Source organism: Aotus nancymaae, unplaced genomic scaffold (assembly GCF_030222135.1).
Source record: "Aotus nancymaae isolate 86718 unplaced genomic scaffold, 86718_ANA_hifiasm-v0.15.2.pri h1tg000017l, whole genome shotgun sequence".
Lineage (NCBI taxonomy): Eukaryota > Metazoa > Chordata > Mammalia > Primates > Aotidae > Aotus > Aotus nancymaae.
The window spans coordinates 712,644-995,333 of NW_026988429.1; the positions used below are offsets into that span (position 1 = coordinate 712,644).

Sequence of the window (282,690 nt, forward strand, 5' to 3'; positions counted from 1 at the left end):
CTCTTGACCTCAGATGATCCACCCTCCTCAGCCTCCCAAAGTGCTGGGATTACAGGCGTGAGCCACCGCCCCCGGCCTTCTTAGTCTCTTATTCATTGTATACTTGCCTTACTCCATGCCCCATGAGGGCATAAATATTACTGGTCTTTTTAGCCTGGCCAACATAGGGAAACCCCATCTTTACTAAAAATATAAAAATTAGCCAGGCATAGTGGCACACGCCTGTGATCCCAGCTACTTGGCAGGCTGAGGCATGAGAATCACTTAAACCCAGGAGGCAGCAGAGGTTGTAGTGAGCCAAGATGGCACCATTGCACTACAGCCTGGGTGATACAGGGAGACTCCATCTCAAAGAAAAAAAGAAAGAAGGAAACAAAAATATTACCGGTCTTTTAAAAATTTTTTGACATTATTTCAGACATACAGAAAGGTTACTGTAAAAGTTCAAAAAATACTTGTATACTCTTCCCTAGATTCCCTAGTTGTTAATATTTTACATTTGCCCCTTGTTTTATGTATATACATTGTTATGGACCAAACTGCATCCTCTCCAAAATTCAGTGTTGACACTCTGACCTTGGAATGTGATTGTATTTGGAAATAAGCCTCTAAAACAATGATTAGGTTAAAACGGGGCTGTTAGGGTGGGCTCTAAATTAATCTGACTGGTTTCTTTATAAGAGGAGGTCAAGACATTCAGAGAGGCCGGGCGTGGTGACTCATGCCTATAATCCTAGCACTTTGGGAGGCAGAGATGGGTGAATTCCTTGAGGCCAAGGGTTCAAGACCAACCTGGGCAGCATGGTGAAGCTTGTTCTCTACTAAAACTACAAAAAAATTAGGCTGGTGTGGTGGTTAGTGACTACAGTACCAGCTACTGGGGAGGCTGAGGTGGGAGGATCACCTGAGTCCAGGAGGTTGAGGCTGCAGTGAGATGAGATGGTGCCATTGCACTTCAGCTTGGGCGATGAGAGAGAAGACCGTGTCTCAAAACAACAACAACAAAAAAGTAAAATAATAAAAGATGTTGGGTACCTGTCCCAACCCTGGACGTTGGTGACCTTAGTCCCGGTGGTGACGAGGGTTTGAGAAAAGGAAATAAAGACAGAGACACAAGAGCAGAAGTTACAGCATGGGTCCAGGGGACCAACGCAAGCATGGGAACCGCGTTGGTCCCGAGCTCTGGGCTCCAAACACTTTTATTATGTGCACAATCTCACTGATCTTATGGGTGTGGAAGGGGAGGGTGAAGGGGTAGGTAACATGGAGGGGGAGAGCACTTGAGATCCTTCTAAGACATGCTAAATGTACTCTGAGTTTATCACCAGTTGTTATTAGGGTGCAGCTGCATCAGAAATATAGCCGATGAGGAGCCACCCAGTCTGACCACTCCCAATGCATCAAGGGGCTTTTATCTCCCGAGCATTGAGGACATAGAGCAATTAAAATCACTCCATATTCTGAGAACCTAGGCAGAGCCTAGGGTGTTCCGTAATCTCCGCCCTGCAAGGCTTTTCTCCTCCTTGCCAGCTCTCATCTGCAAAGACCCTCCTGGATCTTGTGAGCAGAGGTCACCTCCCTTCTCAGAGACCTTTGCGTAAGCCCTCTTTACGAGACCCTCATGCAGACTCCATGTTGAGAAGGCATTCATGGGACCAGAGCAGTATCCCCTGCTCTGCAGCCACCCCGAGGTGTTCCCCGTTGTTACTGCGCTCTCGGATGCTCTTTACCTTTGGCCTCCTGTTGCTGTTTGATTTCTAATTAACTGCACCAGTAATAATATAGTTTAGTTCGGTATATAAACTTCAGTGTATTCTGAGCCAAGCAAGCGCATAATTATTTAGCTAGAATTCACATAGGTCTCCCCCTGGCCATCTTGACCCACAAAAAGACATTCAAAGAGAGACATCAGTGTTGCATGTGCACACAGCAAAGGCCACAACACAGCAAGCAGGCAGCCCTCTGCAAGCCAAGGACTGCAAGCATCAGGAGAAACTAATCCTGCCAACACCTTGACCTTTACTTCTAGCCTCCCGAACTGTGAGAAAATATATTTCTCTCTTCCTTTTTGTTTTCAGGCCAAGTCTCACTGTTGCCCAGGCTGGAGTGCAGTGGTGCTATCTCGGCTCACTGCAACCTCCACCTACTGGATTCAAGCAATTCTCCTGCCTCAGCCTCTGAAGTAGCTGGGACTACAGGCATGCACCACCACGCCCAACTAATTTTTGTATTTTTAGTAGAGATAGGGTTTCACCACGTTGGCCAGGCTGGTCTCAAAATCCTGACCTCAGGTGATCCGCCTGCCTCGGCCTCCCAAAGTGCTGGGATTATAGGTGTGAGCCACTGCACTCAGCCCATTTCTGTTGTTTAAACGACTCAGTCAGTGTTATTTTGTTGTGGCAGCCCTAGTCAACTCATACATACAAAGCATTGTTTTTTTCTGAACTGTTCAAAAGGAAGTTGCAGGCATGGTCCTTCAGTTCTAGAAGCAAGTGCAATATATTCTCTTACATTTTCGCAATGCAATTAGTTAAATCAGGAAATCAACAATTTCATGATACAATGCTATTAGCTAGTTGCAGACTTTATTCCTATTTTGCCAATTGTCTTGTAATGTCATCTGTAGCAAAGAGAGAAAAAAAGAAGAAAGAAAGAGAAAAAAAGAAAGACAAAAAGGTTTTGGTCCAGAATCTGATCCAGAATCAACAGCATTTAGCTGTCATGTCCAGGCTCCTTTAATTGAAAACAGTTTCTCATTCTTTGTCTTTCACGGCCTTCTAGCTGTCAAGAGTACAAGTGATTTATCTTGTAGAATATCTCTCACTTTGGACTTGTCTGATATTTCCTTGTGAATAGATTAAGATCTACAAGTGTATTCCAGTGCTTCAGGACTGTTTTTCTTTTCCCTGGACAGTTTTAACATTCTAATCTGTGATTTCTCTCCTCAATGTGAAATGAAGAATCTGTAACTATTTTAGGAGACTCATTGGTTTAGAAAACTCATTTTATTAAATATACAGACTTGTTAAGAGCTACAAAGTGATGTGTCTCCTCAGTGCATCCTATCAGAAGGCACATAATGTGTGTTCCATTACGGGGTGGTGCTAACTTTGATTACTTGGTTGAGGCAGCAACTGTCAGGTTTCTTCACTGTAAATTCACCATTTTGCTTTCTTTTTTGAGATGGAGTCTCACTCTGTTGCCCAGGCTGGAGTGCAATGGCATGATCTTGGCTCACTGCAACTTCCGTGTCCCAGGTTCAAGCGATTCTCGTGCCTCAGTCTCCCCAGTAGCTGGAACTACAGGCGGGCGCCACCACACCTGGTGAATTTTTTGTGTTTTTAGTAGAGACAGGGTTTCACCATGTTGGCCAGGTTGGTCTTGAGCTCCTGGCTTCAGGTGATCTGCCACGTCAGCCTCCCAAAGTGCTGGGATTACAGGTGTGAGCCACAGCGCCCGGCCCTCCTTTTTTGTTCTTAAGTCTCTTTGAGGGAGAGATACTTTGAGACTATGTAAAAGGTTTGCAAGAAAAAATACAGGAAGCCCACTTAAATCTGAAGTCCAGATAAACCACAAATACTTTTAAAGTATAAATATGATCTCCCAAAAGTGTTTATCTAAAATTCTAATTTGATTGGGCATCTTGTGTTTTTATTTGCCAGATCTGGCAACTCTCTATGTAAATATCTTGCTCCTCATCCAACTTTCACCCAGTTGTTTTGACATCCATTGCTGACTCTTGTAGAGAACCAGCCACTACACCCCACCCATGGGTACCCTGAGTTTGGTGGTGACAAAGGAATGAGAAAAAACAGATTAAGAATGAAAGTTGGACCAGGGGACCATCGCTTTGTACTGGAGGCAGTGAAGGCCCCGAGCTTAGGTTCCCTGCAGTATTTATGGGTTACAATCACTTTGAGCAGTCAGCAGATGGTGGGGTGAAGGTGAGGTAATAGTGGAGAGAGGGTGGCATGACCCTGGGGCAATCTTCGGTGAACAGAAACTGGCCTGTCATTCTAGATTGCTAGCAGTGGCGGCTTTGTGAGAAACTTTGAAAAGCAGAAGCATGTGGTTATCTAAAGATTGTATTCTAGGTGCAGCCGGAGAGAGTGAGTCTCACAAGAAGCCTACAAGTCTGGTTACTTTGTAATGCTACAAAAGGGGTTTTAAGCCCTTGAGCACGTTATGTACTGTAGCAGAGGCAAGGGCACTCTGCACCTGGAACATGGAGGCTTAGAGAAGTTTGCCTCCCCAGTGGCCTGACACAGTTTGCCGCGGTTTACTGTTCCCAATACTTGTAACCATTTTATGTAGGCATTTCCTCCAACAACTCTTAATCAGTTTTTACTGTGATTTTGCTAAATGGTGATTTTCTAACTCCATACTTCTATTCGTTGGTATTCTATCAGCTTGTCTTTTCATCCACCCTTTACAGTGCTTGGCACACATTAGGCGCTCAGATAATTGTTCAACGAATGAATGAATGAACTTTTCTCGTGCTGTCTGGGCTTCGGTGACACTAGCAGCGTCAGGCAGGTGGGCCTCGCTCCAGGCTCTTCTTGCTCCAATCAAAAGCAGGGCTCTTCGGGACTTCGCTTACGTTTCATAAAGAAAACCGGTTGGCTCTTTCGGCTCCAGAAGCCTCAACAGACAGCCAGTGGCGTGTGGCAGGGACCAATGGGTGGCGGAGGGAGGCAGAGCCTGCCACGAGGCCGCGGTATAATTGCTCGGCCCGCGCGCGCGCTTCCCTCCCGGCACGGTCACTGGCGTGGGCTATGCCTGCGCCTTCGCTCATGTCCGCGTTGGCTGTCCGACTGCTGCACTCTGCGCAGAGATGCTCCCTCCACCCTCGCTCCTTCCACCTCGCGGCAGTTCGGTAAGAGGGTCAGGGAACTCGGTCAGCGCGGAAAGCCCAGGGGAACGGAGGGCGAAGGGCATGCCGGGCCCCCGAGGGACACCGGGGGATGTCCTTCCCCGAACATCTCCGCCCCGGCGGTGGTGGCCGCTGAGGGGTGTGGTGGGGGCGACGTGGCACCGAGCACCTCCTCAGCCCTTGACCGGGGCGTTTGCTCGACGCGGAGGGCTGGTACCCGAAGCCCGCCTTTCAGCGGGAGCCGCTCCGGGGACTCGGGGCGTCGCCGGGGCTCGTGGCCAGTGGACGGGCGGGACGGGGGTGGCGTGCGGAGCAAAGGCGAAGGCGCCAGTTTATGCGGGGCCTTGCGATAGCTGCCGGCCGCCCCTGGCTGGGATGCCGAAAGTCGTCTTGCGGGGAGCAGGCGAGGGTTCCAAAAGAGCAGCCCTCAGCTGTCCCTTGCGGGGACCCTAGCGGCGGAGGGCGCTGCTGCAGCTGATGAAATCCCTGATCTGACTTGCTCGGGGTCCCCGCGCCGCCCTCCTCCTTCCACCGGTGGGAGTGGCCCGCGCTGCTGCCGTCCCTCCCGGAACTTGAATGGACTCTGGACACCCAGGCTTTGGCTGCAGCCCACCCGAGCCGGTCAGTGCCGGGCTGAGTACCTGGAGGTGTCAAACCCCTGGGAGGCTCCTAGGGCCTTAGTGAAAGGGGCCACGGAGAGTGACAAGTACCCACGTTTCAGCGGCACTGGCAGAATTTCAGTCTTATAAGATGAAGAGTTCTGGAGATGAATGGTGGTGATGGTTGGACAACATTATGAACGTATTTAATACTACTGAACTGCACTTAAAAATGGTTGGGCCGGGCGTGGTGACGCACGCTGAGGCTGAGGCATGAGAATTGCTTGAGCCTGGGAGTTCGAGACTGCAGCGATGGTGCCACTGCACTCCAGTCTGGGCAACAGAGCGAAATACTGTCTCAAAAAAAAAAAAAAAAAAAAGGTTGGTAAGTTTTATGTTATGTGAATTTTACCACAATAACAAAATTGGAAAAAATGTACCGGGGCGGAGAAAAGGAAAAGCTGTATTTGCATTTTTGGATTTCCTTGGGAAGGTGACTTGGTCGATCATTAGAGCGTTGGCATTGTTGGCATTGTTAGAGCCTGGCGCCTTATAACATTAGCCCCTTCTTTTTTTCATCTAACGTTCACTGTGTGCCAGACACTATGCCAAGCCGTGAATATTCAGAGATTAGATAAAAACTGTTCTTAGTGGAACTCACGTTCCTGACAAGGGGTGGAACACGTGTGTAATTTCCAGTCACTGCAGAAATGCTGTGAGAAACATTTCAAAGGGGCTTGCTTGTTGGAGCAGTGAGTTCTTGAAGGAAGACGTGGGAGGGGACTTTCAGGGCTGTCCTTGGTCTGATTCTGACCTGCCCCATCTTTCATTGCTGTATGTTCCCTCCCCGTCTCCCTCTTCCTGAGTGCTGGCCTCTTGTGACTGTGGATCAGACCTTTAGGCTTCCATGGTTGAAAAGAGATTTATAAAGATGCTCTCATTCATTACCTAAAGAACTGGACCAGTTTGCCTACACTCTCCAATAACAAATGCTCTTTTAACCTACCCTTCTGAAAGAACAAGTAAGCTTCATCCGCATCTCCGAAAGCAATCCATATTATCTGTACTGCTCATTTGGTATTTACAGTTCCCAAGTATTGCTTTCATACTGCCGGCTGCGTAAATGTGAAAGTTATATCTTTTTAAAAATACAAGTCTGCATTTTTTTGTTTTTCTTTATTGGTTGGTATGATGAGGTTTCAGGAACATAAACCTCATAGTTGGAGAAATAGTAGCCTTGGAGACAGTGAGGTTACAGAGTAAGTGAACTTTAGAGGCAGAAGTTTGCCTTTAAATCTTGTTTCTACTATTTTCAGTTTCATCTTCTGTATAGCAGTGTTATAGTAGCCCCAAGGTAGCAGAGTAATATATGTAAAAGTCTAAGCAAAATGCCTAGGGTTTAATAGGTGTTTGTTCCATTCTCCCTTGTGTTTTCCTTCACTCTTTACTTTTCCCATTAATTGATAACAGAACTTCCCCAAATCACTTGATGATGAATTGTAAAATGCCCTGATAGTAATTTCTCATGGAAAATTACAGTACTATAAGCTATTGAATTAAAAGGAAAGTGAAGATGCTACTCACTTGGATTTTAATTTTGAATTTTATTTTATTTTTTGAGACAGAGTCTCACTTGGTCGCCCAGGCTTGGAGTGCAATGGTGCAATCTTGGTTCATTGCAACCTCTGCCTCCCGGGTTCAAACTGTTCTGCCTCAGCCTCCCAAGTAGCTGGGACTACAGGCACACACCATCACACCCAGCTAATTTTTGTATTTTTAGTAGAGACGGGGTTTCACTATGTTGGCCAGGCTGGTCACGAACTCCTGACCTCAAGTGATCTACCAGCCTCAGCCTCCCAAAGTGCTGGGATTACAGGTGTGAGCCACAGTTTTGGATTTTATTTGAACAGTCCTCTTAACTTCTTCCTGTTCTGTTGATTACTTATTTTAATGGAAATTTTTCTCTCTCTTTTTTTTTTTTTGGCAAGGGAATCTCTTGGTCAGGTTGGAGTGCAGTGGTGCAAGCATGGCATACTGCAGCTTTGACCTCTTGGGTTCAAGTAACCCTCTCACCTTAGTTTCCTGAGTAACTGAGACCACAGGAGTGCACCACCATGCTTGGCTACTTTTTTTTTTTTTTTTTAACTTTTAGAAGACACAGGGTCTCGCCATGTTGCCCATACTAGTCTTGAACTTTACCTCCCAAAATGCTGGGATTACAGACCTGTGCCACCATGCCCAACCCTGGGAATTTTTTCTAAACATATCTGTGAACGCATTTAATTCTGGGATAAATGTTAGCTAATATAGTTACAATTTTGGATTCCCCATGGGACTTAGCTGAGTCTCCATCTCCCTGTTTATTTTGGGGTAGCAGTTAATCTGCCCCTTGGCAACAGAGATGAGGCTAAGTTAGTTAATGACTTACTCCCAAGGCTGTGTTTCACATTTTCCTGAGTAGTGGGAAGCAGAGGAGGGCTGACGGTTATACTATGAAAGATATTCATTGCATGTGGCTTTGTTTTTGGTTCTTGTTACTCTTTGACTTTCTTTTTTAAAAAAAAAAGAAAATTGGCATAACAGCCAGAACCTGCTTTTGGAAGCAAAGTCTGGGACTTGGAACTCTGGCTTTTCCCAGAACCCTGTGTTCTTTAGTATATGATTTTATCTGAATGTGCTAATACCATTTTCTCTAAGTTTACTGCTTTCAAAAGAAACTTTTAATGAGGTGCAAGTAAGTCATTCTCACTGAGTATACATACATATAGTATATATATCTCCTTAGGAGTATGTGTATCTATTATATTTTAAGGATACGTGTGTATATGTATGTATATATGTATATAAAACCAAGGGAAAAGAGTAAGAAATTAATTTTATTGAACATATATGCCTGGCACATTACATATGTAATTTCATTCAATATAAATGACTGTTATAAGCCCTTTTAAAGTAGTCTCTTACTCTGTAGTATTCCATGATTGGGAATGTATTTTTGGCCTAGGGTGGGCATTCCAGGTACTAATATAAATCAGGAATGTTGCCAGGTGTATTTGTATCAGCAAAACCCTTTTAAGGAAGTCCTCTTCGACTCTTAATTCTGAAATGAAATTGTGAATATTAATGTTTTCAATTTCTTCATATACCATGGGTATAAATTAAATGCTGTTATATGTTGTGCCATGCTAGTATCATTATATAAAATCTGGGTAAAAGTATTTGATGTGCTATAAGATTATAATAACTTTTTTTTTTTTTTGAGATAGAGTTTCGCTCTGTCACTCAGGCCGGAGTGCAGTGGCGTGATCTCAGCTAACTGCAACCTCTGCCTCCTGGGTTCAAGATATTTTCCTACCTCAGCTCCTGAGTAGCTGAGATTACAATTACAGGCTCCTGCCACCATGCCTGGCTAATTTTTGTGTTTTTAGTAGAGACGGCGTTTCACCATGTTGGCCAGGCTGGTCTCAAACACCTGACCTCAAGTGACCTGCCAGCCTTGGCCTCCCAAAGTGGTGGGAGTACAGGCGTGAGCAACCATGCCTGGCTAGATTATGATAATTTTTTTTTTTTTGAGATGGAGTCTCTCTGTCACCCAGGCTGGAGTGCAATGGCGCGGTTTCAGCTCACTGCAGCCTCCACCTCTTGGGTTCAAGTGATGCTCCTGCCTCAGTCTCCTGAGTAGTTGGGATTACAGGCACGTGCCACCATGCCCAGCTAATTGGTGTATTTTTAGTAGAGATAGGGTTTCACCATGTTGGCCAGGCTGGCCAACAAACTCTTGACCTTGTGATTCACCCACCTCAGCTTCCCAAAGTGCTGGGATTACAGGCGTGAGCCACCTTGCTCGGCTGATAATTTCTCAATACTTCACAAGATGCAGTACCGATTAAGATAAAGTTTACATATAAGATTATTGCATTATATCCAAGATGTTGAGATTTGGTTTAAAGTTGATATTTAATCATAATGCAATAAAAAGCACTTGAAGGCCTAAAGATTTCGAAAGCCTTAAAATCCCATTTAAATTAGCAGTTACCGGCCAGGCGCAGTGGTAGTTGCCTGTATTCCCAGCTACTCCAGAGGCAGAGGCTAGCGAATTGCTTGAACCTGGGAGGTGGAGGCTGCAGTGAGCTGAGATCAGGCCACTGCCTCTAGCCTGGGTGACAGAGCAAGAGTCCGTATAAAAAAATAAAATAAAATAAATTAGCAGTTATCTTGAGAATTAATTTTATCTGACCCTACAGGATATTCAGTACCTTGATGTTAGGTTTGAGAGTACAGGAGGAAATTGCTTCATTGTTCTTGAGATTAGAGCAGTCCTCATGACACCAAGGACAGAGATCTAAAGGGAAAGACTTGTTTTTATGGGATCATTTTACTTAAGGAAGATATGTTTATATTATTTTATTTTATTTCATTTTATTTTTTTGAGACGGAGTCTCACTCTGTCACTCAGGCTGGAGTGCAGTGGGGCGATATTAGCTCACTGCAACCTCTGCCTTCTGGGTTCAAGCAATTCTTCTGCCTCAGCCTCGAGTAGCTGGGAGTACAGGCGTGTGCCACCATGCCTGGCTAATTTTTGTATTTTTAGTACAGAAGTGGTTTCGCCATGTTGGCCAGGCTGGTCTCGAACTCCTGACCTCAAGCAATCCACCTGCTTTGGCCTCCCAAAGTGCTGGGATTACAGGCGTGAGCCACCACACCCAGCCTATATTGTTTATTTATTTAACTACAGAATATAATTTATCTATTTAAAAAGCACCACAAAAATAAAGTCAATTGACTGGGAAATAATTTGAAATACACACCTGGCTGCTAACAACTGGGCAAAACACAAACTACAAATGGCATATAAGCAGATAAAAACTATTTGGACTGGGCATGGTGGCTCACGCCTGTAATCCCAGCACTTTGGGAGGTGGAGGCGGGTAGATCAACTGAGGTCAGGAGTTTCAAGACCAGCCTGGTGAATATGATGAAACTCCATCTCTATTAAAAATACAAAAAACTAGCTGGGCTCAGAGTGGGTGTGGTGGTGGGTGCCTGTAATCCCAGGAGGCTGAGGCAGGAGAATCACTTGAACCTGGGAGGCGGAGGTTGTGGTGAGCCGAGATCCCGCCATTGCACTCCAGCCTGGGCAAGAAGAGCAAAACTTGTCTCAAAAAATAAAAACAAAAAACTATTTAATGTCATGGTGAGGGGTCAAACAACTGCAAATTAAACCTGCAGAAAACTTAGCAATGATCTGGGCGCTGGATGGTATAGCAGTTAGGAGCCAGACTGATGTGAGACTCAGCTTGACCAAGCACTAGCTGTCAGTCACTTAAACTCTCTGAGCTTCAAATTAATGATAATAATGATTTATATCAACTTTATCCCCCTACATATGTAGCTGGACATATTTATTTACTTACTTAGCAGAGACAGGCTTTCGCCATGTTGCCGAGGCTGGTTTCAAACTCCTGGGCTCAAGCCATCCTCCCGCCTCAGTGTCCGGAAGTGCTGAGATTACAGGCATAAGCCACTACACCTGGCAGAGTTTTACTTTTTATTTTTTCTTTCTTTTTTTTTTTTAAGATGGGGTTTCACCATGTTGGTCAGGCTAATCTTGAACTCCCGACCTCAGGTGATCTGCCCGCCTTGGCCTCCAAAGTGCTTGGATTACAGGCGTGAACCACCACACCCGGCCCGAGTTTTACTTTTTATAAAAATTCAAGTTATTTGGTTTTGTGACTCTGTTGCCTTCTGCAGAAATGAAGCCGTGGTCATTTCTGGAAGGAAACTGGCCCAGCAGATCAAGCAGGAAGTACGGCAGGAGGTGGAAGAGTGGGTGGCCTCAGGCAATAAACGGCCACACCTGAGCGTGATCCTGGTTGGCGAGAATCCTGCAAGTCACTCCTATGTCCTCAACAAAACCCGGGCAGCTGCAGATGTGGGTATGTGTCAGACGCCGACTGCTGTTGCTCAGTTGAGGTTTATATGAGGCAAAGTCCATTGTAATTTATGATTTCTTTTTTCTGATTAGGAAACTCAAGCAGAGGAGGCTAATGTGATTGAACTGTATCCCAAAACTTTGTCATAGGAAATCAGGCTATATCTTTTGGGGTTTTTAGACTAGGGCAGGAGATACTGGTTTGGTATTCTCTGTGGCTTCTGGAAAGAATATAAGCCAAGTTCTTTTCTTTTTCTTTCTTCTTTTTTTATTGCATTTTAGGTTTTGGGGTACATGTGAAGAACATGCAAGATTGTTGCATAGGTACACACGTGGCAGTGTGATTTGCTGCCTTCCTCCCCATCACCTATATCTGGCATTTCTCCCCATGCTCTCTCTCCTCAACTCCCCACCCCCCACCAAGTTCTTTTCTTAATCTTTACATTTGATAGGTGACCTTGAACACGTTTGACATTTGCTTTCCTTGAGCAACAATGGGTCTCTCCAGCAGAGGTGTTTGAGTGTTTGCAGTTTCAAGCCTTAGAGGCTTAGGGGGACTGATTGAGCAATACAGTTTTAGGAGACCTCAGTGATGAGGTCAGGAACGCAGTCATAGATTTGAAGGAAATGACTCTGAATTCTGGGAAATAGCTTTCAAGTTCTTCACCAATTGGTTCTAAAGACAAACATGCAGTTTAGAAGCAGTTCATGTCTGGATGATGGGGTTTGTGTTCTAGGCCTCATTGTACCACAGATGACTGTGTGTGGCTGTGGACAAGAGGTGGGTGGGCAGACTCAGATATGCCTCTGCCTGTCCATCTGTGGGCCTGTGGTCTGAGCAGCAGGTGGCCTTTACTTCTGAAGGGCTGTGAAACCACTGGCGTGGCTGGGTGGGGTTACTGGTCTGTGAGCCCATGGTATCCTCTACTCTTTATCTTTGAGGATTGAGGTTTCCTGCTCTTTTAATTGAAAGCCTTTAGAAACCTCTAGAAAATTGCAGGCCATGGCTTTTTTTTTTTTTTTGAGGTGGAGTCTCGCTCTTGTTGCCCAGGCTGGAGTGCAATGGCGCCATCTCAGCTCACTGCAACCTTCGCCTCCCAGGTTCAAGCAATTCTCTTGCCTCAGCCTCCCGAGTAGATTGGATTATAGGCATGAGCCACCACACCTGGCTAATTTTGTGTTTTTAGTAGAGACAAGGTTTCTCCATGTTGGTCAGGCTGGTCTTGAACTCCCAACCTCAGGTGATCCGCCCGCCTTGTCCTCCCACAAGTGCTGGGATTACAGGCATGAGCCACTGTACACAGGCAAGCCATGGCATTTTAAGACATTGGGAGGTGGTGTGGTGCAGAAAAAAGAACATGGATTTTGGAACCAGAAAGACTGGCTGTATTATTAGCTTGCTCCGAGCCTCAGTCTGTCTGTAAAATAAGGTTAATAAGATTGCATAGAATGAGGTATACAGGATGTGTTAAGCTAGTATTCTCTAGTGTGTATATTTGTGAAGTTACTTTTTTAGGTTCTTGAGCTACTTCAGCTTTTAGGGGTGAGTGTGATGATACAAAACGTGTATGGTAGCCAAGTATGGTAGGCAACATAGCAGTGCTCATTAAATGCCTCAAACATTTTTTTTAATCTCAAAATTTCTTATAATAGGAATCAACAGTGAGACAATTGTGAAACCGGCTTCAATTTCAGAGGAAGAATTGTTGAATTTAATCAATAAACTGAATAATGATGATAATGTAGATGGCCTCCTTGTTCAGCTGCCTCTTTCAGGTGAGTTTTGGACTCCACCATTTAAAATGATTTCTGCTGCTTCTGCTTCTGTTTTCTTTTTCTTTTTCTTTTTTTTTTTCTGAGACAGAGTCTCTCTCTGTTGCCTAGGCTGGAGTATAGTGGCATGATCTTGGATCTTTGCAACCTCCGCCTCCTGGGTTCAAGCGATTCTCCTGCCTCGGCCTCCTGAGTAGCTGGTATTACAGGCGTGGGCCACCACACCTGGCTAATTTTTTTGTATTTTTAGTAGAGACGGGGTTTCACCATGTTGGTCAGTCTGGTCTCGAACTCCTGACCTCTGGTGATCCACCTCTTGGCCTCCCAAAGTGCTGGGATTATAGGCGTGAACCACTGCACCCAGCCTTTCCCCTTCCTTCCCCTCCCCTTCTGTCCCAAGTCTTGCTTTATCACCCAGGCTGGAGTGCCATGGTACAATCATAGCTTATTACATGCTCAAAGCTCCTGGGTTCAAGGGATCCTCCTGCCTCAGCCTCCCAAATAGCTAGGACTAGGGTGTGTGCCACCACGCCCAGCTAACTTACATTTTTCCCAGAGATGGAAGTCTCCCTGTGTTGCCTGGGCTGGTCTTGAACTCCGGACTTCCCAAAGTGCTGGGATTACAGGCATGAACCACCATGCCCTACCTAAAATGATTTCTCAGGAGTAAAGAGGCCTTGTTATTTTATACACCTGGTTCTTCATGTGGATTTGGCTTAAAGGCAAAGTAAATTCAAAAGAGTGACTATTTTATTAGAAATGGGACAGAACTACTCAGAATACCAATCACCCCTTGATTTAGCATTGTGGTCTTGATACAAAGGACAGTGGAGGGAGGCAGCTGTGATAGATGATATTGGCTTTGCTCTTGGTGTTTGGCTTTGCTTATGTGAGTTCCTTCCATGCAGATGAAGTATATCTCAGAGGCAAGCTGTAGAAGAATGGATATTCTTGACAAAGCACATAAGCTGGAGTCAGGCAGTGCTGACTATGCAGTGGTGATTTAAGGCAGCTGTGCTGATTTCTTTTTCAGAGCATATTGATGAGAGAAAGATCTGCAATGCTGTTTCTCCAGACAAGGATGTTGACGGCTTTCATGTAATTAATGTAGGGCGAATGTGTTTGGACCAGTATTCCATGTTACCGGCTACCCCATGGGGTGTGTGGGAAATAATTAAGCGAACTGGTAGGTATATCCCAGAATTGTATGTCTGTGTTAATATTATAAAAGTAGTACCTGCAAATGGTAAAAACTCATACAGTTCCAAAGAGTGGAAACCCCACCCCATATCCTCTAGTCCTATTCCCCAGAGTTTACCTCTCTTAACAGTTTTTTTTTTTTTTTAATTGAGTGTCTCGCTCTGTCACCCAGGCTGGAGTGAAGTGGCTCACTGTAGACTTTGCCTCCCGGGCTCAAGCGATTCTCGTGCCTTGGACTCCTGAGTAGCTGGGATTACAGGCATGCCTCACCATGCCCGGCTAATTTTTGTATTTCTAGTAGAGACAGATTTCACCATGTTGGCCGGGCTGGTCTCGAACTGACCTCAAGCGATCTGCCCCCCTCAGCCTCCCAAAGTGTTGGGATTACAGGCGTGAGCCATCGTTGCCTGGCCTTAGCTGTTGCCTTTGACAGTTTTGCTCTTTAATCCAGAAGCCTCCGTGAAGGAAACTTTCTTTTTTTCAAATTTTTAATTTTCTTTCTTTATGCCCCACTCTACTGGTAGTGAAGGAAACTTTCTATTTTTCTTTTTAAGAGTCAGAGGTTTTGACATGCTGCCCAGGCTGGTCTCAAACTCCTGGCCTCAAGCAATCCTCCCTCCTGCTGGGATTACAGGTGTGAGCCACCGCCCAGCCCTCAGTGAAAGAAATTTAAGATTTAATAGTGGTGACAGTGCACATTCCTGTAACATTTTGTAGCCTACAGTGTGCTTTCTCCTATTTTCTTTTAGCCCTTATTTTGTGTAGCAAGTTATAGCTCCAATTGACTGATGTGGCAATAAACGCAGTGACTTCACTATCAAAATTGGGTTCATGTTCTAGGCTTTCTGACTTTGTTTTCCTTTGGTGTTCATTCTAAGATGGATTGGCACTACTTTTAATGTAAATATATATATTTTTTGTAGGCATTCCAACCCTAGGAAAGAATGTGGTTGTGGCTGGAAGGTCAAAAAATGTTGGAATGCCCATTGCAATGTTACTGCACACAGATGGGGCACATGAACGTCCTGGAGGTAAGGAAATTGCTTTCAGGGAGCACTGTCCTCTTCTTCCCATGTAGGAACTTTCAGAAGTCATCCTGTGCATGTTTGGAAGTATTAACTCTGTTATACTTTGTATCTGTTGTAATTTTGTTAACAGACAATTCAGGGAGTAACCTTTGTAGAGAAGCTGTACCCAGTGTCATCTGAGTTTCTTTATTATTCATTTATCATGTAACTAGCTTCAGAAATAAAATTAAGTTTTGATAGAAGCATGATTATAGGAAATTAGAAAATTTCAGCTATAGCTTTGATAGCTGGAACTAAGGAGCAGTTCTTACTCAAAGATTGTATCCAGTTCTGTGTCATTTAGTGGAAAAGATCTTAAGCCATTGCAAAGAATTCGACTGATATAACTGTAATGTGTCCTGTCAAGTTCTGTTAATTGGGTCTGAGGAAAAGCCTTGTCAGTCAGTTGCCACATAATTATTGTAATAATGACCTTACATGTTTATATCAGAAATAATGGCAAGACTATATTTTCAATTATCTTTCAACATACTTAAAAAAATCCAACCTTGAGTAATTTTAGTGATATTTTGCTTAGAAACAGTAAAATTCTTGAAAGGCTTTAAAGTAGGATGAATAAATTTAATTATATGACTCAAAACAGTCGAGCTGGAACCAATGGGTTAAAGCTATACAAAATTAGGTATTAATTAAAAAAAAGTAAATGACAATTAGCTGTCCAGAAAATATGGCACAAGCCATTAAGTCTTTCTTTTTTTTTTGGAGACGGAGTTTCGCTTTGTTGCCTGGGCTGCTGGAGTGTAGTGGCGTGATCTTGGCTCACTGCAACCTCCACCTCCCAGGTAGCTGGGATTACAGATGTGTACCATGATGCCTGGCTAATTTTTGTATTTTTAGTAGATACAGGGTTTCACCATTTTGGCCAGGCTGGTCTCAAATTCCTGACCTCAGGTTTCCGCTCACCTTAACCTCTTAAAGTGCTGGGATTACAGGCGTGCCTGAGCCATTGCGCCTAGCTGTAAGTCCAGAGGCGTTGAGTTTCTACAGTGTTTGTAGTTTCTCAGAGATGTTGAGTTTCTAGAAAGACATGACTAGTTGAGACCTAATCCAATCCCAGCTTTGTGTCAGAAATCAAGACATCTAGTTTTTTTTTTTTTTCTAGGTGATGCCACTGTTACAATATCTCATCGATATACTCCCAAAGAGCAGTTGAAGAAACATACAATTCTTGCAGATATTGTAATATCTGCTGCAGGTAAGAACACAAGGGGGACGGAGGGAAGGACTTTGCCTCAGAAGAGGATGTTGTACCCCTCATCTTAGAATTTGCCTGCCTAGCTGCCATTCCATTCCTCATTCCCCTCATAATGATTCTTTGAGCTGCCTACAAAGATGAGGATAGAGTTGTGACTGGAATACTGGTTTCAGGCATTTCATTATAGACTGGATGGGTGAATGTTATTTCTAAAGCTTCAAAATATTTATATTTACTGTATAAAGTTTAAATGGTTCCTTTTGTTTTCTGTCGGAAGCCAAAAATAAATAATAAAAGTAAATGGTTCCTTAATATTTTTAACAGGTTTAAATAAAACATGTTAATTAGTTCTTTTAGGTCTCTTGAAATTGAAATTAGATAAGAATCTGACAAGTTGATCTTTCCTATCTCCATTTCCAGGCATTCCAAATCTGATCACAGCAGATATGATCAAGGAAGGAGCAGCAGTTATTGATGTGGGAATAAATAGAGTTCATGATCCCGTAACTGCAAAACCCAAGTTGGTTGGAGATGTGGATTTTGAAGGTAAATGGCATAATTTTATTTTAAAGACTAAACACTACCTTTCATGGACATTCAGGATAGATTATTTACTTTTTATGTAACTTGTATGCTCATGTTACCTTGGTAATATTGTTTAGTATGCTTTTTTTTTTTTTGAGACGGAGTTTCACTCTTGTTGCCCAGGCTGGAGTGTAGTGGCACAATCTCAAAGGCTCACTGCAACCTCTGCCTCCCTGGTTCAAGCAATTCTCCTGTCTCAGCCTCCCAAGTAGCTGAGATTACAGGCACCCGCCACCACACCCAGCTAATTTTTGTCTTTTTAATAGATACAGCGTTTCACCATATTGGTCAGGCTGGTCTTGAATTCCTGACCTCAGGTGATCTACCTGCCTCATCCTCCCAAAGTGCTGGGATTACAGGCGTGAACCACCTCACCCAGCCAGTATGCTTTTCTTTTATTTTTATTTTATTTTTTTGAGACAATCTCCTTTTGTCACCCAGACTGGAGTGCAGTGGCACCATCTTGGCTCACTGCAACCTCCGCCTTATAGCTTCAAGCGATTCTTGTGCCTCAAGCCTCCCCAGTAGCCAGGATTACAGGCGTGTGCCACCACGCCCAGCTAATTTTTTGTATTTTTAGTAGAGACAGGGTTTTACCATGTTGGCCAGGCTGGTCTGGAACTCCTGGCCTCAAGTGATCAGCCTGCCTAGGCCTCCCAAAGTGCTGAGATTACAGGTGTGAGCCACTGCGCCTGCCCTTAGTATGCTTTTCATAAGAATTAGAGAAACCTTTTAAAAATTGTAGCCATTCTAGAATTATTTTAGGTGTTTTATCACAATAATGTAGAGCAGTTATAAACTTTTCAGGGAATTGTTTTTATTTTTCTTAGACTTATTTCATAATTCAAACAATTTCTTGACTTTTAACAAGTTTGAAAATTTGATGAAATGATTTTTCTAAACCATGGAGTTTCCCAAAAAGTGTTAAAGATTTCTCATTTTCACACTGAGAGATCACAGACCTAGAAAGTTAAAATGGCCCAGGAAAAAGCCATATCCCTGAAGTAATTGGAACAGATTTCTCTTCTCAGTTCTTTTTTTTTCAGAGGCAGAGTCTCACTCTGTTGTCCAGGCAGTAGTGCAATGGCATGGCATGATCTCTGCTCACTGCAGCCTCCACCTTCCAGGTTCAAGTGATTCTCCTGCCTTAGCCACCTGAGTAGCTGGGATTATAGGCATGTGCCACCATGCCAGGCTAATTTTTTGTATTTTTAGTAGAGATGAGTTTGGCTATGTTGGCCAGGTTGGTCTCAAACTCCTGGCCTCAAGTGATACACCTGCCTCAGCCTCTCCTTTCAGTTCTTAAGATAGAATGTTTATCTGAGTTTTATGCTTTTTCTTTCTTTTTTTTCTTTTTCTTTTTTTTTTATTTTTGAGACAGGGTCTATCTCTGTTGCCCAGGCTGGAGTAGGGTAGCATGATCTCAGCTCACTGCAACCTCTGCCTCCTGGGCTCAAGCGGTTCTCCTGCCTCAGCCTCCTACTGAGTAGCTGGGACTATAGGCACATGCCACCTCACTTGGCTAATTTTTGTATTTTTTGTAGAGATGGGATTTTACCATGTTGCCCAGGCTGGTTTCAAACTCCTGGCCTCAAGCAATCTTCCCCACCCACCCTCTGCCTCAGACTCCCAAAGTGCTGGGATTACAGGCATGAATCACTGCACCCGGCCTATGCTGATAATCCTATTCCTAGCTTCTGTTTTTATTAAAGCAGTCAAACCCATGCCTAGCTACTTAAGGATTTTCACTTTTTTTTTTTAGGTTAATTTTTTTTGTTTTTTTTGAGACGGAGTTTCGCTCTTGTTACCCAGGCTGGAGTGCAATGGCGCGATCTCGGCTCACCGTAACCTCTGCCTCCTGGGTTCAGTCAATTCTCTTGCCTCAGCCTCCTGAGTAGCTGGGATTACAGGCACGTGCCACCATGCCCAGCTAATTTTTTGTATTAGTAGAGACGGGGTTTCACCATGTTGACCAGGATGGTCTCCATCTCTTGACCTCGTGATCCACCCACCTCGGCCTCCCAAAGTGCTGGGATTACAGGCTTGAGCCACCGCGCCCGGCCCGGTTAATTTTTTTTTTAACTTCTCAATTAAAATTACTATGCTCGATGCTTCAGACAAATTATACTTAAGATTAAGAAAATGCTGTAGGCAGGTACTGAGGTAATGCTTATTATTATTATACTAACAGCTCCCACACAGTTAACCTAGGAGGTATGTTTCTTTTTTTTTTTTTTTTTAACTGTCTCCAGTAATGGGTATAAGCAAGGTATGTTTCTTTAATAGGTTTCTTTATAGGTTACTTAGATGTATAAATATTCCTTGAACAATTCTGTATGTGCATGTTATTTTACTAGTGTTTCCACAAAACCTTGAATGATGTAGATATGATTTTTTTGAGTTTTATACTTATGTATGTTACTTTTTCCTTGCATGCTTCTTTCGTAATATATTAAAGTACACACATGTCCTTTGCCATCATTGAAGCAGCCTACCTGTCTTGTTTCTATGTAGGAGTCAGACAAAAAGCCAGTTATATCACTCCAGTTCCTGGAGGTGTTGGCCCCATGACAGTGGCAATGCTAATGAAGAATACCATTATTGCTGCAAAAAAGGTGCTGAGGCTTGAAGAGCGAGAAGTGCTGAAGCTTAAAGAGCTTGGAGTAGCCAGTAATTAACTATTGTGTCTTCTGTGTCATGAACAACACTCCAAGCCAGCTCAAGAAGCAAAGCAGGCCAATAGAAATGCAATATTTTAAATTTATTCTACTGAAATTGTTTAAAAGGATGCTTTGTATTTATTAAAAGCTTAAATGGGTGGATGTTTGTGCACGCACCTGTAGTACCTCGCCAGGGAGCATTCCAGTATTCTGCAGGGTCATGTGATCTAGCCAAGTGCAGCCATTAACCTAGTGATGAACATGGGAGACACTGTCATATGGAGAATGGACGCTTAACTTTGTCAAGCCCTCAGTTAAACATTTGCCTTTTCTAGGATTGCATTTCCCAAGTGCTATTCCAATAAGAGTTGATACTCATTTTAGGTACCAAACCTTTTGAGTTCAGCTGACCAAACCAAAGGAAAAGTGTTGCTAGAGGAAATTAGGGGAAAGGTGAAAAAGAAAAAAAATGGTAGTAATTGAGTAGAAATAAGTTAATTTATATATGTATTGATTGGTAACCAGATTTATCTAAATAGAACTGAATTGGCTAGGAAAAAAAACTACATGTTGTTTTTCAAAGCTGTCTTTTTGAGGCTTAGTCAGTCATTGGGAAAATGTTTAGGATTGTTCCTTGCTATTAGTCCTCATTTTATGTTTGTTACCTTTCAGTAAGTTCTCCCGATTTTAGTTTTCTAGGATTGAAAGGCTTCTTTTATACATTATTCATGTGTATTGTCATATTTGCTTTTTGCTATATACTTTAACTTCATTGTTAAATTTTTGAATTGTATAGTTCCTTTGGTATATTTTTAAATCTATTTTTGAAAAACAAACTTGGCTTGATAATCATTTGGGCAGCTTAGGTAAGTTTGCAACTTACTTTTCCACCAAAGAACTGTCAGCAGTTGCCTGCTTTTCTATGATCCACCCTGTTGACTTTTCCAGAAAATTTTTAAGAGTTTGAGTTAATATTGAATTTAATCAGATTTTTTGATTAAAGATTATTTTTCTCTTTTTTAATAAAATACATCTGTCTGGTGTGGTATGAATTTCTGAAATTCTGTCTTCCTATGACTCCTAGTTGCAACCTGAGTTTTTTTTCTCTAATGTAATCAATGTAGATATTGCTATATTCAGTAACACTTCTAGAGCCTTAAATAGATAATTTTTTTTCTTTTTTTATGTAGAGATGGGTTCTTACTATATTGTCTGGGCTGATATTAAACTCCTGGCCTTGAGCAATCAATTCCTCCTGCCTCAGCCTTCCAGAGGACAGGGATTACAGGCATGAGCCACCCACGCCCAGCCTAGTCCTCTAGTCTTTTTTTTTTTTGAGACTGAGTCTTGCTCTGTTGCCCAGACTGGAATGCAGTGGATCTCAGCTCACTGCAATCTCTGCCTCTCAGGTTCAAGCAATTCTTGTGCCTCGGCCTTCCAAGTAGCTGGGATTACAGGTGCATGCCACCATGCCCAGCTAATTTTTGTGTTTTTAGTAGAGATGGGGTTTCATTACATTTGCCAGGCTGGTCTCGAACTCCTGACCTCAAGTGATCCACCTGCCTTGGCCTCCCAAAGTGCTAGGATTATAGATGTGAACCATCACACCTGGCCAGTCCTTCAGTCTTATATCCTAACAGGTTGTGCCAAGCTAGGAGCTTAATCTGTGAAATACTTGAGGTGGGGATAGTTCCTTGACCATTTTGGCTTTTAGCTTTCATGCAAGCAGAAGTAGCTCCTGCTCTAGGCAGCCTGAAGCAGAAAGAAAGAAGAGTTGACCTACCTCCGTCCTTGTTCTTCTGCCAGCTGGTGTTACTCTTTTGACAGTTCTCTGGAATTGAAAGAAGTTTAGTTTGCTGGAGATGTTTTTGTAAGTGAAGTATAGCTCATGTCTATAAGCTATGCCTGCTTACTTACCTAGATTGTTAAATATGGAGCAACATGACCACACAGGATTGAATTTTATTGAATTACAGTTACAAGTGGGAAAAATCATTGACTTACTGCATGGAGAAGTATTATGTCAACCTGTTAAAAGCTATGGAAGTTAAAATGTTCATGTATATGCAAAATATAAATGACATGTAAGGTAAAATTACAGTGATCAATTTACAACAAAGAAATTAACAATAGTTTTCCAGCTTGTTTGATTAATCAAGCAGGTTTACTCTTGAATCCATAGCATTTCTACAATTTAATTTGGACAAAATCCTATTCCAAATCAGCCAGGTTTTAAAACTGAAATGTGAAGGGTGGATTGTTAGCTCCCCCAGGATTTGTGCAGATGACAATTTTTTAAAAAATTATTATTGTTTATAAGACATGGGCTCCAGCTGCCTCCCTGGCTGGAGTACAGTGGCATGATCATAGCTCACTCACTGTAGCCTTGAACTCCTGGACTTAAATGATCCTCCTGCCTCAGCCTCCCAAATGGCTGGACTACAGGCTTGTGCCAGCATGCCTGGCTAATTTTTAAACATTTGTTTAGAGATGGGTCTCACTATGTTGCCCAGGCTCATCTTGATCTGACCTCTACCACCTCAGGCTCCCAAGTAGTGGGATTACAGGTGTGAGCCACTGTGCCTGGCAAGAATTTATACTTAAGCATAGGAGATAGTTCTAGATTAGCTAAGAAATTTTGCTATCAGTAGGAATGGTAGAGGTTTAGAGCTTTACCTCTTGGCAGTATCCCTTGAAAGGGAGCTCTGAGATTAATTGAACACTTATTGAGAGCTTTCTATGGACCAGGCACTAATTAGACTGTGGGGATTACAGAGGCAATTACCTGTCCTGGTACTCAAGGTGTTAATGATCTAGTGTCATTTTTCTTTAAAAAAGCACCTGCATTTGTCATCTTCAGCATATACAACTCTAACCAAAGTGATTTACTGAAGGTTCAAATCAGTTGTTTGGGAGAAAGTAAGTTAGATGCACTGTGGCTGTTAGGCACATCGTAGGCATTAAATAAACATGGTTGGTGTTCTTTAATGTGGACTAAAGGTAAAATGACTGATCTCAAGTTTCATGAGGAATAGGTTTGCTTCACTGAAACTGGTTTTAATCTTCCCAAATAGTTTCCAATCATTCCTTTAAAGTACTAGGTTGATTAATATTGCAAAGTTATTAAGGTAAAATGTGCCATTACCTCTGTCTAACCTGTATTTGTGTGAATTAGAGTTTGACTTTGGGAATAAACATTGAAAATTTGCAGGAAGGACCTACCCAAATGTATAAAGAAATGTGATTCCAGGTATGAAAAACCAGTGATACTAATTTAAATGATCATTTTGTTGATTTAACATGTGGTTTCAAATTTCACTTTAACAAGAACTATTTTATTTTAGAAACATTTATCCACTCAAATGCATTGGTTCTGTCATTAACAGAGTTTTGGAACTGGCTTTTCAATCTGGGAAAGCCCTAGTCACACTTCTGGAGCAAGGCCCATAATGCAGATGGTTCAAACTTTGTTTTTTGGAGATGGAGTCTCACTCTGTCGCCCAGGCTGGAGTGCAGTAGCGTGATCTTGGCTCACTGCAATTTCTGCCTCCCAGGTTCAAGTGATTCTCCTGCGTCAGCCTCCTGAGTAGCTGGGACTACAGGAGCATGCTGCCGCTGCCAGCTAATTTTTTTTATTTTAGTAGAGACGGGGTTTTACCATATTGGTCAGGATGGTCTTGATCTCTTGACCTTGTGATCTGCCCACCTTGACTTCCCAAAGTGCTAGGATTACAGGCATGAGACACCGCGCCCAGCCAGTTCAAACTTTTCATACAACCCTTAGGAAATTGGATGTGACAGAAAAGATAGGATCTTTTCAGCATTTCTTAATATGCAAAATTGCCAAATATTCCAAAGATGGTCTAGTAACATTAGAGTATGTTAAGAGTTTGAGAACATCTATATTTAAATCTAACCTTCAAACAATTTTAAATTGATATTTGTTTTAAATTATGAATTGACTATTACCCCTTTATCTTAGTGTTAGAATTTCTATGCTGGACTGCATTTTAAAATAAAATATAATATTTAGCTTTAAGTATTTTCATTACTACAAAAGGAAGGGGAGAGCTTTGCATCTAAGCAGTACTTTGATCAACAGATCTCCAGTTTTCTATTAGGCAGGACTCCTTCTGTTTGATAAAGAAGGAAACAGGCACAGACAAGTTAAGACCCTCCCAATTAAGACTAAACCGGCCCTCCATCTCCAGTCTCATTGAAGCTGCTTCATCCTAGAGGGTGGTCTCGCTGTCAGTTTCTCTTCGGTATTTGTCCATGTCTGTGAAGTCATAGTCTGACTCCATCTCTATCTTCACCTGTGGCACCATGAACACTGGGTTCCGTGAGTAGTTGAAAGCAGGTGAAGCTGGACAGGAGATTTTGAAGTGCAAGGTGATGCTGAACGAGAAGTAGGAAAAAGGATTATGTAGTTCTTGGTGTTTTGAACCCATCCCCCAGAGCAGGGCTCTAATGCAAATAGTTCTGTCTTCACTTCTAAACTCAGCACATGCCAGACCAAGCAGTTTCCTATTGGCTTGGCCTTCAACCACAGTCATCCACCTGGTCTTGCCCTGTAAACCTATCTTCACATTGCTGCCAAGGTGAACTTTCTAAGACACAAATTTGGTGGTTCCTGATTGTTCAAAGAAGAATCCAAGCTCTTTAGCATGAGAAGACAGGAGTGTCTGTCTTCTCACAAACACAAACACAGCCTTTTGTGTTTGTAGTCTGGCCTGCTTAGTTTGCCCTATCCATCGCAGTATTCTTTGCTCTTTGGCGTGTGTGTGTGTGTGTGTGTGTGTTTTCAAATGATACTTCGGGCCTGTGTCCACTAGCTGAAATGCTTGCCTTTTCTCTACTCTGTCCCGCTTTATGTCTGGCAGATTCTGGTTTCTTTCATAGATTCTTGAGATGAGGCTAGTGCCTCCCTTAGACCGCTGTCCTCGTCTGCTCTGTTATTCTTGTACAGGGTGCTCTGTCTTGGTTTGCATGCCTTTCTTTCCACATCTCCAGGGGACTGCACCTGGTAGATCACTGATGCTTTGTCTTTGTTAAACCAGATCAAGTTGCAGTCTTTCACTGACATAGAATCTTGCTGTTTAGTGGTTTTTGCCTCCATCTGTTTTCATAAATTCAGTAAAACACCAATGAGGTTGGGAGATGCCATCTCCAGTTACCAAATTGACTTCATTTCTGACCTTGTCTTAGGGCCTTGTGTAATTTGGAAACCCCTAACCTGGTCCAAATTTTCTCTCTACTGCCTGAAATTGGGAGCAGTTAGTTAATTTCATGTAGATTATTTTATAAATGAAAATAAGATAGACTGCTTTTTCTCCTAACACCCATGTATACTACTGTATAAAGATCAACGGCATCACAGGTATAGGAGCCTGAGATGGGATGAGAAGGCAGACGGAAATGTAACTGGACAGGTAACACCTCTGGGCTAGAGTATCCTTGGTACTGCTGCTTAGGGAGGGTTGAACTAGGGAAAGTCTGTCATCTCACCCTGGCATTGGGATAGCAGCTTTGCCTTATAAATCAGAATATCCCCTGCCCCCTTTTTCCCCAAAAAACTCTTGGATGAGTGCCCTCTGTGTCTGGAGTGATCTGCTTCTAGACCCGGAATAACCTATGCTCTAGTTACTGTTTGATTCCTGTCCATTCTGGGGCACTAGGTAGGAGTGGGACTGCCCCTGCCATCTTCCCAAGTGAAAATGAAGTAAAGGCTTTCTTGCTTCTGAATTCCTCTTCTGTGTTTGAGCCTACTGTGTGTCATCAGGGTATCTCACCTTTTTCATGGGTGGCTTCTCATGAAGAACAGCATCACATTGTTGGCATGGGGGCTCCTGGCAACTGGCCTTGAACTTATTCTAGACAGTCCCCATCTCCACCTGATCTCGCATGTTGGCTTTCCTCCATGACCTTTCTGACCTTTGCTAATTAACTCTACTGTTAATTCATTCTACAGAGTACCGGGGGTTTTGATCCTTTGCGTTCATTTATCCTGGCTTTCAGTGATACTACACTTAAGCCATGCCTAGTTTTTCTGTTTTCTTTTTGTTAACATGTACTTTCAATTTGTATTCTAACTAATCTTTTACAAGAATTTCCTTTGCTAAAGCTGAACACCTTTGTGTTGTAACCACGTTGTTATGTCAGTAAGAAGACACATTTGTTTTTTGGCTCTGAATGATGAGTCAGGACTGTCAGCCCTTGCCTCCCAGTTGGGGCCAGCAAGGACCTTCTGAGAGGACGGCTAGCCTGGGAAATCCTAGACCCTCCGTCTTCCTGGCCATTGCCTAGTCTCTCACCTAATACCCAAGGAGTCTACCTAACAGTGTTTACCTTCGATCAAGTTCTGTGTCACTGAAGGAAGAATCAGAGTGAGTAACTCCAACTGGAAGATCTTTTTCCTGGTAGGAAAATGAAAATGTCAGATGTGGAGCAGGTTTGAGCACCATATTTCTCCGGGCTTCCCCCACCATTTCCTGTTTTCCTTCTCTAACCCTATGGCCAACATTATGCAAGAGGAATATGAGGCCTCAGAGATATGTGGCTTCTGGTTTAGTTAGTCCTTCACCCAGAGGGCTCTCAGCGGGGGTTAGGGAGTATGAGGCATGGGAGGGCCAGGGAAGAGGGATAAATGTGAGCAGGGAGGAGTCTGAGAAACTCAAGATCTTGAGGTACCTATGATGGATAGTGCCAATGGGAAGCTCACCGTGGCTACCTGCCCCTAATCTGTCTTTGAGAGTGGCAAGCCCTCTATTAGAAGCACCAGGGTTGGGACTCAGGTAGGGATCTTTCAGAAGACTCATGACAGGCTATGTTGCCTGGATGATAGGACTGGCTACCTATAGGGAGCTGAGGCTGGGAGGGCTTAAAGGCAGTAATAGAAACTCCCAGAATTTCTGTAAGCAATGCTTAATCCCTCCCAGGCAGCCTCCCTCTCAGTGGACAGAAAGTGCTGAGGATTGACCCAGAGGCGCAGCAGAACCACCATGGGGACCTCCAGTGTTGCCTGACTTATAGCCTAAGTACTATGCTACCTATTTCTCTAAAGGGGAAAGCTTGGTTCTGAACTCTCAACCATTTCAACAGCCACTGGAAAACATGGGAGGCCTAGTGGGCCATGTTTAGACTGATGTGGTCTTAACATAGAGGAGGGTCAGGCAGTGCCACAGGGATCTGGGGAAAGGAGGGAATGAGGGATTTTGCCTTAACTAAAGTGAGGATTAGTCATTCAAGTCTGCAGGCTTTGCTCTGGGGCTTCCATCTGGTTAGAGTACCAGTCCTGGCGGCCCAGTTCTCTGGTCTCTGCCTAGGACAGGGGTCTCGTTGCATAGGGGTCCCCAACCCCTAGGTCACGGAACAGTATCAGAACCAGGTTGCACAGCAGGAGGTGAGCATGGGCGAGCTAGCATTAACCCCTGTGCTCCACCTTCAGTGGGATCAGTGGCGGCAATAGATTCTCATAAAGGTGAGGACCCTATTGTGAACTGTGTATGAGTGGGATCTAGGTGGTGTACTCCTTAAGAGAATCTGAGGTAGAACAGTCTCATTCCAAGGCCATTCTCCACTTCCCTACTGGTCTGTGGAAAAGTTAATCTTCCACGAAACTCGTCCTTTATGCCAAAAAAGTTGGGGACCGCTGCTCTAGCATCCAAAATGATTAAATCTTCCTGAGTTACAGATGAAAGTTCCTCAGGGAAAGACATAGAGGATTAGTAGTAAGGAGGAAGGGAGAGATATCATGTGTTTTACTTACTGGCAATGCAGTGGATACCATTTTGGGGATCTGATTGGACACTTTCCATGGGAATCTTTATAACTGAGGGAGGAGGGAACTGGGGCTGGAGAAAAACAGTGGGAAAAGAGGATAAACACCACCAACACAACAACTTGGCTTTCTTTCTTTCTTTTTTTTTTGAGCCAGAGTCTCTATTGCCCAGGCTGGAGTGCAGTGGTGCGATCTCAGCTCACTGCAACGTCTACCTCCTGGGTTCAAGTGATTCTTCTGACTCAGCCTCCCGAGTAGCTGGGATTACAGGCGCCCACCACCGTGTCTGGCTAATTTTTTTTATTTTTAGTAGAGACGGGTTTTCACCATGCTGGCCAGGCTGGCCTTGGACTCCTGACCTTGTGATCCACCTGCCTTAGCCTCCCAAAGTGCTGAGATTACAGATGTGCACCACCATGCCCAGCCAACAACTTGGCTTTCTTGCCAAGATGGAAAATGCATCCATAGGCAGTGCAAACCACCATTCTCTTCACCTCTAGACTAAACAGCGGGTGCTGCAAACACTCTGGGGTCCACTGACAGGGAATGGGCACAGTTAGCCTGCTGTCCCACACATGCCATTGGATAGAGCGGAGCTCTTCCAGGAATGTTATCATCAAAACAGTTTTATCTGTCACAGCAGCCAGTCACTTGGGAATGAACTTCACACAATAACTCTGTTGCTATAAAGACAAGTAAAATGAATTTGTATAAATTGAATCCTGTTTTTCCATTGATATATAATTCAGAGATTCTTTTTCCCAACTCTGTAATAGTTCTTGGCATGTGGTAGCCACTCAAATATTTATTGAAAGAATTAATGAAAGAAGTATTTGCCTTTAAAAGGCACTTAGTCTCTGTTTCTTTGTTTTCAGAACCCACCTTTACAAATCATCTACAAAACACATACATTATGGGACTCTTCCTGGAAGAGCACAGTAATTAAGGACCAGGGGCTTTCTGACTGATAAGAAGATGGTTTAATCACCACCAGCCCAATCAGAAGGGATTTGCCTTGAACAGGTTTCAGCTGCATGAGGCAACGTCATGAGAACAGGACAGGCTGGATGCAGGGACATGAGTTTGGGTCAAATTGAGAGATTGGAAGCCAGGCACAGCATAAGGAGATGGCACAGGCAGCTTAGCATATCAGAAATCAGCAAAGTCAGGAATTATTTTCTTAATTCCCTCTTAGAAATTTAGCTCTGTGTCCATTTTGGGTAAGCCACTTCCTTTTGTAGGGACAGTTTCATCATATGTAATGAACACATGAATATTAAGAATCTTTCTGCCTCATGTTTTGTGATTCACTATAATTTCTGGACTGGTCCCTTGTCTGTTGACTCCCTGAGTGTTTTGGGGATGAAATGGGAAGTGATTGATTTGCAGTAGCTTACGCAAGTCTATAAACTTAATTTACCACATAAACCAAAGACAAAAACCACATATTATCTCAATAGATGCAGAGAAGGCCTTTGACAAAATTCAACAGCCCTTTATACTAAAAACTCTCAATAAACTAGGTATTGATGGAATGTATTTCAAAATAAAAGCTATTTATGACAAACCCACAGCCAATATCATACTGAATGAGCAAAAACTGGAAGCATTCCCTTTGAAATCCAGCACTAGACAAGGATGCCCTCTGTCACCACTCCTATTCAATACATATTGGAAGTTCTAGCCAGAGCAATCAGGCAAGAAAAAGAAATAAAGGGTATTCAAATAGGAAAGGAGGAAGTCAAATTGTCTCTATTTGCAGATGACATGATTGTATATCTAGAAGACTCCACCGTCTCAGCCCAAAATCTCCTGAAACTGATAAGCAACTTCAGCAAAGTCTCAGGATACAAAATCAATGTGCAAAAATCACAAGCATTCCTATACACCAATAACAGACTTAAAGAGAGTCAAATCAAGAATGAACTGCCATTCCCAATTGCTATAGAGAGAATAAAATACCTAGGAATACAACTAACAAAGGATGTAAAGGACCTCTTCAAGGAGAACTACAAACCACTGCTCAACGAAATAAGAGTGGACACAAACAGATGGAGAAACATTCCATGTTCATGGTTAGGAAGAATCAATATCATGAAAATGGCCATACTGCCCAAAGTAATTTATAGATTCAATGCTATCCCCATCAAGCCACCAATGACCTTCTTCACAGAACTGGAAAAAGCCACCTTAAACTTCATATGGAACCAAAATAGAGCCTGCATAGCCAAGTCAATTCTAAGCAAAAAGAACAAAGCTGGAGGCATCATGCTACCTGACTTCAAACTATACTACAAGGCTACAGTAATCAAAACAGCATGGTACTGGTATCAAAACAGAGATGTAGACCAATGGAACAGAACAAAGGCCTCATAGGCAATGCCACACATCTACAAACATCTGATCTTTGACAAACCTGACAAAAACAAGCAATGGGGAAAGGATTCCCTGTTTAATAAATGGTCTAGGGAAAACTGGCTAGCAATGTGCAGAAAGCAGAAACTGGACCCCTTCCTGATACCTTACACTAAAATTAACTCCAGATGGATTAAAGACTTAACATAAGACCCAACACCATAAAAACCTTAGAAGAAAACCTAGGCAAAACCATTCAGGACATAGACATAGGCAAGGACTTCATGACTAAAACACCAAAAGCATTGGCAACAAAAGCCAAAATAGACAAATGGGATCTAATGAGACCTAAGACCTTCTGCACAGCAAAAGAAACAATCCTTAGAGTGAACCTGCAACCAACAGAATGGGAAAAAATTTTTGCAATCTACCCATCTGACAAAGGACTTATATCCAAAATCTACAAAGAACTAAAACAGATTTACAAGAAAAAAACAAACAAACCCAAAGTGGGCAAAGGATATGAACAGACACTTCTCTAAAGAATACATATATGAGGTTCATCATCACTGGTCATTAGAGAAATGCAAATCAAAACTACATTGAGATACTATCTCACGCCAGTTAGAATGGCGATCATTAAAAAATCAGGAGACAACAGATGCTGGAGAGGATGTGGAGAAATAGGAACACTTTTACACTGTTGGTGGGAGTGTAAATTAGTTCAACCATTGTGAAAGACAGTGCAGCGATTCCTCAGGGACCCAGAAATAGAAATTCCATTTGACCCAGCAATCCCATTACTGGGTATATATCCAAAGGATTATAAATCGTTCTATTATAAGGACACATGCACACGTATGTTCATTGCAGCACTGTTTACAATAGTAAAGACTTGGAACCAACCCAAATGCCCATTGATGATAGACTGGACAGGGAAAATGTGGCACATATACACCATGGAATACTATGCAGCCATAAAAAAAGATGAGTTCATGTCCTTTGTAGGGACACGGATGAACCTGGAAACCATCATTCTCAGCAAACTGACACAAGAACAGAAAATTAAACACTGCATGTTCTCACTCATAGGCAGGTGTTGAACAATGAGAACACATGGACACAGGGAGGGGAGCATCACACACTGAGGTCTGTGGCAGGGACTAGGGGAGGGACAGTGGGGGGTAGGGAGTTGGGGAGGAATAACATGGGGAGAAATGCCAGATACAGGTGATGGGAATGGAGGCAGCAAACCCCATTGCCATGTATGTACCTATGCAACAATCCTGCACGTTCTTTACATGTACCCCAGAACCTAAAATGCAATAAATTATATATATACATATATATATAAAAGAAATGGGAAGGGAGCATGGGAGACGAGGGGGCAGATGGGGCAACCATATTATCCTAGGCATCTGGGAAATGTAGCCACTCTCTATTCAGTGAGGATACCTGCCTCTTTCCCCATCTTTGTCCCTAGTACCCTAGGGAATGGCAAAGCAAAGCTTGTTCCCAGCCCCTCTTGCCTGTCTGGAGTCCAGTCTACTTATAAGTCCCCATTAGATGCCTCTCCCCAGGCCTGCTCTACTCTTTGGAGGTCAGTCTTCATAACCTCCTTCCATGCTGGAGCTGCCTCCCGGCCCTTCCCGCAGGAACCCGCTTGTCGTGATCATGGCCGTAAAGCCCATAGTGAGGGGAAGAGTGAGCATGGCTGGTCACCTTTTCCCTGGACAAGGAGTCTCATTCACTCTGACCCACCCCAAGGATATTCACATAAACAGAAGAGCCCTCAGCACCCCGGACTAAAACAAGCAAATGCCCAGCCCATCCTGGACTGGGCCTAGGCATGCTGGAGGCCACCCAAGAAGCCACCCTCTCCCTAGCCCTGGCAAAAGTGGAGGGAAGGTCGTGCGATTTCTCCTCTGTGCCCCAGTCTCACTTCTTCCCCACCTCCTCATCACAGTTCTCGTGGGCTCCTTTCTTTCTCTTCCTCTTCTTGTCTGTCTCCTTTTTTTCCTTCTCTGGGAGGATGTTGTCAATCCAGGCCAGGTCATGCTGGGAAAAGATGAAATCCAGAAGCCTTCGAACAATGATGAGGCCCAGGATCTGTGGCAAGAGATTCGAGAGAGACTAAAGTTTTGTGAGAGTTTGGAGAAACCTGTGGCCTCAATGTCCAAACTCAGGCATAGATTCTTTTCTCCCTCAGTAGGCTGAGTTCAGGGACTTTTTGGGGTGTCTTTGGAGACATCTCGAAGCTCCCATAAGCCATTATTCACCTTCCCTCCACTGTGGTTCCTCTCGTCTGGCCTCTCCTCAGGTGAGTGACTGTGCCTACTAGTGACCAAGAGGGACAGAGCCTGTGACAGCTGAAGTGGGGAGCCTCAGAGGAGGCCATGGGCTGGAAAACTACAGTTACTCTTTTTTTTTTTTTTTTGACAGAGTCTCACTCCGTCACCAGGCGCCAGGCTGGAGTACAGTGGCATGACCTCAGCTCACTGCAACCTCCGCCTCCTGGGTTCAAGCAATTCTCCTGCCTCAGCCTCCCTAGTAGCTGGGACTACAGGCGCGCGTCACCATACCCAGCTAATTTTTTTTGTATTTTTAGTAGAGACGGCATTTCACCATGTTGGCCAGGATGGTCTCGATCTCTTGACCTCGTGATCCGCCTGCCTCGGCCTCCCAAAGTGCTGGGATTACAGGCGTGAGCCACTGCACCTGGCCCTACAGTTACTCTTTAAATTAGTGGTTCTCAGCTGGGCACAGTGGCTCACACCTGTAATCCCAGCACTTTGGGAGTCCAAGGTAGGCAAATCCCTGAAGTCAGGAGTTCGAGACCAGCCTGGCCAACATGGTGAAACGCTGTCTCTACTAAAAATACAAAAATTAGCCAGGTGTGGTGGCGCATGCCTGTAGTCCCAGCTACTCAGGAGACTGAGGCAGAAGAAGTGCTAGAACCTGGGGGGTGGAGGTTGCAATGAGCCGAGATCATGCTACTACACTCCAGCCTGTGCGACAGAGCAAGACTCTTCCTCAAAAAATAATAATAAATAAATAATAAATTACTGGTTCTCAAACTTGAGCATGTACCAGGACCTAGAGGGATTGTTAATACACAAATTGCTGGATCCTCCTAGTTTCTGATTTAGCAGGTCAGGTAAGGTCCGAGAATTTATGTCTCTAACCAGTTTCTCAGTGATGTTGATGCTGCTGGTTCAGAGGTCACACTTTGAGACCCACTGTCCTTCTGCCTCCAATTCTGAGAGCTGCTGCCATCTTTGTTAACAGAAGTTGGATAAAGTATACTGTAATAACTGGATTTTTAAAGGGAAAGCTTAGAAAGTTGGTTCTGTTCAGGATGAAGAAATTAAAGGAGAAGCAGTGCTCTTTGGGGAGGATTCAAATTTGACCTTTGAATAAGCTCAGTGGCCCAGGATGGCTGTGATGTGTATGGTCCTTTCCCCACCAAGAACATTCATCTGGATTTGACACTGGTTCCTCCCTGACACTACCTGGGAGCAAGTACAGCCTGGGGGGGTCAGACAGACCTGGGTTTTAAGACTCCTGGCTCTGAAAACAACTTGGTGGTTGCTAGTGGGAAGGGTGGCAAGAGAGGCTGTCTGCACAGGGGCAGCAAGAGGGAACTTTTGGAGCTGTTCTGTATTGTGACTGGTGGTGAAACTACCACTCTGTTCATTTGCCAAAACTCATAGAACCACACACTGAATTTTACTGTACGCAAATTCAACAACAAAAAATCAATAGGTGGGGGATGTGGGTCTTGCTTTGCCCTGCCTGGTTGTGTCCAGATTCATTCGCTCATGCTCTCTCAGCCTCACTTTCTCATCTGTAAAGCGGGGTTACTAGTGCTTCGGGGGCTGGTATGGACTCAGTGGAACAGCACTCAGTGAAGGCTAATCAAGACTGCTACTGCCTTTCCCTTCGCCAGCTCTGAGGCCCATGAGGGCACTAGGGGGAGGATCTATCTCCCTTTCCCTGCAGTGGGGGTTTTCAACCCTGGCTGCACGTTTATGCTCACCTGTAGACCATAAAAATACCCAAGTCTGGATGTCCCAGAGATTCTGATTTGATTGGTCTGGGTTGATTTTCATGGGCAGCCAGGGTCGAGACTGTTGACTAGACCCTCCTAGGAGTGCGTACTCAAGTTCCCCTCAGTGTACTTACTTTGGCCCCTACCCCAGAGTCCTCAGGCTTTCCCCAGACATTTGCTGACACACTCCAGGTGCCTGGCAAGGGCCTGGGCCAGTGCCCTCAGTGAGTTATCTAGAGGGCAAGTGCAATGTGTTTTTGGCTTTGTGTTCTTTTCAATTCTTATTTTGGAATAATTTCAAACTTATATAATATTTGCAAGAATAGCGAAAGAACTGTAAGCTTTCCCGAGCTCAAGCTTTATATATATTGTCATTGGGTTTTGACGTTCTTGATCTCTGACCCTAGTTCTTTCCAACCCCCCTACTTCACTATTTAGCTTTTCAAATTTAGCTATCTTAAGTGATGGAAAGATCTATATTTAGCACTCATCGACTTCTGAGACTGGTAGGAATTTTGGCAGTGGGAACTCCTGGTTGAACTGATTTGCTTTCTCTGTCCCTCCCTGGAGCCAGGAGGTTGGGTGACTCCTGCGTTCTCGCTGAATGGCCCTGACATTCCTTCCTCCGCCTCCTCTCTGCCTCACCCTACACCATCTGGCCTGGACTCACAATTCGAATCGGGTCATTCTGTGCCAGCCTCTGCGACCCGAGGGAGCCAGGCCACAGCTGATGGGAAGGCAGAAGGTGGTGGGAGGGGAGGTTGAGCTGCACCTCTTGCCCAGGCCAACCTGCTGGGCAGGAGGGGGAAGCCCACACCCACTTTACCATGACCGGGAAGATGATAGCAGCCACCGTGGACTTGAGGATCCAGAGCACGGCCAGGCAGAGGATCTGCACCAGGGTGAAGAGGTGGATCCGGCGCAGCGGCACATGTCGCAGGAAAGCGTGGTCCGGCTGGTGCTTGGCCGGCATCAGGAAGAGCTTGCAGCGTTCCCAGAACTGGGGGGACAGTGTGGGCTCAGCCAGGTAGCTGGGCTCTGAGGGCCTGCTGGGCCCCAGTACTAGGGGAAGGGGTTCCTGGGTGGGGTCTCAGAGGGGAAACCCCCTGCTCAGGCCTTAAGGATGCACGGGAGGGGAGCTGGAGGTGTCTAGACAGATACAAAACAAAAATGTTTTCTTCTGTGTAGTTGCCTTAGGGAAGAGAGAGAGGTACAGTGAAATGCTCACTGGAGTCAGCTCCTTCTGGATTTTGAATTCTGACCCTCCCATCCCCAACTGTAAAATGGGGATCAGATAACCTAATTACATAGATTAAATTATATAAGGCTGATGAAGTGCCTAGCATAGTTATTTTGCCTGGTAGTATCAGTAAGTGACAGTATCATTACTATTGTTCTTTCATTGAATTAGGACAATTGGGGACAATGGGGACAACTGAATTGGGGGGTCTTGGTGACATGGAACCAGACATGGAATGCTGACTCCAGGTATGCAGACTGGGGAGGGAAAGCCTTACCTGGATGCCATTCAGGGAGGCCACGCCCATGTAGAGGAAGACTCCATACAGCACCGGCAGGGGGATGCACTAAAATGAGAGCAGAACTTTGGATTGGCTTCTGCCTGGGGCGGGCCCTTGGCCACCCTGTTCTGGATGACAGTGTCTCCTGACTACAGAGGCAGCTGGGGAGCTGGATGTTTGAGGGAACCGAGAGTGAGCAGAGCTGGGGTGTGGACTGAGGTGGAGATGAGGGTCACTGGGACTGTACTGCCCCTTCTCTGGCGGGGGTGCCTGGCCCAGCATGCAGCTGCTCTCCTGGCCTGGCCCCTTATTGTGCCATTGTGCCATATAGAAGCCATGTAGTCTGGCTGAAGAAACACCTTCTGGAAAGTGAGAAGGCACCACAGACTGCCCCTTTATCATTCCTAATATAGCTTTTTCCTACCTCTAGCCTCAGCTGAGGGCCCCCTGAAGCTGCTCAGCCTGCAGGGGTGTGGGGACCTTTAATGAGCTGACCTACATCAGCAGGGAATACCAAGGACACTTAACAGAAATCACACATCAGGCCAGGCATGGTGGCTCACACCTGTAGCCCTAGCACTTTGGGAGGCCAGGCGGCTGGATGACCCGAGGTCAGGAGTTCGAGACCAGTCTGGCCAACATGGTGAAACCCCATCTCCATTAAAAATACAAAAAAAAAAAAAAATTATCTGGGCATGGTGGCACATGCCTATAATCCCAGCAACTTGGGAGGCTGAGGCAGGAGAATCACTTGAACCCAGGAGATGAAGGTTGTAGTAAGCTGAGATCATGCCACTGCACTCCAGCCTGGGTAACAGAGACTCCGTCTCAAAAAAAAAAGGAAATCATGCATCATACACAATCACATAAAAAGGAAGCAAAACAGAAGTGTGTAAACTAATCAGCACTCATCACCAACTAACCACAAATAGTTTGGTAGGTACCCTTCCCTCCAAACTTGCACACAGGCAGTTTGTTTGCTTTTTCAAACATGGGATCATGGAATTCATCCCATTCTACAAGAGTGATTCCAAATCTTTCACAGCCTTTCAAAGCATTCTTCCACTGTCTATCTCTGCTGTTTCTGCCTGTCGCCTCTTCTTCACCTGCAGCTGTGGCTCCCCACGGTGAGCAGAGGATGCTCCTCCTTGCAGTCATGTTAGAGCACTCTGGAGTACACAGAACACTATGCCAACACTAAAAGGGCTTTAGAGGAAGTTTTGGCCCCTAAAGAATGCTGTTGTTAGATTTGAGTTTTTTTTTTTTTTTGGAAACAGAATCTCACTATGTTGGCCATTCTGGTCTCAAACTATTGGCCTCAAGTGATCCTCTCACCTCAGCCTCCCAAAGTGTTAGGATTACAGATGTGAGCCACCATGCCTGGCAGATTTGGTTTTGTTTTGTTTTGTTTTGTTTTTGAGACAGAATCTCACTTTGTCTTGCCCAGGCTGGAGTACAGTGGTGGGTCTCAACTCACTGCAGCCTCTACCCCTACCTCCTGGGTTTAACCAGTTCTCCTGTCTCAGCCTCCTGAGTAGCTGGGATACAGGCATGTGCCATCACACATGGCTATTTTTGTATTTTTAGTAGAGATAGGGTTTCACCATGTTGGCCAGGCTGGTCTTGAACTCCTGACCTTAGGTGATCCACCCACCTCAGCCTCCCAGAGTGTTGGGATTACAGCCTTGAACCACCATGCCCGGCCCGATTCAAGCTTTTTAATGCAAATACTTGTATGTTAAACAGTGTCAAAATAGACATACACAATGGAACCCTCTCTACAAAAGTAAATAGTCCCTGGCCATTTAAAATATATCTTTAAATAAACAGAATGCTTGCCCTCCTGTGTGTAATTTGTTTCCCCCACAAGGGAAATATTCCTTAAAAAATACTAGCCTCCTACCTACTGCTCAGGTATGCCCAGCATCAATTCTCAAGCCAGAAATATTTTCCATTGTAAATACATCAGCTAGCATCATGATTCTTTAGCCTTTGTTTCTAAAAGGTCACCTCTGAATGAATTTTTTTTTATTTTGAGATGAAGTCTCACTCTGTTGCCCAAGCTGGAGTGCAGTGGCATGATCACAGTTCACTGAAGCCTCGACCTCCTGGGCTCAGGTGATCTTCATGCCCCAGCCTCCATAGTGGCTGGGACCACAGGCATGCACCATCATGCCTGGCTAATTTTTGTATTTTTTGTAGAGATGGGGTGTCTCGCTATGTTGCCCAGACTGGTCTTGAACTCCTGGCCGCAAGTGATCCTCCTACCTTGGGCTCCCAAAGTCCTGGGATTACAGACATGAGCCACCATGCCTGGTTATGAGCTGTTTTGAGATATTCAAAGAGGGAAAATAGTATTGGCAAAAGGTTGAGGCAATTACAGGTAAACTTAATTCAAGAAAGGAAAGTCTTGTGTGGGCACTGATCAAGGGAAAGGGAGACTGATGGACGACTGGCTGGAGTGGAGAGCAGGGAAACCTGCTGGGAACACCTTGCTTTCTGGAGTCTCTCCAGAAAGAGACTCTTGTGGGGGATGCCTGCCTCCATTGTACCCCTATTTGATTTAGTCTCTTAGCTGTTGTGGTGGGACATGAGCAAGAGGAGCTTCAAGCTGGGTAGGGAAAAGTCACCCAAGTCCCAAGACTTCCTGAGCTCAGGTGATCCTCCTGCCTCAGCCTCCTGAGTAGATGGACTACAGGCATGTACCACCATGCTTGGCTTCCCACTGCAAGTTTTAAACTTCATGAGCCCCAAACCACAGCAATGTGGACACACACCCCATTCAGGAAGTTCCTGATCTAAGCAGAGCTAGAACTTGGCAGAACGTTCGAAGGGAAGAGTATCCTCCAGAAAGGTTAGAGTGGCCCTGAGAGGGGTAGGAGAGAGGATTGGTGATGATAAAAAACTGCAATATCGGCCAGGCACGGTGGCTCATGCCTGTAATCACAGCACTTAGGGAGGCTGAAGCGGGCAGATCACCTGAGGTTGGGAGTTCAAGACCAGCCTGACCAACTCAGAGAAACCCTGTCTCTACTAAAAATACAAAATTAGCCGGGTGTGGTGGTGCATGCCTGAAATCCCAGCTGCTCGAGAGGCTGAGAATCACTTGAATTCAGGAGACAGAGGCTGTGGTCAGCTGACATCATGCCATTACACTCTAGCCTGGGCAATGAGAGCGAAACTCTGTCTCAAAAAAACAAAACAAAACAAAACAACAACAACAACAACAAAAAAAAAAACAACTGCAGTACCACAGAAAACAATGGTGACAGTGTGGAAACATTACTTTGGCCTAGTAAGACTGTGCCTTTTTGTTTCTTTTTTTTTTTTTTGATACAGAATTTCACTCTTGTTGCCGAGGCTGGAGTGCAATCTTGGCTCACCAAAACCTCCGCCTCCTGGGTTCAAGCGATTCTCCTGCCTTAGCCTCCTGAGTAGCTGGAATTACAGGCATGCGCCACCATGCCTGCCTAATTTTTGTATTTTTAGTACAGATGGGGTTTCATCATGTTAGTCAGGCTGGTCTTGAATTCCTGACCTCAGGTGATCCGCCTGCTTCAGCCTCCCAAACTGCTGGGATTACAGGTGTGAGATACCGCGCCCGGCGAAGACTGTGCCTTTCTTAGGGGGCCAATAGACCAGTGATCCCTAGTTATGTGGAGACCCTCTCCCTGTCTGAGGCATTCACTCTGCTTTCTTAGACGACGAGGCCCTGGGTGAGAGTGCAGGGCCTTACCTTCAGGATGGGAGCCAGGAAGACAGAGATTCCTGTTAGGATGAAGACGATGATGCCAGTCACTCTCTGTTCCCTGGCAGAGAAGAGCACATGGTCAGGGTGTACCAGGAAATGCCTGCCCCTCTGTGGGCGCCTGAAGCTTATGTCCAAGGCCATGGCCTCAAGGTCTTCTGCATGGAGCTCTGCCTGGTTCCCTGAGGCCCAGCTGAACCATATGTGGGAAAACAGGTGGCCCCTGACTGGGGAGAGGGTATCTTGCAGGGGCACTGAGGGCTGTTCAGTATAGTGGCTCATAGCTGGGGTACTTGAACAGAAGTGATGTGGGCTGGATCCCGGCTCTGCCACTAGCTAGTTATGTGGCATTGGGCAGGGCTCTGCCCATCTGGAGCCTCAGTATATGCAGTAATAGTGGTACCTATTGTTGAGGATACATCCGAGATAAATGCTATCACTCTGCCCTTTGATTGTAAGATCTTGCTTTTGTGGGGCACAATGATTGAGGATCTGGAGAAGGGGGTCTGGCTACCAGCAGAACAGGTGTCAGGGGTGGGAGGCAAGTGAGCCCTGCAGTTGGGCAGAGAAGCCTCATTCGGGCAGGCTGGGCGGTCCAGGTATCCCGAGATAGTGGGAGAAGTACTTAGGGCAGTCATGTAGGAGAATGCCAGGGTTTGGTGTGGTTTCACCTTGGAGGCCCTAAGGGGCTGAAGATGCACTTCTCTGCCTAACATGGCACATGAGAGAAGGGGCAAGTGAAGGAACAGGAGTGACAGGCAAGGCCACAGACCAGGGAGCAAGGGTGGTTCTGGGATAGCCTTCTGAGGAGACCAAGCAAGACCTGAGCCCAAGGAGGCCATCAGGGCAGTAGGGGCCTGCAGGGTCTTGAGGAAGAGAAAAAGGGCAGGACAGCACGAGGCCTCGTGTGGGACCTTGGATGGCCATTGCAGGTGACTGTCTGGTGCGCGTGTGTGTATATGTTTATGGCTGGGGTATGCGTACTGCCTGGAGTCTAGTAGGTAAAAAGCCCCACTCAGAGTTGGACTTCTGTCTCTCTCCTTCCCTCCCTCCAGGGATAGCACTCCTGTCCCTGTGGTTCTTGGGCCATCAGGGCATGGGCCCTTTTTGTCCAAATCCTTTCATGAGACAGGCAAAGCCAGCTTCCCCTCCCTGAGTGAACCCCTCCCTGTCGGGTATTCCCTAGGCTTTGACCCCTCCTACCTGACTCCCAGGAATTGGGGCTGCTCCCCAGGGGCGCTGGTCTCCGTCTCCATCTTTAGGCTGTCGATGTGGGCAATGGAGATGACCGTGGCAGCCACATACCAGGGGAGCCCCATAAAGGAGCATAAGGCCATGAGGATGCCCACCCAGAACAGGTCCAGATGGTAGCCAGCTGCCTTCTGCAGGGGTGGGGGAGGGGAGGGAGAAGTTTCTGGGGAGCTGGTTCCTCCTGGAAGCAGCCATTCTGTGGAACATTGTTCAAGGGCTCCCCCTGCCTTCCAGAGGATACTGATGAGGCCTGAGGTGCACCTTGCAAGGACTGCAGAGGTGAGTGGGTCCCACCACCACCCCATCTGAAAGGGTGAGCTGCCTAAGGGACATAGGTAATGGAAGAGAGGGATGCTCAAGCTTGGAGAGGCCCTGGGTTTGGATCTCTGGGGAGAAGAGCCCAGAAGGTGGCCACAGGGTCTCTGCAGTTCCTGAGTGAGGGACCCTAGCTGGGATAGGCCACACCTAGAGTAGTCCAGACTGAGATGTGGAAGTGGGTGGCCCAAGTCTTCTCAGGCTCACAGGCTGGGTGGGGAGTTGCAGAGACCAGGAAGGCTAAGGAAGTTCCTCTGCCTCAGTGTTCTAGGCTGTGCCCCCGTCAGGATCTGCTGATTTTCAGGTTCATGTTGGGAGATAAGAACTCAAGGCCACTTTGGGAAAGACAGGGAGCCTGTGCCCAGTGGTTCAGCCTAGTTTGGTCTTGGTCCTCAGAAAGTCACTCCAGCCCTGGTGGCCTTACCCACATCTGGAGGTCACATTTCCTCCTCAACACACCAAGTGGGAACTCCAGTCTTCTGTCCTCATATTTTCCTGGCCCAAAGCATTGAAAGAAGCATCATGTTCTTCCTTTGCTCCTTCTGACTTTCTGGGAAGAAAGAGGTTAACCCTCTGCTCCTAGTACCGGCCTTACCTTCAGCTTGTTCTCCTTCCGGTTGACAATGACGGCAGTGATCTGCTGGTCCATGAAGATCAGGATGGTCACCAGCAGGGCGGGCAGGATGCTTGCTGGGTATACCCACCACGGGTTCTTCCCAAAGGGGGCCACGAACCAGCCTCGGTCAGGCCGTGTGGGCTGAGTGGGAGCAAACAGAGAGGGTCCCTTTCCTCTCTCGCTTGTCCCAGGGCACTTGCCACCTGGCCTGCTGTCCCAACTCCTCGACTTTCCCTGACCTGGGGTACTTTTTAAGTGAAATCTTTTCCCTTAAACACATTAGGTACCTGCAACTTTAGACTAAATTCAGACATGGGAAGGAGCATGTATGCAGACAGTGTCTGTAAAACTAAGGAGGTAATTTTGCTGCAATAGCCCCAAGATTGGGCAGGAAACATGGAGGTGTGGATCAGAGGACGGCCAGGAGAAAGAAAGCACTCACTCAAAACAGCAGAAATGAGGCCCAACAGAAAATAAAGAAATGGGTGGGCTCAGGGCCAGCTGCTTCTGCCTCTCCTGAGTCACCCGTATGGGAGCATTCTAGAATTGTCTGTAGAACACCGAACACCAGTTCATTTCTGCATGTTAAGGATGAGGAACTATCTGTGCAGGAGCTGGGTTGAATTTTATCTTTTTTTTTAATTTAAGAAAAAAAAAAAGAGTTACTTTAATTTCCAGGCCAACATGAGTTAAATGAGATGTGTTTAAGCTCCTTAGGAGAACCCTGAAACAATAATATCTTGAAGGTCAAGACCTCAGAAGCTGAGTAGGGTGACTCATGCCTGTAATCCCAGCACTTTGGCAGGAGGATCACTAGAGCCCAGGAGTTAAAGACCAGCCTGGGCAACATAGGGAGACTCCATCTCTACAAAAAAATACAAAAATTAGCCAGGTGTTGTGGTATGCACCTATAGTCCCAGCTACTTGGGAGACTGAGGCAGGAGGATCACTTGAGTCCAGGAGGTTGAGGCTGCAGTGAGCTGTGACTGCACTACTGCACTGTAGCCTGGGCAACAGAGTGAGACTTTGCCTAAAAGAAAAAGAAAAAGAAAAAAAGACCTTAAAGACAGGGAGGGGAAGTTCTAGAATCCGGACATCTGGACTTCCTACTCTGGTGAGATGGTTGGTGCTCTTATGAGAGAGTAGGTCTGAGTTTAGCTACAAGCATATGTCACCGATTCTGGACTAGTGAGTAATTTCTAAGCAGTGGTTCTCAAACTTGAGCATACTCCAGGTCACCTGAAGGGCTTGTTAAAATGCAGATTGCTGGTTCAACCCCCTAGCTTTTCTGATTCCACAGGTGGGGCTGAGAAATTGCATTTCTAATGAGTTCCCCTTGACTGCGATGCTGTGATATTGGTCTGAAGATCACACTTTGAGAATCACTATTCTAAGGGATCAGTTTCAACAGATCCCATTTGGGCCAGCTTGTAGAGTGCCAGAGGTCAGGGAACTGAAGACCTTCAAATAAGAATCAAGAGGCTTCCACTGGGTTGGAGGGTGAATTACAGTGCCTTCCTCACCTCAAGGCTACAGATCAGGATTTCATGGTGAATACGTCACCCTTCCCCACCCTACCTCAAAGGATCGGCTCCTGGGAGCCAGTGTTCAGGAAAGGTGGTGCACAGACAGAGAACTAACATGGTCTCTTGGCTGAGAGAAGAGAGTTTGATCAGCACAGAGGGGAAAGAATCTGCAGCTGGTGGGCAGGCAGACTGGATGCCCAGGAGGGAGGCAAGGGGCAAACCTTGATGACACTGGGCACATGCAGCTTGGGGGTTTCCAGGCCGAAACAGGCATCGATTCCACAGAACATCAGGATGGAGAAAACAATGGAAAAGTCAGCCACCAGGGCCCGGACCTGCAGACAGGAGATGAGCAAGTGAAAGCAAGTGAGTGAAGCACCCACCCAGCTCCAGGTAGCCCCAGTCCTCAGGCAGCAAAGAGGTGAACTGTTACAGTCTAGGCTCTGAAGGTAGCAGAACTAGGCTCGAATCTGGACTCTGCTCTAGAGGTGTAATGACTCTTATCCAGCAGGTGTAATGAGGGCAAAGGCTGAACTCTGAAGCAAACCTTAGCTCCAACAAACCTGTGACGGGTTATTGTACCCCACCTGGGCTGGGAGGGAGGCTCCCCAATTCCACTGGGACCATTGGCTATTCTCAGACCGTTTGTCCACCAAGAGCCTCTTGTTCCTGTGTTTCTCAGGAGGCCCTTCTAGGCCAGGTTCTGAACCTGGAGGCTCTTCCTAGACCAAGTTCTAAACCTGACCTTCCTGCCCATTCTGAATCAACGTCCTCCAACCTCCCCTCCAAACCAACTCTATGTCTAGAAGTCTCATGGCAGAGGGTCTCCCAATGTCTACCCTGTGGCCCTTTTTATATCTTTTCAGAGAAGTCAATTTGAAGGGCAGGGGCAGCTGACGGTACATTGACTTCATTCCCTGCATTCCCTTCTTCTCTTTAAATATTTATTAATATAATATCTGTAATTGGTTAAAAACCCACAGAGTGGAAAAAGACTTAAGGGAAAAGCAAAGCCTCCCATCTCCCCTTTTCTCAATCCAGGCCCACCTTCCAGATCCACCCACTATGTCTGCTTGACTTTACTTGTTCTGGAGGTTCCCTCCATATCATTAACTAATATGCATATACTTTAATATTTCATTTACTAATTTAAGGGATTACCTATCGATAAGAATTTAGCTTTACTTATACTATGCCTCCTGTCCTTTCCTTATTTCTAATCTTTGATAGTTAATTTTAAGCTCCTATGGGTTTCCTTTGTACTTTCAAGTTATGTAATGAAACCTCTCTTTCCATTAGCTTTGGCTAATATCTCTCATTCTCCATCTTGCAAGGTGAGGACCACTGCTTTTATCCTCCTACCACCTCTCTCCTTCCCTTCTCTCTTCCTTCCTGTGATACCTCCACTTGGACTTTTCCACTGTCAAAGCTGAAAACACTCATATCTTGTTCTGTAAACACATGCCTTGTGTGTTTTATCTATAAGTCAATTCCAAAAGTTGAAAGTTAGTAAGAGCTTTATATTATTATGATCATATAAATATTAGTCACAGAAGAACCAAGTAGTGTGTGAGGTTTATACTTCCTTTTCTATAATATTCCTAGCATACAGGTCAAAACCATATGAATGGTTATTAAGTAAAACCACATGAATTTGCCATTTTTTGTATGTTGAAACAACCAAATGTGGGCAACTTCACATGGTCCGACCTAATCAGAGAGTGCCAGTTGCTCTGATGTATCTGTTTACACTTCTACCTACTGCTTTTCATCTCCAACATCTGGTATCCCAAGATCTTTATCTTCCAATCTGATGAGTATGAAATGGTGTGGCCTCATTCCTCTCTGCAACCCAAAATTCCAGGAGGCAACTGAGCAACTTTTAAGTAATGTGAGGGGGAAAAAAAGTTGGTGATGCAAGAACTTCATGCCACATGAATTACTTTTTATCATTCAGGCAACAGATAGATATTTTCAGATACAGTAACTGCTTGAGAATTTTTACATAAGAGGAGATTTAGGGATATGCTCTGGGCTGGAAGTGGGGAGGAAGGAAGAGAACTCATCTCGAGGACGCACTTGTGCTGTAAGCAAATCATTTTTTACTCAGTTTATATACTACGAAGCTCCCTAGGGCACCTTTTATTCAGTCTTTAGGAAATTTGAGAATAATTCAACTATTTATAGCAGATATTTTATCATTATGATTAGAAGCAGTAGCGGCTGCAATATTTAGTTAAGATGGCTTTAGGAGAGTGTAATCGAGTTTACAATGGGAAAGTGTTGCTAAGATTCTTCCGAGCACCCCTACCAGGGCATAGTCACTGCTTACATATGAAAGTGCTGTTTTGATTAATAAATGTTTTATTCCAGCCACAAATAGATAGAAAATAAAATTTAAAACAGCAGTTAGGGCCGGGTGCCATGGCTCACACCTGTAATCCCAGCACTTTGGGAGGCTGAGGTGGACAGATCACCTGAGGTAAAGAGTTCAAGATCAGCCTAGCCAACATGGTGAAACCCTGTCTCAACTGAAAATACAAAAATTAGCTGGGCGTGGTGGTAGGCGCCTGTAGTCCCAGCTATTTGGGAGGCTGAGGCAGAAGAATCACTTGAACTTGGGAGGTGGAGGTGGCAGTGAGCTGAGATCACACCACTGCACTCCAGCCTGGGTGACAGAGTGAGACTCTGTCTCAAAAAAATAATAATAATAAATAAAATAGCAGTTTGCTTTTATGATAGTATAAAAATATCAAGTTCCTAGGAATAAATCTAATAAAAAATGTTCCAGACCTCAAGATCAAAACATATAAAACATTATGGAGAGAAAGAAGACCAAAATAAATGAAGTATACCATACTCATAAATCAGAACACACAAAATTGGAAAGACGTAAATTCTTCCCAAATTGACATACAGAGTCAAGATAATCCCATCAAAATTCCAACAAGTTTTTATTTTGGTGAAATTTAAGACGACTCTAAAATTCATGTGGAAATGGAAAGGGCCAAGAAAGTATTATATAGAAAGGACAAAGAGAGAGAGAGTTTGGGAGACAAACATATAAAGACTTACAAGCTACAGAAATGAAGACTGTGATACTGATACATAAATAAACTGGTAAAACAGAATAAAGAACCCAGAAACAGACCCTGACATATAGGAATATTTTATATATAGCAAAGGAAGTATTGCAAAGCAATGGAGAAAGAATGGTCTTTTAAAAATACCGGAACAATTGACTATATAAAATCACAAAGAAACAGTATCTCACAGTCCACATCAAAATCAGTTCTGATGGATTGTAGATCTAACATGAAAGGAAAAACAATGAAGCTTTTAGAAGGTAACATACAAGAATATCTTCTGCCCAATATTTTCCTTGAGGAAAGTTTCATATATTCAATTACAATAAAACTAAGAATTTCTGTTAATCAAAAGATACTATCAAGGATGTAAAAAGGAAAAAACAGTCACAGAGTGGGAGAAGATTTCACAACACATATAGTCACAAAAACATTGCTACCCAAAATATGTAAAGAACTCTTGCAAATCAGAAAGGCAGACAACTCAATAGAAAATGTGCAAGAGCCAGGTGCAGTGGCTCATGCCTGTAATCCCAGCACTTTGGGAGGCCAAGGCGGGCAGATCGCTTGAGGTCAGGAGTTCGAGACCAGCCTGGCCAACATAGTGAAACCCTATCTCTACTAAAAATACAAAAATTAGCCGGGTATGGTGGTAGGTGCCTGTCATCCCAGCTACTCGGGAGGCTGAGGCAGGAGAATCTCTTGAACCTGGGAGACAGAGGTTGCAGTGAGCTGAGATCGCACCACTGCACTCCAGCCTGGGAGACAGTGAGACTCCATCTAAAGAAAAAAAAAAAAGAAAAGAAAAAAAAGAAAACGTGCAAGAGATTTCAATAGGTACTTCAAAAAGAAAGTCAGCTGGCCATATGGTCAATAAGTACAGGAATAGCTGTGTTTTCACTTTCATTAATCATCAGGAAAGTGAAAAATTAAAAAAACAAAAAAACAAAAAACCGAGATACTACTATACAAAAAGACTAAAGATAAAAGCCTGATGATACCAAGTGTTGTCAAGGGGACTGGCCAACAAGGAAACCCAGTTCTCTCTGACTTAACTTGAAAAACCCCAGTGAGCCAGTGCTCACGTGGAGTCCATCCTGTCAGTGGACTAGAACCCTCTCTGGGGAACTCAGCAGCGGTTTGACTGCAGGTCCCCTCCTAACAGCAGGATGAGCTTACCTTGGTAGGAAAATAGCGGCTGAATTTGAACTTCTTCAGGGTCAGGGTCATGGAGTATGTCCCAAAGAAAAGGATGAAGGACATGAGCGCCAGGTCTGGGATAAACTTGCAGGAGTTCCCAAGCAGGCGCCCGCCATAGCTCAGACACTCTTTTTTGCTCAGTAGGGACCAGTCCAGCGCTGTGAGGTTAAGGGGGTTGTACTTGGAGACCAAGCACAGGAGAGAATAGGTCAGCATCTTCCTGATGGGTCAGCTGTGTCCTTCCCCCTGCAGTTCCCAGGCAGCCGGCATACCTTCCCACCCTCTGAGGGACTCCAGCCCTCCCGTCCACGATGGTGACCTCAGCAACAGAGTGATGTTCCTGGGGACCAGTTGATTTAAGGAATGACAAGCTCCCTGGGAAGATTAGGAGCTCACATGTATTTCTTCATTGTGTTCTAAGATGCACTGCTGTGCTAGCAAAAAGTGCAGAGGGAGGATGCCTTCCCCCTCAGCAGGCCTGGCTCCCATCAACCAACCACAGGTCCTGTCGCACCTCCTTCCTGGAGTGTCTCATCTTTATTTTCTCCCCTCTATCCCCTCTGTCACACTCATTCACATATGAGGGCTCACATTCCTTTTTCAGTGCCCTCTTGAGTCATTTCAGCCACTCCCCACCTTGGTGTCCCAGATGCCTAAAATCCAGGGCATACACAACAGCGAATTTTTATATATAAATTATATATACATATATATACTCCTAAGATTGACCAGGTGTGGTGGCTCAACACCAGCAATCTCAGCATTTTGGGAGGCTGAGGTGGGGAGATCACTTGAGGTCAGGAGTTTGAGACCAGCCTGGCCAACATGGTGAAACCCTGTGTCTACAAAAATACAAAAATTAGCTGGGTGCGATGGCATGTGCCTGTAATCCCAGATACTTGGGAAGTTGAGGCAGGAGAATTGCTTGAACCTAGGAGGAGGAGTTGCAGTGAGCCAAGATCACACCACTGTACTCCAGCCTGGGTGACGGTGAGACTCTGTCTCAAAAAGAAAAAAAAAAGAACAGCTAGCCAACCTACAGAGTCGTAGGATTATAATTACAACTGCTGCTGCTTTTGCCCACTAAATTTGAGGATGGTTGTTATGCAGCAATAGATAGCTGATACAAGTAAGGAAGTCAGAAACTGTTCTTCATGGCACACAACTGTTCCATATAGGACTGTCTTGCATTCTGGGCCCTGTCTACTGAGTGTTAGCTGCATGCCTCAATCACCAAAGCAACTTAAAATGTTCCCTCCAGGGTAGCTTTCCTCTGCTGCCCTTCCTGGTCTGGCCCCACATCCCTTTCCCAGCTTGTCTCTTGTGGTTCCCTGTCCGAGCCCCACCCTCACCCCGTCTTAGCTGGCCTAGCCCACCCACTAGCCTCTGCACAGGTTTTGTGCTTTTCCTCTCTTGCCCTTCTGCCTATGCTATTCCTTCAGTCTGGAATGTGCTTCTCTCTGCTGAGCCAACTTTCCCTAACCTTGAAGACCAGATTGCATTCTACTTCCTCTTTGAGGGTTTCCTTGGCTTCTCCAGCAGCCTTCTTTCCTGTCTTCAAGATTGAAGTACACATTTGGCCTATATTTAATGTGTGGTGCATTCTGCTTATGTTGTCCTTTAACTTTTCAGGTTCTTCTCCACAAATATATTAAAAACAAATTTGAGGACAGGGACCATGTTGGTTTCTCAGATGTCTTTTTTAGCCTTCAGTGCACACGGCACCTTGCAAATAATAGGGATTCAGAAATAGGCACGACTGATTCTGTTCTTTCTCTCTGAAAATAGGTATTTGGCCAGCCTGGGCAACACATTGAGACTCTGTCTTTACAAAAAAATTAAAAATTAGCCGGGCATGGTGGCTGATGCCTGTAGTTCCAGCTACTAAGGAGGCTGAGGTAGGAAGATCACTTAAGCTCAGGAATTTGAGGCTGCAGTGATAATATAATCATTCCACTACATTCCAGCCTAGGCAAAAACCCCTGATCTTTGAAAAATATTAAGTTAAATTGCCAGCTGGGATGTGTGTAGGCAGAGTAGTCAACTGCCTAGGCAGGAATAACTTAAGAAGCAATCTTGGGGAGAGTAAAAGCTCACAAATGTCCCCCAAGTCCTACCAGGTGCTACCTTCATCTGGAATTGAACTTCCTATCGTTAAGCCACTATGTCTGGGATGCTGGCTCCTGAAGACTACTGTCATTATTGAAAAGGCAGACCATACCTTAGGCCCCAGAGACTAAGGTTGTGCAAAGGACACATTCAATTCATTGAGGAAGGAACACTAATAAATTCTCTGGGGCTGGAGAGTGGCACTGTTGGGAATTGGGGGTCCTAGGGAGAAAGAGAAGGAAGAAGGCAGAAAGATGAATGGGAGACTTTGCTTAAAGCTTTGTGCAGCCCTATTTACCATTCCTCACCTCTACCTCCCCTTCCTTTGTGTGTGTATCATATTATTATTATTTTTGAGACAGGGTCTCACTCTGTCACCCAGGCTGGAGTGCAGTGGCATGATCTTGGCTCACTGCAACCTCCGCCTCCTGGGGTGAAGAAATTCTTGTGCCTCAGCCTCTCAGGTAGCTGGGATTATAGGTGTGTGCCACTACACCCAGCTTGTATCATATTATTAATACACATGGGGCTGAGTACAGTGGTCCACTTCTGTAATCCCAGCACTTTGGGAGGCCGAGGAAGGTGGATCACTTGAGCCCAGGAGTTTGAGACCAATCAGGGCAACATGGTGAAACCCCATCTCGAAACCAGCCTGGCCAACATGGTGAAACCCTGTTTCTACCCTGGGAGGTGGAGGTTGCAGTGAGCCAAGACTGTGCCACTGCACTCCAGCCTGGGTGACAGAGCGTGACTCTGTCTCAAAAAAAAAAAAAAAAAAAAAAAAAAAACCCAAAAAGCCAAAAAAACCCCAAAACATGGAGTTAACAGAATGAGGCATGTTTTTAAGCGAGATGTTTACAGTGTATACCTTAAAAAAAAAAGTGTGCATTTACAAAGTTCTGCAGGTGACCCTGATGTATGGCTGGAGTTGACTTCTGCAAGTCTGGGTGGCCACAGTTGGTCTAATTTCCAAAATGTTTTCTCACTCCTCCTACAAACAAAAGTACTCAATGTCTAACATAAGAGGAAAGGACTTACCAGAGAAGCATTGGTGTCTGGTGCCAGTGGGGCTGAAGCATTGAACACGGTTGTATTCACTGTGGATGAGCACATGACACGGGGCAGGGTCAGCAGCTGTGGGGCCAGGAGCTGCATTCCCAACCCCTTCCCATCTCCCTCCAGTTCCTCAGAGCCAAGGCCTGGCTTCCATTGTGAGGGCAGCTCCCTCTCTACCTTCCTACTTTGCCCCAGTAAGGGAAGGCCTGGTGGGACAGAGCCTAGGCCACAACTCTGACAGACCAGCTGGGCCAGGACAGCACCTGCCTGACGACAATAGCTCGTTTTAAAAATTGAAACAGGGAATCTGGGGTCACAACAAAGTGCAAAGACAAGCTGGAGGATAACGTGCATTGTGAATCCCCACTGGTCACTGGGCTGTTAGACTTAAAAATGTTCAAAGAACTTATTCTATGCCATTCCCTATGCCAAGCCCTTACATATATTCATGTATTTAATTCCCAAATCTTCACCAAATATGCCCACTTTACAGATGAGGTTACTGAGGCCCAGAGAGGTTATGTAATTCACCCAAGGTCACACAGTTCATGCTTGGAGCCTTGATCCCATCCCAGGAAGGCTGGTCCAGAGCCTATAAACTTCCCAGCTCTACAGAGTGAACTTCTCTGACCTGTTCACCTCCACAGATACATCCCTTCTCTTCCAGCCCTCCTTTTATTTTATTTTTTTTGTGATGGAGTCTTGCTCTGTCGCCCAGGCTAGAGTACAGTGGCATGATCTTGGCTCACTGCAACCTCCACCTCCAGGTTCAAGCGATTCTCGTGCCTCAGCCTCCCGAGTAGCTGGGACTACAGGCACGCGCCACTGCGCCCGGTTAATTTTTTATATTTTTAGTAGAGACAGGGTTTCACCATGTTGGGAAGGCTGGTCTTGAATTCCTGACCTCAAGTAATCTGCCCACCTCAGCTTCCCAAAGCGCTGGGATTACAGGCATGAGCCACTATGCCCGGCCCATATGTGCTTTTTCTTAAAGGTCAGCTACTCCTGACAGAACTTGTTGCTTTGATATTATCTTTTCTAATCTGCCAAATGCAAGTTGAGGAAAGTTAAACCAAGGTCCATGCCCTGAAGCAGAATCGGGAACCCAAATGTGCTGCTCTCAGTGGGTGTCTCTGCATCCCTTGCTGGGTACTTCCCTACCCTGGCCTCAGTGTTCTTAATTGTATGTGAATCACATGAGTGTCTACAGGGAGAGTTTCAAGGAATCCCAGTCGCTCATCTCTCCTTTCCATGTGGACCTTTCTGCTCCCCGCTTCTGTGGTCTGTCCTGTCTCCCCTGCTCCTCATTCACAAGGCCAGGCTCCACAGGGATGTGGCCACCCACAGAAAGCCAGGCTTTGGAGGCCTGCTGCCCTCTCTCTTCCTCCTGAACTGCAAGGTTGGAGGCAGAGGCCAGGCCTGCCTCACCGTCCTCCTCCAGTGAAGGCAGACCAAGTAGTCCCTCAGCAGCAGGTCTGGGGAGAGAGGGAGCGGGCCCGCCAGCCAGCTTGCTGGCAATATGTCTGAAATGCAGTGTAAGCCTGACGTGGCTCCTGCTGGCTGTCCACAGTTGGTTTGAAACCCAGAAAGAAGAAGGGTATGTCTTGGGGCTTCTCCCAACCTCCAACAAGCTGTCCACAGGGCTGATACGATCACAGGGTCCAGCTATGTTGCTCACTCCCAGGCCAGCTGATGCTGAGTGGCTAAGGAATTTTGACTTGACCCAGGACAGAATATTCCTAGAAGCTCTACAAACCCAGAGGTTTGTTAGGATTGTTCTGAGGAAGGCTTCATTTATTAGAAACTGGGGTCATCTACTGCCTTTCCTCACATCAGTGACCAAAAGAACATGATGTACGATTAATGATGGAGACAGAGAAGCTGGGCAGGAAGGCTGGCTCAGGGCTTCTCGCTCAAATGCTAGAGAACTCCTGGCTGATGCTTGTGCCTGGGGAGTTCAGATGTTTTTTTCACTACCCAGTGTCTTCGGACCACCTTTGATGTCTTCTGCTTATGCTTATCAATTCTTTTATATTGAAAACTTTGTAGGGTTTATCTGAAAGTCAGTTGAGATGAAGATGAAAGAAATATAACATGGAAAATTTCAGAAAGGATCCAAGTATCAAACATTTTTAAATTCCAGTGTTTACAAAGTGGTACTCACTTGGGATTGAAAGCAGCCAAATCAGTGTGTGCAGCATTCATAAACAGAATACAAATAAATTACAACGGAAGCAAAAGCAAATACAAAGAGAGTACCCCAAACAAGCTCTTATGATGAAGAGTGACAAAGAGTGAGAGTATGCCACAGTAAGACTGGGCTTCACAGTAAAACTAGGAATATGGGCTCATTACTAAGTAGGTGGCCTGTAGACTGGGAAAGAAACCCTCCACAGTTCATCCCCCTCATCCCAGTCTCCTAAATGTACAGAATTTTCCTTTCCATATTATCTTAATCAAAACTAACTTATCCCAGTTCTGTGAAGAAACTGAAATTTAATCTTATTGGGGTTTAGTGGCCAAAAACGCCCCATTATTACTGATAGTTCAATAGAGCAACAGCTCTCAAACTTGAAAGTGCGTCAGAATCAACTGGAAGACTTAATATATGTCTAGTTGGATCCTACTCCAGAGTTTCTTTTTCCTCCCTTCTTCCCTTCCTTCCCTTCCTTCCCCTCTCTCTCTCTCTCTCTGAAATAGAGACAGGGTCTGGCTATGATGTCCAGGCTGGTGTCAAACTCCTGGGCTCAAGCAATCCTCCTGTCTCAGCCTCCTGATTAGCTGGGACTACAGTTGTGCACCACTACGCCCAGCCAGAGTTTCTGATCAGCAGGTCTGGGGCAGGAGGCTAATAATTTGCATTTCTAGAAAGTTCCCTGATGCTGCTGGTCCAGGGACCACATTTTGAGAACCATGACAACAGCATGACCCCAAAGAATGAGGTAATATCGGGTACCTGGACAAAGCCAGAGAGGAAGATATTTGGGAACAGGTGGCTTCATTATGTCACTCATAATGTACCTTATATACTCCTATGGCCCTTGTTCCTAGAGCACTCCTGGGTTTGATTTTTCTTATGAACAGATGATTCTCAGAATGGTCAAAGCAGCCAGGCCCAGTGGCTCACACCTGTAATCCCAGCACTTTGGGAGGCCGAGGTTGGTGGATCACCTGATGTTAGGGGTTTGAGGCCAACCTGGCCAACATGGTGAAACCCCGTCTCTACTATTAAAAAAAAAAAAAAAATTAGCCTGGCGTGGTGGCGCATGCCTGTAGTCCCAGCTACTCGGGAGGCTGAGGCAGGAGAACTGATTGAATCCGGGAGGCAAAGGTTGCAGTAAGCCGAGATCGTGCCATTGCACTCCAGACTGGGCAACACGAGCAAGACTCCATCTCAAAAAAAAAAAAAAAAGGTTAAAGCTCCTCATATAACCCTAGAATTTGGATCATTTCTAAAAGAGATCAAGGATGTATGCTTCTAGAAGCTATATTTGTGTAAAATTTATGTCAATGCAACACCGAATCTATAGTATAGAAGATAAAAGCACATGGGAGGGTCCTGATGGGGCTTCCCCACAGAGGCAGGATTTGTTCCAGGGTAGAATCTAAAGCGCCTGCCTGCAGGTAGGATCCCCTCTGGGGAAGCAATATGCCTTGGCTCAGGATGAAGGGTAGCTTCACCTGTTATTAGATTTTAGTGGATTAACTCAAAATAATGACTGGAAAAAAGAAAGAAAAAAGAAGACTGGACTTCTTTACAAAATCAGTGCAGTCACAGAGGGAAACGGGTATAATCAACACTAAGCTCCCAGAAGGCAGGACATCATTATCTTCCACAAGACCTAAAGTAGGATACACAATAATTGTGCAGCAAATATTTTTGATTGACTTATGATTGATTTTCTTTTTACCCACAGTAATGTACTAAGGGGCTGAACAATCCACTATCCACTTATTTCCTTCAACTCAATTGGTGTATAGATTCGGAAACCCCAAAGGAGTCCCAGGAGACCAGCAGGGCCTGCATTGAAAACACTCCTTTACAGCCAGGGAAATGGAGGCTTGGCGTGACCTTGGGTGGTCTCTGGACCTCAGTTTGCTCTCTGTGAGTCCAGCCTTGGTGCTTGGAGATGTGTGCATAGACCTCCTGCTCCTGCTCTGCAGCACCCTTGGCACTCTGGGCACATGCCACTGAAGGCTCTTAGGTGCATGATCATGCCTATGAAGGAGGCTCAGACTCTATGGGAAGCCTTAACTTATAGAGGACAGGTTTTTGGCCAGAAAGTGACTCCACAGGTGTGGCACTGGGTGTTATCAGGTTGACTCCAACTGTACAGGAATCCTTTTTACAATATCCTTGGCAGATGGACATCCAGATAGTGTCCAGGTAATCTACCAACCAAGGGGGCTGAGAACTCCCATGGTGGTAACTCCCACCATTGTAGGTTCTTTCTTAAATTCAGCCAGCATCTGGCTCCCTGGAGCTTCTGCTCCCTGTTCCTCATCCTGCTCTACATCCTGTGGTTTCAGAGGGTGAACACAGCCCCTTTGTGACATGACAGTTCTTCTCTCATAACTCTCATATCCCTAAGAGCCTGAATAAGCCCCGGTTATCCAACTGTTCTCAGATGGCATGGTTGGCAGAGCCTCCACTCTGGACATATTCCCATCTGTGTGGATGTCCATCCCTCAGGTGTGGTCTCACCTTACAAGGTATGTGACCACACGGGCAGCACTGTATTGGGGACAGCTCATCATATCATGACTTGATGGAGCTGGGAAGAACTTTGGTCATCATCAGGTCTACCCCTGGCCTGGAGTAGGAACCCCTGGGAAGCAGGAACTCCTCATAGGTGTGGCCTCTACATTACTCCACACCAAGACAAAACATGCCTTACACCTTCTTGGGGTATACCTGTACCCTCATGATGATAACCCTGTGACTCTTATTAAAGCTACTATCCCCTTGGTTCCTTTGAAAAACTGGGTTCAAAACCCTGTATTTGCTCCCTTGGAATAGTAAGCCTTTGGCTGAACAGCCCCTCCCCAGCAGTAGGAGTAGAGAGCTGTGGTAAGGGGTCAGGGGACCGGGGTTGGGGGCGGGTAGGTGAGGGCCCATGGCATGTCTGGGGTTACCGGTCACCTGTGTCAGGTGCGACGCACTCGCACTTGTAGGTGGTGATGAAGTTTGGCTTGAAGTCCACATTGATGGGATAGTACTTGAAGGCACCAATCATCTTCTTGATAGCATCATAGATGAAGATGAAACTGATGAGGGTGGAGAAGCCCTCCTCAGTGAAGCGGGTGATATATTTGATGATAAAGCTGGCATCTGTGGCCACTAGGATAAGGCACTGGACAGCTGAGTGTAGGCCAATCCAGAGGCGGAACTCCATGTAGTCCAGGCCATTGCCTCTGGAAGACAGAGGGAAGGTGAGGGGCCTCCAGGCCAGGGCTGCTGACTGTGCTTGGCTCCTCGGACCCACCCGAGTGGCTTATCTGTCCTCCTATGGCACAGATGCCCTTCCAGGGACTGTGAAAGACTGGGGACAGGGACAATTCTGGGGCACAATTGTCTATCTTTGAGATTGCATGGGGGTCCAGTGTTTATAAGTAAAAAATTTTTTTGAAGATCTTATGGGGGAGGCAGGAAGGTGCTAAGACATCTCAGTGCTCACACAGTTGGTAATAGACACCAGAGTGAGTGAAAAACAGGGAATTTTAGAAGAACAGGGCTGAGCAGCCCTTGGAAATGGTCTAGTCCCAACCCTCATGCTGTAGAGGAGGCAACTGAACCTGGAGTAGTGACGGGAGCTGCCTGGGTCTGGGTGTAGCCTTCTGACCTACAGCCCAAGACTTTTCATACGCTACACTGCCTATCAAGTCACCATTGCTCACAAACTGAGTTGTGTGAATTTTCTCCTCTTGTCATGGCTGGTCCCTATAGGCTGTGCCAATATGCACTAAGATGTCTTAAAGGCAGGTAGCTTGCAGGAGTCAGGAGGGGTCACTGGGTAGCCCTTTCCATGGTTAAAGATGGCTTTGGCACCTCTGCACCACCACCTCCCCTTTGGGCCTATTCCCCTGCCCTGGCTTTGGCATACTGCCGCAAGTGTGAGAGCAGGCACTGGGGACCAAGGGACACCTACTTGCTGAAGTCGAAGAGGAGTTTCTCAAAGATGAGGATGGGTCCCGTGCTGCTGAGAATGATGAGAGGCTGTCCCGAGAAGAGGCAGAACAAGGAGCCAGCCATGGCAGTGCCCAGGAAGCTCTCCATCACTCCCTGGGGGCACAAGGAATGTGTGGCTCAGCACAGGCAGGAGAAGGCTGCAGCCCAGTGATCTCTCCAAGGACCCAGGCCACAGTGTTCATCCTTCATTCTGGGCCCTTTCCTCCCTAAATCCTGTTCTCCATCTCCTACTCCCTCTACTACTTGCCACCATGGCCAGTGTTACTCTCTTTAATTCCATCTGGATAAAGGTCCCATGTGAATTCCTTTTGGCACCCAGGGCCTAGAAAACAGTGGATGTGCTTGTCTCTGTGTCCAATCTACTTCCAGAAGACAGCCCATTTATCCATCTGATTATTCATTCATCCAAACATCTGTCTGGGGCTTTTAAAGGTCAGATCATTCACTCATTCTTTCAAAATCCATTGAGTGTCTGTTATGTACCAGACATTGTGCAAGGTATTAGAAACCCATCACTGAACAAGATAACACCTTAATTCTAGTGGGATATACGGGTAATTAACCAGGCAATTTCCATACAGCAGGATTTCTCAATCTCACCACAACTGATATTTTGGACTAGATGATACTTTGCTGTGAAGGTCTGTCCTGTGTACTGTAACATGTTTAGTAGCATCCACAGCCTCTACACATTAGATGCCAGTAGCAACCCTCCTCCCAGTTTTAACAATGAAAACTATGGCTAGATATTGTTAAATGTCTCCTGGGGTGAAAACTGTCCCTGTTGAGAGCCACTGCCAAGAGGTGTGCTAAGCTGGGACACATTTGGGGTGCCACAGGAGCAAGCAGTAGGAGTAAAGGGGTGGTCAGGAAGGCCTCCCTAGAAGTGGACAAGTAGAAACTAAGATCCAAAAAATGAGCAGAGAATTGGCCAGGGGAAGAGGGTTAAGTGAAGCGACAAGAAATGGTGTCCCAGAAAAAGGGAATACCGTATAAGAGGTCTGGAGCTGAAAGATAGCATGTACTTGAAGAACCAAAAGATGATCAGGATTGATGGAAAACAGAATGCAGAATGGGTAGGTAGGGTAGGAATGCTGAGAAAGAGAACACCAGGAGATGAGGTATGAGAGCCAGATAGGGCCATGTGGTGAGGGCCACATGGGGAAGCTGGAATTTATAGGTCAAGGATAATGCTTAGTTCCTGGTATAGACAGTTGGGTGAATCATGGTGTCACCTGCTATGCTGGGAAAGGCCAGGCAGCAGCAGGTCAGGAAGGAAGATAATGGATGCAATGTCAACTGTGTGAATTGGGGTATCCTGAGGGGCAGCCATGTGGACATGCCTAGGAGGCACCAGACAAATGGGTCTTCTCCTTTGTGCACTGAGCTTTCCAATGGCTCTACTTTAAAGGCCTCCCCCAAAGAAGACCCTTGCCTAAGAGATTGGCGGGTGTCTCTGCTGAGCTGTTTTCCCCAGGGAGGCCTGAGTTGTTGTCATAGTAACAGCTTACCATCCTTCTAAAAATGTCTTAACTCCAAACTAAGAATTCAAGGTTGGTTTTTAAAAAGAGTGGGGAGAAGGCCACAATTAGCACTCCATTAATTGTCTGATTAAATTCACTCTAGTATCAGTGGGAAGAGTACCAAATAACACAGCAGATGATTCCCCTTAACAGTTTGACCTACTTAAAGCATCTTTAAATTTGGTCTTTAGTAATGAGATTTAGTTTCAGATCATTTAATACTGTCATATTATTATTATTTGAAGGCTAAAGGGTTACAAATAGTGATGGCCTCAACCTGGATGGTAGATGAAACCGTGGTTTTGGGAATTACAGGATGAAGCTCCCTGCTGCCACCAGGTGGTGGCAGATCTTACTTTTACACTCAGGTCCCCAGCTCACACACACCTGATAATTGTCGGTAGCATCCCCCAGAAGCCCACCAAAGGTGATCGCGTTGGTGATACAGCCGAGGTAGATGAATAGGATGGCAGAGATGGACTGAATGTGGAAGCCATCATAGAAGTCACTTGGAAACCAGGGCAACTTCCTCTTGATATCCAGACACAGGCCACCGAAGAACCTGCTCAAGACAGGCCGGGGGCTGCTTTTTCACCACTAACACCAGTGCAGGGGCAGGGCTATTTACAAGAACCTGCAGAGTCTGGGGCAAGGAAAGGAACTTGACTGGAGTGGATGGGGCAAAGATCTTTCCACCAGAACATTTAGGGCCAGGGATGAATTCCTGTAGGGCTGAGTGTGTGGTTGGCACCCCCCACATTGGGAAGGGTGGACACAGCATGTTTTGGAGAGGGAAAGTCTGATGGGAATAGGTCCCAAGGTAGACCTAACATTCCATGGAGAATGGAAGTCCTGCGGTCCACAGATGGTGGTCTTCCTCACATCCCTGACTATCTGCAGGGTGCCTGCTCTTGGTGAATACAGGTGTGTCTAACTTTCAGTGACAGAAGCATCCCAGATTATAACAGACTCATTAAAAACAGATTCTAAACCTTATAACTGGTTGGTATTTGTTTTTTTGATTTTTCTATCTGGAACAGTTGAGTGGGAGATTTTCGGTTTGAAGACATTGTTTACTGGGATTGCAATTCCCATATCCCCCAGTGCAGTCCTTAGCATGGAGTAGAGTTTCTCAATCTCAGTTCTATTTTGGACTGGATACTCCTTTGCTGTAAGGGCTGTCCCGTGCACTGCAGGATGTTTAGCAGCCACCTGCTAGATGCCAGTAGCATCTCACCTCTCCAGTTGTGACAAACAAAAATGTCTCTGGACATTGCCAAATCCCCTGGACTCTGGGGTAGGGGGACTAAGGAGGGCCAAAGTTGAGAACCACTGGTATAAAGTCAAGGGCATTTAAAACATGACTTCGTTCTCAAAGTCATGATTTACATGTAGATTTGCAAGGCCATATCCTTTCCTAAATCTAGATCAACCTGAGTGGTTCCAAGAGCTGGAAAAAAAACCCAGGCCAGGAGATATTTTCTTAAAAAAAGGAAAAAAGAAAAGTTTTTGAATAGGTTAAATTAGGTTTTTGAATAGGTTAAATTAGGTTTTAAAAAAAGGTACTTTTTGAATTGTGTCCCCCCAAAAGATATATATTAAGGCCCTAACATCTATGTAACATCTATACAGATGTAATCCAGTTAAGATGAAGGCATTAGGGTGGGCCCTAATCCAATATGACTGGTGTCCTTATACAAAGAGGAAAGTGCTCTGTGAAGACAGAGACACACAGGAGGCCATGTGGTAGAGAGGCAGAGCCGGGGGTGATACAGCTGCCATCCAGGAACACCAAGGACTGCTGGCCACCACCAGAAGCCAGGAGGCGGCCAGGAAGGATTCCACCCAGAGCCTCAGGGAGCATGGTGGTCCTGCCAACCCCTGCTGTGGAACTCCTGGCCTCCAGAACTGCGGGAGAGTAACCTTCTGTGGTTTTTTTTTTTTTTTTTTTTTTTTGAGGCGAAGTTTCGCTCGTTACCCAGGCTGGAGTGCAATGGCGCGATCACGGCTCACTGCAACCTCCGCCTCCTGGGTTCAGGCAATTCTCCTGCCTCAGCCTCCTGAGTAGCTGGGATTACAGGCACGCGCCACCATGCCCAGCTAATTTTTTGTATTAGTAGAGACGGGGTTTCACCATGTTGACCAGAACGGTCTCGATCTCTTGACCTCGTGATCCACCCGTCTCGGCCTCCCAAAGTGCTGGGATTACAGGCTTGAGCCACCGCGCCCGGCCACCTTCTGTGGTTTTAAGCCGCCTAGTTTGTGGTACTTTGTTACAGCAGACCCAGGAAACAGGCACCAAACGATGTCTAAGAGAAAAGTTTGGGTTCTTCTCCTGTATAGGGTCTCAAATTCCCCTCTCCTGAGGCAACCCTTTTTGGGGATCCATGATGGGGCTCAAGGGCTCTGGGAGGGAAAGAAGATAGGGGTAACTTGAGTGGGTGCTACAGGCCGTGGGTGGGAAAGGTCCCTAGAGGGCAGCTGAGAAGGAGAGAAGTCTAAAGGACAGCAGGGTCACTGTGAGGCCTGGGGTGGGCACCTTCCTGTCCAGATAAGCTCCTCCCCGATTTCATGCATGGCTGGCATCTCTGCATCATCTCCGCTGCTCGTTCCGCCGGCCCCACCACCACCGCTGGCCCCGCCGCCACCACCACCACCTCCGTTGCCTCCTCCAGCAGCTCCGCCACCTCCTCCCACAGAGCCATTCATCTGGCCCAGCTCTGCCAGGGAGAACACAGATTTCCTGGAAGAGAAGGGGGATGAGGGAGAGGGGGACCCTAGAGCACCCCTCATCTCTCCAACCAGAATTATGAAATATCTTAGGAGACAGACATAAACGCAGATAATGATCTAACACTATCCACATGCAGGTCACCTAGATTTTACAAATGTTCACATTTAGCCATATTTGCTTCTGATATAGCTTTTTATTTTTTTGAGATGGAGTCTCGCTCTGTTGCCTAGGCTGGAGTGCAGTGGCACCTTCTGGGCTCACTGCAACCTCTGCCTCCTGGGTTCAAGCAACTCTCCTGCCTCAGCCTCCTGAGTAGCTGGGATTACAAACGCATGCCACCACGCCTGGCTAATTTTTGTACTTTTAGTTGAGATGAGGTTTCACCATTTTGGTCAGGCTGGTCTTGAACTCTTGACCTCATGATCTGCCTGTCTCAGCCTCCCAAAGTGCTGGGATTACAGGCATGAGCCACTGCGCCTGGCCTTCTCGTTATTTTTAAACTTATTTTAAAAATTGTTTTGAGATAGGGTCAAATGCTCTTGCCCAGGCTGGTATAGAGTGGCATGATCATAGCTCCCTGCAGCCTCGACCTCCTGGGCTCAATCAATCCTGCCTTGGCCTCCAGAGTAGCAGGATCTACAGGTGTGTGCCACCATGCCCAGCTAATTTTTTTTTTTTTTTTGGCAGAAACAAGATCTCACTATGTTGCCCAGGCTGGTCTCAAACTCCTGGGCTCAAGTAATCCACTCACCTCGGCCTCCTAAAGTGTTGAGATTACAGGCGTGAGCCACCATGCCGGGCCTCAGATGTATTTTAAAAAATAAAACGATACTGACAGAGTTGAAGCCTCCTTTTTCTCTCTCTATCGCCCATTCTCATACATACCTCTTGTCAGCAGAGGGCACCTTCTTGGGAGGCTCAATTCGGATATTTGGGTCCCATTCTCCAGGAGGAAGGACGATGACCTCATCCAGAAATTCATCAATTCCTGCGATCAGATCTTCCCGATTGCGGGCTTTGTAGGCCACGTCGCTGAAGAGCTGGCGAGGAGAGAGAAGGGAGAAAAAAAAGGTCAGTTCTCTTTGTGACGCGCCCAGGAGCATACCACATCTAGTTTTTAAAGAAATCACTGAACCACATCTCCCACTGCCAACTCACTCTCAGTTTTTGTGAGGGGACCATAGCACACTGGTAAAATATGGCACAACGGGACACAGCAGGCACTGAGGGAAGACAGCCTGTCTTGGATCTTAAGGCCAGGTCTCCATATTCTTGTTTGCAGGACTTTGGTCGAGTTACTTAACCTTTCTGGTTTCAGTTTTTCACACAGCACACACATTAGAAAACCTTTGTAGAGCCCAATCTAAAGAGCTCAGATATTTCACTTCCAATTTTTACTCCCAGCCCTTCACCCTTGGAGGCTCAACCTTCATTGTTCACACTGTCTCCAGAGTGTGCTTTCTGACTTGCAGATTCCATGGGGCTATGCTCATGTTTAACCCTTTTCCCATTTATGAAAAGAAAAGTACAGCTCACTGCCAGTGATCATTTAATTTTACATGAACACACTCTTTGAGGCCAAAGCAAATCTGATTTTCAATGTGAAAATGAAATATAAAAACTATTCTTGGAGTTATTTCTAAACAGAACTAATATCAAAATCATTGGAATAATCAGAATCATCTATTTTGGAAACAGTGGATTCATCAAATGAATCTTAGGCCAACAACTGTTCAAGAATGGTGTTACCATCACTCGTAGGAATGCTAGTTTTCTAGGATTGTATATTTTCAGTCATTGAGAATTACTGTATTTTGTAAATGGAAATACCACAACTAAAAACAGAATGCTATAAGTAGAATGATGTCTTTTGTTTCTAAAATCAACATACTGGAGCAATGTGAAAATAATAATAAAAATGAGACATTTTGTGGGGAAAAGTTATCCCAGGTAAAGGCTGCAGCCACAAGTGCCGCCAGTGAGTATTTTTGGAACAAACGGGAAGAGTTAAAGTCCTCTAGGCTCCCCATCACTCTGGGGACACAGTGTGACTCAGCTCTGCTTACAGGTTTTGTGTAGTCTCTGGCTCACCTCTCCAGTGTCACTTCCTTCCCTTGAAGCTCTTACACTGAGCCTACATCAAACCACCTCCATCCAGCTTCTCTGAGCCTGACCCATTCATTTCCTTTGTCTAGAATGCTTGCCTCGTAGTCTGGTGCTGGGTCTACCTTCCTCCTGCTCCTCGTTAGCTTTAAAGCCCCTTCACCTGTGAAGCCCTCCTTGACCCCCTGGGCAGCTAGCACATGGTTAGTTTTATAATTATCAATTTGTCCCTCATGCTTGATTGGTTCTCCTAAAGGACAATGACTATTCCCCAATTCTCTTGATCTTTAGCATCCTACGTAGTGCCTGGTACACAGTAGGTGCTCCAATGTGCTGGCTGGATAAGTTAATGAATGAAGGTGCAGTGCTTGGTGCAGGAGGCATAAAATTCAGGAGTACAAGCTTTTGGTTACCACTTACATCATCTACCATGAGGGTTGCAATGGCACGGCCAATTTCATTGTAGGATTTTGCTCTCCCAGAAGGTCCCAGCAGTATAAACAGAAATCTGCAAAGAAGATGGAGGAGGAGACAGAGAAGATGAAGGAAGAGGAGCATGAAAGTGAGAAGAAAAAACAGAAGCAGGTGAAGAGAGTTTTTTGGCCCCAAACAATATCCATTCTTAACTTTTTTTTTTTTTTTTTTTTTTTTTTTTGTGATAGGGTCTCACTCCATCTTCCAGGCTGGAGTGCAGTGGCGCAATGTTGGCTTACTGCAAACTACATCTTGTGGGCTCAAGTGATCCTCCCACCTCAGCCTCCTGAGTAGCTGGGACTATGGGTGTGCACCACCATGCCCAGCTAAGTTTTCGTATTTTTAGTAGATACAGGGTTTCACCATGCTGTCCAGGCTGGCCTCCAATTCTTGGGCTTGAGCAATTCACCCGCCTTGGCCTCCCAAAATGCTGGGATTAGAGGTGTGAGCCACTGCGCCCAGCCCATTTTAACTTTTTTACTTCCCTCTGTGGAACCCCATGTTTGCTTTGGAGGAACATTTCCTCTTCCCCTCCCTTAGGCTCCCCCTTGAGCATCCTCACCTTTGTCTTGCTGCCAATGTCCACCTGACAACTTCTCTCCCAGTTGTTACCTCCTCTTTTATGATTTTTAATAAACTCTAAAACTCTTCCCTAGTTAGAAGATAACCCTTCCCAGCAACCTCCACATTTAGAGGTGTCTCCAAGAGCACTAACAATCAACAGCACTGCTTGCTGACTGCATGGACAGCTGGCTCCCTGAGAGTGGCATGGGGACAGGTTTCAATGGCTCTCACCTGGTGGGGACAGGCACCTCTGTCACACCTCCCAGCATGGCTGACTGGATGAGGCGCACGAACGCGATGAATGGCTGGTCTAGGAAGTCTACCTCACCCACGAGCACGTTGGAGGCTTCTGAGTCCTTGGGGATCTTCTTCATGAATTTGTTTTTCCGCTGGACAGGGAGGGAAAACAAGATAGACATGGAGACTCTCACCTGCTCTCACTCCCTCACTCCCCTTCAGACTGCTTTCAGCCCTAACTTGAAAAAAATTCTCCCAATGTTGCCAAGAGACTGAAAGAATAACCAAGTACTCTCCCAATTCTGCAGATAGGGAGATTGAATGTAGGTTACCCCAGGCACCATTAAGCTTTGTAGATGGGAAGGAACTGGCAATGACTTGGCCCTAAGATATTCCTTGATGGATGAAAACTATTCCACTGAGTTGTGGGTTGAGGGGTCAGAGAAGAGCCCCAGGCTTGCTGGACATCAGGCCTCACTGGATGACCTCTTCCAGGCTGAGCAGATGGGAGTGTCAGCGCTTCTACTCCAGTCACCCAGACCCCCCGCCTCTACCCTCACTTTTGGTGGCTGTGGGGAGGAGGAGGCCTGTTCTGATGGTCAAAGTAGACAGGCCTTGTTTTCCCTTTGCCACCAGCTTCCTGGCTCACAGGAATTCTTGGACCAGTCTCAAAGTCTGGGAGATTTCCATGCCCCCAAGTTACCCCCAGGGGACCTCCCAGGAAATTCGTAACTTCTGGGATTTTCCAGTAGAGACTATCAAGGTGGCCTCTCTCCAGTCCCTCTGGCTAGTGTCTCTTCAGGGGAGGTAGGTCATACAGGCAGAGCCAGTGGGGTCTGATGTGAGAGGTATTGGAGACAAGCCCTCCACTCAAATGTGTTCCCACTCTCTGTGTTTATAACTTCATTCTTCCTGAGTCCTTTTTTATGCTGAAAATACCCCAGGGATGATTACTTTCAAGCTCTTCTTAGTCCTTAACATCTTAGAATGATTCCTTTTTCAGATTGCTTTCCCTCTGGGCAGCAAGGGCATGGACAGACAAGAGACAGAGATAATTTTGTCGGAAGACAGAGGGGGAGCAGTTGCAGTGGTGGCAGGGCTGAGTGCAGTCCACAGTGGCTGAAACAACAGAAAAGAGCCTAGGGGTAGAGGACAGCTCTAAAGAAAACACCTGCAAACATCACAATTTTCCCACCAATCTCCCCTCTGCTGGAGTCTTTCCTATGGGCACAGACCTGTCTGTTTCTCACAGGCTCAGTGAAGACACAGGTTCCTTGTGTCTCTTCCCGTCCCTGTGGAGGGGTCAGCTGTGGGCATGGATATGGTCAACAGGTCCTGCCCTTTTACGCCCACAGCTGTTTCCTGATCTGACTTATGTGGGGGCATGATACACACTGGGCTGCGTGGCCTACCAGTATGAGCAAGGCCTGCACCCTTATAATCTTTTAAATTCAATCAGGAAAAAAAAAACCCACAACCACCCGGGCAACCATCAGCAGCCTCAAGGATCCTAATATAGTGACAAAAAGCAGGAATTGACAGGAACAACAGAGTCCCCGAGACTCAAAAAGTCCCTTTGTCTCAGGCATGGTCAGCTGATTAATAAGCAGTGTTCTTCAGGGTGGAGAGCTGGGTGTACGAGGGCAGCCACCGTCTCTGAGCATCAGGCAGGGAGGGGATCCAGGGCAGGGGAGGAGATGCATGCTAAGCAGGAGCACCCTGGAGAATGAGGCTTTGGAAGCAGCAATGCTTCAGGGTGTCCCAACAAACCCACTTGTTTTTGTTTTTGTTTTGTTTTGTTTTGTTTTGTTTTGAGACAAGAGTCTCGCTCTGTCGCCCCGGCTGGAGTGCAGTGGCACGATCTCGGCTCACTGCAACCTCCTCCTCCCAGGTTCAAGCCCTTCTCCAGCCTCAGTCTCCCAAGTAGCTGGGACTACAGGCATATGCCATCATGTCCAGCTAATTTTTGTATTTTTGGTTGAAACAGGGGGTCTCTGTGTTGGCCAGGCTGGTCTGGAACTCCTGGCCTCAAGTGATCCATCTGCCTCAGCCTCCCAAAGTGCTGGGATTACAGATGTGAGCCATAACATCTGGCCATCAAACCAACCCACTTGTAATCCAGGAGAGAAGAGAAACTGAACCAGGGACTTGGTCCTTCCTTACACATTGTGACCTGTTTGGTAAGGAGGCCAGGGTTGTGGCATCCCCAAAATAGGAGCATGCTAGTGTTCCGACCAACCCTGGCTTGCCTGCAGCCTGGACATGGGTTTGTATAACCAGAGCCCTGCTGACTCCACTTCCTGAACCCCTGGAGTCACTGCAGCACAATGATACTGTCTGAATCTACTCTCTGTTCACTGAGAATCTGCCAACTCAGGGCAGGCATGGAGTTTAGTATTGTATAAACCAATGATGAAGAAAGAGCCTGCAGAGCAAATGCCTCTGGGCTTGCTAAAGAACGCCCACTGGCATAGACCACTGATGCTGCTTCTCAGTATTTGCAGCATCAGGTATCAGCAAGGAGAACTAGACGCTGGCGTTAGGTGGTGGGTTCCAATCCCTAAATCGAGGAAGCACTGCCTGCTGAAAGTGACAGCTAGTGTTGTTATTACCATTCACACATTCATTAAAATAGGTTATAAAAAACTTTTACTGGGAAATGCTTTCTTTTTTAAAAAATTTATTTATTTATTTATTTATTTTTGAAACAGAGTTTCGCTCTTGTTACCCAGGCTGGAGTGCAATGGCGCGATCTCGACTCACCGCAACCTCCGCCTCCTGGGTTCAGGCAATTCTCCTGCCTCAGCCTCCTGAGTAGCTGGGATTACAGGCACGTGCCACCATGCCCAGCTAATTTTTTTGTATTTTTAGTAGAGACGGGGTTTCACCATGTTAACCAGAATGGTCTCGATCTCTTGACCTCGTGATCCACCCGCCTCAGCCTCTCAAAGTGCTGGGATTACAGGCGTGAGCCATCGCGCCGGGCCCCAGGAAATGCTTTCTTATTACAGTTCCACTGTCTGTGTGCATGACTAAAACCGGTTTTCCTCTCCAAATAATGCTCCAGAATACTAAGTTCTTCCTAAATTACTCCAAAATTAAGAGCTCTAGGAGTTAGACTACCTAGGTCACATCAGAGTTCTGCCTTTCAGCTCTATAGACTTGTGTGTGTTATTTAACTGATGTAAGCCTCAGTGTTCTCTCATGAGTAAAATGGGAATGAAAATAGTATCTTTGTGATTCATAGAAAATGCCTGGGACAGTGTAGCGCATGCAGTGTGGACTTTAAATGTTGGTTGATTTTGTTATTGTTTAGTTTATTTTTGCCCAGGACACTGACATGAGAGGCTGACTTTGTTTTTGCCTTCCACCAAACTTAGGGGTGCCTGAAAGGCTTGCAGGTCACCCAAGCTCCTGAAGGCTTCTGGCCAAGTTTCAGGTTTCCTTTGTCATTTTTCTTCCTACTCCTGGGAGACAGACAAGGGGACCATGGGACCTCCTGTCCTTGAGGTGTGCAGGAGCTGGAATTGAGGGGGCCTCCTCTGGCCTTCCCCAAGGGGCACAGTCACAGGATTCTGGGGCTGTGGGACTTAGAACTGGACCCAACCTGTTTGTAGGATTCTGATCTCATCAAGGAAGTTTCAGTCCAGCTCATGGGAGACTACAGGAAGATGCACTATTGGACAGTCTAAGCAATTAACTACCACTGTTCTCACAGGGAGACTCTTTTCCGTCTCTCTGCCAGCCCCAATCCCTATCCCATCTTTAAAGTTGCCTGTGGGTCACAGGGGAGATGAAATCATGTGTGCTGGTCTTTTCTCTTCAACAAATGCTGAGCTCAAGGACAGCTGGCACCTCATTTGATCATGTTCTCTGTCCCACAGCCCGAGGGCCTGACATAGAGCCAGCACCTGGGACTCAATCAGTCCCTGACTGCTGGGCTTGGCAGAGTCCCCCAGGTGGCCCACAGTCCCCACCGGGGACCTTCCTGGAATTCCCCTCCTTCATGGGAGTGGAATTCTGCCCATAGGGGATCCCTGCCCCGTGAAACCAAAGACTTCCTCCTACCCTGGCCCTCCATTGCAGCCAAGTGCAGGGATTTTACTACCTGGTCTGTATTTGGGGTGAGAGAAATGTCATTCATGCTTCTGCTCTGGGCATGACCTAGGAGAGAAGGAAAGGAAGATCCATCAGGGGAAGCCAGGCTCTCACAGGTCCCTTTGCTACAGCCCCTACTTATGCCTCTCCTATGTTCATAACCAAAGCAAGTTCCTTCCCCCTTAATCCTGCAGCTCCCTTAAGCTAGCATCCTCTCACTTTCCTTCCATTTAATGGTTTTCCTGAAAGAGGTGTCAGACTCTAGGTTCCACTGTTTCCTTCTCCCTCCTCAATCTACCGCACTCTAGTCTCTACTCTTCAACTCCACCTTCTTGGACATCACCAGGCTGTCTACTCTGGGTCTGGCTCTGTACCAGCCCTGGATAGGGGGAGGGACAACAGATGCATTATTAGATGAGGGGCCATGTATCACTAAGCTTGGAATTTGCTGGACAGGGGAGAAGTTTCACCTCTGTCCTCCATGACCAGTGAGAATCTTTAAAGATGGGCTGGTGATTAAGGCTGACAGAGGGAAGGAAGGTGGTCTCCCCATGAGAACAGTGATAGTCAATTATTTGGACTGCCCAATAGTTCCTTCCTCTGTTAAAGGGGAGAAAGTCAGCTCTCTTCTCCCACTAGCCCAATCTGGTAGATACCCTCAGACCTACTGTGTCTCAGCTATTGGCCTGTGCCACTCCTGGTGTCCGGAACGTGGGTCCTCTCAGCTCTCCTCCTCTCATTTCTGTCCCAGGATCCTCTCCTGCTTGGGCCTCCTGGGGCCTTGTCTTTGCTCTCATCCCCTCCAGGTGCCTCAGCCTCTCCGCTGGTCAATTACCCCCACTCCTATTATTTCCAACACCGATCTGGACTGAGGATGCCCAGGATGGATCTTTAGTCTGACCCCTCTTCTGAGTTGCAGACTCCTCGAAGCAGCCCCCTCTGGCACCTCAAACACAACTCTTTACCTTCCACCAAATCACTCCCCTCACAAACATATTCCACTCAATGCCCCTCCCTCCTATCCACCAGCCCTTCAGACAGAAATCTAGGAGTAGCCTTGGACCCTCCCTCTTCCTCATCTCCTACTTCCCACCAGCCCTTCAATTCTACCTCTGTCCCTTACTTTCCATTCTTGAATGTAGGCTCAGTCTCTGCCTTCCAATCTGGCCCCTTCTAGTTTATTCCTACTGGGACAGAAATCTGATTATGGCATGCTCCTGCTTCAAGCTTCCCATTACCTTCAGAATAAAATCCGGGTTTTTTGTTTTGTTTTGGGTTTTTTTTTTTTTTTTGAGACCAAGTTTTGCTCTTGTTGCCCAGGCTGGAGTGCAATGGCACGATCTGGGCTCACCACGACCTGTACCTCCCAGGTTCAAGCGAGTCTCCTGCCTCAGCCTCCCAAGTAGCTGGGATTATAGGCATGTACCAACACACCCAGCTAATTTTGTATTTTTAGTAGAGACGGGGTTTCTCCATGTTGGTCAGGCTGATCTCGAACTCTTGACCTCAGGTGATCTGCCCACCTTGGTCTCCCAAAGTGCTGGGATTACAGGAGTGAGCCACCGTGCCCCACTAGGATCTGAGTACTTTTGCTGGATATACAAGGCCCTCTTTGCTTTGACCTTCTCTTCCCCTTAACTCTTGCACTTCCTGTAAACTGAACTGATGTTCTTTACCTCCAGCTCCTTCTCTTCCCTCCCCCAACCTGCTATTTGTTTCCTTTGTTTAGAACCCCCTCTTCCTTCTCCTTGCTCCTGGAAAACTTCTGTTTATGCTCCAAGACTCAATCAGTGTCTCCTCTTCTCCGATCCTTCTCCTGTGCCCTGTGTTCTTCATGCTGGGCCACCTCAGGGCGGGTGACCACCTTGAATATGACCTGGTTCACACAAAGCTGTAACCATCCACTCATGCCTCTTGTCCCAGTGGTTCCCACCCCCAAGTGGTGTCGGTAGGGAGGCGACCTAATATACAATGACAACTGAGTGGAAGGTCTTCCCGAAGCCACTGTCTACCCACTGAACACTCACTGGGCATCCCTATGTGGAATAACCAGGCCAGGGGAGACTAAGTGGACTTGGGCCAGCAGGACAGAGAGAGAAGACTGCAGCAAACACCTGCTATGGCCAAGGCCAAGGCCATGGGCAGGGGCTGCACTGCCCCCCAAGTCACTCCTTGGGCATGGACGGGGCACAGCACTGGGTTGCACTTGTTAACATCTTGGCATTTTAGCAAAAGTACCAGAAGGAAAATAGTACTTCACTGCTTTTTCTTTTTCTCTTCATTTTCTAAGTTGGCTCCTTTCTTTCCTCCAGCTTGCCTGTCTGTGTATCCCTGACAAGCTGCGTAAAAAGCCTGTCTGTGACCTCTCACCTCAAACCACGCCCCCCACTCCCGACACCATCCATTCCCAGCAAAAAGGGGCCATGACTTTGCCCACATTTCTTCTCCATGTGGTGGTACAAGACTACCATCCAGTGATGGGAATGCTGCCTGACTGAACTGAAGGAAAGGACCTTGCTTTTTTTTTTTTTTTTTTAATTCCGTTTCCAGGAAAGCTTTTCACCAAAAAACAGGGTTAATGTCAGTTTGGTGAAGATGAAGATACAAACTGAGATAAAAATGCCTAGAACATGGGAGTGAGTGTTGATTACATCAGGATGTGACTGAGAGCCTCATTTTTCAGAGGAATGACTTGAATACTAAGGTAGTAAATAAGCCTTACTAAGGTAGTAAATACTAAGGTAGTAAATGAGGTTTAGAGTGAAAGTTAGGCTTCTCCTGATCCATGCCCTGAGAATTCTTGGCAGATCCTGGGCTTTGTCTCCCCCACCTATGGCAATGTGGCCATGTCACAGCTGCCACAGCCTAAACAAAGCTACCACAGAGCGGCGGAGCACACACTCACATAGACGTCCGTAAGTTGCACTCTGCTGCATCCGCAGGTCCTCCGTGGAGTGGTGTAGACTCGGGCCAGCACCAGGGCTCCGGCCAGGACTGCGATCTGAGAGGAGAATCAGAACGGACTTGGCTTCAACAGCCTTGCTGGTATAGCAAAGTCTCTCAGGTTAGTTCACGTTAACTAAATAAAATTGGGCTATGAGACATGTCTCTTCCCCTTCCAGGAAGAATTTTTTTTTTTTTTTTCATTTAAGCAAGTCAATAGTCTGAACAAGATTATAGACTGGGCGCAGTGGCTCATGCCTGTAATTCCAGTACTTTGGGAGGCTGAGGCGGGTGGATCACCTGAGGTCAGGAGTTCGAGATCAGCCTGGCCAACATGGTGAAACCCTGTTTCTACTAAAAATACAAAAATTAGCCAGGTGTGGTGGTGGGCACCTGTAGTCCCAGCTACTTGGGTGGCTGAGGCAGGAGAATTGCTTGAATGCAGAAGGCAGAAAATGCAGTGAGCCAAGATTGTGCCACTGCACTCCAGCCTGGGTGACAGAATGAGACTCTGTTTCAAAAAACAAAAACAAAAACAAAACAAGATTACAGAGAGAATATCTGTACTGTTGAAAGTGAGATAGATACACAATTGATTAAATGGGCACCAGCTGTAGTAGACTGCTTGGGTTCATCCCTGATTCTACCACTTACTGGCTGTGTGACCTTAGGCAAGCTACTTAAACTCTCTGTGTCTCAGGTGTCTCATCTGTAAAATGTTGACAAGAACCATACCTACACACCACAGTGTTTTTGTGAGGATGAAGTGAGTTAAAACAGGAAGAGCACTCAGAATAGTGCCCAGAATGTGGTAAGTGCTGAGTATGTATCTATTGTTATTATGGTATGTTAAACACTTCCCATTGTTTGTTGGGGGATTTTTTTGAGACAAGGTCTTGCTCTTTCACCCAGGCTGGAGTGCTATGGCATGATCTCAGCTCACTGCAACCTCTGTCTCCTGGGTTCAAGCGATCCTCCCTCCTCAGCTTCCTGATTAGCTGAGACTACAGGTGTGTGGCACCACGCCTGGCTAATTTTTTGTAGAGGCGGGGTTTATGCCATGGGGTTTTGTAGAGATGGGGTTAAACCATAGAGTTTATGTATTTCTTGTAGAGACTGGGTGTATGTCATGTTGCCCAGGCTGGTCGCAAACTCCTGAGCTCAAGCAATCTGCCCACCTTGGACTCTCAAAGTACTGGGATTACAGGTGTACGCCACCATGCCCAGGTCACTTCCCATTTTTAAGTAATTCATTTAAAGAGGTTCCTCAGTGTTTTTAATTTTGCAACTTTGTCTGGTTACTGTGTTTGTCTGACAGGCTCAGCAGGGCTAATGTCTCTGGGTATCTAGGCTCAAATAGGATAGTGGAGTGTTGGATATTGCAGATATGTGCATGGAACAATCCACCCTCTCTGAATGGTCCCAGGTCCTGTTAATCAGAGTGACATCAGCCACCTGGTCTACAAGCCCTGGCACTCTTGAGATAAGCCCAGCCCCTTCCATCACCCTGTTGTGTTCCATTTTCTGCTGAGGCTCTTGACCTATCTAGGGGGTTTGATGTGAAACTTTTCGGTCTTTTGCATAAGCAAGCCATCTCTACCAGCATTTCCCAATGCTGTGTGACATGGCAATCTCCTGGGGTATGTTCTAACCTCTCTCTCTTTTCCTAGGCCATACCCCAGACCAACTGACTCCAACTCTCCAGGATGGGGCCAAGGCATTAGGACACATCTCAAGCCCCAAAGTGATTTACAATGTGCAGCCCTGGCTAAGAACCAACTCTTTTCCTAGAAAGTGTTCTGCTCTGGTGGTAGGAACAACATGGGAGTATGGCTGGGATCCCTGCAGGCCTGCCAGAGAAGGAGACTGAGGGATTCCCCAAACATCAGAATTTCTCCAGAAACTCCCAGCCCCTAAAGTGGGCTCACCTGGATACCAGGGCCTCATACTTGGCCCTGCATGTCCCATGCCCACCAGCATACGCCCCAACTCACTTGTGGTGGAGACTGACTTCCCAATGTCGACTAAGGAGCGGTGGATGGGCTTCTTGGTTTGGTGACGGTGCCTCCTCAGGAGGACGTAACTGACCCTCTCCCGGAGCTCTGGCCGCAGGAGACCATCCTCAATCTGCTTCTCAATGACATCATCTGCATGGAAAACAAACACACTTCATCCCTGTGGACAGAACAGCCCCAGGGTGTGGGGGTCTTTCACCTGTTACGAGTGGGATTAAATGTGAGCTGGAGGTGTCAGCAGGTGTGTGGAAATACTTCTGGCTTTGCCACTAACTGTGGAAAACTGGGCACATCACCAACTCTTGGCCTCCTGTTCAAGGGTGCATGCATGTCTGTGTGTGTGTGTGTGTGTGTGTGCATGTGCATGTGTGTGTATGTATGTAAGACTCTGCTCTGTCAATGTTCTTATGAAAAGTGAAATAAACAGTCCATATGAAATTGCCCCAGGAAGCATAAAGGTATTGTGTTCAATGATTTTAGTCCTAAAATGAATTCTTTTTAGAAAAGCATTTTGGGTAAAATACTTCTGGAAAAACCCAATGTGCTGGAACAAAACTGACAAAAAATTTTAGGGGTGTTAAGGCAAGCTACCTCCTCCCTTTGACACACCACTAAATGACAGCTAATTTCCTAAAGATTAATAATGACCCATTTTACCCTGAAAAGAAATAGGTTGTCATGGCAAGAGGTGTCTCTGACCATGCCAAGAGGCCCTCTCCCCTTTTACTACATTTCTGGATAGCATTTTGGAGGATGGTCTCTTCCTCTCTGCTGGAGGTCTGTGTGGAACTGAAACTTGGGGCAGCTTTGATCCTGCCCTGGGAGCAACAGAGTCAAAGCTGGTCTCTGCAGAATCAGGTGTCAGAGATGGGCCAGTCGCACAGGCTCGAGGGCAGGCATGAGGTCAGGGGAGCTGCCCTGGTTTGCAAGGGACCACAAGAGAGATGCACACAGTGGCCCCTGCCTCACCTATGATCTGTGGTAAGGAGCCACTGTCCAAATCCAGCAGCACTGTCCCCGTCTGCAGGCAGGTACGGAGCTCGAAGAGGCTGTGCAGGGAGAGTGTGGACACGTGGGGCTTGCTCCAGCGTTCGCCGCCTTCCTCTACCTTTTCTTCAAACTTTATCCACCTGGAAGGGTAAGGATGGGGCTCAGTGTGACCAGGGTCCTCAGGAGGAGGCCCCACCTGGGTCTACCCAAGAGAGTGGTATCATGTGGGGTCATGCTATGTATGTGGTTACAGTGTTTGTCCTAGACTCATAGGCAGAGGATCTCTTGGGGATGACCTCATTTGTCTCCCACTTCTGATGCTGTCATGTTAAGGACAAAGTAGCACCCAGAGAACAACTATACAAGGGCACAAGGGATCTTCTGGGAGTGATGGAAATATTCTAAAATTGGATTATGGTGACGGTTGCATAATTCCATACATTTACTAAAAGTCATTTACCAGTACACTTACAATGAGAGAATTTTAAGTTATTATAGAACAATAAAGCTGTTTTTTTAAAAAAGCCTCAACTGGAACCTGATTACCCCAGGCTGTTCACACATGAGTGTTCAATGTGGTTTGCCAGGAGCAGAAAAAATGTTCCCTGATGAAAAGTATTTCTCTCCGAGTTTCCCTGCAAGGTCTGAAGTTTCCATGCTTTTCACTCTTTTCCCTCTGAAAATTCATGTAAAAATCCACAGGCCATCCGGGGAAGGAAACCAATGATGTGTAGGAATCTGTCCTTTCTAGAAGCCTTGGAATCATAGGCTGGAGTGGAGGTGTGCAAAAAGAAAGGCCTCAGAGAGTGCCAGGGGAGCAAGGAGTCCTGGCTGGAGACCTTAGTTCCCCTTTGTAAGATGTCAACTAACCACAAATGCATGAGTAGCTCCAATCTATTACAACTGAAATCCCAAGGGAGGACTTTTGGACCATGACTATCTAATTCTAAAGATCCTCTTAAAAAAGAAAATGTATCAGAATGGTTGAGGTAAGTTCAAAAACGAAGAGAAATGGGGATGGCTTAGCACATATAAAAACTTGCGGAGAAGCTTCAATAATTAAAGCAGTGTGATTACAGGCCAGATATAGACAAGGGATCAATGGCACAACAGTTCAGAAACACACCTGTATATCCATGGGAATTCAGGGTTTTTTTTTTTTGAGACAGAGTCTCACCCAAGTTGGAGTGCAGTGGCATGATTTCAGCTCGCTGCAACCTCAACCACCTGGGCTCAGGCAATCTACCTACCTCAGCCTCCCAAGTAGCTGGGACTACATGCACATGCCATCATGCCTGGCTAATTTTTGTATTTTTTGTAGAGATGGGGTTTCTTCATGTTGCCCAGGCTGGTCTTGAACTCTTGGGCTTAAGTCATCAGCCCACCTCAGCCTCCCAAAGTGCTAGGATTACAGGCATGAATCACCACGCCCAGTCACGGAATTTGGGTTTTGATGAAGGAGTTGTTTAAAGACAACCAACCTAAAAATAGAAAGTTAAATCTCTACTTTTCACCAAACACAATACTAAATTCTTCATGGATTAAAGTCTAAACATAAAAATAAATCTATAAGCAAAAATGCAAATGTACTAGAAGAGACTATAGGAGAGTATTCTTATATTCTTGGAGAATATTGTAGAGAAAGACTTCCTAAACAAGGTATAAAACCATAAAGAAAAAAATGGACAGATTTGATTACCCAAAACTAAAATAAATGAAAACTTCTGTATAGTAAAATAACATATAAATCAAGTTCAAAGAAAAGTAACATACTGAGAAAAATAACTACAACACAAGAAAGCATCAAAAGACTACTATTTATAATACAACAATGCTCCTTTGAATTCATAAGATTATCCAATTAACTCAAATTATCCAATAGAAGGTAAACAATTCTGAGAAGAAATGAAGATGGCCAATACACATGTGAAAATAAATATGCTCAACTTTACCAGTAATCACAAACTTTTAAATTACTACAAATGAAATAACGTTCTTCATTTCTTACACTGGCATCAGTTAAAAAGATCAACAACTTCCTGTGTCAGTGAAAACGTGGGATGTGGCCTCTCATCTACTGCAGGTGTAATGACACAGGCTTCCTGGTGTGGGCAGCCTCTTTCAACATTCAGTGTGTATACCTTTTGACCCATGGTTCCATTTCTAGGAAATGATCACAGGAACATAATTACACTGCCACACCCTGTAATATGTATACAAGAATGCTCGATGAAGCTTTGTCTGTTAGGCTGAAGAACTGGAAATGACCAGGTTTTCAGTAGAAGTATGATTACATCAATTCTGTATGTTCATGCTGTGGAGTATTCCCCAGAGATAAATAAAAAATTTGACGGTGAACTTACATACTGACAGGGCGGACACTACCATCCCATTTTATAAAAAAGAAAAACACACTTGTGTGTGTGCGCACGTGTCTGGAGAAAGCAAAAGTTTTGGAGGGACCCATGTCAAATGGTAAACAATGATTACTTTGAGCAGAGGAGTAGGATTGTTGTTGGGGCAGGATTTAAGACTTTCACTCTATTGAAACTAATTAGTGTAGCAAGAGTGCGGTCTGTTAGGTTGGGTGAGGTGGCTCATGACTGTGATTCCAGCACTTTGGGAGGTCCAGGTGGGTGGATTGCCTGAGTTCAGCAGTTCAAGACCAGCCTGGGCAACATGTTGAAACCCTGACCCTACCAAAAAATACAAAAAAATTAGCTGGGCATGGTGGCACACAGCTGTGGTCCCAGTTTCTTGGGAGGCTGAGGTGGGAGGATCACTTGAGCCTGGAAGGCAGAGGTTGCAGCAAGCCGAGATTGCACCACTGCACTCCAGCCTGGGTGACAGAGTAAGACTCTGACTAAGTTTTTTTTTTTAAAGAGTGCAGTCTATGCAGCAACACTATCAGGTTTTGAATACCAGCTCTGTCATTTACTAGCTGAGACTCTCAGGTAAGTTACTTAATCTCTCATCACCTTTGATTTCTTCAGTAATAATAATAGTGTACAGGAATTAGAGCAGTGACTAGCACATAAGATATACTCTGCTAATGTTAGCTATTAAGTTAAAAATAAAGTTTGAAATTTTAGGAACAATAAAAAAGAAGAAAGTAAAGTCGTTCAAAGGTCCTCCAAGCAGGAGAGGTTGATGTTTTGGTAACTGCCATTCTAGATCTCCCTGTGCATATGTGCACACATGTCCGTGCTTGCATTAACTTTACACTAATGGCACCACAAGGACCTTAAGGGCATAATATCTAATGGACATCTTTTCATGTCTATTAGTACTAACATCATTCTGAAGTCTTTCTAGTATTCCACTGTCTGAACATACCATAATTGATATGAACAGTTCTCAATTGGTGGACATTTAGATTATTTCTAATTATTCTTTATTATCAATTAAGGCTGATCTGAACATCCTTGGTCCCTGCTCAACAATTTTTTTAGGATAAACTCTCAGAAGTGGAATTGCTATGTCTGCACATTTTTACATTTATAACAAACATTACCAAACTGTTTTCCAGAAAGCTTGTGTCACTGACCACTGCTACCAATGAGATATTCCATTTCCCTAAAGTCTCCCAGACTCTGGTATTTTCATTCTTTTTCACCTTTGTTTATTTGGTGATTGAAAAATTATCTCACATTTGCATTTTTCTGATTGCTAGTGAGATTGAACATCTTCTCCTTTGTCAGATTACCTCTTCACGTAACTGTATATTTTGCATTATCGATGTTTAACATCTTCATTCCATACATTTATTTGAGACAAGTTAACCAGGCACCTGGTGGGACCCTGGGGGATCAGACAGACACAGGATGGGGAGGTTTAATTAGAGAAGGACTGGGAGGTAAAGAACTAAAACACGGGGGCCGGAGCCAGAGACCAGGCAGACAAGTCGTAGCTGACCTTTCCGTGGGGAAATCTGTTTGGGAAACATCATTTAAATTATGGCAGATCCAAGACTATGTGATGTCAAGAATTAGATGTTTCTAAAAGGTATATTAACATAAGAGTTTACAAGGAATAGACCAAAGGATAAGTCCAAATTTTTTGTTTGTTTGTTTTTGAGACAGAGTTTCACTCTCGTCGCCCAGGCTGGAGTGCAATGGTGTGATCTTTGCTCACTGCAACCTCCCTCAGACTCAGTTAATTGTGTGTGAGAGTGTGTGTGTGTGTGTATGTGTGTGTGTGTATTTTCAGTAGAGACGGGGTTTCACCATGTTGGTCAGGCTGGTCTCAAACTCCTGATCTCAGGTGATCCACCCACCTTGGCCTCTCAAAGTGCTGGGATTACAGACGTGAGCCACTGTGCCAGCCAGTCCAAATGTTTTAGTTGAGAGGATGCTCAACCTTTCTCCGTGAGGACTGACTTCCTATTCAGATTGCCTTTTTTTTTTTTTTTTGCTCAAAAATAATACACAAGATAAACTGAATTGTCATCCTGCTCCCAAAGACTCTTTTGCTACTCCATGGCCTTACCCCATCCACCTAAAGGTGTGATGTGGCCCATGCACAGGGCCACTTGGGTGAGTTCCTCTCTTCACTGTCTCACAAACATCCTAGGCCAGACATTCTCAGGCAGCTGTCTCCCCTGACATCCCATTCTTCAGTCTTCTGCCCATACAAATGTAACTCCACCTGAAGGAGTGATAAGAGCATGGTTCTCTTTGAAACATCCTCTACTAACTCCAGATAGCAGGTAGCAAAGACAAGCAGTCCTCTCCACCTCTCAGGACTTCAACTATTTGTACTGTGTTAGGCACACACCAAACATTAACCTCATACACATATAGACAAGGGCACTAACCCACATGAGAACAGCCTGCAGAAACACTAAATTACTTGTCTCTGGGTTTAAGCCAATGCCAGAACTACACTCAGAATCCAGAGAATTTAAGAAATTCCAGAATACAAGACCACTTAATTAGGGACACCTCTCTAGTCCCCTCTATATCTATTTTGGGAATCCAGATGTTGAACCATTAAGCCTGCCACCTGGAACTTAATTTTGTGTTTTTAATGGCTACAGCTAGAAATTTAGCTCACTTTCACCTTGAATGGAACAAGGAAACATGGAGGACCAAAGATCCATAGCAGTGGTTTTCAACCTTGGCTGTCCATTAGAATAACTTGGAGAGATTTATAAAAATACCAATGCCTGGATGGTTACTCCACCAGGAGGGTGGCCCTGCCATGGAAACTCCCAGGTTATTTGACTGCACCTGAACCTCTGCTCTGTAGGCACATAGGATGGTGTGACTAAGGGATAGTTCAACCTTTTTTTTTTAAGATGGAGTCTTGCTCTATCACCCAGGCTGGAGTGCAGTGGTGTGATCTTGGCTCAGCGCAACCTCCACCTCCCAGGTTCAAGTGGTTCTCCTGTCTCAGCCTCCTGAGTAGCTGGGATTACAGGCATGTGCCACCATGCCTGGCTAATGTTTGTATTTTTAGTAGAGACGAGGTTTCACCATATTGGCCAAGCTGGTCTCGAACTCCTGACCTCGTGATCCACCTGCCTCGGCCTCCCAAAGTGCTGGGATTACAGGTGTGAGCCACCGCGCCCAGCTGGGATAGTTCAACTTACATGGGGTTTCAATGCAGGCAAACATAGCTCACGTGGGTCTGATTCTCATTATACAAAGGGATATGGCCTCTTTCCCTTAGAATGGCTCCAAGAACACCAGCTGAAAGGGTCTCCTTTCTAGCACAGTCAGGCTATGCTTTATTTTCTCTGATTTTATAATTGAAGTCCATTTAGAGTATATACTACTACACCAGTGTGTCTCAAACTCTAATGTGCATGGGGATCTTGTCAAAATGCAGATCCTCATTCAGCAGGTCTGGAATGAAGTCAAAAATTCTACATTTCTAATAAGCTCCTAGGTGTGCTCATGCTGCTGGTCTGCAGATCACCTCTGACATCATGTAGAATGTCTTATTTTCCTCTCTGTTTTTCACTGCCCAATGAGAGTGCCCCTTCCTCCACAAAGCCTCTGCCAGTTATTCTGCTTATTTCTCCTGTAACACCCTAGGATGGTTCTCAAACTGAAGCATGCATTAGAATTACATGCTTTTAGGACCACACTTTAGGAACCACTGTTCTAGGACGGTGATTCTTAACCTCGATTGCATACAGAAATACCCTAGATACCTTTAAAATCTTCATGTCTCAATCATATCACAGACCAGTTAACATCAGAATAAAAACGGGTGGGATCCAGGCAACTCTGTGCTCCAGACTATTCTAGGTAAAGTTTCTAACTTCCCAGGCTCAGAGCCTAAAATAATTAATTAATCCAGGCTCAGTGCCTAAATTAATAATTAATTATAGTCAATCTTGTTTTATGATTGCTTTGGTATATAACAAATGCCAAATATACATTAAGCTTCTTGAGGACAGGTGCCATTGCTTCCTCTCTGCTGTCCCCTTATGGTCTCCTGCCCAGACCAACCTCATTAAATGCTTGCTCCCTCCTGCTTGAGGGTAGCAAGATCTCACTGATCACTTTGGGTGAGATCTCCCTATGAGGAAATAAGTGGGGGAAAAGAAGCTTGAAGCTCATTTTGTTTAAGTATATTTTAAAATACTCAGAAGTTGGGCATGGTGGCTCACACTTGTAATCCCAGCACTTTGGGATGCTGAGGTGGAAGGATTGATGGAGACCTGCCTGGGCAACAAAGCAAGACTCCATTATACAAAAAATAAAATAATTAACCAGGTGTGGTGGCATATGCCTGTAGTCCCAGCTACTCAGGAGGCTGAGGAAGGAGGATTAAGTCCGGGAGTTTGAGGCTGCAGTGAGCTGTGATTGTGCCACGGCATTGAAGCTTAAGCAACAGAGCAAGACCCTGTCTTTAAAAAGAAAGAAAGAGCCCTTATCTTTTACAGATAGAATGATGTGGTGTTTGGGATTTGTGTCAACATGATCTAACATGTGTGTCTGGGGTAGTAGGTGGGGGACAGATAAACAAGATTTGCTATGACTTAGCTGGTAACTGTTGAATCTGGGTGATGGGCAGGTGAGGGTTCATTCCACTATATACTACTTTTGTATAAATTTGAATTTTCCATAATCAAACATTTTCCAGAATGAATAAAGGAATGGCCTCTGTAAAAAGCCTCTGGTCAACAGGTTTAAAAACTTGTGGAAGCCTGATAAAAAGGTTCATGTGTAATCCCAAACGACTCATTGCAAAGTTAACTTTATACTATGGTTGGCTTCAAAAAGTGGGAATTAGAGTTGGAGAAGCAGGTCAAGTGGAAAGAAAATCTCCACGTTCTCCTTCATTATCCAGCAAAGCTTTAACTTTTAGGGATTTTGCCCAAGTCTGGGTGTAGACTCCCAATTCTGTGCATGCTGGGGTAGGCACCAGGTGCCCCCCTCCTGACTGGAATGGAGCTAAAAGGAACCTCGAAATGTCACATGTCACAGAAAGCAGCTCTCTGTCACACAAAGCAGCGCCAGAACTGAGGCCTTTTCTGTGTCTAGTAACTTGGTCAGAGATATGATTAGAGGACGTTGCTGTTCAATTAATAACAAGAGCAGGAGAAAGCATGATGGGGCTAGCTACCAGGTGCAGCCAAGGCTTCCAATGCTCAAACCACAGGATGGGAGAAGAGGAGGTTCTCCTTCAAGGAGGATCTAGAAAGGGCTGAAAACCAAAAGACCTGAATTCTAGTTCTCTCCTCAGGTGGAAACTTAAATTAACTCCCACTGATCTTGCTGGGGCAGGGTAAGTATCAGCAGTTTTCAATAGCTGCATTAGGATCATCTGGGAGCATTTTACAAATTCTAAAACCCAGGCTGAATCTCAGACTAATTACATCAGAATCTCAGGGGACTGAGAATCAGATGTCAATATTTTTGTGGTTTTTTTTTTGTTTTAAATTTATCAGAACTCTTGAGCCAAGATGTCAATATTTTCTAAAAAGAAGACACAGATCTTTGAGATGATAAAACAACAGGCTGCCCATTATTGTGTGGTTAGATAAGAATAAATCTGGAGGATATATATATAAACATTGTGATTGAAGAGAAGCTTCTTTCTATCTATACTTATTTTGAATATCATCATAATTAAATTGTGTCCTGGTTCATTTGTTTGCAAAATCCCCCTTAGGACATTCTAATTTTAAAGATGTTTTTAAAAGTGTAATCTTCCATTGTATGCAACCTTTAATGCTAAGGCTACCTTGCCTCTAAACATTTGTTTTAAGAATTATATTTGTGTGAATTTGTTTCTTACATGAAGTTAAGTTTACTCAGCTAAAATTTGTAAAGTATATATTCACATTGTGGTGATTCTATCTATGTGGCCTCACTGACTTTATTCTGTAACTCTCCCATGCTACCCTGTTACCCAAAAGCTTGACTTCTGTGTATTAGTTACAAAGCATCAAGACATGTTTGTGCTTTCTGCCTAAGGCCTGTCTGTAATACATTTTGTGACTAACAAATTTATTTCTTAAAAGTAAGAAATGTAAGTTTTTCTTCATTATCCAGCAAAGCTTTTTAACTTCATATGAGTCATATCAGGACATTAAATTTTCCAACAGAAACCGAAGACCAGTATTAATTCACTTACAGCCCATTATGAACTTTCCTAGAGGTGTCTGAGGAATCATCAGATGCTCCCGGGCTTCAGTCTTTGACAGAGTCACCAAGAAATGATCTGTGGGAGGAAGGTTTTTCAAAAGGGGAACACCTGAGGCTGGGCCTGGTGGCTCACACCTGTGAACACTTTGGGAAGCTGAGGCGGGCAGATCCCTTGAGGTCAGGAGTTTTGAGACCAGCCTGATCAACATGGTGAAACCCCTTCTCTACTAAAAATACAAAGATTAGCTGGGCGTGGTTGTGCATGCCTTTAATCTCAGCTACTCAGGTGGCTGAGGAAGGAGAATCACTTGAGCCCAGGAGGTGGAGGTTGCGGTGAGCCAAGGTTGTGCCACTGCACTATAGCCTGGGCAACAGAGCAAGAATTCATCTCAAAAAAATGGGGGGAACACCTAAGCAAATTTTGGCCCATTCTTACAATTTATTTGTTGAATTCATGCTACATAAAATCACATGCATGAAAATATGTATGTGAGATAGTACAAGATTTTTCTACAACTGATTAAGACTTTGCATCCGGTATATATGTTTATAAACCAAATTTGGCAGTGAATTTGAAAAATTATAAAGTATAAAAGACTGAGTGGGTAGGCATGGGTCAAAGGTCAGCCCACATATGGAGAAGTTCAGAAAGTACCAGAAGGGGCTGATGAGTACCAGAAAGGCCTCACAGGCCTCTTGGGGCACCCACCCCAGTCCAGGCTCAGAAATTTTATCTTTTTGTGTCCCAAAGATGATTAGGTTCAGTGACACTGTCTAATGCTAACCCAGATCATGAAGGCTGATGCATAAACCTGAAGGCCAATTTATTTAATTTACAATGAGATTTACAATAGTTATAGGGGTTAGTTACACTCATCCTCTAGCCTTTGCATTCTCTCCTTACAGGCACATATACTGGGTAAGCCAAATTATCACCAAAAAATTGCTGAATATAGAATCAGAATGAGTTAATCATTAGCTAAGTTATTCCAGGGATTTTAGACTCAGGATGAGAGGTCTGGAATCTTTCATATCTACAGATGAGATATGCCTGGGACTGGGACCAGATAGATGGGACCTTCTATCTTTGATTGTTCTGTAATGAACCCCACTTCCTCCCATGGTTGACTGACTCCCGCTGAATGAAAGTCTTTCCTTTTGCTGGCCTAGGAACCTCTGCTGAGGGCCTTTGGTGATGCAGTGCAGTTTGGGCATTACAGGAGAACCACTCCTTCCCAGACAGTGTTGAACTGCAGTGGCACAGCTAGTGGTGATGGGGGAGAGGTGTGGCATTCCAGGGAGCTGTGGTGAACAGAATGCGGGTAGCCTCTGCTCCCAAGCTCATGCATTTGGTAAAGGGTCCATCCTCCTGCACATCATGTCCTCACATTCAGAGTTGAAGGGGAGCCCACAACTAAGTGAATGCTATCAGACAAAGTTACTGGCAAATTCTGAACAGGCTCTTTCAGAGAGAGAGGCTTCTGAAGCCAAAATCTCTCTGAGGGCCACCTGACTGTGTATGCAGGAAGTCCCTGTAATTGTCCCATGGGACTGTCATCTACAGACTTGTCTGCCTCCCTCAGAGTCTGCTGGTACCTCCCTTCAGTGGCTCCCAGGAGAGGCCCTCTCCTCACCTAGGCCCTCTCTTCCATCTCTGCTATTCTGGGCCAAGCTCAAAGGCCACCTCTCCTATGACAATGCCTTCCCAAGGGGCCAGGTTGAGGAGACCTCTCCTTCCTCTGACTCCCCTCACACTTTTTTTTTTTTTTTTTTTTTTTATCATTTATCACAGAACACTTCCTAATCACTACAACAGCTAAAGCTTACTGAGTACTTTCTATGTGCCAGGCACTATGCTAAGCACTTAACATGTATTATCTCATTTAATCCTTAAATCTATCTCACGAGGTACGTCTGTGACTATTCTCATTGTACAGGTGATGAGACTGAGATCCTTGGGCAGGATAAGGAGCCTGCCCAAGGTCATGTAGCTTATAAGAGACAGAGTTTTAAGGGATGTCTTTAGACTATATAGCCTGTGTTCTCACCACTTTGTCTTTGTACATCCACCTGGGTTTTAGTTATCTGTGTGTATGAGCATATGCCTGCTTTATACAAGATTGGGGTTGAAATATCATGCCTCATGGGCTCCAAGCGCCCCACAGCCTGTTTTTGTTGGCCAGCTAGCTAAACATGGTTTTTATATATTTAAAGTGTTGTAAAGAAGGAGAAAGAAAAGGCAGAGGAGACAAAGGAGAGGAGAAAGAGAGAAAAAGGAAGAGGAGAAAGGAGTGGGGAAGAGGAGGGAAAATAAAAGGGCAGTGGAAGAGATCATTTGTGCACAAAAAGCCTAAAATATTTTCTGTCTGGCCCTTAACAGAACACGATTACTGATACCTGTACTAGATCATAAGCATTTTAAGAACAGATTCAGGCCAAGCATAGTGGCTCACACCTGTAATCCCAGCACTTTGGGAGGCCAAGGCAGGTGGATCACGAGGTCAGGAGTTCAAGACCAGCCTGGCCAAGATGGTGAAACCCTGTCTCTACTAAAAATACAAAAAAAATTAGCTGGGTGTGGTGGCGGGTGCCTGTAATCACAGCTACTCGGGAGGCTGAGGCAGAGAATTGCTTGAACCTGGGAGGCGGAGGTTGCAGTGAGCTAAGATTGCAACATTGCACTCCAGCCTGGGCAACAGAGGGAGACTCCGTCTCAAAAAAAAAAAAAAAAAATTCATAATTTACTCATTTTAATTCTCCCACAGGACCTAACACAACATCCTCTCAACTGTTTTTGGAATGAAAGAAGAGAGGTGTGAGTAAAACAACCTTTCCAAAGTTCTCCTAGACTCAGAGGCTAGAGCTTCCACCTTTCCACTGCTCTAGGGATTGATGCAGTGCTGCAGTGACATCAGCAGATCTCCATGGACAAAGATGGGAGTGGTCTCTCTCTCCTTCAAGAGGAGGATGAGTTTGTAAAATTGCACTACCTATACTCTCATAGGCAACTTGAAGAATTCTGAAAGTTCTGGTTGTTATTAGAGGCAGAACCATGGCCAAAGGATTGCTTACATTAAGCAAGTTCATTACTATCAATGAAAGACATATTTGGGGTGTCCGCTCTGCCTGTATTCCATGGGGATGTGCTCTCCAGGATGTAGCAAGGCCTCCCCATACCTCCTCAGACCTTTGATCTGGGTCCCAGTGATAGGACAATCAAAGTTGGACAGATCAGATCCTCCATGAAGAATTTGAAATTGGGATTGGGAGACAGTCACCTGCTGTGGGATGGTCCCTTGAGTAGGGTGGATGTAAACATGGAAGCTTAGGATTGGCCACAGGCAGGGAGAATCAGAAGAAGCTGGTTGCAGAAGAGTAAAGAGATGCCCTAAGAGAAGCAGAGACCAAAAGCAGAGAGAGAGAGGACAAGCCAGCTTCCCAGGCCCAGCCCTTGAGAGATCATGCCCCTGGGGACCATGAAGTCACTCCAGTGTCCCAGTGATGCTCCCTCCATTTGTATGAGTTAGCCTGAGTGGGCTTCTGTACCTTGTAGCCCCAAACCTCCTGATGATGACTGGCATTTATCTCCCCTTGGGCATTGCACACAGTTCCCGAGAGCTCACTTAAGATTAGGCTGTGGGAGCCAGAGGTTGACATGCTGGGTGGGGGCTCTTGACTCTAGCATAAAGTACTGTTGCTGGCTGGGGGCAGTGGCTCATGCCTGTAATCCTGGCACTTTAGGAGGCTGAGGCGGGTGGAGCACCTGTGGTCAGGAGTTTGAGACCAGCCTGACTAACATGGTGAGACCCTGTCTCTATTAAAAATGCAAAAATTAGCCGGCGTGGTGGCAGGCACCTGTAATCCTAGCTACTCAGGAGGCTGAGGCAGGAGAATCACTTGAACTCAGGAAATGGAGGTTGCAGTGAGCTGAGATCACACCACTGCACTCCAGCATGGGCAACTGAGTGAGACCCCCATCTCAAAACATAAAGTACTGTTGTCAAAGGATTTTTAGGCAGGACTCTTCCATTGGCACCTCTGGAGTCTGACAAAAAAATCCCTAAAAGCAAACAAAAAAAGTGTTGAAAATAGATAAATACAAATCTTTCATGAAGCTCGGTGATGGGGACCATTCTCTCTACTTTTTATGTTTAAAATTTTTCATAGAAAAAGTTTAAATATATATTTGGATATACAAAAAATATATATGAATAGGTAACTCAAGTAGGGGTTTTGACATGAAGGTGGTTTAATGGTGGAGTTATTCCCCTCCTGACAGCTGCAACTGAGCGGGCTATCCAGGGATGACTTGGATGGGGGAGGTGTTTGCTCCTGCAGACCACCTCCAAGGGTTCTGAGGAGCTGCCAGCCAGTTTTGCCCTATCTGGGAAGAGCTCCCTGAGTGCTCCAGCCCCTGCCATCTCTCCCCACTTAATTAGCCTTCCAATCACACTCACTGGCCAACTAATCTGATCGTTCTATCCTGGGTCACCGCGTGATGGCCTTTAATCACTGCCTGGCTGTCCCCATGGGTGTGAACTTGTGCTTCCCCAGTCCAATTGCAGGACTTTGACAGTCTCTCATGTAGCCCCATCCTGGGCTGTGCTAACTATAAGTTATCCTAAGTCCCTGAGGGATGAAAACCCCTAGCATAGTCCCCATTCTGTGTTTACACTGCCAGCCGTGAGAGCACTGGTTGGAACCCAGGTCCTCTGAGGCTTCAGGGAACCTTTTATCTGGGGCTTGATCCAGGTTCTAATTCATATAAAAATCCCTTTTTCCTACTTGGCCAACATAAGCCTCAAGTATCAGTGTTGGACAAGTGTTGAGAGAGAGAAGGACCAAGTTAGATACTGTACATAAAAGCAGCTTGATAAAGACAAAGAGTATCATTATTCAGAATGGTAGATCAGCAGAAGGTGGACGTCAAACAACCTTAACCTTCATCTGACCACAAATCTCCATGTGTGACTCCACTGCAATAAAACAGGAGAGCAATGGCTGCTAGCCTTGAGCTGCTTAGCTGACTCATGTATACCAGCCATCCGCAGCTCCTACAATTGCTTTTCCACTTCACCTGTCTCCTCAAACCAGAGACCAGCCTGGAATTCTCTCAACTCCCTGCTAGGAGCCTCTCCACCTGCGCCCAGGGCCACCTTGTTCCATCCAGCAGCCTCCCTGAGCTTCTTTTCCCTTTAAATCATTCTCTTTCCCTGACCCCTTTTTGTAAGCCTACAATATGTTCTGATTTTGCTGACTTTCAAAAACAAAAGGATCTCTCTTGGCCTATGTTCCCCTTAAGAGGCTTCTTTCACTCCTGTCATTCACAGACAAGCATCTTGGAAGAACTGCCAAGTAAACCCAGTTTTTTACTTTTGACTCTTCTCAACTTACTGCCTTCTAGCTTCTGCCCTACCCCTCCCCAGACTGTGATGCCCATCCTGCAGGAGCGGGTCCATCCTGCTGGTGCATTTCAGTTCTTGAAGTACTTGTCCCCTCCCTCCATCTTGACTATCTCTCTGCACTTTGTTTCCAGAATGAAGCCCTCCTTCCATTCCCCTCCTAATCTCCTGGTTGCCCCTTCTGAGTCTCCTCTGTGGGTTCCTCTTCCTCTGCCCATCCTGTAAATACTGAAGTTCCTGGGGACTCTGGGCTCTCTTCTCACTTCACAGACCTCAGGGGCAACCTTATCCTTTTCCGTGGGCTTGATTTCCATCTAGATTCTGATGCCTCACAAATTTATGCTTCTCTACTGAACTCCAGACATGGTGGCTGCATGATGGCCTCCGGACATCTCCACTTGGAGTTTCCTCAAATAGAACATGTCCAAAGTAGAACTCATTATCAACTACCCCCAACACAAAACAAAAAATATCCAATGTTACAAAACTTTACTACTACATTTGTGTTTCCTAAGCTGCTACCATGAGGCATCCACTAGCTCAGGCTGGAAATCTGGGAGTCTCCCTGACTATCTGCCCCCACATGCCATCTGTTATCAAGTCCTGTCAATTCTACCTTTTACATTTTGTCTCAAGTCCACCCTTCTCTTTATTGCCACTGCCAGCAACTCTCCCTTGGACCAGCCTCCTAACTGGCCATGTCTTGCCCCCTTTTATCCATTCTCCACACCAAACCCAGATGATCTCTCTCAAGCATATGCATGATTCTGTCCTTTTCCCACCTAGAACCCTTCAGTGGTCCTCTGAAGCTCTCAGCACCAAGTTCAAACACTACAACATGGTTGGCATAGAACCTGCATCATCAGCCCTGCCATTCCCAGCCTCTTGGTCTATAGTCCAGCCACAGGGAACTTGTGCCTGTTCCTCTATGTGTCTGTTTGCCCTGCTCCAGGGACTTCTTTCCATTTCCCTACCCTCTCCTGGCTAACTCTGACCCATGCTTCAGGTCTCAATGTAAACATCTCTTCCTCCTGGAAGCCTTCCTGGACCCCTCCTGTCTGGATTAGATGCCCCTATGCTCTGCTTTCACAGTGCCCCCATTACCAAATGCCCCCTTATTTGCCTCTGTGTCCAATTAGACTGAGAGCCCAAGAGAGTAGGGGCAGCATTTGCCATGTTCCATTTTTATATCTCTAGCAGGCTCAGGGCTTGCAGATAATAAATGTTAATTGAATGAATGAACAAACTTTGTTGATTTCTGCACTGGGAGCTCTCAGCTTCCTACTCTCCTTTAAATAAAGTAGGCAGCTCTGGCTCCACCAAAAGGTTGATTCCAGATGGGTGTGAGACAAAGGGCTAGGGATGCCTACTGCCCCACATTAAGATGGGAAATGATGCTAAGAGGACATTATACAGGCTTTTTTTTTTTTAAGACAGAGTTTCACTCTTGTTGCTCAGGCTGGAGTGCAATGGCGCTATCTCGGCTCACTCCAACCTCTGCCTCCCAGGTTCAAGCAATTCTCCTGCCTCAGTCTCCTGAGTAGCTGGGATTACAGGCACCTGCCACCATGCCCAGCTAATTTTTTTGTATTTTTAATACAGACAGGGTTTCACCATATTGTCCAGGCTGGTCTTGAACTCCTGACCTCCGATGATCCATCCACCTTGGCCTCCCAAAGTGCTGGGATTACAAGCATGAGCCACTGCACCTGGTCTATACAGGATCTTAATGAGGGCGATTTCAGGGTTGACACAGAAAGTTCAGCTTTCTCCATCCTGTATGGAGTGAGAAAGCATCCCTGCCTATGTGCATAGAACTATTCTGGGCTTTCAAAAATGTACTGATCTGGTTTGACCCAACAAACTGGCCCACTTCTCCTGCCCCGCTTCCTGCCCCTTCCTGGTCATTGCAAGAATGTTCTCAAAGCATGTGTCTCTTAAGAATCTTCTGGCAAATTTGTGTTTGTGGTCTGCTCTGAGACCTGAAGCAGCTTGAATTTGGAATTTGCTTTCACAGTTCTTGGGAGGCGCTAAGCTCCCCAAGGAGCTCTCCATACTTGGGTAGGTTCCAACCCAGGTCATTCTCCTTCCCACCTCTCCACTTGCAGTCAGGCAGAGGTGGGCATGAGAGAGGATGGAATTCTGGGTAAATAGTTTGCTCACAGTCAGATGGTCGCCCCCACCCAAACTGATCCAGCCCTCCCTTCAGGCAAGGTCATTATCAGCAAACAGCCAGCTGCATTTCCCTCATGGGAATGCCAGAGACAGAGTTAATAAAAATCTATCTTATTAACAGCCTGACCTACCAGCATTGATCACATTAGAAATGACGCTGCACACACAGTCCCCATTATGTGCATGGTGCAAGGCTCAACAGAGCTCAAAAAGCCATTTAAATCCCTCCAGGAGTGACTCCTCCAAGGGCCTGAAACATCCCCCAAACTAATAACTCCCGACAAAGTACCACCAGGGAAAATTCCTTGCGGATTTGAGATTTTCACTCTGTTAATCTCCTAACTCAATAAAGTAAACACTCCCTGCAGCAAATTAAATACTTTTATTAAAGGGTCCCCTCCTCGATTCTCTTTGACATGGGTATTGTGGGACCCGTAACACTCTCGGAGCTTGAGTGTCTGTGTGAGGGGCTGTCTCCTACTTCCCATCATTTTCTCCTGTTACTCTAAGGAGGCCCAGAACCTTTTATGATTTGCTGATTCTTAGATTCCTTGCAATGTCTGAGATCTCTGGCTTCCCTGAGTGGATCCATTAGCCTGTCAACTGAGGAAACTGGTTTCTGGGTTTTTTGTGGGAGTGACAGGCCTCAAACGGCTCTGACCCAAGCACCTCTAAACTTGCAGTTTGCCTGGAGAAGGACCCAGAAAAACTGTCCAGGCCATGGTGGGCTTCTTGGCCAATGGTCAGACCCCTCTTCTGACTTCACTAGGGGCTTGCTGGTCATCCCTTGGACAGTTATCTGGAAATCAGATGGGGTTAGCTATAGAGAGTAGAAGAGGGTAGAGCAGAAGTCAGGAAAGCTCCTCTCCTCCCACGTTTTCCTGTCCCTAAACTGGCCTTCAAGCTACTCCTCTCTGGGATCTGCCTAGAATTGGGTTCAGCCACTTTAACTTCTAGTCAATTGCTTTCTTTTCACTGCTGGTTGCAGCCATGTTATCCTGAGGTCCTGATGGCCTTTCTTCCAAGACCTCCTCAGATGCCATCTTCAGAAAGTCTGCTTTGCAGGGAAACCCACCACTTTGCAGACGGTAACTGCTAGACCCTACTGCCAAACACTACAACATGACTGGCATAGAACCTGCATCATCATCAGCCCTGCCATTCCCAGCTTCTCGGTCTATAGTCCAGCCACAGGGAACTTGTGCCGGTTCCTAATTTATATTTTAGGAGAAGCCTCCTTCTAGAAACATCCTCATCTACAGTTTCTCAGTTCCATCACAGGGTCTGTAGTGCAGAGGGCTTTGTGGATCCACATGCTAAGAGAATAGAGATAGAGACAATGTGTTTTGCCTTTGGTGACAGTCAGTTCTCTGGAGGCCATAAAGCTTCTCGGCAAGGGCTCCACAGGTGTGTGTGATAGGCCCTCGTGGAGGGTCTGGTCCTAGCAACCATGGGTAAGGGTTCTGGATGTGGGCCCTGTCCTGGGTGTGGAAAAGGCACCCTCTCCCTCCTGGGCCTCTGAGAAGGCCCTGCCCAGCTTTCCTCCTGTCTATTTGCCCACCCTGGGCAGGCAAGGCCCTCGTTCAGGGTAGGCAGTGGCTTCAGGCCCTGGTCCCTCAGAGGTGTTAAGACATAATAACCCAGGGTGGGTCCTGGTCATTTGAAATGTCCTCCTTCCCCATCAATCTTGGATAGGCATCCTGGGCTCTGCAGCTATCCCCATGTATCTCCGACCCTAACAGAATTGCTTCCAGACTTATGTCCTCCCCTAGAAGTCAAAATAGTCACTGGAAGTTAGAGACAGAAAGAGAAAAGGCTGAGAATACGAGGAAGGGAAGACAAAGTCCATTAGCCCACAAGTGGGGAGTGAGACAGGCCTGGACTGGAATCCAGATTCAGCCACCCACATGCTCTGACCCCTGGCAAACTACTTGCTCCTCTTCACCTCAGTTTCCTCTCTATAAAACAGGGATAATGAAAGTTCTGCCCACTCAGGGTCACTATGCAACTTGCAGGGGGCAAGTCTGTGGATCGATCAGCACAGTAAGCATTCAAAGAATGGGTTCATAGTAAAAGATCAATGATTTCCACACAGGGACCGAGTCCAGCTGTGGGGCTGGGAATTCAGTCCTCCCTGAGGCCTAGAGGGATTTATTTGCTAGTTCACCCAGTGGCCTTTCTTCCAGATACCCCTGCAGGGTACATAGAGTGGGGAAAACCTGGGGGTGTCCAAACCTGAGCCTTCTGGCTCTGCACAGCAACTATCCAGGCTAGTTAGGGGAGGTGAGTGAGGAAAGAGCCTAAGCCATGGTTGGGGCAGCTGTCAGGCTCAGGGTGTCATGGTGGCCCCCATGCAGAGACAGACCTGGGCAAAGTTGAGTCCATGCACTCTCAATTTGGGCATAATTGGTTCTTGGGGAAGTGAAAATATTTTAGATTTTACAATGGTTTGTGGTACTCTACAGCTACACCAGACCTGATAAATCTCATTATTTTTTGAGACAGAGTCTCACTCTGTTGCCTAGGTTGAAGTGCAACGGCACAACTATGGTTCATTGCAGCCTCAACTTTCCCTGGCTCAGGTGATCCTCCCACCTCAGCTTTTCAAGTGGCTAAGACTACAGGTATGCGCCACCACACCTAGCTAATTTTTTTAAAAAATTTTTTGTAGAGACGAAGTTCTCCTACGTTGCCCAGGCTGGTCTTGAACTCCTGGGCTCAAGTAATCTGCCTGCCTTGGCCTCTCAAAGTGTTGGGATTACAGGTATGAGCCACTGTGCCTGGCGCTTATTCTTTATTTCTAATGAAAGAAATTAAATTTTAATTTAATAAAATTGATTTAAATAAGATTAAATTTTTTTCTCCTGGGGGCAGAGTGGCATCATGTAAAGAAGGTGGAGAAACACTGGCACAGTCTATCTTCCTGTCCAAAGGTCCCTCCTGCTGCCTCTTACCACAGCCTTCCTTCCCCTTGGGCTCTTGGGAGCATTGGGCACTGCTGAACAATTCAATTCAGTCCCAAGGCCCCCCTGTCCCAGGCATTAGGGATATGAGCAGTGCCAACCACTCTTACCCTGCCTCTCCCTTAGCTCCTGTGAATTCTCTGTGCGGTTCCCCTCCAGCTTCTGCTCTCCCTATATATGGAGCACTCTCTGCTCCCCATGCTTTCCTCCATGGCTCCAATTCTGCAGCCCCAAACTCTGCCAGATCCCTTTTCTTTGGTGGCCCACTAGCCCTCACCATCTGGATTTTTCCCCCCGTTCAGACTCAATGTGTCTGGCACACCTTCTCCTTCCTCCAGAAAGCCCTCACTGTCTACCCCAGCCTGCTTGGTACTTCCCTTCTACAGCATTTAGCTTGAACCACTTCATATTAAAGAACATCCTGGGTAACAAAGTGAGACTTCATCACTACAAAATATAAAAATAATTAGTTGGATGCACTGGTATGTTAGGGGCAGCTGTCAGGCTCAGGGTGTCACGGTGGCCCCCATGCAGAGACAGACCTGGGCAAAGTTGCTCCCCTTCACCTCAGTTTCCTATCCAAGTAGCTTGCCTGAAGTCCAAGCTACTTGGGAGGTTGAAGTGGGAGGATTGCTTGAGCCCAGGAGTTCAAGTCTATGTGCAGTGAGCTATGATTACCCTACTGCACTGAAGCCTGGGCAACAGAATGAGACCCTGTTTCTGGCAAAACAGCAACAGTAACAACAACAAGAATGCAGTTGACCCCTGAACAACATGGGTTTTGAACTGCATGGGTCTACTTATACACAGATGTTTTTCAACAAATGGGGTAAAAAATACAGTATTTATGGGATGCAAAACCTGCATATATTGGCCAAGTTTTCATATAGACAGTTCCACAGGACCTACTGGGAGACTTGAATATGTATGGACTTTTGCCATTAGCAGGGGCTCCTGGAACCAATGCCCTGTGGATACAGAGGGACAATGGTATATGCCCTTGTATTACTCTCAGAGTTTCATGGGTGACTATTCTATCTTCCCACTTGAACTTTAATTTTTTTGAGGATAAAGACAAAGTCATAAGGTCTGTTTGCTCCTTAATTCTGGACACTAAGGAAGGCAGGTGGGAGGGTCTTTGTGGACCAGGAAGCTCTCAAGGTACAAGGTACAGCTTCCCACCAGGAGGGTCAGGCCAGCTCAGGCTGTGCAAGACTAAAGTGCCCACCTCCCTTGTGGGGCCCTGCCTCACCTGGCTGACTCCTTCCACTCCATCTGGTCTCCGTCATGCTGCAGAGTGTCCATCTCTGTGAAGAGGGTGGGGTTGGGAGCCTCATCTTCCTCCCCCAGGATGTCCTGGAGCTGCTCAGCAGCTGGGGACCCTGCAAAAGAAGGACAGCAGGGTCTGCTGAGTGTCCTGTGCAAGGCAGGAGGGCCACAAGGCCAACAGAAATGGAGTAGGAACCAAGCACAAGGGGAAAGTATTTTCTAATTCAGTAAAACTAAGTCCAGCTCCTGGGTGAAGCTGGACTCCTGTCACCATGAATCAGAGGTGGGTGAGATACTCTTTAAGAAAAAAGAGATGAAAAGATTTAGTCTGCATTCAGATCCAGGGTCTTGTAGCTGGCAGTGAAGAATGATGCAAAATGGTCAAAGCCAGGGCAGCAGCAAGAACCAGGAAGAGAACTGAAGAGAGAAGTGAGGAGCACTCTGACCCAACTTCAGCTTACCACCAGATGGGTTCTTCTTCCCATGGGGCCCCAAACCAGCCAACTCCCAACACTGGTCTTGAAGAGTCAGTCAACCATGCAAAAGGACAGCTTGCACCCTTGTACCATGTGGGCCCACTTTTTTCCTGGGAAACATGGCAGTCCATTTCCTGAGCCCCCAGCCTGCTTTCCAACTTCCCATTGGAAGTCACCTCCTGGGTGTCTTCCAGACACCTCAAAACTCAGCATCCCTCTCCCAAACACACTTCACCTGTGTTCTTTCTCTTTTTCTTTCTTTTCTTCCTTCCTTTTCTTCATTTATTCCTCTCTTTCTCTCTTGAGTGAATACCTACTATGTGCCAAGCATTATTCTAGGTACTGGAAAATAAAGCTATGAAAAAGACCTACGTGTCCTTGCTCTCTTGAGCATATGCTCTAGAGACAAAAGACAAATAATAAACAAGTCAACAAATCCATAAATTACCATTTTAATAAGTTGTCTATAATAAACAAAATGACCAGGGGAGCTATAGTAGATAGCATGGTCACAAAAGGACTCTCTGAGGAGGGGACACTGGAGCTGTGACTTGAATATGAGAACGAGCCACCTCTGCAGATCTGGAGGAAGAGTGCTCTGCATGTTCTAGACAACTTGTGGTGGAAATGTGCTGGTGAGTATGGTCCAGCACAGTGAGCAAGGGACAGAGAGATGGCATGACATCAAAGTGGTAACTAATGCTGTGACTGAAGGCATCCCTGCCCACCCCACTGCACAGGCTAGACACCCTGGAGTCATCCTTATCTCACCTCCCTTCCCCTCATCTTCACCATCATATTGAAATTTTTCAGGAATGCAGTCCTTCCTCACCAACCCCATTGCCCTGCCCTGAAGCAATCTCTCATTCACTATCTCCTAGGCCTCATCAGGTCTTCTCTTCCTCCAGCCTGTTTCCTCAGTTTATCATTCCTGTCTGTCCTCACTTATTGCTTCACGGATCTCCACTCCTTTCTTCAACACATCCTCCATTCTTTCCCCTTGACTTCCCAATCAAACCAGCCAGGAAATGCCCAGACAAGAATTCACTGGCCCAATCTCCTCTGCAGTTGCGTCTGAGGCCTCGGGGGTCTGGGGTGGGGACAGCAGCACGGAGTGGTGGTGTGGTGGAATCAAATGGACTTCCAATCCAGCTAGAAAAGGGTGTGACTCTTGAGGCTGCCACTTATTCATGAGTGAACTCAGTTGAGTGAGCAGGATTGCTGGGAGGAATACATCAGGTAAGAGAATGAAATGCCTGACACAGGGCTTGGAAGGTAACAGGTGCTTAACCCCTCGCACCAACACCCACACCCAGGCCCATGAGCTGCACTGTAAGGGTTTCCCCTCAGCAGGTCCCAAGTGTAGCAACCTTCCATGCATCCTTGTCAGCACCCTTCCTGTGTCCCTCGAGGCTGTCCCTAACCTTTGCTTCTCTCTTCAAGCTTCTTGATTCATCTCCTACCCCACTTCACCAAGAAAGTAAAGGCCTCCAGGCACAAAATTCATCAACATCCTTTCTTCCAACCCCTTGACTCTTTCAGATCCTTATTTCATCAACTAGTCTTTCTTCACCAGGATCTTCAACTTCCCTCTCTCCACCTTCTTTCTCTCAGCCTAGAAACAGCTCTTCCTACCCAAGACACCCTCCCTGACCCTGTATGCCTCCTTAGTTCTCCTGCTTGCCTTCTCCTTTCTTTTACCTACCCTTCCTAAAGTAGTGATCTATGCTCATGGTCTCCATTTCCTCATTGCCGAATGACTTCCTGGCCTGCTGCCACTGGCTTAGCCCCCACCACGCTAAGGATATTGACAAAGGCAGAGATTTCAAACTGGCAGTTTGGAGATGTGTTTATTTTATTTTTATTTTTATTTTTCCTTGAGACAGAGTATTGCTCTGTTGCCAGGCGCCAGGCTGGAGTGCAGTGGCACAACCTTGGCTCACTGCAATCTCCGCCTCCTGGGTTCAAGCAATTCTCCCACCTCAGCCTCCTGAATAGCTGGGACTACAGGCACATGCCACCACACCCAGCTAATTTTTGTATTTTTTAGTAAAGATGGGGTTTCACCATGTTGGCCAGGATGGTCTTGATCTCTTAACCTTGTGATCCGCCCACCTCGGCCTCCCAAAGTGCTGGGATTACAGTCGTGAGCCGCTGCGCCCAAAGATGTGTTTCAGACCTCGCAGAGTATGAAAGTTTTTGAAAGTATTGCTAAGATAAAGAATTGTAAGATTTCATATAAAAATCCAGATCTCTGACTTTTCTTGAAAATTCAGATGTTCTGATCACTGTGCCCATGTTCCTGCTTAGCAACAATCAACGAGGGTTGATGATGGTGCCTTCTTAGGTAAACATGCTTTTTAGTTTGTCACAGTCCCCTATACTTCTTACTACTGCCCCATTAATCTCATTTATTGCCATGCACCCAAGTTCATAATTCCTGCCCTCAGATCCCTCGTTATCTTATTGTCAAACTAATAAGCTAATAAAATCAATCAAATCAACAGTACTGAAAAGCTATAGTCTGGCTTATCTCTCTGGAACTTCAGAGGTGATGGTTGCCCCCTCTGAACTGAAATGTGACTTCTGGCTCTTATAACATGGCAGCTTATTGATATTTTCTCTCTCTTTGAAGATTCTCTCTCAATATCCTTCCCTAGTTCCTCTTGCCTTGCTAACACTAAAATCTTGATCTTCCCCAGAATTCCTGCTTCATCTTGTTCTCTCCTCTCTTTCCTCACTCTTTCTGGACTAGCTCATGTTCTTTGTGGTGTCATCCTTTAAATGAGGTCACCCTTGTGTCCAGGCAATACACCCATGGGTATTGAACATTCCAACCAACAATTGGACTGCTCCTTCTGGGAGCTCAGCAGCCTTCTCAAGTCACCTTCAACATATTCAAAACAGCTCCATATCCCTTCTTCCACCAACCCAGCCCTGCTCTCCTTTAATAGCACCTCTAGCTACCTACCCATCTAGACAATGCTGGACTCATTCCTGAAGCTCCTTCTTTCTCACCATCCATGCCCAACTGGACACTAACATCTTTCATTTGCTTCCTAAACATTTTTTAGCTCTCTCCTTTTTTTCCCATCCATCTTGGTTCTGGCTCTCATCATCTGCTTCTATCACTGCAATAGCCACCTACTGCTGCCATTGCCTTTGGTTGTCCCAATTAACTCCATTTCCTATGGAGCAGTAGAGTTTGCTTTTAAAACATTTCAAACATGTTCATGTGATGGGCTCTTTGAATAGCACCATAAAATATTGTCATGTGCTCTTTGAATAGCACCATAAAATATTGTACACATGAGTTAGAAATCATTTCACTAGCAGAACACATTATTAATTTATCTGTACAGAGCTCAGATTAAATGAATTCATTTATTTACATGAATTTTTAATTTCTAAATTTTTCTATTACTTTTTTTTTTTTTAGACAGAGTGTCACTCTTTTGTTTAGGCTGGAGTGCAGTGGCACGATCCTGGCTCTCTGCAACCTCCACCACCTGGGTTCAAGTGATCCTCCCACTTCGGCCTCTGGAGTAGCTCGGAATACTAGCTCATGCCTCCACGCCTGGCTAATTTTTGTATTTTCTGTAAAGTCGAGGTTTTACCATGTTGCCCAGGCTGGTCTCAAACTCCTAAGCTCAAGAAATCCACTGGCCTTAGCCTCCTAAAGTGCCAGGATTAAAGGTATGAAACACTGGGCCCAGCCTATTGCTTTTAACCTACATCCTTTCTATTGTCTTACCGATTGCTGGCACTTGCTAGCAGACACCAAGTATTTAAATAAATTTTATAGAAGAAAAACCAACAATTGAGAAAATAACCTTATTTTTTTCTTCAAATAGAGAAAACTGTGAATGCTTGATTCTGAGGGGCCATACCAATTCTCCCTGGGATCAGAAATCAGTAACTACTCTTTTAAAATGTAGTTTTGATGCATCTTGAAGGATAAAAAAGAAAATAAAATGTAGATTTGATTACGTTATTCACCAGTTGAAAAACTTTCAATGTCTCTTTATTGCCTAGGCCTAGAGGTGAGTGACATGGCTCAAACCATCCTTTGTAATCTAGCCCCAACCTGCCTTTCTAGGTTCTAGCATGTCCCTCACACAGCCACCCCAACCCCAGCCACAGCAGACCACACACAGTTATCTGAAGAGGAGGGCATGCCACTTCCTGGGCCCCTGTGCCTGCCATTCCATAAGTCTGGAATCCCCTTTCCCCTTCAAGGCCAGGCAAGAAGGCAAATAAATGGACGGGTCCTGGAGAGAGGAGACAGGCAAAGAGCAGGATATGAACCAGCTCTGCCTAGGGCATTACCTGCTCCCTGGAATAGCTGAGTGCTGGGGTCCCTGGCTGTCAGTGCTGCCTCTGGCCCCAGCCTGCTTCCGCTGCCGCCTCCCTGGCTGCTCCTTCCACAGGTCCTCTTCTTCACACAACAAACTCACTTTTGTTTCTAGTTAAGCACCAGGGGAGCGTAGGGAGAGAAGAAGGGGGGTTTGGGGGAGAAAAAGAGAGAGAGAAAAGGAATGTGTGGAGGTGGAGAGAGCAGCTATATGTAGAGAAAATATAGATGTAGTACATGTAAGTGTGAGAAATATTATGCAAAATTGTTTGAGAGAGAAAAACTACTGAGAGTTAATTAAAGGTTCCAGAGAGAGAGAGAGAGAGAGAAGTGAGAGAGTGAGAGAGAAATCTCAGGTGCACTGGAGAGAAAAAGGCTCAGTGGCTGCAGCAGAGGCTCAAGCAGGAAGCCGGGTCTCCACAGCAGCAGGGGTGGTGGCAGCTGAGGACCTGTGAGAGGAATGGCAAAACTGCCCCTTTACCCCCTTCCCCATGATTGCTTCCCATGTGCCTGGGGGCTCTAGGAGAGTCCAGGCTTCTCTCTGCAGGCCCCTTTACAAAGGCAGGGGTAGGTTTTGCCATGAAACTCCCTAAGGCCTCCTTACTAGCCTTGGCGGCAGGTGAGCTGACTAGAAAGAAACCTGGCAGGGCCCTCCCTCTCCACCACACAGCCCTGCATGCCCCTTATGAGTTGGGTGGAGGAACTTCATTTCATGAGCTTTCAAGCTGTAGGTTCTAGCAGGCCCCTTCCAAGACTGCAGGGCAGAGCCTCTCACTCTTCCCTGGGGCTGCCTGGCCCCACCCCCTGCTAAATTGTCTGTATGCTTCCACCATACAGAGACAGGGAGAAGGGCAGAGTGGGGTTGCTGGAGGGGAGTGTTTGCCATGGGGTCTCACATTGACCAAGCAGTGCTTTAATAATGCCATGTAGCTGGTTTCACTCCTCCCCAACTTTAAAACCAAACTCCTGATCCTCTTCCTGTTCCTCCACCTCTAAGGCAAAGTGCCAAGTGTTACCACTCGACAGGTGTTTTCTGAGAGCCCACAGACAGTGGGAGCTGGTCACTTTAGGGTGTGTGGTGTGTGGTGTGTGGTGAACTCCACTAGGGAATTATTTTGTTCTTCTGAGAAACTCCTAATCTCCTGGGTTTGGTTCAACAAGTGCTTACTGAGTACTTAGAATGTGCCAAGGTTGATTAGAGGTCACTGAGTGGCGGTTGCTCCAGGGAGTTACAAACCCTGAATTCACTAAGTCTTAAAGCTGGGAGGGAGCTTAGTGATAGTCAAGTCCAAACCCTTCATTTCACGGATGAGAAAACCAAGACCCAGGTTACCCCACAGAAGGCTCCCTAGGCCCCAACACAGGTTAGCAGAGCCTGGAGGAGAGCGGTCATCTGACATCCTCCCCCTACACTGCCACACTGTGGCTAGATCCACTGGTGACATTTTCAGACCAGAGGCTCGAAAATCAACTATGCCCATTTTATTTTATTTTATTTTATTAATTTTTTTGAGATGGAGTCCTGCTCCTATGCCCAGGCTGGAGTGCAGTGGCATGATCTTGGCTCACTGCAACCTCTACCTCCTGGGTTCAAGCAATTCCCTGCCTCAGCCTCCTGAGTAGCTGGGATTACAGGCACCCACCACCACCACGCTTGGCTAATTTTTGTATTTTTAGTAGAGATGGGGTTTCACCATCTTGGCCAGCCTGGTCTTGAACTCCTGACCTTGTGATCCACCCACCTCAGCCTCCCAAAGTACTAGGATTTCAGGCATGAGCCACCATGCCTGGCATATTTTTTTTATTTTTAGAGACAAGGTCTCGCTATATGTCATAAGGCTGGTTTCGAACTCCTGTGCTCAAACAATCCTCCCGCCTAAGCCTCCCATAGTGTTGGGATTACAGGTGTAAGCCACCACACTTGGCCACAAGTATGCCCATTTTAAAGCTGAGAAAACAGAAGCAGAGGACGCTAGGCCCTGCCTGAGGATCCCAGGTTCTGCAGCTTGCACTGCACTGTGGCTGAGGTTGATCCAGTTCCTTCTGAGTGGCCACAGCAGGCCACACCAAGTCAGGCCTTGTGGGTGGCCTCAACACCCCAAAAAAGATGGCCAAGGATGCCAAAAAAGATCCTCTTTATTCATGTGGTGCTTTAACAGCCCAGACCTTGGCACAACTCTGAACTCTGCCATTACTAGCAGTAGGACCCTGGCAAGGCATCAAACTCCTACTGAGCCTTAGTTTCCTCATCTATGAAGTGGGAATAATCATGCCCACCTCACTGGACTGTGGTGAGGATTCAATAAGATAATATATGTAATGTGACTGGCTGGAACAGCACTCATGTACACCAATCACTCAATAGGTAATATTGCTATTATTGCTGATGCCAGCAGGTGAGACGCCTCCTCCATTACTACAAGTCACCAGCCCGTTCCCTCTAAACATTCCAAGGGCAGAATCCTTCTCAGCTTCTAGACTCTATGCTCCTCCCATGCTACCCCTGCCCCTCCATCCCAGGCCCCTACACTGTCTCTGCCCCTCCCTCCTGCCCACAGAAGGTTTAGCTCACCACATGCTGGGCTACTGGGTCAGGGTTTTTCTAATGCCCTGCAGATCCCAGATGTGTGCAGCACATCAGAAGTTAATCCACATAATGAGAAATGCCACAGGTAATAGCCCCTCTGTTCTATAGCTAACAGCGAGAGTCACATAGCACCAGCCCAACTATAGGAATGGATTCTAACAGCAATTGCTGGGAGAAATATAACCTTTGCAGGGACCACTTAAGGAGGCACATTAAAGCCACACATAGAATCATGCTTTTACTGGGTGAGGACTGACTTAGCACAAAATGATCTAGTGGTCTGCAAACTAGCAAGCAGTGTGGACTTCAACTCTTAGTAAAGATCCAGGAGCCATTATGGCCATCTGGAAGTCAACATCAGGACATGATCCTGGGGTCCTCAGCTCTGGGCAAGTCCTTTCAGACATTCCCTCTCTCATTGATGGATGGCTGGATGATCAGCTTTGTGAAGCTTGTTCACCTCGCACTGCTGGCCCCCGACATGGGTCCACGCAGCATGCACACTCAATGCATATTTGCCGGGTGAATGGATTTGACTGCTTGACACTCAGGAGTGTATTCGCTGAGACTGGCCTCAGCAAGAGAGGAGCCAAGAAAAAGGAAATGAATCTGGGGATAAAGCAGAGTGGGCAGAGATAGGGGGATTCAGGCAACTCAAGGCCACTGAGTATTGGAGAGTGGGAGAGAGAACCTAAGGGAGCCAAAGCCATTCTTGCCAACTGTGTGAAGTGGGTCTTTGTGGGGATCGCTCCCATGTGAGGCCCCTCAGAATTGGGCCTCGCCATATGGTGAGCTTGAGCCTGGACACAGTTTCTCGTTGGAGGCAGTCGAGATCGGGGAAAGTTAAACTGAGATCAAAGGATATCTAAAAGCAACTTTGCTAGACGATAAGATGATACCTATGTGGTCTGAGAAGACATTGTGTTTATTTTCTGTTTCTGCTTTTTCTGACTTTGTCTACCCATTTGCTGGGTCCTGTGCTTGTTCTTGTGACTGCTGTTTGCACAGTTAACAGGCTTACTGCCTCTCTGGTGCCCTGCATAGATAGTTAACTTTTTAACTTTAGCCTTCACTGCTGTTTGCACAGCTAACAGGCTTACTGCCTCTCTGGTGCCTTGCATAGATAGTTAACTTTTTAACTTTAGCTTTCCCCAACCTGATAATGAGACCCATCTGGACGACTTGATTGTATCGGATTATGTACCTGATTTTACTATTGTGTTATCTGCTGCCTAAGCTTGTATCCCAGGACTTTCTGTTCCCTTTGATGTATGAGATATTGGTGTCTGTTCCTGCAAACGAATTAGGACAAAGATATACATACTAACTGTGTGCAAAAATAAATTTGTCACTTAAGCAAAAGCTTACTTGACCCTCCGGACCTCTCTATGCTTTCTCTCTTTTCTTCCAGTGCACTCCCCTATTCAGGTTGGAACCCTCTTGCTGGCCAAGAGTCCCCGGCAGACGGCAGACGTGCCGGCCGACCGGGAGCCCAGAGGTCTTGGAGGCCCTGAGTCCTAGTTTCATGGGCAATAATGTTCTTTTTTTAGAAGGCTGTATATAAACTCCAAGTGTGTCCTCCAGGAGAGGAAGAGGAGAGAATCTGCTGACTTGCTGTGTTCACAGAAATCCCTCCTGGGGTGGGTGGCTTTGGGATGTCTACCCAGCCCATGTGGAGACTCCCATAAGGATGACCTTGGGCAGCCGTGTTTGTGCAACATGTGACCTGTGCTCCTGGCCACAATGAGTTGGAACAAGAATGGTTCACTGGATACCTGACCCAAGCCTGTAAATTTTGAATTGGGTCTCTGAGTTAGTTGGGCCTTTCCTGATGGTTTCTGGGAGTCAGAGCTGGTAAATGGAGGAGGCAGAAAGGGCTGGGCGGCCAAGAGAGGAAGCATCCTAGAGGCCAAGCTGCGGGAAAGGGCTGTGCACACCCAGGGAGGGGACTGGGAGTGTGTTGCATCTACCCACTTGAGCTGGGCTCTTCGTTTTGCTTTGGGACTGTGAGAAACTCCTTTGGTCTTGTAATATAAACAATCTCTCCCCATGCTCTCTCTCCTTCCCCAAGCCAACTCAAATAGGTTTCTGGCATGTGATAAAATTACCTTCTTAATCATGAGTCCCCTTTGTATGAAATTCTAGAGTGTAGAGATTTTCTTCTGAGTACTTTCTTGAAAACCATAAGTGTAAAAGCAATGAAAGAATGTTGAGTCACTGTCATAAGAATACTTAGATTAAGTCTACTTGTGTGAAAAGTAAAATGAGGGAGTAAACAAAGGCAGGGCAGGCCCAAAGAAAGAGAGGTCAAGGAAATACGCTGTGGCCTTGGATAAGGGAGGAAGCTCAGCTGGGTAAGAGGGGCTGGCACAGTCTGGCACATACATGTCCGGTCCCCTGAAAGTGCTTGTGGATGCAGACAAGTCTGGAGAAGGTCTAAGTGTATTGGGGGCTGGGGGTGACTCAGTCAAGGCTAGCTGCGAAATTCAGATAAGAGATCCCTCAGTCTTTCCCCTCTAAGTTCCCCATGCCACTCTGCACCCCCGGGCCTGGGAAGGGCAACAACTTCAGTGTGAAATCAGAAAGGCCTCAAGCATTTATAAGACCCAACAGCAAAAAGAGAACAATGATACCTATCTCATTGGAGCTCCAGGGAGGAGAGTCAGATGTTTCTGGAGAGCCCAAAGGGCAAAAGGCAATTAATTATTACTCATGATTTAAGATTTAAAAATGTCACCAAGAGCCTTCAATTCACATGTTGTCCTTATTGTTCTGTTTTAGTAGATATAAATGCAGTATAATGGAGAAGTTGTCATTTTTCCTTCCAAGCCAAGAGGGAGATGGAGCCTAATTACATCAGTAGGAAGTTGAATCTTGATCCTGCTTCTTTCATCTGACAGAGGCCAGTAGGGAGGGAGAAAGGAGAGAAGAAAACTTCAAGCCCTCTTTCAGATTTTTTTCGTTTTTTTTTTTGAGACAGAGTCTTGCTCTGTTGCCCAGCTGGAGGGCTGTGGCACAATTTCAGCTCACTGCAACCTCCACCTCTGGGGTTCAAGCGATTCTCGTGACTCAGCCTCCTGAGTAGCTGGGATTACAGGTGTGTGCCACCACACCTGGCTACTTTTTGTATTTTTAATAGAAACTGGGTTTTGCCATGTTGGCCAGGCTGGTCTCAAACTCCTGGCCTCAAGTGATCCGCCCGCCTTGGCATCCCAAAGTGCTGGGATTACAGGAGTGAGCCACCATGCCTGGCCCTCTTTCAGTTCTTTTATACTGCAAAAGGGCTAGACTGAGAGATGGTCTCTGTGTTTATTTCAACACATTATGTGTCTAGTTGTGTGAAAATGGGCCCTGAGCTAAGGTGAGTGAGAACGAGGTAAATCATGGGATAGGTAAAGTGAGTGGAGTGAGTGCATGTGTGTTGGAGAGGGGGTGTTGAGGAGAAAGGGCTCAGAAACTGAGAAGCAAGGAGATGTGAGGAGACTCAGGAGGGCAGTGACAGGGGGATGGGAGTTGCCAAAAATATGGTAGGAAGCTGAAACTGCAGAGGAAGGTGCCCAAAGGGAAATCTTCAGTGGCCAGAGGATTTTTAAGAACAGACATATCTAATATCTCATTTTAATTTTATTTCTTAAATTTTCTTTTTTTTTTTTGTGAATAAGTCTCACAAGATCTGATGGTTTTTTTTTTTTTTTAATAAAGAAAAGGAGGAAGAAAAAAGAGAAAGAGAGAGAATGGGGAGGAGGAAAAAGGAAGAGAGAGAGAGAGAATGGGGAGGAGGAAAAAGGAAAAGAAAGAGGGAGAGAGAATGGGAGTATTGCTTTCTTGCCCAGGCTAGAATGCAATTTAGTAATGGGTATTAAAAACCTCTTTTATACTGATAATTATACTTAATGATGTAATCAGGAAGGAATAAGGGAAGAAGATAACAAACAAACAGCCAACCAATATTTCATTTAAACCTATGAAATGCTATGAGATTACTGAGGAGTGATTTACTTCCAATTATATAGTCACTTTTGGAATAGGTGTGAGGTGGTAATGTATGTTTTGTGTATTTGAAGTGGAGAGTTCTATAAATGTTTATTAAGTTTACTTGTTCCGGGTCTGAGTTCAAGTCCTGAATATCCTTGTTAATTTTCTATCTCGTTGATCTATAGAATCATTAGCTCTTCTTGTTACATTGATCCTTTTACCATTATGTAATATCCTTCTTTGCCTCTTTTGATCTTTATTGCTTTAAAGTCTACTTTATCAGAGGCGAGAATTGCATCTCCTGCTTTTTGTTTATTAGTTTATTTTTACTCTCTGTTTGGTTGGTAAATCTTCCTCCTTCTCTCTGAGTCTTTGTGTATTGTTGCATGTAAGATGGGTCTGGATGCAGCATACCGACGGGTTTTGGCTTTTTATCCAAGTAAAATATATATAAATTTAATACTGGCGTTTGATGCTAGCTGGCTGTTTTGCCCATTAGTTGATGTAAATTTTTCATTATGTTAATGTTCTTTTCTTTTTGATATATTTTTGGAAAGGCTGATATTGGTTGTTCCTTTATATGTATAGTGCTTCTTTCAGAAGCTCTTGTAAAGCAGGCCTGGTGGTGGTGAACTCTCTAAGTACTTGTTTGTTCGCAAAAGATTTAATTTTTCCTTCGATTATAAAGCTTAGTTTGGCTGGATAGGAAATTCTGGGTTGAAAGTTCTTTTCTTTAAGGATGTTAAATATTGGTCCCCACTCTTTTCTGGCTTGTAGGGTTTCTGCTGAGAGTTCTGCTGTAAGTCTGATAGATTTCCCTTTATGGGTAACCTGACCTTTCTCTCTGGCTGCCCTTAGTATTTTCTCCTTCATTTCAACCCTAATAAATCTGGCAATTATGTGCCTTGGGGTTGGTCTTCTTGAAGAATATCTCTGTGGTGTTCTCTGTATTCCCTGGAGTTGAATATTACCCTGCCTTGCCAGGTTGGGAAAGTTTTCCTGAATGATATCCTGAAGAGTATTTTCCAACTTGGATTCATTCTCTTCATCACATTCAGGTACACCTATCAAACGTAGATTAGGTCTTTTCACATAGTCCCATATTTCCTGGAGACTTTGCTCATTCCTTTTCATCCTTTTTTCTCCATTCTTGTCTTCTCGTTTCATTTCACTGAGCTGGTCCTCGACTTCTGATATCCTTTCTTCTGCTTGATCAATTCGACTGTTTAGACTTGTGCATGCTTCGCGAAGGTCTCGTGTTGTGTTTTTCAGCTCCATCAATTCACTTATATTCTTCTCTATCTTGTCCATTCTCGTTAACATTTCGTCAAACCTTTTTTCAAGGTTCTTAGTTTCTTTGCATTGGGTTAGAACAAGTTCTTTTAATTCACAGAAGTTTCTTATCACCCACGTTTTGAAACCTGCTTCTGTTATTGGAACACACGTATAATCTATTAAGCCTTGTTCCGTTACTGATGAGGAATTGCAATCCCCTGTAGAGGGAGAGGCATTCTGATTTTGAGTGTTCTCTACCTTTTTACGCTGGTTTCTTCCCTTCATTATATATTTATCCGTCTGTCGTCTTTGTAATTGCCGACTTTCTAACTAGGTCTCTGACGTCCAACTTGTTGATTCCCAGCGCCGAAATCTGAGCAATCCACTAAGCCGGCCAAAACAGCTGTGTTAAGATTGATGGTGCTTTTCTGCCCGGGAATCTCCGGACTCTGCACCTAGAACTGGCGTGCTAAGGCGCCAGCAAAACCGCCACGCCAGCCACAAGAGTCGCCCTGGCGACCCGTGGGGCTCCTCCACTGGGAATCTCCTGGTCCGTGAGCAGTAAATATTCGTCTGAAAGTGTGGCGTCCTCTCGTTCTTTGTGCTTTCACTGGGAGGTACGTGCCCGAGCTGCTAGTCATCGGCCATCTTGGATCTCTCTCCTCTCTATTTCTTAAATTTTCTAATATCGCATTTTAAAAATGGAATATCTTGGCTGGGTGCGGTGGCTCATGCCTGTAATTCCAGCACTTTGGAAGCCGAGGTGGGTGGATCATTTGAGGTCAGGAGTCCAAGACCAGCCTGGCCAACATGGTGAAACCCCACCTCTACTAAAAGTACAAAAATTAGCTGGGGGTGGTGATGGGAGCCTGTAGTCCCAGCTACTTGGGAGGCTGAGGCAGGAGAATCACTTGAACCCGGGAGTGGAGGTTGCAGTGAGCACAGATCACACTGTGCTATAGCTGGCCTGGAGCCAGAACCTGAGCAATGCCATTTTATATAACAAAGATGAATCTCCAAAAATGAGTTGTAATAACTGCCCCATTCTCCTTGCAATAACTGCTGACTTGGTTTCTGTAAATAAGACTGCTAGTCTGCTCTGGATAATGTCCACCAGGTGAAGTTGTTTACCTTTCTCATCAGTAACTGACAGAATTGCTGGCCTTTGCTGTTGTTTACCTTTCTCATCAGTAACTGATAGAATTGCCGGCCTTTGCTTATCGGAATGCGCAGCCCAAGCTAATCTCATCTTGGCCCCTGTGAACTAAGATCTGTAATTTCCACCGGTACCCAAACCATATGTAAACTAACGTTTATCTTGACTTTTGTCGGTACCCAATATGTAAACTAATGTTTGTCTTGACTTTTGTGAATCATTTATGTAGCAATTTAAGTGACAATAAGCCCCCGAGCCCTCGGAATGTCCGGAAGCCCCCACCCCCATCCCTGCCCAGGAGATGATTTACAGAATCCACCAGCCCTCGGAATGTCTGGAGCCCGTTGATCCCCCTCCCCATTCCTCAACCCCACTCCCAAGGTGGTCTTTCGGGTATAAAAAGCCTTGACACTCCCCCCTCGGGGCCGCGGGTTTGAGAGACGTGAGTCCTCCGCGGTCGCCGGCAATAAAGACCCTGCAATTTGGCATACTTTTGTCTTGGTGAATTATTTTAATCTCGCATCCCAATACTACAACACCACTGCACTCCAGCCTGGGCAACAGAGGGAGGGAGACTCCTTCTCAAAAAAAAAAAAAAAAATTGAGTATCTCTGCAAACTAAACCCCCACCATGGTTCTGAACCTTCAACAAAGCCTCCTGCTCACATATATGCCTTAAATGACCAATTTTGAGGAAACCACAGAAGGACAGAATTCCATGCCTGGGCTGTCCTGGAGGTGAAAGCAGAGAACAGATACTGAAGGTGAAGCACAGTGAGACCTAGTCCACCAGGCAGGGACCTGGAACCAGAGCAACGCTGAGACTAGAAGCCTCTGGAAATTCACAGACATTTAAGCAAAGGCGTGGGCTTCCTCTAGAATGTGGTGAGGAGGCTGGAGTCTATTTTAATTAACTGTTATGGAATAAGGTTATAAAAACTTTGCATTGGGATTTTCATTGGTTCACTTGCAAATTCAGGCTCTCAATCCATTTCCCCTTAAGGTCTTAAGGTCACTAACTCAAGATCCTCTCCTGATAGGGCTTTTTGCTTATGTTTTGTTTTTGTTTTTTAGGAGAACAACCCTCATGGCTAGGGAGGGAATGCAGTATATGCTGATAATTCGGGGAGATCTTGGTTTTAAGGTGTTAAAGGGCAAGAAGAGAGAGGGATAAATACAGGCTTCCTTGTGGGTAATTTTAATTTGTCTTCCTCCCCCAGCCCTGAGGTTGTAGGGGAGCATAAAAGGTCTAGAATGAGCATTATCCTTTCTCCTTTTCTTCCTCCTTTCCTCTTTTCTCATTTCTCCCTCTTCACCACTCTCTTCAAGATCCAAATTAAGTAGACAAAGGTGAGGAAGCCACGCCTATTTTAAAGTTGCAAACCCTAAAAGAGAAAGCCAATTGAAAGCCAGGCACAGTAGCTCACGCCTGTAATACTAGCACTTTGGGAGGCCACGGTGGGTGGATCACTTGAGGTCAGGAGTTTGAAACCAGCCTGGCCAACATGGTGAAACCCTGTCTCTACTAAAAATACCCCCAAAAAAAAAAAAAAATTAGCTGGGTGTGGTGGCGGGTGTCTATAATCCCAGCTACTTGGGAGGCTAAGGCAGGAGTATCACTTGAACCCAGAAACGGAGGTTGCAGTGAGCCAAGATCATGCCACTGCACTCCAGCCTGGGAGATGGAGCAAGACTTTGTCTCAAAAAAATAAAAAATAAGCCAATTGTCTTTGCTCCTATGTTTGAAATGTAGCCTGCCTCAGGAACTCCTTAGTGCAGGAGATGTTTTAGAGAGAAACTTATTTTCTATTCTAACCCTTGTTCCTTCCTTATCAGAAATACAGATAATATGAAACATGTCTTTGGTCCTAAGGCCTCGGAACCTTGTGAGGTTCTAGTGTCTTAATAGAAAGCCTTTCTCTCCTTTACTTCTCACCTTGGGGTAACTCTGATCTTTTGGTGACCCCAGGGTTGCTTAATATCTGGCAAGTAGATGAAGGCTTGAATATTTTTCACACTCCTCCCATCAGAAGGATCTCATAAGCTTCTCAGTACCAATGAGGGCAGCCAAACCAAACAAATGCCCACTTGTAGAGGAAAAAGATTTGACGCTGTGCTCTTAAATTGGGTTAATGTGTATAAAGTGAACCAACTAGATGTTAAGTGCCCACCATGCACCATGAACCATGCAAAGTATCTAATATCTATTTATCTCTCATTTAACAACTCATAGCAATTTGGCATGAACAACCATGCAGTTTGCCTAGGACTGACCTGGTTTTAGCACTGAAAATCCTGCCTCTCTCATTCTGGGACACATCTCAGTCCTGGGCAGATTGAGACAATTGGCCACCCTACAACAATCTTTCACTCGCCAGATGAGAATACTGAAATTCCAGGGTCTACACACTCCAGTTGGGCTTGGCTGACCTTGTTTCTCTTAAATCTTGGCTCCAGTTCTTATTAACAGCCTAGAAAAGTGGAAGTGCAATCATATTTCTAAAGCTGCTTCTAATCCTCTTTCTCCTAATGGCCTCTCAAGAGGTTCTCACAACCAGAAAACACATCCCCTGCCAACCACCCCAGGCTAGAAACCCTGGCTCCTACTGACTTTCACCACAGCTTGACGATTCTATTCATCATATGTGTTCTGCTTGAGTCAAAATTGATTGGCTGCTAAGTACTGACTTCCTAAATTATTAATATATTCACATTGGGGGAAGATGTGGTAAGGAACAAGAGAAAGAATAAATGAACCAACTGCTATGGCTATTATTTCTCCATCCCTTTCAACATAAGACAATTTGGCTACTTGAAAGGACATAATTATCAGCCTGGGTCCAACATGGTGACTGACCAATGACATCTTACAAAGGAAAGCAATGTAGTGAAAGGGCAAGCACAGTCTTTGGAGTCAACAGATCTGTTTTTATTTCCCACTTTCACCAATTATCATCTGCATTATGCTACATCTCTTTGAACCTTAGTTTCCCAATCTGAAGATGGGGATGATAATATCTCCCTTTTACTGCTGGTATGAGGATTAATTGAGAAGATGTAATTCCTGATTTCAAATTATATTACAAAGCTATAGTAATCTAAACAATATGGTACTGGCATAAAGACAGGCACATAGACCAAGGGAATATAATAGAAAGCACAGAAACAAATGCCACATACATGGTCAACTAATATCTGACAAGGGTGGTAAGAATACAAAAAGTGAAAAGATTAGTCTCTTCAATAAATGGTGTTGAGAAGACTAGATATCCACATGCAGAAGAATAAAACTGACTCCATCTTATACCACTGACAAAAAGTTAACTTGAAATGGATTAAAGACTTAAATGTAAGACCTCAAAACATAAAAGTGCTAAAGGAAAACAGGGGAAAACCTCCTTTACATTGGTTTTGGCAAGTAATTTTTTTTTTGATATGGCACCAAAAGTGTAGGTAACACAAGCAAAAATAAATGAGAGGAACAACATCATATGAAAAGGCTTCTGCATGGCAAAGGAAACAATCAACAAAATGAAAAGGCAACCCATAGAATGGGAGAAAAGATTTGCAAGCCATATATCTGACAAGGGGTTAATACTCAAAATATATAGGGAACGCATACAACTCAATAGCAAAAAAACAAACAAACAAACAAAAAAAAACCCTATAATAATCCTATTTTCAAATGGGCAAAGAAAGCCAGGTGCAGTGGCATGTGCCTGTTGTCCCAGTGCCGCAGGAGGCTGAGGCAAGAGGATAGCTTGAGTCCAAGAGTTCAACTCCAGCCTGGGTAACACAGTGAGACCCTTTAAAAAAGGGCCAAGGGGCCAGGTGCAGTGGCTCATGCCTGTAATCCCGGCACTTTGGGAGGCTGAGGTGGGCGATCATGAGGTCCTGAGTTCGAGACCAGCCAAAATGGTGAAACCCTGTCTCTACTAAAAATACAAAAATTAGCTGGCAGTGATGGCACATGCCTGTAATTCCAGCTACTCAGGAGGCTGAGGCAGAAGAATCGCTTGAACCTAGGAGGCAGAGATTGTAGTGAGCTAAGATCACGCCACTGTACTCCAGTTTGGACAACAGAGCAAGACTCCATCTCAGAAGAAAAAACAAAAGGGCCAAGGATTTGAATAGATGTTTTTCTAAAGAAGACATATAATATGGTTTGGCTCTGTCACCACCCAAATCTCATCTTGAATTGTAGCTCCCATAATCCCCATGTATCATGGGAGGGACCTGGTTGGAGGTAACTGAATCATGTTGAATCATGAGGGCAGGTTTTTCCTATGCTGTTCTCATGATAGTGAATAAATCTCATGAGATCTGATGGTTTTATAAAGAGCAGTTCCCTTGCACATGCTCCCTTGACTGCCTCCATGTAAAACATGTCTTTGCTCCTCCTTCACCTTCTGCTATGATTGTGAGCCTTCCCCAACCATGTGGAACTGTTGAGTCCATTAAGCCTCTTTTTCTTTATAAATTACCCAGTCTTGGATATGTCTTTGTTAGCAGTGTGAGAATGGACTGATATAACATACAAATGGCCAATGGGTACATGAAAAAATGCTCACCATCACTAATCATCAGGGAAATGCAAATTAAAACTAAAACCATAGTGAGATATCACCTCATGCCTGTTAGAATGGCTAAAAAAACCCCCAAAAGATAACAAGTGTTGGTGAGAACTTTGAGAAAAGGGAATACTTGTGCACTGTTGGTGGGAATGTAAATTGGCACAGCCATTATGGAAAATAATACAGAGGTTCCTCAAAACATAAAGAATAGAACTACTATATGATCCAACAATCTCATCTCTGGGTATATATTCAAAGGAAGCCAAATCAGTATCTTGAAAAGATATCTGCATGCCCATGTTCACTGCAGCATTATTAACAACAGCCAAAACAGAAACAACCTGCATGTCCACTGATGGATGAAGGGATAAAGAAAATGTGGCATATATAAATATATACAATGGAATATTATTCAGTCATAAAAAGAAGGAAATTCTGCCATTTGTGACAACATGGAGGAGAAATTCTGCCATTTGTGATAACATGGAGGGCATGATGCTAAGTGAATAAGCCAGAACTACTGCATGCTCTCACTTACATGTTGAATCTGGAAAAGCTGAACTCACAGAAACAGAGGGTAGAAAAGTGTTTATCAGAGGTTGGGTGTGGAAGATAGGGAGATGTTGGTCAAAGATGAAAATGTTCCAGGGATCTAATGTACAGCATGGTAACTATAGTTAATAATACTGTATTGCATACTTGAAATTTGCTTAGAGAGCTCTTAAGTGTTCTTACCATATACATGCACGAAGATAACTATGAGTGGTAATGGAGATGTTAACCAAGTTGACTGTGGTAATCATCTCACAATGTGTATGTATATCAAATCATGTTTTATACCTAAATATATATAATTTTGTCAGTTATACCTCAATAAAGCTAGAAAAGCGAAATACATAAATTTCCTTTTCTTTAATTCTCCCAGCTGTGTTTTCTATTTTTAACTTATCATTTAAGACTCAGGACAGGTATCACCTGCTCCAGGATGCCTGTGCTGCCCCCTCTGCCACCAGTCACCACCTGGGCCTGTGTGCTCCTGTTTCTCCTCCTATAGTTTCCTGCGCAGACCTCCATCAACGCATCTCACACTAATTTATGCTTCTCTGTTTGTGGGTCTGTCAACTCCTGGTGCAAGATGTTTTCTCCAAGGGGCTCTGACATGATCCAGAGGGCAACTCTGAAAAAAGGGGCTGCTTTCTATGTAGGGCATGGAGCCAGTACAAGAAGGGAAAGGAGGCCTGGGCTGGCCTCTTTCCTGCCCCTGACCTGCTATGGGACTGAAGACCAGCAGTTACCTGGGCCTCAACTGGAGTGAGAGCAGTGATTTCACAGGGTTCTGTATGTTAAATGTGGTTCAAGGAAGCATCAAATTTCTTTAAGATGTGTATCTTTTAACCGGGTACACTGGAACTTAATAGAAAAATACAGACATCCAAACCCCATTCCCATCTAACATGTCAGGCAGCTGGCTTGTATATTTCAAAACTGTCTTGGAGATTAGGAACCCTGCAGCATATATTAAAGGCAGCCTCATGGGTCTCTGTGAAAGGAATAAAAGTGAGCTACCTTTGTTTCAACTTTATGTTTATGATTATTAATGTTATATATTTAGTTAACAAAATGATATTGAACTATCATTCTCAGGGGGCTTTCACAGGTACCAGGCCCCTTCACATATATTGTCTTATTGATTTTTGCCATTATTCTGTAAAGCAGGAACGGAGGGGGGTCCCTGCTCAATCCTCCATCTGCATAATGTGCCTGACCCTCAGGCCCAGATACATCTAGCCACCCTGCCTGGCCCAGGCCCCTCATACTCTGCAGGATGCCCCTGCCCTCTAAAGTGGGAGTTCTTGCTTGGACTATGCAACCAGATCAGCTGGGCCCCTGCCTAGGTGTCTGGAAGGAAAAACATATGTGGTCAGCTGTACTACAGCAAAGAGAAGTGGGAGATTCAGACAATTGTCCAGATGAGGTAGGTAAAATGATTCTGGCACTCTTATTTTCCCTCTGCAAGGCATTGGGACCATCCCTGTGATGTGGCAAGAGCAAGGTTTATATGTGTATCATACATACAATGCCCATTTTGCTTACAAGAAAATGAAGGGTTGAGACTTCCACTACATGAAGAATGGCAGAAAACAACTCAATGCCCATGGGCTAAAGAAGAATCACTGTGGTTGATGACTTTGTTATCAGACTTTGTGCCTTCCTTAAACCAGAGTGTCTGGAACTGGGGTCTGGAATGTATTCTCATGAATAGAAAAGTTTTACTTGAATTTTTAAATTTTGCTTCTAGTTTGATGATTATTTTTAAAACATTTCTTTTATTAGACAGAATAGCAAAACTTGGGTTATAATTCACAATTGGAAGATATTTTTATGGAATAAAACCTTAATTAGTTAGATTATTTCTCAAACTGGAATATGTGGCTCCCTGGGGCCCTACAAATATACAAATGCATTTTTGTAGGTCCACAAGACTTTATTTTCCCTTTAAAAGGGGTCTTTACTCCAGCTTAAGAGACATGGCCTAAAATTCCCTGTTCTCAGGCTCTCCCTTTCTCCCTTTCCTACTCCACAGCCCTATCGGAAACAAGCTAGTAACACACACACACACACGTAGTATAGGAAGAGCAGGTGGTGAAGGAAATGCACCAATATATTTGGTACAAATATGCCAAAGGGGCGGACATGGTGGCTCATACCTGTAATCCCAAAACTTTGGGAGGCTGAGGCAGGTAGATCACTTGAGGTCAGGAGTTTGAGGCCAGCCTGGCCAACATGGTGAAACCCTGTCTCTACTAAAAATACAAAAATTAGCTGGGCAAGGTAGTGTGTGCCTGTAATTCCAGCTATTTAGGAGGCTGAGGCACAAGAATCAACTGAACCCGGGAGGCGGAGGTTGCAGTGAGCCGAGATAACACCACTGCACTCCAGCCTGGGCAAAAGAATGAGAAAACTATATATATGCCAAAGGATTCTATATTCTTTTTCCTTTGGTTTGCAGTTAAAGTCAGTGTCCCCTTAACTGAACAAGAAACCACCAAAGCAATGTCAAATCCACCAGCTGTAACTACTTCTGTGATGTTCCATGTTACCTCTTCTAAACTCTTTGAGCAGAGAGCACCAAATCTAAACTGCTTTCTTCTCTGGTTCAGCAGACTCCACTTTCCTCGGGCAACCTCAATCCTGAATGTGGGGGAGGTGGTGGGATAACAGGGAACATCTCAGAGACCATGTCAATATATGTGAGGCATCCAAAACCAACATGGGGAGCAAGAAGTCTTCCCAGCAGGCTTGCTTTCCTCTTAGTCTCTGATGTTCCCACTCCTGAGCAGGTCTGTGTGTGTGTGCATGCATGTACATGTATTTTGTGTGTGTGTGTGTGTGTGTGTGTGTGTGTGTTATATTTTAACTACAGCCCACCTCTTACACTGGACTCCTCCAAAGGATTTACTATTACTCCATATCCTACAAAGGTACAATTACTCTGGAAAAGCCACAGGCCCTGGCTGACCTAATGCCAATGAGGAGGCTTGTAGAGGGCTCTGCAGGGTTGGGGGTAACTCCTGTGGCCTGTAAGAGTAGGTGCATCAGGTCTCCTGCCAGGATACTAAGATGCAGTCATTGCCTCTGATACTCGTTGGAAGGCTTAGACGGTAAAATAAACCAACATTTCCATGCTCAAGACAGTGAGCTATATATTGTAGAAACCAAATTAATATTGTTTATTAGGCAGGTTTGGGATATGCTAAGAGTGAAATCATGTCCCCAGAAACATCAGTAAGGTCTAGAAAATAAAATGTCACATTTGTGCTCTAAGGATTCTAGTCCTTTTCACTCCTCTTAAGATTGACAATTTTCTTTTCACAGGAAGGAGCAAAAGACTGATTTTTAATTAGCCCAGAACTGTTTTCTGAAGGAGCAGAGGAAGGCCCAGGGGCTTTGTTGTACTGGGGGAAAGCTTCTTAGGTGTCTTGAAGCTACAGTGCAGGGTGACTAGACAATTCTGTACCAGACCTTTAAGCTCCAGTTAGGAGAGAGGGTGGAGGTAATATAACAAGAACTTCAGCTAACTGAGCACAGTACCTTGTGCCAAACAAGTATGTCCCTTATTGGTTTTTAGGGCGACGGCTGTATGGACCTTGGAATTTGGAAATGAGGGAAATAATTCTGAGAATTAAACCATGAAATCAACACAGAACGGATCAGAGTGGAGGTCTCAAAGTCCCCAGAGAAAGACTTCAGTCTGACTACAAGTGTCAATGAGAAGAAGGTTGGTCAATAATGGAAGCAGAGCAAAGAGGGCCTGAAAGGCTAGGTTGAGCCATGTGGAATATTACCCACATTGTCCAGAGAATCCCCTCTGCCCTCCCAGGTCCCATCTGGACACATTAACAGGATGGTTCCCCAGAATGTGCCCCTCAAGGAACTCACGAGTCCTGCTGATAAGATCCATGCTGCTGTCCCGGCTGCTTGCCCCACTCCCGGGGCCAGTCAGTTCCTGCTGTAGCTTGTCTGGCCGCAGTCCCCAGTGGACTTTTTGCAGGCCTAAAAGATGTCTCTTCTGGTCAGTTTTTCTTTGAGGGTAACTGGGTACTGGAAGCCCAATGTGGATAGGAGGGTATTCTGTGGGCATAGCACAAAAGACAGGGGAGGCAGAGTTACTGGAAATTGGCATTTTTCCATAATATCCGTCAGTTATAAACAGATTGGGCTGCAGAAGCAAATTGAAAGACGTGGAATGCCAGGATGGGGTCACTGCCCTAAGGCATAGGTTTGATAGAGTTCCATTAATGAACCAAATCAACAGTTGCTGGAGGGAATACCCTCAGTGCTATAATTAGAATTCTGTTAGAATGAGCAGAACTCCCATTCCCCTATTCTTGCTTGTCCGGAACAGTGATTACTGGATATGGCTTATGACATGTAGTCCAGGAGAAAGTCCCTTTGTGGGTCACAGATATAGTTCAAAATGCCAAGTGCTCTCTTTGGTTGTTAGGGAAAAGTCATGTGCATTTCTACTGAGAGCCATTTTTTTTACAACAATCAAGGACTAAGTAGTCTACTTATCAGAAAAGTGAGTTATTGAGGGTTTCTGAAAGCTGGCTTTATAAACTAAAATTTCCAAGAACTAAAGTTACCAAGAGCCCTAATTCATAATGCCACTAATAAGCCTGATTACTATTGAAACCCAGGGTAATGGGCAAAGCACCCCCCTAGGTCTGTGCACACAGAGGCAGCTAGAATTCCCTCAGTTCTCAGATAGGACATTGCTACCCGTTTAACATCAGTGTTGTCTTGAGTAGGTCAACAATTTTTCAAATAATTAATAGATTTTTAGAACAGTTTTAGATTTACAGAATTATTGAGCATACAGTACACAGAGTTCAATGTACCTACATCCACCCTACCCCCACCTCCACCCCTACAGTTTTCCCTATTATTAACATCTTGCATTAGTGTGGTGTATTTGTTATAATTAATGAGCCAATACTGATATATTATTATTAACTAGATAGTTTACATTAAAGTTTACTCTTCTATTGTATAGATACATCTATGGGTTTTGACAAATACATAAGGACATGCATCTACAATTATATATCATATAGAATAGTCTCACTACCCTAAATATCCTGTGTTTCACATCTTCATCCACCCTTCCTCCCTCCAACCCCTTTTTACTTACTATCTCTACAATTTTGCCTTTTCCAAAATATCATAGAGTTGGAATTGACAGAAAAGGAGCATCGCCATCTTGTTGGACAAGCACTGCCATCCTAAAGTTCACCTTGATCAAAAACTGCCAAAATCCAAAAGGCATCAGCCTAATGGCTAAAGTCAGCATGACTATAAACCACAAATAACATCTCTGACCAGAAACACTCCAAACCTCTCCCTGACCAGAGACACATCATCCCTGAGATAACCTTCCCTCTGGCCAGAGAGATGTGAGCCCCAGGATAACCGCCCCTCCGACCAGAGACATTCCAACCCCACAATAAACTTCTCCCCAATACAGAAACATTCCAAGCTTGTGATAAGTTCTCTCACCCTAAAATAAATAGTCTTAGTCTGTAAGAGAGAGCACTCCTGACCAAAATTGGCCAGAAGCCCCTCTCAGGTTTATTTTCTAAAATAAACCTGTCTTTGACTGTTGAGCCACTTTTCGTGTTTCTTTTCTCTTTCTTTAACTCTTACAGGAATCATATATTATGAAGCCTATTCATATTGGCTCTTTCAATTAGCAATATACCTTTAAGCTTCCTCCATGTTTTTCACAGCTTGATAGCTCATTTCTTTTTTTATCTCTGAACAATATTCCACTGATGAATGTACTGTAGTTTGTTCATCCATCCACTCTCCTATTGAAGGACAATAGGTGGCCTCCAGTTTTGGTGATAATGAATACAGCAGCTATAAACATTCATATGCAGACTTCTATGTGAACATAATTTTCAACTCAATTGGGTAAATACCTAGGAATATGATTGTTGGTTCACAGAACAAGACTATGTTTAGCTTTGTAAGAAACTGCCAGACAGTCTTCCAAAGTGGTTATATCATTTGCATTCCCACCAACAATGGAAGAGTACTTCCTATTGAGGTTTGCATCCTCATCAGCATTTGGTATTGTCATTTTTTTAAAATAGCCATTCTAATGGTGTTAATGGATCTCATTGTTTTAATTTTCAATTCCTGAATGACATATGACATTTAGAATCTTTTTATATGCTTATTTGCCATCTGTATATCTTCTTTGATGAGTTGTTTACTCAGATCTTTTGTTTTTTTGTTTTTTTTTTTGAGACAGAGTCTCACTCTGTCTCTAGGATGAAGTGCAGTGGTGGGATCTTTGCTCACTGCAACCTTCACCTCCTGGGTTCAAGCGATTCTGCTGCCTCAGCCTCCTGAGAAGCTGGGACTACAGGCATGTGCCACCACATCCAGCTAATTTTTTTTCATATTTTTAGTAGAGATGGGGTTTCACCATGTTGGCCAGGATGGTCTCGATCTCCTGACGTCATGATCCACCTGCCTTTGCCTCCCAAAGTGCTGGGATTACAGGTGTGAGCCACCTTGTCCGGCCCTTTTGTTCATTTTTAAATTGGGTCATTTGTTTCCTTATTGTTGAGTTTTAAGAGTTCCTTTTGTATTTTGAGATACGAGTCTTTTATCAGATAATACCTTTTGCAAATATTTTCTCCTAGTCTGTGGGTTTTCTTTTCATTCTCTTAAATGTCTTTCACAGAGCAGAAGTTTTAATTTTAATAGAGTCCAGCTTACCATTTTTTTCTTCCATCAGTTGTGCTTTTAGGGTTGTATCTCATCACCAGACCTAAGGTTACCTACATTTTCTTCTATGTTATCTTTTAGAAGTTTTATAGTTTTGCATTATACATTTAAGTTTAAGATCCACTTTGAGTTGATTTTTGTGAAAGGTGTAAGGACTATGTCTGATTTTTCTTTTTTTGAAACAGAGTCTTACTTTGTCACTCAGACTGGAGTGCAGTGGCATGATCATGGCTCCCTTCAGCTTTGACCTCCTGGGCTCAAGCAATCCTCCCACCTCAGCCTCCAGAGTAGCTGAGATCATAGGCATGCACACCCAGCTATTTTTTTTTTTTTTTTAATCTTTAGTAGTCTCAAAATTTCTATGTGGCCCAGGCTGGTCTTGAACTCCTGTGCTCAAAGAATACTCCTACTTTGGCCTCCCAAAGTGCTGGGATTACAGGCATGAGCCATTGCACCTGGCCTGGATTCATCTGTGCCTGGATTCATTTTTTTTAAAACATATGAATGTCCAGTCATTCCATTACCATTTGCTGAAAATATTATCCTTCCTCCATTAAATTGCCTTTGTGTCTTTCTTTGTCAAAGATCAGTTGATTATATTTGTGTGGGTCCATTTATGGGCTAGTTATTCTGTTCCACTGATCAATTTGTCTGTTCTTTTGCCAATATCACACTTGATATTAGCAGCTTTATAGTAAGTCTTGAAGTTGGGTAGTGTCAGTTCTTCAACTTGGTACTTCTTCGGTGTTATGTTGGCTATTCTGGGTCTTTTGCCTTTCCATATAAACTTTAGAATCAATATGTCAGCATCCCCAAAAAAATATAACTTGCTGAGATTTTTATTGGGATTATATTGCATCTATAGATCAAGCTGGGGAGAACTAACAACTTAACAAGGTTGAATTTTCCTATGCATGAACATGAAATATCTTTTCATTTACTTAGATCTTTGATTTCTTTCATTACCTTTATAGTTTTTTTCATATAGATCTTGTATAGATTTTGTTAGATTTATGCCTAAAATTTTTGGTGCTAATGTATCATGTCTTAAATTTCGAATTCCAATGGCTAGTATATAGAAAAGTAACTGTTTCTGTATCTTGAGACTTTATATCCCAAAACCTTGTTATAGTTACTTATTAGTTACGGGAGTTGTTTGGTAAATTCTTTGGGATTTTCTGCATATACGGTTATATCATCTGTGAAGAAAGATAGTTTTATTTCTTCCTTTCCAAACTATATACATTTATTTCATTTTCTTGTCTTACTGCAGTAGCTCAAATTTCCAATATGATATTGAAAAGGGCTGATGAAAGGGGATCTCTTTGCTTTGTTCCTGATCTCAGTAGGAAGATTTTAAGTTTCTCATCATTAAGTATGATGTTAGCTATAGGTTTTTTGTAGATTTTTTAAAAATCAAGTTGAGGAAATTCTCCTCTATTCCTAGTTTACTACAAGTTTTTATTATGAATAGGTGTTAGATTTTGTCAAATGATTTATCTGCATCTATTGATATTATTGTGTGATTTTTCTTCTTTGGCCTGTTGATGTGATGAATTACCTTAATTGACTTTTGAATACTGAACCAGCCTTAAATACCTGGGATAAATCCTTTTGGGTCATGGTGTATAATTCTTTTTATACATTGTTGAATTTTATCTGCTAGCATTTTGCTGATGATTTTTACAAATATATTCATGAGAGATATTGGCCTGTAGTTTTTCTTTCTTGTCATGTTTTTATCTGGTTTTGTATTGGGATAATGCTGACCTCATAGAATTAGAAAGTATTCCTTCTGCTTCTATTTTCTGGAAGAGATTGTAGAAAATCGGTATCATTTCTTCCTCAAATGTTTGGTAGAATTCACTAGTGAAACCATCAAGGCCTGTTGCTCTTTATTTATTTACTTTTTTGGAAAGTTGTTAATTATTATCTATTTCTTCTTTAATAGTAATAGGCCCAAATTATTTATTTCTCTTGTGTGAGTTTTGGTAGTTTGTGTCTTTCAAGAAATTAGTCCATTTCACCTACATTACCAAATTTGTAGGCATAGAGTTGTTCATAATATTCCTTTATTATCCTTTTAATGTCCATGGAATCAATAGTGATCACCTTTCATTTCTGATATTAGTAATGTATGTCTTCTCCCTTCTTTTCTTGGTTAGCCTGGATAGAGATTAATCAATTTTATTAATCTTTTTAAGAGATAGCTTCAGTTTCATTGATTTTCTCTATTGTTTCCTGTTTCTAATTTCATTGATTTCTGCTCTATTTGGTATTATCCGTTTTTGATTATTGCCTTAGGACTATTTTGCAATTCCTTCTCTTCTTTCCTAAAATGGGAGTTTAGGTTCTTGCTTTTAGATCTTTTTTCTTTTCTAATATATGCATTTAATGTTATTCATTTTCCTCTAAGCACTGCTTTTGCTGCATCCCACAAATTTTGATAAGTTGAATTTTCATTTTTAGTGTAAAATATTTTTTTAAATTCTCTTAAGACTTCTTATTTAACTCATATATTATTTAGAAGTGTATTGTTTAATCTCTAAATATGTTGAGATTTTCCAGTAGTCTTTCTGTTATTGATTTTTAGTTTAATTCCAGTGTGACGTTACAGCCTACTCTGTAAGAATTCTGTTCCTTTAAATTTGTTCAGATGTGTTTTATGTCCCAGAATGTGGTCTGTCTTGGTGGATACTCCACATGAGCTTGAGAAGAATGGGTATTCTGCTGTTGCTGGACAAAGTATTTTACAAATGTCAATTAAATCCAGGTGATTAATATGCTGTTCATCTCAACTTTATCTTTACTGATTTTCTGCCTGTTGGATCTGCCAATTATAGGTAGATGGGTGTTGAACACTACAACCATAATTGCTGATTTGTCTATTCTTCTTACAGTTTTGTCTTTTTTTTTCCCTCATGTATTTTGATGCTTGCTGTTAGGTGCATACATGTTAAGGACTGTTATATTTTCCTTAAGAACTGACCCTTTTGTCATGATGCAATGCTCTCCCTTATCCCTGTTAAAGAGATGTTCTTTGCTCTAAATTCTTCTTTGTCTGAAATTAACATAGCTATTCTTGCTTCCTTTTGATTAGTGTTATCATGGTATATCTTTTTCCCTCCCTTTACTTCTAATCCATCTGTGTCTATATGTATGAGTGTGTGTGTATATATGTGTGTATACATATATGTATATGTATACACACAAACATATATACATATAAAAATACATACATATATATATTTCTCTTCGAGACGGAGTCTTGCTCTGTCACCCAGGCTGGAGTACAGTGGCACCATCTTGTCTCACTGCAGCCTCCACCTGCTGGGTTCAAGTAATTTCCTGCCTCAGCCTCCCGAGTAGCTGGAATTACAGGTGTGTGCCACCATGCCTGGCTAATTTTTGTATTTTTAGTAGAGATGGGGTTTCACCAGGTTGGCCACGCTGGTTTCAAACTCCTGACCTCAAGCAGTCTGCCCACCCTAACCTCCCGAAGTACTAGGATTACAGGTGTGAGCCACCACGCCTGGCCTGTGTCTTTACATTTAATGTAGGTTTCTTGTCACATAGTTGGGTCCTGCTTTTTGATCCTCTCCAACATCCTCTGTCTTTTAATTGATATGTTTAGACCATTTATATTTAAAGTAATTATTGGCCAGGTGCAGTGGCTCACACCTGTAATCCCAGCACTTTGGGAGTCTGAGGTGGGTGGATCACTTGAGGTCAGAAGTTTGAGATCAGTCTGGCCAGCCTGGTGAAACCCCATCTCTACTAAAAATACAAAAAATTAGCTGGTTGTGGTGGCATGCACCTGAAGTCCCAGCTACTCGGGAGACTGAGGCACGAGAATTGCTTGAACCAGGAGGTAGAGGTTGCAGTGAGCTGATATCACACCACTGTACTCCAGCCTGAGTGACGGAGCAAGACTTTGTCTCTAAATTAATTAATTAATAAAGTGATTATTTATATAATTGGATTAATATCTACCATGTTTACAACTATTTTGTATTTGTTGCATTTGTCCTTTTTTAAAATCTTCCGTTTTTGGTCTTTTTTTTTTTCTTTTTTTTTTTTTTTAAGAAACAGGGTCTTGCTATGTTGCCCAGGCTGGCCTCAAACTCCTGGCCTCAAGCAATCCTCTTGCCTCTGTCTCCTGAGTAGCTGGGACTATAGGCACATGCCACTATGCCCAGCTCCTCCTCTGGTTTTAATTGAGCAGTTTATATAATTCTGTTTTCTCTCATCTCTGAGCATATCAATTATACCTCTTAAAAAATTCTAGTGGTTGCTCTAGACTTTGCAATATACAGTTAGAAGTAATCTAAGTCTACTTTCAAATAACACTGTACTGTTTCTCAGCTGAACTGTGGAGAAACACATCTAAGCCTTTTAGAGAGATGTTGAATGTACTCTAGTGAATAGACTCCGTATGAGTCTACTCTGGTTGGTACATTCCTAGGTAGTAGGGGTCAGTTTCCTTGGATGTCAGTGTTCAAATATGTCTAAATTCCCAGCTCACTCCACTGCATGCTCTTCTGGATCCCATTCTCTCTTGGATGTAACAGGGATGAAGAAAGTGACATTGAGATTCTTAAGAAGTGTGGCCTCGCTTCCTAGGGGATGGGTGTCAGAATAACTAATTTCCCTTCTTCCTCCTCTCACCTCCCCACATCATGGTGGAACTTCCCTTCCCTACACTGCATTGTTTAAGCAAGCTGGAATTTGAGATAAGCAGTAGACACCAGCATTCAGAGGTAAGTAGTTCCACTCTAAGGGTTTATCATATTTGATCTTCCAACAAGTTCCTATTCTCCACCCTTGAAGCCAGGAATGGAAATGAAAAGAAGCAGGTATAACAGAAAGGACCCTACCCAAGAGGCAGCTGCCCTATGTGCTCCCTGGCTTGTCTTTACTGGATCAGTGGCCATCCTGCCACTCTGGGACTCAATGAACTCATCTGTAATGCGGGAATGAAAATCTTTTATCTACCAAACTGGCTTTTAAAAAGATAGAATGGGATCATGTACGAGAATATGACTATGCAAATTGTAAGGGGCTATACACAGGAAGATTATCCTTATTAAAGAAATCAGAGGAGACGGCTGTCAAAAAAATATTTTGCTTTCTGCTCTGAATCTAAATTGTCCCATCTTTTCTTGACTTCTATCATAATCAAAAGAGTATGGTGATTTAGCTGGTGAACTGTGGAGAGTGGCTTGCCCTCCCCCAAGTCTACATTCTCCTTCATGGCTCTGCAGGAACTCTCCTCTTACTGTAAGCATCTTGCAGTTTGGCTCAGGACATGTGCCAAGCTCTCCTAGCAACTCTTTAGGGCATTCTTCTTGCTTGACAGCTCCAGAGTGGCTCTACACATTCCACAGCTTACCAAGCCTCTAGGTGGGCATCGAGGTTGGTATTTTCCTTCAAGTGGGGCTGGAGTAATGATGGCAGTAGCCACCCATCTGATTGTCTTTTTATAAGCCCCATGGCTTCTTCTCTGTAGTGTGTATGAGGCTTTAGGCCTCTAAAGTCTGCAATTCTGGAGCAACAGAAATACCTGCCATCCCAACATCATCTTGCACTGGTTTTAATCAAGCTGCCAGTTTGGGAATCAATTAATATAAAATGTTGATATTTGGCATTTATTATGGTTTGTAGATCTTGCAAAATCAGGTGAGTTAAATTTTGTGTTGAGGAAGCTATGCTCTAATCCACATAGGCAAAGTGGCAGTTTCCTGTCTCCAGCCTGACCATGCAGTCACCTGAGGATACCATGAAGGCTGGTCCTACCAGCTTTAAGGAGACACTGTGTATGAGTCAGGAAAAGGAATCTGCTCCCTAGACTCTCCAGCTGAAAGAGGTGGACACCCAGAGAATTCTCAGTCCCTTCTGAGATTTGCATCAAGTCCTCAAAGTGACCTCACCTTTCTGATCCGGAAATCTCCTCCTGTGTTTAGTGGGATCCAGCTTTCCTACCCCAGCCTTCTCCTCCTTCACCTTCATGACTATAAAGTAAAAGGAACACAGCCTCAAAATGTATACGTTAAAAAGGGTAGGATTTCAAGGAGAAATGGTCAAATCCACAATCATAATGGGAGACTTTAATACAGATAAAAAACTAAGACAAAAGGACATATAGCCAGGTGTGGTGGCTCATGCCTATAATCCCAGCACTTTGGGAAGCCGAGGCAGGCGGATCACCTGAGGTCAGGAGTTCGAGACCAGCCTGGCCAACATGGTGAAACTCCATCTCTACTAAAAATACAAAACTTAGCCAGGTGTGGTGGCATGCGCCTATAATTCCAGCTGCTAGGGAGGCTGAGGCAGGAGAATTTCTTGAACTCGGGAGGTGGAGGTTGCAATGAGTCGAGATTGCACCATTGCACTCCAGCCTGGGGAACAGAGCAGGGCTCTGTCTCGGGAAAAAAAAAAAAAAGGACATATAAACAAATTGAAGAATAATTTCCAACAAATAGAGAACACACTTCCTTTTCAAGTACAAATGACACATTTACAAAGAAAGAACATATACTAGGTCACAGAAAAGCCTCAGAAAACTAAATTCATTATGTTTCTATAGTGTATGTACATATAAGCCATTTCCATTGTGGTTTCCTGTTAAACCCATCATTCAAAATTATTTTATATAAACATGCTTATATATACAATAATTTCTAATCATGAGTTTAATAGGAAACCACAATGGAAATTATTAAATATTTAGAACTCAACATTTACAACTACAACATATTGAAACTTGTGGGATGCAGCATACTTAGAAGGAATAAGGAAAGAAGGAAGGAATGCAGGAAAAAGGGAAGAAAGAAAAAAGACAACCATTCAACTAAAGAAGCTAGAAAAAGAACAAGACAGAAAAAGAAACTAGAAGAATGTAAATATAAAAGATAAAAGCAGAAAAAAATGAAATAGAAAATCATCAAGTGGACCAGGTGCAGTGGCTCACTTCTGTAATACCAGCACTTTGGGAGGCCAAGATGGGTGGATTGCCTGAGTTCAGAAGTTGAGATCAGCCTGGGCAACATGGTGAAACCCCAGCTCTACTAAAAGACAAAAAATTAGCCAGGCGTGGTGGCACATGCCTGTAGTCCCAGCTACTTGGGAGGCTGAGGCATGAAAATTGCTTGAACCTGGGAGGCAGAGATTGCAGTGAGCCAAGATATTGCCATTGCACTCCAGCCTGGGTGACAGAGCGACAAAAGAAAAGAAAAGAAAGAAGGAAGGAAGGAAGGAAGGAAAGAAAGAAAGAAAAAAAGAAAGAAGGAAGGAAGGAAGGAAAAAGAAAGAAAGAAGAAAAGAAAGAAGAAAGGAAAGAAAGAAAGAAAGAATTTGAAATCATAAGATGGTTAACAAATTCAAAAGATAATTATTTTAAAAGATTATTAAGATAGGCAGTTGAGCCAGATGTGGTGGCTCACACCTGTAATTCCACTGGTTTGGGAGGCCAAGGCAGGAGGATTGCTTGAGGCCAGGAGTTCACAACCAGCCTGGGCCACATAGTAAGACTTCATCTCTACTATATATATGTAGTAGAAAAAATATATACATATATATGCATGCCAGGTGTGATGGTGTGCTATAGTCCTAGCTATTTGGGAGGCTGATGCAGGAGGACTGTATAAGCCCAGAAGTTTGAGGCTGCAGTCAGCTATGACTGTGTCACTGCACTACAGCCTAGGTGACAGAGTGAAACTCTGTCTCAATAAAAAAGAAAAAAAAAAGGCAATCTATGTAGGGCTAATCAGAAGAAAAGAGAATATTTATAAGTAAACAACACTAGGAATAAAAAAGGGACATAACTGAAAATGTAGTGGAGAATTAAAAAATTGTAATATAATTCCATTAAAAAATTCATGTCAATTAATTCTAAAACTTAAATAACAATAGTTGACATTACTATGTGCCAGACACTATTTTAAGTGCTTTACATGTATGATTTAATTGAATCTTCTCAACAACCCTATGAGATAAATAACATTATTATTCCCGTTTTACAAATGAGTAAACTCAGACACAGAGAGCTTAAATGACTACCCACATGGAAAAACAAATCCAGACAATCTGTTTCTGGAACCAGAGCTCTTAGCCACAAGGCTAATAAATGGATACTTCACTACAAAAATAATAGAAGTATCAAAATTGGCTTTAAAAGAATTAGAAAACCTAAATTAATCAATACGATTAAAATGATTGTGGGAAGGCACCACAATCAGTCATGTATTGATAATTATTGAAGCTTGGTTATGGTATAAAAGAATTGTAAACTAAAAATAAAATCCTAAGCCTCCCCACCAACTGAAAGGACTCCCTCTTGGCCAAGGGGGCCCCAGAAATACATTAAAAAATGAAATCCTGGCCAAGACCGGGTAGGAGTTCAGACACACCTTGTTATATCCTCTCCCTTTTGCAGTGTAGATACAACTGACCAGGATTTATGTTAAAATAGAGAATAAGACTGACAGAACAGACTCTTGATGGCAATAAAGTACCAAACTATAAACAAGACCTCAGGCCAGGCCAGGCAAGAGTTAAGTCCTGCACCCCCACACTTGAAGAATAAACTGTGTTCTAACTGCCACAGGTTTTTCTTTTCCTCTAGCAGCTAAACAAGCACTGGCTGCATTTGTGTCTTACAAATACCTTCTAACATATAATGTCTAACTGTAATACATTTAAATAGTATGGCTCCACCCCAAGGTGAACATGGATGTGTGAAATACAAATGTATGTTCAATACACATGCATCAGGACCACGTTCATGAATATTCATAGATCCTCCTGTAACCTATTGAATATGTATGTTTGGCCAACCTCAACTTAGATTCCTGCTTTACCCCTCCTCCTTTGAAGTGCCTGTCTTTGATCTAACCCAGAGGCTATGGTTCCCAGCCTGGAACATGGCCATCTTGCAGACTATAACCCTTACAAAAAATAAAGTTTTCTCTCCAAATGCATAGATTATGTGATTTTTAAGTTAATAGGGCCATCATAATTTATTTTACTTTTGTTGTGTTTGAAAATTTTTCTATAATGAAAAGAAAAATAAACACAAGGAATAGATGGTTTTAAAAAATGTTTTTTCTGAACCTTCGAGGATTAGACAGCCTCTATATATACAAAACATTTCTCAAAGATAGAAACATCAGAGGCAATAGGGACATCTGAAGACCATGATGCAGAGTGGGCTGAACACAGGGAAGTTGGTGGAAAATCTTCATAAGGAGTTCTGAGGCTAAATCCTCACATCTCTCATCCAGGCTCTAGTCTCCCATAAGACCCCTTCTACCTAGAATACGGAGGGGCCCTGTAGGAGACTAGAGCCTAGGACAGAAGATCCCTGGATAGCTGAGGGCAAAAAGGAGTAATTTCACGGGGGAAACAAAAAGGAGTTAAGTAAAGGCAGTTAGCCCCTCAGCCCTTTGCCTATTGGACTCCTAGAACACTAATGAAGCTTAGGCCTTCCAGGCAGGTCATTAGAGGACTTAGAGATTCCAACATTTTGGAGACCTCTGACAAAATGGCAAGGGCTGCATCCAATTGCCCACTGTAAGTCTATCATTCAACAAGTTCATCCTGGCCACATGACAGCTGTTTAGCAGCTCTACTTCAAAATAAGAACAGCCAGCCAAGAATCACCAGAATGACAGATACCAAAACAAACAGGAAAAGAAAAAGTCCAAGGAAACAGGAGCAATGTAGGCAGCCAAAGAAACCATTAAAAACTATGTAGTAGCAAATGCCACAAAAGCAAAAATAGACAAACAGAACTTAATTAAACTAAAAAGCTTCTACACAGTAAATGAAACAATGAACAAAGTAAACAGACAATCTACAAAATGAAAAAAAAATGTGCACACTGTGCATGTGACAAAGAGGAACTCAAACAACTCAAAAAGAAAAAACAAGTAACCCCATTCAAAAGTGGGCAGGACGTGAACAGATATCTGGCAGAAGAAGACATATAAATGGCCAATAAACATATAAAAAATGCTCAATATCACTAATCATCAGAGAATGCAAATTAAAACCACAATGAGATGACATCTTATACCAGTCAGAATGGCTATTATTAAAAAGTCTAGGCCTGGCATGTGGCTCATACCTATAATCCCAACACTTTGGGAGGCTGAGGTGAGCAGATAACCTGAGGTCAGGAGTTCAAGATCAGCCTGGCTAACATGGTGAAACCCCATCTCTATTAAAAATATAAAAATTAGCCAGGCGTGGTGGTGGGCGCCTGTAATCCCAGCTACTCAGGAGACTGAGGCATGAGAATCGCTTGAACCTGGGAGGTGGAGGATGCAGACCGAGATCATGCCACTGCACTCCAGTCTGGGTGACAGAGTGAGACTCTGTCTCAGAAAAAAAAAAAAAAAAAAAAAAAGTCTAAAAATAACAGGCCAGGCTGCAGAGAAAACATGCACTGTTGGTTGGAATGTAAATTAGTATAACCTTTATGGAAAAGAGTATGGAGGATTCTCAAACAACTAAAAATAAAACTACCATTTGATTCAGCAATCCCACTACTGGTATATGCACAAAGGAAAAGAAACCATTATATTAAAAAAGATACCAGCACTTGTATGTTTACTGCAGCACTATTCACAATAGCAAAGATATGGAATCAACCCAAGCATAATCAATGGAGGATTGGATAAAGAAAATGTAATATATATATATTTATTTTTATTTATTGTTAAATATAAATATATATATTTATTCTATTTATAATGGAATGCTACTTAGCCATAGAAAATGAAATCATATCTTTTGCAGAAACACGAATAAAACTGGAGGCCATTATCCTCAGTGAAATAACTCAGAAGCAGAAAGACAAATTCTGCATGTTCTCACTTATAAGTGAGAGCTAATGGGTACACATGGAATGTAGAGTGGAGTAACAGAGACTGGAGACTCCAAAAGGTAGGAGGGTAGGAGCGGGGTGAGGGTTGAAAAGTGATCTACTGGGTACACTGTTCACTATTTGGGTGATGAGTACACTAAACTCAGATTTCACCACAATGAAATATATGCATGTAAGAAACCTGCACTTGTACTTCCTAAATATATATATTTTAAAATTGTAAGTTCTTTTCAAAACTATGCAGCTGGTGCTTGCTTCAGTAGCACATATACTAAAATTGGAATAATACAGAGAAGATTAGCATGACCCTTATGCAAAGATGACAAGACAAAGACAAAAACATAGATAGTTAATATCTTCAAGGAGACTGTCATAGGTTTGTTTAATATAGTTGCTTCCTTGGCATCCACTTTTTGGCCTGACATAAGTTATTTGAAACCCAATTAGTTGTACTCCTTTGGCCTTGTCAAAACTTCCCCTCTCCACGTGATTATTTGCAATATAGTGCATTTTCTCTCTCTCTCTCTTTCCCCATTCACTGATTGAACATCCTACTGCCTCCTGAATTCCCACCAACCCCATCAGCAACCCCTAACCACTCTGAGATCTGTAAGTAATAAATTTCTTCAGTTTTATGTATTTTGGTTTCATTGTGTCTCACCTGACTGACACACCTAAACCTTACTCTCCTCCTGGTTAGAGCTCTCCTAGAAAGTGGCTATCTTGGTTTCTGGCTACTTTTCAGAAACAGTTCTCAAGACCAAATTAGAGGACTTCATAACAGAGACAAGAAAAGACATTGTATTCATGACAACAAGAAAAGCAGAATGCTATAAACCTATGAACCTATAAGCTTTTAAAGAATAAGAAAGAACTTTTGGAAATTAAAAATATCTTAGAAGAAAATTTTTGATAAAAGACTTGGAACAAAAATTTGAAGGACTATATGAGATAATAGAATACAAATAAAAAGAGATTAAACAAACAGTATGACAAAACAAGAAAACCAAGAGGATCAATCCAGGAAGCACCAATATGAAAGTAATAGCAGTTCCCAAAAGAGAGATTAAACAAAATAGTGGAGAGAAAATTATCAATGAAATAACATGAGAATATTTTCCAGAACTGAAGGATTTGAGTTTTCTGATTGCAAGAACTTGCTCATGGCTCAGAAAAATTAATTTTTAAAAAATCCACTCCAAATCACAACATCGTAAAGCGTTAGGACATCATGGATAAAGAGATCTTAAAAACTTTCAGAAAAAAATAAGTCACCTACCAAGAATCAGAAACAAGAATTGACATCAGATTTCTCAATCGCTACAGTGGAAGCTATAAGACAATGAAATCATGCTTCCAAAAGTGAGACAAAATTATTTCCCACCTAGAATTCCAGTCCCAATCAAGCTACAATCAAGTGGGAGTGTAGAATAGGGGCATTTTCAGACATAAACTATCCGAAAATTTACCTTTGATGCACCTTTTTTTCAGGAAGTGATTGAAGGAGGAACTTTAGCAAGATAAAGAACTTGCACTAAGAAAGAAATTAACTCTGGGAAATGGGATTCACCACAAACGATGGGAAAGGCAAATCACCAGAGAAGAACCCTGCAGCAGTCTAGAGAGTAACAGGCACATCTTAGAGCTCTGGACAGGATGTCTTCAGGAAAAAACCTGGATCTGAAAAATGATCTTGTTGTGTTTGACTGTTGCAAAAGGATATAAAAAGTTTGTCAAGGAAAGGAAAAAGTAATCATGGTATACTATACTCAACTGTGAGCAATATTTACACAGTCATAATAAATCGAGTGTTAATTTTCCTGAAAATAGCAATAGAAACAGGGTTGATATTCCACCGAACATGTATTGGTATGGCTGTTTATGGTTGGTGTCCATTGTTAGTGGTCAGGTATTCATTTTGGTTGGTCAGCGTCAGTGCCATGCTGGTTGTTAAATATTTTGAGTATCACCACTGGATGTAACTATTTGGGGAATATAAGACACCTGTCGAGGATGCTGCTAGCTACTTCTCTGATGTCCATCCCCCTTTCTGTTCTGACTTTCTGATTTCTGCTCCAGCCACAGTAACACTATGGCCAACTAAAAAGAATCACTTCCCTCAGATGCTCTTCAGCTCTCTCTGGCTAAAGAGCTACAGGAGAAAGAACCTGAGGAGGGAGTCCCTTCCTAGAAAAACCATCTTCAGAAATCCCCTTCACTTTTCCTTGTTCTTCCTTCCTGGATAGAGTTGCCAGGTTTAGCAAATATAAACACAGTTTTCCCAGTTAAATATGAATTTCAGATAACAAATAACTTTGAGTATATGTTCTGTACAATATTTGGCATATACTTCTACTAAAAATTATTTGTTGACAAAGGTGACCCAGATGTGGTTACTGAAAACCACACCTGGGTCATATGACAAAGGATTCTGGGAAAGCAATTTTTACTGGGCAAATAATATTGAGTCTGTCAGTAAGGGAAGAAGGCAGAATGGGCATAGGGTGGTCATCTGGCATTTCTGCTACACTGCCCAACATCCATTCCCTCTTGTTCTTGCCTGATCATAAAACTCCATTTTGTTCAGGTAGAGACACAGGGCCCTTGATTGCCAGTAGTCACCTTCCCTAGGCTCAAGCATGAACTGGGATCTATATAAACCATTCATGGTCTGGTTGCCCTTGGCCAGTCACTGATTCTAGAAGTAGTCATGTGACCCTATCTAGCCAATAAGATTTAGGTGGAAGTCCACTGGGTAAGACTTCCAGGAAAGCTTTTATTTTCCTCACTGAAAGTGACACGGTTGGGGCCAGGTGCAGTGGCTCATGCCTGTAATCCCAGCACTTTGGGAGGCTGAGGCAGGCGAATCATGAGGTCAGGAGTTCGAGACCAGCCTGGTCAACAAGGTGAAACCCCATCTCTACTAAAAATTAGCTGGGCATAGTGGTGGGTGCCTGTAATCCCAGTTACTCGGAGGCTGAGGTTTGAATCCGGGAGGCAGAGGTGGCAGTGAGCTGAGATCCTGCCACTGCACTCCACCATCCTGGACTACAGAGTGAGACTCTGGGAAAAGAGGAGAGGAGGGGAGGGGAGGGGAGGGGAGGGGAGGGGAGGGGAGGGGACACAGTTGGAATGCACAGTTTGTCCTTTACCATCCCACCTTGAGACTTTGAGATAAAGCAGCCATCTTGAAACAATCAGGTGACAGGTATGAAGATCAAAGTCACAAGCTAAGGACAAGGCAGGAGGATAAGACAAATCTGGGTTCCTGAGAATATCACTGAGCTCTGGACTGCTTATCCCTGGATTTATTGTTATTTGAAAAACAACTCTATATTTAAACTGCTAGCCAAGTTTTACATTACTTTTAGCTGAGAAAACTTCCTAACTGACACACAATGGATGACAATGGACAGTTCAAATGAATGAACTAGATTTTTATGTATTAACATGTATAAATCTCAAAAACATAATGAGTAAAAAAAAGGAAGTTGCAAAACAAAATATTATTTATATAAAACTTTAAAACAAACAAAACACCACCAATATAGATTATAGCTACAATTATAAGTAATAAAAACATAAAATTATGCAGAGGAATGATACACACCAACTTCAGGTTACTTCTGGGGAGGGATAAAGGTGATGATGGTTGATGATCTTTGGTATTTTGGATAGATGACAGATATAAATATAGATACGAAATAAATATGATAAAATGTTAATGTCTGTTAATTCTGGACGGTAATATATGAATATCTGTCACATTGTACACATTTGAGGTATTTTATTATCAAATTTTTTTAAGGTTTTTTTTTGAGATGGAGTCTCACTCTGGTTCCCAGACTGGAGGGCAATGGCATGATCCCGTCTCACTGCAAGCTCCACCTCTCAGGTTCAAGTGATTTTCCTGCCTCAGCCTCCAGAGTAGCTGGGACTACAGGCGCATGCTACCACACCCAGCTGATTTTTTTGTATTTTTAGAAGAGATGGAGTTTCACTGTGTTAGCCAGGATGGTCTTGATTTCCTGACCTCATAATCGGCCTGCCTCAGCCTCCCAAAGTGCTGGGATTACAGGCATGAGCCACCATGACTGGCCCCAACTGTGTGTTATTTTTAAAAATAACTAAGAAGTCTCCCCAACATTATGAGATAACAGTCTCAGGCAAAATGGGTCAACTGAGTACTCTGCACAAAAAATGACTGGGAAAGAAACTCTTCACACTTTGCTAGATCATTAGGAAATGTTAGAACAGTGACTATGAAGAAAAGAAAGATCCTGAAAACTTCTAGAGTGAAACAGTAAGAAACAGGTCACCTGTCAATGAATAGAAATCATACTAGCAGAAGACTCCTCCTCAGCAAGTTGAATAAGAGAAGATAATGGGCAGGATGCAGTGGCTCACGCCTGTAATCTCAGCACTTTGGGAGGCCGAGGTGGGTGGATCACTTGAGGTCAGGAGTTCGAGATCAGCCTGGCCAACATGATGAAACCCCGTCTCTATTAAAAACACAAAAATTAGCCAGATGTGGTGGTATGCGCCTGTAATCCCAGCTACTCGACAGACTGACACACAAGAATAGTTTGAACCTGGGAGATGGAGGTTGCAGTGAGCCAAGATTGCACCACTGCACTCCACGTGGGTGACAGAGTGAGACTCTGTCTCAAAAAAAAAAGAGAGAGAGAGAGAAGATAATGATAGAGCAAAGCCACCCAAATTCCAAGGGAGGATGATTTCCAACCTAACATTCTCTACCCAGCCAAACTACCAGTCCAGAGTAAGGGTAGAAGACATTTTCAGACATATAAAAAATCATTTTACTTCTCTTTCATAATTTCCTAGGAAGTTCTTTAAAAAAGTTATCCATTATTAATCAAGAAGGGAAAAACAATGAGATGCAGGAGAGAGTGTATGAAATCAGAATAATGAAGGTCAGTCCCCAGATGACAGCTGTGTCCTCAAAAATCAATCAGTCCTCAAAAGAGCTAGAAAATGAGGCTTTGGAAGAAGCCACCCAGGGAAAAAAAAAATGAAATGCAAAAGATTTGATACACCCTGGGAGATTTTGGAACAACTCAAGAAAGTAACAGACAGAAAATGCAAAGAAAAAAGATAACAATTAGAAACACCAGGAAAAAATTAAAACTCTGCAAGAAATAAAATGTGATCAAGGCATGTAATCATGAGTATAAACACTGATTTTCAAATGAACTAAAAACAGTGATGATATTCTACACTGGGAGGATAAAAAAGACATGTCTGTAGTTGTAAAATAGCTAAATATTCACTTGTAAGTGGCTAATGTATAATTTTGATAAATAGCAGGAATAATTACTACTATCATTATTATTAGAAGAGTATAGGTAGCCAACAGAAAAAGCTAAAATAGTTCCTAGTGGTTGTCTTTGGGAAGTGGAACTGTGGCGTAAGGGGGAAGCTGGGATGGAGTTCCATTGCTGATTATGGAAAGCTCTTACATGTGTTAATTGATTTTTAAATTATGGCTTTTTTATTCTAAACATTTTAAAGCAAATAATTTGATATAACATGTGTTTCTACTTTATGTGATAATTGTATCCTTGAAAATCAATAGTTAAATCTATTTGTTCAAAGTGAATCATGTTTAAAATACTTAGCAGAATGACAGAACAAAGAATCCTATACGGCAGTGGTTCTCAAACTTGAGCATGCATCAGAATAGAATACCTAGAAGGTTACTTTTTGTTTGTTTTCTTGGAGTCAGGATTTCACTTTGTCACCCAGGCTGGAGTTCAATGGTGTAATCATAGCTTACTGTAGCCTCCAACCTCTGAGCTCAAGCAATCCTTCCATCTCAGTCTCCAAAGTAGCTGGGATTACACATGTGAGCAGCTCCAGAAAGCTTGTTAAAATAGATTGCCGGGTCTCAACCCCAGAGTGCGTGATTCAATAGATCTGGGTTGGGGTCTAGAAATTTACATTTCTGCCAAGTTCTCAGTTGCAGCTGATGCTGCTTATTTAGAACCACATTTAAAACCTCTATTTTAAGAAAGTAACTCCCAATTTATATTTTTTTATTAAATTGGGTCAGTTGGTGATTTTTAAAAAGTTGTTATCTTCCCGGCCGGGCGAGGTGGCTCACGCCTGTAATCCCAGCACTTTGGGAGGCCAATGAGATCAGGAGTTTGAGACCGGCCTGGCCAATAGAGTGAAACCCCATCTCTACTAAAAATACAAAAATTAGCTGGCCATGGTGGCAGGCGTCTGTAGTCCCAGCTGCTTGGGAGGCTGAGTCAGGAGAATCGCTTGAACCCAGGAGGCAAAGGTTGTAGTGAGCCAAGATCACGCCACTGCACTCCAGTCTGGGCGGTATAGCAAGATTCCATCTCAAAAAAAAAGCTGATGTCTTCCTACTCCAGTATGGTGTGACGAGTACAGAGAAGCTGAGTAACAGATTTCTTTTCACATAGAGAACCACCTTCAAATGTCTTAGGGGGTGACTCCATGTCTCCCCAAGCCTCTACAGGAAAAGCCATCTGGCCCAGCCTGGCCAAACACACCCCAAAAAGCAATGAAACTCCATTCCAGCCACAGAGATTGGTTCAGGAATGATCCCATGTCCCTGGCTGGGCTAATCAGAATTCTTCCCAGGACATTTCTGCTTGATTCATCCAAAAACTCTGCTCACTCTGGCATTGTTAAGCTGATAAGCTTGGGAGTTACTATTTTGCCTGTCACATGGAGGGAAGCATTCAAGAAAAGTAGAGAAACAGAGTCCAGATAACACTGTGACTTCCTGAGTCAGTTAATTTTGAACTGCCCTTCTCAGTTGTGTTGAGCTGTTAAATTCACTTTATTTTTTCTCATGTTTGAGTTGGGTTTCTCATGTTTGCAACCACGAGTGCCTGACTAATGAAAATGAAATAGAGCTTTCCAACATGTTTTAAAAATGTGTTATTTCCTATTTGAAGTACTATGTATTCTTGGATTGGAAAACAAAGTAAAGTTTGTTGGAAAAATAAACCAGGCATGAAATGCCGGGTTGTCACTACATATGCAAACATAGATGAGAACTCTACGAACTACAGAAGTGTGGAGCTATAATGTAGCTATAATATTCAGGTAGCTATATCCCTTCCAGTCTGGACTAGCCTGAGACTATTCCTGCCTCATCTCCTCTGTGCTAGATCCCACCTTCTCACAACTTGAGAGAAGCTCCCTCCCAAGAATATGCAGAAGTAGGAGAAGAACCCAAACTCCCCGACATGATCTTCAAAGGAGTCCATCCATCTCAAGCTGAGTGTTGGCCCTGGGGAAATGTTTGGATTACCAACTGCTCTGATTGACAACTGTACTGCCTACCATAACAGTCCCAACCTAATTCATGAAACAGAATTTCTACCTCCAGCATTTCATATAATGTATATTAGTTGAATGTCAGGTATTTTGCTTTCATCATCTTATTTAATCCCCACTATAATTCAGAGAGGTATATAATTTTCACCCCCATTTTACAAAAGATGAGGAAATGAAGACTAAGAGTTAAGTGATTTGTCCTGGATCACAGAACCAGCCATGGTGGAGCCAGGATTGAAATTGGATTATTTTTGATTACCAAACCTAAGGAAAGAAGGAAAGAAAAGAAGAAAGGAGGAAGGGAGGAAGGAAGGAAGGGAGGAAGGGAGGAAGGGAGGAAGGGAGGAAGGGAGGGAGGAAGGGAGGAAGGGAGGGAGGAAGGAAGGAAGGAAGGAAGGGAAGGAGGGAGGGAAAGGAGGGAGGAAGGGAGGAAGGGATGAAGGGAGGAAGGGAGGGAAGGAAGAAAGGGGGAAGGGGAGGAAAAAGGGAGGGAAGGGAAGGGCGGGGAAGGGAAAGAGGAAGGGAAAGGAGAGGAAAAAGGAAAGAAGGAAAGGGAAGGGAAAGGAAAGGAGGAGGAAGGGAGGAGGAAGGAGGAGGAAGGGAGAAGGAAGGAGGGAGAGAGACAAAAGAGAAGTAAAGATGTGAGAAATAGAGAAGCCTGGTATGGGTTACTGACAGTCTTCCACTTCTGGGTTCCAGGCCTTTCTTTAGGCCTGGCTGAACTCTTGCCCACGAGACTTCCCTGGTATTATAAGAAATTCCTCCTTGATAAAAACAAATTTGATGTTTTAAAAAATAAAAATTTCTTTAAAAAAACCTCTTTCTCTTCAACTAGCTTCAGCTGATTTGAATTACTTGCATCCAAAGACCACTAACCAGTACAATCCACTACATTATCTTGCCAAAGGAATTGTGCTAGTAACACATCAGCCTCTGGCATGAAGCAAATGAAAGAACTTGTAACACCAGTTCCTCCCCTGCCCAACTAGCTCACCGTTATTCTCTAATCTATCTTTAGATTATGGATCACCTTGGTGTTGAGTATGGCTTTACAGTAAGGGAACATACCAACTTCTCTCTGTCCTGAGTTAAGTCACTTTTCATTTCATTGCCCCTACCACTAGTCTGGAATCACATCTGGGATCCCTGAGAATTCAAAACCCTACTGACAAAATCAACACCTGGGCCAGGCGTGGTGGCTCATCATACCTGTATTTCCAGAACTTTGGGAGGCTGAGGCAGGCAGATCACAAGGTCAGAAGTTTGAGAGACCAGCCTGGCCAACATGATGAAACCCCATCTCTACTAAAATTACAAAAATTAGCCAGGTGTGGTGATGCACACCTGTAATCCTAGCTACTGAGGAGGTTGAGGCAGAAGAATTGCTTGAACCCGGGAGGCAGAGGTTGCAGTGAGCCAAGATCATGCCACTCCACTCCAGCCTGGGCAACAGAGCAAGACTCTGTCTCTAAATAAATAAATAAACACCCTAAGCTGTAAGACCAAAAAGCAGAGTGCTACCCTAGCAAACAGATACACAAAGCTCCCTACCCAAGGAGGCTACATGTCCAAAGCAGCAAGGAGGTGGTGACACAGCTAGCCTTAAAGATGTATGGCATGTTTTAGCCATCAGAACCCTGGTGATGGAGTCATCCAGTGTTTAGGCGCCCACCCACTCCCTATCCACAAGGGCACATCAGCTCAATCCAACAAATCCTTATTGAGTATCCACTTTGTTCCAGATATTTGCACTAGATACTGGGAACAGAACAAAATAGTTTACTGAGAAAGAAGGGTAAAACATGGTAATGAATCCTTAAGATTAGACATCCATGTCTCTGGAAAAAAAAGTAACTAGTAAAAAGGTTGTGCCACATTCGCTAGTCAGTTTTTGGAGAGCTTTTCTTTCCACCTCATCTTTTAAGCCACTTGACCTTGATATCTAAGAACTCTAGACCAGCCAACATGGTGTCTGATGCACCCCTCTGATAGCCCAAAGTATTTCAGAAAAGGACTTCCCCAAGGGCTTATCTGGGATTATTTTGTGAACTGAATCGACAAGAATGACACGGGGTCATGCTGTGCTTTAGAAAGCTAAGCTAGAAGCCCGGGAAAGGCCATCCTCTCAACCCGTAGCTTGTCCATTGCCTTGGGGCCCTGCAGACTGAAACACCTATGCATGCCCCAGGAGAGAAAGGACAAAACAAATATCCCTAAGAAAACTAGCAGTAGTAAAACCAAGTACCATATCTAAAACCCAAAAACAAAAATGTGTAATGAAAGGAGACTAGCCATTATTCTGTTTCTATCCTGAGATGTTACATTAGCAGATGTAATTAATTTTCCCATGGTTTTCTGGGAAAGAGGTTAAGTCACAGGGTTTTTGCTACTTCATAAATATTTCAGCCAGTCTAACACATTTGATAAAGACAACAGAAATTTACGTGCCTAGAAGAGAAAGATTCAGTTCTATTAGATGAGAACAAGATAGAACTAACTCACCAGTGTCAGACAGAACAAGTCTCCTGTAACTTCTGTTAATTTGGACTGAGGTTTTGCACCCAAAAACCTCAAGGCACCAGGGTGACAAAAACAGTATAATTTTTAAAGGAAAATCAAATATTCTATACTCATCTGGAAGATTTGCCCAGCTTTCCTGGTATTCTCCTCTTCAGTGTGTGTGAAGCTCACTCTTAAAATACTCTGTGTTCATGCTATGAAGCACATTTCCCTTATCTGCATAGTTCTGTCTACTTTCTCTGAAGCGTCCAGCTGCAAACTTACCTTCGTGTTCTTAGCTCTGGGAACCAGGATCCAAATCCCAGGGAGGCCAGAACCACTTGCTCTGTTCCTGTTGGGTGGCAAGAAGGGCTCTCTGTGGTTTCCAGGCTGAACAGTATTTGGGGCATTGGAGATTGACTTCTGAGGCTCAGTGGCGGCCAGCCATGTGACCAAGGTGGGGGGAGGGACGCTCCTGCAGGGTCAGGGATGGATGCCTGGTTGACTGACAGATCAGGGTATAGCAGGGTCTGAATAGAGCTGGCCATGAACATAGGCAGACACCTTTGCTCTAACTTTCTTCTTGATTTTAACTTGGTGATCGTTTTATGGCAGTGGTATATTCCAGCCTTGATTCTGAAATGCTATTTTATTTCTCTGCATAATTTTTATCCCAGATTCTTTTTGAATTCTGTCTCAGAGAGATGATAGAACTGGAAGAGAACTTGGAGAATCCAGGCCTATCTCAAGGTTGCCCATTTTATACAATGAAAAATTGGGGCCCAGAGAGGGGCAGTGGCATTTCCAGGAATCTGCAGAGACCTGGACCTGTTGTTATGTACTAGGGTGACCCCAGTTGGCTCAAAATTACAGCTCACTTGAATGTCTCCAACTGTTAAATTGTTAGAGCTTTGAGGACTGCTGAGATGTCAGTAAAGGATCTTATACATCGAAAGTACCTAAATGTTCAGCTGTCAGATTAGGGCATGACTTAGAAATAGTGGCAGTCTGTACTTGTGGTCAATGAGTTTATATAAACATGTGTGCTTATTTTTAGGTATCTCTGACTCAATCTTTGTAAAATGCTCCAAGGTGATATTTTTGGAGGGATCAGGTTACACCAAAAGCTAGAGACATTTTTTTTTCATCTCAAAGACCTTGAAGACCTCTCTAGACTAAAGCCATGAAGGTAGTCTCCTAGTCCACACCTGCCACACCACCCAACAGGATGGTTGCTGGCTGTCTGTTGACAAAAGAAGAGGTGGTGGGAATGATGGAGAAAATGATAGAGGCAGAGATATGGCTGTAGAAGTAGCAATAAAATGGTGGCGGTGTAGATGAAGGTGTAGATGAGGTATAAATGGAGATATGGAGTATAGATGGAGGTGTGAGGTGCAGATAGAGGTGATGAGATGTAGATAAAGATGGTAAGTTGTAGATGGAGATGAGGATATGTAGACATAGATGGTGAGGTGTAGATGGAGGTGCTGAGGTATAGATGTGGCGTAAGATGTAGATAGAGAAGGTGAGGTGTAGTTGGAGGTAATGTGAGGTGTAGATGGAGGAGTGAGGTGTAGATAGAGATGATGAGATGTAGAGAGAGATAGTGAGGTATATATGATGGTATGAGGTGTAGATGGAGGTGCTGAGGCATAGATGGTGACGTAAGGTGTAAATGGAGATGATGAGGTATATATGGAAGTGATCAGATGTAGATGAGTGTGAGGTGTAGATGGACAGGTGAAATGTAGATGGACAGGTGAAATGTAGATGGAGGTGGTGAGGTGTAGATGGAAGTGATGAGATACAGATGGAAGTGGTAAGTTGTAGACAGAGCTGTGAGGTGGAGATGGAGATAGTGAGGAAGCATATGGTGGTGTGAAGTACTAATGAAGGTGTGAGGTATAGATGGAGATATGAGGTACACATGAAGGTGGTGAGGTATAAATGGTGGTGAGATGTAGATGGTTATGGTGAGGTCTAGATGGAGATGGTGATGTCTAGATGAAGGTTGTCAGTCTAGCTGCAGGTGTGTGGTGTAGGTGTAGGTGGTGAGGTATAGGTGAGGGTGGTGAGGTGTAGATGGTGATGGTGATGTCTATATGGAGCTGGTGAGGTCTAGATGGAGGTGTGTGATGTAGGTGTAGGTGGTGAGGTATAGGTGAGGGTGGTGAGGTGTAGATGGTGGTAGTGAGGTGTAGATGGTAATGGTGATGTCTATATGGAGATGGTGAGGTCTAGCTGAAGGTGTGTGGTGTAGGTGTAGGTGGTGAGGTATAGGTGACGGGGGTAAGGTGTAGATGGAGATGGTGAGGTCTAGATGAAGGTGTGTGGTGTGGGTGTAGGTGGTGAGGTACAGGTGAGGGTGGTGAGGTGTAGATGGTGACGGTGATGTCTATATGGAGATGGTGAGGTCTAACTGCAGGTGTGTGGTGTAGGTGTAGGTGGTGAGGTATAGGTGAGGGTGGTGAGGTGTAGATGGTGGTGGTGAGGTGTAGATGGAGGTGTGTGATGTAGGTGTAGGTGGTGAGGTATAGGTGAGGGTGGTGAGGTGTAGATGGTGGTAGTGAGGTGTAGATGGTAATGGTGATGTCTATATGGAGATGGTGAGGTCTAGCTGAAGGTGTGTGGTATAGGTGTAGGTGGTGAGGTATAGGTGAGGGGGGTAAGGTGTAGATGGTGATGGTGAGGTCTAGATGGAGATGGTGAGGTCTAGATGAAGGTGTGTGGTGTGGGTGTAGGTGGTGAGGTACAGGTGAGGGTGGTGAGGTATAGATGGTGATGGTGATGTCTATATGGAGATGGTGAGGTCTAACTGCAGATGGGTGGTGTAGGCGTAGGTGGTGAGATATACGTGAGGGTGGTGAGGTATAGATGGTGATGGTGATGTCTACATGGAGATGGTGAGGTGTAGGTAGTGAGATATAGGTGAGGGTGGTGAGGTGTAGATGGTGATGTCTAGATGAAGGTGGTGAGGTCTAGATGGAGGTGTGTGACATAGGTGTAGATGATAAGGTATAGGTGAGAGTGTTGAGATCTAGATGGTGGTGGTGATGTCTAGATGGAGATAATGAGGTCTAGATTGAGGTGTATGGTGTAGGTGGTGAGGTATAGGTGAGGGTGATGAGATGTAGATGGTAGTGGTGAGGTGTGGATGAGGGTGTGATGTGTAGATAGAGGTGTCAAGGTGTAGATGGAGGATGTGAAGGCAGTGATAGTGATGAAAGAAGGAGTTAGAAATCCTTGTGCATGATGGAATCGAAGATTATTGTTGCTATTACGCTGATAAACCTAGAAGAGCCTGCCCTCCTTTGATTATACATGTGAAATGGTAAAACTTCATGATTAGCAGTCTGGAGAATCTTATTCTTTTAGAGCCATGGTACCTTTGGGAAATCACTTCACCTCTCTGGGCCTTGGTGTTCTTGAAGCAGTTTGCTCTATTAAATGGTATCTGTTAGGGGGAAACCTACCTCTCTCCTGCCAAGCACTTTTACCTCATTTTATAAAATGGGAACTTCTGTCCTTGCTGAAGCCTTGAGAAAAAAACTCTCCACTTACTGCTCTACCTCCTAACTCACTATCTAGCAGAGGATGAGTGGTTCATGTGCTTGAAGAATTGGAGCATATAAAATGGGCATATGTCATGACTTAGGTTCTTCTGGGTTTCTTCCTTCTGGGAACAGCCTCCCCACAGAAGGCCTGTGCTTCCCTCCTCTCCTCTTCTTTTCATGGTAAACTTCCTAGGCAGGTTCTTGCCTTGTGGGATAGGGGATCTTCCAGTTCTGGGTGGATAAGTTTCATTCTGAGGGAAAGGATTAGGAAGCCCAATTGTACATTCAAAACTACATTTTCCAATCAGTTTTAGCTGTTGTAAATTTATTTTAAGTTCTAGCTGCTGGACTTCTGTATCTTATTTCTCATTTGATTCCAAGTACAGAGGGATTGTGAACAAGTATCATTCTCAAAGTCCTGCACTGAAGAATGAATAAAAGAGCCCACATAGACTGGGTAGGACTCAAGGATCTCCTAAGTTTCTTTCAAGCTCTACTGCCCTATGATTCTATGCATCTAAGTGGACTTATCGCTGAAGCAAAAATAAACACCATATTTATAGTGCTGGGTCAGATGTTGGGACCCTTAGTGGATAATTTCCCAAGCTCTGACTCCCTTCTTTCCTGCTTTTCAACTGCGATCTTCAAGCATCTTCCTCTTCTCCCCATATACCAGCTCCTCATGGCTTCATTTGCTTTCCCTTCTGGTCTGGACGTCATAATGAATCCTTTCCTCTCTTCTCTCATTGATATCCATAACCTCTTATTCCTGCCCTGCCAATCTCTTGGGCAAAATCAGACCATTTGTCAATTTCTTCCTCCTGCACTAAGTTCTGTTTCATCTCTGGAGAAAACCTGTCTTTATTAGGAGAGAACAAAGCCAATACACAGAATGGCAGAGGGGTGTCTGTGTGTGTGTGTGTGTGTGCACACATGTGCGGGCATGTATGTGCATAAAAGAGAGAGAAATCAGGAGGGAGAGAAAGACCTAGTCCTGTGATGCATATGGCCAACTTCCAAGTGGTTTAGCTTTGTGAGCCAAAAAATATTGAGAGAAGATATGGGTACCCCTTTTCTCTCTGCTCCTTGCCCTGTGGCCTCTTTCCATGTTACAGCCAAGGACATGCCAAGTCAGCCACTCAGCTGTGGCACTGGAGTAAATGCTTGGCATATACTGTCAACCCTTCCTCACCACCAGAGTGGTAACAGCTGAGGCTCATGCATTGCCCTTGGGGAAAGGGAAGGAACTGGCCCCAGTGGTCCTCAGCCAGAGGTGTCTTTCCCTGGGCACATCTGGCAATGTCTGGATTGATTTTGGTAACACTGGAAGGAAGGTTACTACTGGAGAGAGGGTACTTCTGACCTCTAGTGGGTAGTGGCCAGAAATGCTGCTAACATCTACACGGATGGCCCCCACAAAAAATAATTATCTGACCCCAACTATCAATGGTGTCATGGTCAAGAAATCCTGAATTTGGGTATTTGTCTCTGGTTCTAGGCTCTCACTCAGGCAAAAGGAGCACTGAACATAGGCCCACCTCACTCGCTAGGGATCTGCCAGGAAGGGGAGCTAAAGATTTTTAGTACAGTTGGCCCTCTATATCCAGAGGTTCCTAATCCAAGGAGTCGACCCAGAGCAGATCAAAAATATTTGAAAAATAAAAATAAATAACAATACAACAATAAAACATAATATAAATACCCCCAAAATACAGTATGAAAAACTATTTACATCGCATTTACATTGCATTAGGTATTATAAGTAATCTAGAGATGATTTCAGGTAAACAGAGGATGTGCGTAGGTCACATTTTATGTGAAGGACTTGCATCCTCAGATTATGGTATCTGCAGGTGGTCCTGGCACCAATCCCTTGCAGATGCTGAGGGACGACTGTAATTTACAACGTTTGACCTCTGTGCCTCCATGTTCTTTAGATACCTGGCGGACAGTGATGGCTGCTCACTGGGACAGATTCCCTTCCATCTCCTGGCTAAATGCCATCTGAACCCCACCTGGGTTTGACATCTGGAAGGATTTAGGTAGGTCTGACATAGGACCGTGGCATAGGGGCAAAATTCTGTGAAGAAAAAAGCAGCTTCCTACCCTGGAGAGGACTGCAGTGCTTAGGCCCTTGTTAGTGGGACTATGGCTTCACTTGGGGGCCTGGCAGGCTTATCTAGAACCTTTACCCACAAGAAGTTCCCCACAGGCTGGGCAATACTCACCCCAGTATGTGCAATTTTTGGCTTCCAGATTGTTTGTCCTAAGCTTTGGCAGGTGGTACAATACTGGCTGCCCTAGATTCTTGTCTCTTTAGCTGCTTTTGAACTGTGTCCAGGGTTGAGAAAGGAACATACTGTGATGGTGTCAGCACTCCGAAGAAAGGTAAAAAAAAGGTGTGAGATATGTTAAAGAAATGCTTAGACACTGTAAGCGGACAAGCCCAGGCGATGCTGTAGATGCCCAATTGCTGCTGTGGCTGTGGACTTAGCTCACTCTACACCAGCCACAATGCAAGTCTTCCTGTTCCTCTAACACCCCAGGTTCATTCCTACCTCAGGACCTTTGCACTTACTGCTTCCCCAATCTTCAGCCTGACTCGCTCCCTCATGTATTCAACTCTTTGTTCAAATGGCATCTACCCAAGAACACCTTCCCTGACCAGCCCATCTAAAATGCCCATCTCTGGTCCTTAACTCTGCTTTATTTGTCTAAATGGCATTTCTAACCAAAATCACATCATGTGTTTATTCATTTGTTCACTTTTTGTCTGTTCCTCTAATATGGCAGAAAGTTTGTCTTATTCACTAATGTATCTCTGATATCTAGAATAGAGCCTGTCTCATAAATGACTGGGTCCAAATCCTGACTCAATTAACTGTGGGAACTTGGGCAACTTTTTTTTTTCACTGCAATTTCCTCAACTGAAAAAAATGAGAATAATAATTATATCTATGTCAAGGGTTATCTGAGTTAGTGTGAAATCTTAGGTCAATGTCTGCCCCACAGGGAATAGTTCGTATTAACTAATAATATTATTATAATTATTACACCCTCAGAAAGAGGCTTATGTGTCTATCCCAAGGAGTGGGGCGGTCTTTGTTGCTTCTTCAGGAACCAAGTCCTGTTCTCTTCTCTCGGCTGCTCTTTGCTGCCCTCTGGAGGCCTGCAGTGGTGGCAGGGAGGGAGCTGATTCAGTGACGCCACAGATTACGCATCTCCCACGGAGAAGGATGAGGCATCGCAGGACAGTCCTGCTACTTAAGCGAGCCAGACCCCAAGGAGGCATCTTGGGTCTTGGCAGAGCTGCCACTGAAGCCACCATTTGGCAAACACAATTGGGAATCATTGAGGCCACAGAAGAAATGTGAGTACCTAGGAACTCATCCTTCAGACAGATCCCCAAATGGACCCAGAACCAGCATGCAGTCAAGGGCTGACCCCTTCCTTCCCCTCTCCCCAGGCTGTACTTCCTTAGCCAAGGGACAGTTCTCTGATCACCTCAGCCAATCTGAGCTACCCCTGGAAAGCTACTCCTCACCCTGTGCCCCTATGCCTCTCTGTCAGAGCATATCGCTGGCTAAGCCAAATGATCTTCATGTCAACTTAAAATCAGAGGGCTATGGAAAGCCATCCCTCTAGAGACATCTGGGAAATGATTAATTAACAAGAACCTGGAGACACCAGCATTGTCTGATCAAAAGATACAATGGAGGAAAAGATTTGATTTTCAATAATAACAAAAACCCTAAAACATCTAGAAATAAACTTGCCTAGAAATGCATGTTTTATATGAGGATATATGGCAAAACTTTGCTAAGAAACATATAATAAGACATCATATTTCTGGATGGGAAAACTGAATAGGGCAAATACGCTTAAATTCAGACATTTATATACATTTTAAATACAATTCCAAGGACATTTTGAATGAAAATGACCAAAAAGTTATGGCTAAAGTATTCGCTTAGAATTTGTTGAGTTTTTACTGTGTGCTAGGTTCTGGGCTGAGAGCTTAACATACTTTACCTCAATCCTCACAGCAACCTCAGAGGTCATTTTATTTATTTATTTATTTATTTATTTATTTATTTTGGAGACAGGGTCTCAGTCTGTCACCCAGGCTAGAGTTCAGTGGTATTATCACAGCTCACGACAGTCTTGACTTCCCAGGCTCAAGCGATTCTCCCGTCTCAGCCTCCCAAGTATCTGGGACTATACACAGGTGCCACCCGTCCAGGCTACTTTTTAATTTTTTGTAGAGATGAGCTCTCAATATGTTTCCCAGGCTGATCTCAAACTCCTGGGCTCAAGCAATCCTCCCACCTCAAACTCCCAAAGTGCTGAAATTACAGGTGTGAGGCACTAAGCCTGGCTGAGGTCATTATTAATATTTATGAAAGACAGGTTGGGGCAGTGGTTAAGAGCAGATCACATGACTTTGGGCAAGTTACCTACTACTGCTAGAAGTGGCTTCCTCATCTACAAAATGGGAATAATAGCAGCTATCCCATAGGTTTATGGTCAGCATTAAATGAGCTAACATGAATAACACATTGAGAACAGTGCTTGGCAAGTGGAAGCACTGATATGAACTACTATTATCCTCATTTACAGAAGAAGAAACTAAAGCTTAGAGAGGATAACATAATTTGCCCTAGTTCACACAGCTGATAACTGGCTGCCCTGGCCTGGGGGATGGGAGTAGGGAGTCTTGCCTACAAGATCTGAAACATTATAAAATCATAATAGTTAAAACTGAAAGCATATCTTTTAAAAGATATTTTTATATGCCTTGCAAGATAATGTTCTGAAATATTAGCCAATGCCTCCTCCAGCCTGATACTCCCTTTACGTCTCTCCCTTCCCTGCCTCAAATAGCCAGGCCACTCTATGCTCATTGCTGCAGGGAGGGTGTGTGAAAACCGAAAGAAGAGGGAAGGAGCCTCTTTCCTTAGGGGAATAGAAAAGACCTCTGGCCTAGACCTGAACTAAAGTAGGGGAGAAAATGGTAATGAGAAAGATCAAGGCTGTCCCCTACCCCTCATATCCAAGAAGAATTTCCCAGGGCAAGGACAAGGGCCAGATGGAAGTTGAGAAGCATTGACTTTCCTAGGTCCTGGAGATTGAGGTCCCAAATCTTCTGTTCTCAGTTCCACAGATGGTGAGGGATGCTGCTTGGCCTCCCCAAGCAGCACCCCTCACGATCTGTGGATCTAAGAACAGAAGAGGACCTGTGTCTTGCTTCTCAGAGGAAAACAGAATGGCTGCTGGGTGTATCTAGGCCAAGAGGACCCTAAGGCAAGCTCCCTGAGGCTGCATGAAGAGGTGGAGAGAGATTTTGACCTCCACAATAACCTCTAGGCACCAACGACCCAGGACCAGGATAGATGACATCAAGGGCAGGACCCTTTGCAGGTCCCTGAAAGTCTAGAACCCTGCACTCCACCCCACTCCAAACTCAAAATGGAAACTGCAAAGGAAACTCAGAACTGAATGGGATTAAAGGTCAACACTTTTTTGAAGAGGGGGGCTCAAGTATAGACGAAGGAGAATTTTCTTAAAAACTAATTTTTATCACATACTTGAGTTTAGGGGCTGAAACTGGTATTCTAAAGGATAGATTTTTAAGAAAATAGTGTTGCAGAAATGCACTGTTTAAAAAATTCATTTAGAAGAGAAGCTTGGGCAGTAAACAAAGGTAGCAACTTAAATCATTTGCTGGGCTCAGCACATGTTATTGATCTCTGCTCTGAAATTAAATGTAATTGTTCCTTAAGACTGAGCTTGAATTTGCATCCCAATCTGCCTTGGACAGTAGCCATCTCCTTATACTGTATTGGCTTCATAATTAATAGTGTTCCTTTCATTCTTAAAAGGGTCCTAGATTGAACAGTAAATTATATGGTTACTCTGCTTAAGATTTTTTTTTTTTTTTTTTTGAGATGGAGCCTCACTCTGTCACCCAGGCTGTAGTGCAGTGGCACGATCTCGGCTCACTGCAACCTCCCCGTCCTGGGTTCAGGTGATTCTCCCGCCTCAGCCTCCTGACTAGCTGGGATCACAGGTGTATGCTACCATGTCCAGCTAATTTTTGTACTTTTAGTGGAGATGGGGTTTCCCCATGTTGGTCAAGCTGCTCTCCAACTCCTGACCTCGTGATCCACCTGCCTTGGCCTCCCAAAGTGCTGGGATTACAGACATGAGCCATCACGCCCAGCCAAGACTTTTAAATGAGAGTAATCCCCTGGGTAGGCTGACTCTGAACGAGGTATCGTGAAACAGAAAGTAAGGCTTTCCAGACAGGTGTGGCTGGAGGCCAGTGGGGCCCAACATGGAGCCTCTGGAGAGCAGAGAACCTCAGCTGGATGGGAAAGGAAGGTAAGGTAAAGGGCAGGTGGGATGTCAAGAGAGGAGTCATGATGAGGTTGAAGGTCAGGTGCTGGGTGGTCAAGAGGACAGTGGCGAGATCAGAGTGGAATGTTTGAATTTCATATTTCAGAGATGGGAGCAGCTAAGGATAATGGTGCGGCCCAGGTTTTGACCATGGACACAGGAGGGAGAAATTGAGGCAAATGGAGGCCTGATTGTGTTTGGGGACAGGAATTGGGCACTGGGGAGACACACGGATGGGGGTTTGTCTCTACTCTTGTACTCCTTTAAAATTTTGAATCTTGTAATTCTATACTATTTTAAAAATCAGTAAGTAAAATTAAAATGTAAAGGAATCCAGACTACCTTGTCCATTGACTATTCTAGGTCAACAGTGGAAGCATTTTATCAATTTTTTAAAACCCCATTATAAAACAAATGGATTAAACATTTGAAAATATGCTCAACCTTATTCACTTAAAGGAAAAGAAAGCAAATCAGAGCCACAATGGAATACTATTTTTCACCTTTCAGATTGGCAGATATGAAGACATTTTTCAACAATGAGAGAGAAAGGCAACGGGACCTCATACATCTACTTGCCAGTGAGATACAGATGGGCACATCCTCGATGGGGCTAGTTTGGCAGTATTTACATAACTTTAAAATGGACATACCAGCACTTTGGGGAGCAGAAGTGCTGTAATCCCAGCACTTTGGGGAGCGGAAGCAGGCAGATCGCCTGAGGCCAGGAGTTCAAGACCAGCCTGGCCAACATGGTAAAACTCGTCTCTACCAAAAAAATACAAAAATTAGCCAGGCGTGGTGGCTGTAGTACTAGCTACTCGGGAAGCTGAGGCATGAGAATCGCTTGAACCTGGTAGGCAGAGGTTGTGGTAAGTTGAGATTGTGCCACTGCACTCCAGCCTGGGCAACACAGCAACATTCCATCTCAAAAATAAAAATAAATAAATAAATAAAATGGACATACCTTTTGGTAGCAGCAACTCTTTATCTGGAAAGTTATCTTACAGACACATTCCCATCTGTGGATAAAAACAGAGATGTGGTTTGAGACATTCACCTCCCTGTGCTTATGTCACAGTTATAGTGAGAATTAAATATGATATGTAGGAAGGATTTTAACAAGGGCCTGGCACATGGTAAGCATTCAGGACATGCTGGCTATTATTAGCACAGCATTGTTCGTGGTGGCAAAACATTGGAAACAACCTGAATGTCCATGAATAAAGGCCTGGTTTCAAAAAGAAAAGAAAAGGCCGGGCGCAGTGGCTCATGCCTGTAATCCCAGTACTTTGGGAGGCCAAGGTGGGCGGATCACCTGAGGTCAAACGTAAGAGACAAGCCTGGCTAACATGTTGAAACCCTGTCTCTACTAAAAATACGAAAGTTAGCTGGGCATGGTGGCAGGTGCCTAATCCCAGCTATTTGGGAGGCTGAGGCAGGAGAATTGCTTGAACCCAGGAGGCGGAGGTTTCAGTGAGCCAAGATTGCACCATTGCACTTCAGCCCAGGGGACAAGAGCAAGATTTCGTCTCATAAATAAATAAGAAAAGAAAAAAGAAAAACAAGTTTTGTCTCTACTTTGGAAAACCATGAAGCTTCTAAATAGAATGAGGATATTCTTTAAATGGTCCTATGGAATGATTTTTTTAGAAATATTGCTGGGGGGAGGGAGAGCATCAGGAAGAATAGCTAATGGATGCTGGGCTTAATACCTAGGTGATAGGTTGATCTGTACAGCAAACCACCATGGCACACATTTGCCCATGTAACAAACCTGCACATCTGGCATATGTACCCCTAAACTTAAAAGTTGAAGAAAAAAATAAATAAATTTTAAAACTTTTAAAAAAGAAATATTGTTAAGTAGGAAAAAGGGAAAGTGTAGAAGAATGCTTATGGCTGTCATCATGCCTGTGTAGAGGGTGCTTATGGGTACATGGTCTCTCCAGGGAAGAAGTCACAGGCACTGGTTACAGTGATGCTTCCTGGGAGCGGAACTTGGAGGTGGGGGCTCAGGGAACTGTGTGACTTCTTGTACCTTTTCTGTTGTCCATCATACAGAGGTATCCCCTATTCAAGAACAATTAAATAAATTCCACTTCCGGGTATATCCCAAGAAAATTGAAAGCCAGGACTCAAACAGATAGTTATATGCTAATGTGCATATCAGCATTCTTCATAATAGCTAAAAGGTGGAAACAACCTAAATATGCATTGACAGAAGGATAAATAAAATGTGGTACATACATGCAAGCGTGATTCAGCCTTAAAAAGGAATGAAATGCAGACACATGCTGCAACATGGGTGAACTTAAGGACATTATGCTAAGTGAAATAAGCCAGACACAAAAGGACAAATAACCGTATGAGTCCACTTATATGAGGTACCTAGAACTGTAATGGCTCCCAGGGCGTAGGGCCATGGAAAATGGGGAGTTAGTGTTTAATGGGTACAAAGTTTCAGTTGGGAATGATGAAAACGTTCTGGAAATGGATGGTGGTGATGGTTGTATTACAGAACAATGTGAATATAATTAATGCCACTGAATTTTGTACATCCAAAAATAGTTAAAATGGTCAATCTTATGCTTATTTTGCCATAAAAGGAAATCATTTTAATAATAAAAATATTCCTTTATCCCTTTGATTGGAGCTATGTTAAATATAGATTAATCACAAAGAGCTGTGTTGTATGAGCAACAACAAAGAACAGTGCTATCCAAAAAAGGGCTTTTGTTCTCCAAATTCTGGCATTTTCTATGCCAGGCAGACTTGCTCTGTTTTGCTGGCTGGCTTTTTGGAGATTCATGTTTCTGAGTAGAGAGGAAAGGCTGAACCAGGACCAGGGGAAGATGGTAGCTTCATCTAAGATGGAGGAGAAATGGGCAGGAAAGAGATGATGGGTGGGGGTGAGAGCAGAGAAATTCCCATGGGGCCATGAGGATGAGATTAATGGGGTAGGTGTAGGAAAGGGATTCTGACAGGGGTGGAAGCTGGTCTTTGAGGGGAATAACAGAGGAGTTATAGCAGGGACCTGTGAAAGAATCACCACACTCCACTGGTAAGCTGGAGATCACAAACGTATAGTTTTCCTATTCCCCTCACCTATTCTCTTCCAGGCAACAACCCTGAAGGGGTTGAGGACCACAGTTAGCTAAATAAGTGAGGAAGAGTGGAAACCAGGGACTTCTTCCCATCCAGACCACCATCCACCATGGGCTTCTGTTCTTTAGCAGCACAGAAGAGGCTCCACTCCACATCAGGATTGAAGTGGTATCATTAGGTAGGACTGGAAATTATAATTATTAAAAGGAGACTGAGACCAAAGGTGGCTGGAACAATCCTGTGACTTGCCTAAGTTTCATTGAGGGGCAGAGCAAGAGCTAGTCCCACAGAATAAATGTAGAAGAGGTTGGGTGCGGTGGCTCACACCTGTAATCTCAGCACTTTGGGAGGCCAAGGTGGGTAGATAACCTGAGGTCAGGAGTTCGAGACCAGCCTGGACAACATGGTGAAACCCCATCTCTACTAAAAATACAAAAATTAGCTGGGTGTGGTGGTATGTGCCTGTAACTCCGGCTACTCAGGAGGCTGAGGCAGGAGAATCACTTGAACCCGGGAGGTGGAGGTTGCAGTGAGCCAATATTGTGCTACTGCACTCCAGCCTGGGCATCAGAGCAAGACTCCAACTCAAAAAAAGAATAAATGTAAAAGAGCAGTAAGAGGCAAAAATCAAGTTGCTTTCTGATTTTATCCCATTAAGTCGTGTTCGTTCAATGCAACAATGTACAATATTAGCTTTAATTGTTAATTAACACACATCGGTTAAATAACATTGTATTTGACTCTGGATTTTAAGCTTTCTGAAGGCAAGGATCATGTGCTTTTTAACTCCACATTGTTCTCACAGCCTGGCAAAGTGCCTTAAATGTACACGGGGGCACTGAGATGGCTGCTGACTGAACTGCTAAGAGGGACTGCCCCACATCAGGCAGCCCATGCCATTACTGTGCTCACACCGGGCCCGACAGTGCAAGGAATCCTAAGTCCTGGGTGGCTTGAATTGACTCTTCCTAAAACAAGAGTCTGTAATCTAGGAAGTCTAATATAAAATGATGTTGCAAATTGCCCAGACTTAGGGTAAGAGGGGCAGAAATGAAGTAGGCATGGATGGGAATTCTGTTTCTCCATCAGGGCTGCTCTCACTCTGGAGTAAGGAGAGGAAGGGTAAGACACAAAACGGGGACTCAGCCGGACCCAGCTTATGTCCTGTGACACCAGAAGGGAGTATCGCAATGACCTATTAAACCTCAAACCAAGCTGAATCCATTTTTGAGCAAGAGACTCTTGCAGGGCTCCTGCCCTCAAAACTATATAAAATTGTCCAAATTATATACTTCTGAGATAATCAATTAGCAGAAGCATGGAGCCTACCTCTTAAGATAGGGAAGTAGATCTTAAGTAGCTCAAGAAACAAAGTTTTCTACAGATGATGGATGAGGGAAGGAAACCCAAGACCAGTTGATTCTGGTTTGGGAAATGGTAACATTGGAGAACACACTCTACTGTTTCTTGTGACATCCCTTGTGCTACAGTTATTTCCTCTGTTGACATGGCCACCATCCCTACTTCTAGTTCAGTGGAGGTAAAAGAGATGTATGAGTGTCCCCAATGCTAAGTGCTTAGTTACTGCCTCTCTGGGAGATAAACTTGACTGGAGGGGATGTGGGCAGGCATTCAGTCAAGCAACAAGACACTAGCTGAGTTCCGTCAATGGGGTGGGAAAAGATGACTCTCCTTAGACTTGTCCATCCAAAACAAAGGAAGTGGGGAGTGCATACCTGGGAGGTCTTCAGGGTACTCCTGGAAACATGCCTCAGCTCATGAGCTCACAGCTGAATTCCAAATCCTGGGATGCCTGCTTAGAGGGAGGGTAAAACACCATTTCTCAGGGACAGAAGCCCACAAAGCTAAGGGCACTGGGTTTCTAAGTCAGGATTTTGTCACAAGCTGTTTGGAAAGCCAGTTAATCTCCAGGAGTCCTGATACATGAGAACTATGCAGTCTTTCACTTCTAGGGAGAGAGATGGGGAATAGTTCTGGCTCCTCATGCATTTCTTCCCTCTCACTCTCTAAAGACCTCAGAAAACAAATCCTCGGTAACGATGCCTTCTTTGGGCCAGAAAGCTTAGTTGACATGTGGATTCTTATACAAGTCTCATGTTTTCTAGACTCCTAGGAGACTCAGAGGAGACACCATAAGTAACCCTTATTGAATTAGAAGAAGTGTGAAATACTATCAACCCCTGTGACTTCCATGGCTCAAAAGGGTAGTTTTTAAAAGCCATGTTCTCTGTGGCAGGTCTAACTAGATGTAGGGCAGGTCCAACCCTCCGTGCAGAGGTCTAACTAGATGTAGGTTTCAACCCCTGGCTTTAGAAGTCTGACATTGCACAGATGTGCACACACTACATGCTCCCCTTACAGAGGAAACGAGTAGGGGGAAAGAGCAGAACAAAATCGCAATACTACTACAGGACAACCTCATCATTCTATTACTTGTCTTTTGCTATGTTGGAACAGTTATAGATTAATTTCAACAATCAGGTTACTCCTTATCTTTGCTGTAAGTCTTGCACAGTTCTTTAGCGAAAAACAATAAAATTTTCACCTGACTCTCAGTGGGCTGGGGAATCCTGCCTGTACTTCTCAGTTGGTTCACTCACAATTCCCAAACAAGAACCTACAACCACGCTGTAACTTTATGTATGTAAAATCCATTCTACTCACCCCAGTGCAGTGGCCTGTGGCTCCTGGGCCCTGACTCCAATCCTTTTAGGGTGGACCTTGCAGTTGGAACCATCTACCTCTCATTTTTTCCTACCTCTGGCATTAACATAGCCCCTCCTCTATTGCCTCACCAACTATTTTCAAACCAAAAACTCTTTGTCTATTCATAGCTACTGTAAAAGTAGCATTCATTTTTCTGTTTTTTAATCTAATGTCTGCGTCTTCAGTGGTTCTCACTGGCTAATCTAATCAGTGTGTTCTAGGGAGGTTTATTCCTTGTCTGTTCAGCTTGTCTCAGCACAATAAAGCTGAGGCATTTGCCTGGGGAGAATAAGCTCTTTTAAATCAGACAATCCTCAGGAAAAATGTCAGGACTTTTGCCTCTTTTCTCCATGGGCCCAAAATTCAGAAGAACATTCTACATTTCACTGCCACATAGCTCTGCAAACCTCAAATCCTGACTCTTTGGAGAAAGGCAGGGGCAAGGAAAACAAAGAAGGCATTTGAACAAACCAAACCTGCAAGAAGAACTTCGCATACTTAGTGATTTTTCTAGGTTTATCCTGACTTTTGGCCTTTTTTTTTTTATGGAGTCTTGCTCTGTCACCAGGCTGGAGTGCAGTGGCGCCATCTCAGCTCACTGCAACCTCCGCCTCCCATGTTTAAGCAATTCTCCTGCCTCAGCCTCCCAAGCAGTTGGAACTATAGATGCATGCCACCACATCTGGCTAATTTTTTGTATTTTTAGTAGAGACAGGGTTTCATTGTGTTAGCAAGAATGGTCTCAATCTCCTGACCTCGTGATCTGCCCACCTTGGCATCCCAAAGTGCTAGGATTCTAGGCATGTGCCACTGTGCCCAGCCTGGCCTCTTTTTTTTTATGAATTCCTTTTTCACAAGTGAGAAAGATGGTGACAGAGACAGTGGAATATGGGAAGTTTGGAGGAAGATGGGAAGAAAGAAGAGAGCCAGTGAGTAGGAAGTAAGAAACTAGAGTGGAGGGAGTGAGGGACACAGTGCTGGGGGATGACGAAGAGGAACATGCCAGGAAGGTACAGTGTCTCTGGACACCCAGCATGGGGCTTGCTATATGCACACCTCATTGAACTCTCAACAGTCCAGCAGGGAGAACATTCTTGTCCCCAACCTTACGAAGCTAGAACTGAGGCTCAGAGACTCAAAGACAGGAAGAAAAGCTGGAGCTGGAAGTCCCATTAAAAAAGCAACTCTGCCTCTCTTTTTTCACAGTCCCTTCTGTGTCTTCTCTAAGAGTCTTCAGCCTCCATATTTCAGGGTTGACCTCTTTCAGATAGGAAATTTATCTTCTGGTTGAAAGTCCTCACTTTCTTCCTAGATCACGTGGAGTTTTCCCTTGGTGGAAAAGGCTCATCCCTGGATCTAGGGCCTGCCAGTGGCAGACATGTAAAAGAACATGTTTTGGAGGCCATGGTCAAGCCAACACATTAACCCAACATTATAGTTTCTGTTAATAATCCATGGAATCAATGGAAATCTGGGAAGACTAGGGAGATCAACACATGCTGGGTCACTAGAGACTTTCCTGGTTTTCACACTTCTGTAACCCAGGAAACCCCTTAGTCCAGGAAGATCAGCACATCCTTGGCCAGAAACAGTTTCGGGCCTTAGGGAATTTCCAGCTGGTTGGGGATTCAACAAATTCAGAAGAGTGGGAGGCTCCAAAAAGAAGCACAAAGGGAGGGAGGGGTTCCGTGAAAGAAAAATCACCCTTGTTTGGAGGATTACTTTGTTCCACAAATGCTCATGGGTTACCTACTGGCCCTTTGTGTTAAAGAAAAGCCTTGTGGAGAAAATGGCCTTGAAGATGCAGTGAAGGGGTAGGATAGGGGTAGGATTTAGAACAGCAGGACTACCAAGGAGTATCTGAGGCAGAGGGAAGAAGCCACAAAAAGTAAAGATGTAAAAGGTGGAAGAACATAGTGTAAATATCCTGAGAACTGGAGAGCAGTTTCCATGGGCACAGGGCAGGTTTGGGGAAATAAAGGTTAGGGCCTGCGAAGACAGGCTGGGCATTCTATGGAGAGGTATAAACAATAGCAAGTATGTCTGAAGTCAGAGGAAAGTGGAATGGGACTTGTTACAAGAATGGAATAATTGGCTTCATAGTGGATTGTAGCACAGGTGGAAAGGCCAGTTGAGAATTTACTGCCAAACATTAAAGTGAAACCCTTTGGTTTCTACCTACCCAGGTTTTGTTCAAATCATTTGGACATTTAATTTCAGAGACTTTAGGTTTGGGGTTTGTTTCTCACTTCACACAGGAATTTGAAGGTGAGCTTCATCTGGTTTGGTGAGGGCATAGGAAGGTTTGGGGCAGGGGCTGTCCCTCCAGGATGCACAAAAGGAACAGATGTGCAGGCTCAGGAATCCTCCTAATGGCGGAAAGAGGGAGGAGCTGCCCTGGCAGCACTGTGCTTTCTTCCTCATGTCTAGTGTCCACTGGGAGTTGGCTGGTGCACTGCCTGTCTCCTTGTCCAGCCCTAATGCCGCAATAGCTGTCAATCAAAGTATGTTCCTTGCTTATTTGAGAGCCTTTCTACTTTGCTAGAGAAAGCCATCTAAATGTTCTCTGTGAGCAAAGAGAAAGGCAGGGTGGCAGTGTGAGACCACAGTCTGAACTCCCCTGATTGCTACCACCTGCTACAATATCCTGCTGCCACTGCCCAGTTCTGCTGTCTCTGAGCCTCAGTTTCCCACAGGAACCACATGACTGAAGTGGGAATGGTGGATTTTCTTCCAGAAGGGAAAGTGCTAAGCATCAGGTCCAAAGAAGTGTACTGTAAATCCTTCCTCGTATTCCAGCACTGCTTTGGAATTTTTTTTTTTTTTTTTTTTTTTTGCTTTGGATAGTTTTCCCTTTTACATTACTTTTTTTTTTTCAATTTCTCTCATGAGGTTGCATACTTTACTTTTTTTTTTCATTTAAAAAATGTAATTCCAGTTGGACTTAGGGAGGAAAGAGAAGTAAATATAACAGTTCACTTTGCCATCTTGAACTAGTTTTTTACTTCTGCTAAGGTTGATTCAACTTGGTAGTTGTATTTTTTGTCAATTTCCTATTCATATCTATGGTTCTATTGATATGTTTCTTTTTCCTATTTATTTAGAGACAGAGTCTCTCTCTATAACCCAGGCTGGAGTATACTGGCACCATCTCAGCTCATTGTAATCTCTGCCTCGTGGATTCAAGTGATTCTCATGCCTCAGCCTCCCAAGTAGCTGGGATTATAGGCATGCATCACCATGTCAGGATAATTTTTGTATTTTTAGTAGAGACAGGGTTTTGGCATGTTAGCCAGGCTGGTCTTAAACTCCTGGTCTCAAGTGATCCACCTGCCTCAGCCTCCCAAAGTGCTGGAATTACAGGCATGAGCCATCACACCCAGCTTCTTTTTCCTAATTATTTGTAAAAGTTATTTATCATATGTTATAAATATTTTTTTCTTTTTTGTTTTTAGAGACAGGGTCTTGCTCTGTCACCAGGCTGGAATGCAGTGGCTCGATCACCGCTCACTATAACCTCAAACTCCTGGGCTCAAACAATCCTCCCGCCTCAGCTTCCCAATTATAAATATTTTTCTGTTTGTCATTTAATTTTGTTTATAGTCTTTTTTTCTTTTTCTTACAGAAAGGTTTAATAGGTGTGTCTGTGTGTGTGTATTTTAATAAAGTCAAATTTATCTATATTATCCTTTAAAGTTTCTAGTTTTGATGTCAATTTTAGAAAAGTTTTAGCCATCTCCAACTTTATACACAAAATAAATTTTCTTTATATAGAAAATTTATATGTTCTAGATTTTTTTCTAGTTCTTTTCCAGTTTTGCCTTGTATATTTATTCAATTCATCTGGAATTTAATTTGGTATGTGGTGTAAAATGAGGATTTAATTTTATTGTTTCTCCCAAGTGTTACATCACCATGTGTAAAATTATGTACCCTGTACCTAGCATCCTACACCCTCGTTCCCAAAGGGCCAGACTGAAATCCAGCCAAGGGGACCCATCTTGCTTGATCACATACTAATGTTTCTGTGTGCTTGAGTCTGCTCTCAGCCAATCATCCTGACAGTAGGCCCAGCGCCCAGTTTCTCTTTCCTACTACTCACTCATCCCTCAAACCACTGTGTTCTGATTTCTGCTCCTTACTGGTCACAAACATTTCTGTGGCAAAGCTCATCATCAGACTTCTAATTGCTAAGTGGACAATTAGACGGTGGACACTTTTCAGATCTTTGTTTGATAGACCTCTCTATTACATCCGATGTTGACGATTCCTTACTTTTTTTTTTTTCCTGTTTTGCTTGGTGTATTTTAGGACTTGTGGGCCATTCAGTATGTGCATATTTATCTTTGTTAAATAAGTCCACATTGTTTTCCAGAGTGGCTGTAGCACTTCACACCCCTACCAGCAGTGTGTGAGTGTCTAACTGGATTATTTAAGGATAAGAGTTGGGAGATCTGAAATGCTCTGGTTTTCTGCCACCAGGCATGTGCTCAATGTCCTCTTTGTGCTGTCACCCCACAGATCTCTCTCCTGTGAACTTGAATCCTGCTGCTGGCCTAAGCCAACCCCACCACTATCACTACCAACCCCCAACACAAACAAACCAAGAGAGAGCTTTAAATACTCACCTTCCCAAAACCTTGTTTTTGCATTTTGTTCCCTGTTCCAGTGGCTTCCCGATGCAGTCAAATACAGTCTGAACTCCTTGGATTGGCACTAACGGCCTTCTCCTGCCTGGCTTCCTCATTCCTTTCCAGCCTTATTTCTCTCCCTGCTACACCCTCCTCCCAAAAGAGGCAGACTGGAATCCAGCCAAGGAGACCCATCCTGCTGATGGGGCTGTAAACCGGTACAGCCACTCTGCAAAAACAATGTGGCAATATTTAATAAAGATGAAAATACTCATAAGGAATGACCAAGCAATTTAACTCCTTACAGAAACTTTTGCACATGTGTGCCAGGGCACATGAACAAGGAAGGATATTTATATAGCATGGTTTGGAGGTACCTAAACTTGGAAGCAACCCAAATATCCACTGGTAGTGGAATGGATACATTCTGGTCTCTTCACCCTTCTTCACTTTCTGCCCTTGCCACCTCACTTAACTTACACAGGCATGTTAATTTTTCAGGTAACATGTCTTCATTTAAAACAGGAGCCCAACTACCTACTTTCCAAAATAGAGAGCATTTTTTTCCACTGAAAAATGAATTTCCAATATCACTATGTTAGTATGTATAAAAACTGGCTGGGCATTGTGGTTCATGCCTGTAATCCCAGCACTTTGGAAGGCCAAGGATGGTGAATCATGAGGCCAGGAGTTCAAGACCAGTCTAGTCAACATAGCGAAACCCTGTCTCTACTAAAAATACAAAAAATTAGCCAGGTGTGGTGGTGTGTGCCTGTAATCCTGGCTACTTGGGAGGCTGAGGCAGGAGAATTACATGAACTGGGGAGGCTGAGGTTGCAGTTAGCCGAGATCACGCCATTGCATTCTAGCCTGGGTGACAGCACAAGGATCTGTCTCAAAACAAAACAAAAAAATGTATAAAAACTTTGTAAAATGATGTGATCATGTTTTATCATTTGTTAATCTAAGTGTTTCTTTCTAGGTTTTCAGTTCTACATTGTCAAATGCATACGGTCTATCCTTTGCTTTTTACAAAGGAGTACCAAGATGAGTTAAAAGTGATTTATCTCAGATTTTGTTTACTGAGGCTTTGGAAAACAAAGTTTAATTTTACAGCTTGGTAGGCATGTTTACTCCATGAGTTCATGAGGGTTCAGTTCCACCTATTGGTCCTTGCTCAATTGTTTGAGTAGGTCCTGATTACCTGCCAGATGGCCAGTCCTGGGCTGATCTTTTCTGCTAAAATCAGAAGGGTCTTTTCTGGCAAAGCAAGCCTGGCTTGCATTCTCTATGAAACACTGACTAGCCATGGCTGCAGCTAGAGGGCCCAACCAAGGATCTTTCTAAACCAAGTGCCTTTGGCTGTCAAATATATAGGTAACTAAAACTCCAATCTCTGAGGGAGGACAGTCTGCCCTATCTGAATTCCCTTGTCTTCTAGAAAGGGTCAAATAGTAGCCTAAGCATTGGGGGAGAACAAACTTTTCTCCTCATGTCTCTGCAGAGGGCAGGGAACACTAGACCATTAGTAATGATGTAGTTTTTAAAGTACATTAAATCAGCTAAGTTAACTGTTTAACCATAAGTTCACCATTCCTTTTTTCTTTGCATTCCATGTTAGGCAAAAACCCCAAATTTTCATTGATATGAAATAAAAACATAGAAATAACAAGCATGCCATCCCATCGTGAGACCAACCACTACCTCATCCAATATTTTCACCCCTCTCCACCCCAATTGTTTTGATCTCTTTCAATGGGTGACATCACAGAATTGAGATGTTAGGTCTCAACAAGCTGGTGACCTTTACAGCCAGCCTCTCTGCGGTGAGTAGGAATTAGCATTTCCTAGAATTCCCAGGTGATGCTGCTGCTGTTAGTCAGGAAATCACTGCTCTAAACTCAACTAACAATTTATAGAAAACGGAGAAGACAGAAGAACTTATTAACACCACGAGGATGCATTTCAAGAAAATCCAGATTTTGAGAAATAGTTCAACAAATAAATTATAAGGAAAAATCAAGCAAGAAAGAACCTAAAGTGCCTGTGAATGGCCACTGCACTCCAGCCTTAGCAACATAGTAAGGCCTTTCTCTAAAAGAAAGAAAGAGATGATGATGAGGAGGAGGAGGAGGAGATGTTTCTAAGCTCAGAACTGCAAGAGACTGGACTAGAGGCTTCAATTTACTCCCAGCATCATCTGGGAGGGCACAAAGGGGAGAGCCAAGATGGCGGTCCAAGGCACAGTACAAGCCTATCCTGCACTAGCCAGTGTCAATGTCTACTAGATTCTGCCCTAGGCCTACAACAACGGCTACAGGCTGGAATGTGGACCATTCTTCCAAAGGAAGACTGCCTATGTCAACTCAAGTATAAAATATCAGGAGAGCTCTTTGCTCAAGTACCAGTAGAACAATATGCTGACACTGCTGAGGAGATAGTGAAAGATTTCAGCTTCTACTTTGTAATGTGGTTCTAGGATGACACTGCGCAGGCATAGTGCTTTCATCGGCATTGGCTTCATAGATGAGGGTGATGCCTTTGACTTTGATATCTTCCTGAAAAATCACCTTAACTGGATAAGACAGGTATCTGAGATGCCCAAAGGATCTTTGGAAATGAACACTCATCCCAAGTTGGATTTGGGCTTTAAGGAAAGGAAGACCATCAAGTTGAGTAATGGTAACATTACAACCAAGAAATGATGTGTTTCAGCCATGTGCAGTGGCACACACTTGTAGTCCCAGCTACCCAGGAGGCTGAGGCAGGAGGACCACATGAGCCCAGGAGCTGGGGACTATAGTGTTATGACCATGCCTGTGAATGGCCACTGCACTCCAGCCTTGGCAACATAGCGAGGCCCTTCTCTAAAAGAGAGAAAGAGATAATGATGATGATGAGGAGATGTTTCTAAGCTCAGGACTGCAAGAGACTGTATTGGAGCCCTCAGTTTATTCCCAACCCCATCTGGAGGCAAGTTACTCTTCCCCTCCATCCTCCAAGGACGTTGCCTCACCAGCTGTTCCAACTCTAGCTGTGGAGAGAGTGCCACAGATATCCTTTTAGGCTGTGATTCTTCTGCTTCTGTCATGACACCAGCACCAGCTGCAGTCTCTGTGAGCAGTGACTTGGAGAGTCTTTAGTACTGTAACCATTCTGTCCCAAACCTGGCACCAGAGCCATCCAACTGACTCCAGATCTGAGTAGTACTGGCAGGACATCAAGGACAGACTTGAAGAACAAAAATGACCTTGAGAAAACAGGGCAGAAAATCACACCTCTGAGGAAGAAAATGAAGGAGTAGAAGGCAGATCTGGTAAAAGAAAGAGACTGTTTCCTAAAGAATTATGATGTCTGATGTATGGGTTTGGGGATTATCAGAATCCTTACACTGAGCCAGTGGATATTCTTGAAGATCTTGTTATAGAGTTCATCAATGAAATGATGAACTTTCAATGTCAATTGGAAGACCAGATCAAGTACAAGTTGAAGAAACTGTCTTCTTAATTTGAAAGGACCTAAGAAAGTTTGCTAGGGTTAAAAGACTTGGTTACTATGAATGAATAATTGAAATGAGCTAGAAAAGCATTTGACAAAGTCAACTGTGGATTTTGACACTTTTTATACTTTCTGAAGCTCCATTATTTTCTGGGACAACCATATATAGTAACTAAATATTTTCTACAGTAAGGTCCTGATATCTAACCATGTAAATGAAAGATGAAAAAACAAAGTTTTTGTATTTTCAATTTTAGAATGTTATTTGAGACTTTAACGCCTGCATTTATATTACCATACTTGAATTATTCAGTTTTAATGACAATGAATGAAGGACCTTGCAAATTGCACAGTTCCTTCTGACTTTTGACTACCTACATGATGAAACAACACAATATTTGTGTTGAGTCTTTGTGCCGCTGTAAGCTATACTACAGCTCTTTAATATGTGAAATCCAAATGGTACCTTTGACTCACCATAGCCTGAGACACAGCTGTGTCATTTATTCTTTAGTTTCTAGACATTAATCAAATTATTAAAGACAGTGAGCTGTTTTATGTTTCTCTTGAGTAGATATAGAAAAAGTATCTTTTAAGAATATTTGTACTAAAAGGTAATTTGTTTTAATATTCTTTTCTTCAGATAGCAAGTTGTGTTTTTTGGAGAAACTAAGTTTCATGTGAAGCCTTCAGTGTTGGAAAACTTTTTATTTATTTTTTGAGACAGAGTCTCATTCTGTCACACAAGCTGGAGTACAGTGGTGGGATCTCAGCTCACTGCAACCTCTGCTGCCTCAGCCTCTCAAGGAGCTGGGACTACACGCATGTACCACCACACATGGCTAATTTTTGTATTTTTTTGTAGAGATGGGGTTTTGCCATGCTGCCCAGGTTGGTCTTGTCTGAAACTCCTTGACTCAAGTGATCTGCCTGCCTTGGTCTCCCAAAGTGCTGGGATTAAAGGCGTGAGCCATTGTGCCCAGCCTTTGGAAGCCTTTTTAAATTTAAAAGCTTTGGGGCTTATCCATACTATTTGTCAAGTTTTTGGAGAGTTTACTTTCCTAGATCAGATTAAAGCTTCTAAAACTAAATACTTTTAGCAGTAGTTGGAATGGTGTTGCTTTAAAAGTTGGTGACAGAACAAGCATTTGGTATTAAGCAAGTATTGTTTTGTTAACGTATTTGTTAGTACTATTCGGTGTGAAAATGCATCCTTGTCTAAAACTGTATGTGGCTATGGACACCACTTTTGTAGTTCAGAATATACAGATTTTGTGTGCATTTAACTGTGTTACATGAAATCATCACTGCACTTAGCTTATAAGGATTGAATTTGCATTTAAAGGGATCAATGAATGTTACCGTTTGTGAAATGGAAAGTTTTTTGTGCCACTTATAAACGTTATCTATAAATCAGTATTTGGAAAAATTCTTTCTTAACCTATTGATACCAGGAATAAAGTCTGAAAAATTAAACGGAAATAAAATGATCTTGGGAGCAGGAATCTTTAAGAGGCTAGAAATCTCTTCCCTTCCTAGAACTACAATAACTAAACAACCTTTTTCTTAGCTTCCTCATTATATCCAAGCTGGTGTATGTCATTCCCCTTTGCAGTTACTTGCTGTGCAGCCAAGAGAGTGTCTGCCATCTCCTGTTCACTAACAAGCCAGGAACTAATGGGTCTTACCATACTCACGGCTGACTATGGGGAAATGACCCCTAACATTGTAAAAAAAAAAAAATTCCACCTTTTAAATTCCACAACTTATTTCAGTCATCTCATGGCTCTCATGTACCCTTTGTGAAGTTCTATTTAGCAATTTCAGAGGACCAAAACAAAACGCCCTTGCTACTTCCTACTCCACTAAGCCAATTCTCTGAAAATGGATAGACTTGCCTCCAGTGTTTATAGATTCAAAATTTTGATGGGTATGGAGAAAGACCTCTTACACATACCTTCTTCACCACATCCAGTGCTGAGTGCAGCTCCATTGCCCTCGTGTGTCTACATCTCTCCCTATGTTACGAAGGTCGTGTTGGTAGCACCTCCATTCTTTTGTCAAAAAGTGCAACATCTTCAGCCAGTGGGTGTGGCTTGGATGAAGGAAGTTCAAGGGGCTGTTCTAAGTTATATTCTAGAAGTGTTTATTTTCTCCATCCAGCTACTGCAACTGATGCAAGGCTTTACTTTGTATTTGCCCCATTATATAATCTAAAATTAAAGAGTTTAGAATTTTAACCTGATTTGTGGAGCAGAGATTGAAAGCACTTAATTCTCTTTCAGTACCCATGTTGCCTTGCTGCCTGGGTATCTGTCTAGTCCCCTTTCATAAAGTTTTTTTCAATCCATTAGGACCTCAGTAAAAATCTGCTACACTTTCATCATTTATAATGATGGAGAGTCATAGCTTCAGCCATTTGACAGGTTTCCCGAAGTGAAGGCTTTGGTATCTATCACCTAGAGTAGTGGTCCTCAACCTTTTTGGCACCAAGGACCAATTTCATGGAAGACAATTTTTCCATGGAATGGGGAGGAGGAGGAGGATGGTTTTGAGATGAAACTGCTCTACCTCAGATCACCAGGTATTAGATCCTCATAAGGAGCCCACAACCTAGACTCCTTGCATGTGCAGTTCACAATAGGATTCACACTTCTACGTGAATCTAATGCCGCCGCTGATCTGACAGGAGGCAGAGCTCAGGCAGTAATGCTCCCTTGCCTGCTGCTCACCTCCTGCTGTGCGGCCAGGTTCCTAACAGGCCATGGACCCGCTACCAGTCCACAGCCCAAGGGTTGGGGACCCCTGACCTAGAGTACCTCAAAGCAAGTTACTCTCTCACTACTTTCCCTCTGCCCTTTTTCTTATATATGGCTTTGAAGAGAGTTCCCTTTTCTAGGTCAATGGGCATTACCTATTTGGTTTGTTAAGGGCAATTTGAGGAAGAAATAAGATGATACAACTTCTCTCCTTAGCACCTGTCTGGATCCTTACACTCTGAATGAAGGAAATTCTTTTTTTTTTTTTTTTGAGATGGAGTCTCACTCTGTTGCCCAGGCTGGAGGGCAGTGGCACAATCCTATCTCACTGTTCAACTTGGCTCCTGAGTTCAAGCGCTTCTCCTGCCTCAGCCTCCTTAGTAGCTGGGATTACAGATGCATGCCACCATGCCTGTCTAATTTTTGTATTTAGTAGAGACAGGGTTTCACCATGTTAGTCAGGCTAGTCTCGAACTCTTGACCTCATGATCCACCTTCCTCGGCCTCCCAAAGTGCTGGGATTTCAGGCGTGAGCCACCGCGCCCAGCCAGGAAATTCTTATATTTAGTTTCAAAATATATTCTCTCTCCTTGACTTACATCTTTTCATCTTTTCCTAACTTTAAGTCCATTTTTTTTTCATTGCACTCCCATTCCAGACAGCTCCTGCTATCTAGAATTCTTCCACAGCCATGGCAGAAGTCTTTAAATAGAAAATACTAAAAGGAAAATCTCTCGAATCCCAGTGACTAAGTACTGGGAACCTATGTTCTCAATCTTCCTCATATTGTGTTCTTTGCATTATCAAGGTGATAATGTTATATATCTGAATTGCTGACACATTGAAAATGAAGTTTAAGAAGAATGTATACAAAGCAAACACTATATTAATACAATAATTAAAAAATAGGGGGAAAGCAGACTCAAAAGACATTTGTAGTGTATTGTCTTTGTCTTAAATCTCATCCAAATAAACATACTGTAAAACAAAATAAAACAACCAGGGTAACTTGAATGCTGGATAGTTGATGAATTAACTTTTCAGGTGTGATAATGGTATTGTAGTTTTCTTTTTTGAAGAGCTATATCTTTTAGGGATACTAAAATACTTTTGGATGAAATAAGGTGATAAGATGTCTGAGATTTGCTTCAAAATACTATGGGAATAAAAGGGAGAGGAAAGGGGATAAAGATGAAACGAGATCAGCCATGCAATGAACAAATATTGTACATGTTAAGTCATTACATTCTACTCTCATTTGTATGTTAAAATTTTCCATAATAAAAAGTAACAAAACACAGGGTGAGAGATCTATTTACTCTGGTACCCGTTATTTGAGCAAGAAGAGTCTAATCCCCACATCCAAACTCCCCAGCCTTTGGGAAAGGAATGAAGGCCAAACGTCCCAGGCTGCCCCTCTGAGGACCTCTGTCCCTGAGAATAGTGGTACCTGTTTCGGGTGGCACAGATAATAGAGATGGAGGGAGGCTAGGTATGGTCATGCTACCCATACACATAGAAGAGCTGACACGAAACCATCACAAAGAAGCAGGAGGGACCACTCACCCTCAGACTTTGTGTTCTCCAGGTGCCCTGGGCCTACTTGACAGGGGCCAAGGTCACCTGTGCTATGAAAGTTCCATAGTACCTGGGCTATACAGCATACCTGTTCCTAATGTACTTTTTGCCTTATGGCTGTATAGGGTGGACTTAGCTCTGGGGCCTCGTACATTCCCTAGAATTACTCAGCAGCAGCAGATTTGGGTCTTTGCATTGCCCCACCCCTGCTTCCCACTGAGGTAGAGCACTGAAAATGTGAACCAAGCGGGTGAATTCAAATTGTGGGAGTGGGGTGAGGGAGGTGCCACCAAGTTTAGACTCTCTCTCAGCCTTGGCCTGCTAAAAGGAGGTAACGGTGCCTGGACAGTAGAAAATACAACAGTAGCCACCCACAGAAACAAGCTGAAAACTGGGGCACTAAGGGCTACCTATTATTTGGGGCTCAAAAGATAGTTATGTGTGTTGCAAGTACATCTTGGAAATGTGACTGCTTCTATTTTGTTTCCTTTTCATTTGTTTAGTATCAACCTCTCCCAGGTATCATTTTTTAAGCACCTGTATCAAGCATGCTATCTCATTTAATTTTCTCTCTGAAGATTACCTAAGAATATCACCTGAGGAAGGTGCTATTGGCCTCATATTACAAATAGAGAAACTGAAGCTGAAAGGTTAAGCACCTTCTCTATGTTCAGACAGCTCAATAGTGAAAGAGATGGAATATAAGCCCTATTCTTTTTTTTTGCCCCACTCTACTGGTAAATAAGCCCTATTCTTACTTCACAAAGCTGCCTCCATGCCGGGGAGGGTGATGTTAACCCTGGGAAACTGCCCAGAACCCACCAGAAGAGAGAAGCTCCTAGGGAACAGAGATGATAATGTTCATACCCTGCCCCTACCGACTGCCAGCCAATCTGCTTGATTCTATCAAATTGGCAGTTATGGCTCTGGATGAATCAAAGGTGGTTGTTACTATGTTCCATCCTGGTACACAGAGCACCTCACCAGGCCTCTCCCCAACCATCACATCCCAGTTTCCAGAAACTATTCCCCTGGTTATCTGCCTGGCTACCCATTCTCCACAATCCCCATGAATGGATGCTACCCAGGACACACAGTGAGTGTGAGCTGCTGTCTCCCCTTTCTTATCACCATAACCCAGTTTCTGTTTCCTCTATCCCATGGAGACTGCTCTGGCCAGCTCACCAGGCATCTGTGCATACAATGGCCACTTCCCAGAACTCACTTGCCCTCTGAGCTGCTCAATCTCTCTCCTCCTGAGAAGTGGATGCCGCCTCAGGCTGCAGACTTTTTAACTCTCAGGGCTTCCCAGGGCTCTACCTTCCCCTTCCCTCTGTATACTCTGCTCCGGTAACTTGCTGCTTCAGATTCTCACAGCCTTACCTGACTAACAGGTCTCCAGCTGCTACTCTGTGCTGACCAACTCCCACAGGTCGGTGACCACATTCTGCTCCCCTTGCCACTACAGGACTTAGTTAGGCATGGGATCTGGCTTTCACAGTGGCCAAGTAGTATCATCCCAGCAAGAAAGTGGGAAGCTAACACTGGCTCCATAGCCAACTTTGGGCAGTAAAGTATGGGCAGGAAGCAGAGCAGGTGAATTTCCCCTCCATCCCTCCATCAATCCAAATATAATGCATGGTGTTTCTGTGTAGTCTATCCAGAGACATCCAACATGGTCAAGTGACCAGCTGTGTCTTTGTGAAGCAAGGGCCAACTCACTAACACTAACCTTTTATTTTCTTTTCCTCCCTTCCTCTCACTGCTCTGAGACTTCACCTTCCAATAAAGTGCTAGCACTAGCTTTGCCTCAGATTCAGTTTTCTTAGTAACTTGAATAGTAACCTCACCCAAACCATGCCTTCAACCACCACTGACACACTCCTAACTCACTCCCCAAACTTTATCTTCAATCTGGACATCTATGCTGAGCTCCAGACTCAGTAGGTTCCAACTGCCAACTGGACAGCTTTGCTTGTACATTCTCACAGGCACCTGAAACTCATGTCCAAAATAAAACTCATCTCCCTCCTCCCCAAATATGTGCCTTGTATTTGGCAGGATGCAGAGATGGAAGACACCCTAAAGGAACTCCTGCCTAAAGTGGGAGAGAAGTTAAACTAACTTCTCTTAAGTTAAACTAACACTTAAAATAGAAACAGATGCTTACTGGCATAAAGTAGCGTAGTAGGAGTACATACTGGAGAAGAGAAGCAAGCCTACTGTGTGCCAGCACAGTGCTTGATGCTTGCATGCACTATCTCATTTGGCCTTCATGACAACCCTGTAAGATATCATTATTTCCATTCTGCAGGTAAGAAAACAGATCAGAAATTAGAAATCTTGCCAAAGTCACAAAGCAACTAAATCTAAGCATACCTAAAAAAAAGGTCTGTATCTTGCGCTGCCTCCAGAGGAGGACACCTAACAGGCCACAGGGATTGGAGATTTCCTGAGATGGCAATGCCAGAACTATCTTAATAAATGGACAGGATGTCAGCTAAAGAATGGGGATGGGGTGGGGGCAGGGAAATAGAGTGTACGGAAGGAGGTAGATGGCATTCTGTGTGGTGGGAAGAGGCCTGAGAGAGCACAGGGTGGCAAGGAAACTGCAGGGGTTCACTAAAGCTGAACCACCAGGCACGTGGGAAGAGGCTGGAGAGGTGGACAGGACCCAAATCATGGATGGCCTCATGTGCCATTCTAGTAAATTTAAATTTTAAAATCTAGACACATAGAGGAACCATTTCAGGATGTTACATGAATTTTAAATTTGGTTGGAGAAATCAATTCAGGATTTAAATCAGGGAATGATATGTACCAGTTTGCATTTTGGAAATGTCCCTCATATCGATGTGTAGAACTCGTTGAAGAGAGGCAATGGAGGTAGGGTAACCAGTTTAAAAACTGCTGAAGTGCCCAGAGCAAGAAGTTATTTATACACAAAGTTTGTGGATGTAAAAAAGTGGACAAATTTGAGAGAGTAATGAGGACAAGCTGAACAGGGCTGGATAACTACCTTAGCTAAGGAGATCAAAGAAGTCAAGGATATCCAGGTTTGTGGCTTGCCAAATCTACGACACAAAAGAGATGATTTCAGTTTTGGACATACTGACTCTTAGACAGATACCTGTGGGTCACTCACAGGGAGACAGCCAACAAGTAATTGGGTGAATGAATTTGGCATTAAAGAGAGCAGTAGTTCAAGTAGTGAGAAACCACCACCAAGGGAAAAGGATGGAACAAAAAGCCCTATCCCTTCAAAGTGCCACCAGAAGTTGCTTGGTCTTAGTGTCTTAACAACACCAATTAGAAGGCGGGTCAGCAGCTTGGGTAGAATCCAATCCCAGGGAAAGGACAACGTGGTCTGTCTAGCAGACAGATTTGGAGATGTGAAGACTCTCTGGTTCAAGACACAATAACTCTTCTCAACCAGTTCTGTGAGAATTAATCCCTCATATGTAATGCAGAGCCCAATTTGGAGACGTGAGGTGAAGACATGTTGTGTCTCTGGTTCAAGACACAACAACCCTTCTCAACCAGTTCTGTGAGAATTAGTCCTTCATATGTAATGCATTATATCCTATGCATCTAGAATGATACTGGTTATGTACCATCCTTGAGAATATTGATGAAAGTCATCAAATCATTTTCTCTCAGAATCCCAGGTGAGAAGGGCCAAGGTACACAGCAGGCATTCAAACTCCATAACCCACTGACGTCCCAGACAGTATGCTCATTAAGAATATGGCCCCTAGGCTCCCACCTTGGAGCCCCCTCCTCCTGTCTGCCCTTCCCCTCATGACAGAAAGCACATGAGCAGAGGGTCTGGCCTAGTCAGGCCTGGCACTCTGCAGGGCCAAAGGTCTCTTTTTGCATCTAGATCAGAGCCTTCTGCGAGTTTAGACTGGAATTCTTTCCCTAAGTGGGGAAAAAAGAGAATATAAAGGACCTAGCCAACTAATCTAAACTGGGGCTAATACCTACAATGCTAGGGTGTTGTTTACCAGCCTAATGGGCCCCAACTCTGGAAGTGTTTTCAGCAGATCTGGGTCAAGAGCCAGGTATCTGTTACAGTTTAAAAGAAGCTCCCCAGGTGATACTACTTTGTAGAGGGGTATGGGAGTAACTTTTGTCTTCTATCCTTTACTAGTGTGCCACTTTAGTTTTCCCTTATTTAGTAAATATTCCCTCTGAGAGGCCCCAGGTCTTATGGGAAGACTCTGGCCAGTGCATCAGAAAGTTGGCTGGGGTGGTGATCATATCATTACTCCGGCTCCAAAAACTGCACTGAAGAGCAGTGGAAGCTACAGGAAGCAGAGGCAGGGTTGGCAGAGGCTACACTCTCCCAACCCTCCTAACTCCATAAATCAGCTTAGGTACCTAGCCCTAAGTCTAGCTCTTTCCTCCTTGCTCAGAGTAACTTACTGCAAATGAATTTTAGAGATAGCATTCTACTGGTCACTGTGAAGAGGAGCCCTCAAATTTGATACAGCCAAAGTGTCCTCAGCATTGCTCTTCCTCCACTCCTGTGCTGAATGGCCCAAGTCCCACTCTCAACACCACACAGGAAGCACCGAAGCAGAACTTGCTTTAATCAAGGGGTGAAGTCCCCAATCAAGGGGACCTCACTCAACCTTTGGTGGTGGGGTCTCAGCCTAGCCCCCCACATGCCCTGAGGCCCCTCAGGAAGGAGGGAGCAGTTGAACAGCAAATTATGGCAGAGGCCACGGGATGGGAGCGGGGGAACCTGGGTCAAGGTGAAGGGGTAGGATGCTGAAAGGGTGGGAGTGACGCTGAATGGGGCAGGAAGAGCTTAACCCACATGGTTCTACCTGGGGGCTGGCTGAGGTGGCTGTGCATCGGGCAGAGCGGCACCAGAGGGCTGAGGGTCGAAGGGGACAGCAGGGGAAGGAGTGCTTAGGAGATGAGGCGACTGTGGAGCTGGTGCAGCTGCTCCTGGGTCAGCACCAGCCGGTGTCGCTGTCCAAGACCAGCCGCACACGAGAAGGTCACTTTGCCCATGTAGACTGTATCATCCTGCTGTTCCTCCTTGGCCTGGTGGTTGATGAGGAGAAAAGGACTCCAGGTCAGGGACTCACTTGAGCTGTGGGCCACTAAAGGGGTCCCTGAGCACTGAGACCAAGGCAGCTCCTGGGAGACTGGGGCTTCTGAATTCCTGGGCTATGGTGACCACATTTTTCAAATCAGAATGGGGATACATAGTCTGACAAGGGAATTTTGAGCCCCTCTTGGTGTCAAAAGTCATGGAAAGTGTTTATGTGCTAAAATATTGGAATTTCAAAGCTTCATAAGCACTTCTGAGTTACCTGTAAGATTTGGCCAGATAACCCAAAGTATGCAGTTGTTAGACCTGAGACTCCAAAGGCCTCTTCCAATTCTGGAGGAGAGGAGGACCCACCTGAGCCCTCCACACTGTCCTGTCCTCCACCCCATGCTCCCCCTTACCCTGAGGAAGGCTGATGAAGGGAAGGTGGCAAAGTCAGTGGGTACTGTGGCTCCAGGGCGCTGAGATACTGTCTCCTTGAGGACCTCATCCTACAGAAGGGGAGAGGAAGACAAGGGTTCATTTGGGGACCCCCACAGGCTAGCATGAGACCACCGTTTCACAGAAACACTAATACCAAGGGGGCAGGGACTCAGTCCTCTATATCACCATACTTTTGCTCTCATCTCCGAGCCCATCCCCACCCCTACACCCCTCCTTACTTTACAAGTCCTCATATTGTAAGGCCCAACTCACATTCTACCACCTTTGGGAAGCCATGCCCAACCATTCTACGTTACAATGATCTCAGCTCTGATGGAAGCTAAAGCCTGAACCAGTCACTCTAAAGATGATCCTAGCTTATCCATTTTGTTATGAGACTCTGTCTTCTGTTTGTACCAAGACAGTGAGCTTCCATGGCAAGAACCCTGGCTTCCCTTCCACCTCCTCCCCAGTTGCTGTCTAGCATAGGGCTGGGCTCAGAGGAACTCCAGAAGTGTCTGGCTCCACCAATGAATGCTGTGAAGTGAGCTCTGCAGGGTAAAGTCTGAGCTGACCTTGAGCTTCTCGATGGTGTCACTCAGGGACTTAAGCTGAGCCACTTGCTCCATAAGCTGGGCCGACGGGCTCTTGGCAGCTGTGGGAAGAGAAAGCTGGTGAGGCCCACCAAGGCACTGGCAGGCAGCTGTACTGGATTAAGGGTTAGGGGTGCAGGAATCAGACTTTCTAACAGAGCAAGTACTTAAGAGGGAGTGGGTGAATCAAGCAAACTGAAGAGTAAAGCGAAAGAACACTGCTGGGAAGAGCTTCTGCAGTTGGGGGACCACCTGGGCAGGGGCTAAATCCCTGGGCCAAGTGGAGGGGTGTTTTAGTCAGCTTCGGGGTTGGCAGGTACATACCAGGGCTGGTGCGAGTGATGTCTACTACATGTGTGTGTGTGCTTAATTGATTCAACGTCTCCAGCAGCTGGCTGGTCTTACGATACAGCGCTCCAGCTGCTAACTCACTGCTAGGGCCCTCATGAGATAGCTTTGCAACATGCAGAGGGGGCAAGGATGCCAAGGATGCCTTCATCTGGGCTCCCTGTGGGTGAAAAAAGAAGGGTAGTGGTAAGAGGTGCTAGGAGGTCCTTGCCATCTATCATCAATGGGACAAATATGCTCCATATCCCATGCCAGACCTCCCTGTGGCTCCCTCACCTTGAGGATGGTGTTCTCATGCTGGAGTTGGGAAATGTGCAGCCTCATGGCAGAAATCTGCTGAAGCAGCAGTGGTGAGTCCTTCACCAGCCCTGGGCCTGGCACAGACCCTGGAGCCTGCCCAGGGATGCCTCCTATGGGGATTATAACAAATATCATCAGCCCCAATTGGAGAGAGTTGAAAATTGGGCTCCATTCCTGCTCTTCTCCTTTATTCATCCCCCCCTCACCCACCCCCAGTCCAGGCTTTCCCCTCACCCTGCTCCCTTAGCTCCAATTCCCACCAGCCCTAGTAACCCCCAGTCAGAGTGGGTCTCTACCTCGCTGTTGTTCTTCTGTTCTCAGGATAGCCCATGGGGGAGCAGGAAAAGAGGAGAGAGGAGTTAAGATGATTTGGGGGTTAGGGGGACATGCCAGAGGAATCCTAGACACAACCTGCAAGAAAACCCTTTTCCTGATCATCATACTTTCTCTAACAAGACCCTCTGCCACCTACTTTTGGGGACAAGCAGATATGTATGAAAGAAAGACACCAAACAGGACTGTGGCCAGGAGACAGAGTACAATGTGTGAGAAACAGTGGCAAAGAGACTGTGCACTGTACAAAGTACTTGGAACATGAGGGTGTTCCTGCCTCCCTGCCTCAGATGCCATCTTCCAGAAGGACACAGAGAATGCTCCAGAGACCCCAATATGTCTGTACCCTTTGTGCTCACCAGCAGCAAAGCTTAAGTTGGGGATGCAAACACACTCCCTTGCTCCTCAGGATTCTCCACCACTCTGAGGCAAAAGATCTTCTTTTTTGGTGGGAAGTTTCATAAATTCAGAACTAATGTTTGTTTAAAGAGTGCTAAGAACAATACAATGTAGTAATTCTGGAAATTCTCTCCAAAGAACACAGAGCTGTCTGTACCACAAGAGCCTAAAGTCAAGAAAGTACTTGGTCACCTCCCAAGACTTTGATGAAGACAAGACTCTATGTAGGTGAGGTCAGCTGACAAGACCCAGGAGCAGCTGGGAAAGTCTGGAGGCCCTAAGGGTTTAATTCCAGGGCAAGGAGCCTGTCTTCTGGAGGTGAGATGGGTAAGTGAGAAACTGGAGAGCAAACAAAACCACCAGAGGGCAGAGAACAAAGACAGCAGCAGCCACGTCCTGAGTCAGGAAACTGGGGAGGCTAGAACTGATAACCAGAAAAACTCTAGGTGAGGAGCCCTGACTATACTGAGTGACTAGGCAAAGGTCAGAACACAAGCGCCAAGTGAAACTGGGAGAATTCAGCAGTAGAAGATACGACCATATCATAGAATTAAGCCACATGAACTCAGTGAGAAGACAGTGTCCAAGCAGAGAAGCAATCAAGAGCAGGTATGGAGCAGGGCTGGATGCCCCAGGAGAGTCAGCCCAGCCTGCTGCTGGCTGACAACCCTCTGGGATATAGGGCTGGACAGAAAGGTCAGACTACAGAGCCAGAAAGGACATCTACTAGAGTCCAGCTGTCATCATTATTCTGAACCTCATTAACAATTTAGTAATGCCCTCCTTTGCCCAGAGGAACTCAGCACATATCTTCAGGGGAAGAGAAAACCTGGTGAAAACTGGCACAGAGTGAAACTGTGCAAGCATGTTCCTGGCTGAATATCCCAGGGGTAAAAGGGGACAGAGAGGTCAAACTGAGGCCAAGGACAGAAGAGAGGACAATCTCCTCTGTGCTAGTGTTGCCTATTCTACTGTACTCACCACCAGCAATGCCAGAGACCAGAGTAGCAATGCCTGAAGGAGGAGGGCCCCGGAGTCCCTCAATCGTGCGCTTGGACTGGCTGTTCAGCCGCTGCTTTAGTTCTGCCTTCTCTGCCTCCAGCTGGTCAATGTCAGCCTGGAGAGCATCCATTGTTTCCTCAAATTCTCTGTGAAAGAGAATCTGGGCTCTAGCAGTGTCCCTTCTCCAAAGCACCCCTTGACTATCCAGCCCTGAGAGGTCCTTGGAATAGCCCTACTAGTGAGGAGCCAGGGCAGAGCAGCACAGGCTTAGGCTGGGGTGATGCAATGGGGTCGGCACAGGGTAAAGAAAATGCGGAGTCTCACTATAAGAGAAACTGACACTGCGTAGGGGTATGGATTAGGAGACAGAGAGCTCCAGCAATGGGGAGGATTAGAGGAAGCAAGGCTCCAGGGAAAATGCCTGACTTCTCCTTCTTCCGCAGCAGTGCCTGGGTCTCTTCCAGCCGAGTCTGGACCTTCTCGATGCGCTCATCTGCATCCTTGGCAGCACTGTCCAGCTTCTTCTCCAGGAGGCTCAGCCGCACATTGGCCTCACTTAGCTCCTCTCCCTGGACAAGGACAGAGCTTCTATATCCCTGACATCCTCCCCACAGTCCCTGGATCCTGGGAGCTAGACCATGAGATAGGAGGCTCCCTGGACTAGAGCTCCTATTGATTGCAGGTCCCACTTCTCCCCTCAACTCCCAAGATGTCTTGGTCCCAATCCCCAACACTCATGCTTTCCTGGACCCTACCAACTTCCTGGCCCCCAGATCTTGAGGCTACACTACCCTCACCTTAATCTTGAGTGACTTCTTCAACTCCTTAATAACTGTCTCTCGATCTTCGAGCTTCAAACCCAGGCCTTCAGCATCTGTGATCTCTGCACGAAGAGCGGCAGCCCGCAACTCAACTGGTGGAGGCTAAGAAATGGTCGGCGAGGGGCGGGGGGCAGGGGTGAGAAGGTGAGGGTGGAGAGAGGAGATCATCAATGTGCTCCTTTCAGAGAGATCCAGTTATAAGGAAAACCCTGCCTTCTAGGCAGGATGGTGCTCTCCTGATGCCTTCCTCCTGTCTCCCCGTCCTCCCACAACTAGCAGTAGCTCTGCAAGTCTTACTCCTACAGGCCTCTGCGACTTCTCCAAGGAAATCTCCACCCACCTTGCTGGGGGGCCGCTCTGCATCATACTCCCCCTCCTGCATGGCTGTGGCCAGCTTGTTCATGGTACTGATGAGGATCTTGCATGACTGGCGCAGACACTCATAGGGGCTACTGGAGGGGGTCCCATAGATCTGCAGGAGCCAAGAACAGAAGTGAAAGCCCCACAGTGGTCACTGACTCTCCCCACACCTCTGCCCAGCCACCCAGGCCCCACCTGCTCGCTTGCTTTGAAAGCCAGTTCCTCCAGGGCAGCCACAGGTAGTCCCTCATTCTCTGCCAGCGGGGCAATGAGCTGGGCAGCAGCAGCTGCCACCTCCTGCAGCACAGCCACGACCCACGTCAAGTGCTTCCTGCAGTCTAGGAGTGTGTCAGATACCTGTGTGACAGGCAAGAGTCAGGAGTCAACCCTGGGTTCAGCAACACAGTTTCCAGCTACCCCAAAACCATTTTTGTCCCCTGATCAGATCCAGATCTTAAAGTGCTATGCCCCTCCTGTTTCTACTCAGTTTCCTTCCCTTCCCCAATCGTAGCCCTAAACCTGTGGTCCAAAGGCCAGTGCAGCTGGGATCCCAGGAGCGTCTGTCCCCGGCATTCGTCTTCGGATCTTCTTGCAGAACTGGCGGATGTCACTACATGAAGTTTCCAGATCCCGGAGCAGGAGGGCAATATCTGTAGCCTCCTGTCCACCCTACTCAGGAAAAAGAAAATGGATGGAGAACCAAGTTAGCATTAAGGCTGCGAGTAAGGAAGTGAGGACTAAGGAGGAAGAGGAGCTCACACAGATCTAGATGTGCTCTCACCTGCAAGAAGGCACGTAGCCGTCCTACTTCCACGCTCATGCAGTCCAAAGCACTCTGCGTAAACTGTGAGGAGAGAAGCATGTGATCATCAGCCCCCAGCAGGAGCCCTTTTGCCTTATAAGCTCTAAGAAGTCCCCACCGTCTGCTGACCCCCATACATAAAGAGGTCCTCTAGTTTCCCTGATACGGCTTTGGTAACTCTGCCCTAGTCTTATGTGACACTTCCTGGTCACCTGATCTCTTGACCTGATGCCCACCATTTCTGATCTCCACAGGGGCTCAATCACTGGCCCAGATACTTCACCTTAATGTGGTCAGCCAGCTGCATAGTACAGTCCTCAGGCTGTTCGGCAAGGTGGATGCTGTACAGATGCTGAGGAGAGATAACAAAAGAAACAGTTTTTAGGCCCTGGCAGGGTGGGGAGTTCTTCCCAAACTGTAGTTTGAGTCCTGGTCATCATGGGTCTCCAGAGGTATAAGAGAATCCAAAGCCCTCAAGCTGCATCATATGGAGAGTTCATCTAAGAACAAACCAGGCCTCAAGCACCAGCATGGGACATATAACCTCAAATATATTAGTAAGAGCCCCAATCAAGTAAAAGCTTCCCTACCTCCTACTCCAAGCCCAAGTTTTTGCCCCATACCTGATAGTACTTGATGGCCTTGGTGAGAGGCTCCACATTGACAGTCTCATCCAGTTGATCCTTGTGCAGCAGTTCAATGAGAAAATCCAAGGAGCGCTCATGGGCACTCATCTCAGGGTAGAGGCTGCCCACTTTCTTATACACATCCACATTGCACTGAGAGAGGGCACTAGAGACCAGAGAAGGGCGCTGTGAGGCTAGAGTCTGCCAGGCAATCTCAGTTCCAGCTAATCCTGGACCTTAACCCTTGGAGTGAGGGAGTCAGCAGTCACTTACTGCTCATAGCGGTGTAGTGTGGCCTGCAGCAGGCTCAGCGAGTACACCAGTCCAGCAGCAAAGCTGAGTTGCTCTCCAGCAGCTCCTCGCAGTCCAGGCCGCTCTGAACAGTTCTCACTTAGTTCAAACTTCTCCTGGGCCTGCTTCCGGATCAGCTCTGCCTGTGGGAAAAAGCACCAGGAACCTGGGCCTCAGAACGGAAGATGGAGATCACAGACTCAGGAATACAGCACTCAGAGCTTAACAACTATGTGGGGAGCATGAACACACATGGGAGAGAAAACAGAAATAGCTCTTACCTGGGTGGGGAATCTTGCATGGGGAAAGGGTAATGATGTGATTACTGGAGATTGTGAGGAATCAGGATGTGAAAATGAAAGGGTAGTGGGACTGGTGGAATCAAGCTCTTTTCTGACTTAAAGCTGCCACTCCTGCTATCCTTTCACCTAGAATGCTATCCTGCCAATCATCCCCACGGTTAACCCCTAGGTACCTCCTGGCCCTCAGACAATTTTATTTCCTCAGTCACATCCTGTTCACCTCTAAATAAAATCTCCAATTGTGCTCTCTCATAGAACTAATCCCTCCTTCAAAACACACCATTTGTAATATATACTCATCAGTGACTTCGTTGTGTTCCTCCACTACATCATAAACTCTTTGTGGGCAGATTCTGACTGCTGTCTTCACTTAGCATCTTCAATGCCTGGTTCATGGCAAGTTCACTAGATTTCTGTGGAACATGTGATTGATTGGCTGTACCTTGCAAATGAGACGAGGCATGAGCAACAGCACCAGAACGCAGTCATGGTCCCCACCTGGCCGGAGGAAGCTGTCAGGCATGAAGGCTGTCAGCAGGGACATGTGTCGGTTGGCCTGAGCCACCTCCATCTGTCTCAATTCCATCTCAATTGCCTGTGAGGTGAACAGGGAGGAGGACTCTCAGCCAGAGCTGAAAGAGTCCTAGAACTCCCATGCCTTGCTCCAGTAGATCCCTTGCTTCTAGGGCAAGCCCAGGCCAGGAATCTTCCAAACTACCACACAAAGCACCCCTTCACCCAAGAATCTGAAGCCCAGAACCCCATACCAGGTCAACCCAGGCTGGGATCTCTACTACCTCATCCCTCAGACCCACCCACTTTCCTGACCTTGGCATGGGCCTTAGTCTCAGCAAACTTGATTTTGAAGTCAAAGGTCTCTGGAGGTGGCTGTTGTTGCCTCTCCACAGACGCTTCCTGCTGGTTTGTCAGTTCCCGATTCATGTCCTAGGAGGAGAGACAGCGAAGCACAGCTGGGTCATGAGGAAGCCCTGGGGTGACGGTCGGCAGAGAGCAGGCAGTAGGCATGCACCTGTAGATGGGCGGTCAGCTGGCGGTACTTCTTAATGGTCTGCTGGTAGTCTGCAACTGTCTCCTGGGCTGCCTCCACACGCTTCTGGGCCTCACGTACCCGTGCACCAGCCATATCCAGCTGCTCCCGCAGCTCCAGTTCTGTCTCACGTGCATTCTCCTGAAGCTCATCATTCATTTCATTCATCGCTTCCTAGGACACCACATCGTAGTTGGAGCAAAAGAAAGGTAGGGTCAGCCAGGCGCAATGGCTCACGCCTGTAATGCCAGCACTTTAGAAGGCCGAGGCGAATGGATGCCGAGGCGAATGGATCACGAGGTCAAGAGATCAAGACCATCCTGACCAACATGGTGAAACCCCGTCTCTACTAAAAATACAAAAATTAGCTAGGCGTGGTGGTGTGCGCCTGTAGTCCCAGCTACTCGGAAGGCTGAGGCAGGAGAATCGCTTGAACCTGGGAGGTGGAGGTTGCAGTGAGCCAAGATCACACCACTGTAATCCAGCCTGGGTGACAGGGAGACACTCCATCTCAAAACAACAACAACAAAAAGAGGCAGGGTCAGGGTAGCAAGGCCAGAATGGGCCCCTTCACCTTACCCACTGCTCAAAGGCCAGGGGTCACATGTCAATCTTTTTCTCATCAGGTCCTTTCCAAATACCCTCCCCATTAGGGTCAGATGTCAGGTGTCTGTTCTTCTCTTACCAAGTCTCCCACAGTCTCCCTCAACTCTCGTACTTTCTCTTCCAGATTCAGGTTCCGATCTGTCAGCATCTCCACCATCTCCTCAGCACCCAGAGCAGCATCCACCTGTGTTATGGGGGGATGAGGAAAAGGGCTGCTAGAAGGTACCTAGAAAGAGGAGGCATCAACCGATAGGAGAGTCAGGTGGGGGATTCTGGGTGAGGGGCTGCGCTCCCCAGACCTGCTCCTTGAGCTCATCAATGGTGCTCTCTGCTTGGCTCAGCTCCTCCTGCAGACGCTCCCGCTGTTGCCTTACAACTTCCAGTTCTTGGTTCTTCTTTTCCATGAGCTTCTGGAGTTTCACATGCTCCTGCTTCTCTGAGGAAGAAAGATCCCTCATCCTGCAGGAAAGTGAAAACGACAGGAGGAGGAGAGCATGTGTCAGAGTCTCTGGTGATGGGTGCTCTAACACATCTGGAGACAGGAGAGTGAACATCAGAACCAAGCACTGAAGATCCTACCTCACCAGGGCGTCCTTCAGGCGGGCGTTCTGCTCCTCAAGCTGCTTGAGCTGGTAACTGGATGCAGCGCCATCTGAGCCTGGAGAAGACCATTAATACTTTCATAACACTTTCAGGTGTGGTCCTCACCCAGTCATTTGGTCCCCAGCAACTCTGGGCCCCTTACCCTTCTCTTCAATCTCAGCCTTGAGGATCTCTAAGTCAGTGGTGAGCTCGTCCACCCGCTCCTTCAGTGCCTCCACCTCCTGCTGCAGGGACTCAGCCCGCTCTTCAGCCATCTCCTTGTCCAGAGTGGCCATCTCAATGGCATCAGCAGTATCAGCCATCTCCTCCATATAGCGTTCCTTTGCCTCCAGTGCCTCCTTCGCTTCCTGAGGAAAAGGTAGAGGTGGGAGGGGATGCAAGCATAGAGATGCCCCATGCCTCCCTTTCTCACAGGGTCCTCCAGACTCCAGCTCCAATCTAGTTTCCAGCATGCTTCCTTGGGTCTCAGACCACCCCAGCCACCCACTGCATCCAGAGTCAAACCTTCCTCGCCTCCTTGAGGCGCCGCTGCAGGTCTGCCTGCTGCTCCTGCATTTTGCTCTTCCATTCCTGCACTTGCTCCAGCTGGATTTTGTGTTTCTCTAGCTCTTTAAGCTTTGCTTTGTCTTCTGCCCGTTTCAGTCTCAGGGTCTCTAGTTTCTCCTCCAAGTCCCGCACCTGGGCCCTTAGTCCCTCCTCCTCCTGCAAAAGAGAGGCCTCATGGTCTGTGCACAGCCCACCCCTCCTCTCCAACCCTGAGCTGGTGCAAAGAACACAAGTATGCAAACATCACCCCACCCCAGGGCAGCCAAAACTCAGTGGCATACAAACATCTGAGAGGAAACCATGGCATAGTGTATGCGGGCAAAGTATGGCATAAGGGCAAGAAAGGAAAGGGTGGCCCAGTCAGTAGCAAGATATCCACAGGCTATATCCTCAGCCTTTCTGATCCAAGTTCTAGGTCTTTGCCAACCCCAGGAAATTTTTAAGACCCAGCTGGTAGCAACAGGCCCCTGGGTGTCTTGATTCTCCTTTACCCAACCCCAGTCCTTACCTTGGAGGGAGAAGGAAGCGGGGGTGCTGCTCCAGGAGAGGTGAGGGCCGGCGTGGGGATGATGGGTGCTGCCAGTGGAGTCTGAGCAGGGGTGCTAGGCTCACTGCTGCTCAGTTCACCTGCTGACGCTGAGCCAGAGGGGCCCAGGGAGCTACTGGCCCCAGCCGCCCCAGTGCTGGCTGGGCGGGTAGGCTACTCAGAGAGGGTTGAGGCAGACCAGAAACAGAGCAGAGGATAGGGGTGGTAAGAGGAACAGAAACAGAATATGAGAATATGGCAAGGGAAGGAGACAGGGAAGGGAAACAGCAGAAAGAGAGTATCAAAGCACAATGAGAAAGGGACAGGGAAGATGATACAGAGAGGCAGAGAGAGACAGTGACAAAGGACAGGGGGAGAAGGGAGGCAGAGGAGAGAGGGAGGAAAAGATAGAGAAAGACATAAGATTATAAGGTTCCTCCCTTGGCACTGACCCCACATTCCTCCTAACTCTGGCACTATCCTTAAGAGTAGAATCCGTTATTTCCTAGAATCCCTGTCTATGACCCACTTGTGATCATTCTAGCAACTTCTTAATACTCAGTCCCATCCTTGCTCCAGGTCTATGCCCTCCTCCCCCAGATGGAAAAACTACAATGTAATTCCCAGAGAAGGCTGGGCCAAAAGTGGGGGTGCCAGGCTCTCTACCCCTGCTAAGCCCTCCCTGCTCTTTGGAAGTCAAGCTGAATCTCCCTTAGTCTATTTCAGGGGACCCTGCAGGTTAAAAGGGCCAAGGTGAAAACTGTACCTCTAGACTCCCACATGAAACAAGCTTTCTGTCATCTCCCCTGATCCAGTAACATTATTCATGCCTCTGTGGGGCAGGGGAGGAGGTGGGCAGAGGAGCTGCCCTGAAGCTCAAGCCCTGGAACAGACAGGTCTGCCAATGTGCTCTCTCAAAGTGTTGAGCCCTAAGCTCTCCCAGTGGGCTGACACTCAGAGACCATGTGCAATCCTCAGACATCCCCACCCAAAGCCTGTCACAGATGCACTTACCTCCTTATCCCCTGACATTTTACACTGCCAAGTTCTTCACCTGTCTTCCAAATCCCTCCCCTCAAAACTGGTCAAAATTCCCTTGTTCAAGAAAGCCTGCTTTGATTAACCACAACCTCATTCATTTCTCTTTTGTATTTAAGCTACTGGCTTAGACAACCTCCTGAAAGCCAAGTCATTTTCCCTAGGAGGGGCCTGCCAGCACCGCCAACCCCCCTTCCCTCTGAAGAGAACCCAGGGTGCACTGTGACCAGCTTTCACTTGCTCATACACATGCCCTCATACATGCACATGCCCGAAGTGTGTGTGTACACTCAACAGTGGCTCACACAGGGGCCTGTTTTCTCACCTTGGGCCGCCGAGTTGTGGTCTGGACAGGCAACAGGAGCCAGAGGAGAAGAAGTCAGGAAAGAAAGGAAAATGGCAGAAAGACAGACATCAAAAGGGACAGCAATGAGAGCAGAAGTAGTAACAGGAATGGGGCTACAGTTTGCCACCCCCCGCCATCCCATCCCCTTCTCCCTTCAGTAAACCATTCTGTTCCTACTTCAGGAACCCAGAATTCCTGTTCTCCTTGGTTCCTGCTCCCACCCTTGTCCAACCCTTGTAGCCTCACCCCTTCAGACACCCTGGAAATCCCAGATGTCCATCTCTAGGCTGAGCCATAGAACAAGGAAGCAGCTAATGAGAAGGTCTCAAGAGACCAGTCCTCCTGCGAAAGCTCTCTCCCACTCCAGTCCAGAGACAGAGGCCCCGCCCAGTCACCACTCCCAAGGACTTTCCCAGGTCAGTCTCTTCCTTCAAGTGCTAGACTCTATACAGAACTCCCTAGAAACCCCATGTGACAAGAGTAATCTAAGCCCAGAAATGGGAGATCAGGTCCCTAGGGCAGAACAACACTGCTGTTCTCCCTCCCCGCAACCCCCTTCCCCAGAACCAGATCCTGTAGCAGTCCCGATCACTAGGGAAGAGGGCTCAGGTGTCAGGACCATGAATATTCCATTAGCAGAAGCCAAGAGCTCAGCAAAGTAACCCCACCCAGCTATAGGAAAGGAGGTGGGGGTGGGCAGTAGCACAGAGAAACTACAGCCCTAAACCAAATCTCGAAACCCTTCAGGTTACTGCAAAGTGGTAAGCAGACAATTAACTTCAATTTCCAAATAGTGTTCTTGCTACCCAGTATCTCACTGCTCTAGCCAAGACAAGATTTGGCTTGGGCCCTATTTCCAGGATACACTGAGGCCAAGAAAACCAATTCCTACCCCTCCTCCCCTGGACTAAGCTTCATAGTTGTGGGCCAAAAACTATTCTACAGTCCCTATCCCTAGAATTTACCCTGGTAAAATGCCCTGATACAAACCCTGGGGATTGGGGGATGCAGGGAGGACAACCGAGAGGTATTCTAGCAAAGGTTGGGTGAGGCAGGCAGGCCTGTTGGAGGCACTGAGATACCTGGGCCTGCTTCCCTAGGTTCTACCACAGGAAACCCTCCCAGAGCCGGTTTGCAGTACAGGCTGCCTGAAGCCCAAACCTGTGAGACCACCAGGTATAAGGTCTGGAACATAGACTTAGTCAGAGCCAAAAGCAGCCAAGGCAGGAAGCAAATGCCCAGGGTGTGGGGCATAGTGGTGACACACACTTCTCCCTAACCCCACCTTCGTCCTCACCCGTCTCCCCTGTCCAGGTAGACAGATGAAGTCAATCAGCCCCCACCCCCACCCCAGCAGCCTGCTGCCACCATTGCCCTGGCAACCCAGCAGCAGGACCAGAGCAAGCAATAGTACCTTTCGGGCTGTCGGTGCCTGTCTCATCATTGCAGAAAACCAAAGAAAGCAAGGAGAGGAAAGAGGAGGGACAGAGGATAGACAAACACACGGAGGAAGGACAGACGAAGGGAGGGAGGGCAAAAGACCGAACAGAGGGAAAGGCGGCGGAGACAGGAGATTAGTGCATCAAATCCCAACAATGCAGCCTCAGCTTCCCGGTGCGGCAGCTTCCCAGCTTGCAAACCGCCGCCACTCTGACACAGAGGCCCCCGCAGATGTGCAGCGGGATCGCCAGGCTCCGGCAGGCACCGGAGCGGTGCCTGGCCCAGTTCACCAGCTTAGGCTGATGGCAGCCTCAGTGGCCGCAGCACCAGCTCCACCTGACGTCATGCACCCACCCTCCTCTGCTCCATCGGGGTGGAGCCACTGCTCCTCAGTCACCTAGCAACCATCTAGGGCTTTGCTGGCTCCTCCTCCTCATGATGGTCATGCGCAGAGATTGTCTTGCTTCTTTCTCCAAAGAACAGGTTCTGGCTCCTCTGTTCCCTCCCTTGCTCACCCCCAAGAGTGTGATCCAAAAAACTGGGCCAGGGGCTATCCCAGAAATGGCATTCTATGGGGCCAGAGCATCACTGGGAAGGGACACAGGGCCTCTCTGCTCCAGCAGTCTCTCTCCTACTCACTCTCCTCACCACACCCACCCACAGACCCATTAACTCCACTTCTGTCTCTTACACACCCTGGCAACACCTTTACCGTCTCTTATCTGGCACACACATCTAGAGTGTCCCTCTAGCAACAGGCCTCAGCTCTGAGGAGCACACAGAGTGACTAAGAAATCCTGGAGAACACGCATCTGGGTGGCAGCAGCTCTAATGACGATTGTGTTCCTCTCTAGCCATCCCCTGGTTGTAGACAAGTTAAAGCCTGTCTCTAAAGGGCTTCCAAAAAGAACTAAGCACTTTGCAGAGACATCTGAGTTTTCTGTCTTCCCCTTCAAAGCACATTCTTTCGCTTTGGAACTAGCTCCCAGATCCACATGGGTGAGAGCAGGGGCCCTAGGCTAAGTGATCTGCTTTGAAAAAACTACTGAATAGGACAACTGGGGTGCCTGGGGGTGGGGGTACTCAACTGTCTGATTGACACTTTCTAACATGAGCGCACAAGGGCAGCATGAGTGGCCTAGGCTGGGCTTTGCCACATTTCCCCAGGCAGCTACAAAAGCCCCTAAATTTGGGCATTGCTTGGGCCCCAGCCCAGGGTTAGACCAGGCTGTGGCCAGAACTCCATCAATATCAGACCATAGTTTCATGCTCTTCTCTATTCAAGGCCTGAGGTGAAATGGAAGTCCCAACCAGGATACAATAGTCAAAGGACAAAGACAAGTTTCTATGACTCTGAAATGAGCCTAGGATCCTTCACAGCAGTATTTTCCTTATATCCCCATTCCCACTAGGAGCCAGCACCCAAAGCAAGTACTGGCATGTGGTATCTACCATGGCAAGACTCCGAAGTAAGGACCCATCACCAATCAGGAGTTGAAAAGGAAATGTTTTCCTCTCCCCTCCCACAGCCCCAATCCAGCAGCTCTCCATGCAATGTCAGAAAAGCCTAAGATAGGCTGATGACAAGGAAATCACAGAATTGTACATACAGCACAATACATACAGGCCAGACAGGCACATGCAGGTCAAAGACAACTTGGGCACAGGCCCAAGGCAGGGTCTGGTATGAGGAAGTGGTCATGGCAGTGATCTAAGAGTTTAAAGTAGTCTGTGGTGGGGAGGGGAGGTGACACGATTGAGTCCCACTCCAACGATGGTTAATGAAAGGCTGCAAGGGGTAGGAGGTAGGCCTCAGGCATACCACCAGAAGGAGAAGAAGGCAGGGATAGACTGATGGGGCAGAGTTGCAGGGTGTGGGGATATTTATGGCAGTGCCCATCCAGAGGCAGGCACATGAAGGCTCTTAGGTTTTCCAACTCAGGACTGTTCTTTCTATGCTGTGTTCCCTGACCTCCCACCTCCTTGCAAAACCCCTCACTTGGTACTTTCCTCAACCCCATTTCCCCAGTCTATCCTTCCATAGTCTTCCAAGCTCGGCCTAAGTGAGAATGCACTATAACCCAGTAAATGATCTATTTCACGCTGCTGCTATTTACAGTCAAATGCTTATAGTTTTTGACCAGGAAATCTTTGACTTGGAGTCCTGGGGCAGAGAGAATCATCCCTAATGAGTGCTACCTGGGCCTGGATACTGAGCCTGATGTTCTTGCACCCTTCAAAGGAACTCTGAAAGCCAAGGCCACCATTTCCTCTGGCCATCCCAGCCCAAGGTCACAAACACATGCATGCAGCAGTCCAAGGACATGCAGGACAGCTGGGGAGGGGGCTCATGGCCCCCACCCACCCAGGCACAAAGAGTAAACACACCACCTTCTTAGGCTTCAGTCCCCGCTGCATGAGGAGTAGGAAAGGGCAGAGTTAGAGAACAGATGTCCCAGGCATAGGTGTTAAGACCAACTGAGGCATACACAGGTTAGGTGGGGGTAGGGGGAGTCAGGGTACGATGAGTAGTCCCTCAAAGATCAGCTTCCAGGATGTCCACACCTTGGCCCAGAGGAGCTGCAGAGTCTGCAGCCCCACCTCACACACACACTGCCCGGAGTGGCAGGGAAGAACTAGGATGCACCCTCTGCATATAGCTTAAAACAGGAGGCAGAGGGCCTAGCTCCTTGCCATTCACTTGTGAATAGGAGAGTTCCTTCTTCCTCTACTTTCTACCTTAACCTTACCCTCAGACCCTTTAGATGTTGGCATTTTTGGGTACCAAAAGGTAGAAGTTGACTACACTACTGGGGTCAGACCTGTGCTTCCTATCACCCTCAGCTCAATCTCATTTGACCCTGAACTTCTGGAGCCTTAACTGTAACTCTAATGCAGAATTCATCCCCAGAAAGCCTCCTTCTTAGGGAAGTTGGAGAGACTAGAAGGCAACTCAGACTCACCTACTACTTCTACCTGCCTAGCACTGGGTATCCCCCATCTTTCTCCTTCCCCTCCTTCTATTACTCCCCATTCTTACCCCCAAACCACTCACCAGTTTGCTAGTCTTTGCAGTTGTATCAGTTCCCTCTGTAGAAAGCAAACAGAAACAAAGTGTGTACTTGTATAGAGAGGTTGGGGCAGAGAGCATCACAGTCGGGTTGGGGAGATATAAGGGAATATGGTGGTGATGGGGAAAAAAAATCTTAGGATCCACTGTGGCTCCATGTTATGAGGAGAAGTTCTGGGGACTCCTCCTGGATATGAGGAGGCAACTGTAAGTGGGTGGTTGTTACCTCTTTTGAGGACTTTTGATGCAGAAGAATCAGGTGTCTCTGGGGAAGTAGTATCTGCTCCATCTTCAAATACCTGGATCTGAGGCCACAGAATAGATCCAATATAGCCAGATCAAGGATGGTTGTAATATGGGTCCCTCCCGAGGCCTCAAGCAAGCCAAGAGTCCAGGGCAGCTTCCCTAAGGATGGATCTCCAATCTTCCCTCCCCCACTACCTTCCACCCTCCCAACCAGAGGCTTATGCCCATGCTCAGGAAAAGGAAGTACGAACACAGCTGCACATGCAACAGATATGCACACACACAGAAGAAGGGCATGAGTACCTGGGATTGGCGCACAAAGATGCCATGCCCTTCATCACAAGTGAAGTACTTCCTGCCTTGGACAGTTCCATCATTTTTGCCCTTTGCTTCATCCAGAATCACGCCTACCCATTTGCCAGTGGCAAAAAGCGTGGCTCCAACGTAGGCCACAGTGCCTCGGTGGCCTTTTCCAATCACCTCTACACGGGAACCCACCCGCAGAGGCCGGGCGCTTGCCTCTGCACTCATCCTGCTGCCGCTGGGCGTCTGAAAGAAAGATACAGGCAAACATAGACAGTTAGAGGCCTCAGATCAAGGGTGGCATCCTCATATATAAGAAATGTCTCAGCCAGGACGCTGGACTGAAAAACAACCAGAGTCATTTTCCTAAACCCCACATGCAGGATTGGGTGGACCCCCAAATTTCCCTTTGAAAAAATGTCAGTGATGTTCTAAGACTTCTCCAAATCCTCTGGAATCTGCTAGAATTTTTAAGCATTTATATTTAAATTTTAGAACAAATCAGAATTCACTGATCAGTCTGCGAATGTCACCACATGGCTGCCTTCTCAGAAACACTGCCTTCTTAATTCTCCTCTCAGGAGGGGAATTAAGCTCAAGCAAATAACTCAGTTTAGACCAGGCTCCCCATAACCCAATGCCCTGACTCAAGAGCCTGAGTTGGAAAGACAGGCAATTCAGTGGGTGACCCTACAGAATCCTGTTTCCCTTTCCACTGTCACTTGTCTCCTCTGTGTTTCAAATGGTTTTCTTAGGCCTCGCCCTGTCAGAGGCACACACTTGTGCCTCCTTCCAGACCCTTAAGTCACCACCTCTCCTTCCTGATCTGACTCCTCCCACCCCCATCCACATACCCACCATGATACCCCAGATGCCTCACCACAGCTCATTCAACCATTCAACTTCTTTCCACCTGGCCTGAGTCTTGTTTGGTCAACTCTCTATCTGCAAGCTCTAGAGATTCTTTTCCATGCTATGTTGTTATTAAAAAGAAAACACAGGCCAAGTAAACTGGGTGGATCTACCCCTCACTCTGTCCCCAAGACTCTGCTCAGTGGTCCAAATGAATGGTTTATCACCCTACAGATGGGCAAAGGAAAAGAACAGACTAAGGCACTGTCCTTGGACAGCTCTCAGCCTCTGGCACACCCATGATGACTGAACACAATATGAAATTAGGTCCCAAATAGGCCCAAGGTTTAGAAGAAAATCACACTTAAGTCACTTTTATCAATAGCAACTCCATGAACCAGGGGCCTTGCAGCAAATAGATGAATGAGGCATAATTAAGTGATACCATCATCCTGAAGACTCTATGGAGGTCCCTTCTGATACTCCCATTTATAATAGCTTCAGAAGGGAGCCCTGGCAGAGCCAAGGAAGAGCCAGGACACCTCCCAGCCTGTCACTGCCTAATTCCCTTCCCCAAAGAGCTCATCCAGGAGGGTGAGGATATAGTTCCCAGAGGCTCCAGGACCCCAAATCACACCTGGGACAGCAGGATGGCTCTCATGGACCTGACAATAAAAGGAATTGCCAGTGACATAAAAGGCTGAACCCAAAGTCAAAGACTCCCCCACTTTCCAACCCCAATAAGCCTCTCAGAACCAGGGGGCCACAACAGTAGCTACAGATTCAATCTCAGAAGAGAAAGAAAGCAAGTAACATATAACAAAGCAGCTCTTAGGAAAGGCTTCATTGTAAGACCTCTCTGACCCACCATCCCCATTCTGAGTCCCCAGGATAGCCTGGCCCCCCTCAGGAATCCCTGGTAATGAGGGCCAATTACAGTCAGAGGCCAGGCCTTGCTAGTCCCCATTTAGGGCTCAACTCTGAAAAGGGAAGCCTGTCCAGCCGTACATCACCAGGGCTTTGAGGGCTCCTTAGAAAACACAGTCTGAGTGTCCCCAGCTGAGCTCCAGCCTATCTCCCCAGCCCCCACAGCAATGATGTCCACAGGCACCCAGGCCTTCCCCAGCAGCCCTTCCAGGGCCATCCCAGATTAGGGCCACTTACCCGGCTGTACATGTGCCTCTTGCTCTGTGCCATGTTGCTCACCCGGCCTCTACCCCCTCCCCCAGCTGGCCAAAGACAGAGAGAAAAGGTAGAAACCTAGGCAGGAGGGTCAGGGCGCTGGGCCCTCATGGAGGGACACAGGAGTCGTCAGGCACAGCCCTCCCCAGTCCATGGGCCTCACTCGGTGGCCTACACGGGTAGGGGTGGGGGCAGTGATGGGGGCTAAGGAGCAAGTCCCCTCTGCTGCCCAAGGATTCCTGAACCCAGAGACACAGAATCCTGCTTGCCAGCTGATGAGTCTCACTCTGCGCTAGTGCTGCTCTAGACTTGTCAGGAACCGTGCTAGCCTCTGGGTCCTAGTGCCCCCCTTCTTCACCTGGGCCAGAGACTAAGGGTTGGGCCCACGCCACAGACACTCAGCACTCACCTCTACAGTACACTGTCCTAGGGCTGGGAGCAGTCTTGACAGTTCCTCCTAGTCTGTACCCACTCGCCATTACTATTCCCCTCTCCCCCAGGATTTAAGGCCTCAGCAGGCCCATAAGCATCAAGTGACACTTCAAAGTGATCAGCTGCCTAGGGCCTCCACAGAGCAAATATAAGGATCTCTCATCCACCTTTCTGGTGCTCTTCTCTCTCCCTTCCCTCTCCAAACCCTGCACTCAGAGTCCAAATTCACATGATTATGGTTTGTATTTCAATCTCACACTGAGCCAGAGGAGACAGGCCCTGCCCAATAGGCAGCAAGGGAAGGGCGGTAATGAAGGCAACTTCACACACATAGCAAAGCAAGTCAAGTACCCCAGCCCCACCCCACCATCCCCCCCAAGAAGGCTGGCAAAGGTTACCATAGTCACTCTTTATCCTTTATGGTTGTTACAAGGGACCAGGTTGTAAACCCCAAGAGTATCAGACTCAACTCAATTACTAAAGGCAGTATAGTCAAAAGCAGAGAGCCCTTCTTTCCTCTTGTAGCACAAGGCCCAGTCCACCTTAGCCATCTGCCACTTGTACCCTTGGCCTTGCCTCCTAGCATCTCAGACCCAGTGAGATGATTTATTTTCTGTGTTTCTGTATTTCACAAAAATTCTTCAATAACCATGCATTACTTTTATAATTAAAATTGTTTAATTTAATGAGATTATGCATTCTAATGAGAGGTCTCCAAGTGACCAACCATATTGCTTTCATTCACTTACACATCTATCATGGGCTAGGAACCAACAGACCAGGGTCCCTGCCCCTACACAGCCAACAAGGTTGGCCTGGGGTCTGACCTATGGCTCCACTGGGTATGGTATGGATCTAGTTGCCTTGGGCCTAGTGACACCTGTCTTTTCTGCACTGGGCTTACCTCACTAGCAGAACAGTGACTTCACCCGACTCTACCCTCTTTCTAAGATAGGCCAGTAGCCCAACAGTAGAATGATAGCCAACATTCAGAGATATGGCCCAAAACACAATTCCATATCTTCAGTCCTGGCCAGACCCCCTAGGAAATCATCTTTCTCCTCCCTGCAGAATCTCCATGTTGTCCCTTCCCTTTCCTATTCACCATTACACAGATGGCCAGGGCCAGGCACATCCTTGCAGCCTGGACCTCACATGTTTGGTGCACTTTACAGTCTATAGGATACCTTAAAAGAATACATTTTACCATGGTTGAGTACTGGTTCTAGACTCAGGCTACTTTCCTGGCTTTACCACTTGGTAGCTACATAAACTTGGTCCAGTTACTTAACATCTCTATGTCTCAATTTCTGCATCTGTCAATAGGGAAGTAACAAAGAACATATCTCAGAGAGGTATTGTGAGGATTAGCTAAGATAATCCATATGAAGCATTCAGACACTGCCTGGTATTTAATAAGTTCTAAATAAAAGTTAGCTAAGAACAATGTCATCATATATAGACACTACAATAGCCCCATTGAGAGGCTGGTCAGGGATGATGCTGACAAGGCAACTGAGGCTTTGAGAACTGAGCAATTTCCCTGAAGTTACACAGATTGTGAGGTGTAGAGCCAAAACTGGAACCAACCTGACCCAGAGCCCTCTGTGCTTTCTACTATGCCTCACCATTACCACAAACATCTCTAGGCTTCTAAGGCCATGGTCTTCCTGTAGACCACACTGCCTTCAAAGATTTGAAAGAGCTCAGATCTAAAAATGGCCTTACAACTCACTAGCCACATAGGTATCAACAGTCCCCTAACTTCTTGGAATTTGTTTATTTTCCTATGAAATGGAAATAATATCTGCCATATCTACATCAGTATTATAAGGTTCAAATAAGCTAAAGCATATAAAAGTACCTTGTAGGTCTGGCACAGTGACTCATGCCTGTAATCCCAACACTTTGGGAGGCCAAGGCAGGTGGCTCACTTAAAGCCAGGAGTTCAAGACCAGCCTGGCCAACATGGTGAAACCCCATCTCTACTAAAAATACAAAAATTAGCTGGGTATGGTGGCACATGCCTGTAATCCCAGCTACTTGAGAGGCTTTAGGCATGGAATCACTTGAAGCTGGGATGTGAAGGTTGCAGTGAGCCAAGATCTCACCACTGCAGTCCCGCGAGGGTGACAGAGTAAGACTCGGAAAAAAACAAAAAAGTACCTTGTAGAAAATACAGAAATTACAGAAGTGCAAAGAATTACCTATCATGATACTAAATGGTATATACATCTACACAATAAATACTATAACAAATTATAGACAGGAGAGAGGTAAACTAGAAAGAAAGGGGGTACCTAAGCATGCTTTGAATTATGGGGATTTCAAAAAATAAGTGGAAAGGCCTACAAAGCCCTATAAGTTGTGAACACAGTATGAAGAGACAGAAATAACTTTGCTTGACTAGGGAATAGTAAAGAACACTAGCTTAGCTGAAGTGATGAATTCTAGATGAGTTATTCTATCAAACTACAAGCCTTTTGAAGCATAGTCCCTATCTTTTCCTCTTTATGATCCAACAGCCAGTAAGTAGCTCATGGTCAAATGCTTATTGAATAAATAAACAGAGGTAACTGTGGGAAGGCAAGGAGTTTAACATCTGGCAGACACAGATGGACTTGATCCAATAATAACAGGAAGGCAGTCTTGTTCCTGAGCAGGAGACTGCATAGTGAAAACTATTTTAGGAAGATCAAACTGATGACACCTGCAGGATGGAGTGCAGGCAGGAGCAACCCGGCAAAGACAGGAATGACAGCAAGGAGGCTGCTGCCATAATGAACAGAGGGTAAGGAAGGTCTGAACCAGGATCAGGAGAGTGAGAATAAAGAGGCCAATTCAGAGACAGCACTAAAAAAAGCCCTGAAAAGGCCCTGTAATAGATCAGACATGAGGAAACAGGCAGTGGGCCTGCATGGGCTCTGGAGGCAGACCTGAATACACCTTTGGTTCTCTTATTTCCTCACCTCTGAGGGAGATATTTAACTTTCTGAGCCCCAGTTACCTCAACTGCAAAAAGGAAGAAATGTTACCTCACAGGGAAACTTTGAAGATTAAATAAGATTTAAGTAAAGCATTTAGCACAATGTGTGCTCAAGAAATGGCAGAAAACATCTTCATTCATTCTTTTAAGGGAACATCAATGATGACTTGCATACAGTAGGAACTCAAATGTTGCAAGGATAAATGGATGGGTCAATGAATGCACAAATAAGTAAATGAATAAATAAACTCAGGAGTTTTCAAGCATGAGAAATGTAATAATTGAAACATTAACAGAATTTGAGAAATGGGAGGGGAAACAACATATTAGGAGAGAGAAAATGAGTCCTGTTCTTAGGGCCTTCTCTGGGGAAAACTTAATGGTATATATTAATACATGGACTTCACTATCTCCTTCAAACATGAACCTGTGATATAGCCAAACAGATTCCATTCTCTCCATTCTACAATTGATAGAACTGAGTCTCACAAGTCAAATGACTTACCCAAGTCTCACAGCCAACAAATGGCACCTACCTGAATATCTCTACAGGTAGGTGCTCCTCCCACAGCATTACTGGGCCCCAGCCCATATCCCATAGGACAATCCTGGGTTAATGTTACCTCAGCCAGGGAGGAGACAGACACCTCTTGGATTTCTAATCCATTTTCCTCTTCCTCTCCAATGATATTAAATACCACTAAAATACCTAGACAAATGGGAAGAGAGAAGGGAAAAATCTCTGTGTCTGATAAATAAGTTGCCAATAGTCTTGAGAAATTTCAGTAAATTATAGGAAAACAAGATTTTGGGGAATTAAAAAGGAGAAAGTGACGAAGAAAAGCCTCTTTTCCACCTCTACCATTTCTCCCATGTCTGAACCATTTCTACCTTGTTTTTACTGGCACCTCAGCATCCATTGATACCTTGATCTCCTCTTGTCTCACCTTATCAAATCTTGATCCTGGGCTAACCCAACTGTCTGCTTTCCCTGATTTCCCACACCTAGAGGAAATTGTCTGAAACTGACAGCAAGGCAAAACCATACATGTCTGAAAGCACTAGTAAAGAAGAGATAAGTGTGGACCTAAGTCCTTCAGGACTCAGAAAGGGAAAGTATCTGCTTACTGAGTGGTAAATGGAGGCTGGGGGACTGGAAGCTTGGAAAGCTGGATTCCAGATATCCACAGGACGTCAGAAGACAATGTGCACAGAGCTTTTTGTTCCCAGGTCCTACTCACTATCTGCCTTACAGATTTCATACAGATAGGGCCTATACCCTCAATGGACTTTCTTCACCTCTCCAGCTCCTCATCATCCTCAGATATGTCTACAAACCCACTCCCACTCTAGATGCAGCTCTACTCCATCTCAAAATGTCCCCCTCCCCAAGAAATATCCAGTGACTTTCAGACCCACCTCCAAAGGCCTAGACCTCTAAGAGTCAAGAAGAAACACTATGCTATATGCTTCACTTATCTTTAATAAAGGAACTTCTGCAGGAAGGCAAGAGGCACTCAGTCCTGTACCCAAGAACTACAATCCTCTCAGAGGTATCATAAGTCCTACTTAGCCTGTTTGAAGTTCCTGCTGATTTCTCCCCCTGAATCAACCAGCAAGTTCCTAGCACTAGGACCCTGTAGACAGGAACCCTGAGCCTGCGCTCTAAAGAGAGAGATGCACCATTTCACAACTTCAGCAAAAGCCAAAGCAGCCAACAAAGCCACAGCCCCATCGGCTATACTGGGCTCTGCCTTTTGGGCAGCTCGCCGGCCACTCCCCAAAAGCAGAGCATTCCATCCTTTCTCTTTTTAAACCCACGTCATCATCTGATCATAATGGAAATCAATCTCCTCAAACCACCATGCAAAGGCGTATCCATGGCAACCTCAAAAGGAAGGACACAGAGATGATGCTTCAGTGGCTGCAGCAGCAAAAGGTAAGTCTGTTTCTCCTCCATCCATGCCATCCCATCACTCTATCCTTTCACTCAAGTCAGGTATACAGCTCACCTACAAATTGTATCTGTCACACCAACTGAGAAAACACAAAAGGTGAGTTAATAATCATAATGTTATTATATAAAGCTTTAGATCTGCCTGGTCTCTCTGCCAAGAAAAAAATTCTCTTTTTCTAGGCGATAGAAACAGGGACAAGGTCTCTCTTCTTATTTACCATCTCAGGTGACACAATCTCAGCCCACAATACCTGACAAATCACTATCGGTCACTTGTCTCTCTAGTCAGGATGCTGGAAAATCACTCAAGAATGTCAGAGTTTCCCTATGTAGTTGTCAAAAGCTGACAGCAACAATGATCCCACTGCCCTGCCTCTCCATGCCACCATCATGCCCACAAACTGGCATGGTAAGATTCCCTCCTTAGCAACCCTAGACTCTAGGCTCTCAGGGTCCAGAAACTGGGAGTTGGGATTAAATTTCTGCCTTCTTTGATGCCTCAGGAGAAGGAATCCATTTCTGCAGAAGAGATTCATGAAATACAAGTACTACTAATCCTCCATGCCTCAATTTCCACTTCTGGAAGAAAGAGATAAAAACAATAACTTTCTAACAGGATTGCTGTAAAAATCACATAAGAATGCCTGAAAAGCACTTAGAATGTGCCTTGTATAAAGCACTCAATAAATGTCAGCCAATATTATTATGAGAAAGATGAAGGGGAGGCCTATAGTATAGGATTTCAGTTCAGTTCAGAGGGTACTCAACAATCTTGGAGCTTATTTCAATTCTACTGTCTCCTTCTTTCCTCTTAACAGTTGTTTCAAGCTTCCTTTACTACTTTCAAGTCCTTACTCCTGCCCAAGCCAACACCAGCATCCCCATCTCTCAGCAGATAACCTTGCTAAAAAAAAAAAAACTGGCCCTATTAGGTAAGAATTCCTTTGTAAATTTAGATATATCTGCATGCATCTGTCATTAGCTCTTTCTTCCTAAATTCCTTCCTTTCTTCCAACATTCCTCTTTAAAGAAAATGCTATCCCCTTCTTTTCAGGGCTCACCCCTTCTCCTCTCCTCTTGAGGACCTGATTTAGCATCGTCTTTTCTCTTGTGCCATCATTGCACCCTCTCTACTGGATCTTACATGGCATCAGAAAACCCATATACAAGACTCTGCCCTTCTAGGAAAAACTAGTCCCTGCTACCTCCTCCACAAGCCGTCACCATTCTGTATTCTTCCTTTCTCTGTTGAACTATTCAAAGTGAGTACACATCTCTATCTTCACTTCCTATCTACTTCTCAATCCATTGCCATCTGGCTCCATCCCTACCACTGCACTGAAACTGCTCACATTTAAAAAGAGCCCTGGTGACCACAATGTTCTACACAACCTCAAAATGCATTTCCGAAGCTCATCCCAACTTGACCTCCCTGTAGCAAATGAGATTTGTCAATCCTTTTCCTGGAATTTTCTCCTTTCCTAGCTTCCTGGACAACATTCTCTCTTACCCTTGCACATCAATCCTCATTTCCTCTGTCATTTATCAGCCTTCTGTAAGCATGCCTGGGAAAGCTTATCCATTCCCACAACTTCAACTATCACCCATACTTACTGCCCCTAGACAGAAACTCTTATGAACCTCAGACTCATATCTCACCCTGTCTGCTAACTGCCACAGAGCCCTAAAGTTCAGTATGACCCAAAACACACTTGGTATCTCCCCCACTCCCCCAAAAAAATTCCTCTTTGCTACTGGCAACACCATCCACTCAAAATAGAAAACTGAGTCATCCACAACCACTCCCTCTCTTTCTCAACAACCAATTCAGTCATTATATCTGGTTAACTGTGTTTCTCCAATCTCTCAGATTCATCCTGTCCTCTCTATCTCCACCGATCTAATTCTTAGTTCAGCTCTAAACCATGTCTATGATATTACAAGAGACCCCCAATGACCCTGAACTAGGTTCTTCCCCTTCAGTTTATTCCCACTTTAGCTTCCCCAAATATAATCATGTCATCTTCCTGCCTAAAAGCCTCCAGTGGCTTCTCTGCCCACAAAATGAAATCTTTTTCGCACTGCACTACAGGCCATTAAAAACCTGGCCTTGACCAGGCACAGTGGCTCACACCTGTAATCCCAGCACTTTGAGAAGCCAAGGCAGGCAGATCACTTAAGGACAGGAGTTTGAGACCAGCCTGGCCAACATGGTGAAACCCTGTCTCTACTAAAAACACAAAAATTTAGCTGGGCATGGTGGTATATACCTGTAGTCCCAGCTACTCAGGAGGCTGAGTAGTCCCAGCTGTAGTAGCTATAGTCCCAACTATTCAGGAGATTGCAGTGAGTCAAAATCGTACCACTGCACTCCAGCCTAGGTGACAAAGTGAGACTCTATCTCCAAAAAAAATTGGCCTCAAACTGGCACAGCAGCCTGCAGACCCACCTATACTCAGGAGGGTAAGGAGGGGGATCACTTGAGGCCAGGAGTTCAAGGCTGTAGTGCGTGATGATCTTGCCTGTGAATAGCCAATGTACTCCAGCCTGGGCAGCACAGTGATACACCATCTCTAAACAAACAAAATAAAACAATGTGGCTTCATTATGAATCCAGTCGCATCAACCACCAAAGTTCTCTTTTATTCCAGCCACTTGGATCTATCTGCCTTTCCCCTGATGCATCTGCAAATGTTACAAATGTCACCAGGACCATTCTTTCTCCTCATCCTTTAAGGCTCAGCCCAATTCTCACCTCTTTCCTAAAGACTCTCCTGACTTCTCCACGTAGAGCTAGCCATTCCCTCCTCTGCCCTCACACAGCATTTGGAACATATCTCCATTTAAATACCACATTTTATTTAAAATATTTCTTACTCTACTATGAATTCCTCCACGACAGAGGATTTTATCCATCTCAGTATCTAAGCACTCAAAATAGTGCTTTGCACAGAGAAGGCACTCAATGTTGAATAGATGCCTGTACCAACATCACACTTAGGATATAAATTGGCTCTGACAGCTTTTCTGGAGTGTATCTCCACTCCTGAAGACCACTGCTATTGGGGAAATTACCAGTCATGTGCACATGTGCATGCACACACACATCTCTCCCCTGCCTCCCCTCAGTAAACGTGGCTCTTTCCACTCCAGATAGGAGCCTAAGAAACTAAAGGTGCAGGAACAGCTCTAGGTTCTATGGAATTTGATAGTGATGTTAAATCTCAATCTTGTATACTTCCAGGGTAAAAGAACCACAGAGAAAGCTCTAGGTGAGGTGCTGATCTCCTGGGAAACAGCATTAAGGAGAATTTGGGGGCAGCAAGGGCCCATGCTCTGCTGTAGTGAAGCCCTTGGGGAGGCCAGACTAAATACTTAATCTGTTCCTTGACCACATTCAACTGATATCAGCCTGAATCTCAAAAGCAAAATGATATAAAGCCAAAGTCAGAGTCTCCAGGATGGCAAAGACCTCAATATAGATTTGAATCAGTGAATATTTTAGTTCTTACCTCTTCAGGGGACACTGAGGACCCAATTCCTATTTTCCTTCATATGGGACAGATAGCCCAAGTACCCCAGTATCACCTAGTAGCTATAGACAAGCCAAGCAACCTGGGAATCATCTACTATAATCCTTCTCAACCTATAACTCCAAGCAGCTACTAGCAATCATAGAGTTGGCAGAGTAAAACCTAGAGTGGTAGTTCTCAATGGTATTATGATTCACCCACTACTTTGACTCTTCCCTAACAATTTCTTCTCCTTTGTGCCATCGTGGTCAGTCAGGCCCCACTCATCAATTCGTCCTTAGTACTGCCTCCTGCATCTTTCCTTTCTCCTCCATTATCACAATCATTACTTCAGTCTGCCATGTAATAGCTTTGAAAATTAAGGCAAATCATTTACCCTCTTCGGCATATCATCCGTAAAACAGCATAACAGCTGCTCTGCCTACCTCGTAGGAATAAAAAATCAAATGAGATCATGCCTGTGAAAAGTTCTGTAATCTGTAAAGTGTTATATATAAATATAAGGCATTATTATCATCAACCTAAATCCTCTAATATTGTTATGTGAAGCCTATCCAGTTCCCTGCCTCCCTCCTTCCCCAGTTCCAACCACCTTTTAATCACAGTAAAACAAACACATCTGCTAAAATACTGCTTGGTCCCTACACCCATCTGCCTGATATCTTTCATTGATATCTCATTTCTTACTATAATCAAACAATCCTGGATTTGACAAATGCAGTCTCATCTCTGCACCACTGTCAGCTGCTTAGGATACTTTTCTAGTCTTGCAAGCCACACCCATCCTTCAAAGTCCAACCAAAGCCCCACTACACGCCACACAGAACAAAGACAAATTTAAGGGATTTCTTAAACATAATGGAAGTTAAAGACAATTCCGCTTAAATAGGCATATAGTAGCACAGCTGTCATCTAATACGTTGATAGAAAGATAGAAAGATCAACTTTTTAGAAAAGCAGATAATGCTTTTTTCCTGTTTGATTATTAAGAGATAACCTAGGACCAACAGCATGGAAGTTGCAGAGATGTATTTCAGCAACACGAAGAACTTCCTTCTTGAGCTATTCCAAGAATAAAATGAGATGCCTTATATGTAGATAATTTACCATTATTATAAATGTTCAAGCCAAACTGCAAAATTTGCCAAATTGGCAAGAATATTTTAGATAGAATTCAACTACTATAGGGGTAACTAGACTAGACTCACAGAATTTTAAATCTGAAAGAAATGTTAGAGATCTTATAGCCCAAACTGCTATCTTAGGATGAAGTGACTCTCTCAAGGCAGCACAGTCTGTTCTGGAAAACATGGTCTCTAACTTTTAATCCAGTGATCTACACTTTTGCTACTCAGATTGTGTTCCATGGGCCAGCAGCATTAGCATCACCTGGGAACTTGTTAGAAACGCAGAATCAGTCGGAATCTGTACTGTAACGAGATCCCATTACATGTGCACGGCATTAACATTCAAAAGGCACTGACCCACACTGCCTCTTCTAAACCCAAAATTTCCAATTCTGGGAACTCCAATTCCCAAACGGTTCCAAATGTTAACCAGAGGCATCACCCAAGAATAACAGTATATCCTAGTAAAATTTGGGAAATTCTACATACCATACCGCCAGTTGGAGATTCATGGTAAATATTACTAGCATATTAAAGGCTCTGCAATATTCTGTAGTAAAGTTTAACCACGAATTTTCCAAAAGCTTTTGAGAACAAAATGCCTTTTAAAAAATAATCATTACCTCTTTTAACATCTCTTAACTTAGGCTTTGGCAGTATATCGAGTAAAGGATGTCAATCTCTACCTCCTAGCTCTTCGACTCTCGGTACCTTAAGTATACTGAGAGGTCAACATGGGCTTGCTGCTCTCCTCACTGCAATAAATGAAGGTAAGTTTTCAAATCCCTGCCTCTAAAAACAGCAGAGATCTTTATCTGTGTGATTTAGCTATGGTTCTGTCTAAAAAGGGATGCACGAGATTACTTCAAGGATTATCTTGCCAGCTAAGGCGGACCCCAGGAGTAGTACCACACACAAACCAAGCCACATCCAGACTCCCATGCTTGAGTTCTTTACGAATTTTTTCCCCGTTTGACACGAATTTCTCAACCATGTGCCCACAGGAAACCTGTGGCTCAGTATGAATTCAGGGGCGCCTCAGACGCTCGCCGGAAAGGAGGGGAGACCCTTGCAGTTCTGGAGGAACTCTAAGGCGCAGTCACTCTAATCCCAAAAGAACACTGCTAGGCTGAAGAGCTGAGGTGGGTCAGACCGGCCTCGGGGCAAACGCTCAGGTGGATCCCCCAGACCCCGGCGGGCGCCCACCCCTGATGCGGCCCATTGCGGCCAGTCCCCCCGCACACTGGGCTGAGTGCCTTGCCCTAGACCAGCACCGAATCCCCAGCCCGCTGCCGCAACCTCACGAACACGTAAGGGGCCGGAGGAGCAGACGGTTGACAGGGTCGCCGCCTCCGTACCTGCACTGTCAGGGGCTCCGCGCCCAGCTCGGGCCGCACCGGCGACCGACGCCCAAGACCCTAAGGGGCCGGCCCCGCCCTCCCCGCCCTTGTGGGCTGCCCGACTCGCCGCCAGACCCTTCCAGGACCTCCCAGAACCCTTCGGCCTGGAGGCCCAGAGGCATTCTAGGTCCAGAGAACGCTCTTTTCCCGCTGTCCCGTCCTGACTGAAAACTGTGCGCGGAGCGCAGCAGGGAAGACATCGATCAGGCACAAAGCTGGACACCTGGGACAGGATGTGCGCACGCGCATTATGCCTGGGAAGCCGATTAGGACCATAAGAAGTCGGTGTGTTGTGGCGAGCGCCCCGTCTCGGCGGACGGGAGAAAACGCAGAGGGTCTGGAGTGTTAATGTTAAACATTTGCAAGTGTTAAACTGCTAATTAAAACAATAACAATAAACCATATACCGTTATCTCCTCCATTAGCCTGGGGGAGAAAATTAAATATTGCTGCAACTCAGTGTTACCTGTCATATGGGGATACAGGCATTCTCATGCACTTACGATGGAATTTGTAAAATACAAATTTACGTAATGGCATTTTGAAATTTTAGACGTAGGTTCAAATTCTTCCTTTTTTTCTTTTTCCTTTTTTAAAGACAAGGTCTCGCTCTGTTGCCTAGACTGGAGAGTCTGGTAGCACGCACAATCATGGCTTATTGCAGCCTCGATTTCTCGGGCTCAGACGATCCTCCTACCTCTCAGCCTCCCTAGTAGCTGAGTCTACAGGTGCACACCACCATGTCCTTTTAATTTTCGTATTTTTTTTTTTTTTTTCTGTAAAGACGGGGGTTTCACCATGCTGCCTAGCCTGGTCTCGAACCCCTGGGCTCAAGCTATCCACCTGCTTCGGCCTCCCAAAGTGCTGGAATTACAGACATGAGCCACCATACCCGCCTGGGTTCATATTCTAACTGTAATTTTCTGTGTGAAATCTAGTGTTAGTTACTTACCCTCTCTGTGCCTCTGTTTTCTTATTTGTTAAAGTGAGACTGTTAATGATGCTATCTATCTCATTAGGTTGTTAGAAGGATTAAGCTGGAAATATAACTTTTGTAATTTTATATTTATTTCAGTTAATCTCAGATTTAAAACAAACTGAAAAATTCATAAAGTTGATGGGGGGGCGGTAAGCAGTAGAAGGGATGAATTGAATATCCCCTTTATTACTCCCCTCTTTTCCCTATTTCATTTTCTAAATATTTATAATTATTATTTTGGCTGGGCACGGTGGCTCATGCCTGTAATCCCAGCACTTTGGGATACCGAGCAGGTGGATCATCTCAGGTCAGGAGTTCGAGAACAGCCTGGCTAACATGGTGAAACCACGTTTCTACTAAAAATACAAAAAATTAGTCGGGTGTGATGGTGCATGCATGTAATCCCAGCTACTTGGGAGACTGAGGCAGGAGAATTGCTTGAACCAAGGAGGCAGAGGTTGCAGTGAGCTGAGATCATGCCATTGCACTCCAGCTTGGGAAACAAGAGCAAAACGCTGTCTCAAATAAATAAATAAATAAATAAGAGATCTTCCTCATTTATTTTTTAGCTGCTTATATTCTATTGCATGGATACATATAATTTATTAACCAGCTTCTTGTGGTTAACATACTTTATCTCCAGCCTTTTACTATTACAAACAATGTTGCAATGAATCACTTTGAACATAATGACATTCCATATGTGAGCAGACATACCTTTAGAATACATCTTGTTCAAATAATAGATGCATCTATAATTTTAGTAGAAATGCCTTTTATCCCCTTCAGTTAAAGAAAAATGATATAAAAGTAAATTTTAAAACTTTAAAAGATATTGCATATACATATTTTTAATTGTGGTAAAGCATACATAACATGAAATTCACCATTTTAACCGTGTTTATGTGTACAGCTCAGTGGCACTCAGTACATTCACATTGTTGTGCAACCATCACCAATATCCATCTCCAGAACTTTTTCACCTTTCTGTCCCAAAAACCAAAAAGTAAACAAACCAAATCTTCTGTGCCCATTAAACACTAGCTCACGATTCTCCACTTTCCCCAGCCCCTGGTAATCACTATCCTACTTTCTGTCTCTATGAATTTGATTACTCTAGGTACTTCATACAAGTAGAACCATGCAATATGTATCCTTTTGTGTCTGGCTTATTTCCCTTAGCATAATGTCTTCAAGGTTCCTCCATGTTGTAGCGTGGCCAAAATATATTATATTGTATGGATATACTATATTTTCTTTTATCTATTCTTCCATCAATGGATATTTGGGTTGTTTCCACCAGTCAAAAGACAAAATTTCAACAAATTGGATTTAAAGATACAATTGGCTTTTATTAGTGATTCAAGAATTGGACAGCATCCCATCTAAAGATTCAGACAGGCATACCATTGGGCATGGCAGAACAGTCAAATTTTATAAAGTAGCATAAGTAGAAACAAGGAAACAGCCTAATTTTTATTTTTATGTATTTATTTATATTGAGATAGGGTCTCGCTCTGTCACCCAGGTTGGAGTACAGTGGTGCAAACACAGCTTACTGAAGTCTTAACCTCCTGGCCTCAATTAATCCTCCCACCTCAACCTCCCGAGTATCTAAGACTACAGGCACACAACACCAGGCTCAGCTAGTTTTGTATTTTTTGTAGAGACAAGGTTTTGCCATGTTTCTCAGGCTACTTTCAAACTCCTGGGCTCAAGTGATCTTCCCACCTCAGCCTCTCAAAGTACTGGGATTGCAGGCATGAGCCACCATACCCAGTCAGCATAATTTTTTAAAAATCAGATTGGTTAACACCAGGATACTTCAGGTTATTTTCCTTATAAGGGTGAAAGCAGAAAGGACTTCCTTATAATGCTGATTAAAACTGGCCTGTTTGGGGATTTGGCTATCATCTCTCTTCTGATTTCTCAGAAAATCAGATAAACAATTTAACTTTGGTTTGGTGACATGAAACTTTAGTTAAGTAACTCCAATTCTATTGGTCTGTTGGAGCCTAGTGCAAGAGCTCAGTCCAAATCAATGGAGTCCCATCAATTTTATTTAACACACGTTTTAGCCATCGCAAATATGTATGCACATATTTTTTAGAACCAACAGCATTTCTCACTTACTGCATACCCAAGATTCCTATCCAAATCAACTCACTCTTGATGCCAGTTTTTTATGTGCTGTTCTAGAATCAGGCTCTGAACACAAGCATTTTAAATGCAAACTGCAGCTTCCTATACACATGGTTCTGAACCTTACTTTTATCCCCACTGGACAATGATATGGTTTGGCTCTGTGTCCCCAAACAAATCTTGCCTTCAGTTGTAATCCTCATAATCCCCACGTGTCAAGGGTGGGACCAGGTGGAAGTAATTGGATCATGGAAGCAGTTTTCCCTATGCTGTACTTGTGATAGTGAGTTCTCACAAGATCTGATGGTATTATAAGCATCTGGCATTTTTCCTGCTTGCACTCACTAACTACATCCTGCTGCCCTGTGAAGAAGGTACCTGCTTCTCCTTTGCCTTTTGCCATGATTGTAAGTTTCCTGAGGCATCTCCCACAATGTGGAACTGTAGGTCCATCAAACCTCTCTCCTTTATAAATTACCCATTGTATTAGTCTGTTCACACACTGCTAATAAAGACATACTCATCGCTTGTCGGCCTTTTGGCTAAGATCAAGCATAGTAAAGACATACTCAAGACTGGGTAATTTATAAAGGAAAGAGGTTTAATTTACTCATAGTTCCACATGGTTGAGGAGGCTTCACGATAATGTGGAAGGCAAAGGAAGATCAAAGTCACATCTTACATGGCAGCAGGCAAGAAAGGGTGTGTAGAAGAACTCCCCTTTATAAAACCATCAGCTCTCATGAGACTTATTCACTAACACGAGAACAGCATGGGAAAGACCTGCCCCCATGGTTCAATTACCTCACACTGGGTCCCTCCCAAGACACATGGGAATTATGGGAGCTACAATTCAAGATGAGATTTGGGTGGGGACACAGCCAAACCATATCATTCCACCCTTTGCCCCTCCCACATCTCATGTCCTCACATTTTAAAACCAATCATGCCTTCTCAACAGTCTCCCAAAGTCTTAACTCATTTCAGCATTAACTCAAAAGTCCACAATCCAAAGTCTCATCTGAGACAAGGCAAGTTCCTTCTGCCTATGAGTGTGTAAAATCAAAAGCAAGTTAGTTACTTCCTAGATACAATGGAGGTACAGGCATTGGGTAAATACACCCATTCCAAATGGGATAAATTGGACAAAATGAAGGGGTTACAGGCCCCATGCAAGTACAAAATCCAGTGGGGCAGTCAAATCTTAAAGCTGCGAAATGATCTCCTTTGACTTCATGTCTCACATCCAGGTCATGCTGATGCAAGAGGTGCACACCCATGGCCTTAGATACTCTTCTCCTGTGGCTTTGCAGCATACAGCCCCCTTTTGGCTGTTTTCACAGGCTGGTGTTGAATTTCTTTGGCTTTTCCAGGAGCATAGTGCAAGCTGTGGGTGGATCTATGATTCTGGGGTCTGGAAGATAATGGCCCTCTTCTCACTAGCTCCACTAGGCAGTGCCCCAGTGGGTACTCTTTGTGGAAGCTCCAACCCCATATTTTCCTTCTGCACTGCCCTAGCAGAGGTTCTCCATGAGGGTCCCACTCCACAGCAAACTTCTGCCTGGATATTCAGGTATTTCCATACATCCTCTGGAATCTAGGTGGAGGTTCCCAAACCTTAATTCTTGACCTCTGTGCACCCGCAGGCTCAGGCTCAATACCATGTGGAAGCTGCCAAAGCCTGGGGCCTCCACCCTCTGAACAAATGGGCTAAGCTGTACCTTGGCCCCTTTTAGCTGGAGAGGATGGGACACAGGGCACCAAATCCCTAGGCTGCACACAGCAGGGGGCTCTGGGCCCAACCCATGAAACCATTTTTTCCTTCTAGGCTTCCTGGCCTGTGATGGAAGGGGCTGCCTTGAAGGTCTCTGACATGCCCTGGAGACATTTTCCCCATTGTCTTGGTGATTAACTTTTGGCTCCTCATTACTTATGCAAATTTCTCCAGCTGGCTTGAATTTCTCCTCTTCTCTTTTTTAAGTATAAGTTCCAACTCCAAACCATATCTTTGTGAATACATAAAACTGAATGCTTTAACAGCACCGAAGTCACTTCTTGAACACTTTACTGCTTAGAAACTTCTTCCACAAGATGCCCTAAATCATCTCTCTCAAGTTCAAAGTTCCACAAATCTCTAGGGCAGGGCACAATGCCACCAGTCCCTTTGCACAGCAAGAGTAACCTTTACTCCACTTCCCAACAAATTTCTCCTCTCTCCATCTGAGACCACCTCAGTCTGGACTTTATTGTCCATATCACTATCAGCATTTTAGTAAAAGACATTCAACAAGTCTCTAGGAAGTTTCAAACTTTCCTACATCTTCCTGTCTTCTGAGCCCTCCAAGTTTCTAGAAAGTTCCAAACTTTCCCACATTTTCCTGTCTTCTTCCGAGCCCTCCAAACTGTTCTAACCTCTGCCTGTTACCTAGTTCCAAAGTCACTTCTGTAAGGCCGGTCGCCTCGCTGGGAGCTCGGACACCCCCGCCCCCGGGAGCTCGGACACATCCACCCCCCTCACACAGCCTAGCCCTCCCTTAAAAGAAAACCCACAAAAATGCAAACGAAGTCTTGTAACTCTAGCCAATAGCAGTCGAGTCTTGCATGCAAACAAAGTCTTGTAACTCTACCCAACAGCAGTCTTGCCTTGCCCACACCCTGCTCTCCCACAACCAATTGAACACCTCCACTCCCTATAAAACCCCACGTCTGAGAGGAGTCCGCGTGACTTCTCTGGCCCCTCCTGTCGGACCGCAGAACCTTGCCCGGGAGCCGAATAAATTCACATGGGATCTTCTTGTGCTGGCCTCGGTTTCTTCATTTTAAACTCGGCAAGAACCCAACAAACCTTACAGATGGTGCCAAAACCCGGGAGGAGTTGTAAGACCCCTCCTGGGGGAAGCTGGCTCCTCCACTCAAAGCCGGACCGGGGAGCCACCATTCCACCACAAGGTAAGACTTCTGTTACCCACTACCCCACCTGCTGTCTGCCTTGTAGAGTCCCTGCTTGAAACCGCTGCAGTGTCAGGGATTCTCACCACGGGTCCAGGACCCCAGCCCCATCTCGAGGACCTGAGCGTAGAGGAGACATCCCTACACTCTTGTCTTCTCCCTGTGAGGGGTTTCTTAGTGTCAGGATTTTGAGGGAGACGTCCCCACTTTCCTGAACCCTCACCAGCGACTGAGGTGTGGGTACTCAGAAGCCCCATTAAACGCAAGCAGCCCTGCCTCATGGCAGAGCAAACCCCCCAGCTTATGCCACCAAAACCTTTATTCCGAACCAGCCTGTTGGCATAAAGACTCCCATTAATTAAGTAGCTGTACTTTCAGTTTCTTATATCTCTTTCTCTCTCTCTGTCTCTCCCGCACCTAAGATGGCGGCTGCTTCCTGCTCTTAACTCTCTCTCTCTCTCTCTTTCTAGATGACGGCCCTTTCCCACTTTATGGAGTAGCTGTACCATCAGTTTCTCTTCCTAATCCCGATGCGAGTGAGTGAGTGAGTGAGTTTATGTGTAGTCCTATGGCCTAACAGCTACGGGGCTTGTGTGGGCCTCAACCCGCAGTTCCACGGGGACGTCATAAGGCATAACGGTGATTCACCTCTGGACTGAAAAGTTCTAAGGTGACCAGGCCCAGGGGTTAAATGGGTACACCTTAGCCAAGATGCCCCTGAAACATCCCTTTGGGGACGTGGCTGGGACGGCATCAGACTGGTCTCCCATATGGGGGGCACCCACCCTTTGTCCGTCAGTCTTACATGTGGATCTGTCTTTATTGTAGATTCACCAGTTTTATTAGACTCCTGCTGGCTGATATACAGTGGCTTAGGCCTGCTTCCCCTAAAGTAAAAGATATACTACAGTGGGTAACAGACCACTGGTTGCAGGGAACCTTTGCTAAATTCTCGCCCCTAGAAATAACCCTGTTCTCCTTTGTTCTCCTACTCCTCTTCTGCCACTGAGGTCTCTCTTCCTCAAACTCTCCCATGTGGCACATAGCCCTAGCCTTGTCTCTTTTTGTTTTCTTCCTGATTATAATCATTGTAACCGTGCAGGCTTTCTGGTTTCTTTGTTCCCGCCTCACCCTCTGTTCCTCTTGCACCACTGCCCAGGTGTTCCTAGCCAAAGAAACCTCCTCTTCGCCCTTAGCCCCTCCACCCTCCTCCTCTTCCTTTTCTGACCCTGATGCGCCTGAGGAACTCTCCTTTCCACTGGCCCGACCCAATAATCCTCCGCCTTATGACAGACTTCAACCCCCCTCAGCTCCTCCACCTCCTAATCCCAACCTGGCCTCTCCTGTTAGTGCTCACACCCGCTTGCGCTGTGCTCCTAATGATGAAGCCTCCCCCTTTGCCCCCTCTGCGAGGTGGCCAGAGCAGAGGGCATTGTCCGAGTGCATGTTCCCTTCTCCCTCTCCAATCTATCAGCCATTGAAAAATGCCTAGGGTCTTTCTCCACCAATCCTACTGCTTACACCAAAGAATTCTGCTATCTTACCCAGGCATATGACCTAACCTGGCATGACACATATGTAATCCTATCCTCCACCCTCACCCCAGACGAGTGTGACCAGGTCTTTACAGCAGCCTGAGCACACGCTGATCAGGTACACCTAATTAACAACCAGATGCTGGTAGGCGCGGCAGCAGTCCCCGAGGCCGACCCTAATTGGGACTATCAGGATGGTCGAGATGGCCGCCACTGCTGAGACCAAATGCCACAGTGCCTCCTAGTGAGCATGCAAAGCGCAACCCAGAAGGTAGTTAATTACGACAGGTTGAGGGAAATAACTCAGGAACCTGATGAAAACCCAGCCACCTTCCTTGATCAATTGACTAATGCTATGATCCTCCATACACAGCTGGATCCAGCCTCCTTAGTGGGGGCTACAGTCCTAGCCACCCACTTCATTTCCCAGTCGGTGGCTGATATAAGGAGGAAACTTAAAAAAGTTGAGGAGGGCCCCCCGACTCCCATACAGGACCTGGTAAACATGGCATTTAAAGTTTTTAACGGCCGAGAGGATAAGGCTGAGGCCACCCGACAGGCCCACCTACAACAGAAGGTAGGCCTCCAAACCCAAGCTCTTGTAGCAGCCCTGAGACTGGCAGCCCACCAAACATCCGGTGGGGGAGGTCCATCGAAACCCTTCCAAAATGCTTCAAGGGCCCCACCCGGGCCCTGTTTCAGAAGTGGTCAAGAGGGACATTGGGCCTGGCAGTGCCCCTGTCCTCGTCCACCTCCCGGACCCTGCCCAAACTGCAAACAGACTGGACACTGGAAGGTTGATTGCCCATCCCGGACCACAGGCCCACTCCCCGCACCTCTATGTGAGGAGCAGGCCAGTCCACAGGAAGCAATCCCTTCACTTGAACTTATCTGCCTTCTGGACAATTGACGCAGCCCGGACTTGAGGACCCCCATCACCCTTGCCAAGCCCAGGGTAATGCTGCAGGTAGTGGGTAAGTCCATTTCCTTCTTAGTGGATATGGGAGCTAACTATTCTGTATTGCCTTCCTACTCAGGGCCTAGCATACCTTCCCAGGTCTCAGTCATAGGAATTAATAGAAAGCCTTCCTGCCCTAATCAAACACATCCTTTAACCTGTGTCCTCGAAGGACACCCCTTTTCTCACTCCTTTCTAATCATACCCTCCTGCCCAGCTCCCCTGTTAGGACGAGATATTCTCCAGACTGTGGGGGCCACTCTCCAACTTACTGGCCCCCCATACTCAAGCCCATCTCCCGCACACCTCCTACTGCCCCTCCTAACTGACACCATGCCCCAAAAGTCGTCCGGTGACTACCGCCTAGTTCAGGGCCTAGGCTTTATCAACAAGGCAGTGGTACCCTTTCACCCTGTAGTCCCCAACCCATATACTCTGCTATCCAACATTCCCTCCACTTCCTCCCTTTTTACAGTTCTTGACCTCAAAGATGCCTTCTTTACCATTCCTCTACACTCTGAGTCTTACTTTCTCTTTGAAAATCCTTCAGTCAGCCTTCATCCCACTTCTCTACTCAACTCTGCTACTTTGTTTCCTCTTCCATCCCACTGCCCCTCCCCAGCCCATTCCTGTCCTAAACTAATGGATACATTTGTTACACCTCAGGAGGGCCTGTCTAACCTTCCTCTCTCTAGCCCAGACCTTACCTTTTATGTAAATGGCAGTTCAATAGTGACAGCCAAGGGAAGACAAAAAGTGGCCTATGCAGTAGTCACAGATTCAGCCACCCTCAAAGCACGCTGCCTCCCCAATGGACCTACAGAATGATGCCACCTTAACTAACCAACTCAGGCCCTCGAGATGAAGGTGACTGTTAATAATCGTGGTGGTAATGAAAGTAGTAATGATGATGAAGGTATAATGAAGGTAATGATGAAGGTGATGATGAAAGTGATGGTAAAGGGTAAAGGTGATGATAATGGAGGTGATGGTGATGATGGTGAAAGTGGTGATCGTAATGAAAGTTATGGTGATGGTGATGATGGTAATGGTAGTGATGGTAAAGGTGATGATGCTGAAGGTGGTGATGATAAAGGTTGTAGTAATGACAGTGATAATAATAAGGGTGATAATGAAGGTGCAACAACCCCCAACCTTTCTCTTGGCTAATGCTAGTCAAAGCCATAAACTTCACTCATTGCTTTTTATGTGCCTCCCTTAACAAACCCCCCTTAGCCGCAGTTCCCCTCCGGACCAGGTTCAACCTGTCACGATCATCTACAGGACCTGACACCACCCTAAGGGGGATCCCGCTGTTCAAGGCACACTCCCAAGGTCTCTTTCTTTGCTACAGAATGGCTAACAGTTCCAGCTGCAACACGACTGTAAAAGTAAGATCCACCCACTATGCACCTCCGGGAGGATACTTTTGGTGTAATGGGACCCTAACCAAGGTTATAAATGCCTCCCTTCCCTCCTCCTGTGTGCCTGTTACTCTAGTCCCACAGTTGAAGGTATATGGGCAAGCCAACCTCCTATCCCTCGTTACGCCTCCCCCTGTTCACCAAAACAAATGAGCTGTCTTCCTTCCAATAGTAGTCGGCCTCTCTTTAGCATCCTCTCTAGTAGCTGCTGGAATAGGAAGCGGAGCGATGGGCTACAGTGTCACTTCAGCCACTCAACTGGAAGACAAGCTCCGTGTGGCCATTGAAGCGTCAGCCGCCTCCCTGGCCTCCCTCCAGCGACAAATCACGTCACTGGCCCAGGTAACTCTCCAAAACCAACGGACCCTTGACCTACTAATGGCGGAAAAAAGGGGTACCTGTCTGTTTCTCCAGGAAGAGTGCTGCTATTACATCAATGAATCAGGCCTAGTAGAGGAGAACATCAACACTCTTCACTGCCTCCAGGAAGACCTCCGTAAAAAGCAAAATACAGCAGTCTTGCCTCTAAGCTGGTGGCATTCTCCCATGCTTACCTGGCTAACCCCTATTATCACTCCTATCATTGTAATCTGTTTGCTATTATTAATGGCCCCTTTCCTTCTCGGGTTCCTACAAGCTTGTATGCGAGAAATTGGACGAGTGGCTGTTAACCAAATGCTGCTTCATCCCTACGTCCGATTCTCAGTCGAGGCACCAGCCAACTGACCTATCACCCTCACTCCGCCCCTATTCAGCAGGAAGTAGCCAGAAAGAGCAGTGCCCTCTATCATCAAAAGGTCGGAATGTAAGGCCGATTGCCTCACCGGGAGCTCGGACATCCCCCGCTCCGGGAGCTCGGACACATCCACCCCTCTCGCACAGCCTAGCCCTCCCTTAAAAAAAAAAAAAACCCACAAACGAAGTCTTGTAACTCTAGCCAATAGCAGCCAAGTCCTGTATGCAAATGAAGTCTTGTAACTCTAGCCAATAGCAGTCGAGTCTTGTATGCAAATGAAGTCTTGTAACTCTACCCAACAGCAGTCTTGCCTTGCCCACACCCTGCTCTCCCACAACCAATTGAACACCTCCACTCCCTATAAAACCCCACGTCTGAGAGGAGTCCGTGTGACTTCTCCAGCCCCTCCTGTCGAACCGCAGAACCTCACCCGGAAGCCGAATAAATTCACATGGGATCTTCTTGTGCTGGCCTCAGTTTCTTCATTTTAAACTCAGCAAGAACCCAACAAACCTTACAACTTCCATATTTTCACGTATCTTACAGCAGTGTCCCCCCACCTAGTACCAATTTACTGTATTAGTCTGTTCTCACACTGCTAATAAAGACATGCCTAAGACTGGGTAATTTATGAAGGAAAGAGGTTTAATTGCCTTACAGTTCCACATGGCTGGGGAGACCTCACAATCATGGCAGAAGGCGAAGGAAGAGCAAAGTCATATCTTACATAGCAGCAGGCAAGAGAGGATGTATAGGGGAATTCTCCTTTATAAAACCATCAGTTCTCGTGAGACTTATTCACTATCAAGAGAACAGCATAGAAAAGACCTGCCCCCATGATTCAATTACCTCCCACTGGGTCCCTCCCATGATACGTGGGAATTATGGGAGCTATAATTCCCATAGAGAATTATAGCTGGAAGATGAGATTTGGGTGGGGACACAGACAAACCATATCACCCAGTTTCAGGTATTTCTTCATAGCAGTGTGAGAACAGACTAATGCAGACAATATATCTTAGAAGTTGTCCATATTAGTACATACTGATCGGCCATGAAATAAAACAGTTGGCCCTTTGTATCTGTGAGTTCAAACATCCTTGGATTGAAAATATTAGAGGAATGAATGGTTGGTTGTGTCCATAGTGAACATGCACAGACTTTTGTCCTTGTCATTATTCCCTACATAATACAGTATAACAAGTATTTACATTGTATTAGGTATTACACATAATCTGAGGTTATTTAAAGGAACAGTTCCCAACCTCTTTGGCACCAGGGACATGTTTTGTAAAAGACAATTCTTCCACAGACTGGATTGGGCAAATGATTTCAGGATGATTCAAGTGCATTACATTTATTGAGTACTTTATTTCTATTATTATTACACTGTAATATATAGTTAAATAATTGCACAATGCAACATGATGTAGAATCAGTGGGAGCCCTGAGCTTGTTTTCCTGCAACAAGACAGTCTCATTTGGGGGTGATGGGAGACAGTGACAGATCATCAGGCATTATTAGAGTCTCATAAAGAATAAGCAAGTTAGATCCCTTGCATGCGCAGTTCACAATAGGCTATGTGCTCTTATAAGAAACTAATGCTGCTGATGATCTGACCAAAAAAACTGAAGTATACAATAGAATGTGTGTAGGTTATATATAAACACTACACCATTCCATGGATTTTGGCATCCAAGGAGTGTCCCGGAACCAATCCCCCATGGACACAGAAGAACTACTGTATGTATCTCCTTCTGGGTGACTTTAAAACATTTAACCTATGTGCTGAGTTTTTACTTGAGACCAGGAGTTCAAGACCAGCTGGGGTAACTCCAGCTGCAGGTTGGCAGAACAAAACATTCACCCTCCAGAAAGTGAACACACACACAATTATTTATATTGCCTGACTGGACTGGTAAGAAAGTAAGAAAATTCCTCAGAGACTAGAGATGATAGGAAAATATGAATCCCAAAACAGAGGTGATCACTGGAGCTAGTGTTTGCTAAGTGACAATCTCTGGTGGTCTGGAACCTGGGTTTAAAAGTCCATAGCAAGCGGATAAAGCCCGGCGCAGTGGCTCACACCTGTAATCTCAGCACTTGGGGAGGCTCAGGCAGGCAGATCACCTGAGGTCAGGAGTTCAAGACCAGCCTGACCAACATGGTGAAACCTTGTCTCTACTAAAAATACAAAAAATTAGCTGGGCATGGTACCTGTAATCCCAACTACGCAGGTGCCTGAGGCAGGAACTCACTTGAACCCAGGAGGCAGAGGTTGCAGTGAGCCGAGATCGAACCACTGCACTCTCAGCCTGGGTGCAACAGTGCAAGACTCTGTCTAAAAAAAAAAAAAAGAAAAAAGAAAAAAGAAAAACAGTTAGAAGGCCAGGCATGGTGGCTCACACCTGTAGTCCTAACACTTTGTGGGGTGAGGGGCCAAGGTGGGAGGATCACTTAAGCCTAGAGTTTGAGACCATCCTGGGCAACACAGCGAAACACCATCTCTAAACAAAAAAAAAAAAAAGAAAGAAAGAAAGAAAGAAAGTTTGGAGGTGGGTCAGGGTTAGAACAGAAAATGAAATTATGGATGGTTCGAATAGAGAAGGAATGGAGAACTATCCCCCACCACACACATAAGCCAGGAAAAAGAGTAACACCCTCCAGAGAGTGAAAAACAACAAAAAGGAGTGCTTCCCAGAGGAAAACAGCAAGGGTAAAAGCCTATCTTAGTGATGAGGAAAAGAAATCTTCTCTGATTATTCAAGTAATAAGCTTGTACTCATACAAGTTTAGGAAAACAGAACATATATATTTTAAAAGTCCCAAAACAAAACATTAATTTAAAGTGGTACCAAGTTGGTTAGTACTCCTGGGAACTTGGTCAAACGAAATGCAGTGAGGGAAGGCACTTTAATTCCTGCCTTAAATAATTTCTATAGCTATGGTTTCAAGAAGGATGAGCTTACAGTCACTAACACACAAGGAAACAAGCCACTATAAACTATTCAAGTCACTAAACACACAGGAAACAAGCCACCATAAACTGTTCAAGCCTGCAAAGATTGTAGATAATGGAATTTTCAGTTACAGTATATAAAATGAATAAGCTAAGTATGTTTTCAAAACATAGAAGAGGATTTAAAATATAAGAAAGGAACAAGAGACTATCAAAATTGATCAGGTAGATTGGAAAATAACCAATTATAAAATCTAGTAATAAAAAAATAATGGGCTGGGCACAGTGGCTCACACCTGTAATCCTAGCACTTTGGGTGGCTGAGGCAGGCGAATCACCTGAAGTCAGGAGTTTGAGACCAGCCTGGCCAACATGGTGAAACCCCATCTCTACTAAAAATACAAAAATTAGCCAGGCATGGTGGCAGGCACCTGTAATCCCAGCTACTCGTGAGGCTAAGGCAGGAAAATCACTTGAATCCAGGAGGCAGAGGTTGCAGTGAGCCGCAATTGCCCCATTACACTCCAGCCTGGGCAAAAAGAGCAAGATTCCATCTCAAAAAAAAAAAAAAAAAAATTAAGTTAAAAAGAATAATGATTGGCAATATGGTTACTAGATGGAATAAATAAAAGATTGTTCATGGCTGAAGAAAAAAATTAGTAAACTGGAAAATAGATGTTTTTTTCCAACCAGAAGTATTTATTGCAGAAATTTGGCCAAGGTTCCAATTAGTTACAATTGGAGGCCCAAATAGAGTTTTAAAAAATGAACTAAAGGCTGGGTGTGGTGGCTCACACCTATAATCCCAGCACTTAGGGAGGCCGAGGCGGGTGGATCACCTGAGGTCAAGAGTTCAAAACCAGCCTAGACAACATGGTGAAACCCCATCTCTACTAAAAAATACAAAAAATTAGCTGGATGTGGTGGTGCATGCCTGTAATCCCAGCTATTTGGGAGGCTGAGGCAGGAGAATTGCTTGAACCCAGGAGGCCGAGGTTGCAGTGAGCTGAGATTGTGCCATTGCACTCCAGCCTGGGCAACAAGAGTGCAACTCCATCTCAATAAATAAATAAATAAATAAAAGAACTAAGATGTAGCTTTAACATATATAGAGAAGAAAAATATGAAAGAGTAATTAAGAGACATAAAAGATAAAGTAAGAAGATCTAGGTTTTATCTAAATTGCTATTCTATAAAGAGAGAAGAAAAAGGTCTGGGCACAGTGGCTCACTCCTGTAATCCCAGCACTTTGTGAGACCAAGGCAGGAGGATTGCTTGAAGCCAGGAGTTTGAGGCTGCAGTGAGCTAGGATTGTGCCATTACACTCCAGCCTGGGCAACAGAGGAAGACCCTGTCTCAAAAAAAAGAGAGAGAGAGAAAGAGGGGTGCAAAAGAAGGAGGGAGGGAGGGAGAGAAGGAAGGAAGGAAAGAAGGAAGGGAAGGAAGGAGGGAAGGAAGGAAGGAAGGAAAGGTAATCAAGAAGAGATTGTATTTAAAAAGTAATACAGGTTAGATACATATCCTCAGATTTAGGAAATCTGAAGAAGTCCCACCAGAATAAATAAAAAGAAATTCACAGGTAATAAATTTGTGAGTTTAATACAATGAAACTAGAAAAGCAATGTCAAAGATAAAATCTTAAAAGGAGCAAAAGAGAAAAGGCAACCCCCCTGCAAAATAACTATTAGATTAACATCAATTTCTCAATAACCATGAAAGCCAGAAGACATAGAAATACTATATTCGGTCAATACAATGGCTCACCCCTGTAATCTCAGCACTTTGGGAGACCGAGGCAGGTGGATCACCTGAAGTCAGAAGTTTGAGATGAGCCTGGCCAAAATAGTGAAACCCTGTCTCTAAAAATACAAAAATTAGCTGGGCTTGGTGGTGGTGCTTGTAATCCCAGCTACTCGGGAGGCTGAGGCAGTAGTATCGCTTGAACCCAGGAAGCGGAGGTTGCAATGAGCCGAAATTGTGCCATTGCACTTCAACCTGGGGACAAGAGCAAGACTCCATCTTAAAATATATATATTCAACAGGATAAAAAGGACTGTCAACCTATAATTCCTTAGCCAGAGGCAAACTGATATCCCAAAATTAAGGTGAAATAAATACATTCTCAAACAAATAAAACTGAGGAAGTTTATTATTATTAGATCATATATTAGTTTTCTATTGCTATATAACAAATTACTATAAATTCAGTGGGTGAAACAACATAGGCCAGGCATGATGACTCTCATGCCTGTAATCCCAGCACTTTGGAGGCCAAGGCAAGAGGATCCTTTGAGGCCAGCAATTTGAGACCAGCCTGGGAAACATAACAAGAATTCCCATCTCTACAAAAGAAAAAAAAAATTTAATTCTAACTCTATTACCTCTGTAAATAATGAAAAAAATTTAGCTAGGCATGCTCCTATAGTCCCAGCTACTTGGGAAGCAGAGAGGAGAAGGATCGCTTGAGTCCAGGAGTTTGAAGTTGCCGTGAGCTATGATAGCACCACTGCATTCCAACTTGGGTAACAGAGAGGGACCCTGTCTCTAAGAAATGTAATAAATAAATTTATTTTTTAAAAACACATTTATTATCTCACAGTTTCTGTGGGTCGGGAGTCTGGGTACATGTTTGCTGGGTCCTCTACTCAGGAGGTCACCAGGCTGAAATCAAGATGTTATCCAGCACTTTCAAGCTCACTGGTTATTGGCAGAATTCAGTTTCTTGTGACTATAGAACTGAGGCCTGGCCCCTAGAGGCCACCTGCCATCCCTGCCATGTAGCCCTCTCCACAATATAGCAGTTTGCTTCTTTAAGGTAAATGAGAGAATCTCTTTGGCTTCTAGACAGGCTTGAACCCCGCTTTTTTTTTTTTTTTTAGAGACGAAATCTTGCTCTGTTACCCAGGCTGGAGTGCAGTGGCGTGATCTTGGCTCACTGCAACCACCACCTCCCGGGTTCAAGCGATTCTCCTGCCTCAGCCTCCTGAGTAGCTAGGACTACAGGCTCCCGCCACCACGCCCAGCTAATTTTTGTATTTTTATTAGAGATGGGGTTTCACCACGTTGGCCAGGATGGTCTCAATCTCCTGCCCTTGTGATCCACCCACCTTGGCCTCCCAAAGTCTTGGGATTACAGGCATGAGCCATCACGCCCGGCTGGTTTGAACCCTTTTAAAGGGCTCACTTCATTAAGTCAGGTCCACCCAAAGTAATCACCACTTTGATTAACTGATTAGAGACTTCAACTACATCAGTAAAATCCCTTATGTCAGGCAAATAGCATAATCACAGGAGAGAAATCCCATCAAATTCATGCGTTCTGCTCAGACTTAAGGGGAAGGGAGATTTTCTAGAGCATATACACAAAAGATGGGAATCTTGGAGGCCATCTTAGAATTCTGTCTACCACAGATCCTCACTAAAGTAACTTTTTTTTTGAGAGAGAAAGAGAGGGTCTCACTCTGTCACCTAGGCTGAAGTGCAATGGTGTGATCACAGCTCACTCACCACTCACTTGACCTACTGGGCTCAGACGGTTCTCCCACCCCAGCCTCCTAAATAGCTGGGACTACATGCACGTGCCACCACATCTGGATAATTTTTTTTATTTTTGTAGAGACAGGGTTTCACCATGTTGCCCAGGCTAGTCTCAAATTTCTGTGCTCAAGCAACCCGCCCACTTCGACCTCCCAAAGTGGTCGGATAACAGGCATGAGTCACCTAGCCTGGCCTAAAGTAACTTCTTTTTTATTTTTTTTTTTAAAGATGGGGTTTCACCATGATGGCCAAGCTGGTTTTGAACTCCTGACCTCAGGTGATCCCCCCACCTCAGCCTCCCAAAGTGCTAGGATTACAGGCGTGAGCCACCACGCCTCACCGTAACTTCTAAAGGTGTGCTTCAGGTAGAAGGAAAATAATCCAAGATGGAAGATCTGATATACAAGAAAGAATAGCAGGCAATATTAAATATTGATATTAAACATATGAGCAAATCTGTACAAGTATCACCTATTTAAAATAATATCTGATTTGTGAGATTAACAAAATAGCATAATTTAAATATTGGGTTACAAAAAATATTTAAATTCAAAGAGAATTATTCATGTTAAGGATCTCTAAAATCTATGAATTGTTTTAAAGAAGAATGAGGATATTAGTTAAAGACATTAAGTTAAATATGTAGATTAAAAATTCTAGGCCTGGCACAGTGGGTTACGCCTATAATCCTAGCTACTCGGGAGGCTGAGGAAGAAGAATCGCTTGAACCCAGGGGGCGGAGGTTGCAGTGAGCGAAGATCACGCTACTGCACTTCAGCCTGGGTGACAAGAGCGAAGTTCTGTCTCAAAAAGAAAAAAAAGTCTGGATTATATAAAGTATAAAAAATAGTTGTTGTCACATAGGAGTTTACAGTATTGTTTTTAAAATGTTAAAACTATTTTGAGCCTTACACTGAAATTAAGAATCACTCAGTGGGAAGTCAGCCTGCTGCATGAGCTGCTTCCAACACCTGCTCCTTCTCCCCCTAGGAAAAAAAACTTAATACAAAATAAAATTTTTAAATTACAAATTACAAACGAAAAACTGAGCAGGTGGTATTTGGCCAAAATTTGCTGAAAAGAAAATTATTCTTAAAGAAGACAATGGACTTTAAATTTGCAGACAGTGACACAGAGACTGAAAGGGCTCTCTGCTCAGTTGGAGAGACACAGAGCAACATCAGTGCAGTCACAGAGATGTGTACAAAAGGGTTAATGAAGCCCCATAAATAGGGGTGGCTAGGGGAAGTGAAGGTTGGGAAAAGATCCACAGCAGAGGTAATATCTGTGCTGCCTCTTGGCAGGTGAACTAAAGTTAGTCAGGCCAACATGATCAGAAGGATATTCCAGGTAGAAGAAACCATATGTGCAAAAACACAGCCGAGGGTGGAAAAAAAAACAGACCGTGGCCCAAGAGCTGTGGATTGTCTGGCTGGAGACTAGGCTGTGGGTTAAGGAAGGGCAAAAGGCAAGGCTCTCAATCAGCAGAGGGCCTTCTAAGTGTAGAGAAGGGGCTTAGAATTCATCCTACAAAGGAGAGGGTACCTTCAAAGGATTTTAAGCAAGAAAGCAAGAAAGTGTCTTATCACCATGATGAAAAGTGATTACTAGATGTGGCAGTGAGGAGAATAGATTAGAGGAGACAGGAAAGAAGTTTAAGAAACTGTCACTCCCGGGCGCGGTGGCTCACACCTGTAATCCCACCACTTTGGGAGGCCGAGGTGGGTGGATCACGAGGTCAAGAGATCGAGACCATCCTGGTCAACATGGTGAAACCCCGTCTCTACTAAAAATACAAAAAAATTAGCTGGGCACGGTGGCGCATGCCTGTAATCCCAGCTACTCAGGAGGCTGAGGCAGGAGAATTGCCTGAACCCAGGAGGCAGAGGTTGCAGTGAGCCAAGATTGCGCCATTGCACTCCAGCCTGGGTAAAAAGAGTGAAACTCCGTCTCAAAAAAAAAAAAAAAAGAAATTGTCACTAATCAAGATCCAGATATATCATGACATGTTACAATTTGTAGAAAGGGACAATACAATCATAATTGCAGGTGCATAGAGTTTTGCCTTTGTTCACTTTCCAGTTGGGACTAATTTAGTTGACCACAAAAGGATACGTGAGACCCTGGCAACAGTAGTTGCCTCTCAGGAGGGGAACGGGTGGCTGACGTACAAGAAGAGAAAAATACTTTAAAAAAAACCTCTATATCCTTTTGTACACTTTTAATTTTGTACTTTGGATATGTATTACCAGACAAAAAAAAATTGCTTTTCTTTTAAAGAGGCTATCACATTATAAGGGGATGAGTAATTTTTTTGAAAACAAACAAAAATAATAAACGGGCTATTATACAATCTAGGAGAAAACATCAGGGAGAATGTGCCTGCCACCCACTCTCTGAACCTTCCCCTGGAGGAGCCCAAACTTTCTCAAGCAGAAAGTGTCTCTTCAGAGGACTTAGGCCCAAGGCAGTAATTTATCAACTGTATCACCTGTATGGCCTACATTTCTGGCAGACCCTGAGAACAGAAACTCTGAATCTTCTTGCTTTCTCTGTTTCTAGTGCCTAGTGTCCCCTCAAGAAACCTTCATTACAATGACTGACTCTACTGGTCTGGCTAGAACTAGAGGATGAGAGAGGGAGGTCTGGGATCTCATATCCCCTTGCTGATTATATTTTGGGCTGAACGATTCTTCTACCAGCCTTCTAATCCTGACTTGTGCCAGCTGGGCTTCCCTAATGTGTGACACAAAAGTGTGTTGGGTCACCACTCAGCAAGCAGCTGCGTGCCAACAGGCAGGAGGTGGTCCTGGGAAACAGTCACTAGAATGCCAGGGGTACAGGGAAGAGGGGCAGCACAGAAGATGCCCATCCTTCCTTACCTTGGAGTAGATTTGTGAGCAGAAAAAGCCCAACATAGTTAGTGGCAAAGGTGAGATCCAGGCCCTCTGGGCTAAGTGTCTTGGGGAATCCTAGGAGGAGATGAAAAACTGTCGCTGAGTGATAAAGGGACCACCTTGAGGAAGACATGGACTGGGAGGGACATATTACCTTCAGTAGAAATGCCACAGGGGCATGTACATGCAAAGATGGGGCAATGAAGTTTAAAGCTCTAACTCAATGTCAGTTTTTTAGAGGAGGGAATGGATTAGAGTGTTTTGACAATATTGCATAGGTTAGGCTTTGAGGATACCTGTTTTGGGGTCCCTGAGCTAGAAAGAAGGCTGCAGAAACGTGTTTGGAGAAGCAAGCCAAGGCACATACCACCAACTCCAGCATTGTTTACCAACAGATGATGTATCTCAGGATTCTCCTGTAGAAGCTTCTGGGCAAAGCTCCAAATAGAGGTCATGGAGCTAAGGTCCACCTGGCCAATCAGGAGGTGGTTGCTATTTGAAATTGCCTGTATCTCGACCAGGGCTTGCTGTCCATGTTCCCTGCTCCAGCAGGCAAGGATCATTCCGGCCCCACACTGAGCCAGTTCTTGGGCTACAACCTTCCTGATGCCTATGGGAGGACAGCTTTGAGTAGACTAATCTAAGTGGTGACTACAGTGAACAAGGGAAACTCTAGGGGAGGGACAAGGGTGTTGACAGTGGATGCTCCTCCCTGCCCTCCCTGTGGGTGTTGCTGGGGGCTGAGGCCCATTGTGAGGAGACAGGGTGGGAGGAGCACTCACCACTGTTGGCCTCAATCACTACGGCTGTTTTCCCAGTCATATCTGTGGAGCAGTGCTGGAGGTCCCAGGGATGAGACTTCTGCCAGAGCTGCACACATAGTTGAAGCAGGAGGACCAGAATAAGGAGGACAGAGCCAGGGCCCCAGACCAGGGTGCTGAGTGTAGCCCACAGCAACATAGCAGAAACTTCCTGGGCCTGCTGGAGAAATGCTATAGGAGAAAGTTGGGGCATGATAAATCTGGGCAGAGTGGAGCCTAAAAATGAGGCAGGTGTGGAGCCTAGGATAAAATTTAAGGAGGCACTGCCTCTTGAGTTTGCTCAGTATACTGTTTGAATTTGAGAGTTCCTCCTTAACTCCAAAAGTGAAATTTGGATTTGCAGTCTAGGGTGAAGTGACCAAGCTCCAGGGATCAGGGAAGCAAGAAATCAAATTCCTCACATCTGGAATCGCTCTGTGCTTATGCAGGGCCATCTCCTTCCTCCCCTACTGAAAGGAGACTCGAAGTTCTCTCTACAGAGCCAGACCTGCTGGCAGCCCTTATGTCTACTCCTTTGGGGAATGAGGGCCTCTCTAGAATGCCTCTGTGACAGTGCAGCTTTGGTGCTAAAGCAGGGTCTCCTAAGGGTGGCGAGGGGGCTATTTCCTGAACCCTGGTGCTATCTTCTTTTAGGCCTGCAGGATAACTGCTCCCCTTGGAGTTCAATGAGAGAGTGGACACCCTTGGAAGAAACTGACAAGAGACATCAGACCACTTCCTAAGGCAATTCAGGTGTTTATTTCTGGCAAGCAGAGGGAGGGGCCAGTTACCACTGCCAGAGGCTCAGGGCTCAGAGTGAGGCAGAGGGCTTAGTAGGGCATGACCACACTTTGGGGACTGAGTTCTCCAATAGCTGTGCCACAGTCACCTGGGGCTTTGGGGGACCTGTCTGGATGGGTTGTTGCTTAACGGGAGGAAAGGTATCACCTTTGTCCTCCTGTTCAGGCACACCAGAGCTGAGGAGCACCTGGGTGCTCCGGTTCCACATGCTCACACCAGGGGCCAGCTTCATGGCTTCTGGCAGCAACAGGGGCTTCCACATCACCTGGGAAGTGGCTTCAAGGATCTGGGGTGTGGTTTGAGGCCATCTGCCAGAATCCTGGTCCTCCCCGTCTTCCAGCTCCAGACCCTGTGGAGGCACGCGGGTCCGGACGGCCCACTGTTCGCCCAGCAGCTCGGCCTCCCGCTCCCAACCGCTGGGCCACCTGGCACTGGGCCACAGCTTGGGGCTGGGGCTGCAGACCACATCAGGGAATACCGGGTGTGTGGTGAGGAGGTGGATCCCAGAGCTGGGGAGTGGTAGCTTTGACCGGAAGCATGGCGACGATAGGCCTAAGTTTAAAGTGGGGAACTGGAGTGTGGGGCCGGAGTCCGAGGCACGGAAAGGAATGCCTGGCTGGAGAGGGAAGAACGTTGCCGGGGAGACTCGGGTGCCAGGGCTGGGGGCTTGGGGTTTGGCCCGGGCCTTGGTCTTCTTGCCCCACTGGCGCCCGTGGTAGGTTTCCAACAGGCGTTTCTGAGAGTCTGAGACCAGGACCTCGGCCAGGGGGCGCACCCAGTGGCGCGGAAGCCGCGCAGGGTCTAGGCGCTTCAAGGCTGCCTTGCAGGGCATCCTGTGGTGCTCGGCGCTCAGCCGCAAATCCGAGGACCCGGCTTGCTGCTGCTGGAAGGACGCAGAGGGGCGCGTGGCGCCGCCCACAGAGAGGCAGGGCACCCACACGCCAGAGGCGAGGCGGAGTACTGTGCTATAGCTGGCCTGGAGCCAGAACCTGAGCAATGCCATTTTATATGACAAAGCTGTATCTCCAAAAATGAGTTGTAATAACTGCCCCATTCTCTTTGCAATAACTGCTGACTTGGTTTCTGTGAATAAGACTGCTAGTCTGCTCTGGATAATGTCCACCAGGTGAAGTTGTTTACCTTTCTCATCAGTAACTGACAGAATTGCTGGCCTTTGCTCATCAGAATGCGCAGCCCAAGCTAATCTCATCTTGGCCCCTGTGAACTAAGATCTGTAAATTCCACTGCTACCCAGATAATGTGTAAACTAATGTTTGTCTTGACTTTTGTAAATCATTTATGTAGCAATTAGAGTGACAATAAGCCCCCGAGCCCTCGGAATGTCCGGAGGCCCCCACCCCCGTCCCTGTCCAGGAGTTGATTTACAGAACCCACCAGCCCTCGGAATGTCTGGGGCCCGCTGATCCCCCTCCCCACTCCTCAACCCCACTTCCAAGGTGGTCTTTCGGGTATAAAAAGCCTTGACACTCTCCCCTCAGGGCCGCGGGTTAGAGAGACGTGAGTCCTCCGTGGTCGCCGGCAATAAAGACCCTGCAATTTGACATACTTTTGTCTTGGTGAATTATTTTAATCTCGCATCCCAATACTACATTAGTACCCCCTCTGACTTGTGCTCCAGCTGATCCCCAGCCGCATCCAGTTGGGGCATGCAACAGTAGAGGTCCTCCAATGACAAATGGGAACCAAGGGGCTGTCCCCTCTAGGTTGAGGCCTGGGGGCTGGCTACCACGGACGGCTCCAAAGACGGGTTGGCATCGTTGGCAGGCGCCTTCTCCACCAACAGTTGGAAGCTCGAGCTCGAGGACCCAGCCGAGGAGAGGCGGCCTCTGGACTGGCAGTCCGCTTCCTCTACAGGACCTCCGGGCCCTGCCCCCTGAAACAGCTCTGATGTGGGAGAAGGGGCCGAAGTGACTCTCAGCTCTGGAGAAGGCTCCCAAGATTCCATCTGCTCTTGGGAGCCTCGACCTATCCACAACCTTCCTAAGGGGATCTGGTCTACGCCCCCAGGGTCCTGGGAAAATGCACTCGGGCAGTGAGATGTCGGAAAGGGTAGAGCAGGAGTAAGGGCAGAGGAGTCCAAAGAGGCTCCTGAGGAGTGTACTTCACCTGGGAAGTTTTCCAGGCCCTCCGAGGTGGGCGCGTGCAGTATGGGCACTGAGCCCTGAGCCCAGGAGTCCGTCGTGCATGCCGAAGGCTCCTCATCCTCACCCCATGTGGGGTCCTCAGCCACTGCAGATTCTCCCTCGTCCCGGGCCAGGAAGCGCCACTCCGTGATCTGCAGCATGGCCTCCCGCGCCTGGCTGATGGTGAATGGAATGCACTGCGGAGGCGAGAAAGGGTCTCAGGTAGGCAGGGAGGGACGGGAGAGGTAGGAGATGAGTCTGAAGGACCCGGATCCCGGCCCACCTGCTGAGTCAGGTAGACTTTGAAAACAGAGTCCATGACTCGATCCAGCAAGTCGGCCAAGATGTCCCCTACCACTTCCTCGCCCTCCTCGATAGCCGTAAGCGCCATCCACTCGGCCTCACTGAGCCTCCCAGGCACGATATCCACCTGCGGCACTGGCACGGTGGGCGGCAGCACTTTTTTCGCCTTGGACTGGGTCACCCCGCGGTCTCGGACCTGTCTCTCCTGCCTCTGTGAGAACAAAACAGGGTAGTCAGAGCAGGAAACCAAGAAGTGGAACGGAAGAGCAGCCATAGGCTAGGAGGAAGCTTTCTCAAGTTGTCCAGTAGGAAGGAAAAGGGAAAGGGCCAACTGAGGAAGAGCCCACTATGTGACAGATACTTAGCAGATGTTTGACCTAATTATTAATAATTTTCATAACAGCCCACTAACCACATTTGACAGATAAACTGAAGTGGGGAGGATGAGGCAAGATAATTGCGTGAACCCAGGAGGCAGAGGTTGCAGTGAGCTGAGATTACCGCTACTGCACTCCAGCCTGGTGACAGAGTGAGACTCTCAAAGGAAGAGAAAAGAAAAGAAAGAAACTGAAATCTGACAGAAGTTAACCATCCTTGCTTGGGAGCACACAGTGAGCAAGCCCAGGCAATGTGAAGGTTTAACTTCATGTCCCTTATACCAGTGCAAAGTGTTCAAAATTCTTGAGAGTTCAAAGAACTTGAGAAAGACAACTCAGTCAACAGTCCTGGAATTATTGGTGCTATTTAGAGTCTTCTCTACATTTTGTTTTCTGGAAAATGATTTTTTTTTTTTAAATTCAAGTAACTGCAAATAGGAAACCAGAGGGGGAGCCCCAGGCTGGGGCAGATCATGGCTACCTCTCCCTGACAGACCAGGGAGAGGAGGTGGCCCCTACACCCCTTATGGTCGATTGGGGGCCCCTTGCTCACTCTGCTGCAGCATCCTAGGGGCAGGACTCCAACTGGGGTAGTTGGTCACCCAGCCTGCCATGCCCCGCCACCTCTTCCTCACAAAGAGTATCTCAGGGAGGGGATCATGGGCAGAGCAGGAGGCAATGAGGATGAACATTTGACGCTGGTAGCAGCAGCAATAACGGATGTCAAAGAATGGAACATTGAACCAAGAACAACACAACTGTCCAGAGGTAGTTGATGAACAGAGGAAAAATGGATGGAACCAGAACTTGTTGGGGGTGGAAAGAGCAGGATTGGGACTAGGCAGAGTGAGCTCCTTGTTATTGGTGCCCCATCTGAGGAGGGGGAAATGGCTGAGTGGTGGAAGCAAAGTAGGGTTGGGGGAGCAGCCCCAGCCCACCTCAGGTGGCTGCCACAGGGCTCATGGGCCCCACCAGGACAATAGGTGACTGCATCTCCATCACTGCAATATGTACTCAGATCCCAGGCAGAGGGCAAGGGGGCTGGGGCCACTGCAAAGAGGGAGGGGGGGACTCACACCCCTCCTGCTTTTCTGTAGCCAATGGGGGCTGTCCAACCTAGTGCAGGGACTAGGGAAGGTGGGGAACAATGAAAGGTGTGAGCCCCACGTGGTGACAAAGACAGTTTGGGTGAGGGAATCCTGGGGGCCAGCACCTCCTTCCATAGGCCACACCTTCTGCTGCCAGGACAGTGGAATGAGGCATCCCAGAATGGGGGCTTGGGCCCATTTTAAGGCCAGGGGACCCTCCCAGGCCCCTCTATGGGAAGCCAGAGGGAACAGTGGAGGAGCAGAGAGGTGGTCCCCAAACCAAAAGCCCAGAGAGCAACGTCCCCACTACCAGGGAGTGGGGATGCAGCAGGGTCAGGGTGCGGCTAATTGGAACATTGGCTTTGTCGAGGAAGGCACGTGTGTATGCATGAGTGAGGGGGGGAAGGGGGGAGGAACTGGTGGGGGGTGATCCTCCCAAGTCAGCTCATGGGGGTCCTGCAGCAGCTGGTGTGCTGTGTAGTGTGGTGGTAAGGGCACAGGTAGAAGATGGGGGTGGCCACCACCAGTGGTGATGGTGGGCCTGGGGAAGGGGTGGGGGTGGTGGGAACCAAGCATAGCAGTCCTGTCCCAAAAGGAAGCTGCTCCTCCAGTGAGGAGCCAACAGCACACATGGTCACTGCTCCTCCTCCGAGGACTCCTGTGAGCTGTCCTCCTCTTCCTCCTCCTCCAGTTTTTTGGGTCTGTCCCTTGGTTTCCTTCCTAGAACTGTGGTGATTTTTCAGGTCTTGATAGCACCCTTGTTTTTGCTTCCCTTTGGTCTGTCCCGAGGTCTCTTAGGTGTTGGCACTTGACTAGGCTCCTTCTGACTCCCTACCAGCGCTGTCCTGGGACTCACTAGAGGCTGCTTGTGTGGCCTGTCCTGGGCCCACTTCTCAATGCTGTCCTTTTTCTGCTTGGAGGCCAAGGGCTGGCTGGACTTCGAGCTCGACTTGCTCATCTTCTCTACTCTAAGGGGCAGGTGGAAGGATGATGGCTGGGATGTGCAAGCTCGGCAGCCAGCCTGCAGCGTGCGCTCCAGGTTGCCTGGAGCGGCGGTGAGGGGCCCTGAGGCTGCTGGTTGCAAATGCTGGATGCCTTCTTGGAGCCAGAAATAGCCCCGGCTCAGAGTCCCAATTAGAATAGCACAGCCCCGACTCAGGGGAACTTAAAAAGTTTTCTACATTTTTACCAACTATTCTTTTCTCCATTCTATGATAATTTACCCAGTATCACACAAGTAGAGGTAGTGAAGTCAGAATGCATTCACATGCAAGTCTGACTCCAGAGCCTCTCAACCAAAGACATTTACAACAAACATGAAAAAAGATAAATATCCCCGAGTAAATTAAAAGCTCACATAAAAGAAGTAAAATCGGCCAGGCGCAGTGGTTCATGCCTGTAATCCCAGCACTTTGGGAGGCTGAGGCAGGCAGATCATTTGAGGTCAGGAGTTTCAGAGCAGCCTGGCCAACATGGTGAAACACCAGCTCTACTAATAATACAAAAATTAGCCAGGCATGGTGGCCGGCGCCTGTAATCCCAGCTACTAGGGAGACTGAGACACAAGAATCACTTGAACCCAGGAGGCAGAGTTTGCAGTGAGCTGAGATCCCACTACTGCATTCTAGCCTGGGCAACACAGTGAGACTCTATCTTTAAAAAAATAATAACTAAAAAAAATGGAAGAAAAATTGCCAGGCACAGTGGCACATACCCATAGTTCCAGCTGCTCAGGAGGCTGAGGCAGGGAGTTCAAGTCCAGCTTGGGCTATATTGCAGTAAATTGCTTGAGCCCAGGAGTTCAAGTCCAGCTTGGGCTATTTTACAGTAAAAATTTAAACTATAAGAAGAAAAACCATTTAAGATCCCAAAGATAAGCAAAGGACATGACATTTCACAAAAGAGGGACTGTAGATGACTAATAAATATAGTATTGAGATTCTGATTTCTAGTTCATCAAATTAGAAATTATTTTAAAAATAAGAATACATTGGCAAAGGTTTAGTGTGACACCATCCTGCAGCAGTATGCATGAAGACATTAAAAAATGTTTTTGATCCTTCAACCCTGCAATTTCAGTTCTATAAATACAACCAAAAGGCATTTTATGAAATGAAGATAAAAATATGTTCTCCAACAAATTCTTTGTGGTTTTGTTTATAATAGCAGAATATTGAAAACATGTTTTAAAAAAAGAATAAATAATTGACTATGCTATAGCAAAATATTATGTAATGATTAAAGGTAATCTTTTTTTGTTTTTTGTTTTTTGTTTTTGAGACAGAGTCTTGGTCTGTCACCCAGGCTAGAGTGCAGTGGCACGATCTTGGCTCACTGCAACCTCTGCCTCCCAGGTTCAGGTGATTCTCCTGCCTCAGCCTCCTGAGTGGCTGAGATTACAGGCGCCTGCCACCACATCTGGTTAATTTTTTAAAATATTTTTAGTAGAGATGGGGTTTCACCATGTTGGCCAGGCTGGTCTTGAACTCCTGGCCTCAAGTGATCCATCTGCCTCACAGGTGTGAACCACTACATCTGGCCATTAAAGGTAATCTTTAGAAAGAATTTGCAATGGCATAAAGAAAATGTTTATGATGTAATGTTAAGTGAAAGAAGCAGGATACAAAACTACTTATCGATTATGATCTCATAGATGTAGACCACTTTGTGTTGAACAAAAGGAAAACATCAAAATGATAACAGAGGGTATGTTGCCTTCCTATGCTCTTTTCTATTTTCTAGGTTCTCTACAATGAGTTTGTTTCCTTTTATAACTTAAAAAACAAAAAGACTAGTCCCCAAAACTCACTTTACTGACATAAAAAGTTTACAAACAATCTCTTGGGAGCTTCCTCAATTCCTCACACCAGTCTCCCCGAACCCCGTTCCTTCCAAAATTCACCTTCAAACGTGACCTTTCTATTTTTTTTTTTTTTTTTTTTTTTTTGAGACGGAGTTTCGCTCTTGTTACCCAGGCTGGAGTGCAATGGCGCGATCTCGGCTCACCGCAACCTCCGCCTCCTGGGTTCAGGCAATTCTCCTGCCTCAGCCTCCCGAGTAGCTGGGATTACAGGCACGCGCCACCATGCCCAGCTAATTTTTTGTATTTTTAGTAGAGACGGGGTTTCACCATGTTGACCAGGATGGTCTCGATCTCTTGACCTCGTGATCCACCCGCCTCGGCCTCCCAAAGTGCTGGGATTACAGGCGTGAGCCACCGCGCCCGGCCCAAACGTGACCTTTTTAAACCTTTGCCTATTGCTCCACTAAAACCTCGTCTCATACCTGTTTCCTAAAATTCATTCTCCCCCCAAATCTGGTGTTTCCTAAGTCTTGCACTGAACTCAAAATCCTTTAAGTCTCATTACCCCTACTCACCAGTGATAAGAGCCCTGTGGCAAGCACCTGGAGTGGCCCACAGCCCGGGCCAAGCTTGGCTAGAGCAGGCCTGAATGGATTGGGTAAAGAGAGTTGGTTCCTTAGACCTCCCTCCCAGCCTCGCATCTGACACCCATGACGGTGACCAGAGGGGACAGAGACATTTTTGAACAAAAGCTCTTCAAATCTGTTTTTTTTTTTTTTTTTTTGAGACAGAGTCTCTCTCTGTCGCCCAGGCTAGAGTGCAGTGGCGCGATCTTGGCTCACTGCAACCTCAGCCTCCCGGGTTCAAACGATTCTCTTGCCTCAGCCTCCCAAGTAGCTTCGATTACAGGCACGTGCCACCAGCCAGCTAATTTTTTGTATTTTGTAGAGACAGGATCTCGCCATGTTGGCCTGGCTGGTCTTAAACTCCTGAGCGCAGGCAATCCGCCTGCCTCGGCCTCCCAAAGTGCTGGGATTACAGCCGTTAGCCACTGGACCCACCCTGTTTTTCTTTATTTTAAAATTGATTGGCTCTTAAACAATTTGACTTTCAAGTGTAGCCTCTGAATTGTTATTTAATATATTTATTCCTCTTGAAATTCTTGAAATAGATTTATCTGTTAAAAATGCCTGTTTCTGGTTTATCCATTTAAATGTAAGAGACTTATTACATTCATTAGCTGTTTCAAAATCCACTTCCTGTTGTCGGGCTCTACACCACCCACTGACTCTTTCCCTCATTGCTTGAGTGTGACAAAGCGTGTTGTGTGAGTGGGCACCGTGCAGGTGTAGGTTTTCTGCCCGAGTGCCGACGTGGCTTCCTTGGTCATCTAGAACTCCAGCGCGGTGGGCGGGAGCAAGTAGCGGCATCCGGAGGCCCAGAGCCAGCCCACTGTTCGCGACATCGACCTTAACGGCCAACCCTGGCTCTGGTGCATCCCAGGTGAACTGAAGCTCACCGAGTCTTTGTGCGCCATCGCCAACGCGGTCGCTGTAACGCTGGTGTTTCTGCTTGCATCCAGGCCGCGCCGCCGCCTAACGGTCGTCTCGGCAACCACGCGCTCCGGGTCGCTCGCCCCGCCCACAGTTGCCCCGCGCGCCGCCCGCTGCTAGTTCCGGCCGCTCACTCCGCCCAAGGGCAGTGCGTACGTGCGTCGTCTCTATGGTGGCGGCGGATTTGGAGGGACTCCACGAACCAGCAGTCAGGCGAGCGGATCTAGGGCTGCGGGTATGACCTCTGACCTAGGCCGGGGGCCTCAGGGATCCGAGCCGAGGGAGAAAGCCTTGGGGGCTTCATCACACTTATTTGACTCGCGAGCTTGGGGCCATCGGGTGGTCCTGTGTCATCTCTATTCCTCCTCTGGGATTCCCCCGTCGCCTCCAAACAGCCCTGGGACTCCCCTGTCTTGCTCTTCGAGACCCTCCCCACGCCTTGTGGCCCTCCCCCATCACCGTCCTTGGGGCACCCCATCCCCGGACCCAGTCTCTGGCGTCTTCCGAAATGCTCGCTGATAGCCGCCCTCCGGCATCTCCGCTGCGTCCGTTGGTTGCGCGCCTGGTGATTCGGGTGCACCTTCCCACAGGATGTTTCGCTGGGAGCGCTCCATTCCCCTTCGAGGTTCGGCCGCCGCCTTGTGCAACAACCTCAGTGTGCTGCAGCTGCCGGCTCGCAACCTCACGCATTTTGGTGTGGTTCACGGACCAAGCGCCCAACTTCTCAGCGCTGCTCCTGAAGGTGTACCTTTGGCCCAGCGCCAGCTCCACGCTAAGGAGGGTGCTGGAGTGAGCTCCCCACTTATCACGCAGGTGAGGCATGGAGTTGGGAGTGATGTTGCTGAACCCAGTCCTACCCCCTGCCCTCTCTCTCCAAACCTCCAGGAGCAGGTGTGTTCTAACCTCAGAATCTCCACTCTTATGCCGGGCGCGGTGGCTCACGCCTGTAATTCCAGCATTTTGGGAGGCCGAGATGGGTGGATCACTTGAGGTTAGGAGTTCAAGAGCAGCCTGGCCAACATGGTGAAACTTCTTCTCTACTAAAAATACAAAAAAATTAGCCAAGTATGGTGGTGTGCCTGTAATCCCAGCTACCTTGGAGGCTGAGGCAGGAGAATAACTTGAACCCGGGAGGCTGAGGTTGCAGTTAGCCGAGATCGCGCCACTGCACTCCAGCCTGGGCGACAGAGCAAGACTCTGTCCTAAAAAAAAAAAAAAAACTGACTCCTCATCATCCCTGCTTTGATTTTCTCCCTACACTGATGCACCTCCCTCCAGGTCCACTGGTGTGTCCTTCCCTTCCGAGTACTGCTGGTACTCACCTCACATCGAGGAATACAGGTAAGGACTCTCCTGCTTGCCCCACCAGAGCCTTCTCAGCTCCCCTGCCAGGCTTCCAGACTCTTTCCTACTTGCCTCTAAACATTTCCAAACTTTGCACATGCTTGGCCCACTCACTCTTTTTCTATTCCTTATCTTCAACCCTTCCATCTTTTCCATTTCCCAAGTGCCACCTCCAGTATCTGCCCCTTTACTAGCTGTATGTCCTTACAGTATTTTCTCAGCCTCACTGTTGTCCTCTGAATAAATGAGGATAAAAAATAGTACCTACATCCCAGATTTGTTTTGAAGATTAAATAGGCTAAGGCTAGCATGATATGTGAAGTACTCAGCACAGAACTCAGCAGAGGTCAGTTGGATTATGCCTCCTGGTTCTTGCCCCTGTCTTCCAGATGTACGAGTCCGATGGCTCCACCATGGTCTACTGGCATGCACTGGACTCTGGAGATGCCACCCCAGGTACCTGCAGAACCAAGTGGGGTGGGGGCAGGGAGTGTTTGCTAGGGCTGCGGGAAGGGATATTTCTGATCATTCTCCCCTTTCATATTCAGTACAGGCTGTGTTTGCCCGGGGAATTGCTGCCAGTGGCCACTTCATTTGTGTGGGTGAGGGAGCCGAGGGCAGGGTATGGAGGGGTGCTGGGGCATGTGGGCTGTGGCCAGGAGTATAATGAGGGCCTGAGGAAATTGTGGAAAGTTAAAGGGGAGGGTAGAAGTGCAGTGGAATCAGAGACTCCAGTAAACCATGGAAGGGTTCAGAGGGTCAGGGTGATAGGATGAGGGTAGTGAATGAAGGGGCAGAGCTGTCGAAGCAGTGAGAGTAGGTTTGTTACTAAGGTTTCTGGGAGGGAGTGAGTGCTCAGTATGGTGGCTGAAGACCCAGGAGGGTCATGAAGTCATCACTGGGGCATTGGTTCTGGCTGCAGGAACATGGTCAGGCCGGGTGCTGGTGTTTGACATCCCAGCCAAGGGTCCCAACATTGTACTGAGTGAGGAGCTGGCTGGGCACCAGACACCAATCACAGACATTGCCACCGAGCCTGCCCAGGGACAGGTGAGTGGACTTCCCCTACCCACCTGGGAGCCTTCCCCACTCTGGGAGGCAGGGGACCTGGGTTTGAGTCTTGGCTCTGCCACTAAACAGGTGGATGGATTTAGGCAAATCTGCACTTTCCTAGTCTTTAGCAACGAAGTTCAGTGATAAAGCCAGAGATACTTTACATTTATGTAGTATTTTATAGTTAACTAAGAGTATAATACAATGTGAAATGAGGAGTTGAAACAAATGGTTTCTAAGATACTTTCCAGTTCTGAAATGTGCAGCCTCCATCTCTGGGGCAAGTTGTACCTATTAAGGCCCAGCTCTAGTGCCATCTGTCCTCTCCAGGAAGCTTTCCCTATATTCTAGCTCCCACTGATCTCCCTTAGCTGAACCCTGAATTGGCACTGCCCTCAAAAGACAACTCTTATCTCCCAATTAGTTTGCAAACCTTTTGACAACAAGGTATGTATTTTCTTACTCATATTCTCCATTGCACCTGGCATAGGGCTAGGCCCATGGGCTATGTTGGCTGCCTAGTGTTGGGGTGCAGAGGCCCAGGGTCTAGTCATGACAGTGACTGGTTGACAAGACCTCCAGAAGGTCATGACACTGTGGCCTCAGTTTTATCATCCATCCAGTGAGGCAATTATGCACCCCCTCCTAACATGCTATTGGGGGATGGGACTCCATAAAGAAATCCAAGGAAAGCAGTTCATGCTTCCTGAGGGAACCCTCAGGAAGGGTTCTGGTAGGGGTGGTTTCTGATGGGTCTAGCTAGTGAGGGCTCCACATCTTGCCCTTTCCCTGGAGAGGGAAAGATGCACACGCTGCCTCTCTTCCCCTCCTGCCCTGTATACGGGACTATAGCAGGGGAGAAAGGGAAGGGCTGATCTTGCCTTTCCCTTCAGGATTGTGTGGCTGACATGGTGACGGCAGATGATTCAGGCTTGCTGTGTGTCTGGCGGTCAGAGCCAGTATTCACATTATTGACCTGCATTCCAGGATTTGGGTAGGTAAAGCAGAGATGTAGAGAACTTCCTGAGGTAGCTTCAGGATGGGGAGTAGGATTTGGTCGGGGCAAAACAAAGTTGGGTGTCACCCCTTGCAGAGTCCCGTGCCCCTCTGTGCAGCTGTGGCAGGGGATCATAGCAGCAGGCTATGGGAATGGACAAGTACATCTGTATGAGGCCACTACAGGAAATCTACATGTCCAGATCAATGCCCATGCCCGGGCCATCTCTGCCCTGGACCTGGCTCCTGACGTGGGCAAGGTCGGTTTCCTCCTCTGTCCCTACATACCCTTTTTCCTGGCAGTGGAATGTTGAAAGAACACCACAGGCTTGTCTTTGCAACTCAGTGTAGCCCCCTCCCTGGGGCACCTGGACTGGGCATTCCAGATTATACCTGTCCCCTGTCAGGGCATTCTGACTCCCCTTCTTCCTCTTCCACAGCTACTCTCCGCAGCTGAGGACACCTTTGTGCATATCTGGAAGCTGAGCAGAAGTCCAGAAAGCAGCTACATTGAGGTATGTATCATGGGACGGGTGGAATGGGGGCCCAAGCATGGGGCAGCAGGCCCTGACCAGCCCTCTGCTCCCCCAGGTGGAACACTGTCATGGTGAGTGTGTTTCCGACACCCAGGTGTGTGGTGCTCGATTCTGTGATTCCTCAGGCAGCTCCTTTGCTGTGACTGGCTATGACCTCGCAGAGATCCGGAGATTCAGCAGTGTGTGAGAAGAGCAGCCTTCCTTTGTCATTGTGGTATTCATAAAGTACCCGCTCCACCCAGCCCTTGTCTGATTACTCAGTATCACAGTCATATTTCACAGTTGGAACTACGCTCCAGGGGTGAGGTGAGGCAGGTCTAGACCAGGCAGAGAGAGGCACCCTATCCTCAGGAGCCAGATGAAGGCTGCTGTTAAATAACTTTAATGGTTGATGTGGGAGTCACAAGGGCTCTTCAGTGCCATCCTCAAAGCTGGTTAGTGCAGGGAGGTAGGGCAGAGGTCGTTCCAGTTTTCTTCCAGGAAGAGTTTAGGGAGGTCCCAGCCAGCCCCAGGAATGAGTCCCTCGGTACCATGGGAACCACAATTTAGGAGGGGCTTCTGCCCACCCCTGCAGCCTACCCCAAGCCCAGCAGAAGAAGAGGAGGCCAGGCTGGCCAACTTGCTATAGACAGCACCGTATCCAGAGTCCAATTGCTCATGGGTCATTTTCTCTTCCGGGTAGATCCTATGCCAGCACCTTTCTCTCTCACACTGGTGACTGAAGCCAAGTGCGAGGTTGGCCTTTGCTGTAGAGGCCTCTGGTCTGTGGGGATCGCTGAGGTGGGAGGGGGACAACCGAGCAAGCCCTAGCGGAGTGGTCTGGGGGAACAGCATCCAGGGAAAAGGTTCGGGGTCTCCCCCAGGGCAGGGGTTGGGTCCAGGCTGGGGCTGGGGCCACTGAGGCAGCCGAGCAGGGGTTAGGCAGGGCAGGCTGGTCTGTAAACATTGCCAGCCAGGGTGGGGGCGTCTCCAGCCTTGTGCCCTCCCGCTGAGTCAGGATGTCTGTCACCGCTGCGATGTCATCCAGCGGCTCAATAGCTGTGGCACCAGGAAGGGGTTGGGGTGGGGTGGGCTAGTCAGAGCTCAGGCCCCAAGTCTACCCAGCCCTATCACCTGTCACTGTAATAGGAGGAAAGCAAAGCCCGGATCTCAGCCGAGATTGCATTATCCTGCAGGAGCAGCCCCTCACCTGGGCCCCCTGGGGCTACAGGCTCTGATAAGACTGTGGAACACAGGACAAGGTAGATGGGAATGGGGGTGAGGGGTGGGAAGCAGAGGTGGGTGAAGAAACCAAGAAAGAGGAGAAAAATGAAAGCGGTGCCAGGCAAATGAAGGGTCAGAGGAAGAGACAGGAATCCACATGCAGAAAGGGAAACAGAAAAGAAGAAATTAGGAAAGAAATCCATGAAATGATCCTGGCTCATTGGGGTTTTGTTTTGAACTTTGGTGGAGGTGGTTCTAAGAAGAGTTGGAGAGGAGAAAGGAACACATGGGACTGGGTGAGACTTGGGTCCCCGGAGATCTGGTGTAGCCCAGAGTGTGATTTCTCTCTGTTTCCATTATCTAGTTTCTCTTGAAGTCCCCAACCCTACTTCCCAACAGCTTCCTGGAGTGCACATTCCTCTCACTTACCCATCTCATGGTACAAAGACCCCTGCTTGGTCAGTGCTTGGGGTGGTTTCCGGGGAGCAGGAGTTTCAATTTTCATGATTTCATCACAGCACTGCTTCCACTGGCCTGGAGGAAGAGCACTGATTAGAGTCGGCCAGGCCGCCCTTTCTCCTGCTACATTCCCTTCCACACAATCTTGAAACATAGGCCTTTGGTAAAAATGACAAACTCCAGTCCCTCCCGAAGGTTCAACCCAGCCCCCTTCTCTCTTACTCATGTCAAAGAAAAGCTGCCACAGAGCCTCCATCCAGCTCTGCAGGGCTTCCCGACTTTCTGTCTGAAGGGTGTGTGTCACCTCATCATCCCCATATTGGTTACTGATACTTAGGGTGAAGGGCTGTCCTGGAGCCTGGTCCAGCTCCCCTGCCCGGACTCGAGTTTCCTGCAGGAGAAAGAAGAGGTCTACTTTGGTCACAGAAGTTGGCAGTGACAATCAGGCAGCCTTGATCACTTCTGCCTTAGAAGGATGAGCTTGGGGGCTTTTGCTGAGCCCTGTCCTTTGCCTCCTACTGACCAGAGTAGGAAGGAATGGCAAAAAAAGGGCTGGGGATGAGACAGCCAGTCCTGAGTCAGGGGAGGAGGAGCAGCTTGAGACACGGAAAAAGGAATTGAGCAAGGCAGGGAAAACACAGAGGTACGCAAGTAAGCTCCAGCCAGAGGTCCCTCAGAACAGCCAAAAATAGGCAGGAAAGCCAACGAAAGGGATAGGGAGCAAAGAAGGGCAATTGGACTTGGAGGGAAACGGGAAGTGGTAAAGTCGATACAAATTGGAATCTGAGAGAGAGAGGATGAAAAACCTTGAACTGGCAGGCGGGAGAACCCTCTCTGAGACTTGGCAGGGACTGAGGATGGCAAGTAAATGGGACGATCCTCACAGTGATGCTGTGATGGGGGAGAAGATGGGCCCCCGAAGCTGGAATGTGGCGCTGTCAGGAGCAGGAAGCCTGCTTCTATCTCTGAGGTATGTGCCTACCCTCCTGGGGCCTGAAGGAGAGGCTCCTGGGCGCATGCCCTTGGTGGCCTCACCACCAAGGGACCCATCACCTTGTTGATGGCAATAGTTAGCAGCGGCTCTTCCCCAGTGTCGGCATCCTCAGGTCGCCGGTAACAGAAGAGGTTTGTGCCTTTCAGAACTCCATGCACTCGTGCCCAGTTCTGCATCTCCCCAGCTTGCTGCACAAATGACTCAACATGTTCTGGGGGAGTCACACCCCCCAGTATCCCTCTTCTTAGCTCCCCCCACCAATGAGAACCTATTTTTTTTTGTCCACACTGCTGTCCATTCCTCCCCTCATCTGGCCATACCCCACTTCTTCCACCCAAATCTTGACTTTTCATTAGCTCTTATATTCCTGGTTATCCAGCTCTCCTCTGCCTTCTCCCTGCTCCCTTCCACTCCTCAGGGCCCCCTCACCTGCACCCTGAGGGTACCACTTGCAGTAGGCTGAGTCATGCAGAGAGGCTGAGCTGCCAGGCGGCAACACACACTACCATAAAGGGGCAGCCAGGCAGGGTTCTCCTCTAGGGGAGGAGGAAGTGCAGGGTGAGGCTGGGGAATGAGAAGGGGACTGACCCACAGCCCCTCTTCTCACCACCACATGTGTGTGTCCCCCATGCACACACATACTTACCATGACTGGCAAGGGTGAGGTCATGTGTGCGGAATCCATCTTGCACTGCTGCCAGGGTGAGTGTGGTGTGAGCCAAGAGATGGTACCGAGGACCACTGAGGGAGATAGGAGAGCATCAGCCGAGGGAGAGGTGTGTTGGCCAGCAGGAAGGGCTTAGCAGATCTGCACCATTGTTCAGGCTGCCCCACAGAAAACTCACTTGCCTCTCCAGAGAGTTAGGAATGAGCATTGATGGAGCTCCAGCTAAGTGTCAGGACCTATGCTTTATATATTTTATCCCACTGTATTCCTGCGACAGCCCTGTGAGGTTGGTGGCTTTCTTCAACTAGATGAGGCAACTTGAGGCTTAGAGAGGTTAAGAAACTTGCCCATAATTTATAGTTGTAAGTGGTGGAGCTGGAATCTGAACCTATATCTGTGTCCAAAATCAGTACTCTGTTCATTACCCAAAGGTTGTCAAACTGCTTCTCAGAGTCTCAGTGGTCCCATGAGGTATCTCCAGGTGCAGGTAGGCACCACCACAGGTCTCAGAGTACTCTGCTCCAACCAAGAAGCTCTGCTCTATCCACATAATATGTATTTGCTAGGCTGAGTGCTGTGGTGTAATCCTACCACTTTGGGAGGCTGAGGTGGAAGGATCACTTAAGCCCAGAAGTTCAAGACCAGCCTGGGCAACATAGTGAGACCCCATCTCTAAAAATAAAAATAAAATGTATTTGCTGCTGCTAAAAAGTTAAGACCCCAGAGCCTAACTCTCCCTGCCTTCCTACTGGTTTTCTGGACTGGCTTCAGCCCAGCTCTGGAGCGCTGGCTGGAATGCCTCCCAGCTACGTGGCCACTGCTCATTCCTGTCTGCCTGCACATCCTGGCAGCAATGCAAAATGGGCTCTGCACACTCAGCACCGTTCAAAGATCACCTGTAGGCAGAATATAGGCAGCAAAGGGCAGTGGGGGTGTGCAAGGCCTTACCCCACAGCTGGGGTGGGGAGCAAGATGGAACTGCTCCCTGAACCCCCAGCACTGTCCAGCGATGCCCGGACACGCCTCCCTGAGGAGCGGCCTAGGGAGCTGCTGAGTTTGGTGGCAAGCCTCTTGGGGGCACCAGTCAGGGCCCCCTCTTCTTCCACACAGGCCCCATACAGCTCTAACCGCAGTTCAAAGTCTGGCCCCGCCTCAGTGCTGGTGGGAGGAGTAAAGGAGGGTGGTCACAGGAAAGTACAGGGACACAAAGGATGGGGGATGTGGGTGGGGCTAGTGCAGGACAGCTCCGCAGTGAAGGCCAGGTGCTTCTCCCCTCCCCACTACCCACTCCTCTTCCTCCCCTGGAACTCTCTCACCCAGAACTGGAGCAGAGTGGAGGAAGGAGGCAGCCACAGTTTGAGGTACTCACAAGAGGACATTGCTCTGAAAGGAGATGTCTGTGAGGGTCCTGTCCACCAGGATCATCTCTGTGTCCTGGATGTGTTCTCCCAGCTGCAGCAGCAGGAACACAGCCCAGCGGTGCAAGTCTGGGGACAAAGAGGGCAAAATTCATTAAAAAAAAAAAAAAAAAAAAAGCCCTACAAGAGCCTCCTACTTCAGAGTCATTCCCCTGAATTTGTCCCAGGGTGTGTGGAACTCACCACCTTTGTTCTTGAAATATTCTGTGTCCTTCCACATGAGTGGAATCCGGAGGTCTAAGAGGCAGAGGGGTAGGAATAGATGTTGAGATGGGGCAGGAGGCTGTGTACTTGGGCAATGGGTGCCAGCAGCTGGGGTAGCTGTGCTTCTTACCAGAGATGCAGACCCGGCCGCGGCAGGGGGAGCGCTCAGCGGGCGGGCCACTGTCAGAAGGCCTGTGGATAAATCACAATGTCCTGGCCTTGGCCTCTAGCCACTGTTCCCCCTTGCTCTGGTTCCCAAGGGCTCTAGGATCCCCCTGGTCCCAGGGCCTCAGCCGCGAGGTCCCTAGCCAGGCTGGCAGGGCCAAGGGGCTGTAAGGGAGAGTTGTCCGTTGAACCCAGCCATTTGCCAGGTTTTCAGGACACTAGGGACAGTTGAGCCACATTAACTCATACATAAGGTAGAAGCTCAGGGCTCCTCTTTCCAAGCACCCTCCCTGACTACCTCCCCAGACCCCTGCCAAGGACAGGTGTGGCCTTCAGGGGACAGGTGCCTAGAGAGAGACTTCATTTCAAGGGCTCTCCTTTAAAGCCCTGGCTTGGAGGGGTTTCCAGCCTTTTTTTTTTTTTAAACAATAGGAAGGCTGCTTATTTTCCACCATCCCATCACTTCTTTTATATAAGAGTGTACTGGGTCAGAAAATAATTTGGCCAATGTTTGTTGGAAGGAAAATCACCAATGGAGAACAGTTGTGTTCCATTTACCACAAACTCTTCTTCCCTACCACTCCCCAACTTTGATTTCTCCTTTTTCCTCCTGGCCCCATATGCTGCACCCTACTAGTGCCCCAAGGTCTGCAGCACCCCCTACACCCCACTGCAGGGCCCAACACCCGCCTTCCTTCCCTCCCTGCCCATCATCGGGACTCACCACATGTGTCCCTTTCCTGAAACGACAGTCAGTTCATCTGTACTTATTCATAATGCTACTAAAGTAATTACTGACTAGTAGAGCCTTAAGCTAAATGAAGTGGCACTAATGGCAATGTGTTTAGCTGCCAGGGACTTAGGGTGTACCTCAAGTCACCTGTGTGGGCTGAGGACTTAGGCAGGGCAGAGCCTGTCCATGCTGCCTCTCAGGAGAGGCTGTCCTCCCGCCAGCATGCCCTTCCTCTAGCTTCATGGGACAGTCGTAGAGTGTGGGTTTTCTGCCGCCTTCTGGTAGCTTCATGGGTGAGCTCCTGGCAACCTCCCCTTGTGTCAGCCTTCATGGCTGGAATGGGCACCATGCCTGTGAGGGGCTGGGACCATTTCTCCAAGTAGCCTCAGTGGAGTAAATAGGCCACTTTCCTAAAAACCAGTTCTCCAAATGACCACTTTACCAAAATTGGCATATTCTTAGAATAATTTGCCAAAATTTTCCCCACTATTTTGGTCTTATTATGGCATCACTTCAATCAAGTCACTTTAGACTTGTCAGATCATCAGTCTAATGTCAGTGTAGCTTACGTTTTACATCCAGAAGCTGCACCCTTTTAGAATGCACAATCTAATTTGTTTGAATGGGTTGGCTTTCCTTAAGAGGTTTCTTATTATTTCCTTTCCCAATCCCTGCCTCTGGATGGTGAACCCCAGATACAATAAACTATTGTCCGCATGTGGTAAATTGGCCATTTTGTGAACCAGCGTTGAGGGAATTAGTTTTCCAAAAGCCAGATAGTCAGTCTCACTGGATCACAGATAGGGCTTACCAAATTAGTGCCTTTATTTATTTATTTATTTTTTTTTTTGAGACGGAGTTTTGCTCTTGTTACCCAGGCTGGAGTACAATGGCGTGATCTCAGCTTGCCGCAACCTCCGCCTCGTGGGTTCAGGCAATTCTCCTGCCTCAGCCTCCTGAGTAGCTGGGATTACAGGCACACACCACCATGCCCAGCTAATTTTTTGTACTTTTAGTAGAGACGGGGTTTCACCATGTTGACCAGGATGGTCTCGATCTCTTGACTTTGTGATCCACCCGCCTCGGCCTCCCAAAGTGCTGGGATTACAGGCGTGAGCCACCACGCCCGGCCCCCAAATTAGTGCTTTTGCATTACTTGCTACACTTCAGATCGCCTACCTTTCACCAGACACACCAGCTTTCGTAAGTCCTGACCTGGCTACTCACAAGTGCACCTCTGGGCAACTCACAGTGGTGGTAAAACACCAAGGTCTCTCCCAGGTCCCTGACAAGACTTTGTGGGGAAGTCATCTTTAGGGTGGTCCACACACCACACAGGCACATGCAGCACCACCACCACCCAGAAGGCCTCCTGCTTCCATCGAGGCCTCGCCTCCCCCTTGCTCACCGACGGCCTGTCTTTCCCAGCACCTGCGCCTCCTTGCGCCGCTGCAGCTCGCCCATGTAGCTGAGGATACGGCTGTTGCACACTAGCAGGCTCTTGGTGGCCTCCAGAGCCTGCTCTCGCTGGGAGCAGGCTGCCAGCAGCTTACAGGCCCCTTCTCTCATCCGGATCTCATGGTCTAGCTTCCTCTGCAACTCTGTGTCCTAGCCAGGGTTAGGGGAAGGGTGAAAAGGAAATGTCAGTCAGAGGAGAGGCTAAAGCACTCCCCAGTCCCCAAGTGGGTTATGGCCAGTAAAACTGACAAGAAACTAATGTTTTAGTCAGTTCAAGAGCAAGCATTGGGTCTCAATCTCAGCTGCCAAGAATAACCAGAGAAGCTTTGTAGCCAGGTGCAGTGGTGTGTGAGGGAAGTTGAGGCAGGAGGATCCCTTGGAGTTCAAAGCCAGCCTGGGCAACATAGTGAGACCCCACCTCTAAAAAATATATGAAAAATAAGAAACATGGAGATGTCCTCATGCATTTGATGGTTAGAAGTATAAATTTCTTTAGTGTCTTTGAGTGCAATTTGGAAAAATCTATGAAAACTACAAATTCATATATCCTTTGATCCAGCTATCCAATACCTAGGAGTTTATCTTACACTTATAGTTTCACATATAACTAGGTCAAGCCATACATACAAAATATTCATTGTGGCATTGTTTTAAACACCAAAATGAAAACCCCTTCAGTAGGACATTGGTTAAATAAGTAACAGCACATCTGTACCCTGTACTATTGCAGACATTAAAGAATGAGGTATGCATATGTATGCAGATATGAAACAATCTCCAAAATAAATGATGTGAGAAAACAAAGTAGTATTACACATACTACCATTTGTGCATGATATATATGTATGCATGCATATGTACACATATACATATACATAGATATGCATGTTTATGCATAAAATATTAGTGGTTGTGGGCCTGAGAGCCAGGAATGGATAACATTTATGATACCTTTTTTTTTTTGAGACTGAATCTCACTCTGTTGCCCAGGCTGGAGTGCAGTGTTGCGATCTCAGCTCACTGCAATTTCCACCTCCCAGGTTCAAGTAATTCTCCTGCCTCAGCCTTCTGAGTAGCTGAGACTACAAGCGTGAGCAACCACACACAGCTAATTTTTGTATTTTTAGTAGAAACAGGGTTTTATCATGTTGGCCAGTCTGGCCTTGAACTTCTGAACTCAGGTGATCCACCTGCTTTGGCCTCCCAAAGTGCTGGGATTACAGGCGTGAGACACCACGCCCGGCCTAACTTTTGTATTCTTATTAGAGATGGAGTTTCACCATGTTGGCCAGACGAACCTCGAACTCCTGGCCTCAAGTGATCTGCCCGCCTTGGCCTCTGAAAGTGCTGGGATTACAGGCTTGAGCCACTGCTCCCAGCCTAATGATACTTTATACATACCCTCTGTACTACTGGAAATTATATTTCCTTTAAAAAATAATAGATCTTTGGAGTTTTAAAAAAACTTACCAGGCCCTACCTAAGATTTGCAGAATAAGAGTCTCTAGGAGTGGGGCATATGTACTTTTGGAAAACTCCCCAAGTGATTCTGAGGTACAGCCAGGTTGAAAACCAGCAACTCATGGGAATGGACAGAAGGAAAGGTAAATGAACATTATCCCTTGGACTCAACATCTAGTTGGCAAGGGATCAGTGGAGAAGGAGCATACCACCTACCCACGGAGTTCACTGCAACTTCACAGAACCCTATATACCCCAGATTACGAGACCCACCACCTACTGGCCCTCTGAGCTTGGGAAGTGAGGTCAGAGGCAAGGAATGGGAATGGGAAAGTAGGTGGTTCAGGAGTGAGGGGCTGTGGATAAGGACCAGCTGAGAGGCACTGGGAGAGACACCAGGATTATCAGGAACATTCACTTAGAAAGGAGCCATGGAGGTCCTGCTTAAAAAGCAATGGGCAATTTGTTCAACCTCCCTAAGCCTCAGTTTCCTCATCTGTAAAGCAGGAATGAAAATAGTCCCTACATCCTAGGGTTGTGAGAATTCTGTGAAGCAGGAACGTAAAGCACTTAGCACGGTGCCCGGCACATGGCATACATGAACGGCAGGAATGTTTATTTTAATGATGCTATACTTTGGTGGCAGCAATATTTACTCAGTCAACACTGGAGCATCCCTGTGCTGTCCAAGGCTCTACATTTAAAATTCAACTGGGAGGTGAGAGATGACGACTTTAATGGCTGCTCCATAAGTGCCATGTCATGGCACAACCATGCTCACAAGAAACAGACTTTGTTTGGCCGGGCGTGGTGGCTCACGCCTGTAATCCAAGCACTTTGGAGGCCAAGGTGGGCGGATCACCTGAAGTCAGGAGTTCAAGACCAGCCCGACCAACATGGTGAAACCCCGTCTTTAAAAAAAAAAAAAAAAAAAAAAGAAACAGACTTTGTTTGCTTCTGCCTGAGTTGATCAAGGAAAGCTTCAGAGAGGAGTTGGAAGACTAACTCCATCACAGTATACAAATTAGTTCAAGAGACAAGTGGAGCCACCCATTTGAGAGGGGAACTAATGTAACTACCCTAAACCTGTCTTTTTCCTCACACCACTCTCCTTCACACACTGTGCCCTTGCATCTGACCCTAGGGGCTCCAGCCTTCAAGTCTCTAAGACCTGAACACCCTAAATTCCCTCTTCTAAAAGCCTTGTCCTGCCTGCCTACAGATGCTTTCTTGCATATTTTCTGGGCCACTGTGCTAGGCCAGACTTTAACACCTTCCCCCATCACCATCCATCCGTTTTCCTTCTGAAATAAGCCAATCCTTTCCCAAAGTCCATCCACCAGGAAGCCCTTTCAGACTACATAGGTCCTCCCAGCCTAGTTTTGTCAACACCAGGGTTCGACGCTGCTTGCCAACCCCCACCCCAGTCTGCACCCAGCTTCAGCCATAAACATCCCAAATGAGTGAGAGCCTGGCAGGAGGGGAACACAGAGGTGTCCTCAACCCCCATCTTGGCTAATCTCATCCCAGTCCCAGCACTCACGGATCCTTCCCTAGCCCTGTCCATTGCGACAGGCGCGCAGAGGCGCAGAGGCGCTTGAGGTCCGTAGAGCTGCACTGGCCTGGAGAGCCGGTGGGGGCCTGAGAGCCGCGGGAAATCAGAGGAGCCAGGGCGCCAGCGTAGCCGCACCGCCTCCAGCCGCAGCGCTCAGGGCGCCGGTGACATCAGCTTCCAATTGCCGCGAGAGCAACTGAAGGGTACCGGGGTGCGGGAGGTCCCTCGGGCAACCTGGCCCGACTTGGCTCAAAGCGCTGCAACCACTGAGACTCGGTCGGCGCGACGGGATCTCCGGGAGTGCACCCGCGCAGCCCTGGAAAAGTCTCTGGGCCATCGCGACGTGCTCCAGCCCCGGGAGACCCCTCCCGCGTAGCGTTTGCCCTCCAATATGACCCCTTGCCTGAGAGTATGGAGGGCGGATAGTGTATAAATTGGGAGTGGGGCCCTAGGGAGGTCGCTGGGCCCAGCATGGATGAGCGCAACCACGAATCCAGACATCTCCTCTATTTCCCTACTGCTCTCCAGCCCCAAATCCACTCTCCCATGGCCCTAGGCCAGGAGCGCCCGAGGAAACTGGCTCCCCGCGTTTCAGGGAGAGGAACTAGGGAATCCTGGCTCAGGATCTGGACCTTTGTGCTTCCAGCATTTCCCCACTACAGGGATAGTTCCTTGTTGCCCCCTCCCCACCCAAACCACACCCTGTCCCCAAGCTGGCAGCATTTCCCCCAGGCTCTCCTGGGAAAGAGCCCAGAGCTGGGTGTCAGATGGACCTGGGTCAGATCCCAAGGGGCTAGAGGATGAGTCATGGGCCCCACACACATTAGGCCCCCTGTTGATATCCCTTCCAACCCTCCCAGTCTCTTCTGTCTCTGGCTTCCTGCTCTGCTTCTCACCACCTTCTGTCCCCTTCAGAATCTCCACCAGGGCTAAGTACAAATCCTGGCTTAGGAACTTGACAAGCCATGAGAATTTAACCCCTGGAGCCTGAGTTTGTAAAATAGGGTGCATTCCACCTCCTTTGTAGCATTGAGAATTATATGGGAAAGTCTCAACTCTATGTGGATCTAGCACATATTTTAATTTAAGCTCCCTTTACTTGCAGCTTAAGTCACTTCCTCCAAAAAGTCTTCTTGGATTTACTCTTCCATGACTATCTCTTTTGCCAATCCCTGAAACATCAATGGGTCTCTCTTTTGAGGACCTGCTGAACTTGGTTGAGAAAGAACACAGCACCCTTAGCCATGGCTAAAGGAGAGTGACCAAAGTGAAACTAAGCCCCTCCTCTGCCCCAGTACTTGGACAGGCCTCCCAGAGAGAAAAATTACATTTTTTGGAGGAGGGAAGGATGCAGAATTTAAACATTTACATACCTAGACCAGCTCTGTCCAATAAAACTTTCTGCGGTGTTGGAAATGATCAGTAGCCATCTAGCACTTGAAATGTGGCTACAGCAACTAAGGAACTAAATGTTTTAATTCACTAAAAGTAAGATTTAAATGGCCATATGTAACTAGTAATGTGGACAGTGCAGAGGACTATGAATGGCAAATAGGTTTTATCTCATATTGATGGAGGATAATTAGGTAGGGTCCCAGGGAGTTCACTGGACACCTTTCTACAAATTAGAAAGAGGTGACCCTCTCCAGGCAAACAAATTAGATAAAGGTGCTCCCGCCTGATGCAGCTGAAACTGGACCAGGACTCCCACCTCTGGCTGGCATCTGTGTGAAGAATACAACCTGCACAGTTTGTGCCAAGATGGTGCTGAGAAAGATTCTGAGGCCAGGTCTGGGCTCATTGATAAAGAGTGCCAAAACTGACCAGTAACATCTACTATGATCCAGGGAGTTGGGGCAGGACAGCACATACAATACCTCGCCATTCCCAATCTAGACTCTGCAGTCCTGCCTCTGACCTCTCTTAGCAGCAGCCCCTGCCTGGTCCAGGCAGTCACTTCCACAACTTCCTCCATCTTCCCCACGTCAGTAAACAGCCACACCACCCACTGCTTAGCCACATACCTGGGAATCATCCTGGAGTTCTCTTGCTTTGCCTTACCCCTCCCATCCAATCCATCCTGTCAGACCTACCACTACCATTTGAAATCCACTCCCTTTCTCCACCATTTGCACTTTAATTCACACCACGAGGTTCACTCCCCTATGACTGTAACAGCCTCCCACCTGGTGGACTTTTGCGACCTCTCTTGCCAACCCTCCTCCCCCAACCCTACCCTCAACTTCCCACCAGGCACGAGTCATTCCCTCGCTTAAAACCCTTCCATGACCCAACATCACACTTAAGGTGAAATCCAAGTACCTTATCATGGCCTTCAAGGCCCTGCATGATCTGGCCCCTGCCCATCAGCTCTACCGCAACTACTAAACTCCAGCCACATTGGCTCTCTCTTTCCCACAAATATATTACCCTCATCCTCATCTCAGGGCCTTTGTCCTTCCTCCAATCTTCACACATCTCCAAATCCCCTGGGCTCAGCTCAAAGATCTCCCCACAGAGGCCTCCCCTGACCTCCACATCTAATGTTGCTTCTCCCATCTGATTTTCATCACATCCCCATTTTCATAAAAATCTCCTTATGTGATTATTTATGTGTTTGAATGTATATATCTGTTCTCCCACTAAAATGGAACTTATTTGTCTTGCTCACTGAGGTATCCTATGGTCTAGAAAGGAACTTGGCACATAGTACATGTTCAATAAATGTGTTTAAGAATGGGGCAAGGCACAGTGGCTCACGCCTATAATCTCAACATTCTGGGAGGTCGAGGTGGGGAGATCACTTGAGCCTGTGGGTTTAGGACCAGCCTGGGCAATATAGTGAGACCATGCCTCTATAAAGAATTGAAAAAAACAAATACATCATGAATAAACAGCACCTTGCTGTCTCAAGGGCCAGCAGAATCCTTACTCACAGCCCAGTCTTTCTTCTCTTGTAAAGCTACATCCTTTCTGCAAACCTCTCTCACATTGAACTCCTCTCTTCTTCCCATACCTAAAAGGAATCTTTGTCCCCAGAACAGACATCCACACTCACCCACAGAGCTTCCTGAAAACCCTGCTGCCAACACAAGACTCGATGGGCAGAACTGAGCCTGGATCCACGCACTGCACCCAACACAAGGCATAGGGAACTACCTGTCCCTCTCCCACTTTAAGCAGGCCTGGCTCTCCCCACCATGCTCTAGCAGGAATGGGCAGGGCCAAGACTGGGGCTGGGATGCAAGTGAAGGAGGTGTGTACTCCAAGGGTCGGGGGATTACCTCCAGGCTGAGTGCCATCTGCCGAATGTAGAGCATATTCAGGTCCTCCAGGATGTGCAATCTGTCCTGCATCTCTGTGCCCCCTGGTGCCCTTTCCCTTGTCGACCCCTCCAGAGAGGAGACAGACAGGTACCACACTGTCCCACAGTTCCTCCTCTCACTGTTCCCTCAGTCTTGAAAGAGGTGGACAGCTCTTGGGCAGAGGGCAGAGGCTGCCCTTATCCCTCTACGCTCCTGTTAGACCCCTCTGGCTGCTGTGACAAATTTTCCTTGCCTACTGCTGCTCCGGGGCCCTGCTGGGAGCCAGGCAGGGGAGAAAAGGAAAGCAAAGTGAGGATGAGTGGGGTCCTAGGAGGAAAGGCCAGCTGCAGAGGGGGCTCTGGGCACAGAGTGTCCAGTCTTGCTTTGGTGGCAGCTGTTCTCCCAGCTGTGGAAGAAAAAGGCCCTTTCATTCCGACTCTGGCCGCTCCCCAGCCCCCGCCCACGTCCCTGGCCTGGTGGACAGAGAATCTGTGTGCGGAGAGGGCAGTGAGGGGCAGGCACAACTGGAAGGGGGCAGGGAAACTACGCCTCATGCAGGTTCTACAGAATCATGGGGTTTACATGAGGTTGGAGCTTTCTGAGAGGGGTTTGGGCTTAGTTTGAGAAAGTTAGGCAAAAGAGCCACAGAGGTGAGGACCTCAGGGGAGAGTGAGCCCAGGGATTGGAACAAACGGGTGAGTTGGTAACGCAGCCCAGCCCCAGGGCCACCCCTTTCAACTCAGGGCCCCCATCCAGCCCACTCCACCCTGGGCTCACAATTACCTCGCTTTTCCAGAGAAGGGAGGAGAGGGAGGGAGGAAGGCAGGGGTGTGCCTGTCTGCTGCTGTCCCCGCTCCCTTCTGCAGGCCCCTTCCCTTCCAGACAGGAAACCAGACCTGATTCCCAGCCAGCTTCAGCCTAGCGCCCCCGCCTCCAGGCCAGGCCCACGGAGTCACACTCCACTTGGCAGACGCGGGGCCCTGCGGCTCCGCCCCAGCTCCTCGGCCCTGGCCCCGAAGGCCGGGCTAATCCCGAGGGGTGGCCCCAGTTCACAGGCCCCTCCCCCTGGTCCCGGGCCTCGCCCCTTACTCCCCCACACTGGCCCCAAGCAGGTTCCTCGAGCCCAGTCGCTTAGGGGAAAGGGGACCCGAAGTAGGCCCCCTCTCCCCCAGGTCCATTAGCTTCTGAGTCAGAGAAGGCCCGGGATACCGGGACAAGGGTGTGAAAGAGCCTTTGTTCTGGGCAGGCTGGAAGGAAAGGGCAGAAGCCTGGCCTGGAATCCCAGCTGGGAGGGCGAGGGGGCGGGAGGAAGGTCCACCTCACTTAACCCTTTCCAGGCCCGGAAGGGAAGGCTTGGAACTGGGCTCTCCTTGGGCAAGTGTGAGTCTGACCTTGGGGACAAAAGAATCTTTGGGGTAGCTACCCACCCTCTCAGTCCCAGCTCAGCCACACACCTTCACCCCCACCCTAGCCTCTAGGGAGTTACAGGTGGGGCTCCAACGGGGCTACCCGTGGAAGGCGGACGGGGCGGGGCAGGGGACGCTCAGTCTAGGGGCTGGACTCCTCTTAGGCCCCAGGAAAGGAGGCGGAAATTTTGCGTGTGGGAAGTAACCCTAAAGAGTTCAAAGCTCTGCAGGGGCACAGGGGAGCCTTGGAATAGGGCTTCGGAGAAGCGAGCGGCCCTGGCCTAGAAGTCGGGATTGATGACAGGCTGGCCCAGGTGGCTGCGACAGGTTGTGGGATGGGGCTGGCGGCAGGGGAACGAGCGGGAGGCCAGGCCAAGAGTCCCAGCGTTTGAGGCCCGCCTAGCTGCCCACCGCCCTTGGCCCGGGAATGCCCAGGACATTTTGGGGTCCAGGCACATTTTGGGAGTCGAGCTGGGGCCCTCCAAATTGAGACCAACCCGGGGTTTTTCCAGGCACAAGCAAATCATCCCAGCCAGGCCGGGGAATGTCTAGGGCAGCACTGATCTGATCAAAATGCAGACCGTCCACACCTTACTTTTTAAGTCAACAACTCCGTCAGGTTTGTACCCAGATCGTGGCGTCTCCGTCCCACAGCGTGCGCGCGGACGAAGGTAGGAGGCCGAGGCGGCCGGGGCTGCCCCCGGGAGCCGAGGAAGGGAAAGGCAGGGACGCGGGTCTCTCACCTCCGGCGGGTCGCTGAAGAGGCTGAGTCGGAAGCGGCCGCGTTTGAACTCCATCTCCAGGGCGGAGCCCCTGGCCACCGTGACCCGGCTCCGGTGGTTACGGGAGAACATGCTGGCGGCCTTGCGACTTCTCCTGCGCTCTGCGCCTCTCCGCGCCGCCCGGCTTCGCCTCCTCTCCTCGGCTTCAGTCTCTCGACGCCCGTCAGCCAGTCCCGCCGGGGATCTCCCGCTGCAGGGCTCCAAACCCCGCCCCCGGAGACGACACCTGGGCCGGGCAGGGCGCGGCAACCTCCTCTTCCACCCCAGCCAAAAGACCAGCCCGTCCGGCCAGTCCCAGCGCGCCAAGTCGACCTGGCCCGACGGCCCCGAAGCCAGGAGCACCCTGCACCTCGCGAGCACTGCGGGGCGCATTCTCTCTGCCCGCACGGGTCACGAGCGCTCACCTGGGCATGGGGCGGGCCCTGAGAAGCCCCGCCCCGCCAGCCATACCCACCTGGCAAGCCCGGCTTCCCTGGCGCGGAAACCCCCGTGGCTCAGGGATCGTCGCGTAGTACGTTCTGGCTCTATCTGGGCCCTGGGAACTTGCCCAGTCTAAACCCCGGCAGCCTGCAGAGAGACCATTTCAACTTCCCACAGTCCCAAATGTTCCTTCTTCGTCTCCTCTCTGTGGCTATCCGCCCACGACTAGCGACCACGACTGATGGGACAGTGCTTAAACACGTCGCGAAACCCCAGCTCTGTCACTGACTAACCCCGTGCAGTCATTGACATGGTCCAGTCACTGACCTTTCTGTGCTTCAGTTTTCTCATCCGTTCAGTGGGAATACTGTAACTGTCCCCACTCAAATTACTATGAGGATTATCTATAAGTATGAGGGTAAAATGCCGGCATAATGTTTGGCACAAGGTAAGGGCCCCATATTTGGAGCCATAAAGATAAAGAGCAATGGCTGGGCAGAGTGGCTCAAGCCTGTAATCCTATCACTTTGGGAGGCCAAGATGGGCTGGCTGATTGAGCTCAGGGATTGGAGAACAGCCTGGGCAACACGGTGAAACCCTGTCTCTACAAAACACATACACACACACGCACACACACACGCTAGCCCGGCGTGGTGGTGCACACCTGTAGTCCCAGCTACTCAGGAGGCTAAGGTGGGCACATTGCTTGAGCCCAAATGCTCAAGTCCAGCCTGGGCAACACAGTGGGACCCCATCTTTTAAAAAGCATTACAAGCCGGGCACGGTAGTCCCAGCTACTTGGAAGGCTGAGGTGGGAGGATCGCTTGAGCCCAGGAGTTATGGGCTGTAGTGTGCTATGTCAATCAGGTGTCCACACTAAGTTCGGCATCAATATGGTGACCTCCTGGGAGCGGGGGACCACCAGGTTGCCTAAGGAGGGGTGATCCGGTCCAGGTCGGAAACAGAGCAGGTTAAAACTCCGGTGCTGATCAGTAGTGGGATCACACCTGTGAATAGCCACTGCATTTCAACCTGAGCAACATAGGGTGACATCGTCTCTTAAAAAAAAAAAAAAAAAAGCATTACAAATATGTACTATATCAGCTGCTTTGCTGGATGGTTGAACTTACCACTCCCTGCTTCCATAGAAACAGAGTTCCCTTCTTGCCCCTGGTAAAGCCCAGTGGGAGAGAAAGAAATGGCAAAGGATTAGCTTGCTGACCACACATGAAGGGATCTCCTGAAGGCTTCAGAATTTACAGAGAAGAACTTAAGAAAGGGTGAGGCTCCTACATAGCAGGAAGGCTGGACCCAGAGGCATACCAGTCTTGAGCTCTTACAGAGTCCAGATTAGAAGTGTCCTGCTATGGTAAATCATTCAACATTCTTTTGGAAAAGCTGACTGAAAATTACTAAAGCAAAAGGGGAAACGTATTGGCTCATGGAACTGAGCCAATACATACAAATGAGCCAGGGGGCAGGCTTTAGATGTGGCTTGAACCATTCACCGAGTGTCAGGAAGATCCAGTCTCTTCCCATTACTTGGCTCTACTTTCCTCCATGTTGGCTTCACGCTCCACAGTGTAATGAAATTGCTGCCCAAAATTCTGGGTCTACATCTTTTCAGGCTTAAATTCAGCTGAAAAGAGAGCATCTGTTTCCCAAGGCTTCTACACATGTCTGGGATTCACTGTGAGACATTTGGGATCATTCATCTAACCCAAACCAATCATGGGAGTCAGAGGGTGGCCAGACCTGAACCAATTGCTGTGGCTAAGGGGGTTCTAGGTGCCAGCTGACCAGGCCTGGGGTCACTTGCCCACTCCTGGAGACTAACCAGAACCCATTAAACTGTGAGGGAGAAACCAGGGAAGGGCTCTTCCCCCAAAGAATGTGCCAAGTACTACCACCAGAAGGTGAGAGAATGGAAAATGAAAAGGAAAAACAACCAACATCCTCTACACACAAAATTTTATATAGAAAAGGGAGTTCTTCTGGTCAGTAGGAGAGGCAGATCAAGAAATTTATAAAGTCCATGGCATCTGAGATTAATCACAAAAAGATGTGTGAGGTGAAAAAAAGGGAAAGATATTGTTCCTTCATTTCTTCAAATATTCATCATCACTCCTCTGAACTGTAAGCCTTCTAGGGAGGGACAGTCTGTCTTGTTCCCAGTGCCTGGCACATAGCAAGTGATCAATAAACATCAGTTGAAGTAAATAAACAAAGGAGAAACATGCAGATTTGAGAGTCCTTGACTGAGATGTGCCATCCTGTTGGACTAAGACAGCTCATTTCAAATGTTTGTTTTTAAGCAACAGAACCCCTTTTTTAATGAAATCCTGCCTGAAATGTGTGAAATCAAATCAGAGCTGCTATGATGGCAGTGGTGCTGGAGCCTCATGTTGTGTCCTCCCACAGGTGCTCAGCCGTCCCCCTGTTCCCCCAGTGAACACAAGCTCTGTGGAAGGGTTTGAAAACCCCTGGCCTGAGACCTAGGAAGGAGGCAGAGGAATGGAGAATGTTCGAAAAGGAGGTTGAGCTAAAATCCTGCTTGAGAGTTTGTACTCAATGCGGCTGAAGATTTTTGGGAAGGAGTGACATGATCAGAGTTTATATGATATTATATTGTATTTATTTTGAGACAGGACCTCACTGTTACCCAGCTCGAGCAAAATGATGCCATGATAATGCACTGCAGCCTCGAACTCCTGGGCTCAAGCAATCCTCCTGTCTCAGCCTCCTGAGTAGCTAGGACTACTGGCGTGCACCACCATGCGAGGCTAATTTTCAATTTTTTTTTTTTTTTTTTTTTTTTGTAGAGACAGTGTTGTATAGGCTGGCTTTGAACTCCTGGCCCTAAGCAATCCTCTTGCCTCAGCCTCCCAAAGTTCTGGGATTATAGGCATGACAAGATTGTTCCTCAGCCCAGAGTTAACTTTAGAGATCATAATTTGGCAACCTTTTCCTTAAATCAGTTGGAGGAGTTGTGACTGAGGTCAGGAAAGCCAGCTAACACTGCACTCAACTAAGGGAGGAGAGATAAGGAACAAATTTTTTTTTTTTTTTTGAGACGGAGTTTCGCTCTTGTTACCCAGGCTGGAGTGCAATGACACGATCTCGGCTCACTGCAACCTCTGCCTCCTGGGTTCAGGCAATTCTCCTGCCTCAGCCTCCTGAGTAGCTGGGATTACAGGCACGCGCCACCATGCCCAGCTAATTTTTTGTATTTTTAGTAGAGACGGGGTTTCACCATGTTGACCAGGATGATCTCGATCTCTTGACCTCGTAATCCACACGCCTCGGCTTCCCAAAGTGCTGGGATTACAGGCGTGAGCCACTGCACCCGGCCCCTAGGAACAAAATTTTTATGGATTTATTTTTTTAATTAAATTTTCATTTGAAAAATATTCGAGGCCGGGAGCAGTGGCTCACGCCTGTAATCCAAGCACTTTGGAGGCCAAGGCGGGCAGATCACCTGAGGTTGGGAGTTCAAGACCAGCCTGACCAACATGGTGAAACTGTCTTTAAAAAAAAAAGAAAAGAAAAGAAAAATATTTGAAAACATATGTACAGTTTTTTAAACACTATAAATGCAACTGTTTTTTAAATAACTTAATTTAATTTAAAGTGAAAAAAATAAATGAAAGCATGCCTTCCTCACCCTCAATTCCACCTCCAGAAGAAAACACTGAGACAGTTTGGTGCATTCAAGTGCTGAAGCTCACACCAGCTCATGAGAGACAATTGTTGACTTTTCTGGAATTGGCCGTGCCGGTTGCTAAACACTGCTTTAATTAAAAATTAGGCTGGTCCGAAGGTGGTGAGTTATCTCAATTGATTGTTCACAGTCAGTTACAGATTGAACTCCTTATTCTACTTTTTCCCCACTTCTCACTACTGCACTTGACTAGTCTTAATAAATAAATAAATAATTTTTTTAAATTAAATTACAGCTGAGTGTGGTGGGTTATGCCTGTAATCCCAGCACTTTGAAAGGCCGAGGCGAGTGGATCACCTGAGGTCAGGAGTTCAAGACCAGCCTGGCCAACATGGTAAAACTCTGTCTCTACTAAAAATACAAAAATCAGCCAGGTATGGTGGCGAGTGCCTGTAGTCCCAGCTATTTGGGAGGCTGAGGCAGGAGAATCACTTACCTGGGAGGCGGTGGTTGCAGTGAGCCAAGATCGTGCCACTGCACTCCAGCCTCGGCGATGAGAGAAACTCCATCTCAAAGAAAAAATAAATTAAATTACATAAACACATAACTAAATTTTATTAAAGCAAAGGTGATAAATATTCAAAACTCATCACTTCCTAATTATTTTACTGCATTCTACTATGACCTCTTGAAGATGTTTGTATCTGTAGTGTTTGTATAGAGGGAATGCTATATAAATGACATGCCAATGCACATCTCTTTCCAACTTTGTATTCAGTGATGTCTCATTTGAAATTGGCCATGGTGGGAGTACTTACATAACAGAAATAGGTGAACATGACAAATCCGGCCTGTTTTTTTTTCCCCGGAGGAGTTTTGGTTAAACACTTACCAACATGCCACTGGTTTGGTGCACAGTCTCCCAACTTTTTCCTTTTGTTTATGTTGTATTTATATCTCCCCAGCTATGAAGTAGATATGTGGGAAAGGGGCTGTGGGTCACCTGGGGTTCAAATCATCTGTTTCTGCACAATTCCCCACTGTGAGCAGTATTGATAGAATGAGCTCTAGCCCCTTTATGGCAGTTGGAGAGCATATATCCTTCTTCCCACTTTTTCACAGCCTAAAGGTAGGTGCTTGGCCTAACCCAACTAACTAGAATGTTTCCAACAGGACTTTGAATATTGAGGAAGTGCAGACAAGACCCAGCCAGAGTTCATGATATACACTCAGTGCACCTGCAGCACCTGAGAAGTGGATAGTGGTGCCAGCAGAAAATCATCATCAGAAATTTCAAGTGGCCTGACTTCAGTGTGGCCTTGGCATAACCTTAGCCATAGGTTCCTGCTGCCTGGCCTCCTTTGAATCTTACTCTTTATCCAGTGAAAGTACAAGATGAGCCCCAAAACATTTTGTAGCATTATTAAAGGGCCAGGCACAGTGGCTCACACCTGTAATCCCACCACTTTAGGAGGTCAAGGCAGGAAGATCACTTGAGGCCAGGAATTTGAGATCAGGCCGGGCAACACAGTGAGACCCTGTGTCTACAAAAAATAAAAAAGCCTGGGCACAGTGGCTCACACCTGTAATCCCAGCACTTTGGGAGGCTGAGGCGGCAGATCACTTGAAGCCAGGAGTTTGAGACCAGCCTAGCCAACATGGCAAACCTCGTTTCTACTAAAAGTACAAAAAAAATTATCTGGGCATGGTGGCAGGCACCTGTAATCTCAGCTACTTGGGAGGCTGAGGCAGGAGAATTGCTTGAACCTAGGAGGCAGAGTTTGCAGTGAGCCGAGATCGCACCATTATACTCCAGCCTGGGCGACAGAGTGAGACTGTATCTCAAAAAAATAAAAACAACAACAAAAACACACACACACACACACACACAAATTAAAAGTTGCTAGACATGGTGGTACTCACCAGTCATCCCAGCTACTTGGGAGGCTGAGATGAGAGGATCACTTGAGCCTAGGAGATTGAGGATGCAATGAGCCATGATCAGGCTACTGCACTCCAGCCTGGACGACAGAACAAGACCTTTCATTAAAAAAAAAAAAAAACAAAGAATGTTGAAGACATGTCAAAAGGATACAGAAACCAGCTTAAAGGAATACCCACTGCCCAGACCTGTGACAAATTTAAGCATCAATCTAGGCGTGGAGGCTCATGCCTATAATCCCAGCATGTAATGAGGCCAAGGTAGGAGGACTGCTTTTTTGCCCAGGAGTTTGAGACCAGCCTGGGCAACATAGCCTGAACCCTACAAGAAATTAAGAAAATTAGTTGGGCAGGGTGGCACATCCCTGTAATCCCAGCTACTCAGGAGGCTGAGGCGGGAGCATCACTTGAGCCCAGCAGTTCAATGTTGCAGGGAGCTATGATTGGGCCACTGCAATAGAGCAAGACTCTGTCCCCCTCTAAAAATTGAGCATTATATGGCTCATGCCTGTAATCCCAGCACTTTGGGAGGGTAAGGCGGGTGGATCACAAGGTCAGGAGTTCAAGACCAGCCTGGCCAAGACAGTGAAACCCCATCTCTACTAAAAATACAAAAATTGGCTGGACATGGTGCCGGACGCCTGTAATCCCAGCTACTCGGGAGGCTAAGACAGGACAATCGCTTGAACTCAGGAAGCGGAGGTTGCAGTGAGCCGAGATTGCACCACTGCACTCCAGCTGGGGGGTGACAGAGCAAGACTCTATCTCAAAAAAAAAAAAAATTAAGCATTATAATAAGTAATGACAGCAATGGATTACAACCCATTGATTAAAATTGGAATCCATACTGAAACAAATAAATATATATGTAAACAAATATAAGGAGAAGAGAAAGCTCTTATAGTAGAATGTTAACTAATACATGTAACTTCAATAATGGAAATAGATCACTATTTGGCAATATTACAGAAGAGTTGATTCGTACAGTAGTCATCAATGGATACCAAGCCTGTTGAGTGGAGGTTTGATGGGGAATGGGATATTAGGGCAGTTGCAGAGTATTTCCCCAAAAATACTTATTATTTGGAAAGGCAAAAATGGTGACATTACAGTGGAGGAAATTGGCAGACAGCATCTTGACCAGGTGATCAAGGTTAATATCATCAGTGGTGGGAAAGGCTAACATCATGAGCCTCCCAATTTGACACACTGAGAACACAGCATAATTTTTTTGTGGGCTGGGCACAGTGGCTCATGCCTGTAATCCCAGCACTTTAGGAGAATGAGGCAGGAGAATTGCTTGAGCCCAAAAGTTCGAGACCAGCCTGGGCAACACAGCAAAACCCTGTCTCAAATAAAAAAAAAAAAAAGAAAAGAAAAGAAAGAAAAGATCACATGTACCCCAAAACCTAAAACACAATAAAATATATATTTTAAAAAAAGAAGAAGAAAAGAAAAGGAAAGAAATCAATTTTTTTGTGTGTGGTGTTCTTGCCAAGAATTTATAAGTGTAGGCCGGGTGTCGTGGCTCATGGTATAATATCAGTACTTTGGGAGGCCAAGGAGGGCAGATCACTTGAGGTGAAGAGTTCAAGACTAGTCTGACCAACATGGCAAAACACCATTTCTACCAAAAAATACAAAAATTAGCTGGGCGTGGTTGTGCACACCTGTAGTCCCAGCTGAGTAGGAGGCTGAGGCATGAGAATCGCTTGAACCTGGGTGGCACAGATTGTAGTGAGCCGAGATCACACCACTTCAGCCTGGGTGACAGAGCAAGACTCTGTCTCAAAAAAGAAATTTATAAGCCTGGACCTGAGGAAACACCAGACAGACTCAGGTTGATGGGCATCCTATAGAATTAAAGACTTCTACTCTTTAAATTTGTCAAGGTCATGAAAGACAGGGTAAGAGTGAGGAAATGTTCCAGATTAAAAAAGATTAAGGAAAGAGAAAAGAAAAACAACAACAACAACAGATTAAAGAGACTTAATTTAAAAATGTAGAGAGAGATCCAAGATGGCTGATCACTAGCAGCTCGGGCTCGTAGCTCCCAGTGAAAGCGCAGAGAACGAGAGGACGCCACACTTTCAGACGAATATTTATTGCTCACGGACCAAGAGATTCCCAGCGGAGGAGCCCCACAGGTCACCAGGGCGACTCTTGTGGCTGGCGCGGCGGTTTTGCTGGCACCTTAGCGCGACAGTTCTTGGTACAGAGTCTGGAGATCCCTGGGCAGAAAAGCACCATCAATCTTAACACCGCTGTTTTGGCCGGCGCAGTGGATTGCTCAGATTTTGGCGCTGGGAATCAACAAGTTGGACGTCCGCTCAGAGACCTAGTTAGAAAGTCAGTAATTACAAAGATGACAGAGGGATAAACATATAACGAAGGGAAGAAACCAGCCTAAAAAGGCAGAGAATACTCAAAATCAGAATGCCTCTCCCTCTACAGGCAATCACAGTTCCTCATCAGTAACGGAACAAGGCTTAATGGAGAACGAGTGTGTTCCAATAACAGAAGCAGGTTTCAAAAGGCGGGTGATAAGAAACTTCTGTGAATTAAAAGAACTTGTTCTAACCCAATGCAAAGAAACTAAGAACCTTGAAAAAAGGTTTGACGAAATGTTAATGAGAATGGACAATTTAGAGAGGAATATAAGTAGACGTTAAAGCAACAAAGATCAAAAGAGGCAAAGAAGGACATTACATAATGGCAAAAGGATCAATGTAACAAGAAGAGGGAAATACACACTGAAAGATTTAGGGGTGAAATGACATCATGTCTGCAACTTGCTCTCGTATTGATCAGAAAAAGAATAATGATATAAACCAAAAATAAAATTCTGAGTCCCACAACCATGTTGGGCCATTCCATGTTAATCTGAAAAATTAGTTTGGGTCATGATGGGAAAAGTGGAGATGGACATGCCTCATTATACCCTCCTCCCTTTTTTTTTTTTTTTTTTTTAATTGACGGAGTTTCGCTCTTGTTACCCAGGCTGGAGTGCAATGGCGCGATCTCGGCTCACCACAACCTCCGCCTCCTGGGTTCAGGCAATTCTCCTGCCTCAGCCTCCTGAGTAGCTGGGATTACAGGCACGCACCACCGTGCCCAACTAATTTTTTGTATTTTTAGTAGAGACGGGGTTTCACCATGTTGACCAGGATGGTCTCGATTTTTTGACCTCGTGATCCACCCGCCTCGACCTCCCAAAGTGCTGGGATTACAGGCGTGAGCCACTGCGCCTGGCCTACCCTCCTCTCTTTTCGAATTACTGATACAACAAGACTCTTTAAGTCTGATAAGAAACATTTGCAATCTATTATCTCTGAAGTTGGCTACCTGGATGCTTCACTTGCATGATAAAACCTTGGTCTTCAAAACCCCTTATCTCAACCCAGACATTCCTTTTTATTGATTCCAAGTCTCTAGACAATAATTTAACTCTTTTTCTTTTCTTTTTTTTTTTTTTGAGACAGAGTTTCGCTCTTGTTACCCAGGCTGGAGTGCAATGGCGTGATCTCGGCTCACCGCAACCTCCACCTCCTGGGTTCAGGTAATTCTCCTGCCTCAGCCTCCTGAGTAGCTGGGATTACAGGCACGTGCCACCATGCCCAGCTAATTTTTTGTAGTTTTAGTAGAGACGGGGTTTCAACATGTTGACCAGGATGGTCTCAATCTCTTGACCTCGTGATCCACCCGCCTCGGCCTCCCAAAGTGTTGGGATTACAGGTGTGAGCCACCGCGCCCAGCCACTCTTTTTCTTTTTTAAGACAGAGTTTCACTCTTGTTGCCCAGGCTGCAGTCCAATGGTTGGATGTCAGCTTACTGCAACCTCTGCCTCCCAGGTTCAAGTGATTCTCCTGCCTCAGCCTCCTGAGTAGCTGGGATTACAGGCATGTGCCACCACACCCAGCTAATTTTTGAATTTTTAGCAGAGATGGGGTTTCACCACATTGGCCAGGCTGGTCTTGAACTCCTGACATCAGGCAATCCATCTGCCTCAGCCTCCAAAGTGCTGGGATTACAGGCATGAGCCACCACGCCCAACCAGTAATTTCACTCTTTCAACCAATTGTCAATCAGAAAACCTTTGCATCCACACAAGACCTGGAAGCCCCCACTTTGAAGTTGTCCTGCCTTTCCAGACCAAACCAATGTACATCTTACATGTATTGACTCATGTCTTATGTCTCCCTAAAAGGTATAAAATCAAGTTGTAATCAGACCACTTTGGGCACTTGTTATCAGTATCTCTTGAAGGGTGTGTCACAAGCCATTGGTCACTCATATTTGGCTCTGAATAAATCTCTTCAAATATTTTAGAGTTTGACTTTTTTTGCTGACAATTATAATGGGCATAAATACAGATAAATGTTAACAACTGCAGAATCTGGCCCCCCAACCATGTTGGGCATTCCATGTTAACCTGAAACACATGGAATGTTTAATGAGATAAGGAAATTTTGTCCCAGCACCATGGCTCACACCTGTAATCCCAGCACTTTGGAAGGCTAAGGCAGGAGAATTATTTGAGCTCAGGAGTTTGAGACCAGCCTGGGCAACATGGCCAAACCTTGTCCCTACAAAAAAAAAAAAAAAAAAAAAATTAGCTGAGCTTGGTGGTGTGTGTACCTGTATAGGTACCTCCACCTACTTGGGAGGCTGAGGCAGGAGGCTTGCTCAAGGCTGGGAGTTTGAGGCTGCAGTGAGCCATGTTTGTGCCACTGCATTCCAGCCTGGGAGACAGAGCTAGCCCCTGTCTCAAAAACGAAACAAAACTTTATTATTTATTTATTTTTTGAGACGGGGTTTTGCTGTTGTTACCGAGACTGGAGTGCAATGGCGCGATCTCGGCTCACCGCAACCTCCACCTCCTAGGTTCAAGCAATTCTCCTGCCTCAGCCTCCCGAGTAGCTGGGACTACAGGCACGTGCCACCATGCCCAGCTAATTTTTGTATTTTTAGTAGAAACGGGGTTTCACCATGTTGACCAGGATGATCTCGATCTCTTGACCTCGTGATCCACCCGCCTCAGCCTCCCAGAGTGCTGGGATTATAGGCGTGAGCCACCGTGCCTGGCCCAAAACTTTATTTTTTAAAAAAGAAAGTTATTTGTATTCATCTTGCAATTTTTGTTTGAAGTTATTTCAAAATAATTTAAAAAAAATAAGACTAAGAAGGCTTTCAGAAAGAAAAGTGCCTCTCAGCCTACAAACATGCTCAAATCTCTCTCGCTCTAAACAAAGCAAAACTAAAAACAAAACAAAATAATGAAGCCAGTTGTCACTTACTGTTGCCACTTCCTCCCTGCTGGGCATCAGGATGCAGAGGAAACACCACTGGGCCAGGTGTCAGGAAGCCTCTTTTTGAGTCTGGCTCTGCTACTCCCTAACTTTGTGACTTTGGCAAAAACATTTCTTTTTCTGAGCCTCAGTTTCCTCATTTATAAGATGGAAACAATAGTATCTTCCTTATGGAGCTGCTGTGGGGGGCAAGGGAGAGAAGGAATATAAAGACAGGTTATAAACTCTAATGTATTCTACAAATATGAATTGCAAATGATCCCTCACTGTAACTCCTGGTGATAAAAGAGTATTGCCTTCACACCATGATAAAATCCATCCTCTTCTCGGAGTTCAGCCTACCCTCTAAAGGACTGTACCCAACTGATCACAGCCTTAGTCCCTTGATACTTTCTGCCTCTCCTGACTGCCTTTTCTCAACCCTGTCTGGCCCCTCTGCCTGGCTGTCCAGGACAGGTGCTCACTTGGTTCTGTTCCTGGTTCCTCTTCATGTACCTGCTCTTTCTGGAGTGTCTCATCCATTCCCATCGTTTGGGGACCTCCAGTGTTATGCTGATGACATACCCACTCACACTTTTATCTTTGGTTTCTCCTCTCAGTTATTCCACCTCCACCCAAGCATATCTACAGGCACTTCAAATTCACCTTGGGCAAAACTAAATAATTCCTTTCTTAATTTGCTTCTCTTCCTATGTCCTCTTCCTTATTGAAAATACCGGCCGGGCGCAGTGGCTCATGTTTGTAATCCCAGCACTTTGGGAGGCCGATGGGGGCAGATCACCTTGCCACCATGGGAGAGATCACCAGCCTGACTAATATGGACAAGCCCCATCTCTAAAAAATACAAAATTAGCCAGGTGTGGTGGCACATGCCTGTAATCCCAGCTACGCGGGAGGCTGAGGCAGGAGAATCGCTTGAACCCAACAAGCAGAGGTTGAAGTGAGCCAACATCACACCATTGCACTCCAGCCTGGGCGACAAGAACAAAATTCTGTATCCAAAAAAAGAAAAAGAAAATACCATCTTCCTGGTAAATACTTGGGCTAGAAACCTATAAACCACTTATTCTTATTTGCTTACTGAAGCATCCACTATGTGCCTGCTGCCACCTTAAGTATCATGTATTCTTGATTTGCTTTATTCCTTGAAATTACCCTCATAGGAGGTTAATCCTACGTATTCCATCTTATAGAGTTGGATTCTGAGGTTCAGAGAGCTTAAATAATTTTAAGCCAAAGATGGTATAGCTAATAAATGGTGAAACTGGGATTTGATAATAGGCTTGTCTGACTCCAAAATCCCTTTTCATAATCTCATAATCACATACTACATGACTTCATCCTGGATTCCCCAATGTAATTGTTCATTGGTTCTTGATAATTTTATCACTGAAATATAAGAGACAAGAGGAATGAGTTATTTCCCTTTTTTTCTTTTCTTTGAGTCGGAGTCTCTCTCTGTCGCCCAGGCTGGAGTGCAATGGTGAGATCTTGGCTCACTGCAACCTCCGCCTCCTGAGTTCAAGCAATTCCCTGCCTGAGTAACTGGGATTACAGGTGCCCACCACCACAATCGGCTAAGTTTTGTATTTTTAGTAGAGATGGATTTTCACCGTGTTGGCCAGGCTGGTCTCTTTGGCCAGGCTGGTATTGAACTCCTGACCTCGTGATCTACCTGCCTTGGCCTCCCCAAGTGCTGGGATTACAGGTGTGAGCCACTGTGTCTGGCTGAGTTCTTTCCTTTCTTTTTTCACTGCTGCTACCTTGCTCAGACATTCATATATATTTATATATATGTATATAGGGTTTTTTTCTAATTATAAACATGATATACATTGGCTATAAGAAAATACATTACAGACCTAGATAGTGAAAGTTCCTCAACCCCAACTTCTACAGATAACCATTAACAGTATGGTATACATTCCTCAATTTTTTCTATGTATTTGCTAGTATGTTATGCATTTAAAAACCAGATCACATAATCTTGAAATTTACTTTTCTTATTTCATGTATCAGCACATACAAACCTATTTGGTGTTTTCGTGTCTTTTAAAAAATGTGGTAAAATACACACATGTTTTACATAAAATTCAAACGGCACAAAAGGGTATAATCATAAAAAAATAGGTCTCTGTCCACCCTTGTTCTTCAGCTGCTCATCAGGAATTGGCTGTTACCAATTTCCTAGCTAGCCTTCTGGGGCACCTCATTTCTTTTCCAAGCTGCATAACATCCCATTGTATGGATATTCCAAGTTCATTAGGACACTTAGGTTGTTTACAATGCTATCACCCACTGGGATCTAAATTCTGTGTCAATCTTGTTAATTACTTATCACTCAACTTTTCTTAGCAATATAGTGTTCCACATTGTACAGTTGCACCATAATTCATTTATTCATTCCCCTGATGAAAATTTAGGTTTAAATACCTAAGAGCATTTGCACTGCTCTGAGGGCACTCGTGCTGTTCAAGCATTTCGGCCCTTTTGACATCAATATAGTTTATGTATTCCTCCACCCAAAGAATACATAAAGTATATTGATGTCGGTTCCTCAAGGACAGGGGCGGTGTTCATACACATCTTTGCATCCTCTTAGACTATCTTCCCGCACTTGGTCTGGAGTATACATTCACCAAAGTTGAGTTCAATAATTGACTCACCCACGCTGAGTTCTGGAATCTAGCGTGGGGAGGCGGAGTCAGGGGAAAGCCCTGCCTTTTTGGGCGGTCCCGACCTCAGAGGGCCCGGAACTTTAGTTGGAAGTATCCTTGTTTCTCAGGGACGATTTTGGACGCGAAGCGTGCCCCGCACAAAGATGGTTACCATGAACCGGAAGTAACTGGTTATTTTGCTGGCTCCAGTTTTTCCGCGGGGCGGAAAAGGCATGTCTGCGTATGTCCCAACCATTTCTAGTCCCCTTTCCTTGCAAGAACTCATGAGTAAGCTGTGGCGGCGTGGGAGTACCTCTGGGGCTATGGAGGCCCCTGAGCCGGGTAAGCGCGGATAGATCAAGCATTTTAGGCCTTGCTCAAAAAGAAGTCCCTTTCTTGCTTCTCGGAGCGTCCAGGTCCTTCGGCCACAGGTGGGAAGGATAAAATGGTGCTGTTGTTATGGTAACAGTGAGTATTGCGAGAAGAGTGGGATCCGGTAGGGGCCTTAGGTTATTCAGAGCTTCCCCTGCCACTCTCTGGCCGAACACTTGACAGGCGCTCCTTCCGCAGGAGAAACTCTGGAGTTGAGCCTGGCGGGTGCCCATGGCCATGGAGTGCACAAGAAAAAACACAAGAAGCACAAGAAGAAACACAAGAAGAAACACCATCAGGAAGAAGAGGCCGGGCCCACGCAGCCGTCTCCTGCCAAGCCCCAGCTCAAACTCAAAATCAAGCTGGGGGGACAAGTCCTGGGGACCAAGAGGTGAGTTCAAGAGGGTCGAAGTTTTATAAGGGGAACTTTAGGAGCAGACATGGTAGTTGGAAGCCGACTGGGCTTTCTAGAAGACAGATCGGACACTGTGACTTCAGGGCTCAGGTTTAGGCAGCAAGAGTCTAAGGTGGGTGGGGAAAGTTGGGTGTAGCTACTGAGTAGTAGGAGGAGACATTTGCTCATTTTAAAGAGTAGTGTTGCTTCTCTGCAGTGTTCCTACCTTCACTGTGATCCCAGAGGGGCCTCGCTCACCCTCTCCCCTTATGGTTGTGGATAATGAAGAGGAACCTATGGAAGGAGTCCCCCTTGAGCAATACCGTGCCTGGCTAGGTGAGAAGGGTCTGGAGGTGGGGAAACTGGGTTTCTTATTATATCTGCCTAAGGGAAGAAGGTTGGTTCTGAAATGGGTTAGGATTTTTCATATCCCAGTATTAACTCGGCCAAATTAGGGTACCCCATCTGAACAATTCTATTTTTCTTTCTCCAACTTTCCTTCCCAGATGAAGACAGTAATCTGTCTCCTTCTCCACTTCGGGACCTATCAGGAGGGTTAGGGGGTCAGGAGGAAGAGGAGGAGCAGAGGTGGCTGGATGCCCTGGAGAAGGGGGAGCTGGATGACAATGGAGACCTCAAGAAGGAGATCAATGAGCGGCTGCTTACTGCTCGACAAGTATGTTGGTTCATTGTTTATTCACTCACCAAATGTACACAGTATTGAGAACTCTCCATGACCCAAGCACTTTGTGTGGCAGTGGGGATATTGATAGTGGAGAAGAGACAGACAAAGTTTCTATTCTCCTGGAGCTAAGTATTCTAATGTGTATGTTGTGGGGCTGGGAAGTAAATAAGTAAATAAATAATTTCAAAAAGCTATATGGTTTACAACAAAAAGAATAGGGTGGTGAAATACAAAGTGGCGTAAACAAAAAGAAATAGAAAGTGATGGAGGAGAGACATTAGGGTATAGTCAGAGAAGGCTTCTCTGAAGAGATAACATTTGCAATACCAGAGGAGCTTTTCCAGCAGAGACCAGTAGGTGCACAGACTTTGACACTGGAACATGCCTAGCAGAGTAAAGGAGAAGAAAAACTGGCCAAACCACTGAAGGGTTGTACGCAGAGAAGTGACATACTTGGTTTACATTTGAATATATTAGTCTGGCATTGTAGAGAATGAATCTCCGTGGAGACAAGAGATAGAAGTACGGAGACCAACTGGGAAGCTGAGAGACAGTGGTTGCTTTAACCAAGATGAAAGTGGTGGAGATGAAAATATCGGATGAATTATGGCTATATTTTGGAAGTAGATACTTGTGGGGAGGAGAATGGAGGGAAAATATGTCAAGGCTAAGCCTAGGATTTTGACTTGAGCAGTCATCCAACTGATGTCTATTGAGGTAAGAATAAAAACAACAGACCTTTGGCAAAGCTGGTACAGAGTTTTGGTGCATAGGTCAGGCAGGAAACATTACTGATGCTTCTCTCCTTGAGAGTTAACGACCTAAAGCTGAAGAGATCAGGGAGGAGGCAGTATTTATGAAGAGGAACCTATGGAAGGTGTCCTGGAGAGGTTGCTCATTAATTAATATCCCGTTTCCCAACGCCTGCGTTGCTCAAGACCCTGCCTCCCGTGTCCCTTCTTTCCCCTCCCCGGATCTGGCCGACCTCTCCTCTCCATCTTCCTCCATTTTCAGACAGCACCCTGTCTCTGTCTCTTCCCAGCGAGCTCTGCTTCAGAAGGCACGGAGTCAACCTTCCCCGATGCTGCCGCTGCCAGTGGCCGAGGGCTGTCCAGCCCCCGCCCTCACAGAGGAGATGCTGCTGAAGCGCGAGGAGCGGGCGCGGAAGCGGCGGCTCCAGGCGGCGCGGCGGGCAGAGGAGCATAAGAACCAGACTATCGAGCGCCTCACCAAGACTGCGGCGCCCAGCGGGCGGGGAGGCCGGGGGGCCGCACGGGGCGAGCGGCGGGGAGGGCGGGCCGCGGCTCCGGCCCCCATGGTGCGCTACTGCAGCGGAGCACAGGGTTCCACCCTTTCCTTCCCACCTGGCGTCCCCGCCCCCACGGCGGTGTCTCCGCGGCCATCCCCCTCAGGCCCTCCTCCGCGCTGCTCTGTCCCCGGCTGTCCCTATCCGCGCCGCTACGCTTGCTCCCGCACGGGCCAGGCACTCTGCAGTCTTCAGTGCTACCACATCAACCTGCAGATGAGGCTAGGGGGGCCCGAGGGCCCTGGATCCCCGCTTTTGGCTACATAAGGCCCTTACCTAACCCGGACTCTGCGCCCTTTCCCATGCCTGCTCTTGGAGTGTCTTCCCCACCCTATTAAATTTCATCCGGTGCTTCGGCTTGTATAGAATTGGGGGAGTGGGATGTGGTGGGCAGACCAGTCTCCGGTATACACATCTTTTACTCCTGTCGGAGCTTGCGTCGATGCCTGGGGCTTAGAGAGCAGGCTGGTTTACGCTCAGACTCGGACCGATTTTTGGGACCCCCGCCTCTTCCAGCCTGGATTACCTGGCTTGGTTGGGCATTCGGCGTCATCCCGAAAACATGGCGCAAGCCAATCAGCGGCAACTCTGCTCTTCTGGGCGGCTGTTCGTTGGTTGATAAGCCAGAGCCTGTTCTGTTGTCTGTATTGGCTATTACCGCTATCAGTCAGGGCCGTGGGTCGAACCTTTCCCCACTCTTTGTCTATACAAGCTCTTGTTGTCTGGGAGAGCGGCGAAGGCGCTGCTGTGGATTGGCCACAGGAGAAACCTCTGATCTGTTCCTATTGGCCCGTCCGTCGAGGGATGATGCTGATTGGTAGGGCAGAGCAATCTGAGTCCTAGTTGGTGGAGTTCTCCCCGGATGGACGCTCCGGCCGCGGAGTGATGGTGGCGGCAGCGAAGATGGGCCGGACAGGGACCATGGCGGTAGCAGTAGAGGTGGCAGGGGCGGGGCGGCTGGCAGTAGAGGAGGCTGTGGTCCTCAGGGGGCTGTAGGTGGAGGCATGGCTGGGGCCAGCAGCGGGAACGGCAGCGAGGAGGCCTGGGGGGCACTTCGGGCGCCGCAACAGCAGGTATCCCAACAGCTCCAAAGCCTATCACGACAGCCATTTGTCTCTTTTCCCTTTTCTTGTCCCTTCCTTTTGGGGGTGGGGGAGGAACTCACGGAGCCAAAGGTACTGTGAAGTTCCTAAACACGTCCCTTCCACTCTTTGTCTAAACTTTGTAACGTAGATGCAAGCTGACTTTGCCTATAGCCTCATAAACCCCATCCTATGGCTGCAGTGGAAGCTTGCGGTGGCTCTCCAGTGACCAGAGGCATAGTGAGGCCCCAGGGAGGCTCCCTCTGTCTTGCAACAGTTATTGTGATGTTTTTCTATGTGCCTGTTGTCACAACAGAGTCCGGCAGCGTCTTCTCTTGAGGGAGCAATTTGGAGAAGAGCTGGAACCCAGACTCGCGCCCTGGATGCCATCCTTTATCATCCACAGCAATCCCATCTGGTTGGGAGCACTGCTCTGGGTCTCACACTGCCCTCCTCTGCCCTAGGGAGCCTGAGGCCCACGGGTGGAAAGATCCAGTTGGGGGTGGGGGCAGTGAACCGTGCAGGATGACGAAAGCAACTTGCTTTGGAAATGACCTTCCCCTACCGATTGTCTGAGACTTTTAGATTATTTTAGACTCTGGCTTCCGCCAAAACACTCCCTTAACAGAAAGCATTGGGGGGATGAGGGTAGGGGGGTTGGGGAGGGTGAGACTTGAGTGTGAAGGAAGTCTCATATATGCAGAGCTGAAATCTCCCTCTTTGTCCACACTTTTGTCTTGTTCTCTAGACTGATTCTTGCTATTCCAAATCCTCTTCCACGTTGACAGTCCTTCAGATATTTGAACACTCCTCTCAGCATCCTCCACTTCCCCCATCTCTCCAAGCTGAACTTGGTTCACAGGGTGGGATTGTGTATGTGCATGCAGGAGGTGGGGGTGGACAGTGCCCTGCGCTGGAATCCCCCTTAGTTCTAAGTGCCTCTTTGCCCCCAGCTTCGAGAGCTGTGCCCAGGAGTGAACAACCAGCCCTACCTCTGTGAGAGTGGTCACTGCTGCGGGGAGACTGGCTGCTGTACCTACTACTATGAGCTCTGGTGTAAGTCTCCAAGAGGGCTATTTTCAGGTCCCTGTGCCCACCCTCCCTTGGACCTAGAATTTCAGCCTTCAGGGTCCCTTCTTTGCATGGGAGATGCCCGAGTTGCTCCCTTCTTGCTTCTTTCAGGGTTCTGGCTGCTCTGGACTGTTCTCATCCTCTTTAGCTGCTGCTGCGCCTTCCGCCACCGACGAGCTAAACTCCGGCTGCAACAACAGCAGCGGCAGCGTGAGATCAACTTGTTGGCCTATCACGGGGCATGCCACGGGGCTGGTCCTTTCCCTACCGGTTCACTGCTTGACCTTCGTGAGTGACTTGAGGCCCTGGGTCAGCTACCAGTGGCCCTTCCCAAACCAGGATCCCAAATCATCACATTCCCTTTTCCACATATTTCAAAATATTTTTCCGTAACATAAAAACTAGTACCCTCTACCTGGTTGCCTTCAACCAATCATGCCAGTTTTCTCCCCTGCAGGCCTCTTCAGCACCTTCAAGCCCCCAGCCTACGAAGATGTGGTTCACCGCCCAGGCACACCACCCCCTCCTTATACTGTGGCCCCAGGCCACCCCTTGACTGCTTCCAGCGAACAAACCTGCTGTTCCTCCTCATCCAGCTGCCCTGCCCACTTTGAGGGAACAAATGTGGAAGGTGTTTCCTCCCACCAGAGTGCCACCCCTCATCAGGAGGGTGAGCCTGGGGCAGGGGTGAGCCCTGCCCCCACACCCCCCTCCTGCCGCTATCGCCGTCTGACCGGTGACTCGGGTATTGAGCTCTGCCCTTGTCCTGCCTCCTGTGAGGGTGAGCCAGTCGAGGAGGTGAGGGCTAGTGCCACCCTGCCAGATCTGGAGGACTACTCCCCTTGTGCACCCCCAGATTCTGTACTGCAGGTCTCTCCTTTGGGGCTGGCTTCCAGTGACGAGGACATCCCATAAGTAGTTTTGAGAAGGTGGGTGGGTTACTTGCCCACCAGAAACAGCCCTGGTCCCAACTCCTTTCGTTCCCTTTGGCCCCTTCCTGCCCACGTGCCCATCTAGAATCTGCCTGAAAGGGCCGGAGCCCTGAGGAGAGAGGCAGTATTTGGGGGACTGTGCTAGCTTTATCCCCCCAAGACATACACAGGAGCCTTTAATCTCATTAAAGAGATGTGAACCAGCCACTTGTGGATTTGGGTGGACTAAAGCTCAACTCACTGCATTGTACTTGACTTGACTGTGTTTGAAAGAGACAGGTTATGGCCACTTGACCCCACCTTCCCTGAGGACAGTAGACAGTCCTGAGCCCTGGACTGATCTGAGGCCTCTTGGTGAGGCAAATCTGGCAAAAGCAATAGAGTTCAAAATGTTTTTTCCAATTTATTTAGAAAAATAGACTCTGAATTCACATTCAACCCAGGCTATGTGGGATGACAGTAAGGAGACACCTGAGATGAAATGAGGAAAGTCTGAATTACTGGTATCTGAGGGGCTGGGGGCAGAAGCCAGACTTTGTCCCTCCAGAGCCAGAGAGGCACGAGTGGCTTGGCTCCCCTCCTTTCCCTCCCTTCAGTAATCTTCAGCCATGGCCAGTAAGACAAGGCTGGTCCAGCCGTGGAAAGGGCGGCAGCCCATTCCTCTCCCATCCCGGTCACTGTACTGCTCCCAGAGGAAGCCTGTAGACTGGTACTGGCGCCATACATTGCCTACCACATTGGCACGGAGCTCACTGTGGAGTTTGGCAGCCTGAGCCTGGTGAGGACCCTTCAGTTGCCCATAGTGGTGGAGTGCTCCCAAGGCCAGGTAGTTGACATTGAGCCACACAGCACCCCGCCAGTAGGGAGGATCATGTTCTGAATTGCGCTGGCCATAAAAGGAGCTGGAGGCTGCAAGGGACCGTAAACCAAACGGGCTCCAGAGATGGCGGCTATCAGCTAGAATGTCCAGCAGGGGCCCAAGGCGGGATGAGTTGGGGTCCAGCAGTCGCAGCAGCAAGGGAAAAAGACTGACATAGCCAAGGGCATCTACATACTGCAGTCGAGGCTGGGGCCGGCCCACCACCCGAACCAGTCCCTGAGGGGGCCTGGGCTTCAGCTGTACTGCTTTTGTGTGATTCCCAAAGTCTGCAAAGACTCCTAGCTCTTGGGCCCAGTGCAGCTCATCCAGGCTCTCTGCTGCCTCCAGTGAGGCAGCCAGTGGGCCCAGCTCAGCAGCTACCTCAGCCTCGCCCAGATACTCTGCCAGCCGCATCAGCACACGGGCACCCAGTGCCACCCAACATCGCAGGTCCAGGTGCCGCTCAGCAACTGAAGGGTGTGAAGCCCGGGGGTAGTCATCCAGCCCAGAGGGAAGGGTCTTAGGGTTCAGTAAGGTTGGTAAGGCAGGGTCCCGTCCCCGCCAGCGGTAAGACAGTGGCACTGGGCCTGCCTGGCTCTGATGGAGCCAGGAGAACCAGGCATGCAGGCGGGGGAAGGCCTTTCGGAGGAAGGCCAAGTCGTCAGGATCACCACCCTCTAGCATGTGGGCAACAGGCAAAAGTAGGGTTGGGGGGTTGGCGTGGACTGCTCGTTGCACCAGGAATTCTGGAGGCACCCGGGCTCGGGCCTCATCCCCCAGTATCTGCTCCCTCCCAATCCAGCCATCAGCATTTAGCAGCCCCAGCCAGTGGCCAAGGGCTTCCCGAGTGAGATAGGGATCCCACCGCTGAACCACCAGCTGGTGAAAGCCCTCATCCCAAAGGAAGCCTCGTGGGAAGAATGACCGGGAGGGCACCGCTGTAAAAAGAGGTACGGGTGGAAAGAGGGCTGGGTCCACCTTCTGCTCAGACTCTTCCACCCCCATGTCTGGCAATACCAGCCCTTGTCCGTAGAAGTAGCCAATTCCGCCAAGGAGACCACTGAGGGCAGCCTGACCCAAAGCCTGCTCGCCAGGGCTCAGGCCCTTCTCCTTCAGATGGAAGGTCTTCTCAAAGCGCTCTCTAAAGGCTTCAGCATGGCTCTCCAGGGTCTGCGTCAGTAGACTGCCTGCCAGTCTTGGCAGGGCTTGATTTCCTCCTGCTTGGGCACTACCTGATTCAAACACAAACTCTACAGAAAAGGGAACTTTCAGGGTCACCTGCTGTATCAAGAATTGCCCCTGCCCTTGCGCACTTGGGCCTCTGTCCTCCCACTTCAGAGATCCTGGCAAGCCGAGGTAGCGTTCAGGGGAGGCCCCTGGGGGCCTATGCTGAAACCAGCTATTTAGGCTATTCTTTACCATCTCTGTCAGCAGGGGCAGTCCTGGGTTGGAGGTCCAGAAGACATTGTAGCTTGAAGGGAAGAAGATAAATAGAAAATATTCAGGAGAAGGCAGTGGGCATTATAAAGATAAATACAAAGTGCTCAGGAGTCAGGTTGGGTGGTCTCAGGCAAGGGACATGGAGACTGGTGAAAATGCAAATAATTGGTAGAAAGAAGGTAGGGTGGGGGAGACAGAAATCAAAGTCAGCATCAATACCACCCCTTTCATCCCCTAACATTGTCTTCCCCCAATTACCTGCCATACTTGGGGGCTGTATCCCCTGGACTTGTTGGTGGCATAAGTGTAAAGCGGAAGTCACCAAGTTCACTGGTATGCCCACTGATGAACTTCAACTGCCCCTTGGCTTCAACCTCTGGTAGTAGGACTTCCTTGCCATCTGTCACCACATAGAAGAACAGGGAGACCAAAGGGAGGGCAGAGGTACTTGAGGCCTGAGTGACCAAGGAGGACAGAAAAGAACAGTGTTAAACTGGCATTCTCTCTTGAGAATCAGCCTTAGTAAGGGAAAGTAACAGCAGACAGGGGTAATGTAAACAACATACCTCTGGCAGTGCTGAGGGTCACTGAGAGTAACCAGGTATACCCAAATAGGATGAGATAAAGAGCCTTGCACTGGCTTCCCTGGGCGATTACAGTATACTTTTGTGTAATGTCCTACACTAAGAAGTCTATACAGTTTATCTAACTTAATTCTTACAATTCTGTGAGTTAGGTGCTATTATCTACATTTTACAAGCAAGGAAATCAAGGCTTAGAGATGTAGAGATGGTCATACAGGCAGTTGTTTAAGGCAGGATTTAAGCCAGGCAGCTAGTCTCGGAGCCCACTTCATGCTGCATTTGCTGGCAGCAAGGGAAGGATGGAGGGGGTCTGGGCTGAGGAAAGGGTGTCCTGAGGCCCTGACCTGAGGCTCTACAGTCACTCTCCAGCTCCAGTCCCCTCCGTGCTGACCCCCAGGCCTCTTGACGAACTCAGTGGTGAGCCATAAGGCCCCATCCTGGATGTGTTGCCGCCCGAAGGAGAGGCCGTCGTGGAACTCCCAGCCATAGGGACCCAAACCGTCCCCCTGCTCACACGTGTGCCTGAGCTTAGGTGTCCCCGGGGTGGTGCCCTGCTGCGCCCACATCAGTCCTGGGGGTAGAATGGCCACGTAAGTCAAACAGCAGGGGACCCGTTCCTCCGGGTCATCCCTCTTCATAACTCTCCTGATCCATTCCTCCCCACCCTTGCTCTGGCTTCAAGCTGGGGCGCCCAGATTAGGAGTCCGCCTGCCTGCCCGCCCTGGAGCCCGGTTACCGGTGAGGAGGGGCTTTGGGCTGCGAGTCTTCATGCCGAAGTAGACGTGAGGGCGGTAGGTTCCCCAGAAGAGGCCCGGGGCCACGGCGGGGCTAGAGGAGTTGGCGGGCAGCGCAGGAGGCGCGGAGTGCAGCGTGACCGCCCGCCGCGCACGGTGCCACGCCAGCACCCAGCGGCCCGACAGGCCCAGGGCCAAAGACAGGACCACTACGGCCACAGCCACTCCTCCAGCCGTGCTACGCGGCGCGCCGCCCCGGCCGTCCCGTCGCCCGGAGCCTCCCCGAGCCGCCCTCTCGGCAGTCCGCACTCCCTCTGCCTGCACCGCGCGGCGCCGCCGCTCGCCCCGAGCCATCTTGGCACTGAAGTCCGCGTCGCGAGAGCTCGGAAAGGCGGCAGTGGAGCTCGGGTCCTGCCTCGCCTCTCCGGCTCCCGCCTATCGCTTCGCGGACCGCAGTCAGGTCAGCGACACCTACCAGCCCGCGCCTCCGCCTCCCGCCGGAAGTCCCGCCTCGCCACGTCAGGTTACGTCCCGGAGTCCGGAACCGCTGCCTACGATTTTGCGTAGGGATCGTGCAGCGTCTAGGGGGAGATCCGCCGGGGCTGCGCTTATCTGGCGACCCCATGGAGTTCACAGACTCGGAAAAATCAATCTACCACAGGCCTGTTTTTTATTTTGTTTTATTTTATTTTTGAGACAGAGTTTCGCTCTTGTTACCAAGGCTAGAGTTCAATGGCGAGATGCCGGCTCACCGCAACCTCTGCCTCCCGGGTTCAGGCGATTATTCTGCCTCAGCCTCGCGAGTAGCTGGGATTACAGGCATGCGCCACCACGCCCGGCTAATTTTGTGTTTTTAGTAGAGACGGAGCTTCTCCATGTTGGTCAGACTGGTCTCAAACTCCCGACCTTAGGTGATCCGCCCGCCTTGGCCTCCCCAAATGCTGGAATTACACGTGTGAACCACCTTGTCCTTCCGGCTTTTTTTTTTTTTTAATAACGATTATATATTAGGAACCTAAGACTATTAGGAACCTAAGTGTAAAACACTATCTCAGGTGTTTTACATTTAACCGCCCCGTGAAAATCAGGGGCAGGAAAGGTAAACTTGGACCGGGCCATACAGCTGGAAAGTGGCTTGCTTGGAACCCACATATATCTGAATCAAGCTGAATCAGTTTGCCCACACCGGTGCCTTCTTTCCTGATGGAGTTGAGAGTGCAGGAGTGGACCCAAGAGGAAGCCTGGGTTCTGTTCCAGCTGTGACTTCAGACAAATTGTGTTTCCACTCAGTCTGGGATTTCCTATCTAGATGAACCCTAAAAGAATGATAGTGGTGGTGCAAGTACTTACAGAAGGCATTTTCCTCTCTACAACCCAGAAGGCAGAGAGAAAGGATGGTTTATATCTAAGTCAGAGAATGTTGCATGTAGAATCTGTAAGTCAGATTGACCTAGAAAAGGATAGTGAACATTACTTTATTATTATTATTTTTTAGACAGTCTTGCTCTGTCTCCCAGGCTTTAGTGCACTGGTGAGATCTCAGTTCACTGCAGTCTGCCTCCTGGATTCAAGCGATCTTCATGCCTCAGCCTCCTGAGTAGCTAGGATCACAGGTGTGGGGCACCACACCTGGCTATTTTTTTGTATTTTAGTGGAGACGGGGTTCTGTCATGTTGCCCAGGCTGGTCTGGAATTCTTGAGCTCAAGCAATCCACCCACCTCAGCCTCCCAAAGTGCTGGGATTACAGGTGTGAGCCACCCCATCTGGCAGTGAACATTTGATGGCATTTCAGAAATGCAGCTTAGATTCATAGTTACTGATTTCTCACCAACAGCCCAACCTAGAAGGTATTTATATAAAGAAGTCTATCCCATCCTTTAAAACAAACAAAAAACCACTGTACTGTATATCCTTATGTCCCCTAGCTATCATCACACTTCCCATTCAAACTCATTATGTAAGACTAATGCATCCTGGTGTGGTGGCTCACGCCTGTAATCCCAACAATTTGGAAGGCTGAGGTGGCTGTATCACCTGAGGTCAGGGTTTGAGACCAGCCTAGCCAAAATGGCAAAATTTCATCTCTACTAAAACACAAAAATTAGCCAGGTGTGGTGGCGCATGCCTGTAATCCCAGCTACTAAGGAGGCTGAGGCAGGAGAATCGCTTGAATCCGGGAGGTGGAGGTTACAGTGAGCTGAGATTGTGCCATTTCAGCCTGGGCAACAGAGCGAGACTTCATCTGAAAGACTAATGTGGCCGGGCACCATGGCTCACATCTGTTATCCCAGCACTTTGGGAGGCTGAGGCAGGTAGATCACCTGACATCAGGAGTTTGAGACCAACCTGGCCAATTTGGTGAAACCCCATCTCTACTAAAAATACAAAAATTAGCCAGATGTGGTGATGGGTGCCTGTGATCCCAGCTACTCGGGAGGCTGAGGCAGGAGAATCGCTTGTACCCGGGAGACAGAGGTTGTGGTGAGCCGAGATTGCACCATTGCACTCCAGCCCAGGCAACAAGAGCGAAACACTGTCTAAAAAAAATAAATAAATAAAAAATAAAGCCTCTTAGATAATAGCAGTTACTATGGTCCCAGCAATGTTGTAGGTACTTTACAGATATTAATTCATTTAATCTCTTTAACAGTCCTATGAGGAAGGTACTATTATTTTCATTTTACAAATAAAATAGGCACTGGTAGATTAAATCATTTGTCCAAAGTCATATAGCTACATAACAACAAAAGTAGGATTTCAACCCCAAGCAGTCCGGCTCTTTACAACACTATACCACCTCCACCTAGCTCTCTTTTTTAAAGGGGGAGGGGAAAAACAGTCCTTTGAAGATAGGACCCTTTTAGACAGGGAAAAGGTATAGTAATGCTGCTGTAGGAAGGTCATGGGAAATGTATCTGGCAAAGTACACAGCAGCCACTGTCTAGAGATCTTTTATTACCTAGCTGAGCATTGTGAAGGTGTCTAAAGCAGTGGCTTTCAACCATTTTCCAACCCACAATAAGAAATAATTCCATAGTGCAACTCAGTACGTGCAAATACACAGACACACACAACTTATGTACAGGATTACAGATTTAAAACAAGTTTCCTAAAAGAATACTTCCAGCTGGGCGTTGGCGGCTCACATCTGTAATCACAGCATCTTGGGAGGCCAAGGCAGAACTGCTTGAGTTCAGTGAGTTCAAGACCAGCCAGGACAAGATGAGGAGACCCCTGCAATCTACAAAAAATTTAAAAATTAGGGCCAAGTGCAGTGGCTTATGACTGTAATCCCAGCTACTGGGGAGGCTGAGGCAGGAGAATCGCTTGAACCTGGGAGGCGGAGGTTGTGGTGAGCCGAGAGCCTGCCATTGCATTCCAGCCTGGGCAACAAGAGCAAAACTCTGTCTCAAAAACAAAAACGACATACAAGTTGCAGATGTGATGAGGTGCGTTGGCTCACGCCTGTAATCCCAGCAGTTTGAGAGGCGGGAGGATCACTTGAGCCCGAGTTAGAGACCACCCCATGCAACAGGACAAAACCCCACCTCTTTTGGAAAAAAAAAAAAAGAGAATGGGAGATAGAACTGGATAGAAAGATGAGAGCTGAAAAAAACAGCACTGTTGGTGTTTTTTGTTTTTTCAGACAAGAATCTCGCTCTGTCGCCTACGCTGGAGTGCAGTGGTGTGATTTCTGCTCACTGCAACCTCCACCTCTAGGATTTGAGCGATTCTCCTGCCTCAGCCTCCCAAGTAGCTGGGATTATAGGCATGTGCCACCACCACACCTAGCCAATTTTTTTGTATTTTTAGTAGAGGCAGGGTTTCTCCATGCAGGTGATCTGTCGGCCTCTGCCTCCCAAAGTGCTGGGATTACAGACGTGAACCACTGCACCTGGCCTATCAGTGTTCACATTGGATTTGGTAAGAGTAAGAGGGCTGGGCACAGTGGCTGATGCCCAACACTTTGGGAGGCCAAGGTGGGAGGATCGCTTGAGCCCTGCACTTCAAGACCAGCCTAGGCAACATAGTGAAATCCCTTCTCTACAAAAAATTTAAAAATTAACTGAACGGGGTGGTGCGTGCCTGTAGTCCCAGCTTCCTAGCTACTTGGGAGGCTCGACTAAGCCCAGGTTACAGTGAGCTATGATCATGCCACTGCACTCCAGCCTGAGCGACCGAAAACAGACCTGTCTAAAAAGAAAAAAGAAAAAAAAAAAAGAGGTACCTTGAATGGTAGGAGAAGCCAGAAGCCAAATTCAAAAGGGTTAAATAGTGAGTGATGGTAAGAAACTGAAATAAATTCAGGTTAATCCAGACACCTCCCTGATCTAGTCTTGCTCCAGAAACATTTGTGGTAGCAGGGTTTTAAGTTTTATTTTGCACTCCGTGGCCCTCCACACAGTGATCTGAATGATTAAATGAAAGTCTTCTTAGGTTAAGTGTCCTAGTCCACGCTAAAATCATCTCGTTGGTCTCTTCCGCGCTTCAGCGACCAGCATCAGCGCCCGGCTTGTCCCCGCTGCCCGCCGCCTCCCTGGCCCGGATGTGGGAAGCGAAGGCACTGAGCATTTCCAAAGCGGTGAGATGGGCGCCGCGCATAATCAGGCGATACCCGTCTCCTGGGGAAGAAACAAACGAGTCAGACAGGAAGGGACGGCAGGGCTGGGGCTAAGGGGAGCGCGGGCTGCTTGCTGTCCCCTCCCGCCGGTCTCCCCACCCAAGCGCACCAAACAGCACGTCCACGCAGGGCTCGGAGCCGTCGTGCCTCACGTCTGCAATCACTGAGCAGTTGAGATTAGTGGAGCGGACCCTCTCGCTGCTCACCGCCTGGAGGAAGGTCCTACGGTGGAAAAACACCGTGAGCACCAGGCTGAGGGCTTAAAGCCTCGGCCGAAGGAAGGCGCACCACTTCCCGCTCCTATCCTCTTCCCCTTCGTACCTCGTCGATTCCACGTTTTTCTCGAAGGGACAGAATTGGATTCGAACCTGCTTGACAGGGCGTAGACCAAGCCGACCCAAGGAAGCCGCCATGGTGACCTCCGCCCCGGAAGAACTCGTGGAGGCGGAAGTGTCGCATGTACGTAAGACCATGAAAGGGTGAGCTCCTGCGGGATAGACTTCCT

At 46.1% G+C, this 282,690-nt stretch overlaps 11 protein-coding genes, 1 non-coding gene and 1 pseudogene across 35 annotated transcripts in view; 5 read left to right on the plus strand and 8 right to left on the minus strand.

Annotated features, from left to right (window-relative positions):
• Window positions 1-4,741: 4,741 nt before the first annotated feature.
• MTHFD2 (methylenetetrahydrofolate dehydrogenase (NADP+ dependent) 2, methenyltetrahydrofolate cyclohydrolase) lies at window positions 4,742-20,957 on the plus strand. Its single transcript, XM_012452197.2, has 8 exons — window positions 4,742-4,876; window positions 11,224-11,408; window positions 13,058-13,180; window positions 14,211-14,363; window positions 15,301-15,408; window positions 16,568-16,660; window positions 17,081-17,206; window positions 19,760-20,957. Exons 1-8 carry the CDS (start codon window positions 4,776-4,778, stop codon window positions 19,921-19,923), a joined length of 1,053 nt encoding a protein of 350 aa, XP_012307620.1. The 5' UTR covers window positions 4,742-4,775; the 3' UTR covers window positions 19,924-20,957.
• Window positions 20,958-21,847: 890 nt separating this feature from the next.
• On the minus strand, window positions 21,848-173,968 carry SLC4A5 (solute carrier family 4 member 5). 8 transcript variants are annotated; one of them, XM_064377833.1, is made up of 29 exons: window positions 161,645-173,968; window positions 156,026-156,102; window positions 152,149-152,203; window positions 126,434-126,514; window positions 117,642-117,833; window positions 94,788-94,917; window positions 74,369-74,529; window positions 73,379-73,531; window positions 71,347-71,442; window positions 68,452-68,507; window positions 64,338-64,495; window positions 63,489-63,576; window positions 61,851-62,005; window positions 60,771-60,974; window positions 58,619-58,793; window positions 56,668-56,801; window positions 55,662-55,933; window positions 50,501-50,559; window positions 47,333-47,533; window positions 43,289-43,402; window positions 41,521-41,682; window positions 40,563-40,741; window positions 39,348-39,420; window positions 35,609-35,677; window positions 34,918-35,091; window positions 31,994-32,149; window positions 27,674-27,758; window positions 26,254-26,321; window positions 24,215-24,303 (listed from the first exon to the last, which is right to left on the minus strand). In XM_064377833.1, the coding sequence occupies exons 4-28, from the start codon at window positions 126,510-126,512 to the stop codon at window positions 26,287-26,289; spliced, it is 3,360 nt and encodes a 1,119-aa protein (XP_064233903.1). In that variant the 5' UTR covers window positions 126,513-126,514; window positions 152,149-152,203; window positions 156,026-156,102; window positions 161,645-173,968; the 3' UTR covers window positions 24,215-24,303; window positions 26,254-26,286. The 8 variants fall into 8 exon arrangements, with proteins under 8 accessions (XP_064233901.1, XP_064233899.1, XP_064233902.1 ...); XM_064377831.1 differs by lacking the exon at window positions 27,674-27,758 and having other exon boundaries at window positions 21,848-24,303; window positions 50,501-50,532; XM_064377829.1 differs by lacking the exon at window positions 27,674-27,758 and having other exon boundaries at window positions 21,848-24,303.
• Window positions 131,639-131,745, plus strand: LOC135275650 (U6 spliceosomal RNA). The gene has a single exon (XR_010343255.1). It is a non-coding gene; the product is annotated as a U6 spliceosomal RNA (small nuclear RNA).
• An 88-nt stretch (window positions 173,969-174,056) lies between the features above and the next one.
• On the minus strand, window positions 174,057-204,422 carry DCTN1 (dynactin subunit 1). Of its 11 annotated transcripts, none has more exons than XM_012452185.3 (32): window positions 204,350-204,422; window positions 190,923-191,168; window positions 190,600-190,678; window positions 190,359-190,393; window positions 189,695-189,715; window positions 187,278-187,295; window positions 185,843-185,863; window positions 184,462-184,653; window positions 183,912-184,109; window positions 183,550-183,754; window positions 183,384-183,462; window positions 183,104-183,263; window positions 182,884-182,988; window positions 182,181-182,372; window positions 181,979-182,095; window positions 181,593-181,745; window positions 180,831-180,991; window positions 180,555-180,723; window positions 180,215-180,283; window positions 179,911-179,973; window positions 179,649-179,798; window positions 179,325-179,486; window positions 179,110-179,241; window positions 178,746-178,871; window positions 178,375-178,517; window positions 177,928-178,094; window positions 176,511-176,525; window positions 176,191-176,324; window positions 175,891-176,074; window positions 175,549-175,628; window positions 174,952-175,041; window positions 174,057-174,540 (listed from the first exon to the last, which is right to left on the minus strand). In XM_012452185.3, exons 2-32 carry the CDS (start codon window positions 191,148-191,150, stop codon window positions 174,403-174,405), a joined length of 3,786 nt encoding a protein of 1,261 aa, XP_012307608.1. In that variant the 5' UTR covers window positions 191,151-191,168; window positions 204,350-204,422; the 3' UTR covers window positions 174,057-174,402. The 11 variants fall into 11 exon arrangements, with proteins under 11 accessions (XP_012307608.1, XP_012307609.1, XP_012307604.1 ...); XM_012452186.2 differs by lacking the exon at window positions 204,350-204,422 and adding an exon at window positions 196,998-197,071; XM_012452181.2 differs by lacking the exon at window positions 204,350-204,422 and adding an exon at window positions 192,939-193,250.
• A 19,953-nt stretch (window positions 204,423-224,375) lies between these two features.
• On the minus strand, window positions 224,376-234,456 carry CUNH2orf81 (chromosome unknown C2orf81 homolog). Its single transcript, XM_064377780.1, is given in 7 exon segments — window positions 224,376-224,434; window positions 224,494-224,583; window positions 225,291-225,378; window positions 226,198-227,074; window positions 227,720-228,450; window positions 228,537-228,767; window positions 234,344-234,456. Coding segments are annotated over 7 exon segments (2,094 nt in total). The 5' UTR covers window positions 234,362-234,456.
• LOC105717163 (high mobility group protein HMG-I/HMG-Y-like) lies at window positions 230,555-234,347 on the minus strand (annotated as a pseudogene).
• Window positions 234,457-234,525: 69 nt separating the features above from the next.
• On the plus strand, window positions 234,526-240,169 carry WDR54 (WD repeat domain 54). 3 transcript variants are annotated; one of them, XM_012452175.3, is made up of 10 exons: window positions 234,526-234,612; window positions 234,968-235,190; window positions 235,656-235,718; window positions 236,111-236,177; window positions 236,270-236,323; window positions 236,644-236,771; window positions 237,668-237,768; window positions 237,868-238,030; window positions 238,211-238,285; window positions 238,362-240,169. In XM_012452175.3, exons 2-10 carry the CDS (start codon window positions 234,969-234,971, stop codon window positions 238,491-238,493), a joined length of 1,005 nt encoding a protein of 334 aa, XP_012307598.1. In that variant the 5' UTR covers window positions 234,526-234,612; window position 234,968; the 3' UTR covers window positions 238,494-240,169. The 3 variants fall into 3 exon arrangements, with proteins under 3 accessions (XP_012307598.1, XP_012307599.1, XP_012307600.1); XM_012452176.3 differs by lacking the exon at window positions 236,270-236,323 and having other exon boundaries at window positions 234,529-234,612; XM_012452177.3 differs by lacking the exon at window positions 235,656-235,718 and having other exon boundaries at window positions 234,529-234,612.
• On the minus strand, window positions 238,668-254,356 carry RTKN (rhotekin). 4 transcript variants are annotated; one of them, XM_012452179.3, is made up of 12 exons: window positions 254,078-254,353; window positions 245,558-245,757; window positions 243,382-243,443; window positions 243,231-243,284; window positions 242,999-243,116; window positions 242,578-242,787; window positions 241,609-241,703; window positions 241,392-241,498; window positions 241,022-241,150; window positions 240,191-240,359; window positions 239,939-240,043; window positions 238,668-239,344 (listed from the first exon to the last, which is right to left on the minus strand). In XM_012452179.3, the coding sequence occupies exons 1-12, from the start codon at window positions 254,186-254,188 to the stop codon at window positions 239,013-239,015; spliced, it is 1,692 nt and encodes a 563-aa protein (XP_012307602.1). In that variant the 5' UTR covers window positions 254,189-254,353; the 3' UTR covers window positions 238,668-239,012. The 4 variants fall into 4 exon arrangements, with proteins under 4 accessions (XP_012307602.1, XP_012307601.1, XP_012307603.1 ...); XM_012452178.3 differs by lacking the exon at window positions 254,078-254,353 and adding an exon at window positions 252,712-252,844; XM_012452180.3 differs by lacking the exon at window positions 254,078-254,353 and adding an exon at window positions 251,908-252,659.
• A 13,908-nt stretch (window positions 254,357-268,264) lies between these two features.
• On the plus strand, window positions 268,265-271,137 carry INO80B (INO80 complex subunit B). The gene is made up of 5 exons (XM_012452172.3): window positions 268,265-268,446; window positions 268,675-268,867; window positions 269,088-269,206; window positions 269,377-269,546; window positions 270,598-271,137. The coding sequence occupies exons 1-5, from the start codon at window positions 268,338-268,340 to the stop codon at window positions 271,126-271,128; spliced, it is 1,122 nt and encodes a 373-aa protein (XP_012307595.1). The 5' UTR covers window positions 268,265-268,337; the 3' UTR covers window positions 271,129-271,137.
• Window positions 271,138-271,699: 562 nt separating this feature from the next.
• On the plus strand, window positions 271,700-274,153 carry WBP1 (WW domain binding protein 1). The gene is made up of 4 exons (XM_012452173.3): window positions 271,700-271,934; window positions 272,897-272,999; window positions 273,126-273,302; window positions 273,472-274,153. The coding sequence occupies exons 1-4, from the start codon at window positions 271,866-271,868 to the stop codon at window positions 273,927-273,929; spliced, it is 807 nt and encodes a 268-aa protein (XP_012307596.1). The 5' UTR covers window positions 271,700-271,865; the 3' UTR covers window positions 273,930-274,153.
• A 171-nt stretch (window positions 274,154-274,324) lies between these two features.
• On the minus strand, window positions 274,325-278,050 carry MOGS (mannosyl-oligosaccharide glucosidase). Its single transcript, XM_012452165.2, has 4 exons — window positions 277,566-278,050; window positions 277,174-277,400; window positions 276,504-276,700; window positions 274,325-276,276 (listed from the first exon to the last, which is right to left on the minus strand). The coding sequence occupies exons 1-4, from the start codon at window positions 277,915-277,917 to the stop codon at window positions 274,539-274,541; spliced, it is 2,514 nt and encodes an 837-aa protein (XP_012307588.1). The 5' UTR covers window positions 277,918-278,050; the 3' UTR covers window positions 274,325-274,538.
• A 2,449-nt stretch (window positions 278,051-280,499) lies between these two features.
• Window positions 280,500-282,690, minus strand: part of MRPL53 (mitochondrial ribosomal protein L53) — a 2,754-nt gene continuing 563 nt past the window's right edge. The window contains exons 1-4 of one of the 2 annotated variants that reach the window (XR_010343224.1): window positions 282,507-282,690; window positions 282,295-282,407; window positions 281,793-282,186; window positions 280,500-280,805 (exon numbers count right to left, since the gene is read on the minus strand). The exon at window positions 282,507-282,690 is cut by the window's right edge and continues 563 nt beyond it. Coding sequence is in view for 1 of the 2 variants with exons in the window: in XM_012452174.3 (XP_012307597.1) it covers window positions 282,053-282,186; window positions 282,295-282,407; window positions 282,507-282,658 (399 nt within the window). In the remaining variant the exon portion in view is untranslated. Of the gene's footprint in view, window positions 282,187-282,294; window positions 282,408-282,506 lie in introns of both variants that reach the window. The other variant, XM_012452174.3, reaches the window with a different exon arrangement.
• Window positions 282,648-282,690, minus strand: part of CCDC142 (coiled-coil domain containing 142) — an 18,800-nt gene continuing 18,757 nt past the window's right edge. Inside the window, exon 10 of the transcript XR_010343223.1 lies at window positions 282,648-282,690. This exon is cut by the window's right edge and continues 41 nt beyond it. The gene's annotated coding sequence lies outside the window, so the exon portion shown is untranslated.

What these genes read in the sequence shown, in the direction of transcription:
- MTHFD2 (XM_012452197.2), top strand. Translation starts at nt 4,776, where the DNA reads ATGCCTGCGCCTTCGCTCATGTCCGCGTTGGCTGTCCGACTGCTGCAC. An exon ending in TTCCACCTCGCGGCAGTTCG is followed by an intron (nt 4,877 to 11,223) that starts GTAAGAGGGTCA and finishes TGCCTTCTGCAG; the next exon opens with AAATGAAGCCGTGGTCATTT. An exon ending in CCGGGCAGCTGCAGATGTGG is followed by an intron (nt 11,409 to 13,057) that starts GTATGTGTCAGA and finishes TTCTTATAATAG; the next exon opens with GAATCAACAGTGAGACAATT.
- WBP1 (XM_012452173.3), top strand. Translation starts at nt 271,866, where the DNA reads ATGGCTGGGGCCAGCAGCGGGAACGGCAGCGAGGAGGCCTGGGGGGCA. An exon ending in CTACTACTATGAGCTCTGGT is followed by an intron (nt 273,000 to 273,125) that starts GTAAGTCTCCAA and finishes TGCTTCTTTCAG; the next exon opens with GGTTCTGGCTGCTCTGGACT. An exon ending in CGGTTCACTGCTTGACCTTC is followed by an intron (nt 273,303 to 273,471) that starts GTGAGTGACTTG and finishes TCTCCCCTGCAG; the next exon opens with GCCTCTTCAGCACCTTCAAG.
- INO80B (XM_012452172.3), top strand. Translation starts at nt 268,338, where the DNA reads ATGTCTGCGTATGTCCCAACCATTTCTAGTCCCCTTTCCTTGCAAGAA. An exon ending in TATGGAGGCCCCTGAGCCGG is followed by an intron (nt 268,447 to 268,674) that starts GTAAGCGCGGAT and finishes CTCCTTCCGCAG; the next exon opens with GAGAAACTCTGGAGTTGAGC. An exon ending in GCAATACCGTGCCTGGCTAG is followed by an intron (nt 269,207 to 269,376) that starts GTGAGAAGGGTC and finishes TTTCCTTCCCAG; the next exon opens with ATGAAGACAGTAATCTGTCT.
- WDR54 (XM_012452175.3), top strand. Translation starts at nt 234,969, where the DNA reads ATGTTTCGCTGGGAGCGCTCCATTCCCCTTCGAGGTTCGGCCGCCGCC. An exon ending in GCTCCCCACTTATCACGCAG is followed by an intron (nt 235,191 to 235,655) that starts GTGAGGCATGGA and finishes ACCTCCCTCCAG; the next exon opens with GTCCACTGGTGTGTCCTTCC. An exon ending in TGGCCACTTCATTTGTGTGG is followed by an intron (nt 236,324 to 236,643) that starts GTGAGGGAGCCG and finishes TTCTGGCTGCAG; the next exon opens with GAACATGGTCAGGCCGGGTG.
- SLC4A5 (XM_064377829.1), bottom strand. Translation starts at nt 126,512, where the DNA reads ATGAAGGTGAAGGAGGAGAAGGCTGGGGTAGGAAAGCTGGATCCCACT. An exon ending in GAGCTTATCTGGACAGGAAG is followed by an intron (nt 58,794 to 60,770) that starts GTGCCCACCCCA and finishes TGTCTTGAGCAG; the next exon opens with GTTCTTCGGTGGCCTGTGTC. An exon ending in CCCCAATTCCTGGGAGTCAG is followed by an intron (nt 39,421 to 40,562) that starts GTAGGAGGGGTC and finishes CTTCTCTGCCAG; the next exon opens with GGAACAGAGAGTGACTGGCA.
- DCTN1 (XM_012452181.2), bottom strand. Translation starts at nt 192,971, where the DNA reads ATGGCACAGAGCAAGAGGCACATGTACAGCCGG. An exon ending in CTTTCAAAGCAAGCGAGCAG is followed by an intron (nt 179,242 to 179,324) that starts GTGGGGCCTGGG and finishes TGGCTCCTGCAG; the next exon opens with ATCTATGGGACCCCCTCCAG. An exon ending in ATGAGAACACCATCCTCAAG is followed by an intron (nt 176,075 to 176,190) that starts GTGAGGGAGCCA and finishes TTTCACCCACAG; the next exon opens with GGAGCCCAGATGAAGGCATC.
- RTKN (XM_012452179.3), bottom strand. Translation starts at nt 254,188, where the DNA reads ATGTTCTCCCGTAACCACCGGAGCCGGGTCACGGTGGCCAGGGGCTCC. An exon ending in CTGGGAAAGACAGGCCGTCG is followed by an intron (nt 243,444 to 245,557) that starts GTGAGCAAGGGG and finishes ATTTATCCACAG; the next exon opens with GCCTTCTGACAGTGGCCCGC. An exon ending in GTCTTTGTACCATGAGATGG is followed by an intron (nt 239,345 to 239,938) that starts GTAAGTGAGAGG and finishes CTGGTGCCACAG; the next exon opens with CTATTGAGCCGCTGGATGAC.
- MOGS (XM_012452165.2), bottom strand. Translation starts at nt 277,917, where the DNA reads ATGGCTCGGGGCGAGCGGCGGCGCCGCGCGGTGCAGGCAGAGGGAGTG. An exon ending in CCCAAAGCCCCTCCTCACCG is followed by an intron (nt 277,401 to 277,565) that starts GTAACCGGGCTC and finishes TTCTACCCCCAG; the next exon opens with GACTGATGTGGGCGCAGCAG. An exon ending in ACAGCCCCCAAGTATGGCAG is followed by an intron (nt 276,277 to 276,503) that starts GTAATTGGGGGA and finishes CTTCCCTTCAAG; the next exon opens with CTACAATGTCTTCTGGACCT.